The 288,358-nt window shown below is 38.5% G+C and overlaps 1 protein-coding gene across 1 annotated transcript; it reads right to left on the reverse strand.

Annotated features, from left to right (window-relative positions):
• Nucleotides 1-13,481: 13,481 nt before the first annotated feature.
• ANTXR2 (ANTXR cell adhesion molecule 2) lies at nucleotides 13,482-189,905 on the reverse strand. Its single transcript, XM_005903870.3, has 17 exons — nucleotides 189,047-189,905; nucleotides 188,318-188,389; nucleotides 186,132-186,203; nucleotides 167,016-167,097; nucleotides 166,193-166,300; nucleotides 166,004-166,072; nucleotides 164,549-164,629; nucleotides 146,320-146,380; nucleotides 144,121-144,219; nucleotides 142,059-142,128; nucleotides 125,521-125,599; nucleotides 113,305-113,400; nucleotides 96,518-96,562; nucleotides 94,981-95,073; nucleotides 89,660-89,827; nucleotides 89,286-89,366; nucleotides 13,482-15,413 (listed from the first exon to the last, which is right to left on the reverse strand). The coding sequence occupies exons 1-17, from the start codon at nucleotides 189,196-189,198 to the stop codon at nucleotides 15,375-15,377; spliced, it is 1,467 nt and encodes a 488-aa protein (XP_005903932.3). The 5' UTR covers nucleotides 189,199-189,905; the 3' UTR covers nucleotides 13,482-15,374.
• Between the last annotated feature and the right edge of the window lie 98,453 nt (nucleotides 189,906-288,358).

A 288,358-nucleotide genomic window follows, 5' to 3' on the forward strand; every position in this document is an offset into this window, starting at 1 on the left:
TTCTGAAGTGTTGAATGTGCCATGTGTGGTTGGGCATTATCATGGAAAAGAATTGACATCTTTCTGTTGACCAATGCCGTCTGCAGGTACTGAAGTTTTTGGTACATCTCATTGATTTGCTGAGCATACTTCTCAGATGTAATGGTTTCACTGGGATTCTGCAAGCTGCAGTGGATCAGACGGGCAGCAGACAACCAACCAATGACCATAACCTTTTTTTTTTTTTGGTGCAAGTTTGGCTTCAGGAAGTGCTTTGGAGCTTCTTCTAGTCCAGTCACTGAGCTGGTCATCACCACTTGTTGTATAAAATCCACTTTTCATTGCATGTCACAATCATGTTGAGAAATGGTTCATTGTGTAGAATAAGGGAAGACACTTCAAAATATTTTTTTTTAAAATTTTCAGTCAGCTCATGAGGCACTCACTTATCAAGCTTTTTCACCTTTCCAATTTGCTTCAAATGCTAAATGACCATAGAATGGTCAATGATGAGTTCTTCAGGAACTTCTCATGTAGTTGTAAGAGGATCAGCTTCAATGATTGCTCTCAATTGGACATTGTCAACTTCTGATGGTCAGTATGCTCCTTGTCTGCGAGTCTCCTGTCTCCTTTGCAAAACTTCTTGAACCACCACTGCACTGTACATTCATTAGCAGTTCCAGGGCCAAATGTGTTGTTGATGTTGCAAGTTGTCTCTGGTGCTTTATGACCCATTTTAACTGGAAAAAGAAAATTGCTGGAATTTGCTTTTGTCTAACATTAATTCTCTAGTCTAAAATAAATATAAAATACAAAGCAAGTAATACATCACTAGCAAAAAAAAACATAAACTGAGAAATGTGCATTAAAATCATGTACAACATAACCACTTTATTTAAAAATGTATTCCAATATCAAAGGCAAATTTCAACAGTGCAAAAACCGCAATTACTTTTGCACCAACCTAATACTATTACCTCAAATCCATTCATCAGTTTTGGAATGGCCACTCCTCAATATTTCTGCTAATTTTCAGAGGCTTATTTTTTATATTAAGTTGAGGGAACGCTTTGCTTTTCTTGAGTTTGGCCAACTTCCTCAAGTGACAGAAAATGTGAGTTAGTAGACACTTGAAATGGAAGGGTTTACATTGCAGGAATGCCTGCCATTTAAAGTGGAATAGGAAGGATTCTCAAAATAGCATTCTTAAAAACATAAAAACTTCCTCTGTCATTTTCTCAATTGATCCTCTCACCTCCTGTAAAATTGCTCAGCCTCTTCTCTCTCTTCTTTTTTCTCTATTTTATTTCCCTTCAATTTGGGGTGGGAGGGGTAAGTGGAGATTCCCACCAAGATTTGATTTAGGCAGAGAAATTCAGTGTTGTCCAGCCTCTATGGCAAAACTGAGATCTGAGATTCACTTCACATGGAGGAACTGAGCTGAAGCTATGAATGCGTAACTTGCAAGAGCCCCTTCTGGTTGAATTACATTCTTAGACTAAGGCTGTCATGCTCTTTAGTTCTCTACAAAGAGGGGTGGAAAGGCAGTTTAATTTTCCAGCTACCCAGGTACCTAAGCAAATGAGTATAAGATATTTTTAATTTCCTGGTGTTTCTTTTAAGAATCTTATGATTGACTTGGAATATATCGATTCAATGGACATAAGTTTGAGCAACCTCCCAGAGATAGTGGAGCACATGGAAGCCTGATGTGCTACAGTACACAGGGTTGCAAAGAGTCAGACACGACTCAGCAACTGAACGACAATATTATTTATCAGTGTTCCTTGAAAAATATGTGAACAATCTTACACAGATTAAAGAACAGAGGCTCTTTCTGTACTCTGCACAGGTCTACCTCCTTCCATTTTTGCCTTCTGAAGCTTACTCTCCATCAAGAAGCTAGAGTCTTTTTTTTTTTCAAGTATAAAGCAGAACATATCACTATTTTGCTCAAATCCTCCAAGAGCTGGCTTCCCATCACAGAGTATAATCATACATCCATACATGTCCTTGCAAGTCCTGCATGCTGATTTTCCACTCCCCCATCTTCTTCTCTCACACACTCTCTCTTCAGCCCCTCTATCTTTCTTCATTCAACTTCTTGTTCTTTGTTATTGCTCAGTAGCCAAGTCATGTCCAGCTCTTTGTGACCCCATGGACAGCAGCAAATTGGGCTTCCCTGCCTTTCACTATCTCCCAGAGTTTGCTCAAACTCATGTCCATTGAGTTGGTGATGCCATCCAACCATCTCGTCCTTGTTCTTACCAAGCTCATTTCTGTCTCAGGACCTGGGAATGTGCTCTTTCTTGTGCCTGGAATCCTTACCCCCTCAGAGAGACTTTCAATGACCACCTCAACTATAAATCTTTTTAACTGTTTTTGTGTCATTCTGTTTTATTTTCTTCCCAGCACATGATATATATACACATGTATATACATAGATATATATCATATCTATCTATATATCATATCTATATATGATATATATCATGTATATATATTTGATACTTCACTGAGAGCATCTCTCTAGATGTCCCCTTGTTTATTTTCTATTTTCTCATTTGAATATAAAGTAGGGAACTTTCTCTTCTATTTCTCCAACACCCAGAATGGGCTTTTAATAAATTATAACATAATATTATACAGGGCTCTTTTGGTTTCAGTTGCAGCAGAAGCCTCAGGACTTCAGAATAACACTAGGCACAGCATCCTAGTGTGCATCATAGCAGCTCTTCTGGACATGATACACTGCTATTGTGAAACTGGTTGCACAATAGTCCTTTGGTATGTGCCATGCTAAGTCGCTCAGTCGCTCAGACTCTTTGCAACCCTATGGACTGTAGCCCACCAGGCTTCTCTGTCCATGGGATTCTCCAGGCAAGAATATTGAAGTGGGTTGCCATGCTCTCCTCCAGGGGATCTCCTGATCCCGGGATCAAACTTGCATCTCTTACGTCTCCTGCATTGCCAGACAGGTTCTTTACCACTAGCACCACCTGGGAATGCTTTGGTATGCATGGGGAATTGATACTAGGACGCTCCACCTCCCATGGATACCAAACTCTTCTTATACAATGACACAGTATTGTCATTTACCCTCTACATCTGCACTTCTGCATCTGCAGATTCAACCAATGAGAACCTGTGAGTATGAAGGGCCGATTATACTGACATTAGCTAATCATACCTAGACAGCATATTAAAAAGCAGAGACATTAGTTTGCCAACAAAGGTCCATCTAGTCAAAGCTATGTTTTTTCCAGTAGTCATGTAAGGATGTGAGAGTTGGACTATAAAGAAAGCTGAGTGCCGAAGAATTGATGCTTTTGAACTGTGGTGTTGGAGAAGACTCTTGAGAGTCCCTTGGACAGCAAGATCAAACCAGTCCATCCTAAAGGAAATCAGTCCTGAATATTCATTGGAAAGGACTGATGCTGAAGCTGAAACTCTAATACATTGGATACCTCCAATACCTGATGCTGGGAAAGACTGAAGGTAGGAGGAGAAGGGGACGACAGAGGATGAGATGGTTGGTTGGCATCACTGGCTCAACGGACATGAGTTTGAGTAAACTGCAGGAGTTGGTGATGGACGAGGAGGTGGCATGCTGCAGTCCATGGGGTCGCAAAGAGATGGACATGACTGAGCAACTGAAATGAACTGAACTGAATGTGAGGGTAAGGCTGAAGCATTCAGATTGGCAATGAGAGACTTGGGTAGAGGCCAGACCCCAGAGCTCTAGGCATAGGAGTGAGACACCCTGGAAAGACAGGGGGTACACGGGCAGGGCAAAGTACTGTAACAAAATTATTCAAAATAGTACTCATTTGAATCTTTAAAAGTAACAGAAAAAAATAGAAATGTGTATGGCTAGTTCTAGCCTTAAACACATGGCATCTGCTTAAAACTAAGGGGGAATATGTCTTAACTGAAGTAGTAGAAGGTAAATGTTCCCATAATTGAAAGGAGTTTTGAATTATGATAAATTCAGAAATGTAATATCTGGACAGTGCACAATGATGTGATATTTGAGATGAGATATTGAATTATCTACAATACATCCTTTCCTTTATGGTCTCCTCTGTAATCTGTGATTGCTTCAAAATGTCATTCTGATCATACAAACTGCTTTCCTGCTTTAGACCTTCAAACCTTGGTTGAATGGCTTCTTTTCATCCTGAAGATAACAGTGAAAAATAGTGAACATGGTTCTATGCTTTCTGATTTCTTTCTGTTTGGTTTTAAATTAATTTTTATTGGCATATAGTTGCTTTACAGTGTTGTGTTAGTTTCTACTCTGAACGAATGAATAATCATTAGAAAGAATCAGCTATGCATATACATATGTCCCCTCCCTTTTGGACTTTCTTCCCATTCAGGTCACCAGAGTGCATTAATTAGAGTTCCCTATATAATATGGCATTTTAAACGAAGCAACTGACAAAGGATTAATCTCCAAAATACACAAGCAGCTCATGCAGCTCAATATTAAAAAAACAAACATCCTAATCAAAAATTGGGAGGAAGACCTAAATAGACATCGCTCCAAAGAAGACATGCAGATGGTCAACAAATACATGAAAAGATGCTCAACATTGCTCATCATTAGAAAAATGAAAATCTGATTTCTTTCTAAATCATCCTGCCTCATCTTTTCCCACTCTTCCTGGCTCTCTATTCGTAATTCCCAACTCTCCATCCTCAAAGATAGCCTTAGTTTTTGTTACTTCTGGGGCACACTTGTCCACTGTCTACAAGATTCTTCTTTCCTCCTCTCTTTGTGTCTTTATCCTTCAAAGTTTCTGCTTCTTTCAATTTTCCCCTGAAACCCTAGACCAAAGCTCACACACATTCAAAATGCCTGTCCCACTTGTTACCCATTTACTTAAAGTGGTTATTTTTTTTCTCCACCAGAATGTGGGCTTAACTTATTCCTTACTAATTATTCCTAACTTACTTATTCCTTAACTTATTCCCTACTAATCTGAATATTGCTTATCCCTCATTTGTTGCTCATGTTGGCATTAGAATGTCAACATATTTTTGTTCTTTGCCTCTAGTGATCTTTCAATACTTTCAGTATGACAGCAGAAAGTATTACAGGAACTAAATCTAGGTTAACTTTGGGGCTTATGCCAGATAGATCCGGTAAATACTCCGGAGGCAACAAAAACCTGCTCATATACTTCTCAGCCTCGTGTGAAGTTTATCATCTGGCAAGAATCTTCCAAGAATTTATCCCCTGGCATTTTTCCTTTTATGAGCAAAATCTCAAGTAAAATACAAAGCTACAAAATGAGGACAAATGGAATTCCTCCAAAAACAAAACCACTCATGTGATGACAAGATCTAAATAATTTGGGCAGGCAAAGACCTAATGTAGAAAGTTGTAGGTTTGGCATATATATACCACCATGTATAAAGTAGATAGCTAGTGAGAAGCTGCTGCATAGCACAAGGAGAGAAGCTGCTATACCGAGAAGCACCTGTATAGCACAAGGAGCTCAGCTCAGGGCTCTGTGATGACCTAGAGGGGTGTGATGCATGGGTGGGAGGCAAGTTCAAGAGGGAGAGGGTATATGTATACATATAGCTGATTCACCTCATGGTGCAGCAGAAACTAACACAATATTGTGAAGTAATTACACTCCAATAAAAACATAAACTCTGATAGACAGAGTGCCTGAAGAAGTATGGATGGAGGTTCGTGACATTGTACTGGAGACAGGGATCAAGACCATCCCCAAGAAAAAGAAATGCAAAAAAGCAAAATGGCTGTCTGAGGCAGCCTTACAAATAGCTGGGAAAAGAAGAGAAGTGAAAAGCCAAGGAGAAAAGGAAAGATATACCCATTTGAATGCTGAGTTCCAAAGAATAGCAAAGACACACAAGAAAGACTTCCTCAGTGATCAGGGCAAAGAAATAGAGGAAAACAATAGAATGGGAAACACTAGAGATCTCTTCAAGAAAATTAGAGATAGCAAGGGAATATTTCATGCAAAGATGGGCACAATAAAGGATGGAAATTATATGGATCTAACAGAAGCAGAAGATATTAAGAAGAGGTGGCAAGAATACACAGAAAAACTATACAAAAAAGATCTTCACGACCCAGATAATCACGATGGTGTAATCACTTACCTAGAACCAGACATCTTGGAATGTGAAGTCAAGTGGGCCTTAGAAAGCATCACTACGAACAAAGCTAGTGGAGGTGATGGAATTCCAGTTGAGCTATTTCAAATCCTGAAAGATGATGCTGTGAAAGTGCTGCACTCAATATTCCAGCAAATTTGGAAAGCTCAGCAGTGGCCACAGGACTGGAAAAGGTCCGTTTTCACTCAATTCCAAAGAAAGGCAATGCCAAAGAATGCTCAAACTACCACACAATTGCACTCATCTCACACACTTGTAAAGTAATGCTCAAAACTCTCCAAGACAGGCTTCAACAGTATGTGAATGGTGAACTTCCAGACATTTAAGCTGGTTTTAGAAAAGGCTGAGGAACCAGAGATCAAATTGCCAACATCTGTTGGATCATCAAAAAAGCAAGAGAGTTCCAGAAAAATATTGACTACTGCTTTATTGATTATGCCAAAGCCTTTGACTGTGTGGATCACAACAAACTGTGGAAAATTCTTCAAGAGATGGGAATACCAGACCACCTGACAGATTTCTTGAGAAATCTATATTGCAGATCAGGAAGCAACAGTTAGAACTGGACAAGGAACAACCGACTGGGTCCAAATCGGGAAAGGAATACATCAAGGCTGTATATTGTCATCCTGCTTATTTAATTTATATGCAGAGTACAATCATGAGAAATGCTGGACTGGATAAAGCATAAACTGGAATGAATCAAGATTGTCGAGAGAAATATCAAACCTCAGATATGCAGAAGACACCACCATTATAGCAGAAAGCAAAGAAGAACTAAAGACCCTCTTGATGAAAGTGAAAGAGGAGAGTGAAAGAGTTGGCTTAAAACTCAACATTCAGGAAACCAAGATCATGACATCTGGTCCCATCACTTCATGGGAAATAGATGGGGAAAAGAGTGGAAACAGTGACAGACTTTATTTTTTGGGGCTCCAAAATCACTGCACATGGTGATTGAAGCCATGAAATTAAAAGACACTTACTCCTTGGAAGAAAAGTTATGACCAACCTAGACAGCATATTAAAAAGCAGAGACATTACTTTGCCAACAAAGGTCCGTCTAGTCAAAGCTATGGTTTTTCCAACAGTCATGTATGGATATGAGAGATGGACTCCAAAGAAAGCTGAGCGCCGAAGAATTGATGCTTTTGAACTCTGGTGTTGGAGAAGACTCTTGAGAGTCCCTTGGACTGCAAGGAGATCCAACCAGTCCATCCTTAAGCAAATCAGTCCTGAATATTCATTGGAAGGACTGATACTGAAACTGAAACTCCAATACTTTGGCCACCTGATTCTAAGAACTGACTCATTGGAAAAGACCCTGATGCTGGGAAAGGTTGAAGACGGGAGGAGAAGGGGATGACAGAGGATGAGATGGTTGGATGGCATCACCAACTCAATGGACCTGAGTTTGAGTAAACTCCGGGAGTTGGTGATGGACAGGGAGGCCTGGAGTGCTGTATTCCACGGGGTGCAAAGAGTTGAACGTGACTGAGCAAATGAACTGAACTAAACTGGACTGAAAAAACAAAATGTAAAAAAAAAAACAAAATTAAAGTTAACATATATTTTCTTATGGTGTCAGAAGGAAAATATTTACAAAAGGAAAAATATAAACTTCATGGTATGTTGAATAACAGCCTCCCAAGGTGTCCATGGGAATGGCTATCCACTCCAGTATTCTTGCCTGGAGAATCCCACAGACAGAGGAGCCTGGTGGGCTACAGTCCAAGGGGTCGTAAGAAGTAGAACAGGACTGAGCACCGAAGCACACAGCACAAGGTGTCCATGGCCAATCCCAGAACCCGTGATTGTTACCTTATATGGCAAAAGGAACTCTGAAGATGTGACTATGTTAAGGATTTTGAGATGACAAAGTTATCTGGATATCCAGGTGAGTCCGATGTAATCACAGTAGTCCTTTTAAAAAAGAAGAAGGAGACTAGAGACAAGAGGTGATGACTGAAGCAGAGGCTGAAGTGATACACTTTGAAAATGAAAGAAGGGTCCACCATCCAAGGAATACAGGTAGCCACTCGAAGCTGAAAAGGGCAAGGAAACAGCCTCCAAAAGGAACTAACCCCAATCAAACCTTAATTTTTTAGTTCAATGAATCTGATTTTGGACTTTTGACCTCCAGACCAGTCAGAGAATAAGTCTGTGTTAAGACACTAAGTTTGTGGTAATTTGGGACAGCAGCATTAGAAAACTAATATAAGCCTTCTCTTCTCAATTGAATTGATACTAAAAGTGTCTTTTTCAAAGTTAGAAGTTATAAACATATGCAGACCTTGGGTTGAGAATTATTGGACTGATTTTTAAAGAGGTTGAGGGAAATATTTTTAAAAGCAGAGTCAGGGGCTTCCCTGGTACCTCAGTGGTGAAGAACCTGCCTGCTAATGCAGGAGACCCAGGTTCTGTCCCTGGTCCAGGAAGTTCCTGTATGCCGAGAAGCAAATAAGCCCACACACCACAACTGAGACTGTGTTCTACAGCCTGGGCACCGCAACTAATGAGCCCATGTACCCCGACTACTGAAGTCCGCGTGCTCTAGAGCCCATGCTCCAGAACAGGAGAAGCCACAACTAAAGAAAAGCCTGTGCAGCAACCAAGACCCAGCACAGCCAAAAATAAATAAACAAAAATCAGAGTCATCCCTTCCATTTTATCCATGAAGAAATATTTCGAGGAGTATACTATTGTTCTTCCACCAGATCAATAGATTCAGTGGTTCTGAAATCACTCACGAATTGGCCTTTATCATTTTGAATGAGAATTTTAAAAACCATGGCTACCACTACAGCATTTTAGTGCTTTCTGAGAATGACAGGAATACAGAGACACTGAGTATTTTCAATGCCAACATAATTTTCTTTTGTTTTTACTGCTGTGTCCTACTATTTTTCGTATCAGAAAAAGTACATTGACTATTCCAAGTCATCACTTAATCTTGATATCCTTTATAAAGATTATTCTATAATATCCAGCACCCTCGGAAGAGACCCAAGACTTTAATTGCAGAAGCCCTGGAACTTTCTCCCATTTTTTTAAACATTAAGAATTTATTGAAGATTTTTTACACTTGAACATATTGTTTAAAATATAATCTTTCTTTCCATGTGACAGCCTCACACAAACAAAGTATTTAAAGAAGATGAAGGTCTGTCATTGCTCTGTTTAATTAACAAGAGACTTTTAGAATTAGAGAATGTTAAAAAAAGAATGCAGAAGAAAACTTAGTGTGATAATGATAATCATTTCATTTCACATCAGAATTTCAACTCGTAAAAATTCTATTTACAGGTGTCATCTGCTCGAACTAGTCAATCTTCTTTCATAATGTGAGCTTTTCTTTCCCTAGTTACTTATACAAATCAGATGGTGGAGTACAAAATCATGCGGAGAGGTTTAGATTTGCTTCTAATTTAGCACATGATGTAACAACTTCCTTTTTCTATCATCTATGACTTTGAAAGCTCCCAGATCCTTTGTTTTGCATCTAAATTATTTAAAATTGCCTTTCCTTTTAGTACATAAAGGCAATGCATATCTTTTTAATAGTCTACATTCTTGAAAATTAACTCAAGGTTTCTAACCAAACTACTTCGATGCACATTTCAGTAACTTTTCAATTTATTTTGGATTACCCAGTGACACTTATGATCTTGAAAATACAATTCACCTAAGATACAAATAATTTTACAGTAATTAGGAGACAATGTTTAGGGTTTGTACATGCTGTGCTAACTTGCTTCAGTCATGTCTGATGCTTTGCGACCCTATGGACCATAGCCTGCCAGGCTCCTCTGTCCATGGGGTTCTCCAGCCAAGAATACTGGAGTGGATTGTCATTTCTTTCTCCAGCAATCAAACCCTCATCCCATATTTCCTGCATTAGGCAGCCTGGTTCTTTACCAGTTTTCTTTTACTATAAGACAGTGGTGACGTTGTAAAAGGTTAGCAATTTTAACACAGCACATATACTCAGCTGTGTTCACATTATTCAATAAAATGTTTTCCAATGAATACTTGTTGTGGGACGCACAAGCATAGTTATCATCAATTAAGATGTTTTTTTCCAATTTTGACTAAGCAAAGAAGAATTTAACTTTCTGCAGGGTATGAAGTAGCTCAATCATTACAACTGTAGCATAAATATCTCCTAACGATTTCTGTTTATCTTTATATATGCCTTTGAGACACTTGTTAAGACTGTAAAGTCTAAGTGAAACACATGAATATATTTTCCAATATTTTACACAACTTTTGAGAGATTTCAGGAGATATAAAGTTTATTATCAGTTGTGTCTTTGACAAAGCATAGTTAAAAGAAATTTACTGAGAAATTACTCTATCATAGCTAATTACCAGATTTTGTACTATATAGTTCAAAGCCTTTTTTATAATGAAATGGCAGTTTACAGAGCTAATATTATCACATTCTACAAATGAAGCCAGTTATTAAAATATGATATACATAAATACTAAAACATTAAATAAGATGTATATTCATAAAAATGTCAGAGTTGGAAGGAAATTTAGGTATTTCCAGTTCATCCATTTTCACTCCGTGGTTGAGAAGCTAATCTGTTCAATTTCATCAAGCTACTTGTGGCTAGATCTAGGTCCAGAACCTCCATCATCTGATTCTTAAGCCAAGACAATTTGTAGCACATTTGGGCTCCCCCGATGGATCAGTGGTAAAGGATCCACCTGCAAAGAATGAGGATAGGAAATGTGGGTTCGATCTCTGGATCGGAAAGATTTCCTGGATGAGGAAATGGTAAACCTCCCTGGTATTCTTCCCTTGAAAAATCCAATGGACAGAGAAACCTGGAGGGCTAGAGTCAGACACGACTGAGCAACTGAGCATGCATGCACTCTGAGTCAATCTCCACCTCTCTCCATGTCTCTCTTCCTCCCCTGCTTCATGCACACACACACACTTTACCTTAATATAGTTCTTGCAAAGCAATCTGAACAAGCACATTTTAATATAAATTTGCATATTATACTCTGTACTTTCTTATCAGCATTTTCTTTTGGCAGAAGAGCCCCAAAATAAAATGCATTAAAAAAACCCAGCACAGAGCTTGCTACACTATGAGAAAGAAGTTTTTTTATCTTTTGTCAAATTGACTGAATTAGATCCTGGTAAGAGTAGAAATATCCCCAAATTGAAGTGTTCTCTGAAATAAGCCATAGAAATTCACTTGGTAAAATATTAATCTAACTCTGAGCCTAGAGTACGTGGCCGCACTCACTTAATCACCTGCAAATAGACAACATGCTCCAGTCTCACCTGCTTGTTTCTTTACTTAAACATCCAAGAGATGAATCAGAGTTATTCGATGATTCTAGGATAGGTATTTCCTTTCATATTAAAATTATGTATTTTCTCCTGTGGAATACTAACATTTTTCCAGTAGCAACAGAGAAGTGATAAACTTCCTAAAGTAATGTGATGCTGAACAAAATCTAGTAAAAGTTAACCATAAGGCTTTGTGATAGAGGAAGTTATAATATTTACAATATTTGTAAATGTTACTCATTTATATTTTACCCTCTTAAAATTGAAAAATAATATATGTAAGCAGTTCAATTAAAAAAAACACTTTAATAACCTTCTTGGCCACAATACAGGCTGTTTTAATTTTTAAAATAATCTAATTAAATGCCTCTGAGCAGTAAACAATGGTCAGTGATATCTAGATAATAAAGTTAAGTTCACAGAGACACCCACATCTCGTATCCAGTAAGGATTTATTAGAAAAACAAATATTGAATAATTTATTATTTTAAATGGTTAAAATATAATTCAGGAAAAATATAAGCAAGTCATTTCCTTTCTAACAATTTAAAATGTAGAACGTTCAAACCTTATATATTTTTGCCAAAATAGTAATTATCCATAGATGACAGATGCTGCTCCCCACTTAATGGAGGGTCTCAAATTTTACTCTGCATCTCATTGGGAAGGAAATTTAAAAATTTAAAATAGAATTAACTTGGGGAAAGACATCAGTGCTGTAACTCTTAGCACCAAATGTTTCTTCTTGGAGCACCAAATGCTTTAAGGAAAACATTCCAAGTATCAAAGTTTTCAGATAGATAAATATTTATGGATCAAATCCATAAAGAACAGACATTGTTATGAAATATATATAGATGCCTTCAAAACTTTCTTTCCAGGCAGAGTAGACACATAAGTTAGGAGTCATTTCCCACTTAATTGTTTTTGCAACCTTATGCAACACAAATGGATTGTGGATAAAGACTTAAACTGGCTTACTCACAGAAAATAGATCTTGACTGACATTATGTCCAGAAAATTAAACAGGAACTGTTTCTCAATATAAAACACTATTAAACTTAAAGAAATGGCTTTATTTTAACCTTTTATATTCTTAATTGAAAGGCATAGAGGTTTTCAATTTTGTCCTTTTGTGAGAAAACAACACTCCTTAAGCAAATTATTCTCAATTTGCTAGTTAGCAAAATCAGAGAAAATCATTAACCTCAATCTAGTTTGTATCTTCAAGTGCAATAAAATTCCATCTGTCTTTGAACTTTATGAACAATACGTTTTTAGTCTGTATATAGACCACTGCCTCTTCCTCTTCACTGAAAGTTCTTCATAGTGATATTAGAACTGGAAATCCATTTTCCTTACACTCTACAGAAACCTACTTTGCCACGTAAGGGCAAAGGTGTACTTACGTTGCTCAGGTAAAAAATAAAAGTGTCATAGAAATGCCATATGATACTAGACGAATTCAAAGAACTACCAAAGAAGCAGACTTAGCTTCTGCATGTACCCTTGATGCTCTTCAATACCATTTAGGGGTGTGCACTGATCAGAAGGGCTTCCCTGATAGTTCAGTGGTAAAGAATCCACCTGCCAATGCAGGAAGAGTGGGTTCAATCCCTGGGTCTGAAGATCCCCTGGAGAAGAAAATGACAACCCACTCAAGTATCCTGGCCTGGGAAATCCCGTAGACAGGGGACCCTGATGGACTACAGTCCATGGGGTCCCAAGAGTTGGACATGACTTAGTGACTAAACAACAACTGATCAGAAATGAAATGCCAAATTAAGAAAACAGCATCTGCCCCAGATGCAAATGTAGAACAATGGTCTACAAGAACTCGGTGGGGATGTATGTGGTTTCCAAGTTACACTTGCACACATGGATAATTACTACCAACACTATCATTTGTGAACATAACAGACATTTTGGAACTGGATACAATTCTGTCCCTGCAACTAGCCAAGACAATTCAATATGCAACCAAACAAGGCTTGAGTGTATGTGGGCTTAAAGAAAATGGTAGCCAAAGCACAGGTAAAATTTTATTTATGAATATGGAGACACATGACTTTGGATCCAGCCAGCCAGTGACATAAATAAACTTGAGCAAAAGATTCAAGCTAGAGGATATATATGTATATCTATATATAAAAATTTGTGTGTCTGAGTAAGGCTTCTTGGAACAGTGCCACAAATCTGAACACCAACCATCAGAATCACTCCCGTCCTTTGAAATTTCCATTAAGAGCACAATGGGGGTAATTATACTGGGATGCTCCAAATCGCTGTTTCCATCTTGTGCACTCACATGCCCGCCAAACATGAAATGTTCGCCTTCTCCCTTCCAACATGATGGTTGTTGAACTTATTTTTAGTGTCATTTGATAAGCCTTTGTGCTCGCAGAGAGACATCCCACTGACCCGGCCACTGGTCATTGTCTATACCAGTTCACATCAAAGCAGGCGCGCTTTGTCAGGTTTCCAGTCGAATATCCATTTCGCATCTGAAGTACAGTATCGAAAGTGACTAGATCATTTGAGCTTTTTCTTCAGCTGCTGCCTCCTTCCTCCCCCACAGTCTTTCCGCTCACGCTAACATAATTTGGCATCGTCGACGTGACACGATGGTGGTTTTTCTAAAATAAAAAAAATTATAATACAGACATTTTCGATGTTTCGAGGTGGTCGGCCCTCCTGATATTTTCATTTATAATTTGATGAGAGGAGGTCTTTTTGTTTTTTCTCAACTGAATCACAACCAAGGTAGAGTGCCCCTCAAAAATCCAAGAAATATGCATACAGTAATAGGTCATTCAATGTCAAAAGGCATAAAAAAGATGAGCAAAATCTTCACAGGCTGCTGCTTGCTGTTGCCTTTAATTATATTAATTAAACTTTGAAATTTTCATGCAAAGAGAGTTGCTGGCTTGTGACGCTGAAGAGCCCTTGGAGACTTGGAGGAAGAAAAAAACCCTGAGCGGAAGCTTTGTGGTTACTGCTTCCTTTAAATTAAAAGCAAAACAAACTCCTAGGTATGTTTGCAGATATTAATGCTTTATGCACTACTAAGCCCTAAACATAGCAAGAGGGGTAAATCGACCCATCACAGGGACAAGTTCTCAAATCATAAGTCCATTAAACTCCACTCAAGATCTCTGGTGAGAGGCTGTCTTCCTGTGGAATAACGCACTATTAATTTTCTTCTTTTCCCAAGCGCATAATGAAAGGAAGGTGTCTTCAAAAACTAAAGGGCAAAATCTTGCTTGCTACCAATACCTTGAGGCATCCTGTCTACACTTTGTCATGCGTGTGCACTTTTCAGTGTTAGAATGACAAGATTTTCCAGTCAGAAGCTTCCCGGAAGGCACATTGTGGTAGGGGGACTTGGAAGGCTTCCGTGATCTGACATAGCTATAAGGCAATAGACTCCATTATTTGCTGAGCCTGGTGGGAGATTTCGCACTCTGCCTTTGGCTAACAATCTTGCCATGTAAACACACAAGTGCCATGTTTCCATGTAAAACACTCCTTTCTCCATTCAGGATCCACCATGGCCAATTGTTTTTTTTTTTTCTCTCTATTTTGACATCATCCTCACACTTTTGTTTTCACTTTTTCCTCTTCTACACATTCAAGCAGACTTTCTTGTATAAACCACAGCATGTCCATTAATGTTCCTCTTTATTTTCAATGTCCTGAATCATGAGTTACCATTGAGTTTCATCAACTCCCATGTAGATGGCGAACAAGTGTTTGAAAATGTTTGGTGCAAGCAAAGCAGAAGGCAGAGAAAACATTTCCTGACTGAGAGGAATAAAGCTGCTCTTCCAAAAACTTCTGAAATGCACTTTTTTCATTTGGTTGGAAATCGGCGTTCTGAACGTGTGCCATCTTCGTACCTCTTGGCCTTCTCGTTTTCCTTTTACTGAGATGGAACTCGAGAGAAGTTTATGCACCGGCCCTAGGAAAGAAACAAATACTTATTGAAATACTGAAATAATTATTTTAAAAACCTGAGAACACCTAGTTTTTGTACCATGATATAACAAACAATTACCCAAGGTAAGGTCAACATTAAGATGAAACACGGTCATAATTTTTTTCCCCTGGGTCAAAGCATGACGGTTTATTCAGATCTTTACCATAGCAAGTTCATCTACACAACGGCATGATAGAATTAGAGTGGGAAAAAAAAAAAAACAACTATGAGAGATAGAACTTTGGTATTGTTATTTAAAGAACAACATTACTATCCTAGCAATAAAAATATCAAAGCCACAAACTCATATTTTCTATAATGAAATAAAAGTATCCCTTTATGCAAGCTGGTGTTTTTAAAGCTGATATAAAATTGGTGCTTCGAAAATGTATACATGAGGACTGTATAGAAGAGATTGAGAATAAGAAGTCAGGGAGAAAGGGAGAGATGCCATTTCTTTGTGATTCCATTTTATAATGGGCTTTCACAAGAGACTTATTAGCATTCCTGTCCACTACTCTCAACCATTTCTCACAAGTGCACACCACTGTTACATGGCCTCTACACGTAGTCACTCTATTTGCACTCCACATTTCCAAAGAGAGTCTGCCATTCTAGTTCCTTGGCACTTCAATAAAGCTTATAGAGAAACATTGTTTCATACGTAACTATAAATAATCCAAGAATTAGTTGAAAATAAATTTCCAGTTAGTAATAAAAGATCCCCTTCTTCCCCTCCTTGGTGTGACAGTGCTGATGTCTTGTACTGTCTAAATCATATCCAGATTCCTTAGTCCAAAGCTACCACACTGCTTTCTACTTTAGGGTTCAGATCATCATCTTATGGAGATTGTCCTATTTCTCTTAATATCTGCTCTCTAACTTCATATTTTAGACTGTCTTTTCATTTCCCTCTAAATGTTAAAAATACATTTATTTCAAGTGTACATCCTTTGTACATGGTATATTAAAAAGGAAACAAGATTTTGGTCTGTTTTCCTCTCAAAAATCACTGTACAACAAGTTGGCAATTTCAGAAATCAATGAAGAAATATTAAAGCAAGGTAGTTTACATTTACTCTTGCCTATGGTTTTTCCAGTGGTCATGTATGGATGCGAGAGTTGGACTGTGAAGAAGACTGGGCACCGAAGAATTGATGCTTTTGAACTGTGGTGTTGGAGAAAACTCTTGAGAGTCCCTTGGACTGCAAGGAGATCCAACCAGTCCATTCTAAAGGAGATCAGTCCTGGGTGTTCTTTGGAAAGAATGATGCTAAAGCTGAAACTCCAGTACTTTGGCTACCTCATGCGAAGAGTTGACTCATTGGAAAAGACTCTGATGCTGGGGGGGTTTGGGGGCAGGAGAAAAAGGGGACAACAGAGGATGAGATGGCTGGATGGCATCACCAACTCGATGGATGTGCGTTTGAGTGAACTCCAGGAGATGGTGATAGACAGGGAGGCCTGGCGTGCTGCGATTCACGGGGTTGCAAAGAATCAGACATGACTGAGCGACTGAACTGAACTGAACTGAAGAGGCAAATATTCATCAAATTACCTGCCTTCTAAATAATTTTGGAAGTAACGTTATTACTACAATTGTCAATTTTATTCCTTACTTTGTGCCTAATGTCTACAGATAATATCTGTGCAAAAGGAAGTGGGAGAAAATCATGGAGAAGACTACTTTAGAATGAGATCAAAATTCCTTGATAATGAAATGATCACAGGTCATGTACTTAGACTATATTTTTGTTTTTTCTAGAACCTTCAAACAAGATTTTCAGAATGAATATTAAGGGAAAAGATGCTTTTCTCCAGATTAGCTACATTTGTCATCAAGTGCCAAGAAAAACATTTTTAAATGTTATTTTCATGATATATCCCTTTTGAAAAAGATTTTTCCAGGGGGGTAGGAAGAAAAATGACATAATTAATAAATATTTGGGCAAAGCAGTAAATCAGTCCTTCTGAGCCATGACAGTATAAATAGTATAAATACATACAATGAGAAATAGATTTTAACCGTGCATATTAAAACAATGATGTATATTAAAAATATTACTTTCTGGCAGTTTTCCAAAACCAAACAAAAGGAAATATATGAGGAATGGCATTCAGAGAGCAAAGATACAAGTTAATGACATCTTTTCTTGTGTATTTATTGGACACAAAATGTAAAAGTTTTCTCTCTTCTATATCATTTTGAAAAAGAAGTTATCATGAATTTCTACTTTTATTTGCATTTCATCACTGCTGCTAAGTCACTTCAGTTGTGTCCGACTCTGCGAGACCCCATAGACGGCAGCCCACCAGGCTCCCCCGTCCCTGGGATTCTCCAGGCAAGAACACTGGAGTGGGTTGCCATTTCCTTCTCCAATGCATGAAAGTGAAAAGTGAAAGTGAAGTCGCTCAGTCGTGTCTGACCCTCAGCGACCCCATGGACTGCAGCCTTCCAGGCTCCTCCGTCCATGGGATTTTCCAGGCAAGAGTATTGGAGTGGAGTGCCATTGCCTTCTCCAATTCCTAGATTTAAGTGTAAAGTTCTTTCTCTGACCATTTCTATTCTACAAATCAGATTAACCTTAGTGATGCTGACTCATTTATTTTAAGCAATTGAAGGGTTTAAACAGAGAAATTCACAGTACACTTGAATTTTCAAAATCATGTTATCATCTAAACTATTCCAGACTAAATTATTTTCTATTTCATTTGGTGTGGTTTAATTAAAGACCTAGAAACTAAAATGAAGAAAGCCATATTGATTTTCACCCTGAGGTCCTTACTCCAACTCTTCCCAACCTTGGGATTAAGTACTGATCATCAGTCTATTGATTTAAGTACCTCAAAACTCTGCTGAATACCATATATACCCTGGATTTTAGCACACACATTGATAAAAACAACCAAATACCTCCTCTACTTCTAATCATGGACTCAGTGTTTTTCACTTCTATCAAGATCTGATCACGTTTTAATTTATAGGAATTGAGAAGTTGGTAACTTAAAGGAGTTTTGTTCAGAAGTTACTTCCTCTGTTTAAGCCTTCCTCAGCTCACCCAGTCATGTGGCTCTTTCCCTGAAATTCCATCTCTATAATGGCCAAACCACATTGCACCATAATTGCTTGCTCCAAGACCAAAAGAAAAGATAGTGCTCAAATCCTAGTGCTCCAAAGCTTGAATATGTATCCCAGTTCTGTTATTTATTAACTGTGGGATCATGAACAACTTATGATTTCTTCATCAATAAAATGGGGATTAAAAATTGAATGTTTATATTATTAAGTCTGTTAATATATATCTATAAAGCACTTAGAATAGTACCTGGCATATAGTAAACTCTCATTTAAAAAACAGTCACTATCCATCTCCTGTCTATGATGTTATTGCACAATGTCTAACACAGAACAGACATGTAATAAATACTTGCTTAGAAACAACTGGACAAATGGATGGTGTATTAAAAAAAGAATACCTCTACTTGGGGATGAGAAGACCTTGAAAATGGGAAGACAGAAAAAGTACGAATTTGAGAGAGAAAAAAAATGGACTACAAAGGAGAAAAATACAACAGTGTAAAGGAGAGAAGATAATATGGAAAAACATAGAATACAGTAGTTCTAAAAAGAAAAGACAGATAAAGAATAATCAAGAAAAAAAGAAACTATTGGCCAAAGGAAATTTTTATTTAGTATTCCATCAGTTATCTTACTCCCAGGGGATTATTTCATGCTAGCTACTACCATTCACTTACCAGAATGTTCTAAAATCAAGGCAACATACCCTGGTTGCAAGTGGCTGTAATTAAGAGTCTGTGGGCCTTCAAATACTACTCAATACTAAGATTACAAAACCTGTCAATATCATGCTAATTACATTTAAGGTCAAGAATATTTGGGCTGCCATTGATATCATGGCAAAGCAAGCACTCTAGGCCAGAACACTGCAGAGCAATTTTTGTTCACAGGAAATGGGATATGACAGGGCTTATAGGTCTGCTATATCCTCATGCTTACAATGCCTATACAATAAAGGTTTGTTACCAAGGTAACAGGAAAGCAGTATAAAATAGCTTGAGCAAATGACTCATCACTGAATGGTTCGGAATGGAAAATACTAGTAGTAAACAGCGATTCTTTTCCTGAGACTATTTCACTTAGCGTGCATGTGCGTGTTCAGTCTCTCAGTCGTGCGCGACTGTTTGCGACTCTATAGACTGTAGCCTGGCAGGCTCCTCTGTTTGTGGAATTTTCCAGGCAAGAATACTGGAGTGGGTTGCCACTTCCACCTCCAGGGATCTTCCTGACCCAAGGATTGAACATGCATCTTCTGCATTGTGGGCAGATTCTTTACTGCTAAGCCACCAGGGAAGCCCCCCTATTTCACTGTAATTATAAACCATCAAGCTCTGAAAAATTTTTTAAAAGTTAGTTGAACTAATCTAAATATACAGAAATATACATAGATACATACTTTTAATACTTTATTCTCTAAATAGAGGTTAATACTAGTACCAGGGAAAGGACTATAGACTCTCTAAAATAAACCACTAAAATTGTAATATGCTAAAACAAATGAACACAAGGTTTCTGCTAGCAAGAGTTAAAACAGATGTGGCTTCCTGAGGCGGCTCAGTGATAAAGAATCTGCCTGCCAATGCAAGAGACCAAGAGATGCGAGTTTAATCCCTGGGTCAGGAAGATCCTCTGGAGTAGGAAATGGCAATCCACTCCAGTATTCTTGCCTGGAAAATTTCATGGACAGAGGAGCTACAATCCACGGGGCTGCAGAGTTGGACACAAATGAGCATGCTATATTATATTTATGCTATATTTTACAACATAATAAAAGAAGCTTGAATTCAGGTGATACAGTATTTAGAGAATAATATATAATAACATGTAATATTGTATTATGCATGCATGCTAAGTTGCTTCAGCTGTGCCTGACTTTGAGACTCTATGGACCCCACCAGGCTCCTCTCCAGACAAGAATATTGGAGTGGGTTGCCATGCCCTGTCCTTCTCCAGGGGATCGTCCTGACCCAGGGATTGAACCTGGGTCTCTTGCATTGTAGGCAGAAAAAAAAAATACATTAATTTTCTCTATATTTCCAAATTTTTATTGAATATTTAAAAAATAATTTTCCTGACTTAAAATCATGCTCTAATCATGCATCTAAATAATGGGTGAAATCAAAGTATACTGTTGTTGTGATGATTTAGGTAACACCATATTATTTATTCAATTAGTCAATCACTACAACCAATCTGAATGTTGTACCATGCTTTTTAAATCACTAGTTCATAAGTTTCAACAGTAACAACATATAGTCAATATGAAACTGAATTAAAATAGTATCCTTAGGACTACATTTGTTTAAAAATGAACTATGAATATATTCTATTCTTTTGCCTTGGGAGTACAGAATTCTTTGGATGCAATGAAATAATTGTTAAATTTATTCATTTTGCATAAATTAGGAGCAAAACTACTTAAACATTTAAAAAAATTAAGGTTAGGTAGAACAAACAGAATAACTACTGACTTTAGATTATAGCCAAATACATTTAAAGTACATTAATTTCAAAACTATGATAATTCAGATAATGACTGGCCAGGTTATAATTTACCTTCTTAATATGCTAAACAATCAATGAGGCAAATAAACTATAAACAATATTGTTATTTGCATATTTACCAACTTAAAATAAGTTGTAGTATATTAGAAAGGCATTTATATATTAATAATTGAAACCATGGTATTATGATCTGGGAATGACATTTTATTTACCTAATAAAAATTATGGCTTAAAAGGAATAAAACTGCCTCACTTTGAACGTAAAACTGTTTTATGCAACTTTATATTGAGCACATTACCTAATTAGTGAGCTTCTGTGGCAAGAGAACTCACGCATTGCTAGTGAAAGCATAAATTGGCAAAAATTATATAGTAAGCCACATGTGTAATAAGTCTTTAAAAGCTTATATTCCTTGACTCAGTAATTTCATGTTGGGAATTCAGCCCAGTAAAGTATCTAGGCAAAGATTTCAAAATGTTTACCATTGCATTTTTATAATATGAAAAATATAACAGTTAATTTATATTTCTATCAGAGGAAAATTAAATTATGATTCATCTATCATATATGTAGCCATTAAAATAGAAAAATTTTAAATATTTAAAGATGTAGGGAAATAATAAGTGAAAAATTCCAATTTGCATATATATATATTTATTATTGGGCTTCCCTTGTAGCTTAGTCGGTAAAAATCTGCCTGCAGTGCAGGAGACCTGGGTTTGATCCCTGGGTTGGGAAGATCCCCTGGAGAAGGAAATGGCAACCCACTCCAGTATCCTTGTCTGGAAAATCTCATGGACAGAGGAGCTCGGTGGGCTGCAGTCCATGGGGTTGCAAAGAGTCGGGCATGACTGAGTGACTAACACTTACTATATTTATTATTATGCAATGAGTATGTCTGGCGGGCTTCCCTAGTGGTTCAGATGGTAAAGAATCTGCCTGCAGTGCAGGAGACCCAGGTCAGGAAGATCCCCTGGAGAAGGGAACAGCTAACCAACTCCAGTATTCTTGCCTGGAGAATTCCATGGACAGAAGAGTCTGGAGGGCTCATATAGTCCATAGGGCCACAAAGAGTCAGACACAACTGAGCAACTAACAGTGTATGTCTAAAGAGCAAAAGACAAGACTAACAGACTATACCAAACATACTATGAGGAGTGGAACTGTATGATTTCTTACATTCTATTTTATATCTTTTCTGTATATTTATACATTTGATAGTTAAAAAAAACAGTTTTCAAAGAGTAAATTCAATCAGCAAAAATGTGATCCTTTCTAACGATCTATATTTATGTTTCTAAAAATCAGCCCAGGAACCCACTGACTGCTCTCAGGAATCACCATCATCTACTATCTATGCCAAAGTTCTTTAGCATTCATGTTCCCATAGGTCACCTCATTTACTTGCCTGAAGGTTGTCTTTTACAGTCAATACCCTGATGAACTCATGTGAGTGCAGTTCTACTCAAGAGGGACTGAGTATGGCAGAAGATGATGATTAATAAATTTTATAGTCCACAGTCAGTATTTTCATTTTTATGGTATATAATACTAAGAGTTTCCATAAAAGGCCTGTTCAAGCATTTGTCCAGGTCACAATCAGCAATCTAACTTCTTGAAATGTCTGTATGTATGTGCGTGTTCACACTCATGAGTGTGTACATGTGCACACATAGCCTACGTCAAACCCTATGCATACGGGAGTTGATCACCTTTAAATGAAAATATAAGATAAAACTTTCATACAACATCAAACTTTCCAATAACATGCATAGTATCCAGGGTATATGTAGGCATGTGTGCTCTGTCACGCAGTTGTGTCCAACTCTTTTGTGACCCCGGGGACTGTAGCTTGCCAGGCTCCTCTGTCTATGGGATTATCCAGGCAAGAACACTGGAGTGGGTTGCCATCTCCTCCTCCAGGGGATCTTCCTGACCCAGGGATCAAATCTATGTCTCCTGTGGTTCCTGCACTGGCAGGCAGATTCTTTATCACTGAGGCACAAAGAAGCAGGGTGTGTGTGTGTGTGTGTGTGTGTGTGTGTGTGTGTATCCACTCAGTCAATAACACAGAATATGTATACTTCAGGGACTCATCAATAATAATTTTGGAATCATTCCTCCCCAGATCTGTGGGCAAAACTATCTTTCAAAGTGAGGTTCTAAGTGAAATGCTAGCCACTGATTTCTCTAGGTCAGTCTGGTTTCTCATACTGTAGTCTATGATGTCCCATGGGTTCTAAAAGAGTCACTACAGCTGGAATAGTGCACAAGAATGGAGGAAACAGACACATACAAGCTCTCCTAATTCAAATCAAGAAGCTGTACTCTTATCTATGCTTTAAAATTGCAATTCATATGAGATTTTGTTTTTGCTTAAACTAAAATTATAGTTTGATAACTATTATTCAAGCTATTCGTACCTATGTAAAACCAGATCACCAGTAAACTATCAATATATATGGACTTGGCGTCTTTACTTCTCATTAGAAATACAATGCCTTCCTAAATATATTTATGAAAACATTAAAGCATTATCCCTTCAACATTTGGTCATATCAAGACCCCATATAAACTTTGATCATATATAGAGAATTTCGCATTTTGGAAAATTGCTATTGAGGATGATGATATCAAGGGGTCAATTTTTGGAGTTCAGAGCTAGGTAGGAAAAAGCCTGTCATTTCTGGTAAGCTCATGCGTTTCCCTTGTATTATGTAATGCCAACTGTATAACTCAGCCTTTCTCTTTGCGCCTTGACTTCCAAAAGCTCAGACTTACATCATGTTCTAAGGCACTGCTATTCTTAGTGTACATTTTCTGGTATAGCTAACACTTTGGCCCATGATTATTTCTCTATTTTTATCCTTAAGTTTTTTTACACATTTTCCTCAATATTTCTTTACAAGTGGACTAGGTATAAGTAATTGTAAACTAATATATTTCTCTCTTAATTCTCAACTTTCTTAATTATGCAGACTCCACACTCCTCTAAACCTTTAAAACCCTCCAACAAATGTATTACACCCCAACCTCTATCTTACACAAAAGATCAAATCTTGTCTAATTCCCTTCTTTGTTGCCTTTTCTTATTCTGGTATGACTTATTGAAGTACCATGGAGATAGCTGATGTCAATTTAATCTTAACTAATATGAATTTGAAGCTTAAACATGCAAACATGTTGAAACTATACTATTCCATAAAATTCCAAAAATTCTTCTACAAAAATAAATCTCCTAGGTCTAAAGACTAAACACTTAACTTCCTTTTCTTTGATTGCTAGAAAAAATAAGCGCAATATGATGCTTTATAAACTTTAAACGTACTTATATGCCAATTCATCTCTTAGAGCTCAGGTCTGTGCAGAGGCTTTACTCTGTTACTCAATTTCCCTCAGTATAAGAAGGAACAGAATGTACCACGGATATATTACAAACCAGCATATCACTTAACTCCATTTAGGTGATTTTCAGGAAACACCAAGTATCTATTAGAGTAAGAAGTTCATTGACATTTCATCGTTGGCAATACCTTCTCTTAGGTCACATAATAAGTAGGAGTAGAAAGTTGAGACTCAAAATAAAAATGTCCAGTGCCGTTACTGTTCTTCAGCTAATGAAACCAGGAGATTAAAATTAGACAACAGTAGGAACCAATATATTTACTGTTGGTTACTCCAGTACTCTTGCCTGGAAAATCCCCTGGATGGAGGAGCCTGGAAGGCTGCAGTCCATGGGGTAGCTGAGGGTCAGACACGACTGAGCGACTTCACTTTCACTTTTCACTTTCATGCATTGAAGAAGGAAATGGCAACCCACTCCAGTGTTCTTGCCTGGAGAATCCCAGGGACGGGGGAGCCTGGTGGGCTGCCATCTATGGGGTCGCACAGAGTCGGACACGACTGAAGTGACTTAGCAGCAAGTACATAGACCCCAACTCTGCTGCAATATTTGAAAATTGATTTTGCCAATCGATTGTTACTGTGACCAGAGTAGCATTAAGCAGAGCAAGTGCCACATTTCCCATCTCTTGAGCATTAAAATTCTGCTGGCATTAACACCTGCAAGCTCCTTTACTAGCTATCTGCACAGGATATATTTCACTGTTATAACCGTTATAGTATTATGCTCACCTCATAAATATCCATTGACAAGCTGAAGCATACAACTGCACTTTAGTTTAGACTTTTCAAACACAGATAGCTGATTTATTTATATCTGCACTTCAAAAAAGACTTTACTAAACCTTCATGCTTTGTGCAACAGTGAACAGTGACTCAAATTTAAAATTGTGTACAAAGCAGAGATACACAAGGAAACAGACCCAAGACAACTGAAGAGGTCTAGGAAATCACAAATGTCAGGAAAGAATGTGGGCTTGAGAACACAATAGGCTCTTTGAGTGAAAATTTCCTGTAGCAACAGGAGGTACAGAGTAAGGAAAGGGCACCTAGTATTCTCTCTCTGTCTAAATGTCAGAACTTCCTGAGAGCTTTATTTCATTTTTTTAGTAAAAGGGCAAGTTAGTGAAGCTTACATATCTTTTTTATTTTATTTTATTTTATTTTTAAACTTTACATAATTGTATTAGTTTTGCCAAATATCAAAATGAATCCACCACAGGTATACATGTGTTCCCCATCCTGAACCCTCTTCCCTCCTCCCTCCCCATACCATCCCTCTGGGTCGTCCCAGTGCACCAGCCCCAAGCATCCAGTATCGTGCATCGAACCTGGACTGGCATCTCGTTTCATACATGATATTTTACATGTTTCAATGCCATTCTCCCAAATCTTCCCACCCTTTCCCTCTCCCATAGAGTCAATAAGACTGTTCTATACATCAGTGTCTCTTTTGCTGTCTCGTACACAGGGTTATTGTTACCATCTTTCTAAATTCTAATACTAATAGTATAATAAGACTACATTCAACTATCAGGTATATATACACACTATATATGTATATAAAAACATATACATATATATGCTATAGACACACATAATGAGAAAAATATATATACACATAGTTAAGTGTTAGTTGCTCAGTTGTGTCTGACTCTTTGCGACCCCATGAGTGTAGCCTGTCAGGCTCCTCTGTCCAAGGGATTCATTCTCCAGGCAAGAATACTGGTGGGGGATGCCATTTCCTTCTCAGTATATACATAAATGTATATGTATAAAATGTATACATAATTATACATGTAAATATAGTATTTATATATTATGATATATACTATATATGTAAGAATCTGTGTTATCCTCTTTAAAATCTGTGTTATCCTGCTTTAAAAAAAACTGAAATATACTGAGCCAAAATATAAGTTCCAAATACTTTTGTTCTAACAGAAGCCCAACCTATACCATATGTTCCATTTGTAGTGGAGACAACACACTATATAGAGATTCAGTTAATGTCATGAAGGGAAGTATTGAGTTTGCCTGATGAATTCACCTTTCAATTTTTTTCTCTTTATTCTGTTATGGCACCTGCAAACTTTTAGTGACTCTACATGTACTGGTAACATTTACTTTTGCAAATACCTATGTATCTTTATTTTTCTGAGATTCAGGCATATAGCTGGCAGTTAATGAAACAACTAATTCATACCTCATAATAGTAAGACACGAAGCTAACATAGCCTTCACTAAATGCAAGGCAGAACCCTACCAAAAGCTGGGGACATAGCAGGAAACCTGAGAGAGATCCCTACAGAGTACATAACATTTTCCTTGAAAGCAAAGCAATCAAGTGAAAGCTAGGGAGAAAAACAGGAGGGGAGTGAAATAATTACCTTTTCAAAGACACACAGGGCTTTCCCTAAGAAAAAGGAAGCAGCCCTTGAAGGTTTGGGGAATGGGAAAAGGAAGGAGAAAAACAGCCCTGAGGGACTCAGGACATTCTTGATCTACATGGCAATAACCTGTTGAAACCTGGAAGAGGAGAACTGAGAAAGATCCCTCCAGGATCCATGGGGCCTTCTGACAGTGCAGGGAATATGGCCAATCAAAGGATGTAGGGCAAGGAATCGATATGGAAATGGGTCTTTCAGTACAGAAAGTGATAATTGGTGGGGATAGGAGAGGTGTGGTCCTGGACGCTGGAGAGCAAAGAGAACTCCCCAAAACTAGGAAGCTCAGGGTAGGTGGTAAAGGAGAGAGACAGAGATAGATATGAGATGGAGCTGGGGTGGGGTGGAAGGAGAGATCTACTAAAGGAAAATCCTTGAACCTGCCCTCAAATGTCTGGAAGCCAGTAGTACACTAAATCTAAGATGGCAACAAACTGAGACCAGCTCAACCTTAAATCAGCAACATGACAGAGGAACTGTATACACATTTCCAGAGGTAAATATTATCTAGGTTATTTTTTATTTTTTAATGACAGTGTCCAGCATAAAATCACAAATTATGGTATTCACAAGGAAGTAGGAGAATATGACCTGAAAATACAGGTCATATTTCCTGCAACAGAAAATACAGTTAATACAGGCAAATCTATGCTTAAGAGACAAGGACTTTAAAATACGTATGATAAAATATTATTAATAAAATTTCTAGTGAGAAAGATGGATAGCATGCATAAAAATATGGTGAAATTCAGCATAAATATGCAAACTCTCAATGAGAGCAAAATGGAAAAACTAGAAATAACAATGTAGTAGCAGATATAAAGAATGTTTTTGATTCATGTAAAAGTAGGCTAAAATAACAAGAAAATGCATTGAACTTGAAGGTAAGAGAATATAAATTGTTCAAACTGAAAAAAAAGAGAAAAAAATAACTAAAGATAATCTGAGACCATTGGGACAGTATCTAATGGTCTGTCACATGAGTAATTGGTGTCTCAGAAGAGAGAAGAAGAAATGGGGCAGAACAATTTGAAGCAAAAATAATGGCTAAGAATTTCCTAGACTTGATGAAAGGCATGAACCTACATATCAAAGAAACTTAGTGATCTTCAAGCTGGATAAATACATGGGAAACTTTACCAGAGAATATATAATGAAACTTACAAAAATCAAAGAATATCTAAGAGTATACCTCTCTGCCCCTCATCATTCCAGCCAAATATAGTCTATGTAGAGAAAACATTTGTAAGCCCAACAACTAACATTTTATCAGAAACAATGGAAAATATAAGACAGCAGAATTCTCTCAAATGCTAAATGGGGAGGAAAAAAGTCAACCTCAGGAAGGTAAGCAAAATAAAGACATTTTAAGACAAGCAAAACCTGACATAATTTATCTACAATAGACTGCAAAAACCACAAGTGTTAAGTGAAATTTCTTGAAACTGAAAGAAAAGACACTAGATGGAGGCCTGGATGTGCAGGAAGAAACAAAGAAAAACAGGAGTACATATGTGCATAAGTGTAAAATATAAATATATAAAAAATAAAAATTTTATGACACTATTGATTACTTACAGCAAAAATAATAAGAACATATTGAATTCATAAGATCTGTAAACGTACAATATATGCTAATAAGAACACATAGAAATAGAAGTTAATAAATGAAAGTTAGGCCATCATAATGTTTATATATGACCTTAAATTTGTATACAATTATTAGATTATAGATTAAGAAAAGTTATCTCTAGAGCAACCACTGAAAAATAGCACAGAGGTATACCTTAATATTTTACATAAAATACTATATTAATCCAAAAGAGGTCAGAAAAAGAGAAACAGAGGAATAAAGAATGGAATGGACAAATACAAATAAAATGCAGTAGATGCAAGAACTGAAAATAAATGGAAACCAATGAACTGGATACATAATCACACTTACAAAACAACTATCTCAGGTGACTTAACACAGTATTTTCTTTGTGTATCTACTACAGAAAATAATTTAAGAATAAACAGACCAACAAAAAATGTTTTATTTCATTCATCAGTCTTAATTTTGCTAATGCTACTTTATTATTAATTTGTAGCTAATGTATATTATAGCACAGGGCAGATAAGTATTTAAATATGGGTAAGGCCAAGGTTTTTAATGTAAGAGAAAAGAGGTACAAGTATGAATTCAAAAATACTTAGTAAGAGCCTTTAATTCCATAAACTCATGATTTTCTCAAAACTATTGATTTTCTAGTTCTACGTGCTGAAAATGCTTAGAAGTAATGAATACACAAAACAACTAACACCCCCATATACAAACGTGCTTTATCTAAATAATATTATTTATTTAAAACATCTAAATCATCTTGGAATTGAATGATTTATTCCAGTTTTGAAACAAAAATATAAAAGATGAGTATGGGACATATTTTGACAAAACTAAAGAAAATTTATCAAAGACTAATGTAGGCCTTATTGCCAAATTCAGACTTAAATTGAAGAAAGTTGGGAAAACCACTAGACCATTCAGGTATGACCTAAATCAAATCCCTTATGATTATACAGTGGAAGTGAGAAATAGATTTAAGGGCTTGGATCTGATAGATAGAGTGCCTGATGAGCTATGGAATGAGGTTCGTGACATTGTACAGGAGACAGGGATCAAGACCATCCCCACGGAAAAGAAATGCAAAAAAGCAAAATGGCTGTCTGGGGAGGCCTTACAAATAGCTGTGAAAAGAAGAGAAGCGAAAAGCAAAGGAGAAAAGGAAAGATATAAACATCCCAAGAATAGCAAGAAGAGATACGAAAGCTTTCTTGAGCAATCAACGCAAAGAAACAGACGAAAACAACAGAATGGGAAAGACTAGAGATCTCTTCAAGAAAATCAGAGATACCAAAGGAACATTTCATGCAAAGCTGGGCTCGATAAAGAACAGAAATCGTATGGACTAACAGAAGCAGAAGATATTAAGAACAGATGGCAAGAATACACAGAACAACTGTACAAAAAAGATTTTCACGACCCAGATAATCACGATGGTGTGATCACTGACCTAGAGCCAGACATCCTGGAATGTGAAATCAAGTGGGCCTTAGAAAGCATCACTACGAACAAAGCTAGTGGAGGTGATGGAATTCCAGTTGAGCTATTCCAAATCCTGAAAGATGATGCTGTGAAAGTGCTGCACTCAATATGCCAGCAAGTTTGGAAAACTCAGCAGTGGCCACAGGACTGGAAAAGGTCAGTTTTCATTCCAATCCCAAAGAAAGGCAATGCCAAAGAATGCTCAAACTACTGCACAATTGCACTCATCTCACATGCTAGTAAAGTAACGCTCAAAATTCTCCAAGCCAGGCTTCAGCAATATGTGAATCGTGAACTTCCTGATGTTCAAGCTGGTTTTAGAAAAGGCAGAGGAACCAGAGGTCAAATTGCCAACATCTGCTGGATCATGGAAAAAGCAAGAGAGTTCCAGAAAAACATCTATTTCTGCTTTATTGACTATGCCAAAGCCTTTGACTGTGTGGATCACAATAAACTGTGGAAAATTCTGAAAGAGATGGGAATACCAGACCACCTGACCTGCCTCTTGAGAAACGTGTATGCAGGTCAGGAAGCAGCAGTTAGAACTGGACATGGAACAACAGACTGGTTACAAATAGGAAAAGGAGTACGTCAAGGCTGTATATTGTCACCCTGCTTATTTAACTTATATGCAGAGTACATCATGAGAAATGCTGGACTGGAAGAAACACAAGCTGGAATCAAGATGGCCGGGAGAAATATCAATAACCTCACATATGCAGATGACACCACTTTTATGGCAGAAAGTGAAGAGGAACTAAAAAGCCTCTTGATGAAGGTGAAAGTGGAGAGTGAAAAAGTTGGCTTAAAGCTCAACATTCGGAAAACTAAGATCATGGCATCTGGTCCCATCACTTCATGGCAAATAGATGGGGAAACAATGGAAACAGTGACAGACTTTATTTTCTTGGGCTCCAAAATCACTGAAGATGGTGATTGCAGCCATGAAATTAAAAGGTGCTTGCTCCTTGGAAGAAAAGTTATGACCAACCTAGACAGCTTATTAAAAAGCAGAGACATTTCTTTGCCAACAAAGGTCCATCTAGTCAAGGCTATGGTTTTTCCAGTAGTCATGTATGGATGTGAGAGTTAGACCATAAAGAAAGCTGAGTATCAAAGAATTGATGCTTTTGAACTGTGGTATTGGAGAAGACTCTTGAGAGTCCCTTGGACTGCAAGGAGAGCAAACCAGTCCATCCTAAAGGAGATCGGTCCTGAATATTCATTAGAAGGACTGATGCTGAAGCTGAAACTCCAATACTTTGGCTACCTGATGCGAAGAACTGACTCATTTGAAAAGACCCTAATGCTGGGAAAGATTGAAAGTGGGAAGAGAAGGGGATGACAGAGGATGAGATGGTTGGATGGCATCATCGACTCAGTGGACATGAGTTTGAGTATGCTCTAGGAGTTGGTGATGGACAGGGAAGCCTGGCGTGCTGCAGTCCATGGGGTCACAAAGAGTTGGACAGGACTGAGCAAATGAACTGAACTGAAATGACTGAACACCTGTATTCCTCCTCATCTTTTTTACAATAGACTGAGCCTAGATGTTAAGTGATTTCCTTTTCAAAGTTTTTAAGACCAATACACACACACACACACACACACACACACACATACTTTCTCTCTCTTCCACATACACTCAACAAACAACATCAGGATAAAAACCCCAAACTCCAACCACTATGTCAAATAATAGCTAATTTAAAACTCAACCCACATTTGAATTATGTATTTATATAAATGTTAAACAAATCCAAATGAAAAGTATGTTATATCACAACTCTTCAATCAAGTGGGGAATAAAATAAATTAATTCAGTCAGTGTGGAAGAATGATGCATGAAAATATTAATTTTCACCTGAGTATTTATAGACTTAAAATTTTAACCTCTAGTTGTTAATATCACAGAGCAAAAATTTTACATGCAATTTTTGTATTTTTTTCCTAGAAAATTAGGCATCAAGATAATTCATTTGTCTTATCAAACTGATTTTGGCACATTAAAAGAAAAACCCCAAATGCTTATACACCATTGTCACTGAAAAATATTTATTGGGAGATTTTGTTAATGTATACAATCCTAGTAATACAATGATTTCTTCCTAGCTAAGTTTAGATTCTAAGAATTACATCCTCACTTTTGGGACAGTGTATGTTGTCCCATTTAAAAAGATTAATAACTAAAAATGTGTTGATGAATTCAGCCTATCAGAATGATCCCCTGAAATAGGAAATGGTTTCATTAGCTGTCTCTGCTTTAAAGTATTCACAGCTCTTTGGGTCATTTGTCAGAGAGCTAAATTCCCAGCTAATCTGAGACAAACTCCAATGATTTAACAGGTTCTTTCAAAGAAAAACAAACATTAAAAACTGCACTTTAAGTTTTAAAATCAATACTTAATGTATAATACCAATTAAAAATACCTTAAAAGATTTACAGTTTTAAAGCTTCATTCTGAAGGGAAATTATAAATTACTTTCTAGATGATAAATGAAAAAAATTTTATGGAAAAATCTTCCTAAAGCTTTAGCTGGAAAATTAGTCACTCTTATGCTGTTTCCCTTCAGTGCTGCAAATATTTAATGAACTCATTCCAGACATTCAATTTGAACACAGGACATAAGTATATCTTCAATTTATGGACAAAAAAAATTATGCTTCAGATATTTTTATTACATTTGGGAAAAACAATTTTGAACAATTGCTAAAGTCATTTTTATATTTAATGCTGCTGCTGCGGCTGCTAAGTTGCTTCAGTCGTGTCTGACTCTGTGTGACCCCAGAGACGGCAGCCCACCAGGCTCCCCCGTCCCTGGGGTTCTCCAGGCAAGAACACTGGAGTGGGTTTTGCCATTTCCTTCTCCAGTGCAGGAAAATGAAAGTGACAATGCTCAGTCGTGTCCAACTCTAAGCAACCCCATGGACTGCAGCCTACCACGCTCCTCCATCCATGGGATTTTCCAGGCAAGAGTACTGGAGTGGGTTCCCATTGCCTTCTCCATTTAAAAATGGTATCCAAATCCCCAAAGTCAGGATTTCATTTTGAACATTTATTACTAATATTAAGACATGAAATGATATATACTTTTTTATAACACATAAGTAATGTGGATTAAAATTATTCACAATACACTTAAACATTCTAAACTGCCAGAGCAGCAGCCAAATGATTACATTTACTGCTAAATTTATACCAGGGAGAACAAAACTTCAAATGGCACCTTAAATCGTTGATATGAAAATTAGGCTGATAACAGTATGAAGACTATCCTCACTTTTATGTGCAGATGCAAGTCTGAACAGACCTTTCAGATACAGCTACCGGGATTCATATCACAAAGATAGATGCCACTGTGACCCAGATGTCACTTCACTTATCAATGAGTATACAATAGCACTTAATAGGAAACCCTTGGTTTTCACATTATGAAAAGAAACTAAACATGAATTTTGTCCCTTGATCAATAGAGGCATTCCTTGCTTAAATAACGTATCAACTAACAAGATAACTCTTAAAATAACTGAGGTAATATTAAACCATCCCAAGAGATATAATCTCCCTCAGAAGGAAAGGACAGACTTTCAAAGCTTAAACATTTATACAAAGATAAGCATATACATACACTCAAATAAGGAGACAAACATGATTGTGATACTGTTTCAGAATACTAATGACCTATTCATGTGTAATAATTTACCTCTATATACAAAGGACATTTATACTTCAGCCATAGAACTCAAAAATGCTGAAGACATGCACATTTGAGTCAAATAATTAAGTGATTGACTTTGATTATTTAATCTCCATTTGATTGTTACATGTAATTATTCAACATAAATCGCAAAACCAGAAACTGGAGTTTAGGTCTATCTACAACTCAAATGGGGAAACAGTGGAAACAGTGTCAGACTTTATTTTTGGGGGCTCCAAAATCACTGCAGATGGTGACTGCAGCCATGAAATTAAAGGACGCTTACTCCTTGGAAGGAAAGTTATGACCAACCTAGATAGCATATTCAAAAGCAGAGACATTACTTTGCCAACAAAGGTCCATCTAGTCCAGGCTATGGTTTTTCCTGTGGTCATGTATGGATGTGAGAGTTGGACTGTGAAGAAGGCTGAGTGCCGAAGAATTGATGCTTTTGAACTGTGGTATTGGAGAAGACTCTTGAGAGTCCCTTGGACTGCAAGGAGATCCAACCAGTCCATTCTGAAGGAGATCAGCCCTGGGATTTCTTTGGAAGGAATGATGCTGAAGCTGAAACTCCAGTACTTTGGCCACCTCATGTGAAGAGTTGACTCATTGGAAAAGTCTCTGATGCTGGGAGGGATTGGGGGCAGGAGGAGAAGGGGACGACAGAGGATGAGATGGCTGGATGGCATCACTGACTCGATGGACATGAGTATGAGTGAACTCTGGGAGTTGGTGATGGACAGCAAGGCCTGGCGTGCTGCGATTCATGGGTCGCAAAGAGTCGGACACAACTGAGCGACTGAACTGAACTGAACAACTGAAATACTGGGTCTAGTGTTAGTGTAAATAGATGATTTATGGATGGATGGATAGATGGATGGATGGATACACAGAAAGATAGATATTGATACACATATTGATAAATAAATAGGAAGATATATAGGTAGTCAGATGTGGATATAAAAACCAATTTTCAGTTAGTTCAGAAAAACAAATTCTGTTATTCTAAGCCAAAATGATTTTCTAAACCAAAAATAATATAATAGGCCTAATATTCTACTTGGAGAAGGAAATGGCAACCCACCCCAGTATTCTTGCCTGCAGAATCTCAAGGACAGAGGAGCCTGGTGGTCTACAGCCCATGGGGTTACAGAGAGTTGGACATGACTGAGTAACTAATACTCATATTCAACTACGAAAGATATAATTAGATTTCAGATGATAGCAAAGTTTGTTCAGCAGTATAAGAACTCTTCTAATTTTTTAACAACAAAAAAATTTGTTTACTCTATCTTCCTTCCCAAACTTTACGTTTCATGAGGGCTTCCCTGGTGTCTTGGATGGTAAAGCATCTACCTGTTATGCAGAAGACCTGGGTTTGATACCTAGGTCAGGAAGATCCCCTGAAGAAGAAAATGGCAACCCACTCCAGTATTCTTGCCTGGAGAATTCCATGGACAGAAGAGCCTGGCGGGCTACAGTCCATAGGATTGCAAAGAGTTGGACACAATTGAGCAACTAACACACAAGAGCTTCATGATCGTTTTTTTACTACCATTTTGTAAATGCTTAAAACAGTGTTCACCCTACAGTCTGTTTAAAATATATTTGCTGAATTACTGATAACTACTGAGTATGAAATATTAAATTTGATCTATGCAGCTACTGTCTCTCTAAAACATATAATTGATATTGATATAGATATTCATGTGAATATTGAGGTAGGTCAATCTAACCACACAATGATTAGGAAGCTATAAAATAAAAGACAGTGGCTCACTTGCATATAATGCACAAACACAAAACTATGAAACTACATTTCAATTTTTGCTGACTTATAATTAAACAATAGTGGCATTGTTCCATGGCCAAAGTCTTCCTGGCTTTTTTTGTGATGTGGATATTCAAAGCAATCCTTAGAGGTCTCCTTTCCTATGTGTCAGCCCAGTGCTAGGCATAATAGAGAAAGAGCTGAACTGGAGGACAGAAGTATTCTAAGCTGGAAAGCAAGTAGGCATCAGGGAGGAAGTGAACTTGCTGTCAATTTTAAATAGAGAACAGATGGTAGGAAGTGAGGTCTGCTTCAGGCTTGAAATCACCAACAGACAGAGAAGATAATCGTACATATTCCAAATCCATTATGATACTTAGATCTAAATACAACACATGTTTGACAAGCAGGAAGTGGTCATTACGAGCAACCGAACCACATGTAAACATGTCATGAAGTACTGAAATATTAAACCTGTGCCCAATTAATCAATTTTGTGGGTGTTTATTTTCCTTTATGACTTTGCTATTCCCTGTCAAAGAAATCAATATTTGAAGAAACATGGTACTTCTTAATATAAGGGGTATGTCTTGATGTATGTCAATAAAAATTCCAGAGACCAAGTCATGCATCAGGAAAAATTATTCTATATTTTCTATTGTTAACATCATGAGATTTGAAAACAATATAGCATAATTCATGCAGACTTCCCAAAACATATTTTTTCAAAACTCTCTTAAAATTAAAGACATTTGCTGACAAATGTGAAAGTTTAATATTTAATATATACTGTGCTGCGGTTAGTTGTCCAGTCATGTCCAACTGTCCACAACCCCATGGACTGTAGCCCACCAGGCTCCACTGTTCATGGGGATTCTCCAGGTAAGAATACTGGAGCGGGTTGCCAAGCCTTTGTCTAGGAGATCTTCCCAACTCAGGTGTCAAAACCAGATCTGCCATATTATAGGTGGATTCTTTACCATCTGAGCCACCAGGAAAGCCCAAGAATACTGGAGTGGGTAGCCTATCCCTTATCTAGGGGATCTTCTGGGTCATGAAGATCTTTTTTTGAATAGTTCTTCTGTGTATTCTTGCCATCTTTTCTTAGTATCTTCTGCTTCTGTTAGGTCCATATCATTTCTTTCCTTTATTGTCTCCATTTTTGCATGAAATGTTCCTTTGGTATCTCTAATTTTCTTGAGGAGATCTCTAGTCTTTCCCATTCTACTGTTTTCCTCTATTTCTTTGCATTGATCACTGAGGAAGGCTTTCATACCTCACCATGCAATTCATTGGAATTCTGCACTCAAATGGGTATATCTTTCCCTTTCCCCTTTGTCTTTAGCTTCTCTTCTTTTCTCAGCTATTTGTATGGCCTCCTCAGACAATCATTTTGCCTTTTAGGATTTCTTTTTCTTGGGGATGGTCTTGATCACTGCCTCCTGAACAATGTCATGAACCTCCATCCAGAGTTCATAGTTCCGTCCATAGGTGGTGTGATTACTCACCAGAGCCAGACATCCTGGAATGCAAAGTCAAGTGGGTTTTAGGAAACATCACTATGAAAAAAGCTAGCGGAGGTGATGGAATTCCAGTTGAACTATTTCAAATCCTAAAAGATGATGCTGTGAAAGTGCTGCACTCAATATGCCAGTAAATTTGGAGAACTCAGCAGTGGCAAAAGGACTGGAAAAGTTTTTTCAGTTTTCATTCCAATCTCAAAGAAAGGCAATGCCAAAGAATGTGCAAACTACCATACAATTGCACTCATCTCACATGCTAGCAAAGTAATACTCAAAATTCTCCAAGCCAGGCTCTGACAGTATGTGAAATGTGAACTTTCAGATGTTCAAGCTGGATTTAGAAAAGGCAGAGGAACCAGAGATCAAATTGCCAACATCCATGGGGTAGATCTTGCTCTCATCAAAAAAGCAAGAGAGTTCCAGAAAAACATCTACTTCTGCTTTATTGATTAAACCAAAGCCTTTAACTGTGTAGATCACAACAAACTGGAAAATTCTTAAAGAGACAGGAATACCAGACCACCTGACCTGCCTCCTGAGAAATCTGTATGCAAGTCAGGAAGCAACAATTAGCACTGGACATGGAACAACCAATTGGTTCCAAATCAGGAAAGGAGTACGTCAAGGCTGTACATTGTCACCCTGCTTATTTAATTTATATGCAGAATATATCATGTGGAATGCCGGCTGAATGAAGCACAAGCTGGAAACAAGACTGCAGGGAGAAATATCAATAACCTCAGATACACAGATGACACCACCCTTATGGCAGAAAGTGAAGAACTAAAGAGCTTCTTGATGAAAGTGAAAGAGGAGAGTGAAAAAGCTGGCTTAAAACTCAACATTCAGAAAACTTAAGATCATGGCATCTGGTCCCATCACTTTATAGCAGATAGACTGGGAAACAATGGAAACAGTGACAGACTTTATTTTCTTGGAATCCAAAATCACTGCAAATGGTGAGTGCAGAAATTAAAAGGTGCTTGCTCCTTGGAAGAAAAGCTATGACCAACCTAGACAGCATATTAAAAAGCAAAGACATTACTTTGCCGACAAAGGTCAAAGCTATGGTTTTTCCAGTAGCACGTATGGATGTGAGAGTTGGACTATAAAGAAAGCTGAGCACAGAAGAATTGATGCTTTTGAACTGTGGTGTTGGAGAAGACGCTTGAGTACCTTGACTGTAAGGAGATCCAACTAGTCCGTTCTAAAGGAAATCAGTCCTGAATATTCATTAGAAGGACTGATGCTGAAGCTAAAACTCCAGCCTGATGAAACTTTGGCCACCTGATGAGATGAACTGACTCATTTGAAAAGACCCTGATGCTGGGAAAGATTGAAGGCAGGAGGAGAAGGGGACAACAGAGGATGAGGTGGTTGGATGGCATCACCGACTCAATGGACATGAGTTTGAGCAAGCTCTGAGAGTTGGTGATGGACAGGGAAGCCTGGTGTGTTGCACTCCATGAGGTTGCAAAAGTCGGACATGACTGAGTGACTGAACTGTACTGACTGAGGGGTTCTTCCCAACCCAGGACTTGAACCAGGGTCTTCTGCATTGCAGGCAGATTCTTTACCAGTTGAGCTACACTAACTCTATCAAAAAAGTAAAGATTTGAGCTTAAAAAGAATGAAAACCTGCTTAAAAGGAATAAAATATAACTTGATAAATCAATTCCGGTGACTCCTTATTTAAAATGAAAGAGTGTTTAATCTACAATGCATTATTGGAGTTGTCCTCTCTTTGATAAAACATTATTTGAAAAGTATCAATTCTGTGGCAGGTCTGGTACTCAGAACATTTTTCCAAGTCAGGAACATGAAAGAAAAAGGCCAGAAACTGCCTTTTGCAATTGCAAAAATATATATATATATATATATAGTGTTTATAAAGCTTGCTTTCTTTGAATTCAGTCTTTCATCACACTTTTAAAATATGACAATGAAAATTCAATTCCAAAAACTTGCCACTGGAAAATGTCTCTTTGACTGAAATGAAGAGAGGTGTAGTCGTGCATCAGTACAACACCACAATGAAAGCTGTGCCGAGCTGTCATATTCTAACCTAGCATCCCATCACCACAGATAGAAAGGCTATGTGAGATGACAATGTAATGTGTGGTTTGAATGGCATCCCTGAGAAAAATCCAACTGCAGCAGCACATTTTTAGATTTAAATGTGGAAGATGGGTCATACTAAATATATATCATTGTATTTTTTCATCAAAGTCAACATCTATCTTTGGGATGCAGAGAAAACTGAATGAATAAAATATGCTTGTACTGGCAAAACCCAAACCTGGACAATTGTATCAGTATTTTTATTCAGTCTCTTCTGACAACACCAATGCACCTTGCAAAAAGAAAGCCAGATGTTCCTTCCACTCAGTGCTATTAAAAGTCTGTTTTAAGACTTAAATTATATTCACTGTTTCTCTTTTTTTTCCAAATGATGATGGCATTGAAGCCTTTGATAATGAACAAAACATATTTTTATGTGGGTTTTTTAGTACTTCTAGATTTAAATATACAGCTTAACATACGTTTAAGACAGAGCATATGGAAATAAGAAAAAGCAAATCTGAAATCCAGGCACAAATATTACTTTATAGTCATTTCAAATCATGCAGGTTACTGAGACTCAGAAACAACAAAAATATAATCTCTTTCGCTATAATCATACGAACCTACAGAAATTAAAATTTCCATGGTTAGTATCTCATTGTTCAGATTCTACAGAATTCATCCTAGATTTTAAAAGGATGAAACCAAGAGAGTTCTTCCCTTCGTGTGACTTGGGGTCATTTCTTACTGAGCGATATTAAAAATAACACCTTTACAAATCAGCCAGTGAATAAATTAATTAGCAGCAACCAGTGAGTACTTCTAGTGTAACAACTTCAATCTATTCACTTAACTGCATTATTACAGAGGTGATGCCCATGAAGAAGTCAGTAGAAAAATGTACAAAGCAGAAACATCACTTTGTCTACAAAGTACTCATGTTTGGATGTGAGAGCTGGACCATAAAGAAGACAGAGCCAAAGAATTAATGCCTTCAAATTGTGGTGCCAGAGAAGACTCTTCAGAGTCCCCTGGACAGCAAGGAGATCAAACCAGTCAGTCTCAAAGGAAATCAACCCTGAATATTCATTGGAAGGACTATTGCTGAAGCCTAAGCTCCAATACTTAGGACATGTGATTCAAAGAGCGACTCATTGGAAAAGACTCTGATGCTGGGAAAGATTGGAGGCAAAAGAAGGTGGTGGCAGCAGATGAGATGGTTAGATAGCATCAACTGACACAATGGACATGAATTTTGAGCAAACTCTGGTAGATAGTAGAGGGCAGAGGAGCCTGACATGCTGCAGTCCATGAGTTTCAAAGAGTTGGATACATCTTAGTGACTGAACAACAGCAACAACATTGTATAATTTCACTTTTATGTGGTACCTAGAATAGTCAAATTAATAAAGATAGAATAATAAATAATGGTTCTCAGGGACTAGAGGAGAGGAAACAGAGAGAGTTATTGTCTAATAGGTACACAGTTTCAGTTTGCTTTGCCAAAAAGTTCCAGAGATGAAGTGCTAATGGATGCACAACAATCTTGACGCACTTCACGCTACTGAATTGGACACTTAAAAATGGTTAAAACTGTGAATCTTATGTGATACGTATTTTACCACAATAAAGAATTATTATTTACAGAATTTAAAAGTCAACTGAGATTATTACCATAATTTACAGATCAGTTAAATTGTAGAATTTACTTCATGATAGATGAACTTGAGATCTAAAAAATCAAAAGTTCTCATATACCAGTAATGATTAAGTTAGGAATATTTTGGAAGATATGTTATATTTAAAGAAAAATATTTCATTTATTCTAAAAGATATAACAGACTTTTATACATTACTCATATTCCTCATAGCTCATTGGGTAAAGAATCTGCCTGCAATGCAGGAGACGCAGGTTCAATCCCTGGGTTAGGAAGATCCACTGGAGAAGGAAATGGCAACCCACTCCAGTAGTACTTTTGCCTGGAGAATCCCATGGATAGAGAAGCCTGGCAGGCTACACTCCATGGGATTGTAAGAGTCAGACATGACTTAGCAACTAAATCACCACCATATATTACTCATGTGTGGTTATCTATCTATATATATATATATATTAATTATAATTATTTTATGTCATGATAGTCAATTTACTTTAATGTAATAAAACCAATGACAGCATGAAAAAATAATTATTGCTTAATAAGTATTTTGTAAGACACATAGCCAAGAAAATATCTGATATGTCAAAAGTTAACTCAAAATTCTATTTTAAATATAATTTACTATCTTAATCTCAGTAACATAGTAACAGAATCAAATAAAGTCTTGACTATATGCAGTAGTTGGGAATAAGTAATTCAGAATGGAAAAACTATCATGATAATTGAAAACAAAAGGCAAAAAAGCTGCTGGCTTTCCCCCAGCCTCCATTCTCTTCCTTCAGTCATTGAAGTAGGCCCTAACAGGAGTCCTCTCCCCTATTTACTATCATCTGGTGGACATAGGTGACAACCATTGGGCTCATAGACTCAGCCACCAAAGACAAAAATGTAAAGATTCTAACTAATAATGGACGAATAAACTTTTTGTGAGTTTTCCTTCATGTTTCTGCCACCACTATTTTCTCCAAGTAAGACAGGACCCAGGGCCTAGGAGAAGAGCAAACATTATGGCATTTCTCTCTTCTAGTGCTAACTTGGCAATACTGCTGTGATTCTGAGGATCCTTCCAAACTGATACATGGTTAAACATATGCAAAATTATCAGAGAAACCAGTTACAATCACTTTTAATAAAATGATTTGAGCCATAACCAACTATATTCCTCAGGAATACAACCAATAGTTTTCTGACAACAACAGCAATAATAATTATGACCAACCATTATACAATTCAGTCCATATATATCAAGTGCTTTTCTAAGGGTTATGTAAGGACTTGACTGTGTGCATAACAATAAACTGTGGAAAATTCTGAAAGAGATGGGAATACCAGACCACCTGACCTGCCTCTTGAGAAACCTGTATACAGGTCAGGAAGCAACAGTTAGAACTGGACATGGAACAACAGAGTGGTTCCAAATAGGAAAAGGAGTACGTCAAGGCTGTATATTGTCACCCTGCTTATTTAACTTATATGCAGAGTACATCATGAGAAATGCTGGGCTGGAGGAAGCACAAGCTGGAATCAAGATTGCCGAGAGAAATATCGATAACCTCAGATAAGCAGATGACACCACCCTTATGGCAGAAAGTAAAGAAGAAACTAAAGAGTCTGTTGATGAAAGTGAAAGAAGAGAGTGAAAAAGTTGGCTTAAAGCTCAACATTCAGAAAACTAAGATCATGGCATCCGTTCCCATCACTTCATGGGAAATAGATGGGGAAACAGTGGAGACAGTGGCTGACTTTATTTTTGGGGGCTCCAAAATCACTGCAGATGGTGATTGCAGCCATGAAATTAAAAGACACTTGCTCCTTGGAAGCAAAGTTATGACCAACCTAGACAATATATTCAAAAGTAGAGACATTACTTTGCCAACAAAGATCTGTCTTGTCAAGGCTATGGTTTTTCCAGTAGTCATGTATGGAAGAGTTGACTCATTGGAAAAGACTCTGATGCTGGGAGGGATTGGGGGCAAGAGGAGAAGGGGACGACAGAGGATGAGATAGCTGGATGGCATCACTGACTCGATGGACGTGAGTCTGGGTGAACTCTGGGAGTTGGTGATGGACAGGGAGGCCTGGCGTGCTGCGATTCATGGGGTCGCAAAGAGTCGGACACGACTGAGCGACTGATCTGATCTGATGTATGGATGTGAGAGTTGGACTATAAAGAAAGCTGAGTGCCAAAGAATTGATGCTTTTGAACTGTGGTGTTGGAGAAGACTCTTGAGAGTCCCTCGGACTGCAAGGAGATCCAACCAATCCATCCTAGAGGAGACTAGTCCTGGGTGTTCATTGGAGGGACTGATGTTGAAGCTGAAACTCCAATACTTTGGCCACCTGATGCGGAGAGCTGACTCATTGGAAAAGACCCTGATGCTGGGAAAGATTGAGGACAGGAGGAGAAGGGGATGACAGAGGATGAGATGGTTGGATGGCATCACTGACACAATGGACATGGGTTTGGATGGACTCAGGAGTTGGTGATGGACAGGGAGGCCTGGTGTACTGTGGTTTGTGGGGTCTCAAAGAGTTGGACAAGACTGAGCGACTAAACTGAACTGAATTGGGGTTGTTTACCCATCACTTCTATGTGGTGCGTATTGATATCCTGAATTTACAGATGTGGAAACTGATGCTTGGAGAAAGCAAATCCTTTACTCAAAAAAGTTCATTACAAGTGAGCAACAGCTCCAGGATATGGACCCAGGAGAGTCAACCTCCAACACCCATAATCATCATGGGTGTTGATTATGAATGAATAAAATTCTTTATTTTGTATATATGTATGCTACTGCTGCTGCTAAGTCACTTCTGTCATGTCCGACTCTGATCCCATAGATGGCAGCCCACCAGGCTCCCCCGTCCCTGGGATTCTCCAGCCAAGAACACTGGAGTGGGTTGCCATTTCCTTCTCCAATGCATGAAAGTGAAAAGTGAAAATAAGTTGCTCAAGTTGTGTCAGACTCTTCAAGACCCCATGGACTGCAGCCTACCAGGCTCCTCTGTCCATGGGATTTTCCAGGCAAGAGTACTGGAGTGCGCTGCCATTGCCTTCTCTGGTATATATAAATAGATAGATAGATATTTTAAAATTACATTAAAGATGATAAAATATTACTGGATGGGAATATAGGAAAATGCCTATCAGGTGGCACTAGTGGTAAAGAACCCGCCTGCCAATGAAGGAGAGCTAAGAGACGCCAGTTCAACCCCTGCGTCAGGAATATACCCTGGAGGACGTCATGGAAACCACTCCACTATTCTTTCCTGGGAAATCCCATGGAGAAAAGGGCATGGTGGGCTACAGACCAAAGGGTCCCAAAGAGTCTGACTGAAGGACTTGGCACACATGAAACTTACATCTAGTGAGAATTCAGAAATTATTAAACACATTATAAATTAAATCTGCAGAATGTTATGAAAAGAATTATAAAATTTATAAAAGGAACGTACATGAGAGAGACCTTACCTATTTACAGCCAAATAAAATTAACTCAGTATTAGCACAACACCAACTAGTATGTAAGGATAAGTGTGAATCGACTACATTAAGTCCCCAGACTTTACATACTTTCCATTTAGAATGGAACTCTTTTCAGTAAATAACATACTCACACTCTATCTTCCTAGACTCAGTTGTCTGACATGTTCTCATATTCAAGACAAAGCTTTGCAATGATGGAAGTTGATAATTATACTAGGATATAGTCCAGCAAGATCCTTAGGGCATTCTGGGGAATATGAAGTTTCTTAATACATTAAACAACTCCAGATTGCAGCATCTGAGTCTTGTGTCCATTCCTTTTTTCATTCTCTTTCTTGCAAATCTTACCTCTCATTACTGTGATATATGTATCTTTTGCACTTCAATTTTATTATATTGCTTCTAACTTGCCACAGGTATGGAAACCAGATAGTGAAGCCCACTAAAAGCAGGTATAAGATAAAAGTAGATAATAGTGTAAAGAGCTGGGACTCTTCAAAATCTATTTTTACTGATTGGAGAATTATTTATCCATTTAGAGCTCTAGAGTATGCTCTAGGTATGAAAGTTGCTGATCTGTTTTGCAATACCATATATTTTAATATATATAATTTCACAAAGATTCTACAAAATAAATTCAGTTGATTATATGTTTAGTACAGAGCCATACTTTCCCTACATATGACAGTAATATTCTTAAGTCTCAATTTCAACACATTTACCAAAATAGAGTTGAAATCAAGAAGCCTACCAGATCTAATCAACAAAACCAAACTTACTTTATGTATATTCACCGTCATAGAAGAAGTGCACATATATTCGAATTGTACATAATTTCTCTCAACTTGAAAATTTTGCAAATGTGCTTTGTTATATTTCGTTATTTAAATGCTTGGTTTTAATCTCATTTGCATATTACAGGCTGAAAGTAAATAGCTATTTCATATATATATATGTATGTGTGTGTGTGTATATATATATATACTTTCTCTAAAAAAAAGATAAGTATGTATCTTTTTTTAAGAGAAAGCAAATTAATAGTTTATTTTATAAGGGTTGCAGTCAGGGACAACAGCTGCAAATATTTTATCCTTTTCTAAATTGCATTTGTGCCAATGGTGAGTAAATTAATGCCCTAAGATCTCTCTTTCTCTCTATTCTGCCTCTCTCCTCCTCTTCCTCTCCCTCTCTCTCCGTCTTTCCACTTTCAGATAAATGCCAGTCATTTGGCCAGGGCTCACTCACAGAAGGTGCAGCAGGCACAGATGGCACTAATGCATAAATGTAATCTAGCAAAAGAATGCCAACGCCAACCCAGAAAAGGTTCCAAAGAACTGCAGTGCACTTACAGGAAGTCTGTGATTGGCAAGGTTAAAGCTGCAACTGTGAGAGCTCACTATTTGCTCCCAGATCAACAATAGATACTCTTGAGCAAATGAGCATGTTTAATTTGTTTTATTTGCCACCAAAGTATTAATTTAGATGGTATTTAGATAAGTGATATAGCTTTACAAATAACACTAAATGAGGATCATCTAATTCCTGCAACTGAACATATTCATAGATTCATGTCCATCTGAGTATCTGTAGACTCTTTACAGCCACCCTCTATTTGCTTACCTCATTTTGTTTTCTTTATAGCTCTTGCTACCTGAAATTATATTTTGCCTATTAATATACCGACATATGCCTCCCCTAGTTACTTTCACTCAATCATTCTTCAAAGGATTTCACGTTTCATGATTAACTTTATTTCCTGTCTGTCCCCTGAACTCAACTCCACCAGAAGAGAGTCTTGATCTGCTTTGTTTACCTCTCTCAGTGCAAAGTAATAAACTGTTGACTGAATGTTAAAAAGGGGTGAATAAAGGCACTCACGTGTAACACATGCTTACATGTTAAGTAACAGTATTCTGATATCCATTCAAACTTACTGTAAACTGCTGATATAATGCTACTCTGAGGATAGTTTCTCTTTTTTTCCCTCAAAACCAAGTCATCTCACCATACTATAAATTTAGAATGCTCACAAAATATTCATTATTTTGTAAATTAACTAAGGCCATCAATATTCATACTTGGGTAAGTATTAAATATGAGCAAAACATTAATATAATATTAACTGTGTTTAGCAATCCCACTGCTGCCTACTTAAGAGTTCTGTTTATTTCATGAAAAATGCCACCTGATTGTCTAGCCTAGGAAAAGCAGGAAGATGAGTGAAGGAGACATTCTAGGAGAAGAGCGACATCAGGGCAGAAAGGATTTCCTTGTATCGTGATTAAAATGGTTTACAATAACTCTCAATAAAGGAATGATGTGCTTCCTTAGCAAAAGATACTTCTTCTGAGTTCTTCATTATAGACCTATTTATTTTCTTCTCAAAAATACCCAGCTTGCAATAAAATCAATCATTGCTGCATTAGTTATAATGCTACCATTCACATCATGAAAAACTATTAAGTATTCAAACGCATGAACAGTATGAAAAGGCAAAAAGGTAGGACACTGAAAGAGGAACTCCCCAGGTTGGTAGGTGCCCGATATGCTACTGGAGATCAGTGGAGAAATAACTCCAGAAAGAATGAAGAGATGGAGCCAAAGCAAAATCAACACCCAGTTGTGGATGTGACTGGCCATAAAAGTAAAGTCCGATGCTGTAAAAAGCATATTGCATAGGAACCTAGGAGTGTCAGGTCCATGAATCAAGGCAAACTGGAGTGGTCAAACAGGAGATGGCAAGAGTGAACAGTGACATCTTAGGAATCAGTAAACTAAAATGGACTGGAATGGGTGAATTTAACTCAGATGACCATTATATCTACTACTGTGGGCAAGAATCTCCTAGAAGAAATGGAGTAGCCATCACAGTCAACAAGAGTCTGAAATGCAGTACTTGAAGCAATCTCAAAAACAACAGAGTGATCTCTGTTCGTTTCCAAGGCTAACCACTCAATATCACAATAATCCAAGTCTATGCCCCGACCAGTAATGTTGAAGAAGCTGAACGGTTCTGTGAAGACCTACAAGACCTTCCAGAACTCACACCCAAAAAAGATGTCCTTTTCATTATAGGGGACTGGAATGTAAAAGTAGGAAGTTAAGAAACACCTGGAGTAACAGACAAATTTGGCCTTGGAGTACAGAATGAAGCAGGGCAAAGGCTAATAGAGTTTTGCCAAGAGAACGCACTGGTCATAGCAAACACCCTCTTCCAACAACACAAGAGAAGACTACACATGGACATCACCAGATGGTCAACACTGAAATCAGATTGATTATATTCTTTGCAGCCAAAGATGGAGAAACTCTATACAGTCAGCAAAAACAAGACCAGGAGCTGAGAGTGGCTTGGATTATGAACTCCTTATTGCCAAATAGTCAGGAAAATCACTAGACCATTCAGGTATGACCTAAATCAAATCCCTTACTATTATACAGTGGAAGTAAGAAATAGATTTAAGGGATTAGATCTGATAGACAGAGTGCCTGAAGAACTACAGACGGAGGTTCATGACATTGTACAGGAGACAGGGATCAAGACAATCCTCAAGAAAATAAATGCAAAAAGGCAAAATGGTTGCCTGAGGAGGTCTTACAAATAGCTGAGAAAAGAAGACAAGTGAAAGGCAAAGGAGAAAAGGAAAGATATACCCATTTGAATGCTGAGTTCCAAAGAACAGCAAGGAGAGATAAGAAAAAGCCTCCTCTGTGATCAGTGCAAAGAAATAGAGAAAAACAATAGAATGGGAAAAACTAGGGATCTCTTCAAGAAAATTAGAGATACAAAGGGAACATTTCATGCAAAGATGGGTACAATAAAGCACAGAAACAGTATGGACCTAACAGGAGCAGAAGATACTAAGAAGAGATGGCAAGGATACACAGAAGAACTGTACAAAAAAGATCTTCACAACCCAGATAATCAAGATGGTGCCAGACATCCTGGAATGTGAAGTCAAGTGGGCATTAGGAAACATCACTACAAACAAAGCTGGTGGAGGTGATGGAATTCCAATTGAGCTGTTTTAAATCCTAGAAGCTAATGCTGTGAAAGTGCTGCACTCAATATACCAGCAAATTTGGAAAACTCAGGAGTGGCCACAGGACTGGAAAACATCAGTTTTCATTCCAATCCCAAAGAAAGGCAATGCCAAAGAATGCTCAAACTACTGCACATCTGTACTCATCTCACAAAAGAGTAAAGTAATTCTCAAAATTCTCAAGCCAGGCTTCAACAGTACATGAACCCTGAACTTCCAGATGTTCAAGATGGATTTAGAAAAGGCAGAGGAACCAGACATCAAATTTCCAACATCCACTGCATCACTGAAGAAGCCAGAGAGTTCCCGAAAAACATCTACTTCTGCTTTATTGACTATGCTAAATCCTTTGACTGTGTGGATCACAACAAACTATGGAAACTTCTTAAAGAGATGGGAATACCAGAGCACCTGACCTGCCTCTTGAGAAATATGTATGCAGGTCAGGAAGCAACAGTTAGAACTGGACATGGAACAACAGACTGGTTCCAAATAGGAAAAGGAATACGTCAAAGCTATATATTATCACCCTGCTTATTAAACTTATATGCAGTGACAGACTTTATTTTCTTGGGCTCCAAAATCACTGCAGACAGTGACTGCAAGCCATGAATTAAAAGACACTTGCTCCTTGGAAGGAAAGTTATGACTAACCTAGACAGCATATTAAAAAGCAGAGACATTACTTTGCCAACAAAGGTCCATCTAATCAAAGCTATGGTTTTTCCAGTAGTCATGTATGGATGTGAGAGTTGGACTATAAAGAAAGCTGAGTATCAAAGAATTGATGCTTTTGAACTATGGTGATGGAGAAGACTCTTGAGAGTCCCTTGGACTGCAAAGAGATCCAAGCAGTCCATTCTAAAGGAAATCAGTCCTAAATAGTCATTGGAAGGACTGATGCTGAAGCTGAAACTCCAATACTTTGGCCGCCTGATGTGAAGAACTAACTCATTGGGAAAGACCCTGATGCTGGGAAAGACTGAAGGCAGGAGAAGGGGACGACAGAGGATGAGATAGTTGGATGGCATCACCGACCTCATGGACATGAGTATGAGCAAGCTCCGGGAGTTGGTGATGGACAGGGAGGCCTGGCGTGCTGTAGTCCACGGGTTTGCAAAGAGTTGGACATGACTAAGCAACTGAACTGAACTGATGCCAACTCAGGGTGTGCCTACATTTACCATGGGAAAATGCTTGGCAAAATGTTATGTGAATGTTATCATAAAATCTGTGTAACAATATAAAAAACAAAAATGATATAATTTTAAAGCAGAATGGAAATTAGTATTTATATAGTATGATTTCACCTATATTTAAAAAAGAAGTTCAGAAAAATTTTGAAGTAATATTTTCTTTAATAGTTTTGTTTTCTGTGATACTTAAAAAAAGATTTCTGGGCTTCTCTGGTGGCTCAGACAGTAAAGAATCTGCTTGCAATGACGGAGACCTGGGTTCGATCCCTGGGTTAAGAAGATTCTATGGAGAAGGGAACGGCTACTCACTATTATATTCCTGCCTGGACAATCCCCATGGACAGAGCAGCCTGGTGGGCTACAGTCCATGGGGTAGCAAAGAGTCGGACGACTGAGCAGATTTCACTTTCACTTTTTTCCACAAGAAGATACTGTTTTCTTCTCTTCCTAAAACTTTTGCAGTTTTTCTTTAGTAACTGCTTGCTTTATAATAACAAAGAGTTGAAAGATAACTTACCACTTTAGTTACTTACGTATTTTACCCCACCTTATTCCACACACACACACACACACACACACACACACACACGCACACACAAATTGAAGTTAACTGTAAACTCTAATCTCACCTTGAATCAAATTACTGGAAGAAACTAAGTAGCTGTTAATATTTTGAGTGTTCTCTCAGATACAAATTGTGGCGTATGAAAAATGTGTACAAAAAACAGTAGAACAGAATTTTTGGAACAAAGAATATCAATAAATGACCATCAATGCTTCTGAGGAAGATGAAAGGAGTAGGTGGGCTCTTTCTATCTTTGAAAACCAAGTCTACAATGAGAATCACTTGACTTGGAGTAATGTATCTGTTTTTTTGGAGTAATGTGTCTTTTCCACTATAATGTCCTCATTTATAAATTTTGGACAATAGCATGGCCTCATGGAGTAAGTGGGAGAACCGTAGGCATTCCCTGAAGTTCAATGCCTGACACAGGATGACTACTAATAAATGCCATGTGTTCCTACCACTGTTTCCATCTAACAGAGAGGAACTGGCAAATAGTATGGTGCATAAAATTGTTTTAAATAAAACTTCAAAGCAGATATTGGAGCAAAAAAAAAGTCTTCATTAGTCAAGTTCTAATCCAAAGAAATACTATCTATTCAGCGGTTCTTTCATGAAGAACGTCAAGAACACTGTCATCAGAGTGAGATCCTGTCTGCTTTCAGGGGATTGACTCTGGACATTCTATTAAGAAAACAACTATATACTGTCAGACATAGCTAAGGACAGACAGGTTTGTAATATGCTCCTAAGATTAAAATGCATGCCCTCTACCAATGTGGAGAGTTTAAAATTTTTATGTTCCTTTTTTAAAAAAAAAAAAAAAAAATGGCACTGCATCTGCCAGTCAAAACAAGCACCGTCTCCTCCATGCTAACCCAACTTCTCAGCACAAATGGGCTGGATTTCAGTGGCCACACCTCATTCTTCCCTCAGTTTTCACCTTTACACAAGATACAACTTGGTGTTGGTGGTTCAGTGGCTAAGTTGTGTCCAATTCTTTGTGACTCTATGAAGAGTAGCCCACCAGGTTCCTCTGCCCACGGAATTTCCCAGGCAAGAATACTGGAGTGGGTTGCCATTTTCTTCTCCAGGGATCTTCCCAATCCAGGGATCAAACCACATCTCCTGCACTGCAGGTGCATTCTTCACTGACTGCATCACCAGGGAATCCCCAGGACATAATTTACTCAACTAGAAACAGCACTGCTGAAATTATACATAGCTCATGGTAATACAACATGAACCACAAATATAAAAATGAAGTAGTGGCAAGGGGTGACAATGCAGGAGGCACACTGTTTCAGGAGAAACACTGAACACAAAAAGAAGAGCTCAAAAGTGAGCTGGACTGGATCTAAAACTGGAGGAAATGCCACAAGGATCAGTAACTTGGGTGAGGGTGAGGTCAAACACGAATATGAGGAAGCAAAGTAGAAACCAAAGAGCAAGACACCACATCAATTATTTAGGTTTACATGCCTATGATGTGTGGCGCAAAATGGGAAGGAAGTCTTCTTTCCCTTGGCTGCAGAAATTGTAACATGAATAAATTTCAAGATGTCTGCAATTCAATCAAAAGACCAGCTCTAAGGTGACTTAGAGTGAAGATGCTGTGTCCACCCTTGTGTATGCTGGCCACCTGTTTTTGGAAGGAACATTTACTATTTCACATTCACTGTGTTAGTAGGTAGTACGTTTCAACAGCTGTATAGCTGTTGTAGAACCACGCTGAAGAGTGACACCTGAGTTAAACTACTTGTAGGAGATGACTTGGCTTCTAGCAGAATCTACCTTCTTAAATGATAAATGAACGTTTTGAAAAAAAAATAAAAGCACCAAGAACTATGATCTCATTCTAAAGTTGTAAGAAATTGGGACTTATCAGTATTTGACATATGTACAACCTGATTACAGACTTCCCGGTGGTGCCAGTGGGAAAGAACGTGCCAATGCAGGAGAGGTAAGAGATGCGGGTTCAGTTTCTGGGTTGGGAAGATACCCTGCAAGACGGCATAGCAACCCACTCCAGTATTCTTGCCAGGAAAATTCCATGACAGAGGAGCCTGGCGGCTACAGTCCATGAGGTCTCAAACAGTGCAACACAACTGAAGTGACTTAGCACACACACACGCACAACCTAATTACAGGCCATATATTCTAAAACTAAAATATTATTCATAGTCCTAAAGGTAGGGAGTAATCATACCATTGTCAGAACCATTATGATTCTTCTCTTTAACTGTGTGGATCACAATAAACTGTGGAAAATTCTGAAAGAGATGGGAATACAGACCACCTGATCTGCCTCTTGAGAAATTTGTATGCAGGTTAGGAAGCAACAGTTAGAACTGGATATGGAACAACAGACTGGTTTCAAATAGGAAAAGGAGTACGTCAAGGCTGTATATTGTCACCCTGCTTATTTAACTTATATGCAGAGTACATCATGAGAAATGCTGGACTGGAAGAAGCACAAGCTGGAATCAAGATTGCGGGGAGAAATATCAATAACCTCAGATATGGAGATGACACCACCCTTATGGCAGAAAGTGAAGAGGAACTCAAAAGCCTCTTGATGAAAGTGAAAGTGGAGAGTGAAAAAGTTGGCTTAAAGCTCAACATTCAGAAAATGAAGATCATAGCATCCGGTCCCATCACTTCATGGGAAATAGATGGGGAAACAGTGGAACCAGTGTCAGACTTTATTTTTTTGGGCTCCAAAATCACTGCAGATGGTGACTGCAGCCATGAAATTAAAAGACGCTTACTCCTTGGAAGGGAAGTTATGACCAACCTAGATAGCATATTCAAAAGCAGAGACATTACTTTGCCAACAAAGGTTCTCCTAGTCAAGGCTATGGTTTTTCCAGTGGTGACGTATGGATGTGAGAGTTGGACTGTGAAGAAGGCTGAGGGCCGAAGAATTGATGCTTTTGAACTGTGGTGTTGGAGAAGACTCTTGAGAGTCCCTTGGACTGCAAGGAGATCTAACCAGTCCATTCTGAAGGAGATCAGCCCTGGGATTTCTTTGGAGGAAATGATGCTAAAGCTGAAACTCCAGTACTTTGGCCACCTCATGCGAAGAGTTGACTCATTGGAAAAGACTCTGATGCTGGGTGGGATTGAGGGCAGGAGGAGAAGGGGACGGCAGAGGATGAGATGGCTGGATGGCATCACTGACTCGATGGACGTGAGTCTGGGTGAACTCCAGGAGTTGGTGATGGACAGGGAGGCCTGGCGTGCTGCGATCCATGGGGTCGCAAAGAGTTGGACACGACTGAGCAACTGGACTGAACTGAAAGTTGTTTCAATCATTGCTCTTAAACAAGTATACAATAAATGACTTAATTATTTAGTCAGAGTCTCATTCTTTGCTGGATTTTTAATTGATCTCTATTCAGATACATTTCAGGTACAGAACTGGACACGGAGCAACAGACTAGTTCCAAATTGGGAAAGGAGTACGTCAAGGCTGTATGTTGTTACCCTGCTTATTTACTTACATGCAGAGTACATCATGAGAAATTCTGGGCTGGATGAAGCACAAGCTGGAATCAAGATTTCTAGGAGAAATATCAATAACCTCAGATATGCAGATGACATCACCCTTATGGCAGAAAGAAAACAGGAATTAAAAGCCTCTTGATGAAGGTGAAAGATGAGAATGAAAAAGCTGGCTTAAAACCCAACTTTCAAAAAACGAAGTTCATGGCATCCAGTCCCATCACTTCATGGCAAACAGATGGGGAAATAATGGAAACAGTAGCATTGGGCTCCAAAATCACTGCAGATGGTGAGTTGAGTCATGAAATTGAAAGATGCTTGCTCCTTGGAAGAAAAGCTATGACTAACATAGACAGCATATTAAAAAGGAGACACATTATTTTGCTAACAAAGGTCCACCTAGTCAAAGCTATGGCTTTTCCAGTAGTCATGTATGGATGTGAGAGTTGGATCATAAAGAAAGCTGATCATCGAAGATGAATACTGAAGCTTTTGAACTGTGGTGTTGGAGAAGACTCTTGAGAGTCTCTTGGACTGCATGGAGATCAAACAAGTTAATCCTAAAGGAAGTCAACTCTGAATAAATATTGGAGGGACTAATGCTGAGACTGAAGTTCCAATACTTTGGGCACCTGATGCGAAGAGCTGACTCATTGGAAAAGACCCTAATGCTGGGAAAGATTGAAGGCAGGAGAAGGGAATGACAGAGGGCGAGATGGTTGGATGGCATCACCAACTTGGTGAACATGAGTCTGAGCAAACTCATGAAGGACAGGAGACAGTGAAGGACAGGAACCTGGCATGTTGCAGTCCATGGGATCACAAAGAGTTGGACATGACTGAGCGACTGAAGGACAACATTCAGATACATTTTTAAATGACACAATGCTATTCAACTGCTATTTTCAGATCTTCTGTCATCAAAACTTGGCTATTCTCTTTCAAAACTACTACTATTCTCTTTCCTAAATTAGTACTATAATTGGTAGCATTGTAATCAACCTTCCCTACCTACAATTTCTCTATCTATGGGTTCTGCACTGGCAAATTCAACCAACCTCAGACTGAAAATATTTGGGAAAAAAATCCAGAAATTTCCAAAAAGTGAAACTTGAATTTTCCATGCACTGGCAGCTATTTAGATAGCACTTACACTGTATTAGGTATAATAAGGAACCTGGAGATGATTTAAGATATACAGGAGGATGTGTAGGCTATATGCAAACACTACTACCATTTTACATTAAAGACTTGAGCATCCACGGATTTTGTGTTCTGGAACCAATGCTCTGGATACTGGATACTGGGGGACAAATGTACTTAAAATCCTGCTTTGATGAGTCCCACTTATGTTTTCCCCTTAATCACACATCTAAAACTTAAACGAACAGCCAAAATGTTCTCACATTTTTCTAATTCAACAAATGCTTCTTTTCCTTTTAAGAAAATGTATTTTCTCATAAAAGTTCAAGCATAACTGCTGATGGAAAGAAGTAAGAAATATTTCAACAGTATTCAAATTGGTCTCAGGGATTGGAGAATGATGCAAAAGAAATAAAAATCTCATATTAAAACTAAAAGATAGTGAAGAAAAAAACTAACATGTGAAATAATCAGAGGGCAATTAATTTAAAAATTATTGCACAATATTTAAAATAATTCACTTTAAGCTCTGGTTATTTATTGCACTCTGACATATAATGGCTTTTGCACTTACACACATTCCTACCCACTACTATACAAGAATAAGAGCTACCTTTCTATTTTCTATTTTTCTGTCTCTTGCACAATTCTAGACACAAAGTCAGCAAGTAATGAATAACTTCACTATGCACTCATTCAATCATTTGGAGGCAGTTTTCACTTAAATCTTTGTTACAAAGAAGAAAAAGTGTGTTGGTGACTTTTTTCTTTATTTAAAAAAATTAATAAATGGAGAAGCCTTAATTTTATAAAACTTAAAAACATCAGAAATTTAATTAAGCTTTTAATTCAGTGATAAAGAATAGGAATCAATCACTATAGTCTCAACAGTAGTATTAAGAAAACAAGGTGCCCATTTCAGTTCCTTAATGAGGCAATTACCAGTAATAGGAAAAGCTCAAAAGATTCAGATTTGGCTCAATTAAATTCCTTGAAAACTAATCTCATATAACCATCTAAAATAGCACAAAGCAAAGCAGAATAAATTCTCTGGAAGATTATTTGCAATATCCATAAAAGTTTAGGCTAAGGCAGCCAGTTTCTGATTATATGTGTTCAGACATATCTTTATCGACAACCTCACTATAGTAAATTCATAGAAAACTGTCTATCTGCAAGTGATTTTTTGCCATTCACTTGGGCCACTTTTTTCCAATTCTAATTTGCAACTCATATTTACCCTGACAGAGATACTGCCTAGAATGTGACATTCTTAAACAACAGATATCTGTTTCACTATCTGAACCAGAAATCAAGAAATCCCAAAATCAATGACAAAGTACAACTTGAGGACTTAAGTATCTATTAAGCCAAATATTTGTACTGAACATCAACCATGCTGCCTAGCCTTGTGTTGGTGTTTCAAAAATGCCTAATATTTTTGAATAGTTCATTGCTTCTGAGTGAAAACAAGAAATGATATTTGACAGCTAGTTACTATTTTATTCTAGTCTTCACTAAACAGTGATGCCTTATCCATTCCTTATTTTTAGGAATTTGTTGCTTCAACATCTCACGAAAAAATTTCATGAGGTTGGTAACACACATTATTGCTGTCTACTTAGAGATGGTCAGAAGGAAAGTTCAGTTCAGTCACTCAGTCGTGTCTGACTCTTTGCGACCCCATGAACAGCAGCACGCCAGGCCTCCCTGTCCATCACCAACTCCCAGAGTTCACCCAAACCCATGTCCATTGAGTCGGTGATGCCATCCAACCATCTCATCCTCTGTCGTCCCCTTCTCTTCCTGCCCCTAATCTTTCCCAGCATCAGGGTCTTTTCAAATGAGTCAGCTCTTCACATCAGTTGGCCAAAGTATAGGGGTTTCAGCTTAAACATCAGTCCTTCCAATGAACACCCAGGACTGATCTCCTTTAGGATGGACTGGTTGGATCTCCTTGCAGTCCAAGGGACTCTCAAGAGCCTTCTCCAACACCACAGTTCAAAAGCATCAATTTTTCTTTGGCACTCAGCTTTCTTCACAGTCCAACTCTCACATCCATACATGACCACAGGAAAAACCATAGCCTTGACTAGACAGACCTTTGTTGGCAAAGTAATGTCTCTGCTTTTTAATATGCTATCTAGGTTGGTCATAACTTTCCTTCCAAGGAGTAAGTGTCTTTTAATTTCATGGCTGCAATCACCATCTGCAGTGATTTTGAAGCCCAGAAAAATAAAGTCAGCCACTGTCTCCACTGTTTCCCCATCTATTTCCCATGAAGTGATGGGACCGGATGCCATGATCTTAGTTTTTTAATGCTGAGTTTTAAGCCAACTTTTTCATTCTCCCCTTTCACTTTCATCAAGATGCTCTTTAGTTCTTCTTTACTTTCTGCCATAAGGATGGCCTTACAAATAGCTGTGAAAAGAAGGGAAGTGAAAAGCAAAGAAGCAAAGGAAAGATATACCTATTTGAATGCAGAGTTCCAAAGAATAGCAAGGAGAGATAAGAACATCTTCTTCAGCGATCAATCCAAAGAAATAGAGGAAAACAATAGAATGGGAAAGACTAGAGATCTCTTCAAGAAATTGAGAGATACCAAGGGAACATTTCATGAAAAGATGGGCTTGATAAAGGACAGAAAGGGTATGGACCTAATAGAAGCAGAAGATATTAAGAAGAGGTGGCAAGAATACACAGAAGAAATGTACAAAAAAGATCTTCATGACCCAGATAATCACAATGGTGTGATCACTCACCTAGAGCCAGACATCCTGGAATGTGAAGTGAAGTGGGCTTTAGGAAGCATCACTACAAACAAAGCTAATGGAAGTGATGGAATTCCAGTTGAGCTATTTCAGATCCTGAAAGATGATGCTGTGAAAGTGCTGCACTCAATATGCCAGCAAATTTGGAAAACTCACCAGTGGCCACAGGACTGGAAAAGGTCAGTTTTCATTCCAATCCCAAAGAAAGGCAATGCCAAAGAATGCTCAAACTACCAGAAGGAAAGAACACTGAACAAAATGGTAAGTTCTCTTGCTAAGTATGAAAGCAGAGTGTCATTCACTTCTGAGTTTCAATCAAGTCAATTAAAACCTGCCAGAGGCTTTGCAAAGCCTACCACCGCTAGTGCTACTCATACAAATTACAAAATATTTCACTCCAGAGGATATCTCTGTGAGCCACAGAACAGTAACAGAAAAGCAAGAAAGACAAGAGAGGTCTAGAATTCAAGCTCATTAAATGTATCCAAAATGTTTCTGCCTTTTCATGCCAAGCTCTCTATAAGCAATTCAGTCCCTATAGAAAAATGCGAATGATGCTGAAAAAGGAGGACATTATCTTAAGGCTTGCTACTTTGTTATTCATGGTGGTTAATATATTGTATTATATATAGGAATAATTACTACAGTTATACTCATTAAAAGCCACTAAATCACAAGACCATTTTAAACTGCTGCAGTAGGAGAAAAACATTCAGATTTTTACAGTATCCAATTCTGGCACCACACCAAAAAAAATGATGTACTGTACTACTTGGGAGATACAAAAAAAAAAAAAATGTGAACATGAGTTCTGGTACTTACGTGTATATTTCTAATTTGTGTGACAAATAAAAGGTATTTCTTCCAGCCTTCGGAATTAAAAAGTCCTACTCTATGGCTGTCACAACAGAAAAGCAAGCCACTGGCCTAATGCTGGTGACCATATGGTTGTCACACATACATTTGTGAGTTTGGAACAGCATGCTTTGTGTTGGCCATTTTAATTTCAATAGGCTATTAATCTTTTAAATACATTAAGCATGACCAACCCTGCTGCCAGGGTCTCCTGCCCCTCCGATTCTCCTTCCTTCTAGCTCAGGGTTTTTGCCCTGGATCTGGAGGTTTCAGCAGAGTGACTCCTGCCAACAGGAAGGCAGAGAAGTTCATTTAAAATTACAGAGTTGTTTTGAAATTGCCTAGTGACACTATAATTTTCTATTCTTAAACTTCATAAAATGAAGCCCAAGTGCTTTTCAAATAGATAATGCTGGTTTTTACAAACATGACTTGAATTGTTTGAACTCACATCTAGGCTTAGTTTCAAGCAGCTTCATTGGAGACAGATTCGTCCACGACAGAGCTACCTTAGTGAGGAGTGTGGGGTTCCCTCGGCCCCCTTCACATTTATACTACAGAGAACTGCCCACAGAAAGGAAAGATGAGAAAGCAAACAGGTGGTGATTTCTTGCCCAATGAGAAAACTCGGTATGTTAAAAAATATGTATAAAAGTCCAAAATGACAATCCCTTCTTTAGGAATATCCTCCCCAATTACTTTACATAGTAGTTGTTAACCTCAATATGGAATAACCATATTCCTCAAAATTCCCATTACAGTTTAGACTTCCAGATTTGTAAGTCAACCACCATCCATCTTATATCATTTTATTGGGAGAAGTGCACTGATTTCCTATGTACTGTTACTGTTACTAATGGCTCAAACACATGTTAACACTGATTGAACACTGACTTCATGCCAGGCAATGTTCTAAGTGTTTTACATGTAATAACTCGTACAGTCTTCACAAAATTAATCAGGGTATTTATATGACTGAATGCCAAGGAGGCAATTTTATGTTTTCCTTTTTATGAAGAAAGATACTGCTTATTTAAGAACCCTGGGGCATTTATGGAAATGCAGAAACCTTTTATTCAGCATTTGAGAAGTACTTAATTTGATGGGCTTCCCTGGTGGTTCAAACAGTAAAGAATCTGTCTGCAATGCAGGAGACCTTGGTTCAGTCCCTAGGTCAGGAAGATCCCTTGGAGAAGAAATGGCAACTCACTCCAGTATTCTTGCCTGGAGAATCACAGGGACAGAGGAGACTGGTGGGCTACAGTCCATGGGATTGCAAAAAGCAGGACATGACTGAACGACTAACACACTACTTCTGCTACTAGTTTGATGTAATACAGACAGATATTTTGGATTTGTCCAGAAAAGAATATGTTATTTCTAAGCTTATACTATACACTGAATTATAAATTTTTTAAAGGCCAAGAAAGAAGTGCTTAGGTCCTTCTGCTTATCCATTTAGCAAATCAAAATATGATTATTTGATAGCAATTAACATAAGAAAATTTACCATCTGAATTCTGTAACTATATAGAAAGATTTTAATACAGATATCTTTAATGTTTGGAAAATATTTTGTAGGGGAGATTTGTTTTTATTTTATTTTCCTTTCAAATTTTTATTTTATATTGGAGTCTTGATGTTTTTCATCTTAATAAACCTACTATCTATTGATCTGAGATTCTCAATACAAGTTGAAATCAAAATACTCAGTTTTCACTAGATCCCTTTGAATCACAGCCACTTCAGACTCGCTTTTGTGGAGCTCACCTGGCACTCTTCCAGGAGCCTCAGCCATCAAACTTCTGGTAGAAGGAGAATGAGTGAAGAAGCCCCATGCAGTCAGAAAAGTCTGAATTATACCGACTGGAGCCTAATTTATTTTGATCATCACAAATAGGCCCTATCTTAACATATTTGTTCTTACATATAAATATATACTCAGATTTATCAACTAAAATTTTTAAAAATAAAAATTCTAAAAGCCGAAAGCAGGGAAAGTAAGCTCTTCTAGAGCAGAATATATGAAGTGGTAAAAATGTAGAGTGAGAATGAAACTGAGAAGCAGAGGCTGCCAAATTTGGAAATATAATAAGTATATAACAGCAAATATTTATTAAGAACTTCCTGGATTTCAGTGACTGGGCTATGTGCTTCACTATCTCATCTAATCTTCAGTAACCAGGGGTGGTAAGTGCTATTATGAAATAATTTTTGTTTTAAATATTTTTTTAAAAGGAAAATGAGCTTTAGAGAGCCCAATAATGTGCTTAAGGGCACAGAGTAAACCATACAACCAAGAATGGAACCCAGGTATCATAAATCAGTTAAGTCACATGCCCCTGTGAACAGACTAAGATGAACATCTGTGTGCAAAACGTTTACTGGCCAGCACTGTCAGAAACAACCCTTGCTTCTGTTGAAGAACACAGGATTGGACAAGGAGAGAATTTGTTTTGTGTTTCAGTTTAAACAGAGGCCTCAACCAATTCCATGAAATTTCTGGAGCTTCAGGTTAAAAAGCCTTTGCCCACCCAGATCACTGAATGTGGGCTGTCCTATTACTATGGAAACTTCAGAGGAAATCCAGTCCTCATGAACTGTCCATCATTTAAAACAAAAAAAAGAGTGCCTTCCCTGGTGGTCCAGTTGTTAAGAATCTGTGTGCCAATGCAGCGGACGTGGGTTCAGTCCCTTGTCTGGGAAGATTTCACAGGCCAAGCAGCTAATAACTCGCGTGCCTAGAGCTATGCTTGGCGAGGAGAGAAGCTACTACCACGACAAGCCCACACACAGCAACTAGGGAAAGCCCTGAGTAGCAGCACAGATCCAACGCAGCCAAAAATTAATAAGTAAATAAAGATTGTGAAATGGTAATAAGCATAACCAACCTCCGTTTTTGTTTTTTAATTGAAGGCATTCCTTTTTTAGAATATTAATACTATCTGAAGATCTATATCAGACAGTTTATGTCCTGTCAGCAAAAGTCCTTATCCCTAAACCTTAGGATCTAGATATCCTATAAAATAAAAAAGGCACAATGCTTTCTCTCTTTTCTCAGTAAAGTAAGGATTTATATAGCCATATGAGACAATATTTGAAATTGCTATGAGCCTCTTCTATATGTGAGATGCCTACTTATTCCGCCAGAAGCAAATAGGAACCAACTATAATAACTGTCTTGTAATCTCTACTTCTCAGCTAGATGGGGCTATTTTAAGACTACTGAGAATGGCCACCCTAAAGTAAAGTGGTTCTTCCCATTAGAATTGTTCTCTCTCCAAATTTCAGGCCAAGTAGATTATTCACGTTTGTTTTATTCTATTTTTATTTAAAATTTCTCTATTGAAATATAGTCAATGTATAATATTATATACTGCAGGTGTGCAAAATATAGTGATTCACAATTTTTAAGGTTATTTAGTCGCTTTATTATAAAATGTTGTACAATATGTCTTTATACCTTATTTATTTTATACACAGTAGTTCACGCCTCTTAATTTCCTACCCCAATATTGCTCTTTCCATCTCCCCACTGTAACCACTAGTTTGTTCTCTATTTCTGTGAGTCAGCTAACTTTGTATTATATGCACTAGGCTATTGTCTTTTAGATTCCACATATAAGTGATATCATACAGTATTTGCCGTTCTCTGACTTATTTCACTTAGTACAACACCCCTCCAAGTCTCTTCATGTTGCTGCATATGCAAAATTCCATTCTTTTTTATGGCTGAGTAGTATTTCACTGGATATACACACCACATTTTTATCCATTCATCTGTCGATGCACATTTAGGTTGCTTCCACATCTTGGAAATTGTAAACAGTGCTTCTATGAACACTGGGGTATATATATCTTTTCAAATTAGTTTTTTTTTTCCAGATTTATACCTAGGAGTGGAATTGCTGGCTCATATAGTAGTTCTACTTTTAGTTTTTTTGAGAAATTTTCATACTGTTTTCCACAATGGCTGTACCAATTTACATTCCCACCAACAGTGTACAAGAGTTTCTTTATTCTACATCCTCACCAACGTTTGTTATTTGTGTTCTTTTTGACAACAGCTATTCTGACAGGTGTGAAATGACATTTCTTTGTGGTTCTGATTTGCATTTCCCTGTTGATTAGTGGCATTTGGTATCTTTTCATGTGCCTGTTGGCTATCTGCGTTTCCTCTTTGGAAAAATGTTTATTCAGTTTTTCAGTCCATTTTTTAATTGGGTTGTTTGGTTTTTTTGATATGGAGTTTGTTTATTGTATGTGTGTGTGTGATATTAACCCTTTATTGGTCATATAATTTGCAAGTATTTTCTCTCATTCAGTAGGTTGTCTTTTCATTTTATCGATGCTCTCCTTTGCTGTGCAAAAGTTTTTAAGTATAATTAGTCTCATTTGTTTATTTTTGCTTTTATTTACTTTGCTTTAGGAGACAGATCCAAAAAATATTGCTACGGTTTATGTCAAAGAGTATTCTATGTTTTCCTCTAGGAATTTTAGTCTTACATTTAGGTTTTTAATCCATTTTGAGTTTATTTTTTTGTATTAGAGAATGCTCTGATTTCCTTCTTTTACTTGCAGCTGTCCACATTTGTCTTATTTTAAACTAGCATATGTAAACAGGGAAGAACGTACTCATAAGCAAAATATGAAATTGGAAGAAAAAATAATAATCACACTGCTCTGCATTGCTACCTCCTCTCATAACCCAATCTGCTCCAGCATATTGATTCAATTAGGTAAATCTGATTATGTAGGTAGCAAGGTCCTATTTAAAACAAGGATTGGTTCAGCATGACCATCATTCATGTTTTCAGTGCCACAGAGACTAAATAGGAAGACAAACTCATAATAAAAACAATGACCTAAAAATATTTATTATTGTGCTCCAGCAGAACATTTTCTAACCTACAACTTCCAATCACCTTTTACTGTGGGCGATGTCAAAAACACTTATTGCACAAGCAGAGATCTGTGTTTCCTTTGCCACAGACAATAAATCTTTAGTGTCTGCTCCTGATACGCATCACTCCACTTGTTCTCAAGAGGCACTGGATGTCTCTCTTGCCTTCCCCCTCACCTAACAAGGTCACTTTTGAGTGATGATACACTTACTGCAAAAATGTATAGGCATGCACAATAATTATTTAAATATCTTCTCAGCAAATATTACAAAGCTCTCAACACTGTTGCTTTCCAAACTTAATATAATGTATACATAACCTTGGTATCACTAATATATCAAAATATAAGACCATCTAAAAACAGATATCTGTCCTGTCCTTTTTGTTTATTATTGCTACACAGTTATACTTTATTCAGAAAGTACATATTTGAGGAATTAATTTTAGCTTCAGAGAAATCTCCTTTTCATTGAGTGGTAATCTGGGAATTAAAGAAAATAAATTGCTACTTGACTGCATTCACCTCTAGCTTACAAATCCTAAGCTTTTTTCTCAATTAGTGAGAAAAGTAGTGGCGAAAATATGTAGAGTGCAATTTATTTTTTATCTTTGTTGGCCTTTCTCAACCAGGATTCTGTAAGTGCATTAACACCTTTGGAGGCATCTATTGTATACAATAAGCTAACTTTTCACCTGAGCCTGATGTGAGTTGTGTAGCATCCTTGGAAGAATGAGAAAATAATTCTTTAAATTATTTTCTCTGTTCTCTGATTCAGATAAAAACCTTCAGTTGAAAAGTTCTATTAATAAAAAGGTTCAGAGATTATACAACTTGCTGAGGGCCAATCAGTTGGTAAATTCAAAAGCTGATATTTGAACCTGGTCTTTTGACGATAAGCTGGGGCACATCATATAATGAATATAAGACATGTGTTATTCCAAATTTCAGGCATGACATTTTGCTTTCTTTAAGTCAAGTTAAGATACATAAAAATTCAGAAGTACATTTTAGATTAACTCTCCTAAGTAAAATAAGCCAAAACAGATGCCTATGCGTCTAAAGCAAAACAAAGATAATACAAGTCGAAAAAAGAAAGTAACAGTCTTCAATCTCTGAGAAAAAAGAATTTCTAAACATATTCAAATAAATACGTAATAATATTTTGATGACGTAAAATCATGATGGAAAACCTTTCCATTTCAGTAAGATAGTGAATCTCCCGTGTGTTCTCAAACTAAATTCAAAGACAAAAGGAAGGAAGAGAGGGAAGAAACTATCCTTGCAAGTAACTCAGATCTTTAAAGCAAAGTTTTTAATATAGGCACTATAATACCTTCTGTACATGATCTATACCCTTTAAATTTGGTCATCATCCTTTCTTGAGTCAGCACTACCATTCCTTTCTCTGACTTCTACTCTAGCTCTCCAGTATTTTTAGTAGGACAAATAGCCACTCTAAATCCTTTGGCCATGTTTTATGTTCAGGAAATATTATCCCTTCACAAATGTCTGGCTAGTATTTAAAAACGAAGGAGATGAATCCTTTCCATATGAGTGAAAGAATGAAAATACTTCAATTGAGGTATAAAATGTATTTAAATATCATGAGGAAAAAGGAAATACAGAGGACACAGGTATCCACAAACAAGATGAGAACACAGGAGCTAAGACGGGTTTGGCATATTATCACATGACACTTAGATGTCTGCGATGACTAAGAGCTGTCTGTTAAATAGAGGATGACAGGTAGTAATTATTCTAATGCAATACATTGTACACTAAACAAGGATGGCTGGGATAAAGTGTCAAATGCTGGTCATTAATGATGACAAGGGCTGGATTCAGCTGCAGCAGCTGTCACCATCCCAGGTGGGTGACCATACTGCCATAATCCCTGTCTCTACAGAGGTCCTTCCTGGGAAAGTACAAGCCAATACTGCAGGTTAAAAAATACAAGTAATAATATATACAGTAACATGCACATAAAATCTCAGTGTCCTTAGTACCCCCAAGAATTTACTTCTTGGTAGATTATACCTCTACAAGTCACTAACTCCAGTGTAATTTACATGAGAGCTTTGATATTATCAAACTCTGAGTTTAAACTTTACCACTTGCCAGCTGTTTAATCTTTTTTTAACATCCTGTGTGTGTGCATAATGGAGAATTTACTTTTTATGAGGACTATAGTGAAAAATGCATGTTACATAGTAGGCACTGCTGCTGCTGCTGCTAAGTCGCTTCAGTCGTGTCTGACTCTGTGCGACCCCATAGACGGCAGCCCACCAGGCACCCCCGTCCCTGGGATTCTCCAGGCAAGAACACTGGAGTGGGTTGCCATTTCCTTCTCCAATGCATGAAAGTGAAAAGTGAAAGTGAAGACACTCAGTCATGTCCGACTCTTTGCGACCCCATGGACTGCAGCCCACCAGGCTCCTCCGTCCATGGGATTTTCCAGGCAAGAGTACTGGAGTCGGGTGCCATCGCCTTCTCCATAGTAGGCACAAGACAGGAGAAATGAAGTTTTAGTCATCTCCTAAGCCATCAAACAAGTTGGTCAAGTCTAAATTGCTTTCTGTTAGTGAACATGTATCATTCCTATGAAGATTTGATGAAAAGACATCAATTTTACACACACTGTAATTTATGAATTATGGTCTGATATTTAAAAATGAGGCACAACACTGATGATTATATTCAAAATTCTAGGATAAGGAAATGACTAGAACAGCTATCATATCACTGCTGTTCTCTGAACATGCATGATTACAACTAAGTCTGTAAAACTACTAGAAAACTTCCATTCTTAAAAAATCCCCACTCAATATTCATTACTTTATTCAGTATCACTTCACATTCTTTTAAGCTAAATGATCATCCTAAAACTCTCTGTTGGATCATCAATCTTAGAAACAGTTGCAGAAAATAATAAAAAATCCCCTTATTATATCTTCATTCACACTCTTCCCCTACTCTAAGACTTCAGAAGTTACTACCTTACCACCTGCACTATTCCTGTCAAAACATCCAATATCATCATTCACATCATTCTTTAACACTACTTTCAGATACATTGGTTTACAAGAACCCACAGACTCTCATCTCTCAGTTATTTCCTCATTGATTTATGAAACTCCCACTGCTTCAGAGAAAAAGGGTTACATAGCCAGTAGCTACAAATCTATTGACATATGTCTTGATAACTAATGAGAACACACCCGGTAGCACAGGGAACTCTACTTAATGCACTGTGGCGACCTGAATGGGAAGTCCAAAAGGGTATATGTACGTCTGATTCATTCTGCCAGTACAGTAGAAAGTAACACAGCATTGTAAAGAAACTACACTCCAATAAAAATTAATAATAAAAAAGAACTAAGCTGCTGAAAATAGCTGGAGCAAGTTAATTGCTTCAGAATTTTTCAAACCAAATCTCATATTTCTTCTCCTTTTTCTCTCATTCCTTTTGCTGACCTACCCTCCACTATAAATTATTCCAACAGTACCTCAGTTTCTGTATATTTCATGTTATCAAAAATGCTGAAGATTTGGAAAATACAAACCTAAACCAAGGAGAGGTTGGGATGCTAATTCTAATTTTTAAAATTAAACCAGATGCCAGTTTTGATTCACAAGAAAGAAAATACCCAATATTAAAGGAGGAGAAAACCAATTCTCAGTCTCTTAAACATAGTTTCAACTATTTAAGGAACCTCTCCAATCTTCATGCCCAGGTCTGATTTTTTTTTCCCAAACCAGTATTTCTAACCTTCCACTGGCATTTCCAACTCTTTATTCAAGCTCAGTTCCATGGCACCATCCTCAGGGCCTTCCTCTTTTCTTTATTCTCCACACATCTAGCTCCCCTAGTAATCAAGTCCTGCCAGAAGCCCATTTTCCACTCTATTTCCATTCCTTTGGAATCCCACTGTCCCTTCCCCTGGTTGCTGCCCTCACTTGGTGGTTCCTGCATTAGTCAAGCCTCCTGATCTTTCCCTCAATCTATCCAAGAGTATACTATCTGTCATGAACCTAATACTCTTTATTAAAAAAAAATAAGTCGAATTTCTTTACAATGTTGTGTTAGTTTCTGCTACACAATGAAGTGAACCACATACGTGTGTGTGTGTGTGTGTTTATCTCCACTTTCTCCCCCCACCCCCTGATACCTCCCCTGTAGGTCATCACAGGGTATGGAGCTGAGCTCCTTGTGCTATTCAGCAGCTTCCCACTAGCTGTCTATTTTATCATGGTAGTGTATATATGTCAGTCCCACTTTCCCAATTAGTCCCACCTGCCCCTTCCCCTGTATCTGCACATCTGTTTTCTATCTCTATTTCTTCCCTGCAAATAAGTTCATCTGTACCATTTTTCTAGATTCCATATATATATGTATTAATATATAATATTTGTTTTTCTCTTTCTGACTTACTTCACTGGGTATGACAGACTCTAGGTCCATCCACATCCCTACAAATGACCCATTTGTGTTCCTTTTTATGACTGAGTAATATTCCATCACAGTCCCCATCTTCTTTATCCATTCATCTGTCAATGAATATTTCAGTTGTGAAGCTAATCCTCTTTAAAAAAAAATGTTTCCATGAGGTCCTAATACAGAACTGGAAAGCAAAATTCAATAAAAACATTTTTATCTGGAGGGGTAAAACTTTAAAAAGCTTAAGGGGATTTCCCTGGAAGTCCAGTGATTAAGACAAATTTGTGGGTTCAGACCCTGGTTGGGGAGCTAAGATCCCCTATGCCTTGTGGTCGAAAAACTAAAACATAAAAAAGAAGCAATATTGAGACAAATTCAGTAAAGACTTAAGATGTGTGTGCGTGTGTACGTGTGTGTGTGCACACACACGTGTGCTCAGTCCTGTCCAACTCTTTGAGACTCCATGGACTGTAGCCCACCAGGCTCCTCTCTCTATGGGATTTCATATGGTCCACATAAAAAAAAAATCTAAAAAAAATGTAAAAATGAAAAGCTTAAGAAACAGCATGATGAAATACTTGCTGGATATTGAGTGCTAAATGTTAATCTAATATACTGGAACCCTCAGAAATGGATATGACATATATTTAGTCCCCATTATTTCCCACCGTGTAACTTGGAAGTGACTAAAGCATATAGTTGAGCCACTGTCCTGGAACACATGTGAACTTTTTTGTCTTCTCTACCTGTACAAATCCTTCAAGGTTAATTCAAACCTCTCTTCCTCCATAAACTGTCATCTTAGCTCCTCATCTGAAGTGCTCTTCCCTGATAACTCAAATAGCAATTAACGTCTAGACCATTCATTTGGAAATTAATTAGGCAACACATTAGCTACATCTCTTGTTACTGCCTTGAACTGATATTTAAATACCTCAGTATTTTATTCTCTATATATGTATTCTTGATTCATTGAATGGATCAAAAACTTACTGAAGACTATGTACCAAATATTTTGGGAGCTCAAAGACTGCTTAAAAACACAAGGTGCTCAAGAAAAAAGTTACTATTTTTATGCCTCTTACATTCTAATTCTAGCTCATTTTGTCAAACTACCATTTGATGTGAAATTATAACTGTGTGGATATAAAGACGCTGATGCTGGGAAAGACTGAAGGCAGGAGGAGAAGGGGACGACAGAGGATGAGATGGTTGGATGGCATCACCAACTTGATGGACATGAGTGTGAGCAAGCTCTGGGAGATGGTGATGGACAGGGAAGCCTGGCGTGCTGCAGTCCATGTGGTTGCAAATAATCAGACACGTCTGAGTGGCAGAACTGAACTGATATATATTTTACTCTTTTATTTGCTGCATTAATATATAGTATAGATTATCTGTAATATCTTTGTGCATGTATTACTAAGAATTAAAGCAGCAATATTAATTCTCCAAATATAGTATTTATAAAAAGCATCACCATCATATATCTCAAGGCCATACAGAAACTGGAGTAGAAAGCTGGAGTAGAAATTAGAATCCATCCAGAATGCACAATGGGCTTTATTTTTTTATATTTGTTTTTAACTGAATTTTGCTTGCTTTGCTTTGAATTATAATTTTTGAGGCTTTACTTTATCCTCTACTCCAAATAGATCATAAATTTCTAGAAGGTTAGGGACAAGAAGTAATTTTTTAAGTCATCATTATTTTTTTTTAATGTTTCTCTTAATTAAGATAAAAGAGTCTATTGACAATATTATAGTTCATTTTCCTTTCAGCCTAATTTTACTGAAAAGCATTTCAACCAAAAATGAGAAACATGTTTAAATGTATGTTTTCCAACACATAAAAAAGAAAAATTCTAGCATTAATAATTTTTAAATTCAAAGATATCCACCAGCAATCTTATAGACCATATAGTTTCATTAATGCAATGCCATTAACTATTCCATTGTTTTCCATATTTCTTATTCCTAAAAAAAGATTTTAAAAACAAATCAGTAAATGTTTATAAAGCATTAGAAGAACTGTTTACTATAAATATAATAAACTAGGCTTTAAAACATAGTTTAGGGCTTCCCTGGTGGCTCGGTGGGAAAGAATTTGCCTGTTAAGGCAGAAGACAGGGGTTCGATCCCTCATCTGGGAAGATCCCACATGCCATAGAGCAACTACACTCAGGAGCCACAACTACTGAGCCTGTGCTTAGAGCCCAGGAGCCACAACTAAAGAGCCCACGTGCTACAACCACTGAAGTCCACGTGCCCTAGAGCCTGTGCTCCACAAGAGTCACCGCAGTGAGAAGCCCGTGCACCACAAGAGTAGCCCCTGCTCTCTGCAACTAGAGAAAGGCCTGAGCAGCAATGAAGACCCAGCACAGCCAAAAATAAATAAATACAATTATTTTTTTTAAAAAACATAGTTTATAAGGACATTGTTCTCATGCCTTCAGTTACATAAATTATCATTACTATTAATTTTAATATTCGTAGTTTATAAGAGAGGGAGCACATAGAATGGTATCTGGGAAATAAGGGAAACAGTATTTCTCGTAATTTGTTAAAAAGGTATTTTCTCAGCAAAATAACAACAACAACGGTTGTAATGATAATGTCAGCAAGCCATGTCATGAAAGTCTTTCTAGGTGCCTCATCAAAGACAGTTTTATGACAAGGAAACCCTGGCCTCACCGTGTGAAGTGGAAGGTACGTAAAAACCACTTACACCATTACACTGTAGCTCTCAACCTACAAACGTCAACCTTCAGTTCCTGCTACTTACACGCTAGGGATCTGCCTTAAAAGTAATGGTTGACAGCCTGTTTGCTTCAATTTTCACTAATGTACCTTAGAAGACACTTTAAAAACCATTTCAGTGGGCTCTTGTAGGATGATTTGGGGCATGCTATTTGCAGCTAGATCAAGGGATAAATTTGACAAGTGGAATCAGTTGCTCCATAGATCAAAATGAGAGCTCAAGCAAGAGAAAGCGATTGAGGAAATAAACAGTAGACTCAATAAATATTTAACTGAAGTCGAAAATGATGATGAAATATTCTGAAAACAAGATTTTAAGAGGGACTCTAAACAATAAATTATACGACTGTGCCAACAGCATCCTAAACTAAAAATTATGTCCTTTCTTTAGTGAATATGAGTTTTGATATGAAGCACATTTGGAAAACATAACTTGGAATTGTGTCATAATCTCTGGATGGAACTTTTCTTTTTAGTTTGATTTTATAGATTAGAAATAACCATTGATTTGTAAAAGTTTAAGATTAACCTGTCAATATATTTTCTACCATTAATTATATCTCACTTCTTTTTGAAAAGAAAATGTTTTATAATTATTCCTTATTCTTGGCCCCTCCATAATACCTGCTGCTGCTGCTAAGTCGCTTCAGTAGTGTCCGACTCTGTGCGATCCCATAGACGGCAGCCAACCAGGCTCCCCCGTCCCTGGGATTCTCCAGGCAAGACCACTGGAGTGGGTTGCCATTTCCTTCTTGCAAGTGCCCCCAAATAAATCCACACATAATTTTCTGAGCCAAATATTTAAAAAATGTGATTAAAATACTTTACATATACATGCTGGGTATACAGTATCTAAATAGTCACTAGTGATTTCTATGTTATTTAAACAGTTGACTAGAAATTCCCATTTCTATATTGGACTTTGCAATTTAATTTCAACGCATGGGTCTATAAATTGTAATCAAAACACTGAATGCATGTCTATATAACTGGCCAATTAACTTTAAAACATAAAGTAGAATTTAAATGGGACACTAATTTTTCCTATAACCTAAAGTTCAAACAAATTCAACACTCCGCACTCACTACTCCTCTGTGTGATGCTAACAACTCATCTGACATTTCTGATCCTCAGTTTCCCTATCCATAAGCATGGGGATAAGGAAAGTGAGTTGCTTTGAGAATTGTGGTGACACACACAAGGTCACTAGCACAGTGCCTGGCACATAGCTGCTTCTCTATAGATTATGCTGTTTTTTCATTACTGATGATGACATTAGAAATGATGGCCATGTACACTGACTTCCATAGACCTAGCTTAATTTTTTAGTTAAGTATATTCTTCAAGTTTTGACTTTCTATACCAGCCATCACAGTTTTGGATCCTGACACTGTCCCAACATCAATGTAGACAATCTAAGGCATATGTTACATTGGGGTCTTTCCTGATTTATCTTTTCTAGTTGCAAATATGAAATTAAAAATTACTGTTTCCAAGTCTTCTCAGTCAGTTCAGTTCAGTAGCTCAGTTGTGTCCAACTCTTTGTGACCCTATGGACTGCAGCATGGCACGCCTCCTTGTCCATCACCAACAACCAAAGCTTGCTCAAACTCATGTCTATCGAGTTGGTGATGCCATACAACCATCTTATCCTCTGTCGTCCCCTTCTCCTCCTACCTTCAATTATCCCAGCATCAGGGTCTTTTCCAGTGGGTCAGTTCTTCATATCAAGTGGCCAAAGTATTGGAGCTTAAGCTTCAGCATCAGTCCTTCCAATGAATATTCAGGACTGATATCCTTTAGGATGGACTGGTTTGATCTCCTTGCAGTCCAAGGGACTCTCAAGAGTCTTATTCAACACCACAGTTCAAAAGCATCAATTCTTCAGCACTCAGCCTTCTTTATGATCCAGCTCTCATATCCATACATGACTACTGGAAAAATCATGTCTTGCTACATCCTAGTATTTCCCATTAACATGTTACTATTTATATCCATGTTGTGTTCATAATGAGATATTTCTGATATAGATTTGAAATATTAAAAGTCTAAGAAATTGGTGGTTAAGTAATATTAATTAAGAATTTTCTATTTATAAATATCTAAAACTTTTATCTAACTAATCAAGAATAAGATAATTTTAATATTAGAATAAAATTGCAATCAAACCATTGTCCTCAGAGCTTTATGTTAAAAGTGTTCAAAGGCTAAAGATCAAAACAAATGTTATTTGTCTTCTAGTTAGCTGTAGGGGAAAAGACCACTTAATAAAAGGAGTGTATTTAGCTGATTTAAAACAAAGTGATTGATTTTCATTTAACATTTGTCCACTGTTGTTAGCCTAAGGTAGAAAATCAATTTCAGAATGACCCAATGGGAGAACAGTCCCATGTAGCTATATATATTTAATGACAAAAACACATTAGTACTTCAATGCTTATAATAGTATTAAATAAAAGAAACTTTTGTGTTTATTCTGTAGTTGTGACACAAGACAGAAAACTGCCACATATCAAAATGACAATGGAGATAAATCCAAGATCACACATTAATATCTTCTCTGTTTTGAAATAAGCAGCAAAAAATAGATGTCTTATAGAAAGACAGAAAACTGGCATAAAATTTAAATATACTGCTCTCTTAAATCTGTATTCTCTTTACTTTCTTCCATGTGCACTTATTACCAATTTATTTAAAGCATAATAGTAGTAAAATATCCGTTATGGATCTAGAATCATAGCATTGTCATAGTTATTCAAGTGTATTTCAGAATATTGAGATACATATGCCACTTTTAATTCTTGTAGTAACCTGTAATATGGCTATATGTATTAATTATTGATGATATCATGAAAGGTCTAATTACTAAAAATGTATGAATTTAACAGCTTTGTAAACAACAAACAAAACATTCTACCGACATAAATTTTTTCCTTCCTCAAAGATTAGCAAAGCCTGCTGTCCGAGAGCCAGTGCATAAGCTCCTGGGGTTGTACTAGTGAGCAGGACAGGACAAGTGACATGTTCATGCGGAGTTGGCTTGGTTGGAATTAAACAAAAATCAAGATTTTGAGAATTCAAAGTTACCTTTGTGATCATTTATTTCTCTTTAATACAAATGAGAAAACTGAGGACCAGACAGATGAGGAAATTTGTGGCAGTTTTCAAGACAATGTCTTCTGACTCCTAACGCAGTGATCTTTCCAATATGCCACCAAGGGCTTTAGGAATTGCTATAACTCTGCCCTCCTCTCGGAACTTATCTCTCCGTCTCCCAGTTTGTTGCTCCAGCCAAGGAAACTACCTGCAATTCCTGGAATATAAAAGTTATTTCATCCCTTGTGCCTTTGAACATCCTCTTCCTTTGGAGCCCAGAATTGAGATAGCAGTAGAAGTTGCAGTGTAAGAAGGTATTGAATTACGTAACTTCTGAGGTCCTTTATGATGCAAACGTTCTGTATTCCACGCAGCTCATAAAATTTCTGTACAGTTTACTGCCACTTCTAATATCAGCTTTTATTTATAGATGTATGCAAAGTTAACTTATTTTTATATATATATATATATATATATATGTAATAGGTAATATGCATGCAAAGAATGCTCAAACTACCACACAATTTCACTCATCTCACATGCTAGTAAAGTAATGCTCAAAATTCTCCAAGCCAGGCTTCAACAGTATGTGAACTGTGAACTTTCAGATGGTCAAGCTGGATTCAGAAAAGGCAGAGGAACCAGAGATCAAATTGCCAACATCCAATGGACTATTGAAAAAGCAAGAGAGTTCCAGAAAAACATCTACTTCTGCTTTATTGACTATGCCAAAGCCTTTGACTGTGTGGATCACAACAAACTGTGGAAAATTCTGAAAGATGGGAATACCAGACCACCTGACCTACCTCCTGAGAAATCTGTGTGCAGATCAAGAACCAACAGTTAGAACTGGACATGGAACAACAGACTGGTTCCAAATCAGGAAAGGAGTACATCAAGGCTGTATACTGTCACCCTGTTTATTTAACTTCTATGCAGAATACATCATGAGAAATCCAGGGCTGGATGAAGCACAAGCCGGAATCAAGACTGCCAGCAGAAATGTCAATAACCTCAGATATGCAGATGACACCACCCTTATGGCAGAAAGTGAAGAAGAACTAAAGAGGCTCTTGATGAAAGTGAAAAAAGAGAGTGAAAAAGTTGGCTTAAAACTCAACATTCAGAAAACTAAGATCATGGCATCTGGTCCCATCACTTCGTGGCAAATAGTTGGGGAAACAATGGAAACAAGTGAGAGACTTTATTTTTATTTATTTTTTGGGGCTCCAAAATCACTGAAGATGGTGACTACAGCCATGAAATTAAAAGACGCTTGCTCCTTGGAAGAAAAGTTATGACCAACACAGACAGCATATTAAGAAGCAGAGACATTACTTTGCCAACAAAGGTCCGTCTAGTCAAAGCAATGTTTTTTCCAGTAGTCATGTAAGGATGTGAGAGTTGGACTATAAATAAAAGCTGAGTGCCGAAGAATTGATGCTTTTGAACTATGGTGTTAGAGAAGACTCTTGAGAGTCCCTTGGATTGCAAGGAGGTCCAACCAGTCCATCCTAAAGGAGATCAGTCCTGAACATTCATTGGAAGGACTGATGCTGAAGCTGAAAGTCCAATACTTTGGCCACCTGATGTGAAGAACTGACTCACTGGAAAAGACCCTGATGCTGGGAAAGACTGAAGGCGAAAGGAGAAGGGGATGACAGAGGATGAGATGGTTGGATAGCATCACCGACTAAATGGACGTAAGTCTGAGTAAACTCCAAGAGTTGGTGATGAACAGGGAGGCCTGGCATGCTGCAGTCCATGGGGTCACTATGAGTTGGACACAACTGAGCAACTGAACTGAACTGAACTGATGCATTCTGAATACACAGTCTCTCTGTCCTCAGTATCCACAGTGGATTGACTCCAAGACCTCTCATGATACTACAATCCACTGACGCTCAAGTCCTTCATCTGAAATAGTTCTACCCACTGTTTCCACATCCACAGATTCAACCAATAGTGGACTCAATTTCAACTCTACATGCTAAAAAAATTTATGAATACAGACACAGATACAAACTTGATCATTTTGGCCCAAGAGAATCAGACTCAAAATTGGAAATTTTAAAAAGCACTTCTCTACGTGTATAAAAGCCCTAGTTCACTGAGTTATTGACTGAACAGGAAGAAGAATAAAGAGCAGCACTGGACAATGATAGTATGGCATAATGGGGCACTCACTAAACTGGAAATAAATAAAACCTGGGTTTGAATCTAGGCTCTGTTATTTTTCAGCAATGTAACCTTGGCAAATGCAATAAATTTCTCTGAGTCCCATGTTCTTCATGTATAAAATGGAAATGAAATGACACCTAATTCTAAGCACTAATAGCTGAACACACCTAACTGAACATACCTAAGACATTTGCAGTAGTTTAGTCGCTAAATCATGTCTGACTCTTTTGTAACCATCTGGACCATAACCCTCTAGGCTCCTCTGTCCATGGGATTTCCCAGGCAAGAATAGTGGATTGACTGGCCATTTCCTTCTCCAGGGGATCTTCCTGACTCAGGGATCAAACCCTTGTCTCCTGAATTGGCAGATTCTTTACCACTGAACCACTGAGCCACCAGGGAAACACCTAAGACATAGTAAGTGCTCAGCGATTAGCTGAAATTGAGTCCTAAATCCTTCCCATCAAGAGAAAGTGTGCCCTCTTTCCTGAAATTATGAGTGCCCTCAACAACCATGATGCCCTGTTGTCACCCCCATCAGATGCATAAACACACTCCACATGCATGCCTGCATGCACATATGAAAAAATATATGTATTCATGTACATCTGATCTGCTAGTCTGAGCTTTAATTATCTATCTAAATATTACTAAGAAGCAAGAAAGACCTCTAGACCTCTGACAAATCAGGAAAAATATATGAAAGCCATGAAATATCAGATTTTTAGCTAATTAACCTAAGTTGGTATTTTTAAAAAATGCGATGTCTATTAGAAAAAAAGTGTTATTTTATCCAAAAGCCACTTAGTCATTTGACAATCCATCAGGTCTCCTATATTATAATGTTCATGTGATTCTTTCTACAACTCATGATGAAAGACTACACATAAATATAAAAGCATTGATACTAGATTATCACACACAAAAAAATTACCTCCACTCCTGTCCCAAATTTCATTTGGTCACATTATTAGGCAGCTCCAAAACTTTACTGGCTCTCCACTACCTATAAATTAAATTAAAATCTAAACTCTTGATATCTTCAGATTTTTGCATTGTCTCTCCAATAATTAGTGTGCAAAATAGGTAGACAGATAAATACTATGTTTTATCTTATTTATATTTAAAGCTAATAATAAAAGGAAGAAAACACTTCTGTAAAGAATAAACATTATATATATCAAAACCTAATTTGGGATTTTAAATTCATGGACAACAGTATTCAAGTCACTGGCTATAACCTGCTACTGCAATTCAGTTCAGAGTCATCAGAAGAAAGATACACGTGTAAAAATTAACTTAGTGGGTTATATACTTTCGTTATAGACCTTTTCATTTGTCCAAATACATGGAGAATTTGAAATGTAATTATGAATTCATAATTCAGAAGCTTTAAGCCATACCTGCTTTTTAGTGATTTTCCCTGGAAGTACTGCAAGCCTTATTCCATAGCCTCCTTGGCCAAAATATTAACAATTAATACAGTTAGTTGCAATTTCACACTGAAAAGTATCATGGAATAATAATGGAGGTTTAATAGCAAAGTAGGGTAAACCTGGCAAACATGAGTAGAACAGCCAAGTGGGGAGAAAAAAAGAATTTTAAAGGAAAGGCTGCTTAGTCATTTCAAGGTTCAATTTGTTTAATTCTAATTGATTAGGGCTGCAATAGAGGAATATGGAACTATACAAATGTATAATTTGTAGTTTAATATTTAAGTAAACACTAATTCTGTTGCCTGCAAGTTTTTCAGAAGAATAATCTCTTTCTCATTCATTTCTTTTTCATTTGCTTCTTTTCCCACTTCTGCTCACGATCTTTCCTCCTTCTACTTCAGCCTATAATCTGACATTTCCTCTTCAGTGAAGTATTTTGTATGCTGGTAAACATGAAAGTAATATTATTCAGATTTACTGCTGTTGCTATACCTAGAAATTTTATTTGGATTTACTGTTACTTGTCTATAATTCCTAACTGCCCTACAGTAACTGTCAAAAGGTGAAGGCCTGAATATTAACCCAGGGAAATCTTTGAAAGATGTAAATGAAAATATTTATGTAAGATACACACACACACACACACACACACACACTTCTCTCCCTCCTAAACCTTTTATCTTATAAAAGAGCATCTGATGCCAAAGCATGAACAGTATATTAAGGGCTTAATTTCAGTATTAATAACTCAGATTTAAAACTTGGCAATTAATTAAGATTAATGACAGAAGTCATCCCTTTCTTCCTAATGTAACACTTCCTCCCATCTCTTCAATTCTCCACTCCACTGACCCTTCCATGCTCATTTCAGGCTGTGAAAACCTCAGGTCCTGAAACTCTGATCCTGTTATGTGCTGCCTTTTTACCTGAGATTAACGAAGTAGACATTAGCAAATTTACAACCAACAGCTCAGACAGCTGCCCTACTTTAAGCAGTTAATGGAAAAGGAACTAATCTAGTTAAGAGCATAGGACTAGTTCATAAATCTGGATTCAGAGAATAGATAAAGCCATCATGCTTCTTCTGGAGAGTAGGGACTGAGTTCAGTTGTCAGCTTTCTGGTCATTTTGTTGAGAAGAGCCAGTGTTTCTATAAACTGGACTAATGAGACTCAGAGCTAGCATAAGCTGCATGTATGCTTGCAGAGAAGATGATAATAATGCAAGAGACTGACATCGTAATGTATGATTTCACTGGGATAAACATACATCCTACAAGAATTCCAGTCATTGAAAATTTTTCTTGGATCAAATATGAAACAAAGACTAAATCTGTTTAAAAAAAAAAAAAAACAAGAACAATGCAACTGCAAACAAGAAAAAAATAAACATATCCCAATAAAGAGAATTAATAAAAATTATAAGCCTTCATCTATTCAGAATTCAACCTGAGGAGAAATAATTGTATCATGCTCTTATAACTCAGAAAATGTTCAACAGATTTAATTATGAATTAAAAATTAATCATCATCCCCAAATGATAAACCTTAGCTCCAGAGAAATAGCATGTTTATGTATCAGCATCCTCAGTCATACTATTATAAGAGACAATTCATATTTGTCAAATTTAAGAATTGCTCTGATGTCATAATTTTCTCAGTAGCTTAGTTTCAGGGTGGAAACATGAAGGTAAAATTATAAGTCCTGCTTACAAAAACCTTTTTAAGTTCCACAAAATCAAAATATGTATCTCTCCAGAATCAGTAGAGTTTACTACATAAATTCATCAAGAATTCATCTTAATCAATTACAATAAAGCTAAAGGGGACATTAAATCACATAATTCTGTTCATTCAATCAGTACCTTGTATACATTATAGGGTAATATAGTGATTTTTTGGCATGAGACATCACACTCAGAATAAGTTAAGGTCTTGTCTCTGCTCACTGAATTGTGGGAACCATGAGGTCTGTTCAGCTTCAGCTTAGGTACAGCAGGGGAAGGGTAGCTAGAATAATGGAAATAAAGTTAATATATGAAAAACATACATAGGAATATGCTAATCCAGTTAAACACAGAGAATGTGGTAATAAGACATTATACATGTTTTCAGAGACAAGGAAGAGGAATTGAGGAAGGAGGCCAGAACTGTCTAAAATGGTGTGTATCATGATGAGAGCAAAGCAGTGAAAATCTACATGGTCTCTAGAGAAAGGCCACATAGAAAAAAGAAAGTTTTCTCTCTAGGAAGAGAGAAAACTTAAGATCAAAGGTTAAACTGTAAGAATCAACCAATGTTAGGCGATAGGAGAAGGGAGAGAAATGAAAGTGTCAGGCAAAGGTAATTGGAGAGTAATCATTCTTTACTATTGACCTCTAATCTGTTTACTATGTATATAGATGTGTTATTTGAATTTTTTATTGAAGTATGTTACAGATTTACTGTCAATCAAGATAGGATATAATATGATATGATATGATGTATGTGTGTGTGATTGCAAACCAAACTGTGCTTAATGCTGGTCAGGATTATGAAAAATATATATAACATATATTATTTTCAATACAGTAACCTGCTTTGAAGAAGCATTATGGGAATCTAAAGTTTAGAAAATTAGAACCACCTTTTCCCCACATATTTTCTAAGTGAAAAGAGTTCTCTAGGGTGAGAAATATGAAGTATATCAGTGAACAAAATTATTTTGAAATGGGAAAGAGTTTGTAAACTATTCCAATTTCATTAACTGAAAAAAGAAAAGCATTAGGAGAAAAAAATTCCTTTTAAGTCTTTGAAATAAAAGGAGTTAATTTTTAATCCAAAGTCAGATAAATAAAAATGGTAAACAAGTAAATGGCCATTGGCATTCTTAAACATAATTTTTGCAAAGTCTGAATAGTAAATCACTTTTATTTTTTACCACAAAGTTTACAACAGTTTCAAATTCCTTATATACTAGAGGCTGTGATTTGATTCAGAGTGGAATTAGGGAAGAATGTAAGATTATATGAAGCAATTTTAAAGATGATTTACTTAGATTATAAACGTATATTATAAAATTATAGTTTTATTTAGGAGTAGAAAAAGAAATGAAAGCCATTTAGCCAAAAATGTCACTTATTTCTCCTTAAAAGTATACATTTATACAATGTATTAGTATAAATTCATTTTTAAAAGAAGGGGACAATGAAAGCTTCCTACTCAAGCCAATTTCCTTAACTGAGTTACAAAGGTTTCCTTAAACTGAACTTATAAATAGGGGCCTGGTAGACATAAAGGCACCATCATTAGGCTCTCTGTTAAAGTAATAAACTGTCTACCAAACAATGTACTTTTCCCCCTCATTAGACTATATCCTTCGGGCTCTAAATTGAAAGCAAAATTTAAGATATACAGAATAATATAAATTTCTGTAAATTATCAGAAATTGTAAGGTGACATTTAAATAAATATAAATTTAATCTATCGTAATTAAGATTACATAAGGGCTACAGAAAAAGTAAACACAGAAAAAGAAAGGTTAAAAATCTACCTTTGCTGACATTTCTACTCCCAATTGGATGATTTAATTAATGTTCTCCAGGTGCTTAACAACAAAATTGTATATGAGCCTAAGAAAATAATGTACTTGGCCAGAGGGGGAGCAGAAGAAGATGGTGGAAGAGTAAGACGGGGAGATCGCCAGCCTCCCCACAAGTACAATAATGCATTTGGCCATGGAACCAATGTTAACAAAGTTGATATTTTTAAAGTATTCTTTTAGTGTGCCAAAAGCTCACTGGTGACAAAAAAAAAAAAAACAAAACACACAGAGACAGAGACTTATTTTTAAACTCAGTGCATTAATTCAAGAAGAGGATATTTATATTAATTTAATAATTTTTGTCTCGTGATTTTCTAAAGGTTGCTGATCAATTCTAACAAAAAAATATCTCTACCTAAACTTACAAATTAATATATAACATATATATGAGGCCACTAAATACATTCTGGATCAGAGGGGTAAGAAGCCAATTAAATATCTAAGTTCTACTTATACTTTGGTTGAAAAAACAAACCTTTTTGGGTAATTTAAATGATTAAAATTTGCATATTCTGTTTTTCACTTTGGGGAACCAAATTGAGTCAACACTTTTGCCAGCTTATATGCATAATTAAGCAACAATTTTATTTAAGCTATGAAATAGTATCAAAAAAGCACTCTATTTTCTGAACTTGCTATTTTCCACTGAAACAGACATTAGTCAAAGACATATACACTGAAAAATATGTTCTGTAGGACTATATATACACATACATTTATATTAAACATTATACACACACATATATATACACACACGCACACAGGCATAAATCAGACAGTGGAAACTGTAACAATGGCATGTTCACGACATGAGTTATTCTACTAAAAATTTGTCTTTCAAATATGTGTAAACCAAAGTTAATTCTTTCTGCTAATTTAAGTGGGATATTTAATGTATTTTAAGGATGCCCTGAAATGTAATGACAAGAAGTAATAAGAACTGGGGCTTTCCTGATGCTCCAGTGGTTAAGACTCCATGCTGCCAGTACATGGGGTAAGAGTTCAATCCCTGCTGCTGCTGCTGCTAAGTCACTTCAGTTGTGTCCAACTCTATGTGACCCCATAGACAGCAGCCCACCAGGCTCTGAGGTCCCTGGGATTCTCCAGGCAAAAACACTGGAGTGGGTTGCCATTTCCTTCCCCAATGCATGAAAGTGAAAAGTGAAAGAAAGTGAAGTCGCTCAGTCATATCCGACTCTTTGCGACCCCATGGACTGCAGCCTTCTAGGCTCCTCCATTCATGGGATTTTCCAGGAAAGAGCACTGGAGTGGGCTGCCATTGCCTTCTCCAAGTTCAATCCCTAGTCAGGGAATTAAGATCCTCATGTATGCCATGCGGTACAGCCAAAAGATTAAATAAATAAATCTGCCTACTAAGGCTGTTTTCTGGGGTGGGGGTGGAGAATGGGAGAGAAAGATAGTAAGAATGGAAAGATACTGGTGGTAATAAAAAGGATAGAAACATCTACGGGTACTCTTTCCAAGTGTTGTCCAATCATACTTGGCCTAAAGGACCATACAAAATTTCAGATCTTATAGAAACAAAATGCAAGCAATCACTTAAGAGTTTTTACAAATGATATTTTTCTCTACTCTTTCATTTAAGTATAAAAAGGAAAAAGTGAAAGCATTGCAAGGCATTTTGTGTTCAGTAGGACTGACTCAATAAAGCTAAAGTAGAGTCCCTAAAATCTACGTTTGGCTATATGACACAAAGTATTTACATGGAATCTAAAAACGAAGTTTAAGAACGCAGTTATTAGCCGCATAGTTCCAAGCACTGAAGACATCTTACACATCAAATCGTCTGAGTGAAAGCTTCAATCTGCTCAGAAACATCCACAAGTGGTTTACGTCTTGCAAATGTGATGCAGAATTTAAAGGCATCCTGGTACGAAATCGCTGCCTTCCAGATGCTTCTTCAATCTGAAGATGAAGTGGTTTGATAGTACAGAGTGCTGCTTTGAAAGCATGAGTGTTCAGAGTGATCCTTGGGAGGGTTAAGAATCCTTGAAAAAACCACCACTGAAGAGGTGAGGCCATTAGTTTGGAGCTCGAGAATTCAGAAGCAGGACTGACAAAGGACTGAACCTAAATCTAGATCTGGAGATGGAAGCCAGAGGTCCAGCCCGAATCATCTACCACTGAGGTTCTCAGGCTTCTCTGCTGCTGCTGCTGCTAAATCACTTTAGTCGTGTCCGACTCTGTGCGACCCCATAGATGGCAGCCCACCAGGCTCCCCCATCCCTGGGATTCTCCAGGCAAGAACACTGGAGTGGGCTGCCATTTCCTTCTCCAATGCATGAAAGTGAAAAGTGAAAGTGAAGTCTCTCAGTCATGTCTGACTCGCAGCAATCCCATGGACTGCAGCCTACCAGGCTCCTCCGTCCAGGCAAGAGTACTGGAGTGGGGTGCCATTGCCTTCTCCACAGGCTTCTCTGGTGCCTTCTAAATAAACCTATGTTTTCAGACTGGGTTTTGGTGGGAGAGTTTGTCTGTAGATTTTTTTTTTAAATCAGAGGACTAGCACTGAGTTCTGTTATAATGAACTTTTTTCTTTTAAGCAGCTACCATCAATCATTTTTAAAAATGAAAATATCTGCACAATTAATGGAAGTCCTCTCCATGTAATAAACTTGGCTTAACTGGAAACTCGCTATGCACCTATATTGTTTATTTCACCACCGACTGATGAAAACTTTGCCAAGTGCTAGCATTTCTCCTCAGGTCATTGCACCCTGGCTGCCCTCACTCCAAAGGCCACTTTGGATCAGCTCCTTTCCTTTATCTTCATGGCTGCCCAACTAGTTCCTCAGGTGAGGCTGCCTAAATATTATTAACCATAACAGTTTATATTACCATAGAATCCTTATTACCTTACCATACCCCGAAGCTTTACTTGTCAGACTAATATTTTAACAAATCTGTTGTGCCAATACTGTGTGTGCACAATTATAAGTTGTTGCAATAATCTCAGCGAATTATACAAATCCTTAGGATTTTTTTCTGGCTGAATCTAGGTAGTAGAGGAGAAAACTTCTTTAAAAGGAAAAAAAAAAACGCTTCCATTAACATGTTATTCTTACTTTTGATTTTTAATACCCAACTATCGCTACGCAGCCTTTATAAATGAGAAGAAAATTAAAGTCAGTGCAATTTTCTCAATTTCGTCTTACTAAAATTTAAACACATCTGGCAAGAAAACCTAATTCTCTTTCATCTCCGTGTAATAAAAAGCTCTAAGTTTAAAAAACAAAGACATAGTGTGCATACTTCACCACGGGTGTTACTACCACCAGCATTCTTTTCTGGCCGTGTTTCAATTTCTGTCTGCTTATTGGTGAAGGAGGGACTGCGGTCTGAAGGTTAACATAACCTCGATGACAGACAAGAAGCTCCTTGGAGATTGGGTTTGTGGAACAGCTCCCTAACCAGGGCTGCGCTTTCTTCTTTGCTTTGCTGCTTCTCTAACTCTCTTTTCAAATAGAAAAAGAAAAGAGAGAGAGAGAGAGAACGCCTGCTAATGCATCATTTATAAATTACCTTGTTATGGCAAAAACAAAACACCGCTTTGAAAACCAAACAATCGCCTGCTGCAGACCCCAGCCCGTTTGATGGAGACCCTTCAAAAGAGTCCCCGGCTTCACGGAGGCTGTTTATGTGGAGACTTCGATGGGTACCTGCTGTCCCCCGTCACTCCCTGGAAACTTGGCGGCAGATGTTGCCGCGTTAAGTTGTCTCTGAAGTGGCTTTCCGTCCTCGTCTCCCCACCGCCACGGAGTCAAACTGCATTAGATCTCTTTATTCGCGCCTAAGGCAAGTTCGGGAGCGCAGCTGTGTCCACCCCCTGCTCCTACCTTTGGTGTTTCAGGCCTCCAGGCAGCGAGAGGGAGACCAAAACGGTCCTGCCGCTCTCAACTACCTCCGCTGACAATCCGGCCGCTCGCTGCGGGCCGGGGGAGGCCGCCGCCGCCGCGGCGAACAGATGTCGGCGACAACCTGCGAGCTCACACCTGGACGCGCCGCCCGCACCTCGCGCCCGCGCGCTGAAACATTCATGACTCCGAGGACCGGCGGCCGCCATCAAAGCCCGGCCCCCCGGCCGCCCGCAGCCCCGCAGCCCCGCCGTCCCGCCGCCTGGCGGGGGCTGGCGGCGCCCACAGGTAGCCGGAGGGCGGAGGCCGAGCAAGAGGTGTCTGGCGTCGCTTTGATACTTGATGCCTGAACTTCAGTTACTTGATCAAGGACTTCAGTTCGGCCGCGGATGCTGCCATTGAGCCCGCTGCGGCCTCGGAGCCATGAAAGGAGAGCCATTTGGCTGGAAATTCGGCGTGACGGGCCTTGCAGGGGAAATGTGCGTGACTCCGGGTTTGGTTCTATGGACGCTGATGTGTTTATGAAACTAGACTCTCAAGAGGCAGAATCTGCAGTAAACAATTTATAAAGCCATGACAGGATGGGTTTTCGAGGTGGAAAACGGCACTGTTGACTAAGGGGAGGTGGTGTTATTTTGGAACCATAAGCCACAATCTGAAAACATGATGTTTTATTGTCTCTCAAGCAGTTTTGTTGTGTCTCCCCCACCCCCAAAGAAAAAGCATGACTATTACTTTCTTTAAAATTGACAAATGAGAAAGCGTTCTCATTTGTTTCTTGACAATATACAGCAAAACTGCATCCATGCCCAACGAAATGAAAATGTTTGCAAAAGTCCTCCTAATCTCTGCAATGTACAAATTGCTTTAAACACACACACACACACACCTCATACCATTATGCACACATTTCACAAGAAGCATAGTCAAAAGTAAATACACTCAAGCCTTTACAAGCACAGAAAAATAACAAAATTATTTGCAAAATTTATTCACCAGTTTGTTGATAAGATTAAGTTTTTCTTAAAAAGAACTGGCCTTGAACAGCTAGTAACATATATTCCAATGAACTATTTGATATGCAGAGACAAATCTTTTTAGTGGGAATCAATATTGATACATATATATACCTATATACACCGTATATGTTCAGTTCAGTTCAGTCAGTTCAGTACACACATGTTTAAGAAATCTTTCATCAGTTGTCTGAGTAGTCAGAGATCTATATTTTAACTTAGTTTTATCAATTACTGATTGGTTTCAGGGGAGTCAAGTTGAAGTTAGAATTTTATCCTTCCTTACGCTGGCAGAGCCTAGTCATAGGTAAATCTGGCTATCTAAATGTGTCCAAAAAAACCCTCCAAGACTAATTTTCTCATTAGGTGATTATGCCCCAGCTTGCCTAGGAAATCCAAAACAAGAATAGGCAGAGAACTAGAGGACACTGCTACTTGGACATCTTTGTCTTCTAAATTTAAATTTTCCTCTACTCCATGTAATCCTATGAGATAAACCATATCTATATAAACTAAGTTGATAAAAACCTTGGGGTTCAGACAGTTTAATTTCTGAGAGCTTACCTAACTAGCCACAATAAATAGAAGGTAACAGTGAGCCATGGTCTTCTTCTCCTGCTTAGATAATTATGAAAGCAAAGCATCCCATCTTACTAACGTACATAAAAATTAGCTGTGCCAAATATGTTCTGTATCACTTATTATCCTATCTCTGGGTCCTCAATTTCTTACTAGGTAAATTAAGTTTCTCAAATGAAAGCTATTCTAAAGCAAAAGAAAAGTACTGGAAATTTTAAAATATTATATGGTCTTTTTTAAAAAACAAAATTTGTGGGACGCTGGCATATCAGCACAGATTACGCCATGTACCATGCAAACAATTTTATTTAGAGAAATAATTAAATATTACTTTTTGGATAATAATATTTGATGTATTCCAGTCATTGTAAAGTTTTTAAAAATAAAACCCACCAAACATTTACTAAGATTAAGTGTCCTATGTTTGATGCAGATTCTTTGGGGCATAAGTACCAAAGTCCCATGAGTGGGCTATTATCAATAACAGTATTTACTGTTATCAATAACTGTTATCAATAACAGTATTTACTATGCTCATGAGGAAAAGAATAGAGCAATTAAAAGACTTCAGAAGAAGAAGAAGCCAGAAAGAAAATTAGCATAGTGTATAAGAAATGCATAAACTAGTATAAGAAATTAGCATATGGAGGATGGGAAGTTAATATGGGAATTAACTCTATCAAATTAACTCTATTAACTCTATCAAAGAGGTCCTGGTAGATGATACAAAGGTGACAGAAACTCGGATATTCTTAATAATCTTTGTGAAACATGAAAAATGGGGAAATGAGGAATAAAAAGAGGGGAAGGCAAAGATTTCCCAGGCTGTCTAAAGGGAAAAAGTTATATGCTGTAAACTATAGGTCCGACATCAAACCCTAGTCTAAAAAAAATAAATATTATAAAAGATCATAGCAAGAACTAGAAGCAAGAAAAAAATAGGTCACAATTACTTGATTTCCAGAACCAAATAATTCTGCATCACTGATTCGGTTGAATGGGTGAATACATAAATATACGTTATACCTTAAATACAGAAAACTAATAAACTTTATTAAATATCCTTGTGAGTAAGATGGTAAACTGAGTTAATACTATTGGTGGGCTTCTACCTCTACCATATTCATTTCAATTAACAGTGTGGAGTGTCAATCTGTGCGGAAGGTGCTCATGGAGTACCCCACTGAGGTCTGAATTTGAAATAAGTGACAAAAATTTGCAGTTGACAAAATTTTGGAAGCAGCAAAGCCATCAAGAATAGGTATTATGAATAAAGATTAAATCAGACTGTGTCAGACACACATAGAATCATAATATATATCTGATGAAAAGCAAATCAATTAACTGAACCAACAATTGATATTTACTAAGTTAAAAGTCCTGCATTTAAAAAAAAACCAAATTTAAAAATCATAAGTCACATATATAGGTGAAGAGTGAAAAAAGTGGTAAACAAAAAAACTGAGAAACAGAGAGTTTACTACCTTTTGTCTATATTTTTTAAATACAAAATCTTTTAAAACTGGAAGTTTTGTGTTAACTGTGTCACTAAAATACATTTGGAAGAAAAAACTGACCTGAACTAACTGAAGAGTATTTATGATCTATTATTATCCACCTGTCCTAATCAATATTCTGTAACAGAACGTCTCAACACTGAGCTCAAGAGATGATGCTTTCCACAGTATATAAACAGATATATGGACTGTATCAGAGTCCTAAAATCTGAAAAATTCTGAGTTTTGAAACAATTTAACCTCAAGAGTTAGGATAAAGATTCTAGGACTATATCAGACAGAAGAATGAGCAAATTCTCAAAAAAACAAAGGAAATTTTGGTCAAAATAATGAAAGCATTATTCTGCAATCATGGAAAAATAAATGATGCTTTAACCTGCTGGGGCAATGTGTAAACTATTCTAGCACTATAATCTAAGAAGAACGTTAGGTTTACTTGGTATCTAACAAAGTGTTTGGTACATTTTAGACATTAGATAGATATTTGTTTGAATTAATGGAAGAATGATTATAATGCATCATTCAGAAGCACAAATATATCAATTTATCCAAACTCAAAGATTTCTTCTATTCCCAATTCATCATTCTGGCTTGAATCCCCAACCCCCAGACTATCTTTTAATCCACACATCACTGTTCTCGGCTACCTCAGAGATTTTGCTCATGACGCTTCATCTGTGGAAATACTCATTCCACCTAGCTCCACCTGATGAAATCTTATGCATTTTCAAAACTAGAAGGCCTCTATTTTTGATGAAACATTCCCAGATTCCTCCAGGAAGAGCTAATATCTCTTCCTCCATGTACTCAAGAGTACTTGATGCTTATCTATATATGGCTTAGATCATGTTCTGGAATAAATTTTATTTTTGTGTGTATCCCAAAGTTTAGATTTCTTAAGGGCAAGGCTATCATCTGTACCCCTCAATATTACCAGATGCTATTACTTGTGCATATTTATAATCTACAAATTATTGAATTAACTCAAAATTAGTACAAATGAGAAAAGGCCATAAAACTAAATTTTAATCATGAGAGTTAAAGGAATATAGAAGGTTACTGACAAAAGTATTGGAACCACTGTCTTGTTTTTGCTAATACATCTTCAGTGCTACCACTATACCCAACACTTAAAATGTTGAAAATTAATGTCTAAGTTGGGGGACAGAAAACTAAGATGATGCATGAAAACAATTTTAAAACCTAAAAAGTGAAAGTCTAGCATATTGAAGAAGAGAGTTGTTACATGTCGTTTGAGAAGCAGAACTTTATATTATGCATTAATTTGAACAGAGGCACAAACTTCTTAAATACAAGAAGTTTGTATTAACCACAGTGGTTTGGTAATGAAAAAGCCTGCTTCACAAACCACCTAATTCTCTCTACCTGTGGTCACAGCAAAGGGTAAATTATCTGTTAGGGATATTCCAGGAATATTTTCTCAAATTGGTTTTCTAAATGGTTGAACTCAGATGTTTTTAAAATTATCTTCATCTCATAGAAGTAAAATCTTAAGATTTAGATGTTTTGATAGTTTAAACACCATGCTAGAATCATATAGCATTAAATATAGCTTGGAACTTAAAATACTAATCTCATCAATTATTTCATCCTTAAAAGAATAATCTAGTTTTTTCCCAACACATCCCAGGTACAAACCTCATCTCCTTCCTGAGGTCGCATCAAGGAAACTCGGTCGTACTGCCTCCGCAACAAAGCCCAGAGCGCGTCCAGCCGACCCTAAAGGGAAACATGATCTGTAAATCTCTGGGAAATGTACTCAACCTCTGCTTGCTAGATAAATGAGCTAAAATGAAGAAGATAAAGTCTTTTCCTCTACTCTCATTTCTTTCATAAATTAAATGAATAAATAACAAAAACAGAGTTTCTTGTTGCTGAGAAATGACTCGGTCAGTCATTAGAAGGTAAATTGAATGTCTGCTGTTTGATATACCTTGGTCCTCCTTCAGGGAGACTAAAAGGATTACACTTTAGGAAGCTGCAGTTAAATCCCACAAAGTTTGAACAGTCACCTTAATTGGCGTGTACCACTTTGTCTGAGGAGGCTGGTGTGTGGGTTTAGATGGCGGTGGTCTCGGTCTGACGGGTTCCTCTGGTTCTTCAGGAAGGGTTACCACAGCATTTTTGGCTTTCTCCAGCCTCGCACCTTCTTCTGTAGATCCTTTATCACCCCAACGAACCTTTAAAACAAAGGGAAATATTGCTATCAGACATACAGTGGCCTAGGAGAACAGACTCGTGTTCAGCTGGTTCTTGGCTCATCACCTCAGAGTCAAAAGATGAGTAAGTAACCTAACTCCAAATTTCTCTTCTGAGATTTAACAGATTTTTCACCACTCCTTATGTATTTAATATCAAGATACTAGAAATAAAAACCCTTTATAAAAATTTGGCATCGATTAAATTTGATACAACCAACCATTTCTCCATTGTTTCAAATAAGGAGTTAATTTGTATTTTACAAGGGAAATGTGTAATTCTATTCTCTAGGTATGTTCTCCTTCTAGCTAAACACACCCCTATATACTGATGACAATGGTTGAAATAGATGGTAATGATGATGATAATTAGCATTTACTGAATAATTATCATGTGCCAAGCTGCATTTAATCCATACAAAAAATGCTATGAGGTAGATACTGTGTTTTTTGCTTCCCATGGAGGAAACAAAGATACAGAGAGGTTAAGTGATGAGCCCAAAGCCGCACAGTAAGTAGCAAGACAGGGATTTGAACATGTTAGTCTGAAGTGGACAAGATGTTTCAACTAGGTTCGAATTTTACAAATATATTTTATAAAAGAAGTTAATTTTTCCTTCCAAAATTCCCATCAAGTTTGACTAAGGACAAAAGTGTGATTAAACTTTCACCTTTGGAAGTAAAAATAATTATGTATGTTTTATCTTCATTTTGTAAAGCAGTTCTCAGTCTTCAGTTCCTCTGCTCATATGGATATGGTTATTTGACATACACATTTTTCATTAAGGAAGACAAATCTGAAAAGACTCTGAAGAGAAGAATTCAGAGACATGAGAGATTTCCACAAATTTGGGGGAATTCCTTCCTCTGAAAACCCTGGATACTGAAAACAACTGCAAGGTCAAGTGATGTTTTCTTTATTTTTCAATGAAAATTGGCTAAATCTGAGCCAAATTTTTTTCCAGTGTGGGGATGTGAAGAGGATGCGGCCCCTGGAGGAAGGTTTTGTTCATCCAAGAGCAGCATAGAAGTCTAAAAAGCAAGGATGTTCCCAAAGAAGACAAAGATAAGTGAAGCTCTAAAAAGAAACAGGAAGGCCTGTCCTGGGCACACAGCGACTCACCAGTGTTAGGTAATTTCTACAAAGAAAAAATGATTAATAAGCTTTTTAAAAGCATTTTAATGACCTGAATTAGTGGACAGGAATACAGATGATTACCGTTCATAGAAAGATCTATTCATAGCTTTTTGATAAGGCTTACTTAGATATTTTTACCTTTTTTTAACTACAATTTTAGAATAGGTTTTCAATTTCAAGTGGACCCTGTTGAGTCATTAAAATGTATCTGTATCTTTCAGTGTGATCAGTGGTACTAGAATGTTCTTTATGAGGTTGTTAAAATTGTTTTAAACACCATTAAACCTTTAGAGCTAGATAGTTGGCTTTCTTTCCAGAGAAATTACCTTCTCTTTCAAATCAGTGTCTTCGCCTAGATTAATTAAAACTTTAAAAATCTTTAGATACATCTAAATTGAACTCAAAAATTCTAAAACCAGGACCCATCTCCTGCAGTTATAAAGTCTCAATTCTAAGAGAAAAACAAACAAACAAACAAAAAATAAGATACATAGTCAAATACTATCATAATATAGAGAAGTAATTCAGAGTAGAAGTATAAGTAGGTAAAATTTAGGACCATCCAGAAGTTATAGATTTTTAAGTCAGATTTTAACTAGTGCAGCATTCACAGTTGATATCACAGAGGTGATGGTAATTGTATCCTTCCTCTAAATAACATTGGCACCATTCTCAGATAAAGAACACGAAGATAGTTGAACTTGAGTTCTCACCCAACATGGCATTTCTAAGGACTCAACTATTAAACAACTAAATGTATGATACTAGATTAGTGGAAAAGTCCATTTTACAACATCTTATGGAAAAAACTGAATGAACTTTTTGGCCAACACAATATATAATTGTTGTTGCTGTTGTTTAATCACTAAATTGCATCCAATTCTTTTGTGACCCACGGATTGTAGCCTGCCAACCTCCCTGTCCATGGGATTTTCTAGGCAAGAACACTGGAGTGGGTTGCTGTTTCCTTCTCCAGGGAATCTTCCCGAGCCAGGGAATGAACCCATGTCTCCACTGGCAGGCAGATTCTTTACCTCTGAGCCACCAGGGAAGCCCCAATTATAGTTGCTGAGTTCTAAAATAAATGCATTACATAAATCCATTATTCTTAGTTCATCATAGCTGTTTCATCATTATCATCATCACTACAAACAATAGCACAATCCTTTCTCACTCAACTTCAAATTCTAAAGCTAAGAAACACTATATAGAGTTTTCCTTAAACTCTTAAAAACAATTAAATATATATACATACTTATATGTATAAATTTTAATATTTTAGTTTGACCACATTGAGATAGCCAAAAAGGATAAAAGAATAACAAGAATAGATTGCTAAAGGCATTCTTAACAAAATTGACTTTTGAATATTTTTTTTAAAAGTGCAAATTTTATAGCTAAATGTTTCCAATTCTATTTGGTTTTCATGATAAACAATGAAATTCCATAATTTCTGAGCATATTCAGAGGTTGTATCATAAAGGAGCAATTTTAGAACTGAGAAAAGAAACAAAAACAGTTTCCTGCTGAACTGCCAGAAACACACATGTGAAGTCATCAGGTACTGTGGCTCAGTTGTGCTAACAGCTATTATTAACATCAGTTCAGCTCCAGCTTTCTGCAAATAACCATTACTATAGTGTTTAAGTATTTAATGTAAAGGAGAAGGAAGAAAGACTTTCTACTAAAATTCCTATCCTGGCTTAAAACAACATTTAGTTACAAAGACTTATTTTTTAATTCAGATGTACCATGATTTCTATAATTCCACTTACTTTCCCTTTAAGGTATTTTTTTTTTTTAAGGAAAATACTTTCCAGATTTGAATAGGCATGATTTTAAAACAAAGTATGTTTTCTATTTTTCCTCTCCAAGTTTAAATAAATTCATGCTTGAAAAAGTCCAATGGTGCTTAATTCTCAGTATATTTTTATTGTGTATTTTTACGTATTGTGTTTCCCCTTTGTGATGCCCATATTTACTTGCTCATTTTTTTTATCATTCCCATCCTTATTTCCTCCTCACTGATGGAGTAGTCCATAAAATGTAGCCCAAATTATCCATGGTTAGGGAACTTCCCCAGTGGTCCATTGGTTAAGACTTTGCCTTCCAATGCAGGGGGAGTGGATGTGATCCCTTGTCTGGGAAGTTAAGATCCCACATGCCTCGTAGCCAAAAAAACCAAAATGTAAAATAGAAACAAACAATATTGTTTTGAAAAACCAAAATGTAAAACAAATTGAACAAATTTAATAAAGACTTTAAAAATGGTCCACATTAAAGAAAAAACTTTTAAAAAAATTGTCTATGACCAAAATGGACTCTGATTTATTAACAGTGAGTGAGTCCTTCTCATAAATTTTCTTCAGCTAAAAAGAAAGGGCAATGTAATTTCATATTAGGGCTTCCCTAGTGGCTCAGACGGTTTAAGTCAAAACTAAAACACAAATTAATAAATTTCAATTTGACTAAATTTTAAATAAAAGAGTCAGTAACTCTTAAAACTTGAAATGTGAGTTACTCAGGGATGTTCATGGCCCCATGGCTTTCCTGACCATATTCCAGTAATATGCCTTTTAACTTGGAACCCATTCAGGAGCTCATGCATATGCTTTTATTTTCTGTAGAAAGAGACTCCTAATCTCTGGAATACTAGAATATTGGAATAACAAAAATCTGCCACAATTCCTTGTGTTTTCAATAAGAACAAATATACCAGGTGGCTCAGATGGTAAAGGACCACCTGCAATGCAGGAGACCTGGATTTCATCACTGGGTTGAGAAGATCCTCTGGAGAAGGGAGTGGCTACCTACTTCAGTACTCTTGCCTGGAGATTCCCATAGACAGAGCTGCCCGGCGGGCTACAGTCCATAGGGTCACAGAGTTGGACACAACTGAGCGACTGAGCACGCGTGCAGTGTATTTGAACCCCACTGTCATGTGGCATTCTAGATGTGTGGATTTCAAAGTGGAATCAGACTTATTATTCTGATATAAATTAGTACATGCTCACTGACAAATAGGTCATGAACAAGCAGGGAAATACATAACACAAATTGAAAATCACTCCATTCAAAGACAACTACTAACACGTTGTGCTAATTCCTGTCTAACCGCTTTCCCCCTGCATACATCTTCTTATATACATGCTTTGCCAGGATCTGTGATTAATAATAAAGTCATGATATCAATGAGAAAATCCCTCCAATTGCTCCCTTGGGTGGGAGGCTGGCTTATCTCTGCCACTGTTAAGGGGTCAGTGCTGACAGGGCTTGCTTATTATTAATTATTCCACCACATTGAAAAATATGTCTGTGGTGATAAGAAGACCTCATTTGATATTTAAGATATAATATTTAAGTTCTATTTTAATCCACACTTTTTGCCAGTCTAAAAATTTAATACATTCTATAAATGATATTTAATATTAATTATGATTATTCATAAGTGGCAACTAAAACCTATTTTTATTTTTTATGTTTTTAATATGTTTATTTTAATTGGAGGCTAATTACTTTATAATATAAAACCTATTTTTAAAAAGCCTTAAAGGTACTTCCTCTACATTTGTGATAGGGTCATATCCCCTCTACTGAATAGTTTAACATTTTTTTCTCCCCAAACAGTACTTAACTACTGAATCTTTTCAAAGACATTCATTGTTACAACTTTAAGTAGTTGGCTTCTTCAAAGTTGATGTTCTCTGTAGTCATTTTTTCCAAAACAGTGAGGAAAATCCCTAATTTTGTTTTGCCTTTTAGAATTCAGGCATCTTATCAATGCAATCCATTGGCTAATGAAGTCAGTTCTTGCACAGTTTTGAAATGGCTAGAATTATTCCATGGAAAAAAAAAACTGCCCCCAAAAATACCACATGTTAAGAAAAATTGGATGGTATTAGGAAATTGAGCTGTGAAAAGTAGTTTCCATGGCTTAATAGTTCTATAAATATATATTCCAGATTAGCAGCTTCTATTTTTTTTAAGAGATACCAACCTCCATTCTTTTAATTCCTCCAACACCTCGACCACCATAATAGGAAGCATCCACAGTTGGCCATTTCTTGGTAGGCAGAGGTTCTTCTTCCTCCTACGCAGATACAAGTTTTAAAAAGGTGTTTAATAATTTCTTAAAATGTTACTTAGTCAGAACTGGCTCACATTTAGATATTTTTCTGAATAATACCACTGATATGGAAGAAATATAGTAAAAATTGCACATAGCACAAGTGTATGTACTTCTGCTTATGTGTATAAATTTCTAGTGAAGCTCTACAGAATATAAGGGCTCCTTTCATTCCACAATTCATGGAATCTACCTTATTTTCCCATCATTTCATGGGAAATAGATGGGTAAACAGTGGAAACAGTGTCAGACTTTATTTTTCTGGACTCCAAAATCACTGCAGATGGTGACTGCAGCCGTGAAATTAAGACGCTTACTCCTTGGAAGGAAAGTTATGACCAACCTAGATAGCATATTCAAAAGCAGAGACATTACTTTGCCAACAAAGGTTCACCTAGTCAAGACTATGGTTTTTCCTGTGGTCAGGTATGGATGTGAGAGTTGAACTGTGAAGAAGGCTGAGCACCGAAGAATTGATGCTTTTGAACTGTGGTGTTGGAGAAGACTCTTGAGAGTCCCTTGGACTACAAGGAGATCCAACCAGTCCATTCTGAAGGAGATCAGCCCTGGGATTTCCTTGGAGGGAATTATGCTGAAGCTGAAACTCCAGTACTTTGGCCACCTCATGCGAAGAGTTGACTCATTGGAAAAGACTCTGATGCTGGGAGGGATTGGGGGCAGGAGGAGAAGAGGACGACAGAGGATAAGATGGATGGATGGCATCACTGACTCGATGGACGTGAGTCTGGGTGAACTCCAGGAGTTGGTGATGGACAGGGAGGCCTGGCGTGCTGCGATTCATGGGGTCGCAAAGAGTCGGATACGACTGAGCGACTGAACTGAACTGAACTGAAAGTCTCAACATGTGTGTAAATTTGAACCCTGCAAAATTGGTACTAAAAAGGTAGTTGAGAAGCTTTGAAAATGCACAATGCCATGTTTCTTCTTGCTAACACAATATTACTAGTATATGGTATATACTAGTAATATGATATTTAATATATACTATATTAATAGTATGATAATACAGCATATAGCAATAATATAAAAGTAATAATAATTTTGAAGAAAGTAATAATATCTTTAAACTTCAAGCTTAGATCTTCCAACTTTTTGTAAATAAGGTAAGTAACAGCAAATTATTCACATATTGGTATAAAAAGTAAATTAAATCTCTAGGTACTATTGCTCCTGATAGCAAGTCTATGTTTATCAATGTATGAAGGTCCTATCGTCTAACATGTAAAAGAAACCACAAGGTTTGAAAAATAACAAGTGACTTAGTCATAAACTCAAAAGTCAATATATCAGAGTTACCTAACAACAGCATAATTGATCAGATCTGGCATAATATCTAAATACAAAAAAAAAAAAAAATACCCACATCACTTATTAAGCACTCATTTACCTCTTTTGGTGCAGAAGGTGGTGGTGGAGGAGGATCCTTGATAACCTGTACCAAAAACAAAAAAAAATTTAAATGTAGGAACTTCAGTGACATCGAGAAGAGACAATAAGAATGTATAAAATAATTAAATTAGTAAAATACTGTGGTGGTGCCAAAGATGTCCCTGATCAACTTAGCTTCTCAATACTTATCCCCCTATCGCCCTTTATTTTTTTTTTTTTTTTTTTTTTTTTTGTTTTTATTTATTTTATTTTATTTTATTTTTAAACTTTAAAATATTGTATTGGTTTTGCCAAATATCGAAATGAATCCGCCACAGGTATACACGTGTTCCCCATCCTGAACCCTCCTCCCTCCTCCCTCCCCATACCATCCCTCTGGGTCGTCCGAGTGCACCAGCCCCAAGCATCCAGTATCATGCATCGAACCTGGACTAGCGACTTGTTTCATACATGATAGTATACATGTTTCAATGCCATTCTCCCAAATCTTCGCACCCTCTCCCTCCTATCGCCCTTTAAAACTGGGTTGGTTTTTTAACTAGCTTTTGACTAACCAGTAACTACTAGTCATTTTTTTTTTAACTAACTAGCTAACCAACCAGCACATTCACTCATTTTATCTTTAGGATATAGATACATTATAGCTTCATTTTTCAGGTGAATAACAAGAAAACTGTCAAATACCTTTCACTAGGTGTTTCTTCTAATGTTAAAATGCAAACATTTTTCACTAGATTACAGCTTGTTCCCTCAAATGGAGAGGGTATTTACTAGCAAAGTCTTCCTGCTGTGATTCACTGATTCTTTTCAAATTGATGATATAAAAATCAGTTTGCATTGGATGAGATAAGGGAGATGAACATACTCTCTTTCCTCACCTTTTTTTTTTTCTAGAAACAAATCAACCTCTTAGCTAAGATTCCTTTCCTCAGTGGATTATTTCATGAAGTCTGATATGGTTAATTCTTTATGTGAGAGGAATATAGACTGAAATCTGATTTAAATGATCTTCACTGGTATTGGGGTGTCTGGACTTTCATACTATCCTGATAGAAAATGATGGACCAAGTGCCAATGGCTTCTGATAATTTGGGTACACATCCAAGTCTGTATACTAAGAAGGAAAACTTTGAAAATATAACTGCTCCACTTCATTTAAGGTCAAATGTTTCAATTCTGTTATTAGATACTTAAAATTTTAAAAGAGTAGCTTTGAAAATAAATATCATCAAAGAATTCTTTTACTGTACCGGTATCTATTATCATGAATATGCTTTTATTTTTTTTTAAACTTTTTATTTTGTATTGGGGTATAGCCAATTAACAAACAATGTTATAATAGTTTTAGGTGAACAGTGAAGGGACTCAATCATGCATATACATGTATCCATTTCCCCCCAAACTCTCCTCCCATCCAAGCTGCCACATAACACTGAGGAGAGTTCCATGTGCTATGCAGTAAGTCCTTGTTGGTTATCCAATTTAAATATAGCAGTGCGTACATGGTCCATCCCAAACTCCCTAACTATCCCTGAATATGTTTTTTACAGAATGCTTATATTTTAAAGAGATTTACCAAATCACTTCCAGGTTAATGATATAATTCTGATATTTTCACCAAAATAATTTGAGGTGGGAAGTGAATAGGGTTACAGATGAAATAAGATTAGCCATAATTGAGAATCACTGAAGCTGTGTGAAGAAGACATGGAGGATTCATTATTTTACTCTTTCTCTTTGCATATGTTTGAAATTTTCCATAATGAAAGGCTTTTAAAAAATATTTAGAGACTGACTCATAATCTTTTTTATAATTATTTTCATCATTCTAATTTTGGTTTAGATCTAAATCTCAGGAAGAAAAAAAACATAGTAACCACAATCACATGGATATAAATGGACAGTAATTTAATTTGATTGAATCTCAAAACTAATTCATCGTAGCATTTGAATGCTACAAGAAATGCTGTTATTTTTACTTAACCCTTTTATTATCCAAGTTCATTTTATCAATGAACATAAAATTCCAGTTCATTTTGGTAATATTGAAGGATAGAAATCTGTGAATTTTGAGATTTAGCCCAGAAATAAATGCCAAGAGAGGATAAAGATTTAAAATAATACTGTAGTAAAATAAGGCAAAGGTTATCATGCTACAGATGCATTTCCTTTATAAAAAGGAAGCACTCAGCTTATTTGCAGGGCAGGAATAGAGATGCAAATGTAGAGAATGGATATGTGGACAAGGTGAGGGGAAAGGAGAGAGTGGGGCGAACTGAGAGAGTGGCATTGACGTATGTAACTGGCATGTGTAAAATAGATAGCTAGTGGGAGACGCACCGGGAGCTAAGCTCACTGCTCTGTGATGACCTAGAGGGGTGGGATGGGAGTGGAGGGTGGAAGGGAAGCTCAAGAGAAGGGGGATATATGTATACATGGAGCTGACTCACTTTGCTGTACAGCAGAAACTAGCACAACACTGTAAAGCACTTATACTTCAATAATAAAACAAAATTTAAAAATAAAATAACAGTAATCTAGAAAATAAATAAAAATATGGCAAATCAAAAAAAAAAAAAAAAAAGCACGCATGTCATTATCAACATGCATGTCCAAAATAAATGAAAACCAGATCAGTCAATATTTCACACTCAACAGAGTCAAAACCAACCTAATTACCTTCATTTAAAAGCTAATTCTTCTTCCTGTTTTCCCTGTTTCTTTCAAGTAAATCATTTTCTTTCAAATTGCAGCCTTAAAATTTTCTCATAATCTATAATTTATTCCCACCTCTGAATGATGTCACCAAATCATTTACCATGTCCAACAGACTTTTTGAAATATTCTAGTCTCTGCAGTGTGCATGTGTGTGTCTGTCTCTCTTTCTCCCCACATTCCTATCTTTTCCTCTCCTTTCCCCACCATGAATTCCCCAGTCTTCTCAAAGTAGTTCAGATTTCCTTAATATGCATGGATGCCTGTTTGTTCTCCCCTAGCATTGATCACAATTGATAATTTTATCCAACTCCAAAGCACTGTAACTTCTATGAGAATGAATTTTATGTCTGCTTTGTTCCTAATTATATTCCCAGAACTTAGCAAAGTGTCTAGCAGAAAAGCAGGGAAGAAAGGAAGTTAGAAAGAGAGAAAAGGGAGTAAGGCAGGAAAGAGAAAAGAAAATGGAAGAAGATAGAATGAGGGAGGAAGAAGGGAAGAAAGAAAGGAAGGAAGGAAGGAGGAAAGGGAAGGAAGGAAGGAGAGAGGAGAAGAGGAAGGAAGGAGGGAGGTTAAGGAAGGAAGCGAGGGGAAAGGAAGGAGGGAGAGCAGGAGGAGAGAAAGATGACAGGAAGAAGGAAGGATTCTTTACATTCCATTGCCATTCATTTCAGTTCAGTTACTCAGTCATGTCCAACTCTCTGCAACACCATGGACTGCAGTATGCCAGGCCTTCCTGTCCATCACCAACTCTTAGAGCCTGCTCAAACTCATGTCCATTGAGTCGGTGATGCCATCCAACCATCTCATCCTCTGTCGTCCCCTTCTCCTCCTGCCTTCAATCTTTCCCAGCATCAGGGTCTTTTCCAATGACTCAGTTCTTCGCATCTGGTGGCCAAAGTATTGGAGCTTCAGCTTCAGCATCAGTCCTTCCAATGAATATTCAGGACTGATTTCCTTTAGGATGGATTGGTTGGATCTCCTTGCTGTCCAAGGGACTCTCAAGAGTCTTCTCCAACACCACAGTTCAAAAGTATTAATTATTTGGCACTCAGCTTTCTTTATAATCCAACTCTCACATCCATTCCCATTATCACTACCTAAAATCATGAACTCGAGAGTCTTTAGACCTTAAAAATATCTAGTACAATATTTTTCAACTTCCCCAATGCATCCAACCAGAACTTCATTATTCTGAAAAATCCCCACCTAGTTGTCATCCAACTATGTCTGAATTCCTGCAATAAAGAGAAATTCACTACTTCACTAAGCAATTCATTCCCCTGGCAAGGAACCCACATCATTTGAAAAATTTTCCCCTAAATGAAGCCAAAACCTCCCTCTTCGTAGTTTCCACTTTTTAGCCCTGATCCTACAGTGTGAAATGTATACATACACACAGAGACAACTATTTTTAATTCCAGAAGAGAGGGTTTCCTGTTTTTGAATACGAACCATATATCATCTAACAGCTAAACCTCACAATCATTTTTCATGTAATGGTCTGAGATATTGGGTGATCTTGGTCAGTTTCTTTAGTATGTATTCATTTGTACAATATCTCAAAGTGTGGATTCTAGAACTGATAAATAGTATTTTAAGTGTGACCAAGCCATTAATTAAAGGCATGGTACTCAGGAAAAACAGATGCACCCCTGGCAGTCCTCACCTTCATTCCATGCATTTTAATTAATAACATATTGAAAACTAGGATTGATCTATAATTACCATCACTTTATTTTGGGATTAATGTCTACATGCTTTGCATGTGTGTGTGTGTAAAGTCGCTTTAGTAGTGTCCGACTCTTTGCAACCCTATGAACGGCAGCCTGCTAGGCTCCTCTGTCCATGGGATTCTCCAAGAAAGAATACTGCAGTGGATTGCCATGCTCTGCTCCAGAGGATCTTCCTGACACAGGGATGGAACCCGTGTCTCATTATGTCTCCTGCATTGGCAGGCAGGTTCTTTACCACTGGAGCCACTTGGGAAGCCCCTACATGTTTTACTTGTAGCTAAATTATACATGCAGCTTGCTTCTCTATCTCTAACTCATCCATCATTCTAATCTATGCATCCAGGTCAATATTTTTCTAAGCTTGTTGTTGTTTGCTGTTCAGTCTCTTAAGTTGTGTCCAACTCTTTGCAACCCCGTGGACTGCTCCTCTTTCCTTCCCCATCTCCCAGAGTTTGCTTAGATTCGTGTCCATTGAGTCGGTGCTGCTATTCAATCATCTCATCCTCCGCTGCCCTCTTCTCCTCTAGCCTTCAATCTTTCCCAGCGTCAGGGTCTTTTCCAGTGAGTCAGTTCTTCACATCAGGTGGCCAAAGTATTTGAGCTTCAGCTTCAGCATCATTCCTTATAATGAATATTCAGGGTTGATTTCCTTTAGAATTGATTGGTGTGATCTTCTTGCAGTTCAAGGGACTCTCAAGAAGTTTAATTGATTGCAATAGGAGCTTAATTGATCATTTCTCTAGTCAAAATGGATCAAATGTTCCAGTGACCACAACTGAAATCAAGGAATTACTGAATTTGGGGAAGAACCTTACACATCACGCTTCTACTCAGTTTTGCAAATTATCCTAAAGTGCTCTAGAGTTCTTTCACTGGGAAGAAGCTAAGGTACCTCCATTCCACCAAGTCTAATTTAATATATGGTACTCATTTTCATTTCCTTGTGAGGATTTTAAATTTACTCTGGTTACTACATGTACACCTTGTAGGGTGTATGAATCTCTGAGAACTGAAACAGCATCCCCAGTCCTATATTAGACTATGTGCATGTGCACACTCAGTTGCTTCAGCTGTGTCTCTTCGCGACCCCATGGACTGTAGCCCACCAGGCTCCTCTGTCCATGGGATTCTCCAGGCCAGAATACTGGACTGGGTTGTCATGCCCTCCTCCAGGGGATCTTCCCAACCCAGGGATGCAACCCGCATCTCTCATGTCTCCTGCATTGGCAGGCAGGTTCTTCACACCAGTGCCGCCTATATCCCCTTGAGAATTACTGAACATCCACCTCCATAACACCTCTTTTTTTATGTCATATTTATCATGCTCATCATCCTGCATAGCATCGAGTTTTAGCATGGATATGGGCAAATCAAATTTCAGTTTAAAATCCTCATCTGACGCTGCTGACAACCTCACCACAGGATAATGAGAGGCATTTTTACCTTCTGTATCAGAGACGCTATCTGTTATCATAAGCCACAACCCAGAAAACAAAAAGTCCTTTTTCAGTGCATGAGTCCTCTTGCACTCTCATTGTTCAAATGCCTTAGCATGGCCCTCAATTCAACACTCTATCTACAAAATCTCTGTTTGTGTACCTCTAACTCCAGATTGACTGAAGACCCCTTTGCTACCCTGGATAAAATGACCATTTCCATATTAAGTCCCTTCCATCCTTCATAGAGTAGTCTACCAACTTTCCATTCCATTATCTAGAAACTTTAAAACTTTAAACAATATAAACATTACCACCCAGTTGAACCATTCATGCTTCATCAATTTGGGTTTATATGTTTATTTTGGAATTTTTCAACTACCCCTCAGAAGTGTTGATTTCTTAGGGGCAATATCATTTCTCCCTCTTTAAAAATATCATAGTGCCTAATACAGTGCTGTGAAAACAACAAATACTAAAGACATGATTGAAAGTGAGTTGAAGGAACTAGTTGAGAATGTTTGCAAAGGCTCATAGCCAACCTCTAAATTTATTTTTTTAATGGAGAAAAAAGATGTAAATGATGACTGATAAAGATTTCCATGAAAATAAAATATTGCTAGTTCCAAAGAAAATGAAGTATCAAATGTCTCTTTTGACCAATAAAGTCCAAGAGCTAGTGAACTCAAAGACAGATGGAAAAATATAAGCCCATGCTAAGTTTCTTCATCTGGGAAATAAACTTGATTCACTATAGGTCCTTTCCAAAATGAAAATTCTAATAGAATGATAAAGACAAAATATGTATCACAATATTTCCAACAGGTCTTTTGCTTCTATGCCTTTATGTAATTAAGTAGGCCATATGTCTACATGTATTTGTGTTCACCTTATTTCAGAAAAGAACATTAGGGTTTGTTTTTCCAATAATGTGTAATTAATTGTATGTATGACTAAATGCATGACTTATTATAAATTTAAATTGATTCTGAAATCCTGGGAAGTATACTTTCTACATTATTAACAATGGAAAAAAAACCCTTAAAATTCTGCATAAATAAAAATTTGATCTTGTAGATTAAGAGACACAACCACCACCACAACAAATAACAGCACTTTCAGAAACTGAAACAGACCCAAGGCTCATCTGTGTGCTGTTAATACTATTAACAATAACCACATTTTATTGGTGCTGGCATATGCCACACACTCCATATTTCTTCCATTTTCATAATAATGCTATGCAGTTACTATGTTTATTTTAAATATAAGGAAAGGGAGGCTCTGAATTCAGTAACTTGTCCAAGGATATACAGAGAAAATATTAGAATTAGTATTTAAACTCAGAACGCTGGTCCACCTACCTCCAAACTCTGGGTTCAACTTTCTCTGGCACATGACATTCTCTTAAAATAAAGTTTGGATTGCCAAGGCAAAGGGTACAGGAGAAAAAGTTTAAGATGTGTTGAGAAGTACATTACTTGGTGGGATGGATGGATGGTTAGATAGATGAATAGGTAGATGAGATAGATAGAGATAGAAAAACAGATACAAAGCAATATTTATGGTAACTGTATGAGACAGATGCTATCATCCTCATTTTATAGGGATATAACATATTAATTCATATGCCCAACATCATTGCCCTAGAAATGTTGGAACAGGAAATAAACGTTGTGTGTATTTGATGTTTGTAAATGCTCCGTCTGGCCATTGTACCACACAGGCTCATAAGTAACAAAGGAGAGTGAAAATAATCTGAAGTCATTCAGTCCAAAAGCCAAAAATGGCGAAAGTCTGTGTCCACTGATGTCCCTACATTTCAGTAAAATTAGTGCAGGAGAAAAGGAAACCTGATTGTTGTCCAAATACATTAAAAATAACAGTCATGAGAATCCCATTCTTGTATTAAATAGTGCAAGAGCACTCATCTCAGAAAAGGATGTATTCGTATGCACCATATTTTATGAGAATTTGCAGATTTTAAAAGGCATAATATTGCCTAGTTGCCAGGATTTTTTCTACTTAGCATCCTTCAACTCGATATTGAAGATTCTGGAAAACACTTTCACCACTTTATGAACCATATGCAGAGTTTGATTCTTCTCCAATTTTTTTTTTCATTTGTTATTATCATCATCAGAGAGGATTATATCTCATCTACTTAGCTGCTAGAATGAAGATTTCAGTTTGGAGGAGAGCCGATTTTAAAAAAAAGAAAAAGTTAGCTGCTTCAGGCAACAGTCCTTTTGATCTGCTCATTAACACTTTTCAAATGTTCGAGTGATGTGGGCATTCTTTGCGCTAGAAAATGTCAGCACTGGAGCCTGCAGCCAGCTTGATGCGATCATATGTTCCGATATTCAGAAAAGAGTGAAAAGAACTGTCAACAGTGAACTGCCTTAGATTGAAAAAAAAGATACTGTGTAATGACTGTAGATCAAGTAGAATTTCAGAAGTGACTCTTGCCAGTGACAGAAACAAACGCCCAATATTTCAGCAATGTCATCTCAGTACCTAAGGGTCCACAGACTTCAAGAACTCATTCTTAGTGTGTACAAAAATTTGTTTAAAATACATGTGGGATTTCCTTTCACTCTTCCCTTTCTTTCTGGATAAGATCATAGAACAAGTGCAATGCCTTTCCTCTCATGAATACAAAGTTCTCTGACATTAGTGTTTGGGAAGTCCTTTTCCAAATCCCACAAAGTGAGTTGCTTAAAACAATGAGACCAAGATATGGTCAGGTTATCTGCCTCCCTTTCCTTTCCTCCCTGACAGACTCACCAATGTTCAAAGAGACTGCTTTGAATAAACAAATAATAGTGGGAAGTCTGGACAATAAATATAATTTTAAATGCCTAATGAGGACTGGGAAGAACGATGTGAGAGTGTGCTTTGAAGGGTTGGGGAGCACGCATGCTCAGTCGTGTCTGACTCTTTTGCAACCCCATGGACTGTAGCCAGCCAGACTCCTCTGTCCATGGAATTCTCCAGGCAAGAATTTGCCATTTCCTCCTCCAGGACATCTTCCTGACCCAGGGATCGAACCTGCGTCTTCTCTATCAGCAAGCATATTCTGTACTACTGGGTCACCTGGGAAGCCCCGTGAGAGTGTCTTCTCCTGGAGTTAAGTAAAGGTACTGCCGTCAAGATAAATAAACTAAGACTGGGAAGAGTGTGATAACCTGTTTTGTAATGATGCTCTGTTGGAAAACATCACCATAGAACCAATAAGTACTAACATCACACTCTATTTCAAAGGGGCAACCAAACATAAATCATTTTAATTAATGGTGCAAGGAAGGCATATTAAAATTTAAATTCCTTCTGTTTTATTGTGCATTCTTTAAAAAAAAAATCAGGCTGCTTTCAAAGTAACTCAATAAAGGCACCAAGAGCCCTCCTCAACAATAAAAAACAAGTGCAATGTAGAAGCATTATTACTATTTAGAAAGAACAGCACAGCTGTTGCTGGCTAAGAAAACGATTCTATACAGCTCTAGTCAGATATATCCTCATCATGAAAGCCCAGCTTACTTGTTAGTAAATTGGGCTTTAAAAAGATAAGTTTTTAAAACGGTTTTTTAAACAGATTTATGAGATCTTTATGCAATGTCTTAAATGGACTGAGGAAAAATGAGCTTGCAGCTTTCCCTTGTGGATGGAGAACTTTGGCCAAGGACACTAGAGCAAAGTGAACATTTATCATTTCCGGCATATTCAGATATTTATTTGCAGCTGGATAACACACTCTAACTGACAACACTCCAGAAAGTCTTTGTTTGCCACCTCATTAGCCTTACATCTGTAATTTTGCAGAATGCCCAGTTCTTCCAAATGATGCAACTGAAGGACGGTCAGTTCTGCTATCCTGGTAGTGAAACAAACCTGCCGTAAACTCCACACATCTTATGAGTTAAACAGTGATGCAAAGAGCCGTATCTTCTCATATTTCCCTCATGATTCAATACCTGATTGTTTTTAACTTCTCCCCTTTTTTAATCTAAGGAAAAGGAAGGATGCTGCTGACATCTTTGTTATAGAAAAGCAGTTGTAAAGGATGGGTGTGAGGTTATTCAATGAGTAGGAAACAGAATCATAAACAGGTTGTGAGAAATTACTTTAGACAAAAATGAGAACTTCCCCCTTGATGGAATAGTTTGCAAATTCAACATACTCTACAGTTCACCAATGATAGTGCCTAAAAGTTCCAGCTTTGCATAAGGGTTCCACTATTATTACTACTATTACTATTACTATAAGATAAAGTTCTCCAAAGATCATTGATTTAGATCCTATTTGCCATGGAAAACCTAGGCACACAGAGGACACAAATCTGCAACATTTTAATCTGTCTTTAATGATATCACCTGTCTCTTTTTTCCTTGAATATACTCATTAAATGAATCGAAAGATTTAACATTTCAAAATAAGCTCATATTAAAAGCATCATTGGTAGCCAGAGATTCTATTTGGGGAGTTTTTTTCTAACCTTTTTTATTCTATGTTCCTCTTTGGCAATCTGATTATAGGGGACCAATAAACCCCTTCCTAGACTAAACAAGCTAAATTAAAATACACAGGATTAAAAGGAACCCAATTGTACTGAAATGTAACTGTCAAATCTACTTTTAAAAACAAGAAACCAGATCTGTGAAACAGAAATACTATGTGCTTCTTTATTAATTCATCAAATAATGAAATATAATAGTAGGTCTAGGAACTATCATGATTTCTTAAAGTTTAATTGACTTACAATAGTTTTGCATGTATAGCATAGTGGTTCAATATTTTTATATCATAGACAGTTATAACAATACAACTATTGTGTCTGTTCCATACATTATATCCTCATGACTAATTTATCTTATAACTTGTATTCTGGACGTCTTAATCCCCTTCACCCATCCCTCACCCCTTCCCCTCTGGCAACCACTTGTGTGTTCTCTGTATCCATGTCTTCTGCTTGGTTATATTTGTTCCTTTGTTTTGTTTTCTAGGTTGCACAAATAAGTGGAAACATATAGTATTTGTCTTTCTCTCTCATAATTTTGAAATATTGGTATCTGAATATGAACGGGACTGTACTGGTTTCTACCATCAAATAACAAGCACCCTGAGAAAGCTGACCACGGGTCTTTGCTGTCAATGGGTTCTAATATCATATATGTCTTGGATACTTCTTAAAATAGGAAACCTCTTTCTTCGACAAATCCCTGTCACTCTGAAACAGTGAGTAAATTCTACTCCGTATATAAAGCATTACACGTATTTACTTGACAGTTGACCCAAAACAAAACAGAATGGTAACTCTAATTTTAAAGAACGCACATGGGTTTTAGCTACCACAGAATCACTGCAAACATTTTAAGAATACTTCCTTGTCTCCCATCTTACAACTTCCTGTACTCCATAGGCAGGTTTTGTAATGAGTTGATCCAAAAACATATTCCATAAGAATTCCCCCAAATCAATAGCCCTGAGCAGTGATCCCCAGCTCTGGAGAATATCAGAATCATGTAGGGAATCTGTTAGATCTTTAATGCTGCAATAACAAGTTAGCACACACTTAGTGGCTTAACACAACAGAAATTTATATTCCTACAGTTCTAGATGCCAGGAGTCCAAACTGAGTCTTATAACTAAAGTCTGGTGTCATCAGAGCCGGTTCCTTCTGCAGACTCCAGGGGTTTATCACTCCTTGCCTCTCCAGCTCCTGGTGACCAGCATTCCTTGCCTAGAAGCTGCATCACTTTGGTCTCTGCCTCCATGGTCACATTGCCTTCTCCCCATCTATGGTCTTATCTCCTCTGTCACCCTCTTATATGGGCACAGTGATGGTATTTAGAGCCAGCTAGGTCATTCTGGGGAGAAGGCAATGGCATCCCACTCCAGTACTCTTGCCTGGAGAATCCCATGGACGGAGGAGCCTAGTAGGCTGCAGTCCATGGGGTCGCTAAGAGTCGGACACGACTGAGCGACTTCACTTTCACTTTTCACTTTCATGCATTGGAGAACGAAATGGCAACCCACTCCAGTGTTCTTGCCTGGAGAATCCCAGGGACGGGAGAGCCTGGTGGGCTGACGTCTATGCGGTCACACAGAGTCGGACAGGACTGAAGTGACTTAGCAGCAGCAGGTCATTCTGGATGATCTCCCTATTTCAAGATCCTGAATTTAATCACATCTGTAAAGTCTCTTTTGCCATAGAAGACAACGATCACGGACACCTTACCATAGGGGCTATCCTAAACCACACTGATCCTTGGAGAAGTTTCACCCAACTACCCTTTCCCCTGGTGTGAGAGAGACACCACAGATGGAAATCTGAGAGCAGCTACTCTGAAAGCCTTCCAGTTACTAGGAGCAGAAAAAAAAATCCAGGCTAAGACATAGGTAACACTGTCATTGCTGAGTCATTAATTAGATATCTGTGAAATTTTAATCTCTGAAACATGAATGGTTACATTATTTCACAAGATATTTTTTAAAAATATGAAATGATTCAATGAAGAACCCTCTGTTCAGGGTTTTTTTTTCCATTCCAGGATTTCTATCTCGATAAGAGCTTCTAAGCATATGATTCCCAAGGAGGTGATGGCTGACATAGTCTAAATGTGCCTGAAAACAGACATTTTAAGCTGTTTAATCATATTTCAGTTGAAAGACTAAATGTTTGTCCCAGTACTTAAAAGACACTCAAACAAAAGAAATTTACACAACACCAAGCTGAAATAAGGACTTCTCTGGTGACTCAGACAGTAAAGAATCAACCGGCAATAAGGGAAACCCAAGTTCGATCCCTAGTTTGGGAAGATCCTCTGGAGGAGGGAATTGCAACTCACTCTAGTATTCTTGCTTGGAGAATTCCATGGACAGAGGCTACAGTCCATGGGGTTGCAAAGAGTTAAACACAACTGAGTGACTAACACTAAGCTGAAATAAATGCATTTCATTTCCTATTAAAAAGAATTATTACCGGTAATAGCTGATAGTCAAAGTTCAAAATAATCCCTAATAACGAACGCTGTTAACAATTAACTAATCATATTCTAATACCAGCATTGTGGAAATATGTTCTCTAAACATAATCAAATAAATAAATATCCTGCAATTGTACCATCATGGTACACCTTCTGTTATACTCAAGATCTTGTTTTTCATAAGGTTATGGTTTCCTTTGACCCTTCCTTTTCACATCACCTTCTCATCTTTCTCTAACTGATTTAGCTTACTTGTTATATTCCAACTCTCTATACTTCGTTAGAGATACTTTGCTCAGGCTATATCTTTTTTTTAAATACAAATGTTAAAGGTTACACTCCACTAACAGTTATTACAAAATAATGGCCATATTTCTTGAGTTGTGTAATACATCCTTGTAGCCTAACTTATACCCAATAGTTTGTACTCCCCACTCCCCCAATCCCTACGTTGCCCCTCCCCTGCCCACTGCCATGTCTAAGGCTCACTGTCTATTACTGGCTTGTATTTCAATAGCTGATGGGTCTCAGTTGGATAAGACTTAATCCCCACCGGGACCAGATCTCAGCACCATGTACAGCAAGTAAAGCTTCTTTCAGGGGATCAGTGATCAAATCTTTCCAGTGTATTCTCCTCACCCCTGGGGTGAGTTCAAACGTCCTCAAAGACATAGGAGGTTCATGCCTAGATCCTAAACCATCTTTCACCGCTCCCCTCCCTGGCATGTTAGACCTCAGCCTAGGGCATCTCAAAGCCCATCTGAATAACTTGTAATTCCACACACACCTCATAGGAAATGTCCCTCATCAACTGCTAAAGTCTTGTTCAATATTCCAAATCAGTTTGGAATCGGCAGCTCCACCCAGTTTCCCTGAAATAATCCCTCAATTCTGGCAAATCCCTCTTTCCTTTGTGTTCCTGACATGTGTTGCTCCTGGCGTACTCATGAACCTCCATTCTCAGTTTCTCTACCATTCTGTGCTTCATGCTAAAATATGAGTTTCCATATCATATGGTAGTCATTTCTGAACCCCTAATTCCAAGCCCAGCACTGGCTCAGATTACTAAGGGCTGAATGCAGAATGTTGCCTCTACTTTCTCTCTGCTTTTAAATCTGTGTTTTTAGGAAACATTTGTTCTGATTCATTTATGTGCTCAGTCGCTCAGTAATGTCTGATTCTTTGTGGCCCTGTGGACTGCAGCCCACCAGACTCCTCTGTCCATAGGATTTTCCAGGCAAGCATACTGGAATGGGTTGCCATTTCTTACATTTTCTTACTGACCCAGGGATTGAAGCAGCATCTCTTATATCTCCTGCATTGGCATGTGGGTTATTTACTACTAGCACCACCTGGAAAGCCCAATTCATTTATTTTTAGATCTAAATGCAAGTTCATACTCAAGGCTATGTAGTCTATATTTCTAAATGTAAAATATGGATGATTCTCTCTATTAAATAAGTTGCAGAAATTAATAAGCATTCATGATGTTTCTGTAAATAGGAAGCCCTCCTGACAGCCTAAAAACACACCTTAATGGTGTCCCTCTGCACCCTGCATAAAGAAATATAATTCCTGATTTCCAATCTGCAGAGTTTCAGGGACGGAATGGATCTATTCTCACTACCTGATGATCGAATCCCCTGGATACACCCCATGTGACGGTGAAGACTTCATTTGATTACATCAACTGTTGTGGTAAAGAAACTGCCTGCCAAGCAGGAGACTTGGGTTTGATCCCTGGGTTAGGAAAATCCTCTGGAGAAGGAAATGGCAACCCACTCCAGTGTTCTTGCCTGGGAAATTCCACTGACAGAGGAGCCTGGCAGGCTACATACAGTCCAGGGGGTTACAAAAGAGTCAGACACAACTTAGCAACTGAGCAGGCACTCAGCAACCTCACAAAGAAGTCCAGTTCATTCTTCGCAAGTGTCCTTTTAAAAAACCATATACTTTAACACTTTTGAGCCCTCTGGTCAATAGTAGATGAAAATGCAAAGTAACAAAAGAATGAAAACCACCCCTGTGAATTTTAAATTAAAAAAGTAAGGAGTACAAATCACATTAAGGCACCTTTTTGCTTTTTAATTTGAGACTCAAGAAAGTTAGCTCATCTAAAAATCACCATATCTAAGATAATCAAGGTTACAACAGGAAACTGAGCAGAAATTGCTATGCAGGAAACTGATTAGTTCAGCAAAGAGACAGGATGCTTCATGTCTCTGCTGTTGTCTAAATTAATTCCATGCCTCCTCCGTGGCCAACTGCTCTGAGATAAAGGACTGCAAAGTTGCCTCATGAAAGTGGACTGAAGTACAATGAATAATAAATGCAGAAGTAATACAAAGCACTGCCTGAAGTTGCAAGGAGTGGAAATCAGTCAGCAAGGGTGAGAGGGGAAAAGAGTCAGTCTAGTAATATTATGTAAAACACTACTGTGATCCACAAAACATAAAATTCAATATAAGGTGCTGATAAGAGGATATCAAAATAGGTGGTAGGCATGCTTTGAAGGAGCGCTTCTTCAGAATAACCTTTTCTATGAAGCCTGAACAATCCAAGTTATATTGCTTGAACTGTGCTGGTGTTTGTTACTCAGAGTTCCACCTGTGACAGGCAGAATAATGGCCCCATAAAGATGTCCACCTGCCAAAGCAGGAGATGCAAGAGATACAGGTTCAATCCCTGGGACAGGATGGTCCACTGGTGAAGGATATGGCAACCCACTCCAGTATATTTGCCTGGAGAACCCCATAGACAGAGGTGCCTGGAAGGCTACAGTCCATGGTGTCACAGAGAGTCACACGCAACTGAGCACACACACACATACAAGGATATCCACACTCTAATTCCCTGGAACTGTGAATAACCTGTCTTCAAGGACCAAAGAGACCTTGCAGATGTGATTAGCACGAAGGATCTTGAGATGAGAGATTATGCATGCATGCATGCATCAAGGTGGGTCCAACCTAATCACATGGTTCCTTGATACTGGAGGTCCTTTCCCAGCTGGGTTTGGAGTCAGAAAGACAAGTGACTACAGAAGAATGGTGACAGAGATGCAACACGCCTGGCTCTGAAGCTGGAGGAAGGGCTTACTAGGCAAGAATGGAAGGAGCCCCTGCAAGCTGCAAAAAGCAAGGGAGCAGATTCTCCTCTAGAGCATTAAGAGAGGAATGTATCACTGTCGATACTTTTCAGCTTAGTTTAGCCCAGCAAGACCCATGTTGGATCTGTGATTACATAACTGTTAGGTAATAAATTTGTGTTGCTTTAAGCCAGCAAATGTGTGGCAATTTGCTACAGTAGCACCAGAGAGCTTGTGTCTATCCATGTTCTTTCAGAGCTTTTACTCAAGCATGAAAAAGGACACAACCTCAAACCAACTGTCATAACTTCAAAGTGACTGTTTCACAGATACCTAACATTTGCATGTGACTTATTTCTAAAATGATTTCCCCAAGAGGCAAACAGAAAAAGTCCTGAAATAGTGTATCTTTCAAAGAGATAATGAAACATTCAATAAGCAATGAAAACAAAACAAACCCCAAACCTGACAGATTATCAATCCCTGTCAATGAATCCAGTAGAACATATCATTCAATTTACTTGAAATTCTTTTGTACTTGAGTGGGAAACCCTTTATCCCTATCATTATTCCTACCTTCTTCTCTTCTTCCCCTAAACCTGATTTTGAAGTACTTTCTAGATTAAGTTTTATAGTAAACATTTATTAGCAGGCATGAACAGAATTTCTTACAATGATTAAAATATATAACTATTAAAATTCAATTTTCTAATCGAAACTTTGTTGTTGTTGAGCAATGTGGCACTGATTCATATTTCAGCCTTAATTTACACCTTGATGTTTAAAAAAAAAAAAAAGGAGGACTGCAAATCCTTCTTACTTACCACTTTGCAGCAAAGGGGCCAAAACCACCACATCAGTCCAATACCCAAGAGCAGCAGTAACACCAAAATAGCAATGAGGGCTGCAATCCCAGTAGACTGGAGGAAGCCGAAAACAAAAACAAGGCAGTCAGCAAAGTTGACAGTCAAATCCCAAATATGTACTTTTTAAGGAAACACCAGAAAAAATGATAGGAAGCATAATAATGTTAAACCAGATTGCTAATATATTCCTTTACATTCTTAAATTGTATAAATTATCTTACTACTTATATACTACCTATATTATATTCCATTTTATTATATTTATATAATATACTAAATATAATCTATTTGTATTAAATTCCCTCATATTATACCTCATATATATTATGTTAAGACAGGCAAGGATAAGTATAAAACCCTCCCAAAGTGTCTGAAATTACACCTTAAAGAAAAATAGGAAAAAAAATTACAATTTGGAGTTGTGCGAATGGTCCTGTGCTGTGTGTGCTAAGTCACTTCAGTTGTGTCCAACTCTTTGTGACCCACCAGGCTCCTCTGTCCATGGGATTCTCCAGGCAAGAACATTGGAGTGGGTTGCCTTTTCCTACTCCAGGGATCAAACCACGTACTTTCCTCTCTTGCCTTGGCAGGCAGGTTCTTCGCCACTAGTATCACCTGGGAAGCCCCATGAACAGTCCCTATGGTCCCCATCTTTCGTCTCTGGGAAAAGATTATTGTGGCTACAAGCATGATTACCTCTAGGCAGAATTTATGCAGAATTTCCCCAGACTTTTTGATGATGGGCATTATTTCTTCATATACTTAAATGGTAGGACAAGATGAATACCAAAACTCACCAAATAGGTGACAAACCAACAACAGTTCTTGTTGGCAAGTGGTACACAGGTATCAATGAAAGGATGCAATTTTATGCATTCGTATATCAGAGCATCACCCATGCCAGTTCAAGTGCTACCCACTCTCAACCACAAACCACACTGGTGTTCTTTCACTTCCTAATGACAAGCTCCTCCAGCCCTAACACCTCTGTCCTGGGCTTAGCCTCTACCTGCTTCATCTACCAACTACCTATTCATCCTACAGGGCGTAGCTAAAGCCACTTCCTCAGGAAGCCTTCCTCGTACCTTCTGGCTAGAAAATACCCCTTCTTACTTACATGGCATAGTTCTCTGAACCTTAAACTTTAGCACTTAGCACAATTTATTTATTTGGTTTGCTTATTTATTTACGATGAACTACAATGATTTAATTTGTATTTTCTGTATTCACTATGAGTTCTAGAAGGCAGGGCCTATTCCCAATCTACTTATCCAGGTATATTCCAGGCCAGGTATGTAAAACTATTTACTAAGAGAATGAACTCCAAAGAAATGAGATGGCAAGAGCCACAAACACAAAGTGAAAGTCGCTCAGTGTTTCCGACTCTTTGCAACCCCATGGGACCCCATGGAATACAGTCCTTGGAATTCTCAAGGCCAGAATACTGGAGCGGGTAGCCTTTCCCTTCTCCAGGGGATCTTCCCATCCCAGGAATCGAACCCTGGTCTCCCACATTGCAGGCAGATTCTTTACCAGCTGAGCCACAGGGAAGCCCAAGAATACTGGAGTGGGTAGCCTATCCCTTCTCCAGCAGATCTTCCCAACTCAGGAATCAAACCAGGGTCTCCTGCATTGCGGGCAAATTCTTTACCAACTGAGCTATGACACAAAGAAGAATACTTAATTTTTAGCATAGAGATCAATTTTCCAAGAGAACAAGGTGTCTCTTTCAAAGGCTTACTCTCTGATATCCCCAGTAATCATGTTTTGTTTGTGTTTTTATTTTTTTTAAGAAAAGACTTCAAGGAAGGAAAAAAAAAATCAAAAAAATAAATCAATACATTATCTCTGGGTGGGAATTTGGGTCTTCAAAGGTAGGTTTTCAGAGATACACACTCTATCATTCAAAACAAATAAGAAGTACAAGCCCCGAAATCAAGACAAGAGTCACATTTATCCCAAGAGCTGATAGAGAGAGAGCCTGGAGCTGAAAGAACCTACCAATACTCATCTTAAAATGGCCTTGCCTTACAAGTGTTAGTCTGGATGTCTAATTTTAAGCAAGCTGTTTAATTCTTAGGAGACTCTGTTTTCTAATCTATACAATAATAAAGTCAGTTGTTCCCAAAGCATGAAATTATTTGTGGCAAAGTGATAACCAGGATATCTCCCTTAGAAAAGCACTGTGCACATTAACATATTTGTAAAGCTCTGAATGGTTTTGTAGTAGGAAAAAAAAAGTCCAACTTACATCAGCACAAATCAATTTTTTTCTCATAACATTATCAATATCCTAAAGAACTAGGATCCCCCAGTATCCATTTGGGGAAATGTTAGGATTGATCAAAAAGCTAAAAGACTTTTGGATGTTGAAGTAACAATTTTTCTTAGTAATTAGAACATTTTATGATGGAATTTGAATTGTAATGCATAATAACTTATGCACAAAGAGATAATGATTTTTATGTAGACATGCTTGACTGCTCACTCCCTCAGTCGTGTCTGATTCTTTGCAACCCCATAGAGTGTAGTCTTCCAGGCTCCTCTCTCCATGGAAGTTTCCAGGCAAAAGAATACTGGAATGGGTTGCCATTTCCTACTCCAGGGGATATTCCTGACCTAGGGATTAAACTTAGGTCTCCTGCATTGCTAGGTGGGTTCTTTACCACTGAGCCACCAGAGAAGCCTCTTTATGTAGATAGTTATTTGTAAATAACTGAAGAAGAGAAGGTAGGTTTCAAAAGTATTAGTTTAAGGAGCGTTAGCAAACTATTCTTTGTACAGCTTATCAGAAAAATCTTGAAATGTGAGTCATAGTTTCCCTGTATCATCTGTTAGTATATCACAGTGTAAAAAAAAAAGAGAGATTACCATACAGTGACTTGGAAACTATCTCCAAACAAATCAGTTTTCAAAAACATTGATTATTAACTGTGTTTCAATTTTAATAAATCCACTAAAAATAACTTTTAAAATAATTCTCAGGGCAACATAGACCATAAAACATGCACTGACTTCAGAAATTTTAGAAGAAGATTAACAATCAAGTATATACATGAATAATGAAAGCCATCCTTTGCTTTCTAATTTTGCATCTGGATATAAGAGGGAATAACCATACAAGCTATTTATATAACTCATGTTGCTGCTGCTGCTGCTAAGTCGCTTCAGTTGTGTCCGACTCTGTGCGACCCCATAGACAGCAGCCCACCAGGCTCCCCTGTCCCTGGGATTCTCCAGGCAAGAACACTGGAGTGGGTTGCCATTTCCTTCTCCAATGCATGAAAGTGAAAAGTGAAAGTGAAGGTTGCAAGTTAACCAAAACAGACAGCACCAAAATATTACCTAGAATCTTTGCCCTGTCCTGTAATCTATTTTCAGAAGACAACAAAAATAAGTACAGAAACTTCACACACACATACAATCTTCCGAAAGCTCTATTATTTACTATTAGCCCACTCTTAAGGCACTTGAAAATGCTACTACATGGTATTTACCATAAAACATTAATTTTAAGAAATGAAAAGACATGCAGTCATCTAGCAACTTCTTCATTACAGTTTAATATAATTAAAGTGTAAACTCAAAATGTATTTATTGATGTAGCCTAAACATCTAAGTCAGTGTCTTGCAGATAGAAATTTGTGTGTGTATATGTGTGTGTATCAGTGAGAGAGAGAAGATAAATACATTATAGAAAATGTTCAGGTAATTATCTAAGTTCTGTGTCCTCAAAACCAAAGGAAGTAACTCAGAGCACACATCAGGATTCTTATGAAAGCACTCAAAGGGCATCTTTCTACATGGAATTCCAAACATTCATGAACAAATCATGCAATGATTACACTAAGCTCTGAAATCAAACAAGAATACAACAGGAAAAGAATGTCAACGGAATACATAGAAAACTATGATATTCTATGGGAGAAATGTTGTCAAATGTGTTAAATTCATGATCCCACCTTTAAGCTCTTACATAAGACACCCCTGATCTGTGACTGTTCATGTATGGAGTGAACACAACGTTCCCCCCAGACCTTTCCCACAGGAGGATCGAGCCACAGTGTCCATGGAAATGGCTCACCATTTGGCTCTGCTCACAAATTCCAAAAGGGTACTATGAACATTTGTTTTCCCCTTTTCTTAGAATTCAAATCCTATGTTCAGAAATAAAGACACGAAACTAGAGGGTGTGAATATGCTACAAGTTTAGTGGTTAGTGTTTTTTTTTTTTCTTCTTCCTACAAATGTGTCATGAGCAGGAAATTCAGAAAATCATACTGACAGAATATAAAGTAGATGGGCTAGCCATGACAGGCAGTCAAAATTCTTGCATTTTCTTTCAAAAATGTCCCTGTGAGGAATACTCACAAAACACTGTGCACATCCAGATGTAAATATCATTTTGTACAATAATATTATCATCTCAACTGATTCTGAAGATTAGTATACAAGAAAACTATGAAAATATACACTTTCCACAGACCTACAGACTTACTCTTGATCATATTTAAGTTAAGCATGGTGGAGAACAGGTCACAGTAAACAAAGAATTGAATGCAACTGGAACTTGCCATAAACACTTCCCTGGATGCCCCAGTCCCAGACATTAGCTCAGTTAACTGGATACAAATCCAGGCTTCCACAGTTCCTTTGTTTTGATTTGCCAGAGCCATTATCAGAACATGAAAGACCTCAGCAATGAAAGGGAAATAATTTCATAATTCAGATAACTTTATAAACAAATTAAGAAAAAAGGCCAAACACATAGACTTCAGTTCTATGAGCAGACACTGTGCTGCAAAGTGCAAACTTCAAAGTCAGATGAAACCAGATCTGATTACACAGAGATCTGTATCATAGGGAGAAACTAAAAGCCTCTCACTTCTGTTTAGGTGTGATACTCTTTAAACAGTAGAGAGTTAAAAAGCTGCCACAGCTATGTTGTGCAAGTCTTCATGAAGCCCACAGGTTAGTTAGAGGGACAACCCTTGAACACACAATCAAAAATGTGAGGAGGATGGAAAGATGGTACCATAGAAACGGGGCAAAGAAGGAACTAGCCTGCACTGGGGTTCTCAGAGGACCTCCTGGGGAAGTATAAGAAAGCCCGGGAAGAAGTGCGGGTCTAACGAGTGGCTTCTTGCAAGCACAAGAAAAGACAACTTTTGGCTGGAAAACAGAATCTGAGGGAACCTGAAGCAACTGAAGAAACTAATGAAACACAAATTTCTAGAAAGCAGGAATCCTCTTTATTACACAGAGAATTGGGTTGTTGGGTTGTTTGGGTTAATACCTAACAAATTTGTTGGACGACCTTCCAAGTAGCCATCTGTTGGATCAATTCTTCCTAACTATAGTTCTGAACAAGTAGCATTTTCAGATGTCTATAAAGACAAGTTAGCCGAGGAGACCAATTAGAGACAGTACCTTGGGGCTTCCCTGGTGGCTCAGATGGTTAAGAAATCAGTTTGCAGTGCAGGAGACCCAGGTTTGATCCCTGAGTTGGGAAGATCCCCTGCAGAAATGAATGGCAATCCACTCCAGTATCGTTGCCTGGAGAATTCCATGAAGAGAGGAGCCTGGCTGGCCACAGTCCATAGGGTCAAAAAGAGTTGAACACAACTGAGCAACTAACACTAACTAACTAACTCAGGTGTTGGTCAAGGCTGTGAAGCCAAAACTTTGTAAAGTTTCAGTTGGGGACAGAACCCTGAACTTGATTTGGGGGTAAAAGGAATATATTTTCTAGTTGTTCTGGACGCATTCAGTCTTCGAACTTTACCTGCATCTAACTTCCTTTTCTTTATTCAAAGCAAGCTATAGGGTAACAATGAAAAACTGTACTCTGCCAAACAGATGTGAACTTCTAGTGAACTTCTAGTCATTAAAGAAGTATAAAAACAAATCAGAGTTACTACTGTACTTGCAAAATAACTGCAAGAAAAGATGAATCACTCAAAAATTTCAAAACTTTGTGACTAGCATGTTGCAATTTATCTAGAAAATAATTAATCACAACAACCACATTAGAATAAAACAGAAACAGAAAAGGGGAACTAGATCTCCACAACTCCATTTCCATGAGTTGAGAGCTTGGGAAAGAAAAAAAACAGTCATAAGATAAGTGATGATTTCATTTACTGGATTCTTTTGAAATATTCCATATCAGGCCAAATCAGCTCATCAATTTCATAAGATACCTAGCAAGCTAAAACAAATATTTTACATTACTATACAGCTGGGAAAATTGAAAGAAAAATATATTACATGAAATTCAAAGGTTAGTGTACATAGTTGGTTGAACATAGCCATGCCCATTTGTTTCTATAGCTGCCTTTGCGCTAATGAAAGAGTTGGGGAGTGCAACTGTATTGCCACCAAAGCTGAAAATAATTACTATCTGACCTTTAAAAAAAAATGCCAACCTTTATCTTACATAAATCAGATCAGGACCTGGTAATGAATGGAAGATTGTGCAACAGGGGCAGACAGACAGGTTCAATTCGCAATTCTAGCATTTACTCGACTATGAAACTGAGCAAATAATTTAACCTCCAGACTCTCCAGGCTCCCAGCCTCCCCTTTCTTGGGGGCGGTGAAGGCTGAAATCATTTAATATTCTGCGCATTAAGCTGTGTGTACCCTACTGAGAGTTAGATCCACTTACGAGAGGAAGCACCTTCTACTGTGTTGGCATAGATGGGCACTAAAGATTGGAGGTGGCTCTCTGTGTTCCTAAGTTTTCTCATCTGTAAAATTAAGATCATAATAACAACCTTCTCTTCAGTGGTGAGAATTACATCATAAAGTGCTGAGCACATGTGCAAGGCTTAGCAGTGTCTGGAATGTATCTCTTGCTCAGAAAATACATTCTTAGTGTATTATTCTAAAAGAATCAGAAAAGCAGTGGTTCCAAAGGGGAGAACAAATATCTCTCACTGCATTTTTATAAACAGAGACACATTTAAGAGACCTTCTGAAGAGACAAATGAAGAGAATGGACTCCCTGAGGGCTTCCCTGGCTGTCCAGTAGTTAAGACTCTGTGCTTCCAAAGCAGGGGATATGGGTTTGATCCCTAGTCAGGGAACTAAAATCCCACATGCTGCCTGTTCATGGCCAAAATTTAAAAAAAAAAAGAGAAATAGAGAGAGAGAACAGACAGCCTAAGTCCAAGCCCTCCTCAGACCCTAAACTTAAATCTCTTAAATCTAAACCTTAGTATCCCCACTTCAAATATATAGGTACTGTCATTCATTCCTTTAACAAATAATTTGGAGCACCTGCCTTGTGTAAGCACCAGGCACCAAAAGGGAGGCAGTGAGCAAGCCCCAGACTGCAGAGAGGCAGAGAAGTAAACAGGAAATTACAGACCAGTGACATAAGTGCCTTAGTAGGACTGAGCCCAGATGCTCCTGGAGAACAGAGGGGATTCTTTATTTGTGGGATTTCCACAAGGATTAATCAACTGCTAAGGCAATGGTATTTTATTTGGTGTGACTTTCAAATGCCTATGAAGAGCCAAAAACATCATCCTAGAATGAATAAGATTACTAACCTAATTACCAATATCTGAATATTTCAAAACATTCCCTAATTATCATATCCAAATATGCCTGAAAGGCTAGGTATCACATAAATACAATGCCCACTATTTATTATATCATAGTATTACCCACTGTCCTCTTCTATTCTGAATAGAGATGTAATGCACACATCCACTGGTCCTTTCTCATCAGCTTCAGTCTCACTTTCCATATCGATAAAATGGTAATATTACTACCATCCACAAGAAGAAGAGGGCAGCAGAGGATGAGATGGTTAGATAGCATTACTGACTCAATGGACATGAATATGAGCAAACTCCAGGAGAGAGTGAAGGACAGGGGAGGCTGGCGTGCTGCAGTCCGTGGGGTTGCAAAGAGTCGGACATGACTTAGTAACAACAAAACCAGACATATTTGAGCTTGAATAAAAATAATGACTAAATCTAATGAGGAAAAAAAGAATCATCCCATGGTTATGTAAGTAAATAGTTATGTTGTACATCTTGAACTTATACAGTGCTATATGTCAATTATATAAATAAAACTGGAAAGAAAAAACTCTCTAAACTTTGTCTCCACAGAGTTAAGCTCAACCTCTCATGAACACAGATTTTCTTTCCTTCATTCATTTTTAATATGACAGCTCTGTGTACTAAAGCTGAGGAATCACAGACTTGTAGGATGAACTCTAAGCTCTTTTTTTTCCAGGTTGTTGATAATCTGATCTAAATGTTCTATTTTCAAGCTTTCCTTCCACTGTTTTTACTCCAACCAGAATGATCCTGAGACAGACATGGATCCCAAGACCCTCTGCTGCACAGTGCTGCAATGCTCATACCTAAGCCTCTCCTCCAGAGAAGGCAGTGGCGCCCCACTCCAGTACTCTTGCCTGGAAAATCCCATGGATGGAGGAGCCTGGTGGGCTGCAGTCCATGAGCTCGCTAAGAGTCAGGCATGACTGAGCGACTTAACTTTCATTTTTCACTTTCGTGCATTGGAGAAGGAAATGGCAACCCACTCCAGTGTTCTTGCCTGGAGAATCCCAGGGATGGGGGAGCCTGACGGGCTGCCGTCTATGGGGTCGCACAGAGTCGGACACGACTGAAGCGACTTAGCAGCAGCAGCAAGCCTCTCCTCCAACAACAAAATACAAAGAAACTGTAAGGGACTAAAAATACATGTATGCATGCACAGTTAGGGCAAATTTTGGACAAAAGATACAAAGATACCAAAAAACCGAACTGCCACTTCTGAAGAGTTGGAACAAAAGCAGGGTATTGCCCAAGCCTGCTGCACACAACACCACCTAAGGGGTGGGCAACCACCTAAGCCACCCCACTGGCCCAAGCCCTGGACACACCACTACCCTCACCCCATAAAAGGGACAAACTCCCTGCCCAGCAAGCAGGAAAGCAGAGGAACTTCTTGTGTGTTCTCATTCTCCCTTGCTACAACAAGGGCCCCAGTAAAATCTTGCCTGAATTTCTTGTCTAGCCTCTGATCAATTTCTATTGATGAAGGAGGCCAAGAACCCTAGTAGGTAATAATCCTTTTAAAACACTGTCATACAATGTCATCACTGCGGATGGTGACTGTAGCCATGAAATTAGAAGACGATTACTTCTTGGAAGGCAAGCTATGCAAACTGAATGTATTAAAAAGCAAAGACATCACTTTGACAACAAAGGTCCATATAATCAAAGCTATGGTCTTTCCAGTAGGCATGTACAGATGTGAGAGTTGGATCATAAAGAAGGCAGAGTTCCAAAGAATTGATGCTTTTGAACTGTGATGCTGGAGAATACTCTTGAGAGCCCCTTGGACAGCAAGATCAAATCAGTCAATCCTAAAGGAAATCAATCCTGAACATTCTTTGGAAGGACTGACATTGAAGCTGAAGTTCCAATACTCTGGCCACCTGATGCAAACACCCGATTCACTGGAGAAGAACCTGATGCTGGGAAAGATGGAAGGCAGAAGGAGAAGATGGAGACAGAGGATGAGATGGTTGGATGGTATCACTGATTCAATGGACATAAACTTGGGCAGATGGTGAGGGATGGGGTAGCCTGCCATGCTGTAGTCCATGGGGTCACAAAGACTCAGAAAGACTTGGCATTGAACAACAACAACCATGTCACCTTCCAATGGCTCCCTGTTTCATTTAGAAGAGAAACTCAAGTCCTTACAATGACTTATAAAACCCACTATGATCTCTCCCCTCCCTCTACTCTCCTCTACTCATCTCAATCCTCCTCCTCCCCTAGCTGCCTTTACCCTACACATTGGCTGCCTGTTCCTCTTTAAGCCAGCCAGGTACAGTCCCACCTTAGGCTCTGTTTTAGCTGCTCCCTCCACATAAACACTGTTCCCTTACATGGTCTTCAGGGCTTACTCCCTCACCTTCCTCAAGTTTTCCCTCAAATCTCTTCTCATTGGAAATGACTAAGATCCCTTGTTTAATATTACAACATGTCCCCACACTCTCTCTCCATCTTTGATACAACTAATGTCCCTTTTTTCTGAAATCACCTTACTGTTAAACCACCTCTAGTCACATTCAGTTCAGTCGCTCAGTCATGTCCAGCTCTTTGCGACCCCATGGACTGCAGCACACCAGGCCTCCCTGTCCATCACCAATTCCTGGAGTTTACTCAAATTCATCTCCATTGAGTAGGTGATGCCATCCAACCATCTCATCCTCTGTTGTCCCCTTCTCCTCCCACCTTCAATCTTTCCCAGAATCAGGGTCTTTTCCAATGAGTCAGTTCTTCACATCAGGTGGCCAAAGTATTGGAGTTTCAGCTTCAGCATCAGTCCTTCCAGTGAATGTTCAGGACCGATTTCCTTTAGGATGGACTGGTTGGATCTCCAGGGATTCTCAAGAGTCTTCTCCAACACCACAGTTCAAAAGCATCAGTTCTTCAGCGCTCATCTTTCTTTATAGTCCAACTTTCACATCCATACATGACTACTTGAAAAACCATAGCCTTGACTAGACAGACATTGGTTGGCAAAGTAATGTCTCTGCTTTTGAATATGCTGTCTAGGTTAGTCATAACTTTTCTTCCAAGGAGCAAGTGTCTTTTAATTTCATGACTGCAGTCACCATCTGCAGTGATTGTGGAACCTAAAAAAATAGAGTCTATCACTGTTTCCACTCTTTCCCCATCTATTTACCATGAAGTGATGGGACCAGATGCCATGATCTTGACTCTCCTGAAAACAAGAAGACCTAGAAAGACTTCCTCTTTCTAGGAAATATACAACCTATAAATTACAAACGGGTAATATAACTTCAGCATCCCTGTACATGGAAACTGTGTATGGTTATAAGATCCAGATAAAGATCCTATAACCACACTTGAGTGGAAGAGAGGTAAAAAACAAAACAAAACAAAACAAAAACAGCTAGAGGTACAGAATAGGAGGGATGGAGAAAGAATGCCATTTCAGTGAGGGAACACTGAGAAACCATAAACCACAAATGTTTGTAATCTCAACCACATCCTGAGGGACCAGAAAATATACAAACTGCAACATCCACAAAATCTACAAATTGCAACATGAATTGAATATGAAAAGGCCGGGGTTGGGGTGGGGAGGGCCTAGCTATTTTTAAAATAAAAAAATGAAAACAAGTGTTGAAAAAGAGGTATCCAGGGAATTCAATAATGACCCAAGAGTCCATATGGATGCTGTTTTCCCTGCAATGTTTTCTTACAAGAAGAAATAAACTATCTCTATACAGATAATATTGAGTTGCCTTTTTTTTTTTTCTGGAGGAAGGATGTCTCTCAAAGTAAAAGATCAAAATGTAAAACCATCTCATGAAATCATGAGATGTGGGACAATGTTTAGGTTTGGGATTTTGGTCTTTTGAAGGGCAGGAATTTTTTTTTTTTTTTGCTCTGATTTATTTATTTTTTACAAAGAAAATGCAATCATAAGACTAATAGCCATGTTATCAGTTCCTTTTAATGCTTTGTGTTTTCATGTTCAATAATCTAATATCAAGACTTAAACCCCCAAAATTAAGGAAAACATTGTCTTATCAATGGAGTTTACATCTAAAAATACTGCATTTTAGGTCTACTATGATCTATGATACAAACCTATCACCTCAATTAAATTATAACTTCAATATAGTTTTAAGCCAAGATATTATCAAGCTTTCAAAATCAAATTCCTTACTCATGCAAAAATACCAACATTAAAATGGACAAAATAATAAGCTCACTCATTAAGATGCACTAATAATTTCAAAACCATGATAAATGTCTTAGATACTACAATGCAACCTTCATTAAGAGAAGACATTACTTTCTTTATAGTTATTGTTTTAATAAAAAAAATAGCTTCATTTGGAAATCATTCTCCTACCTTATTCTGATATGACTTTCCAATTTTATAAATGTCAAAACACAACCTATACTCGCTTAAAATCCCTTTTAAAATGAAACTAAAGGAAAATGCAGAACAGTCTACAAGTGCAAGTGTTTCCTCGAGACGGTCTTCAGTGTCATCCTTGTACTTCACTGTAGTGTGCAGCGACACCGAAAGACCATAAATTATTTCTGCGTAAAGTTATTTTGAAAAGGTAACTTTATGCAAACTGTGACTTACACATTCCGTGGCTGTGACTATTAGTGAACTCGAGATGACAGACTTTCCTTCATTAAAACTCACTGAAACATGAAGAGTTCTGAAAGAAAATGAAGAAACAATAATTAACAATGAATTAAAAAGTAGAGCTTTGTGGGAGATTTTTCTTTCTTTAAATAATTCAAAAGTAACCAGAAAGTCTACTTTAAAAGTCAAGTGTCTGGTCAGTTAGCTTTTTTCTTTCTTAGTTCCAGCCCTTACTCAGTAGCTAGAGGCAAATTCCTTAAGTGATTCAATTGTTTCCAAAAGAGGCACTAATGTAAATAGAAACATGAAAAATTCCTATAGTCGTCCTTTTAGTTTAAAAATGCTATCTTTCGGACAAAAATTTAATTTAGAAGAATTCCTTAATGCAGAAAAATGCTGAGATTTTTCAGGTTCACAAAAATCTTTTTAAAAAGGAGAAAAATCGTTCCATCCCATTTCGCTTTTCCCTGTCTGTAGATATTACAATTATTATAAGATCTTTGTTTAAGAATTTAAAAATAACCAACCATTCAAAGATAAAATATAGAGAAAGTGATAATGAAAGACAGAGATAAGCTGAATGGAAAAAAATAATACATGTAAATATCTGTAGGCATTTGTTGTAAATACCCAAGATTTTAACATATCCTGAAAAAGGCAGAGAAAAGAGAGAATAATTTTTGTCCATTACTGAGAACTACTATAATTAAAATACAGCTCTCATTTTGAAAATATGATTTCAAATTATAATTAAAAATAATTAAAATTTCATTAATTCAGGTTTTATTATAGTAATTCATTAATTGGGATCAGTTGGTAATTTTTTTTTTCATAGCTTTAAGAAAATGGCAACCCACTCCTGTATTCTTGTCTGAGAAATCCCATGGACAAAGAAACCTGGTGGGTTAAAGTCCATGGGTTCACAAGAGCCAGACAGGACTTAGCGACTAAACCACCACAGAAGATAGCAAAGAGGGAATAGTGACAAGGAGATTTTTAAAGGAAACAGCTCTTTTCCAAAAGAGTTTACAAAGTATATTACCTATAATAATCAATATACCAAGAAAACAAAGCTATCCATTCACTAAAGTGAAACAGGCAACATTTTGTTAATCTAGCTTCTTTTTTTTTTTTTTTAATTTTTTTTTTTTTTTTTTATTTGTTTTTTTTTATTTGTTTTTTTTTAATCTAGCTTCTATACCACACCATGCCCCAGTGTTCACAAAATATTATAAAGTCCAAGAATTAAGAGCCAGAAACTTTGCCTTAATTACTCTGGATTAGTAGAATCTTATTAAATTTATTAGAGTTCTACTCTAGGCCTTGAATTGTGTGTCAAACACTTAGTTATAGACAGAATAAAACAGAAGCAATCTCAAGCCACTGGTAAGATTTCCAATAATGATGGCAGAGATGACAAATATTATTCAGTTCCTGCCAGATGCTGTCCTGGGCATTTTATGATATTATCTCATTTAATTCTTATAACTCTTAAAGTAAGGAGTTTCACAGTTTTATAGCTGAGGAACATAAGGCCCCAAAATGCTAATTACCTTGTCCAAAGTGGTAAAGACAGGATTCTTACAAATTTCGAGTTCTTTCCATAATACCACTGAGGCTTGAAGAAATGAAAGTTCTTATTGTGTTTTTCTTTTTTATTATTCTCTCAATGTGATATGTAGCTTGGGTTTTTACAGTGCTAGAGTCTCCAGGAAAGATAAAACTAGTAAACCTCTAGCTAAACTCTTCTTCAAAATTCAGGATAACTCCTATTAAAAATATTCCCTGTAAATTATTCCCTTCAAAACATTTTGTTTTTATTTATTTATTTTTTTCCTGCTGCCTTATGATTGCTTTTGAGGAAACCAGAAGGGAAAGAGACAACCCCAATGTTCATCGTAGCAGCACTGTTTTATAATAGCCAGGACATGGAAGCAACCTAGATGTCCATCAGCAGATGAATGGATAAGAAAGCTGTGGTACATATACACAATGGAGTATTACTCAGCCATTAAAAAGAATACATTTGAATCAGTTCTAATGAGGTGGATGAAACTGAGACTATTATACAGAGTGAAGTAAGCCAGAAAGAAAAAAACATAAATACAGTATAGATGTATATGGAATTTAGAAAGATGGTAACGATAACCCTGTGTACGAGACAGCAAAAGAGACACTGATGTATAGAACAGTCTTATGGACTCTGTGGGAGAGGGTGGGAAGATTTGGGAGAATGTCATTGAAACATGTGAAATGTCATGTATGAAACGAGATGCCAGTCCAGGTTCGGTGCACGATGCTGGATGCTTGGGGCTGGTGTGCTGGGAAGGCCCAGGGGGATGGTATGGGGAGGTTGGGAGGGAGGAGGGTTCAGGATGGGGAGCATGTGATTTTTTTTTAAATAAAATTTTTGAGAAAAAAACATTTTGTTTTTAAAAATATGTTTAACTAAATCCAGAAACAAGCAAGAACTTAGGGTGTATATGTCAATTTTACTGAACTTCTATGAACTTCCAACACAGAATGAGAAGTGGCTTATTTAAGAAGGTAAATTTAAAATTACTTGCTTATTCTGCAGAATTGAGTGCCTTGTTTTGTTTTGCTTTTTTGAAGACTAAGCATAGTTGAATCCAAAAATAATGTTTCCTAGATCTTAATTCCTCCACTCTAAAGCACGCACCAGAAAGCATATGACACAGAAGGCATGGTTTTGGTTTTGGGCAAGATTTATTTGAGTCATAACACTGCATGATTGTTGCAGATAATCTTATTGATTCAACTTTGAAGGGCTCAGTAGACATTGACATAAATTGTTCATAATCTGGCAGGTAGAACTCACCAGACATAAACCAGTTCTCTAATTAACAAAGGAACATTCAAAACATTTAATGATTATCCAAATGGAATAAAAACAGAAGATATTTTTACAACAAAGTTCACTCTTTTCTATAGTTCCCCATAGCATGCTGATGAGCTCTTGTAGGCAACCAAAACAATTGCATATTATTCCTAAAATCTGTCTAGTATCATGTGGTTGGTGAAATAAAACTGAGTTAAGTCTCCACAGACATGGAAATCCACCTGATGATTCTTTGGACACATGGATTCATATGAAACAATATAACCTTCCCCTTCCTGAGAGCAGTGGTAGCATTATCAAACTATTACCATTAACAACAATATTAATAATGATGGCATTTGTCAATTCCTTACTATGAACCTGAGAGAGTTAATTCTTAGGTAGGTTGATAAGGAGTCTGGGGCCCTCAAGGAGGAGAAAGGGGTCCAAAGCCATTGGGGAGGAGAAAGGGGTCTGGAGTTCTCCAGGAGGAGAAGAGGACAAATCGGTTTTTTCTACATTCCTTCATCTTAGTCACATAAAATGTTTTTTTCTTTAAGCCCAGAGTTAATGGCTCAAGGGTATGTTTTCCCTTAAGCTCTGTACTAAGGATTATATAACAATAATTACTAAGGATGTATCTTGCTCAACGACATGCTTCTCCCTTTTAACAAGGACCTTCTGACTAATCTTGTTATCTTTAGATGTATGCTGCGGAACTGGGTCAAGATCTATGTTGTGGGAGTGGGTCTGGTAAAAGTATGTAAGACCTCCATTAGACTAGCAAGGGGGGCACTCTCCATCCCCCTTCCGATGTATATGTCAGAAGCTTTCTAAGTACCTTTTTATACTTTAATAAACCTCTGCTATACAAAAGCTCTTGAGTGATCAAGCCTCGTCCCTGGCCCCGAAGCTAAATCTTCAGAGATTGTGAATCTGACATTGTTCACCATAAGCTGTCAAACCCAATGCATTAACTCATCTTCTCATTTAATTCTCACAACAATCCACTGAGGGAGGCTGTACCATTATCTGCATTTTCCAAATAAGGAACGTAAAGCTTAAAAAGGTAACCTGCCCAAAACTGGACTTCTCTTAACTCTGTAGTCAAAGGGTCTCACTTCTATTGCACATTACCTTAATCCTCGATAAATGCTTTAGGGTCTGATATCTAATTTTTGCTCACTGGCAAAATTGTCACTCCTCCAACTTTTTACAACATTCATGTTATTGCTCGTGGTTAATTACATTGGCATTTAGTATACAATGAAGAGGGAAATGGCAACCCACTCCAGTATTCTTCCCTAGAGAATCCCATAGACAGAGGAGCCTGGGAGGGCTATAGTACATGTGGTCACAAAGAGTCAGACATGACTGAGCAACTAACTGTTACTATATAAAATACTTATTTGTGAATATATCTGTATATTTTTATATGGATATATATTTGCTGGTAGTTTTTTCAGAAACGTTGCAAGCATTAAAAACATACTCTAAAGGTTATTTCTGCTTTTACATTTTGTTGTTTCTTTAGAAAAATACTTTGAGATTATTCGTATGATAATGGCACTGTGTGGATCACAATAAACTGTGGAAAATTCTGAAAGAGATGGGAATACCAGACCACCTGATCTGCCTCTTGAGAAATTTGTATGCAGGTCAGGAAGCAACAGTTAGAACTGGACATGGAACAACAGACTGGTTCCAAATAGGAAAAGGAGTTCATCAAGGCTGTATATTGTCACCCTGTTTATATAACTTATATGCAGAGTACATCATGAGAAACGCTGGACTGGAAGAAACACAAGCTGGAATCAAGATTGCTGGGAGAAATATCAATAACCTCAGATATGCAGATGACACCACCCTTATGGCAGAAAGTGAAGAGGAACTCAAAAGCCTCTTGATGAAAGTGAAAGTGGAGAGTGAAAAAGTTGGCTTAAAGCTCAACATTGAGAAAACGAAGATCATGGCATCCGGTCCCATCACTTCATGGGAAATAGATGGGGAAACAGTGGAAACAGTGTCAGACTTTATTTTTCTGGGCTCCAAAATCACTACAGATGGTGACTGCAGCCATGAAATTAAAAGACACTTACTCCTTGGAAGGAAGGTTATGACTAACCTAGATAGCATATTCAAAAGCAGAGACATTACTTTGCCAACAAAGGTCCGTCTAGTCAAGGCTATGGTTTTTCCTGTGGTCATGTATGGATGTGAGAGTTGGACTGTGAAGAAGGCCGAGGGCCGAAGAATTGATGCTTTTGAACTGTGGTGTTGGAGAAGACTCTTGAGAGTCCCTTGGACTGCAAGGAGATCCAACCAGTCCATTCTGAAGGAGATCAGCCCTGGGATTTCTTTGGAAGGAATGATGCTAAAGCTGAAACTCAGTACTTTGGCCACCTCATGTGAAGAGTTGACTCATTGGAAAAGACTGTGATGCTGGGAGGGATTGGGGGCAGGAGGAGAAGGGGACGACAGAGGATGAGATGGCTGGATGGCATCACTGACTCGATGGACATGAGTCTGAGTGAACTCTGGGAGTTGGTGATGGACAGGGAGGTGTGGCCTGCTGCGATTCATGGGGTCGCAAAGAGTCGGACACGACTGAGCAACTGATCTGATCTGATTGGATCTGAATGGCACTGTTTGATCAAACCAGTCAAATCTAAAGGAAATCAGTCCTGAATATTCATTGGAAGGACTGATGCTGAAGCTGAAACTCCAATATTTTGGCCACCTGATATGAAGAACTGACTTATTGGAAAAGACCATGATGCTGGGAAAAATTGAAGGCAGAAGGAGAAGGGGACGACAGAGGATGAGATGGTCAGATGGCATCATCAACTCGATGGACATGAGTTTGAGCAAGCTTCAGGAGCTGGTGATGGACAGGGAAGCCTGGAGTGCTGCAGTCCATGGGGTCGCAAAGAGTCGGACGTGACTGAGCGGCTGAACTGAATGGCACTGTTATGAGTTGGTACCTTTGTCCAAAGCTCTGCCCCTCCATTGATGGCACACAGATTGATAAAGCCACCTCATCCTTTAACTTGCCCTTTCTTTGCCCTGAGACTCCAATATATGCATATCATGTTTTGTCATATTTTATGTAATTCTGCTAGAATTTATGGATTTCTCATTCTGATTGCTATATAACCTCTGTTGCTGGTTAGTAATGTTTAGAACAGTAGAACTCATACTCTCAGTTACAGAAACTTAATTATGGACAAAAATGTATTAAAGTCATTGTTTTTATGTAATTCCACACATCAGTGAGAGGTGAGTCAAGAATTCATCTTTATTTGTCCCAAGAATAAAATAAAATTGTAAAAGAGGATAGATTCTGCCCACATGTTGGGGAATCAGGAGTTCTAGGTTTGAACCCTAGTCACTATACTCTCAATCTTGCGTTCCTTAATCTGTAAAATGGGGATACTTGTACCTACTTCAGAGTTTGGGGGAAAAAAGCTTGATAAAATAATGTCCTCAAAATGTCCAACACAGTGCTTAGAACACAGCAGATACTCTATACATTACTGTAACATCAGACTACTTGTCAAAAAAATTATTCAGAATATCAAGATACTTTTATACCAAGCTAAAAAGCAACATAGATAATACTGAAGAATGTATTGCAGCAATGAGATAATTGCCCAATACTTTTTTGTTTAAAGAATTTCTCTTCCCCTTACTTCCATATAGAGAAAGCTAAATTGTTCGAAAAATGCCTAGAATATAATATCATGCAAGTTTATTTAAAGAAAATTTTCAGAGCTATTTCCTTCCTATTACAAAATGTTATCTTGACAAAACCCAACATTACAACTGTGTTGACTGTGTGCTTGAACTTAACACTTAAAACTACACTGCAAATTGGTTTCTGAATGTCTGCCAATAAGTTCAACCAATCGCTCAACCAGTCTATTGTTCTAATATTTATAAATTACCTACAATAGGCCAAGCAAGGCTGTGCTTGGTAATAGGGCTGCAAAAACAAGTAAAACACAGAATTACAATGTAACTGAAAAGAAGTCACATAAAACAATTACAATAGAATGTAATATTAACTAAAATAGGTACCAGCAGAAAGGTACTAGAGCACAATGTATGAAATACAAGTAACTCAGCCTTGCATGAGGGCATCAACAAAGGTTTCCTGCAGGAAGTCATCTCTATGATGAATCCTGAAGAATGATCAAGAATTAGTTGGAAACGAGATTAGAAAGGAATCTAAGAAGACGGAGCACTATTTGACAAGCTAGAAGATAAGAAAGGCACAGAATAGTCAAGGAACTAAAAAGTCATTCAATATGGCAGCAACACAGAATATGACAGTGAGAATATATGGTTTGAAGCTGAAAAGGAGAATAGGATAAGGATCATGAAGAACCCAGGATGCTATATTTAGATGTTTGGGATTAGTCTTATGAACTTCTAAAACAGGTAGAAATCTGGTCATAATTGTGTTTTACAAATATCACATGTGTTGCATCGTAACGGTTGGAAGAGTAATAATTTCTACAGTAGAAGACCAGTTAAGAAAGTCATGGTGTATTCCACTCTTGGAAGGAATGTAAATTGGTGCAGCTACTTTGAAAAACAGTATGGAGGTTTTTTAAAAAGTTAAGAATGGAACTACCATAAAATCCAGTTATTCCACTTCTGGGTATTTATCTAAAGAATGCAAAAACACTAACTCAAAAGATTTATGCACCTTGATGTTAACTGCAGCATTATTTAGAATTGCCAATATATGGGAGCAACCTAAGCGTCCACTGGTCGATGAATGGCTAAAGATGTACAGTGTACATGTACAATGGAATAGTATTTAGCCTAAAGGAGACAGAATCTTGCTATCATGATAACATGGATGGATCTTGAGAGTACTAAGTGAAATACATCAGATGGAGAAAAACAAGTATGTATGATTTCACTCATATGTGGAATATAAAAGCAAGCAAACAAAACAAAAGCAGCACATAGATACAGAGAACAGACTGATGACTCCCAGAGAAGAGGGGGTGAAATGGATAAATGGAGTTACTTCGGATGGAAACTAGGCTTCTGGTGGTAAACACACTGTAGTGTATACAGAAGTCAAAAGTTAACATTGCACACATGAAGCATATATAATATTATAAACCAATGTTATCTTAATTAAAAAAAAATTTTTTTAAGAATTTCTTAGTACATTTCAAATAAAAACCAAAGTAGAATTGAGTCAAATAGTGTCAATGGGGGTAGGGCAAAAATGAAAACTGAGAGATATTAAGGAGTTAAACATAGAAAGGACTTGGACATTTATAGGATGCAGGAAGTGAGGAAGAAGGGAGTAGTTAAAGATGACTTCAGAGTTTCTGTCTTGCACAGGAAGGTGGGTAATCCTGAATAGGAATCATGAAAGGAATAGGTTTGAATGGAAGTACATGAGTTTAATTTGGGAACTTCAGGTTTAAGGTGCCTAGGGGAAATACAAGTGAGTGAGTTGACATCTGGATAGTAGACACCTGAATAATTGGCTTAAAGCTAAGGGAAAGATCTTGTTTGGAGATTGGGAGCTCATCAGCACGAAAAGGAAGCCTTCGAGAAGGCGAGTTTATGGGTTAGGAATCCAGTCATGGTGAAAACTGACAAGGAACCACAAGAAGAGGAAGCACAGGTGACATCAGAGAAGAAACAGCCAGGGAGGTCGGACTACGAAGTTGGGAAAGATAAGGGAGAACTTTCTGAGACAGGACTGGCCCACCATGCAGATAATTCTGGGTGTTAAGGGAAGGTGGGGCTCAGAACCCACGACTCTTTCAACTTTGTTTTCTACAAATTGGTGCTACATTGTTTAGAATTGTATACAAATGTTCGTTTTCTCTTTGCTGCATCCTCAGAATATTTTTTTTTCCTCAGAATATTTTTAAGTAGAAGGATAGAAGAAACCTAAACATCTTAACAAAAAGACTGTTGGAAGTGCATTTTAATGTCAATTGCTTCTCAAATTAATAGCAATAAAACTAAATTCAAATGTACTAAATTTTTTCCACATGACAAATTATTCAATAGTATTGGGATATTTAATGAAGTAAATAAAATTCAAGGTCCTAACAGTCACAGTGCTTTTATTTAATGTTAAAGATGTATGAAAATTCCAAAACAGGAGAACAGCTCAGTGCCATATGTTATGGTTACTCTGATCTGACAAATTTCATACTCCATGAAATATGGTTGACAATCCACAGTAACCTATTTGCAAAGTATTCATTTGCTGTTTACTTTATGCATAACCAATAAAAGACTGCCATTTTATGATCCATTAAAAAAGATGAAAAAATTAAATAAAATTGTGAAAGACATTTGCTGAAATAAATAATTTACCTCCAATTTGCATATACTGAAAATTAAACTGGTAACTACTCAAAAAGTTATTAAAATTATGTCAACTGAAGATATTTTGAAACCAAGTGCTACTATTTAATACTCTGAAGAGTTTCTTAAAAGTTAGCTTTATGCATAATAAATTATGAGTTGAAAGTCAAATTTCATATTTGTGAATAAAGATTCAATTTCTAGTTATGAATATAGATGTAAATTAATGTTTCATCTAAGAATATTTTCTTCAAAGGGTAAAAGGATAAAATCATTAAATAAAATAATTTCTTTTTGAGATACTCAATATAGTTATATAAAACTGAAACAAATACACTGCAGTCAGGAAGACTGCTAGATTTTAGAAGAAAAAAATGCTTTATCAGAGAAGTACTGGATCACATCTAAAGTTGTATTGGAAATGTTTTCAGTATTACACTGAAAATAACCCCTTTTTAACTGCATTGTGTATTTTTCAAGTGTTCAAATGATGCTTGGAAAAGATCACTCGATTTTTAGTGTCTTTCATCCAAAAATGTCATATGTCTTAGTAAAATCTTTAATAATATAACATTTAGAAATAGATCTATAAGAGGATTTAAATACATATTTACTTGCCCAGAGGCTTAGTTGGTAAAGAATCTGCCTGCAATGCAGGAGACCTGGGTTCGATCCCTGGGTCAGGAAGATCCCTTGGAGAAGGAAATGGCAACCTACTCCAACATTTTTGCCTAGAGAATCCCATGGACAGAGGAGTCTGGCAGGCTACAGTCCATGGGGTTGAAAGAGTTGGACACGACTTGGCGACCGAACTACCACATCTTCCGTATCATCTCATGGCTGTCCCTCCTGGAACACTTTTAGTTACCAAAACACTCACTAAATGATTCTAATTTTTACAGAACTCTTCCTTATACTGAGCTGAAATGTGCCTCCCTTTACCTTTCATTCTTCTCTTGTTCTTGGAGCAATACAGAATAAATCAAATCTATCTTTCACACAACAGACCTGAAGTTTGAAGGAAGCTGAGGTGTCACATCTAGATTATGTCTTTTTCAGTATTTTAACTGCATCCTATTTAACATTTTAACACTTGACCACATTCTATTAGCCACCCCTGAATGTACGTGAATTAATTATTGTTTCTCTTAAAAGGTAATTTCCAGAACTGAAAATCATATTTAGGATCAAGATTCAATGCAGATTAGGTGAATTTATTACATTTACAGGGCTTCCCTATGGCTCTGGCTGCCAATGCAGGAGACACGGGTCGATCCCTGGGTTGGGAAGATCCCCTAAGGAAATGGGAACTCACTCCAGTATTCTTGCCTTGGAAATCCCCTGGGCAGAGGACATGGGCTGGTTACAGTTCATGGGGTCACAAAAGAGTCAAACATGACTTAGTGACTAAAAACAACAACATATATACAAAAATGTACAACATTTGGCCACCCTGTGGCCTAGTGGTCTTGGAATGAGTGGCTGAGTTCCCCTCCAGACATTCACCCCAGCACAAGAGGCTGTCAAGGCTGTAGCTTGGTGTCTCTGGCAGGCCAATGTCCTGGCAACTGAAAGGAAACCCATTAATGGACACATTCACATCTAGAATGTCTGCTATGGGGCCTGAGTGCTGTGGATGCTTCTGGGCATGCTCCATCCGCTGGTCCCCTACTATAAGGAGTTCATCTCAGGCCATGGCTTTGCTCAGAACCAGCTTGTTATTTGGAAGCACTCAACCACGGGCTTCCCTGGTGGCTCAGCCGGTAAAGATTCCTCCTGCAATGCAGGAGACATGGGTTCAATCCCTGGGTTGGGAAGATGCCCTGGAGAAGGGAATGGCAACCCCCTGCAGTATTCTTGCCTGGAGAATCCCATGGACAGAGGCACCTGGAGGGCTACAGTCCACGCGGTCGCAAAGAGTTGAACACGACTGAAGTGATTCAGTACACTACTGAGAACAACCATGGCCAAGGTGGCTAGGCTCACAGGTCACACAATTCAGGTCTTCGGTCCAACCGTGAGCTCAGCAGGGGCCCTGCAGCTATGGCACGGCTCTGATTGGACCCTGAACAAGGGGGGAAGTGGGAAACCAGTGCAGCAAAGCAGCCTCATCCAGCATGTCACCTGCTGAGGATCAATTCATCACCTCAGTTTTTGAGTGCTTTTTAAAGAGTTTTTCTGATTAAAAAATTGTGTCAAGTCTCCTTCTCAAAAAAAAAAAAAAAAAAACCTGACAAGATGGAATTCACCTAACCATACAAATATATTAAAACTGTTCATGTGAGAAGCTAGGCTAAAGGCAGAATTTGTCAAACCAGGAAAGGGAAATGGAATCAATTTTATTCCAGGCAAAATTAATTACACTGAAAAAAATAACAACACTGAAGAAAATAAGATTCTATCACCAAGTCAGGCTCTAACCCCAAGTCTGCCACACATGCATCTCCATGATCCTTCAGTATCAGCTGCTTCAAATTTTCCACATACACTTGATGTCCCACCTCCTCTTACTCAAAACACTCTGTCAACTGTCTTTCCACACAGCCTTTTAAGAGGACTAATACTATCAGTTTCATCTGATTGAGATATTTATTTCATATTTGCCAGAAGATTCTGGCCAATGTTTTTGAAAGCACATTTAACTATACCATATGCCTCCTTAAATCATCTCTATCAAACAAGCTGTAGGATAAGGCTCTGGTTCATTCTGTTCTGTTTTTCTTTCTTCACAATGTGTTTATGTATATTTACCCAACTTGCTCTGTTCTTCTTGCCAAATTACAGGTTTGAGATCTCAACTAGTGCAGAGCAGCTGTGCTATTGTTGGTGTCTCACCAAACAAGGGTCAGCAAATGAGCCCGTTTCGCGAGAATGGTGACACCTGCACATTCCACTCAAAAGGCAACTGCCCTCGAAAGGGTGGGATCCGCAGGGCTTCACAGAGTCCTTCCTACTTAAGACGTTTTGGTACAAATAAACCACTGGCAGAAACTACCTTCCAATCTGTACATCTTTCTAGGTAAGACAATATGTTTAACCATAGGACATTTTTTAAAATTAAATTGTGTCCAATGGGGAAAAAAAAATAGAAAAGAACTACCTCCTTTACATTCTTTCTGTTTAATGACTAAGAATCTGTGCATTTTGGTGTAAAATTCTCTACCAAACAAAGAAATGTAATACACAGATATCCCCTCAAAGAAAGGACTCCAAAGATCCATTCCAGCAATACTAAGCAATGATATACCCGGAAAAGATTTGCCCAGATAGCTTTAACTTTTGGTTTCTCCCTGACATGCTGCTGTACATGCATACAAAGTCACATCAGTTGCAACCCCATGGACTGTAAGCCCACCAGGCTACTCTATGCACGGGATTCTCTATGACATCAATTTCCAAATGCAAACTTATGTCCTAGCTACCCTGCTGCATTCTTAATTCCCATCTCCAAGAAAACATCTTCATATGAAGCCTCTTTCAAACCAAAATTCATGAGCCCTGGATTTTTAAAGGGATCATCCTCAAAGAAAATGTATTTCAGGAAGTAACATAAAGATAAGAAAGGGACTGAGCGAGCACTCTAATGAGATGAGGCACATGTCCGTGGCTCCAGCTCTGAGACTGTGCATCTGGCTTTGAGGCTGTCTGTCTAGGGTTACTTCACCAGCATGTTGTTAATTATTTAAATGAGAGAACGGGGGGAACCATCACCACATCTGTCACCCTCACACAGGAAAAACCTTCATTCATTGTTGGGCCAGATGTGTTTATTTGAAACACAGACTAACTAGCGACTTAATGGGTTTGAATCCTTAGCCAAAAGCTAATTAGACAAACACAGTAAAGCATCAGTCACCTTACAAGGCTAAACTGTTTCAGTGGTGTTGATTTTAATCCAGTCTCATAAGAGGCCTCATCACCTACAAAAATATCTGAAGGAAATGCAAGGCAGAGGAAAGGTCCAAATGACTTGCAAAGTACTCAGTGGAACACATAATGATGTCGCCAAATGTCCAACACAGTAACAAACAAAATCTTCTCCAATTTTGCCTCAGTGGTATCATGTACTTGATACAAAAAAGAGGAAAGCAAAATTATTTTAGACAGATCTCCTTCCAAAACACTCTCAGCTAGCTTATAGGTGAAATAGTAACATCCAAAAGCCAAACAAAGGATGATTTCTTGTGCCTGATATTGTTTAAAAATCATATAAGACATAATAAATATCAGGCACGAGAAACCATCATTTGTCTGGTTTTTGACGTTAATATTTCACCCACCAGTAAGCTGAGAAGAGGATTTGTCTACAAATCACTAAAAAATTCAAGCGGTATGTGTGGCAGCCTATTCAAAAGGGGACTGTGCCCCAAGGCAAGTTCTACAGAAAACGAATTCAGTGTTGGACAGAACAGGCATATTGCATTTTATAAGTACTTTGGAGAAGAAAGTAAGCTGTCTTACCTTACTAGTCATTACTATGAAAAATCCAACTTAGTTTTCTGCTCTCTTAAATGGTATGACCCCCAAAACAGAATTCTGACCATCTTTCTCCTACTTAAAATACCCAGTAACCAAATGCACCATTTTAGTCTATATATAAATAATGAATCAAAACGTTTGAGAAACATGTAACAAATATTTCACAAATTTATTATGTGTCCAGCATCATGTCCACCAAGAAACAAAACAAATTCATTCCAGCAGGAAGGAGACACAATAACAAACAAACAAATGCTTTGGAGAAAAAGTAAACCAAGAAAAGGAAATAGAGAGTGTTAGACTCAAAGGAGGGAGTAGACTGTATGATTAAATAGGGTAACTGGGAAGGGCTTACTGAGAAGATTATATATAAACAAAACTTGAAGAAGTTGAGCAAGTGAGACGAGGGGAGGAGTCTCTTAAGCAGAGAGAAGAGCAAATGTAAAAGATGCTGGAGTGGGAGTAAGCTCACATGGTTAATGAAGAGCAAACAGGCCAGGGTGCCCATAACAAAGGGGCAAAAGAGGATAAGTCAGAGATGCAGCAAGGGCCAGATCCTGTAGAACCTTGTAGAACACTGACTGCAGTGATTAGACTTTCAGTATAATGGAGAACTCATTATCAAGGATAAATGAAGGGGTGATATAAATTGATCTGTTTTAATAGAATCACTGTTGCCAAAGACAGAAGCAGAAAGAGTATCTGAGAGGCTAATAACCTAACCAAGAACTGACAGTGGCTTGGTTTAGGATGTATCAGTGGAGGTGGTGGGGAAGGACTGGATTCTGAATATATTTTGAAATCAGAGCTGAGATTTGCTGATGGCCTACATCAGTTCAGTTCAGTTCAGTCGCTCAGTCGTGTCCGACTCTTTGCGACCCCATGAATTGCAGCACGCCAGGCCTCCCTGTCCATCACCAACTCCCGGAGTTCACTCAGACTCACATCCATCGAGTCAGTGATGCCATCCAGCCATCTCATCATCTGTCGTCCCCTTCTCCTCCTGCCCCCAATCCCTCCCAGCATCAGAGTCTTTTCCAATGAGTCAACTCTTCACATGAGGTGGCCAAAGTACTGGAGTTTCATCTTTAGCATCATTCCTTCCAAACAAATCCCAGGGCTGATCTCCTTCAGAATGGACTGGTTGGATCTTCTTGCAGTCCAAGGGACTCTCAAGAGTCTTTTCCAAAGAAATCAATAATGACTCAAAGTTTTTTTTTTACCTGAACAACAAAAAGGATGGAGCTGCAAATGACTAAGATAGAGAAGACAGCTCTGAAAGCAGACTGGGGGAACAATCAGGGGAATCAATATGGAGTCAGAGATTCAATAAAATAAGACCAAACTTTAAGTCAATAGATTTACTATTGTTAATTCAGGACAGTATTGTTCAGAAAGACATTGAGCCCCACTGTGCCCTTGGGGTAAAGATGGCTCAATGTAAAATGGACAGGCCTTAAATCCCAAAGCAGTCTAATTTGATATAAGCACGTTACCAATAATGCTAAATTATTTTATGACAAAGAAAACAAATACTTTTTTATAGAAAGAAAAAAGATTCTGATAGTCTTGCTTTTATAAGTTATACAGCCCTTTATAACCAATTTAAAATAGAAAGTTGATACCACTCCAGTTCACTCAGTTGACCAGAACCAATGTCCAATAGATATCCTGCATATTTAAGCATCCACATAATTCAAGTGCTCAAGTCAACTTCAAACTGCTAAAATAATTTTCTTAGGTTCCACAGAGGAAAATATAATCCTCCCTCTCTGAACTGTATCCTATTCATTATTCTAAATGTTGAAGAAGACTCTTGAGAGTCCCTTGGACTGCAAGAAGATCCAACCAGTCCATTCTAAAGGAGATCAGCCCTGGGATTTCTTTGGAAGGAATGATGCTAAAGCTGAAACTCCAGTACTTTGGCCACCTCATGCGAAGCGTTGACTCATTGGAAAAGACTCTGATGCTGGGAGGGATTGGGGGCAGGAGGAGAAGAGGACGACAGAGGATGAGATGGCTGGATGGCATCGCTGACTCGATGGACGTGAGTCTGAGTGAACTCCGGGAGTTGGTGATGGACAGGGAGGCCTGGCGTGTTGCGATTCATGGGGTCGCAAACAGTCAGACTCGACTGAGCTACTGAACTGAACTGAACTGAACTGAACTGTTGAACAAGAGAACATGTGAACTATTCACGGTCATTTTCTGCACAATAAAGAGAGCAGGGGGAAAAGTCACAGATGAAAATATTAAGATACTGATAAAATTATCTGTGTATTTTAGGTGACTAAAATAATAGCCCTTCCTCTAAACTAAATAGCTTTTAGTTTATCTAGGTATCATGGTTTATTGCCATACCAAAGAACATAAGAATATAGACCTTAACAGGACTGGGACACAACTTAAAGAACAAATATTTCCTAGTCTAAGTTGTGCCTTACTGAGCCACATTCCTTTTGCTTTTCAATCTTAATATTTAAATACTATAGTAATTAGTCAAAATCCCATTTTTGAAATTTGTGTGTGTGTGTGTGTAAATTCAATACACTAAAATTCAAAACACTGGCCATGGCTTTACTGTTTAAAGACTCTAACAACAGATCTCCAACCTACCCAGATAAATATTTATAGAGTCTTTTAATCAATATTTAAGAAACAAAATAAAAAAGATTTTACCAATTTCAAATCTACTAAGAAACATATAAAGTACTAACCAGAGTGATCTGCCTAGGTTTTACTATTCCATGTTCAATCTGTATATCAACAATAGACAAAACAACTACTGCGTATTGGGTCACAATTTCCTTATAATTTGTAGCTAAAAAGTTTTTAAATGTTTTAATGAAGCACTTACTCTCCAACTTCATGCAGGGTAGGAGCAGGACAAAGCATAGAATTCTGTTCCACACTTACTGGCTTTTCATCTAGAAAATAAGATGCCATTGAATTAATAAGGGGCTTTATGTATCTCATGCAGTTTTATTAATGATATAAAGAGATACAGCAATCAGTGTTCAAGTGTGGGGCATTAGATACATCAGCATGAAAAAACAAAAAGATACTCATCTAAAGAAATAAGAGGAGGAACACAGAATGAAAAATAGAGATTATATGCCTTATTGATATACAGTACTGGTAAATCATAAATTATGATTTTTTATATAACATTCACATATAGTTTGTAGATACTATAAAATTATCACCTTTTCTCCCTCAACTTTGTCAATATATTAGACATTCAAGAAACAATGATATATATTTTAAAAGCAGAATTTTAAAATGATAAAGATAAATATCCAAAGGATAATAAATTTATTTCAAGAGCTTAATAAAATAATTGGGTCTATAACATATAAACAGGCTTCCTAGGTGGCTCAGTGGTAAAGAATACACCTGCCAATGCAGGAGATGAGGGTTTGATCCCTGGATCCTCTGAAGATCCTCTGGATAAGGGAATGGCAACCCACTTCGGTACTCTTGCCTGGAAAATTCCACAGACAGAGGAGCCTGGTGGGCTAAAGTCCATGGGGTTGCAAAACAGTCAGACACGACTTAGCAACTAAACAACAACAAATAATATATAAATACATTTTATAGAATACTTAAGTTGCCTTGCAATTTTCATAGATATGAAAAAAATAATCTAGACTATAAATATTCAGAAAAGCTACATGATCAGATAGATAATCTTAGAATGCAAATTATGAAAATACAATCTGACTCAATTTACTTGAGATTTATTTTAGTAAATTTAATCTCATATAGCTAAACATAAAATATATTTCTATTATAATAAACTCCAACCCATAATCAAAAGAAGTTAGGTAAAGTTAATGCTTAGATATAGATGACTACTAAATAAAAATACTAAAATAATTTTTCCTCTTCAGTTGTAGAACCTACTAACAAGAGAGTTCGTTACAAATATTATTGCCTTTCCTTACTAAAATGATGATTTTAATAGAAAAGATAGGAATTAATGATATCATTTACCATGCTGAGACCCTTAACACTGTAATTCAACAAACATATTGAGCAGTTACTTTGCATGCAGACAAAATTGTGCTAAACGGAGAGTTTATAACAATCAGATAAACAAAATTGTAGATGATCCTTTCAAAAAATATTTCTACCAGAGTTCACAGAGTTGCAGCATCTGCCTTACAGTATAAAATTTTAGAAGACAATATAATCACCAACGAGGAGAAAAGTCTTAAAAGAGACCCAAAAAGCCCAGAATATTAAGATCTATTTATTTAAAGAGAAGTTTTTCTCAGAATAAAGATTAAAAATGTTGCACTCATCTGCTTTTTTGAAAGTCAAGCTAGGCAAAGTGAAATTTAATTCCTTAAATATGATAATCACCAACAAATACTGTACCAGGGAGACATTACAGACATATCTTTAAGGCAAGAAGTCTGTCCTCAGGAAACTGGCTGACAACTTAGTTGCAAATTAGACAAAGACAGAAAGTGACAATAAAATGAGGTAATAAGTAGTAAAGTAGTCCAAGACTGGTAGACTTTCAAGCAAGAGTGACAAGAAACAAATGTGGAGAAAGAGACGATTAAATCAGGGGGTGGGGATAGTCCACACAGAGAAAACTGGGTTCAACTCTCAGCTCTGCCCAGTATTAGTTGCGTAATCACAGACAAGTTATACGACTCTTTCAGCCACAAGGCCATAAATTGTATAATGAGGATACTTCAGATACAGTCCAGCATTTAATAAGTTATGAACAACTGTTGCCATTATTAAATAACTATTAAGTAACTATTACTACTACTTGCATTATTATTGCACTTCCTTTCTTTACTGATTAAAAAATATAGCACTGCTGGTTTCAGCTGACAAAAATACTTCATGCTGAAATACTGCACAGATATTAAAGCAATACGGAAATTATGGAGACATACTTATCGTGTATGTTTCATTTACAGTGTAAGTACAGAGAACACTGCCTTTCCGACTCCCCAGGTTGAATCCTCTTCCATTCAAAACAACTTGAAATTCCTCTAGAAGTAAAAGGAAGAATACAAAATGTAAATGCTACTTTTCAAGAACAACAACAAAAAGCATCACTTGAATCAAAAGCATCAAGGTGCAACGAATTTTTTAATACTATTCGGTCAACTAATAACAAAAGACATGGTCTTACTAGTTTTCTTAGACCTTCCAAGGAAATACAGTGGAGATGCCCTTCGCTGCCAGGTAGAGATGCATTATTTTACATTTTGAACGAAGTGTTTTCCAATAATAACCAAAAAGAACTGAAGTGTAATTGACCAATAGAATTGAAGCACAACAGTCATCCCAGACAGATACTGTACAAACTTGCCCAAATTCCATCCTGAGGAAAATATCTGTAGGAAAGAAAACCCTTTGTTTTCCTCTTGTCTTAGGTACTGAGGTATGAGAATGGGAAGAAGTTAATGCCTCATTTTACCTGGTTCTTAGAACAGTCGCGTGTTGTAATTTCTTTAACCTATGACACCCCAGACAGAGGTTCTTCTTTAACGGCTTCTTCACATATCTAATCCTACTTTTAATTTGTTGCATACAGACTTGTAACTCTTCAAAAGTCAGGCATTTTGGACTAATAATAATCTGTGGCCAATTAGTAAAAGAAGTTGATTTGACTCATACTCTGTGTAAGAGGAGCAGTCACTAAATGTTAGAGAGTGAAATAATATGCTAGAAGAAAAGTTTAAATGTTTATATCTTTGCTGCTTAGCTGTAAGAAGATATGTCAATTCTTTTAATAGTAATTAACTTTCAATCCTCTTCAGAGACCCCCTACCCAAGATAATCTAACACATATCTAATAATTAACTGTGGAAGAAAATGCTGCCATGCCACTCTTCATTCAGTGTGTTATTGAATATAAAGAATGTTCTTATAAGTTACAATAAAGTGCAAGTGAAATGTAAAATGTGACTCAGAAAAAGAACATGAGCTTTTGGAGTCAGACAGACAAGAATCTAACAGGACATTTACTAATAGCAACTACTGAATATATTTCTGTCTCAGTTTCCCCATCTGTGAATCCAGGATTATAAAACTGCTGAATAGTGTTGTAAGGATTAGGCCAAATTATAAATGCAAAGACCACCATCCCACTCTAGAATGTTCAAATGCACTATTCCTCTTAAACATCTCAGTAATCATTAAGGAAGGGTGGGTCTAAAAGATGCCTGCAATGCAGGAGTCCCTGGTTTGATTCATATGTCAGGAAGATCCCCTGGAGAAGGGATAGGCTACCCACTCCAGTATTCTTGGGCTTCCCTAGCAGCTCAGCCGGTAAAGAATCAGCCTGAAATGCGGGAGACCTGGGTTCAATCCCTGGGTTGGGAAAATCCCCTAGAAGAGGGCATGGCTACCCACTCAAGTATTCTTGCCTGGAGAATGGCCATGGACAGAGGAGCTTGGCAGGCTACAGTCCATGGGATCGCAAAGAGTCGGACACGACTGAGCGACTAAGAGCACAGAACACTAAAAGATGTAGAACCTCATCCCATGTCCAGCAGGTGGGAGGCCACCAGAGCCAATATTTAACTTTTGAAAGAAAAGTTGGGTTAAAATGAACTCCAGGTTAAAACTTGAAGAAATTATATAGGCCACAGAGAATCCCACTCTCTTTGGGTTGGATGGCTTGAAAGTGCTAAAACCTGAGTCTGTTTTTTAGCACCAGCTGATCAAGCCACCTGCTTCTTTCCTGCCATCCACCGTGAGCTGGCAGGGACGTACTTTGGCCAGGTCATAAGAGCATGGAGCTCAGTCTACAGATACATGCCTGTTTGTATAATCAGATAAAAGAGAAAATTTCCTATTTTATTTTACTTGTCATAAGAAAGGTCTCAAACATGAACTAAATATACAGAAGATTTTAAAAGCCTGTCACACAATATGTTCATTATTTAAAATAACACTCCAATCTTAAAAATTTGAATTTAAAATAGAAATATTTCAAGGAATTATTTAAAAATTCTTGCAGAAAAAGATGCCAAAAAATTAATTTTGCTATTCTCTTTCCAACATGAGTTTCAAATCATATATTTTAACTAGGAAAAAAAGTACAATTTCTTACAAGGTATTTTTAAATTCAAACTACTTACGCCCCACACAGACACTCGAGGGCCGCAATTCCAGGATTTCAGTGCATGACTGAGCTAGTATCTAAAAAGGAAATAAAAAAGAAGACCAAGATATGTAACTTAATCATAATATGCAAAATGAATCATAAGATTACTAATAATCTGCAGTCCTCCCTTTACAATAAATGGCAGAGAAAAATTATTAGCCACATATACAGCTACCAAGCTCTTATGAAATTTCTGTGTCATCTTCTAGTATATATTTCAAGACTGCATTCTGTAGGAATGCTTATTTGATTAGAATAAATACAGATAAGCACAGATAAAAGGAGTTGTTGCTCTAAAGTCTGGGAGCCTTGGATATGAAAAGATAACTAAAATTTCTCAATAGCCATAAAATCAACGCTAACTTTCCCATCAAGCAAAAACAAGATAGCAAAATCAGACCTCCTATTTAATTATGCTAATTTAACATTTTCTATTAAAAGATTCAACATAATATCAATAAATAAACACTTCTTTATTTGACTCTGGCATTTCTATTCAATTTCTCTGCCTCAATTCCCATGGATGCTAATCCTCCTTATATGCATCAAACATTACACTTGCAGAACACAGGCCCCTTGTATGAGCCAAATATTATTCTCAAAAGCACAGACTCTCTACTCTAGCATTCCCAGAGCACAGGAACAGAACAGCTCTTCTTAGCGTGATCTGAGAGACAGAAACCACCATACAAGGCACAAGGCTACAAGTGAAAAACAACAGTGATGAAATAAGCTGCTCCTCATGGACTCAACAATCCTGTCTTTATTTTTAGAGCTGCTCTGCACTACATTAGCAAAGGCAGACAAGTTCCAGATGATCTTTGAAAGACATTCCTTTCTTGCTGGAAGTTAAGGACAGACGATGTACAGTAGTTTCTAGCGTCTCCTGTTCATAACTAAAACAGGAAGGAAGGACTGTGGCAGGATACAGAAATGCTTTCCCTGCTTTCTTTAGTAACAGTAGAAATATAAACTGTCAGACTCTAAAAATCAGCGGGTCAAATCATGGGATTTTTGTTGCTGAATATGCCCCTCGGAAAGAGGGTACATTTGTACTTTTTAGGGTCATTTCCCAGAGAATCCACTTTTCACATACTGATTGAGGAGTAAAATACTATAACTGAGAAATTCTGAGTGAGATCTATTTAAACTCCGAAATGATCAAAGAGATTCCACCGTCACCCAAAGACTGTCAGGGCCTCAACAACTCTTGGTCTGCTATTCTATCTCTGATAATCAGCACTCACTCCTTTGAAGAGCAAGTACCTTTGTTCATTTAAGAATTGAGGATCACTCTCAAAAGTTAATGTGCCCTCTTGGAAAGAAAGAATCTCAAATCACTAACATCTTTAAACTGTTTGACATAATTCAGATAACAAGACTCTGAAGGGAATAGAATACAAAAGTTTTGCCAAAAGAGTAAGAAGCTAAAAAGCTTCCAGTTAACAAAATAGGTGCATTATTGCTCCAGGTTTGACCAGTCTGAGATAAAAGTGAGAACTGAGCCATGAAAATGGAAGGTCAAAAGAAAGCATCAGTTCAGTTCAGTTCAGTTCAGTCACTCAGTCGTGTCCGACTCTTTGCAACCCCATGAATTGCAGCACGCCAGGCCTCCCTGTCCATTACCAACTCCCGGAGTTCACTCAGACTCACGTCCATCAAGTCAGTGATGCCATCCAGCCATCTCATCCTCTGTCGTCCCCTTCTCCTCCTGCCCGCAATCCCTCCCAGCATCAGAGTCTTTTCCAATGAGTCAACTCTTCACATGAGGTAGCCAAAGTACTGGAGTTTCAGCTTTAGCATCATTCCTTCCAAAGACAGCATAAACCCCCCAAATCTATTTTGGCTGGCAACAATTCTTCAAAGAATTTACTTGAAACTAAATCCTATTGAGAAGACTGACTGATCTTAGAGCTGATAATCCTTTTACTATTCTAGTTATTTTAGGCACACCTTTATAAGCATTACAGAAAAATGTTCTGAGTGTTGAATCACCCCCTCTATTAGAACACAAACTCTTAGAGCATAGACATGGGATCTCATACTGTGCAAGCCTTCCAGGAGGACCACATTGTTTTGTACTCGCAGTACAACCAAAAAAAAAAAAAAAAAACTGCTTAGAGAATAAAGACCAAACGTACTGATTAATGAGAATACTAAAAATGTCTAGTAAGCAAATCAACAATCATAAAAGGACTAAGATAAAGCACAATAAAGTGAATTTATGTTTTTACATAAATGAGATGCCAATGTTGGAAAATAATGTCTCTGCCTACATGTCTTCCTGAGGGAGGTCTGTCCCTCTGTGACTGTTTTTCTTAGTTTCTTTCCCTCCTGTATTTGTGAACCACAGGGTTGTTAAAGGTTTTTAACCAACAGTTGAGCCCACAGGGTACAGATTGGGTTGGAGGTAAAAGTGTGACCTTCCAGTGGGGAGAGGTCTGGGCAGAGAGGTTGATGGTATATCCAAGACTGTCTGCAAGACCTGTGTTTATAAATCATTAAAAAAAAATCTATAATTAAAAAAGAGGCCGAAAGATATAGAATTCTAAATTCTGTTACTTTGTGTAAAAGATCTATGTTTCAGCTCATTATCCCAAATTGTGAAATGCCTAAAGATGGTTTGATATATTTAATCTCTATAATAACAGTCATTGTCCTTTCTCATTATCAAAACTTTCTGTCCTATTTAAAATGTATTTGTTTTGAATGCTGCCTTTGAAAGGTATGATAGGACTTCCCAATGCAGGGGACAGGGGTTTGAACCCTGGTCCGGGAAGAGTCCACATCCCGTGCAGCAACTAAGCCGGTGCGTTACAACTACTGAGCCTGTGCTCTAGAGTCGGCAGGCTGCAACCACTCAGACCAAGTTCCGCAACTCCTGAAGCCCATGCACCTAGAGACCATGCTCCCCAACAGGAGAAGCCACTACGATGAGAAGCCCACACACCACAACAGATTGCCTCTGTTCACTGCAACTAGAGAAAGCACTCGTGTGGCAAAAAAGACCCAGCACAACTATAAATAAATAAAATTACTGTAAAAATGTAAGGTAAAAAGCCTGAAACACATTATCACAAGAAAATAAAAATCCAAGTAATCCCTCTCTTCTGAGTTGTTTGGAATAAAACTACAGGGAGAACAAGAGCATTCAGCCTTACAGATTATAATTACTTATTTTCTGTTGTTTCTAACTGGTTGCATACAATTTTGATATGTTATTTGCACTATTTGGACCATCAGAATACTCTCAATAGTTCAGTGAACTCTGTAAACATGGATACATGGAATTTCTCTATTTGGCAAGGGAGTAGGGTAGGATAAGATAAGGTTATTTACGCCCTCCTCTGAGTTGGTTTCGGTGAGCCGAAAGACAGGATGTAGCCTTAGGGGTCAACTCCGACCACACTGCCAGCTGGCCTCTTACAGATGTTTGGCAGGAGATGAAAGTAGATTCCATTGTGCTGTCCCTTGCCTGAAGTTGAACTTGAATGAAGTACCAGAATAGTGTTTCACCCTGGGTATTCCAGGCATAGTCCAAATTAATTTCAATTGACTCTGCATCTAGCATCATGTACTTAGGTTGCAGGATTTCACTAGAGGCCAGATTTGCATACAGAGCAACAAGGGGGCAGACATGTACATTGGAGCTAGAATTGGCAAGACTTACGGCCATGTAAGAACCACTGCTAAGTCAGAGACACAACTCTTCCAAGAATCCCAGTGGCCACAAGGCAATTTCTTATCTTGCTTATCCATAGTGTTAGGATCAGATCTTTAAAAGTATTGAATAATAACTACGTAAATTAACAGTATTAATCTAGGAAACATTTACAGCAGAAATAACCAGAAAGCATCAGACTTGATTTCTTCTTTCTTAGCTATTTTAAGATACATATGAAACCACATTTTGATTGAGATCTGTAAGTTCCTGAATATGTTTACATATGAATACATGCTATAATAACAAATATCGAATATGTAGGAAGTAGTGTAAATCATATTATAGCCCCCAAAACTGCATACAATGAATATAGCTTTGGCCTTTTTCTCCTGGCATTGAAGATAAAATGAGATTAATTAGTGGAGAATTGTAGTTGGGCTGCATCCAAGATAAAATTTAGAATGAAATTAGTTAAGATGAGGTAACAAAGTCAAAATATTACTCAGCACCTACAGTGTCTTGGAAGTTTATACTAAATTTGGGAGCAATATCTAGGTCTAATGATTTGAAGACCAAACATCCAGTTTAAATAAACAAACAAAAGCCCATTTCCTACAACTAATATACATCAAGACAGATTTTTTAAATCTATATTTTTTCCAATTTCTAAATGGTAATGGTAAGGATACTATATTTGGAAAATAGAATAGAGCCCATTCCACATGAAACTAGGCAAACACTTTTTTTAATGAATGATAACACCTCATATTTAAAACCAATCTAATATAAAAAGTATACAGCACAATGTTATAAACAGCAGCTGCTTAGTTAATATTTATTGAATTAACTGAGTAAATGCAAAACTTTCTAGTAAAAAACAAGCATCTTGACTATAAGACAAATAAACAGGGTGTGTAACAATGGACAGTTAAACATATTTAAAATTAAAGAGCTTTTCAAATCACATCTTTGGTCACATACAAGGAAAGGAAAACTTATTTGTATAGTTTAAATTGTGGTAACCAATGGCACTAATAAGGCATTGAGCCAAACACAAAAAAGAAAGAAATTTAAGATACGCACCTTCTTTTAAAAAGAGGGTTAATTTTTAGATAGGATATGTGGATGAGAAAAATGAGATTAAATCCCATTGAATGGTTTCCTCTGTGACTTCCTTTTTAAAGGTCAGTTCTAAATAAAAAAAATTTCCCCCCAAACTGGATTATTTCTTCACCCTTAAATTCAATATGCTACCCAAACATCTCGAACATTTTCAACGTTATTCAAAATTCAAAATATTTATTCTAGCAATAATTTTCTAATACTGACTTTGAGTAAATAACATCACATACAACAGAACATTATAGATAATTTACAAGTACCCTCAGTGTATCCTTAACAAATAGAAACTGTTAATTTGCATGACATACAGCATGCCAGAAAATATCAGTAAGGATAATAAAAAGGTCTGAAAAATATAATCTGTTTTTTTCTGACTCACTGAGAGTCTTTAAGCACAGCAGGAGTTCATCCCAAATATGAAGGAGTCCAAGTTTAAATCTCATAAGGAAAAAATCAGTGAAGAATATTAGTTCCCAAAAAGAGTTCCCCAAAAAATAAAGCTTTAGTAATTAGCTACACATGTACACAAAATAAGCAACTAAAACAAATGGAAAGATGTTTCTCACAATCTTTTCTTGTTTGCTTTTTACCTTTTAATATTTAGATACAATTTTTATTTTCTCTCTAGCTGTAAAACATCCTACCAAATATATTTTTCTTTAAGAGGTAATGATTCAATGAAAACAATTATAACTTGTAGTCACATGTTTGGTTGTGTTTGTTTTTTTTTAATGCTTGGAGATTCAAAATGCCAGTTGCTCAATACAGCATGACCCATTTCTAAATATGGATTCTTTCTCCCTTTGGGTAATATAAGCACAAGTGATAAATTCTAAACAAACTTCTACTCTAATAAATCTAGGGAAGAATGTAAGTTACAATCATTGCCTTCTACTCTTCTCTGCTCCAAACATAACAGATGAGCGGTTCTGAGTATAATGTTAGTAAAATTATGCCCATATCACAAATTGTGAAACAAAACACTGAAATGACATTTAAAGTTCTTCCTCCTGTTATAATTGTAATTTTCATAACAAATCATATTAGCAGGTCTTCCTTTCTCACTATAACATAAAAATATGCCCCAAACTGGATTGTGATACAAAACAAAAATTTATATGCCTCTCCTTCTTTTTCTTTTGTTCAGCACAAACTCAGAATAATCATTTAATGCTTTCTTAATGGATGAACAACAGACTTTACATTAAAAGTGCATTAAAATTATGGGATTTACACTGATGGTACATTTAATCATAAATCTTACCATTTTATCCCCCTTTTCAATGTCCTGCTTAACCGAATTTACTTTCACAAACAAGTGAGCCTCTAAAAGTTTATCTTGTTTTGCAGCCCAAAAGATTGTTAAGAAATAAACATTTGACACTTAACTTTGGCAATGCAACCTAATACTACCACTGAAGTTTTCTCACAAAATATCACAGTTGTAATCATTTATCAAAAATGGATTTTATTTCCTTATACTACAATCCCCACCAAATAATGAAAATGGAAAGAATAATATTAAGTAAAATTATCATGCAAATACAAATAGACCATTGGACAAAAGATGTCAAGATTATAAAATTTCAGTAAATTAAATGAGTATTTTAAAGTGAACTTTCTATTGGTATTTTTTAGTTAATTGGAATTAGGAAGAAATGAAGTACCTTATTAGAATATGTGAAAAATATTTTAAATATATTTTAATATAGTGGACTGTCATAGCTATTGATTTTTCTTCCCTATCCTTAACATTTTTTCATCCTTACATATCTATAAACAGTGTTGCCTTTCTACTGGGAAAATTGTTCTTTATTCCATGTGGTTCCGGTGAGGCTGTCAATCATGATACCTTCTCTTTCCGCACCTTGTTCCCAACCTTCCACCATGGGAGTGAGCATGTTATTCAGGCTGGTCCAAATATGTCTGTTGACTATGTTATCTGTTATAAGAATGAGCACTTGACCCAGCTGAGTCAATCAGAGTCCTTAACTGGGATAGAATAAACTGATGCTGAGACAATGGGCCCATGGAAGCTGAATTGAGGCCCATGGAATTGAGGAATTGGGCCCATGGAAGCTGAATTGAGGCCCATGGAATTGAGGCCCATGGAATTGAGGCCCATGGAAGCTGAAACCTTTGGCAATTAACTTTCCTCTGATGATCAACAAAGCAAGGAGTGAATGAGGCAAACAGATGCTGCTGCTGCTAAGTCGCTTCACTCATGTCTGACTCTGTGCGACCTCATAGATGGCAGCCCACTAGGCTCTCCCATCCCTGGGATTCTCCAGGCAAGAACACTGGAGCGGGCTGCCATTCCTTTCTCCAATGCATGAAAATGAAAAGTGAAAGTGAAGTCACTCAATCCGACCCTTAGCGACCCCACGGACTGCAGCCTACCAGGCTCCTCTGTCCATGGGATTTTCTAGGCAAGAGTACTGGAGTGGGTTGCCACTGCCTTCTCCAGAGACAAACAGAATCATAGGCAAAACTTAGAAAGGGAGAAGACCTTAGGAGTGGATTGGTACCCTGGATCCAACAGCACCTGGGGTAATTTCCTCCTCTGGACCACCAGTTATTTAGATAAGCCAATAACTTTCTTTTCCTTTCCCTTAAGCTACTATACACTTGGTTTTCGTCACTTGTAACCAAAAGTCTTAATACAGCAGAATATAAACAAAAGGATGAAATAATGCAGAATCAAAAGACAATTCAAAATATTCTCTGGTTAAAAAAAAAGATGAGTTGATTTTTCTGATGCTTAAATACACCATAACTATATTATAAAAATATTTTCAAGGAGCATAGATTTTATTTATTCATTCACTGATAAATGGGAATTGGGCAGTGTCTACTTACCCAATACTGTATTAGGTACTAGACAAAAAAAAGGAGGCAGAGGGAAATACAGTCCCAACATTTCTATCATTAATGTGAAGGATGTTATGAAAAGAGACACCTCATCTACATTTAATACTAACAATTCTTGGATAAACTGAAGCCCAGGAGAATCTGGCATACAGTGGGCCTCACATTACAGCCTGTCCCTTTTTAAAGGGAGTCCTAGAAACTGACTTCCAATTTTGCATAAGTTGTACCAGTTCAGGTTGTTTTCCTATGAATATATCTTCATAGTTAGCTCAGACTTTAGGTTTTTCATCCGGCCATGATTTTATAAATAGAGATTCCACAATTAAGCAGTCAACATCTGTAGCGGAACCTGCCAAAAGTATTTAAGCTAAAGTCTTATCGGGTAGTCTATTAGGCATCCGCTTCGATTTTCCTGTAGAGAAAATGATTTTGCAATGTCTTCTCACTCCATTCAAACATAGTTCAGACAGCTTTCTTAGATACTTTTTAAAAATAACAATAACAACAACAGATATGGCTGAGAAAAACAACTTGGCTCCAAAGGTCAAATGAAGCTTATATTCCCAGCACTAGGAATGAAGTTACCTTTTGAAATGTATATTGCACTTTTTTCCCTTTATAAACAATCTATTACAGTTTCATTTAAATTTTCTACACGTCTGAGTGACCATGTTCTTCCTGTTTAGGCTCTCTTATTTTCCCATTATGTACTTAGGAACTTTAGCATTTGCTGCCATCACCTAGGATGTAGTGTTCTTAATTCTTCTGGATCAGGCATTATTTATAAAGCCAGCTCCACAACTGATTCATCTCTTCTGCTTAATACTTTCTGAGGTACTGTATCAAAAAAATTTGTGGAACCAACTGCAAATAAAAAGACATCTCATGGCCTTGTTTTTAGAGGAAAAAAAAGGGGGGGAGGGAGGTTTTGCACAGATTATTTTGCTTTTTATTCTTCCCCTATTATTCACTAATCATGGTTTTGTTCTATTTTCAATGTTCTCTTCCCCAGCACTGCATAATGAAACACTGCATTGGAAAGTACGTGGTATTCACAGGCTAGTCTGACCTATCCTAGTTTGAATAAACTTTCATCTTCAAATAAAAGTTCTATAATTGCCTTTCCAATAAGCCAAAAATAAATATGTAACATTCTAAGATTTTAAAGTTAACCTAAAGTGAAAAACAGAATAAAATCCTTGTGTCTGTGGGCAGTAGGAGAGTAGATACATCAAGAGGCTGGAGAACGACTCAAGTCTACAGTTTTCTGGCTTGAACATTTCTCTGGATTTCCACTTCCCTCAGTGACATTCCCCACTGGGATTTCTTCCCAGGCCCAATTTCACTCTGTCCTCTAACACTCTGGCCCTTCTGTGAAAACAATTTTCACTTTTAATGCTTCTAGACGCTCGGCCACATTATCAGGAGTGGAAGTTGTATTTGACTCCCCCCTCTGTCCTTTTCATCCTATATCCAGTGAGCTCCCAGGTTCTATTAATTTTTTAAAGCTTCCCACGTTTACCATTTTATTTCTAGTTTCACTGCCATCACAGTTTTAACAGCAGCAACTAATTGCCAGGTAACATTCATTGGAGTCTTCAGAGCCTGGCTCAGAAAGAGCCAACAGTTTTATACCTAGTGGTTCAGCCCCACCTTGTTCCTGACATAGTTCTGACCAGGCCGTGAATCTATCAGGCACTTCCCTTGACATCCTTGACCTAGTTTTATTGGGAAAGACCTACAATCCCAGTGCCTGAAATAAGCGCTAAGGACCTGTGCTCCCCTGGGGTGTGGTTCCCCCTTAACCAAGTAAGGTTTCTACTCTGAATCACTAAATAGCACCATGAGTTCCCCAACAAGAATGGAGAATCTTGAAGTTCTACATAGCTTTTGTCATGGGAATTCTGAATCTACTTTTTCAGCTGTTCCCTGGGTCCTAGACCTGTGCTCACTGAGTCATGTCTGATTCTTTGTTTAGCTTGCTAGGCTCCTCTGTCCACGGGATTTCCCAGGCAAGAATACTGGCTGTGCTGAGTTGCTTCAGTCATGTCTGACCCTCTGCAACCCTATGCACTATAGCCTGCCAGGCTCCTCAGTCCAAGGGATTCTCCAGGCATGAATACTGGAGTGGGTTTCCATGCCCTCCTCCAGCAGATTTTCCCTACCCAGGGATCAAATCCAAGTCTCTTGTCTCTCCTGCACTGACAGGTGAGTTCTTTACCACTGGGAAGCGCCACCTGGGAAGCCAAGAATACTGGAATGGGGTGCCATTTCCTACGCCAGGGGATCTTCCCGACCCAGGGATCAAACCCACATTTCTTGCAATTCCTGCACTGGCAGGCAGGTTCTTTGCCACTAGTGCCACCTGGGAAACCCTAGACCTGAATCCTGAGAATTCAGAACTACGGCACAGTCAGATCTTGACTTTGGGAAGCTATACCATCTTGAAGTCCTTGTTGTTTTGACCCTTTGCTAGATGTGATCCTTGCACATCTAATACCACTCCTCTTTAGATCTAAAGTCATTGATCACTTAGAACACTGACAATCTCTCTAAGTGGACTGCCCTACAGAAGGATCAATAACTCCATCCCACATGGTCCTAGCTTCTTGCCATTCCTAGCTTCCTATCACATGCTTTAAAATCCAGCCCTTCTGAGTTAGATCATTCTTAATCATTATCTCATGTAATTCACAAAACAACTGAATGACATAGATGTCATTATCCTCATTTGAGTAATGAGAAAGATTACATTATAGAACATTATAAAGATTACATTATAGGACACACAGAAGGTCACATGGCTAGACACAGGCAGAGCTGGAACTCGCACTCAGGTCTTCCTGTTTCCAGTCTCATTTTGTCTTCTCTATACTGGGTTTCCTGACACCGTGTCTCACAAGCATTACTGCAAGAGACTTATAATACAGCTTTTCATCTTCCAAATCATCCCATATATTACCACAGGAATATCCTACCTGAATTTCCACTGCTTTCTTATAAATTTCAGGCTCTAAATGAATTTTCCATGGTTCCTCAATTATTTATGCAAAAAGTGCCAATTCACCAGCCAAACATTGGATGATCTCCATAATCTGGATCTAGCCTACCTATCAATGTTTATCCCTGACATCACTCCATAATCCAGGCCAAACCCTCCTGTGCTTCAGCCACTCAGCCTAAGTTGTTTCTGAGGTTCTAATTAATTCTATTAATTAATTAATCTATTCCAATTGTCAGTGCAGTTCAGATCCCACCATAAAGAGCCTCCCATGACTTTACATAACCCAACTTATTTCACCCTTCTGTCAATTTTAATCATATTGGCATTTTACCACAAATTGCATTATAGAATTACTTTTATCATACAGGGTGACTCACTGAAATTTCCCTTTTCCAAATTCTCATATTTTATAATTCTTGGAGGGCACCACCATAATCCAAAAACCTGAACTGTCACTCTCCAGCCCCGTTAGGACAGAGAATTTGTCTTATTTAAGTTTGTGTCCCCTCTTCCAAGCTTAACACGATGCCCTAACATAAAGAATACATTAGATTTAGGAGAAGAAGGGTGAACAAGACAAAAAATTTTTCACTAGTATCGCCTTGAGATAATGAATTCTAAACCTTCATATATGCTAATTGAGAGTGGAGGTTAAACCAATGGTATAAAAAATGTTATGCAAAAAAAAAAAAGTTATGTATCATTTCCCTGGATAGAAATCCAAAAATTTTGATGATGCATTTCCCTCCAAATTAAAATAGAACATTAAAATGATTTTCTGAATCAAATTTTAGAAAATTTGTTATTTGTTAATATGTTCATAACAAAGGCCTTTTACAGTTCCTTGTTTTCGAGGTTATAAAAGTTATAACTACTACTGTGTTTCTTCTTTTTATAAAAACTATAATGAAAACTGTTAGAACTTTTTCCAGAGTGATTAAATTGTTGGAGTCGCTCCAATAATACATGAAACTTCCTGTTGTTCTACATCCTCACCAACATTTGCGTTGTCAGTCTTTTAAACTTTATCCATTTTGGTGGGGATGTAGTGGTATCTTCTTGTGATTTTAAACTACGCCTCCTTGATGACTAATGATGCTTAAAAAAATTCTTTTTATGTGCACATTACACAACTAAACATATGGCTATCCTATAGGCAGGCCAGAAACTTCACTCCTAGGTATTTGCCTGAGAAAAATGAAAATATGTGCCCACAAAAAGAATTCTACATGAATGTTATCAGCAGCTTGATTCACAATACCCCCAAACAGAAACAGTTTAGGTGTCTATATATAGGAGAACAATTTAGCAAGCTGTGCTACAGTCATACAATGGAATAAAAAGTAATAAACTCCAAGTGTACATAATGGGCAGATGAATCTCAGAAATACTCTGCTAAGTGAAAGGAGCCTTATATAGATGAGTATATACTATATGATTTCATTTATATGAAGTTCTACAACAGGCTTAACTAAACTCTGCTGGAAAAAAATAGAACAGCAGCTGCCTCGGGGGTGGAGAGGGCAAAGACTGACTAAGAGGAACCATGAAGGAACTTTCTAGGATGAAAGTAATGTTCTATATCTTGATCGGGCTTTTGAACACAAGTACATGCCTTTGTCAGAACTCACTGAATGCGTAAGATTTGTGTAGTTTATTTCATGCAATTGTTTCTTTACACTGTATATAACTTAACATTAAAAATTGTAGACAAATGAAAAAAAAACTATAATGAAGGCTCCAAAATTAAACTCCTATCCTTGCTGATTAAGAAGTCAATTATAAACAAACTATACATTAACAAAAGGTGATATCTTATATAATAAGGGAACCAGGCCAATTAAGTCATTGGATTTTGGTGGGCAGGGAAAGGAGGAAAAGTAAACAAGAAATTCATGTTATCAATTTTTCTCACATAAAGATTAACTTCATGGAAATTAATATACTGACAATTAATAAGTCCAGATGGATTTAAATAAATTCTACAGGAAAAACAAATTATCAATCCATTTAGCGAATATTCTGCCTTCAGTGCACCAAACATTTAAACAATTTAAATTTTCTGATTTCTTCCATTTAATTAGTGTTGGTGGCTCAGTTATGTCTGACTCCTTGAGACCCCATGGACTGTAGCCCACCAGGCTCCTCTGTCCATGGAATTCTCTAGGCAAGAATACTGGAGTGGGTTGCCATTTCCTCCCCTAAGGGATCTTCCCTACCCAGGGATCAAACCCACATCTTTCATGTCTCCTGCTCCGCTTTGTGTAAAACATTCCACAGTAGAGTGTAATCTGTTAGTTTGGTAAACCATAAAGAACAGACAGAAATTCTCTTCTCTCTGTTCTGTACCCTGAAATAGATACATTATATTTATTTTAAATACCATATACAATTTTTAAAGATAAGATGGTATTCTAAATATAAAGGATAATTCAAATTTGAGGCCAATATACAGCTTTTGTATATTATCAGAGGTGGTGCAGTCTCCGCCTTGAAGAGACAGAAAGTACTTTAATTGCTTTAAGTTTCTACAAAACAGGCATAAATCCCAAGTTACCATCATGATGATAAAAATTTCAACCATTAGTGTCAGCAACTTTGATTGCAATGCTCTGTCTACGTGCCTCCTCTGCCAAGTCACCACCAAGGTTTCCCCAGATGCTGACTTCCCTGAGGATCACTTACTCCTCCTTTGGTGACAAAAGAGCTGAAGTTTAACTACAATGAGATGATAACTATATCCATCAGCTCCCTCCAGATGAAACACAAGAGGCTTCGTTCATGATTGGTGGCTAAAATAACCCAAATTTTTCTAACTTCAAGCTAAGTCTTTCGACATAACTTTGCTGTTGTTCAGTCACTAAGTCACGTCTGACTCTGCAACCCGATGGACTGTAACACACCAGGCTCCTCTGTCTTCCATTGTTTTCCAGATTTTGCTCAAATTCATGTCCACGGAGTTGGTGATGCTATCTAACCATCTCATCTTCTGCCATCCTGTTCTTTTGCCTTCGATCTTTCTCAGTATTTTTGGTATTTTCCAATGAGCTGGCTCTTCCCATCAGGTGGCCAAAGTACTGGAGCTTCAGCTTCAGCATCAGTATTTCCAGTGAATATTCAGGGTTGATTTCCTTTAGAACTGAGTGGTTTGATCTTCTTGCAGTCCAACAGACTCTCAAGAGTCTTGTCTAGCACCACAATTTGAAAGCATCAATTCTTCAGTGCTCAGCCTTCTTCATGGTCCAACTCTCACATCCATACATGATTACTGGAAAAACCAGAGCTTTAACTATATGCACCTTTGTCAGCAAATTGAAGTCTGCTTTTTAATATTCTGTCTAGGTCTGTCAAATCTTTCCTTGCAAGGAGAAAGCATCTTTTAATTTCATGGCAGCAGTCATTGTCTATTGTGATTTTGGAATCCAAGAAAAGAAAACCTGTCATCGCTTCCACTTTTTCCCCTTCTATTTGCCATGAAGTAATGGGACCAGGGGGCTTCCCAGGTGGTCCTAGTGGTAAAAGAACCCGACTGTCAATGCAGAAGACCTAAGAAACACAGGTTCGATCCCTGGGTCGGGAAGATCTCCTGGAGAAGGAAATGGCAGCCCACTCCAGTGTTCTTGCCTGGAGAATCCCATGGACAGAGGAGCCTGGCAGGCTACACTCCATAGGGTCACAAAGAGTTGGACATGACTGAAGCAACTTAGCAAGCATGCACATGCATATACAATGGGACCAGATGTCACAATCTCAGTATTCTGAAACTCTTGGCTGAGTTTCAAGCCAACTTTTTCGCTCTTCTCTTTCAACCTCATCAAGAGGCTCTTTAATTGCTTTTTACTTTCTGCCACTAGAGTGGTATCATCTGCATATCTGAGGTTGTTAATATTTCTCTCAGCAATCTGGATTCCAGCTTGTGATTCATCCAGCCCAGCATTAAGCAAAATGTACTCTGCATATAAGTTAAATAAGCAGGGTGACAATATACAGCCTTGACATACTCCTTTCCCAATTTGGAACCAGTCAATTGTTCCATTTCCGTTCCTAACTGTTGCTTCTTGAGTCACATACAGGTTTCTCAGAAGACAGGTAAGGTTGCCTGGTACTCCCATCTCTTTTAAGAATTTTCCACAGTTTGTTGCAATCCACACAGTCAAAGGCTTCAGTGTACTCAATGAAGCAGAAGTAGACGTTTTTCTGGAATTCTCTTGCTTTCTTCATGATCCAACAAACGTTGGCAATTTGATCTCTGGTTCCTCTGCCTTTTCTAAACTCAGCTTTTATATCCGGAAGTTCTCGGTTCACAAACTGTCGAAGCCTAGCTTGAAGGATTTTGAGCATTGCCTTGATGACATGTGAAATGAGCACAATTGTATGGTAATTTGAACATTCTTTTGCATTGTCCTTCTTTGGGATTGGAAGAAAAACTGATCTTTTCCAGTTTTGTGGCCACTGCTGAGTTTTCCAAATTTGCTGACCTATTGAGTGCCACACTTTAACAGCATCATCTTTTAGAACATGAAATAGCTCAGTCGGAATTCCATCACTTCCACTAGCTTTGTTCATAGTAATGTTTCCTAAAGCCCACCTGACTTCACACTCCAGGATGTCTGGCTCTAGGTGAGTGAGACCTTCTGGGTCCTGAAGACCTTTCTTGTATAGTTCTGTATATCCTTGCCACCTCTTCTTAATCTCTTCTGCTTCTATCCTTATATGAAATGTTCCCTTGATATCTCCAATTTTCTTGAAGACATCTCTAGTCTTTCCCATTCTATTGTTTTCCTCCATTTCTTTGCATTGTTCGTTTAAGAAGGGCTTCTTGTCTCTCCTTTCTATTCTCTGGAACTCTGTATTCAATTAAGTATATCTTTCCCTTTCTCCTTTGCCTTTCACTTCTCTTCTTTCCTCAGCAATTTGTAAAGTCTCCCCAGACAACCACAATGCCTTCTTGCATTTCTTTGTGTTTTTTTTTTTTTTTTCTTGGATTTGGCTCAGTCTCCTGTACAATGTTATGAACCTCCATCCAAAGCTCTTCAGGCATTCTGTCTACCAGATGTAATCCCTTGAATCCATCTGTCACTTCCACTATATAATCATAAGGGATTTGATTTAGGTCATATCTGAATGGCCTAAGGGTTTTCCCTACTTTCTTTGATTTAAGCCTGAATTTTTCAATAAGGAGCTCAGGATCTGAGCCACAGTCAGATCCAGGTTTGTTTTTGCTGACTATATAGAACTTCTCATCTTTAACTGCAAAGAACATAATCATGGCAACTGACTCCAGTATTCCTGCCTGGAGAACCCCATTCAAAAGTTTCCTTAATACAAATTTTAAAAATGAAACTGAATAAATAAATATAACAACAACTTTATCTCCTCCTATAATCAACTACTCAATTTCTTGAAGGAGAAATCTGTAGTCATAACCCACAAAAAGAGAGTTTTCAGATGCCAATTAATCACCAGGAGAATTTTGAATTAATACTTTGATAGAAAGAAAATAATTCCAAAGGGGCTAAACCCACAGAGGTCTTCTCTCCTTCAGTATAATTATAAAAATAACTGAAAATTCCCAAGTACAATAAAATTCTATTTAAAATACAATACACTTTTTTTCACGGGCTTCACTAGTAGCTTAGCTGGTAAAGAATCCGCCTGCAATGCAGGGAACACCAGTTCGATCCTGGGTCAGAAACTTCCCCTGGAGAAAGGAGTGGAGGTACACACTCCAATATTCTTGGGCTCCCCTGGTGACTCAGACGGTGAAGAATCTTCCTGTAATGCAGTAGATGTGGGTTCCATCCCTGAGTTGGGAAGATCCCCTGGAGGAGGTTATGGCAACCCACTCCAGTATTCTTGCCTGGAGAATTCCCATGGCAGAGGAGACTGGCGGGCTACAGTCCATGGGGTCACAAAGAATCAGACATGACTGAGCAACTAACCACAGCACAGCACACTTTTTTTATAGGGTCAAATTGTCCTCCCTTTTGCATTGTCAATACATTTTCCTATATTTTAAAACAAATTACAGTTGTGCAATATGTACCTTGAATCCACCTCTAAAAATATTTACTAATTTTACATTGAAATTTTTTCCTGAAAATAAATACATATGTAAAACTCCTAAAATGCTTATATCTCTGTTCCATTCTGCACTTAGTTTTGGCCTTTCCACTGGCTATTCTTATATGTGATAGAACTAAATTGCATGTTTTCCCTGAAAAGCCCTGTGTATCATGAGGAAAAAAAGCATACATGCTATCAAAAATAAGTTTTTTTTAAAATTTCACCCTATGTTTCTGAAAAAAACATGATCTTTAAGAAGAAATTTTAAATACCAAAACCAATGTCAGAAAAAAACTGAGATTTTTTTTCCCTTCAATAAACATCCAAAGATTAAAGGAAAAACTTTGGCTTAGAGAATATATATATATATATATATATTATTCACTTCCATTTTAGGATGTTGTTTACCAAAATATCATAAATACTTAATAGCAACTGTTCCTACTGCTTCTAGCAAAAGGCAGTAAAATGAAACATAAACCTCAGCTGTGAAAGCCCAGGAGTTTTGCTTTGCATTTCATCACTCCACTTCCCCTTCCCCTGCTTAGGATGGCCCGGATTCTAACAATCACCAGAGACAGCTCAACTGAATTCCAAACAGAAATATTATGAGTTCCAGTGAAACTATTAATCATTAAAATGGAAAGAACAACAACCGCAGTCAAATACTCTGCTGCTGGTTCGAGTTGCCTGACTGATAGCTAAGAAATACCCATATTTGGAGCAGGAAGCAATCACACATTCCAATCCAAATTTTTATTTTATACTTCTACAAAGCCTATAAAACTTTCAAGATAGCGAGTCAGTGAGGAACTCCATGCTCAAAGGGCGCTCTGAGACTGGTGATGACAATCTTAAACTTGAAATCACAAACCCAGGCTCACAGCACTCAATTTGTTAAGAGTTAATTCCAAATCTCACAAACAAAATCCATATCTCTAGAATTTCCCTGCATGTGCAATACTCAACAAATTTCCTTCTTAAATTCTCTCTTCAAGATAACAAGATTACTCCCTATAGTTTAAAATATATCTAAGGGATGCCCCTTATATGTAGAATCTAAAAAGAAATCACACAAATGAACTTATAAAACAGAAAGAGACTCACAGATTCAGAGACTGTGATTTAGAGAAACTTATGGGGACAACGTTTTGCCAGAGGAAAGAACGGGGAGAAGGGATGGTTAAGGAGGTTGGGATTGATATCTATTCACTGCTATACTTAAAATGGATAACCAATGAGGACCTACTTTATGTATAACACAGCAACTCTGCTCAGTGTTATGTGGCAGCCTGGGTGGGAGGGCAGTTTGAGAGAGAATGGATACATGTATACATATGGCTGAGTCCCTTCTCTGTTCACCTGAAACTATCATAACATTGTGAATCAGCTATATTCCCAAACAAAATAAAAAAATTTTTTAATTCTTTTAATTTAAAATTGATGAGCCTTTCCTACCCACAAATAAATACTCACAGAATTAATGATTCCTCTAAGAGCTTGAAATCCACCTTTGACGGGAAACACTTGTTCCTTGGAATCAGCGATTCTTTCAAGCTTTAGGAAAAGGAGGAAAAGTTCACTGGGGGGTGGTTGAGACATACAACCTTTTATACCCTTCCTTACTTGTTAGTTACATTCATCTGAAAAATTACACCAGAGGATTAATTCCTTGTCAGGAACTGAATGGAGTAACTGGTGTACTCTAAATGCAGCACAACAACAGGAACTGAGATCAGGCACAGCCCCTTTACAACCGGCCTCAAGTCACAATTTCAAAAGAGTGCAGAGCTCTACGAGCTGCAAATGTCATGAGACACAGAAGCTTCGCTCACACTCAACCAGACATTTAAATGTAAAAACATTTTGTGAGTGGGAAATAAAAATTTAATACATAAACCCTGTAAACTTCATGAAAAAAAAAAACACTTTTTTTTTAAGGAAAATCATTAAAGATTTTTCCAACAGACTTCTCAAATTCTAAGCTCCTAAGAGTCAAATTTTCAAACTAAAACATCTAAACAAGACTTGTCATGATAACCTCATCAGCTGATTAAAGAGGAGCATGCATATTATTTTATTAATGTTCAAGAAAAGTAGAGTTTTGTCTTCAGTTTAATTAGGTAATGAAACCCATCAAAATCAAACATTACTAACACAGAGTTCAAGACAGGAGGCCATTTTTATAGAAGATCTTTAACAATTAAGTGGGTTTCTGTGGTTGCTCAGATGACAAAGAATTCTGCTGCAATGCAGGAGACCCAGGTTTGACCCCTGGGTTGGGAAGATTCCCCCTAGAGAATGGAATGGCAACCCAATTCAATATTCTTGCCTGGAGAATTCCATGGATAGAGGAATCTGACAGGGTATATTCCATGGGGTTGCAAAGAGTCAGACCCCAGGAGTGACGAACACTGTGCTTCTCAGGTGGGACTAGTGGTAAAGAACCCACCTGCCAACGCAGAAGACATAATAAGAGACGTGGGTTTCGGTCAGGAAGATCCCCTGGAGTAAGGCATGGAAACTCACTCCAGTATTCTTGCCTGGAGAATCTCATGGACAGAGAAGCCTGGCAGACTTTAGTCCACAGGGCTGCAAAGAATCAGACCCAACTGAAACGACTTAGCATACATAGAAGTGTTAGTTGCTCAGTCATGTCTGACTCTTTGTGACCCCATGGGCTGGAGCTTGCCAGGCTCTTCTGTCCGTGGGATTTTCCAGGCAAGAATACTGGGGTGGGTAGCCATTTTCTTCTTCAGGGGATCTTCCCAACCCAGGAATTGAACCTGGGTCTCCCACATTCCTAGCAGATTCTTTACTCTCTGAGCCACCAAGGAAGCATGCATGCAAGTCATTATTGAAAAATCTGATCAACTCTCCTTAAGACTATTATGTGATTTAGATTCAAGGCTACAGATCTGCTGTACTTACTTGAGCTTGTTCAAAGTCAAGGACACCAACACAATAAACTCTAGCCCCAAGTGACCTGGATATCTTTGCCTATTGAGAGAGAGAGACAGAGAGAGGGAGACAGGTAAATTATTCAAACATCAGGCTACACATGCAGAGCATACAGCAAAATACACTGGGGTGTAAAGACAGTTTCAGTTCAATACTCACCTCTTTCTCTGCATATGATGGCACCAGACCGTCCAACTTACCATCTGTCAGAGCAATTATGATACTGGAGGTTTTTAAGTCTCTCGCTTTCTCAATTTGCTCATTTGCCTGAAAATGAAGAAAAATTGTCCAACTCACAAGTTAATCTTAACTTTTAACCAGCATGTTCCATCAAGCTGCATTTTAAGTCTGGTAAAATCAAACTATTTTGGACTAGCTTTTAAAATAGCGTAGGGCTTCCCTGATGGCTCAGGTGGTAAAGTGTTTGCCTGCGATGTGGGAGACCTAGGTTCGATCCCTGGGTTGGGAAGATCCCCTGGAGAAGGAAATAGCAACCCACTCCTGGAAAATCCCATGGACAGAGGAGCCTGGTAGGCTACAGACCATGGGTCACAAAGAGTCAGACACGACTGAGCGATTTCACTTTCTTTCTTCTTTCTTTAAAACAGGGTATTTTATATTAACTATTTTAATTTGAAATATACATATATTCACATTATAGAGTAATTACTATTGGGTGTAAATCACAAAGGTTTTTAGCCTTGGCTGACTATAACCACGGAGAAAATGTGGTTCTCTGAATATAGTTGCAGAGAAAATGGAAAATTCCTTAAAAGGCAAACTGTCATCCAAACTTCTTTTATCACCATGGTAAATTCTTTCTATCAGTCCTATCCCTAGAACAACTAAAAGAATTTTTTTTTTTTTAATTTTAAGGTAAGCATGTAATGGCATCTTAGAGTTTTACTAGGGAGTTATAATTTATTTCATTACACAGTAAGGAAACATTCTTTTCCATACTTACAAGTATAAAAGAACTTACTAGCTTTAGTCCTTCATGGATGTATGTCTCTCCTGCGGGACTAACACGTTTCAAATTGTCCAAGCCTTCACTGATTTTGCCTCTGAAAATAACACAGTACAAAATTAAACAAAAGAAAAATGAGGAAAGATCACAATAAGCACTTTTCAAAAAATGTGGCAGTTTTGCAATTAAGGCAGTTTTGTCCCAGGTTTTGAGGGCAAACAACTCCTCATACTGTCATTTTAATGAATATTTAATAATGTCTGTATTTTAAGCATAAAATCATTCACCAGAGCCTCACCCACATTTAAAAATAACTTATTTTATTTTAATTTTAAGGATTCTACTTTAATATTGTAGTGAAAATTATTATCAGACAAGTTCATCTCAGGAAGTTTCCAGAAAACACAACTTTCAAAGTATAATCCTAATCTTCCTTCTTTGTAACTCAGTCACCTCCACCAACCCATGTTGACTGTCTCTTTTAATACTTATTTTAAAATCTACCTATTCTGAACCTAACTAACTTCAGTACACTCTTTTTTCTAAGATGCCCCAAATATATTCATGTTCAACTTTTACTGCAATGAACAATTCTGTATCTTAAAAATATTATACTTTAAAATAATTTCACGGATTTAACGTTTTCACTTAACTAGACTAGAAGCCTGGAGAAGGCGATGGCACCCCACTCCAGTACTCTTGCCTGGTAAATCCCATGGATGGAGGAGCCTGTTAGGCTGCAGTCCATGGGGTCGCTGAGGGTCGGACACGACTGAGCGACTTCTCTTTCACTTTTCACTTTCATGCATTGGAGAAGGAAATGGCAACCCACTCCAGTGTTCTTGCCTGGAGAATCCCAGGGACGGGGGAGCCTGGTGGGTGGCCATCTATGGGATCGCACAGAGTCGGACATGACTGAAGTGACTTAGCAGCAGACTAGAAGCCTACAGTGGGCTATCACCATGTCTATTATTTATAATGCATCCCCCAACTTTGCCCTAGTTACTTATTATAATGCCTTTTACAAAGTAAGTGTTCAATAAATTTTTCAATCTACCCTAGGAAAAAAATTCATAGTTCCACAGATGATGGAGTAAATTACATAATTTATAAACTTGTTTTATCTAAATATTTATGTTTTAATATCTACAGAAACAACTTGAAACTGACTCAGTCTGAATGCAGATAAAAACCAAATATTTGGTGCTTCCCAGAAATGAGTGGCAGCGTGTCCTCAAGCATTAATGTTTGCTGCCAAAAGAGAAATGAAAAAAGACAACTGAAATTCAAGTTTACACAAACAGCTTTTGCCTGGTAAAAATCGCCTTCTCCATTTAGTTCAGATTCTAATCATTATTACTTCTGAGGACTAGACAACACTAGTAGAAGACTCTAAGCAGAAAGAACTTGCCAAATGTGGGATTCAGAGTGGGAAGGTAGGTCTCTGCCTGCTTATTCCGCTGGAAGAAGCAGAGCACTCTTGCCTGTATCCCACACCAGCCTCTGTGACATTCTAAGTTACTCTGAACTGCTTCATTACTTTTGCAGCTACAGAGTCATAAGAGGAAAAGTGTTCCTTGGCCATATCCAACAACATCAACATTCATGAGCCCTGGTCTGTCACTTTCCAGAGTAACTACATACTCTGTCAGCCTCTCCTCTATCAACAAGTATCACTGGGACTTCCCAGGTGGTCCAGTGATAAAGAGTTCGCCTTCCAATGCAGCGGGTGCTGGTTTGATCCCTGGTTGGGGAACTAAGATCCACATGCCATGGGGCAACTAGGCTCGTGCACCACGACTAAGACCTGATACAACAAATAAATAAAAAAGTTTTTCAACTGAAAAAAAAAAAAGTGTCACCAAAAGGGAAATGGAAGTCAAAACAAGACAGGGCCTTTGAGGGATTCCAAGTAACTAAAAATAAGTTTAAATTTTTTTTATTAGTAAATGGTAAACTGAGGGAGAAAAAAACCATGTAGTAGGTAAAAAACACAACTCATCCATTTATACCATGACTTAAAGTTCTAAAGGAAAGCAAGGGAGAAAATGTTTAAAAGTAAGAGAAGAAAAAATGTGTATGTTATGAAGATCAGCTCAAGTCAATATCAGATTCACTGAGCTTGGCTTTAATGTTGTCTTCAACCGCAACAAACAGCAATACCGAAACTACTTTGGAGTTTGTTGTGGTTCTGTAGCCAAGGATGCAAGACACACAAAGTCCCCTATGAGCTCACAGGGCAGAAGCTTCTTTGCCATCCCTGAGTAATCGCTACACACTTCCTCTTTTCTGCTAACTACAGTTATTTCTTGCCCCGACTATCAGGAACTGCATGGTAAATGTCTTCCTCATTCAGAAAATTCTGTTAAGCTCAATGGTTATCATATTGCTATATCCTCTTTTCTAAGATCTTAGCTTTTCTTTTCAGATGTTACTAATTTTCTGCAATGTTACTGTATTCTGTGTGACTTCAAATACTTCTTGGAAAGAGGCAGAATTTAAACAAAGTGGGATATGAAACCTCTGTTTGATTGCTGTTGCTACTTTTGTTTTTGTTGTTGTTGTTGGGCATCAGGGTACCAAAATCTATAATCAACTCTTTCTTCTTGACTTTATAACTATGTTGATTGAAAAGAGGGGATGAGGCAGAGAGGCAGGGGGTGGCAGAGGCAAAAACATATTGACTCATTTTTTAATCTAAAAAATTAACACTCTCAGCTCTGTTAGTATCCTTCAAATTTCTCTGCTGAGTAAAGGAAAGAAGAGATAAGAAGGGAAGAGGAAAGATAAGCAGACAAGAGAAGGGAAGGGAAGGAAACACAGCAACCACTACTGCTAGGCACTGTGCCACCTCAGTGGCCTTTCTCCAGCCATTAAGACACCGCAACTATGGAAGGTGTGCATGAGGTCACAACTAAGGTGAAGATATATTTGATAAATAGTGGCATAATAAAATAGTTGGCAGAAAATTCTGACATGCTCAACTAGCACAATTCAGCCATAATTTTAAGTCCTTTCTACTTGTGACTAAAGATATACATTTATAAATGTATCTCTATACTTAACCTGAACTTTTCAATGTGCATGCCTTAACTCTCCAGACTTCAAAGCTCTTTCTAGGTTTCAATCAGTCTACACACATTGGCTGAGCACCCACACATGTGAACACTGTGATCTTACACTGTGATATGACAACAATTTACGCCTAGTCGATTTACAGGTGCAATGTCGTTCTCCACCCTGGCTGGACACTGGGATGGCCTAAAAGGCTTTAAAAAAAAAAAATCTTCTGGACACTAATGGAAAAAATTATAATTTACTTGATGTGTGCTGGGGTCAGGGTATTTCTTGGAAATTCTCCAGAGCATTCTATAGTGCGGCCAAGAATTATGAAACTCTGATTTAATCTAATTTTAAAACCTTTCCCTGTTGTTGGAAAGGGCTTCCCTAGTGGCTCAGTTGGTAAAGAATCTGCCTGCAATGCGGGAGACTCGGGTTCAATCCCTGGGTTGGGAAAATACCCCGGAGAAGGAAATGGCAACCCACTCTAGTAATCTTGCCTGGAGAATTCCATGGAATGTTGTTGGAATGCTCTTTTCCTTACCTATTTTGCAGTCAGTTCTTCTACTAAAGGGGTTTTGGAGGTAACTAGGATAATCTTTTAAAATGTAAAATGCAGTTTCTGGGATGGATGACTTATAGCCAGAGAGAACATGGATTAATTCCAAGCCCAATCTCATTTTCTCAACTATAAAACAAAGAGGAAAATACCTGTACTACAGGGCCATTGTGAGGATTAATATAATATAATATAACATATAATAAGTACTGCGCTAGGCCACTTCACTAGCTGTCCAGGGGTTAAGACTCCACACTTTCAATGCAGGGGGTGCGGGTTCAATCCCTGGTCAGGAAACTAAGATCGCACAGGCCATGCAACATGGCCAAGAAAAGCTACTATGGTTGTTATTGACACTGGTCATTCCTCTGTTCGTAGGATTTTGTTCACCCAGTTTACTTGCTTCTTGATTCTAAGGAGAGCTCACTCAGCAAACTGAAGGTTGAAAAAAATTGATAAAGACCCAAAAAGGAGGAGGGAAAGGAATAGAGGAAAGAAAGTTTATGCTGAAGCTTTAGTGAGAACAAATGATATGGAAAGCTATAGAATGAGGTGGGAAGACTCAGGTTTGGAGTAAATCAGAAACGAACTAAAACTTGGGTTCTGCAACTAGTGTAAGCACTGGCAGTTGTTTAATTTCCTGCAGCTCAGTTTCCATATCCATAAAGTGTAAATAAGAATGGCTGCCCCAATGACGTCTTCATTCACTCATTCCACAGACATTTATTAGGTGACTACTATCACATTTATGAAAATGTTAGTTGCTCAGCGACCCCATGGACTGAAGCCCACCAGGTTCCTCTGTCCATGGAATTCTCCAGGAAAGAACACTGCAGTGGGTAGCCACTCCCTTCTCCAGGGGATCTTCCCGACCCAGGGATCGAACCCCGGTCTCCCGCAGTGCAGGCAGATCCTTTACCATGTGAGGCACCAGGAAGCCCATCATCTTTTTAATATAACGTTATTATATTTGGCAGCTTTGAACAATTCAGAAAGCTGTCAGATCTGGACAGAAGAGCTATTAGAGGAGATAGATGAGAGAAAGGAAATGGCTAGTGCCCTAAATGAACCCTCTTTACTACAGCTTCTCCTTTGCATTGCCATGTTGCTCTTCTACAAAACCTACAAATGGTGGCAAGCTGAATTTGAGGTGACAGATGGCACAACGGATAGCAGTCCAGACTGCTCCAGCTAATTATCTACCACCGCATCCTTCAGTTGTTTCATGTTAAGCAAAAGTAACACCAACATAACTCCACAGGGTTGCTGTGAAAAATCAAAGAGTTGATGCATATAAAGAATTCGGTACAAAGTCAGTGTCACACAGACATTAGTCATTATTCTTTTATCACATGATGTGTCAGGAACTGAGCAGGGTCATCTGCAGCCAGACCTCATTCTTTCATGATGCCACCCTGCATCATACCATGAACGCAACCCACAGGTCAAACATGGTGCACTGGCCACCTTAATTCCCAGCTCTAAAACTCACTAGTCTTAGTAATTTTGTGACTTTGCTAAGTTGTGTCCTCTCTGAGCTTGCATTTCTCCCCTCTGAAAATGGGAACATTGATAGTACTTATATAGCAGAGTTGTTATAAAAAATAAAGGGACTATTACTATCAGGGCTTCCTTGATGGCTCAGTTGGTAAAGAATCCACCTGCAATGCAGGAGACCCTGGTTCAATTCCTGGTTTGGGAAGATCCACTGGAGTAGGAATAGGCTACCCATTCCAGTATTCTTGGGCTTCTCTTGTGGCTGAGCTGGTAAAGAATCCACCTGCAATGCAGGAGACCTGGGTTTGATCCCTGGGTTGGGAAGATCCCCTAGGGAAGGGAAAGGCTACCCACTCCAGTATTCTGGCCTGGAGAATTCCATGGACTATACAGTCCATTGATGCTTTTGAACTGTGGTGTTGGAGAAGACTCTTGAGAGTCCCTTGGACTGCAAGGAGATCCAACCAGTCCATTCTGAAGGAGATCAGCCCTAGGATTTCTTTGGAAGGAATGATGCTAAAGCTGAAACTCCAATACTTTGGCCACCTCATGCAAAGAGTTGACTCATTGGAAAAGACTCTGATGCTGGGAGGGATTGGGGGCAAGAGGAGAAGGAGACGACAGAGGATGAGATGGCTGGATGGCATCACTGACTCGATGGACGTGAGTCTCAGTAAACTCCGGGAGTTGGTGATGGACAGGGAGGCCTGGCGTGCTGCGATTCATGGGGTCGCAAAGAGTCGGACACGACTGAGTGACTGATCTGATCTGATCTGATACAGTCCATGGGGTCGCAAAGAGTCAGACACGACTGAGCAACTTTCACTTATTGTAAACAGTTAGTACAATGCATGGCACCTAAGTTTTCAATAATCAATACCAACTGTTTATATCAATTTTCTGTGCATGTGTGCTAAGTTACTTCACTCATGTCCAACTCTTTGCGATCCCATGGACTGTAACCCCCCCAGGCTCCTCTATCCACGGGATTCTCCAGGGAAGCATACTGGAGTGGGTCGCCATGCCCTCCTCTAGGGGATCTTCTAGGGATCGAACCTGCGTCTCCTGTGGCTCCTGCATTGGATTCTTTACTGCTGAGCCACCAGGGAAGCACAGTGTTAGTTGCTAAGGAAGATCACATTGCAGGCAGATGCCTTACATCTGAGCCGCCAGAGAAGCCCATCAATTCACTGTACTGTGCCAACCATTGACGGTAATGTAAATAGGAATTATCACCTTTGTTTTTCACAGTTTGGGAGCCTTATTTGAGAACTTCTCTTCACTAGTGCAAAAACACATAGAATTTTTAAACTTTATATTAAGTTATACAAACTCCAACTCATATGCATGTGTTCAGTATTGCTCTTGAATAGGTGAATATCAAAATCCCAAAATGTACTTCTATCACAGCACAATATTAAACTGTTTTAGGAAAATTATCATTTCTAATAAATAAAACTTCAATTCTCACATTTATACCTTACCTATTAATTCTTAAGACTGAGAGTTTGAATTGAAAAAACTATTCAAAGTCATGAAAGTAAAAGGAAATGTGCCCATCTATTCCAACCCAAGAAGGAAATAATGATAATATTAAAATAATACAAAAATAAAGTATTAATGTTGTTAATAAACAGCTTTAATTCATACAAAGGAATGAGAGTGAGAGGCTAATAATAAAAAATAAAAGTAAATAACACATCATTCAAAATTTGCTGACATGGGTTATGGGTTACAGCAGAATCTAAAGACTAGTGCCAAAATTACCAGTCTAATTTGCTATTTTGGTTACACACAAGGTTTTTTTTTTTCCATTTAGCTGGCATGTTTATTTCTGAAAGCGATTCATCTTTGGAGTTTCATTATTACTTTCAGTATAAACTATGTACAGAATCTCTAAATATGACCTCTATCAATTTCTTCCCACTCTATATGCACCCATTTTCCCATCAAAAGTTGGAATTTATCCCCCATCCTCTTGATTCTGGCCCAGCCCTGTTACTACCTAGCACTAGAACAAGGTAGAAGCGATATTCTTAGACGTCCAACCCTTAAAAGAAATGGAGACACTGCTTCCTTCATCTCATAGTACTCGCTCTTGGACCCAGTCATCATGCCTTGAGAAGCCCAGGCCACAAGCCGAGGTCCCATGGAGGAAAACGTTATTCCAGTAAACAGCCCTAGCTATGCTCCATAACAGTAACCACCTTCTATGATTATAGCACCAGATAATATCATGTGGGACAGAGAAGCTTCCATTTGAGCCATCCATCACAGAATAGTGAGAGATAACAAAATCATTGCTTAAGCCACTAAATGTTGGGGTGGTTTTTCATGATCACTATGCCTGTTCCAGGACTAATTCTAAATGAGGCACAGGACTTTTCCCTTTATATACCCTTGGTAGCTAGCTGCCATACAAAAACTTTGATTACCCTGAAATCACCATGGTAGGAGGAGACTTAACCTAGCCATGAGTTGAAGTCATGTGTAGCAGAATGAAGACTCAGATCAACAGTCCTATCTGAGCTCCTAGACAACAGCCAGCACCAGCACGAACTTTCGAACCATGTGGGTGCGGTCATTTCAACCCTTCTAGCCATTCCAGCTTTCTAGCTGACAACAGGCAAAGCATAAGAACTGCCCATTCAATGCACAATATCATGAGAAATGACTAGTTGTATTTATATCACTAATTTTAGAGTAGTTTATTATGCAGCAATAGATATTCAAAAATTAAAGTTGTGACTAAAGTAAAAGGTAAATGACCTTGAAGAGATGGATAGTAAAGACTGGAAAGGCAGTGAGCAAATTGTTACTGGAGGCTCAGTTTCATGCTCATTCATATCTGTTGCATTCCATTGGTTAAAGTGAGCCATAGCCCCAGCCCACATTTTTTAAATTATATATTTAAATTAAAATACTTATATAAACATATGTAAATACATGTGTATATATAAATATATATAATATATAAATATGTGTGTACTTAAATACATATATAAATATATAAAAATACTTATACACACATATATTATACCTATTACATATATAATCATATTTGTCTCAGTGGTAAATCTGCCTGTCAATGCAGGAGATGCCAGAGAATAGGGTTCAACCCCTAGGTCGGGAAGATCCCCTGGAGGAGGACATGGAAACCCACTCCAGTATCCTCACTTGGAAAATTCCTTGGACAGAGGAGCCTGACACGCTACAGTCCATGGGGTCACAAAGTGTCAGACACAACTGAGTGTGTGCACGTGCACACACGTATGCATATATGTTGTATGTATTCTGTGTTTCATTGGAGGTCACAAAGGAGCAACCTATCACAAAAACTAAAAGCCTCATACATCTATGCTACCAAATGCCAGTTTAGATAACCCTATAAGCATAAGTGTTAGAGGTATGGAGGTAGAGGAACCAGAGATCAAACTGCCAACATCCACTGGATCATGGAAAAAGGAAGAGAGTTCCAAAAAACATCTACTTCTGCTTTATTAACTACACCAAAGGCTCTGACTGTGTGAACCACAACAAACTGTGGAAAATTCTTCAAGAGATGGGAATACCAGACCATCTGACCTCCCTCCTGAGAAATCTGTATGCAGATCAAGAAGCAACAGTTAGAACTGGAAATGGAACAACAGACTGGCTCCAGATTGGGAAAGGAGTACATCAAGCTGTATATTGTCACCCTGCTTATTTAACTTATATGCAGAGTACATCATGAAAAATGCCAGGCTGGATGAAGTACAAGCTGGAATCAAGATTGCCAGGAGAAATATCAATAACCTCAGATACACAGATGACACCACCCTTATGGAAGAAAGTGAAGAAGAACTAAAGAGTCTCTTGATTAAAGTGAAAGAGGAGAGTGAAAAAGCTGGCTTAAAATTCAACATTCAGAAAACTAAGATTACGCATCTGGTCCCATCACTTCATGGCAAATAGATGGGGAAACAATGGAAACAAGTGAGAGACTTTATTTTATTGGGCTCCAAAATCACTGCAGATAGTGACTGCAGCCATGAAATTAAAAGACGCTTGCTCCTTGGAAGGAAAGTTATGACCAACCTAGACAGCACATTAAAAAGCAGAGATATTACTTTGCTGACAAAGGTCTATCTAGTCAAAGCTATGGTTTTTCCAGTAGTCATGTATGGATGTGAGAGTTGGACTATAAAGAAAGCTGACCACAGAAGAATTGATGCTTTTGAACTGTGGTGTTGGAGAAGACTCTTCAGAGTCCCTTGGACTGCAAGGAGATCCAACCAGTCCATCCTAAAGGAAATCAGTCCTGAATATTCATTGGAAGGACGGATGCTGAAGCTGAAACTCCAATACTTTGGCCACCTGATGGGAAGAACTGACTCACTGGAAAAGACTGTGATGCTGGGAAAGATTGAAGGCAGGAGGAGAAGGGGATGACAAAGGATGATATGGTTGGATGGCATCACACACTCAATGGACATGAGTTTGAGCAAGCTCTTGGAGTTGATGATGAACAGGGAAGCCTGGCGTGCTGCAGCCCATGGGGTCATGAAGAGTCAGACTCGACTGAGTGACTGAACTGAACTGAACTGTACTTTATCCTTAAGAGATTATCAGCCAGGGATATGAAATGAACAAAACTGCAAACAAAATGTAGTAATACACAGAAACTTTATAAAGATTTCAATTCAGTTCAGTTGCTCAGTTGTGTCTGACTCTTTGCAACCCCATGGACCGCAGCATGCCAGGCCTCCCTGTCCATCACCAACTCCCAGAGTTTACCCAAACTCATGTCCATTGAGTCAATGATGCCATCCAAGCATCTCATCCTCTGTTGTCCCCTTCTCCTCCTGCCCTCAATCTTTCCCAGCATCAGGGTCTTTTCCAATGAGTCAGCTCTTTGCATCAGGTGGCTGAAGTATAGTTACATAACATAATTAAATATTGCTCTTGGAAAATAAAACTTAGTAGACTGAGTAGAATATGAGACAAGACAATCTTCTCAAGATGTTATTCATGTCCATACAAAATTACTAATGATTTATAATCCACTTAGCACTGTACTTTACCTGAGCAATTACAAATAAAGCATTTAGCAAAATGTCTGATACATAGTAAGTGCTCAATAAACTTTACTACTTCTATCTCCTTCCATTAATAAACCACAATATTATATAATCAGTCTGACAAAATTAGAAAAATTACAGGAGGGAAAATCTGCTCACTCATTCAAATGTGGGACCATCCTAGCTATCTATTTAATTATGCCATTATATACTGTTACATGGCATACAGTGTGAAGAATAAACTGCAAAAAAAAAAAATTGTTCCCTATTAGCTCAACTTAAAAGATTTTAAAGGGTTTCAAAAGAATGAAAGATGATTTTTCAGGCACAAACATTGCTAATACATTATCTTAGGAACTCATACTTTATATAAAAACTTGTTTACTTTTTATTTAACATGTCATGGTAAGGCCAATATATGTCAAGGTCTCTGTGGTACAGATTCCAGACCAATGAATCCAAAGTCAGAGTCCTAGATTCAAAAATATCTGCTTACAAAATGCCCCATACAATATGGGTTTGTGAAAATTCGTCTCTAATTTAGTCTACACTTACCTAAGTGAGGTACCCAGATGACACCTAAAGTCTGTATCTGCTGTATCTTGTGTGTTTATACCCCATTTCCTCATTCAACACCTCCCTGGGCCATGAAAAAATGACCTCTGCATTTTACCACCTGAGTGTGCCAGGTGTGTCTTCCAGACATGAGTAACAATGCATTTCATTTTCTAGAACATATCCACAAAGCAAATATGGGACTTCACTGAAAACGGCTATTCCCACATCCACGACTGGAGTCTGAGTTGCTGCCATGCTCAGACTTCTCAGAATTAGCACAATGTGTGACCAGCACTGACTTTTCTCAACAGGAAAAATAACTTCCCTGTTAGAATCTAAACAAAAACAACTAGTCACTTCCTCTCACCACGTCACTGGTTTGTAAGAGCACAGAAGAAATTTAGAGGATGAATATATCTTTGAATTATGACAACTCTGACCAATTCTGGAAACCAGCTGGAGAAAGGGGAACAAAGATTCTGAGGCAGTGGAATGGTTAGGTGCTCATGCTCAAGAGCTATACACAGGGGTGAATTCTGGCTCTGACATAGCCGTGTCACTTTGTGCAAAGTCACTTGACTTCAAGCTTCTGCTTGAATCTGGGCACATAACGGTGACGAGGCGGTACAGTGATAAGACCCAGATCTCATCTCAGCCTCAGCCTCCTTCCCACCTAGTCATTAATTAGGCCTCCTCATGCATTATGTGCACTTAATCATCCCAATATTACCCCAACACTTCTACACAGTAGGAATGATTAGCTCCTTATAACAGACAAGACAATTGGGTAGCAAGAGGTGAAATAACTTGTCCAAAGTTACACAGCTCGTATACAGCGCCTATGTTTTTCTGACCCAGAGTCCAGTCCTGATGTTTACATTTAACAAGCAACCTTCAGGATCTGCGCCCCTCCGCCAGGCTTCCCTTCTGGCTCAGCTGGTAAAGAATCCACCTGCAATGTGGGAGACCTGGGTTCGATCCCTGGATTGGAAAGATACCCTGGAGAAGGGAAAGGCTATTCATTCCAGTATTCTGGCCTGGAGAATTCCATGGATTATATAGTCCATGGGATCCCAAAGAGTTGGACATAACTAAGCAACTTTCATTTCATTTCACTTCAGCACTCCCCAGGTTAACAGCTGAATATGTTCTATTCCTATTCAGGAAATTAACACTGAATAGTCATTGGAAGGACTGTTGCTGAAACTGAAGCTCCAATGCTTTGGCCACCTGACGCAAAGAGCCAACTCATTGGAAAAGACTATGACACTAGGAAAAATCGAAGGCAAAAGGAGAAGCGGCAGCAGAGGACAAGATGGTTAGATAGCATCACTGATTCAATGGGTTTCCCTAGTAGTTCAGCTGGTAAAGAATCCACCTGCAATGCAGGAAACCCCAGTTCGATTCCTGGGTCAGGAAGTTCCCCTGGAGAAAGCATAGGCTACCCACTCCAGTATTCTTGAGCTTCCCTGGTGGCTCAGACCATAAAGAATCTGCCTGCAAGGCAGGAGACCTGTGTTCAATCCCTTGGTTGGGAAGATCCCCTGGAGGAGGGCATGGCAACCCACTCCAGTATTCTTTCCAGGAAAATCTCCATGGACAAAGAAGCCTGGCAGGCTACAGTTCATGGGGTCAAAAAGAGTCGGACATGACTGAGCGACCAAGCACAGCATACCACTAACTCAATGGACATGAATTTGAGCAAACTCCAAGAGATGGTGGAGGACAGGAGAGCCTGGCGTGCTGCAGTCTATGGGTTCGCAAAGAGTCAGACAGGACTGAGTGATTGAACAACAACAATGCTCTACTCCTAATGTTTATACTTTCTAACTCCTGAGTTCCATTCTGATACCAAGAGAGTTGTCTCTGGCTACATAAGTCAGTCATATTTCCTTTAAACCTAAGCATTTGTTTTTTATAAATAGTATATTATTCAAATAAAATTGAATAACCTAAATGTATAGAAACTAAAACATGAAGGAGCCCCCACCTTGAATCTCACTCAAGGAACCCCCACCCTGAATCTCATTGCTAAGACAATATTGTTGTTAGCAATTTGTTGCTCATTTTCCAGACTTTTTTCCATGCATTCATTATCATACACACATACCATAAAAACCATTAAAATTTTTGTTTTTGTCATCTTTAACAGAGTATTCTGCAACTTGCTTTTCTCAACTAGTATATCTTAGACATATTTTCATAGCAATATATATAGATTTTCCAGTTCTTTGAATGACTGCATAGTATCCAATTCTATGTATATACTCTAATTTAATTACAGTATCATCAACTGATGAGCATTTAGATTTACTACCATTTTCACATTATGAACAATGCTTCAGGGTTTAATCTCACATATACCTATCTTTGCACACTGGTGCTACTATTTCAGTAGGGCATAGTCCTAAAAAGTAAAATTGCTGATAGAAGACTTCTAAACGTTTACAAATACTGGCAAATTTCCCTGCCTGCAAAATGAATGAACCAATTTATAAATTACCAACTATCTTATCACAAGTAAACTTTTAACTTGGATTCAAAGGAATTAAAAGAAATCCTTTCAAATAACAGAAATGTATATATTACTTACACTTTTTATATAAATTTAATCAAATAACTTATTTTTAATTTCCTAGACTAAGTTTGTCTACAGAATATTTTTTCCTAAGTAATTGATTATTATTCTCAGGTCAAACAATTATATGACTTTTTCAAGTTGGGGACAAGTATATCAAAAAGAGAGTTGGAAATGTTCGTAACTGATCTATAACAATAGGAATGAAAAGATTAGCAAATATAAATCATGTTTTATTATTTCTTAAGGAGAGAAAACATTTGATAGCAGTTAATAACTCAGGTTCTAGAGTCAGACCAACCCAATCGTTCATTCAACATATACTTCCTGAGCATCTACTATGTTTCAAGCTCTGTTATAGGTGTTAAGATTTGGAGGTGAAGGTAAACGAGACAAAGAAGACCCCTCTGCTCTCATGCAGTTTACATTAGGGTTATGGAGATAAAATAAATCGATTAATTATCAGAACAATTTCAAAAAGTGATAATCAAATAGAGAATTGTGAGACACTACTGGGAAGGTGGGGTAGGATTGCTTCACACCTGATACCAAGGCAAGGCCTCTCCGGGGAGGTGACGCATGGGATGAGGCCAGGCAAGACATGGGGAAGACAAAGGGCAAAACTGCTAGTATAGAAACACACTCGGCCCGTTCAGGGAAGGGAAAGGTGGCGAGTGGGCGAGACTGGGGCATGCAGTGTTAGGACAGGATTGGGTGAGCAGTCAGGTAGGGCTTTTAGGCCACTGGGAAATGCTTTCTACTCTAAGCCATCAGATTGTCTTAAGAGCAAGAGTGGCATGATCTATTCTACATTTCAAGAGACCATTCTGGCTAATATACTCCTCATCACTGATTAACTGTGTGTCCTTGGACAAGCTACATTTCCTTTCTCAGCTTCAGTTTCCTCATTTATAAACTTGAGATAATAGTATCTATGACATGGAGTTGATATAAGGGTTAAATAATGAATGGAAAGCATTTTGCACAGTATCTAGCACATAAAAATGTTCACTAAATGTTTCCAACTAAATCGCTTTTACCTCATTAAGATTACACTGAACAGAACTAAGCATAATTCACTATCACCAATTATTCAACACAATAACTAAAAATATCCTTTTAAATGAGTCTTGATTCAAATTCTCTAACACCGAGAGGCTGGATATTTCCATATTGAGTCAACACTCAGCACTTTCCTCTTACTGGATCCTATAATACAGCCCTGAGTTATATGTGTTTGTATACACTCCTCACTATCACACACAAGATTATCCATCCTTGTGTTACCTCCAGAGCACATAATGCTCAAAACATGGTATACAGGGTAGCCAGAGCAGGATGGTGGGTAGGTGAGTGGAGGGATTACCAGATAGGGAGGATAAAAGAGAAGACTCTTGAGAGTCCCTTGGACTCCAAGAAGATCAAACCAGTCAATTCTACAGGAAATCAAGCCTGAATATTCATTGGAAGGACTGATGCTAAAGCTGAAGCTCCAATACTTTGGCCACACGATGCAAAGAGCCAATTCATTGGAAAAGATTCTGATGGAAAAGACTGAAGGCAAAAGGAGAAGCAGGCAGCAGAATATGAGATGGTTAGATAACACCTCCAACTCAATGGACACGAATCTGAGCCGGAGACAGTGGAAGACAGAAGAAGCTGGCATGCTACAGTTCATGGGGTCGCAGAGTCAGACAGGACGCAGCAACTTAACAACAACAATGAAAATAAAATAAAATAAAAATCATGAGGGCAAAAGAAGAGAATGTTTCAAATTGAAATATTCAAAATAATAACGTTTTAGGACTTTCCTGGTGGTCCAGGAAAGTCTGCCTGGACCTGCCAATGCAAGGGACAGAGGTTTGATCCCTCATCCAGGCAGATTCCACACGCCACAGGGCAACTAAGCCCATGTGTCACAACTACTGAAGCCTGTGGGCTCTAGGGCCCATGCTCCACAATGAGAGAAGCCACTACAATGAGAAGCCCTCACACAGCGACTAGAGAGTAGCCCCACTCACCTTAACTAGAGAAAGCCCACGTGCAGCGACGAAAACCCAATGCAGCCAATAAATACATTTTTAAAAAAATAATGGTTTTAAATCATGAGCATATAAAATGGATAACTGATCATTTCTTGCCATGTTTATTATTCTGTTTATGCATTTACATAGTACCAGACTTCATGATGAAACCCTAACAGAAGACACAGTCCAACTGTAAGGACTTACTGCCTTCTAATCTTGCTTCCTCTCTACTGAAGATATTTAGCAACACTTTGAAACACGAAAGAGGTACTTCTCATATTTACCAAGCTACAGAAGAATTATGAGAAATAGAAACAAAATTGTGAAACCTGATGTGTTTGACCTTTGCTTTTCCTATGCGCTCAGACCTCTAAGTGTGACATCAAGAAAATTCATGCGTAGAATTCCCCTTTCTAGACTTTGAAACAAGGATCCCCAATAGCTGTGGCAACATTCGTTCAGTGATCTTGCATCTAAATATGTGAATGATTTCTACACACTTAAAAGGCAGGAATAGAGATGCAGATGTAGAAAACGGACATGTGGACATGGAGAGAGTGGGTTGAATTGAGAGATTAGGCTTGACATAAACATATCACCCATGTGTAAAATAGATAGCTGGTGGGAAGCTGCTGTATAGTATATGGAGCTCAGCTCGATACTCTGTGGTGACCTAGAGGGGTGAGATGCTGGGGCAGGAGGTGGGTGGAAGGAGGGGAGGAGGGGGAAGGGGTTGCAAGGAAAGGGAGGTCCAAGAGGGAGGGGTTATATGCATACATATAGCTCACTCACTTTGTTGTACAGCAGAAACATACAACACTGTAAAGCAAGAATACCCCAATTTTTTTTAAAAAAGGGGGGGTATAATGAATGAAAAGTGACCTTATATCCAAATATAGAGGACCATAGAAATTTGAAAAGTTACTAATTAAATAAAATTGGTAAAAGAACAACTAGGTTCAGAATTTAATCCTTTAATGGAAACTGTTCTGTAATATACAAAATACTTTTGTATGCATTGTCTTATTTTTGATCCCCACAAATCTCTTAAGGAAACACAGTTAAAAAAAAAAGAAAGAAAGAAAGAAGGAAAACACAGTAGATTATGCCTGCAGTTTATAGACATAAATACTGACAGAATGAGAAGATGATTTATCCCATCTCTAACCAATAAGTAGCAAAACTGGAACTCTAACCCAGGCCTTGTTAGTGTACATTCTGCTACCCCAAACTAATGCAATTTGGCAAACAGGGAAATTTGTTAAAACTAAATTTATTTCTATTTAAAAAGAGAAAGAAGAGCCAACTATGTTTTAAGTTGCAAATAGCATTATACTAAAATTCCTCCTGAACTATTATAAATCCTTTCAAGCAGTACAATAATCCCTTTATATAAGGATAATGCCTCCCCATGATTAAAATACTGCACACTCCCTAACTGCAGATACTAACAACAACAAAGCTCTCTTCTCTTGATACATATATGCCAGACTCTGTCCTACATTGTCCACACACACTGACTTCAATTTTTACAGCAGTCTTATGAGGTAGGTATTATTATTATGACCATCATCGTCATCATTATTCAGATGGAAAAAAGTGAAGCATAAAGAGGTTGTCACTTGTCTGTGACCATTTGGCTAGGAAATTGGTTCAGCAACTTTCAGCTGCAATATTATGCTGCCTCTGGAAACAGAAGCCTCTTTATCCCAACCTCTGCCTTATCAGATTCAACCAATGATAACGGAAAATCTTTAGTGAGATTCAGTTCAGTTCATTCTCTCAGTCCTGTCCAACTCTTTGTGACCCCATGAACAGCAGCACGCCAGGCTTTAACCCGTCCATCACCAACTCCTGGGTTAAAATTGTGTTAGTGAGGTTGTGTACAATAATATAAATTTACTATTATTATAGTGTATAGTAATAGTAAAAATTGTGTTAGTGAGATTAACACAATTTAAACCCTTTCCATGCCTGCTGATGCAATACCAATCTTGCTGACCTGTGATTACAGTTTATCAAAGTGCTGGAGAACTCACATATAAAGTACCTAACAGAGAACCTAGCACAAAGTAGGCAGTTAACAATTACTGAGAGTCTATAGTGTGTCTGGCAATATTCTAAATGCTTTTCTCTACATATGCACTTCACAAATGTTAGCATGGTTCTCTTTTTGTGCTACATGCTATGTATATGCTCAGTTGCTCAGTCGTGTCCAGTTCTTTGCGACCCCATGAACTGTAGCCCGCCAGGCTCCTCTGTCCATGGGACTTCCCAGGCAAGAATAGAGGAGTGGGTTGCCATTTCCTCTCCCAGGGGATCTTCCCAATCCAGGATCAAACCTGCAGCTCCTGCATTGGCAGGTGGATTCTTTACCACTGAGTGACCTGGGGTGAATCAAAAGCTGTTTCTTTGGAAATTAAGCTAGGCAATGGAAAAAATTCTTTTCATGAAGGCAAGGACTGTTATATCAATGGGAATAAACAGCTGTTGTATTTGGGTTGTTAGGGACTACTGTTGCCCCGGCCTTTGATGAGACCCAGATGCACATGAGAAAGTATGAAACGAAGTATCAGAGAGGAGACTGAGGTCATAAGCTGGACTCCCCACCTACAGAGATTTCCTCTCCAGGAAAAGTAAAACTTAAAGCACAAATATGTTAGAAGTTTGATGGATTTTCCAAATCAATTCTGGGAATTTTAAATAAGTTACCTCTGTAAGCTCTTTTAAAAATTATGTGTTCTCGACATTTTTAAAGTAAAAAAAAAAAAAAAACAACTTTATTTAAAGGAACTATAAACACAAAACTTCTCAGAAATCCACATATTACACAGAACAAGGTACAACAGCCTTCTTTGCTGAAACTACAGTTTGGAGAAATTGGGTTTCACAATAAAACTAACCCACTCATTTATTCAAGAATTGATTAAGAACTACCTTGTGTACTTCATGTTAAATGAAGTAGAAAATCTCCCTTCCCACTATGGAAAGTACCACTCTTTAAAATGTCAATGACTACTTATTTTTTTAACTTTTTATTCTATGATGGAGTATAGCTGATTAACCATGTTGTGATAGCTTCAGATGGAAAACAAAGGGACTCAGCCATACATATACATGTATCCATTCTTCCCCAATCTCCCCTCCCATGCAGGCTGCCACCTAACATCAATGACTACTTCTAACTTGCCACAGTGATTAGTTCAAACGACACCAAAATGGTCATATAAAGCATTATGACATTGATTTGGGGGAAATTTATATACATATATATGAAATTAAATTCAAATTCATAAATATATATATTTATGAAATTAAAAGCGAGTTCTTTCATAAAGGTAAACCTATTCTGCATCAGTGGACCTCAGAGTAAGTCTGAAGATGCAGGATGTCTGCTCCATCTAGTAAATTATCCAAATAGATCCATATCTTTCTCCTCCTTAATGTTCTTCAAATTCCTAGTTGATTAATATATTACATCGAAACAAGAAAGATGTAGAACTACTTACAGTAACAGAGAGGGGGAAAGGTGGGAGGCAGTAAACACACAACTAAGGCGGAGATCTGGGTCTCATTGTACATTCCACAGCAATGTGAATGATATTGATTTTCAGATTAGCTGCTCTTTTTTATTATTCATACCTCCTTTTCCCTCTATTAGTGAAGAGAACTTAACTGTCTGCGTACTTGCTTGATTCCACTGAGAGGCCTGAATCACCACTTGGAAATATCCATCATTCCTTTAAGATAAGTCTCTACTAAAAGCCTGCAGCAAAGTGATAATGCACTAACCTGTCTCCGGTTAATGGCAAAATAATGGTGGCTTGAGAAGAAAACACAATGAAAGATAATCTCATTTGAGGGCTGCAAAACAAGAAAAGAGGCAGTTAAAACATTTTTAAAAGAAATATTGATATAATACAGACGTATAGCTAGGGAATCTCATTTAAAATCAGTCTCACTGAACAGTCCAGTCTTCTTTTAAATGGAACCCCTAAGTAGATACATGAACTCTGCTCAACATTACCATTATCACATAAGTCATTCTAGATTTAGTCAGTGCTGCTCAGCACTCAGGCACTCCTCTCTGACCCACAGGGCCACTTTAGGAAGAAATTACCTAGAAAGATAAATCCCAGGCCAGTGGAAAGTTTTCTTTCTTTCTTTCTTTTTTTTTTTTTTTGTAGAAAGCTCTTTCTTTGGCCTTCTACCTCATCTCCTTCAAGGAGGCCAATCCCTTCAGAATGATTATCATAGCAAGTTTAGGGCTGGAGACAAGCAGGTTTGATTTAATTACCACAACTATGAGAGGAGTTCATACAAGTTATCCTGAGGTAGGATTACTTAAGGAGTGTCAAGGACAATGTGAAAGAGAAGAACAAATCACATTTTGATTAGACATGTTCAGTTCTCTAAGTCTTTAGCATCATACTTCCGATTGGCAACAACTGCCCTAGTTAGCTACACCTTTTAAGCTCTAAGCCTTGATCTCACAGAATGATTCCTGTTTCAAAGACACCCTATGCAATGTTTCTTAAGATCTGAACCTGAAGCTGTAACACTCAGCTCTATAAACTGAAGAGCAGAATGATGCCCAAGGGTTACACATATTTGAAAAGTCATTCACTTCAGTAGTCACCCTTTACTCATTTCCTACAATATATTATGGGTTAGCAACTGAACAACTAAACTTGTGCCAGAGAACTGTTTACTATAGAATTCCAATTTGTAAACCAGACCAAATAAGAGCCCTACTTCTTGGAAATGTACTGAAATGACCCACTGCGTTTGATCAAAATCTATGAGACACTCTGCACACTCTTGGATTAAATCAGAAAATTTATCAACAACTCTCTCTCCTGCCTTTGACACTTAACGATATAGAGCCTCATTTACTTTTCTTTCCTAGACAAGCTTACCTTAGACCCTGTCCAGAAATGAGTGTTATACTTGGCTTCTTAAACAGGAGACTGATGACTGAACATGGACAAGCATACATTTTTATAGGGATAAGCTTACTGCTGCCAATAACTGAAAGCAAGGATTTCCTAGGCCTCTACAGATTGTTTGAAGTTACTTGCAACATGACTTTCAAAATGTTTTGATCATCCAAGCCTGTTTTAAAGAAAACATTTGGGCTAACACGACTGAAAGAAGCAATATTTAATGATACAGCTCCTTTTCATGTCCTTTCCATTATCTTGATAAACTTGCATTTCCTCGTTGCATTTTTTCTTCTTTAAAAAGAAAAAAAAAAAAAAAGAGGAGGAGGAAAAAAGCCTCAAAAGCCTAGTGTCCTAGGGTCACTTTTAAATAAGAAAGCCACTAATTTCTGGTTACCTCTAAATAAGAGAGTAAGCTGGCTATCATAGCAGTTATGCTTTTTATAGGAGACAAACCAATCTTTCCTAGTAAGGCTTATTGCATATATAGAACAGTTAAATTTTAAACCAGCCACACACCCACACATTGTGTAAACACAAGTCATTTCTTTAAAGGCACACACACACAAGTGCCTTTTCTGGTAGTGGGTTATTAACACATGCTCATTTGAAGTTTACCAACACTTTTTTTTCTTAATGAGGACCTCAATAATGCTAAGAATTGTGTGGAATGGCAAATATATTATGGGTATTATTAGCATAAACTTTTAAAGTGATAAATTATGAGAAAGCATAAATGAAATTCAAAACAGATGAAAACTCAGAAAGGAAAAGACATTTGGAATCATGTCTGAAGATAGTTCCCCAGAGCCTGAGCCAAGTTTCTGGGATCCAGATGAAATAAGGCCTCAACAACTGAAGGGCTGTCCTAATAACAGCATGTGTGTGATAAGACCTTGAGGCACTTAAAAATCAACACTTCAGTAAAGGCTTTCCTTGCAAATGGTTTCCAAAAAAGGATACCCCATCTAGCCTTTGGTCTACTTGCCTCCAACTCAAAGTCCCCTGCTTAGGAAAGAAAAGTAGGAGAAATACCTTACAAATCTCTCTGTAAGTTGCTGGACAAAATTGTAAATTTCAATCCAGTTATTTGCCACACTCCCAGACCTGAAAAAGAAAATTGAACGAATCAGAAAAACAACACATTTACAGGGGTGTAAGCTGACCTCTTCTTCAAGCCAAGTTAACAGTATTAGCAACTGAAAGGTAGGTGCTACAAGAACCTAGGAAATCTACCCATCTTCAAGGATCACCTGCCTGCTAATTGTCTGGAGTAAGATCCCAGCTCTTCAAATAAACACAGCCTTCCTTAGAAGGAAATGCAATCCACAGTTGAGTACGTTAACTTTAGACTGCCAAGCTACAATGAAAGTGCTGTGCTCAGGGTAAAACCCGGCAAACTTTAGCCAGCGTGAGGCGTTGAGGACTGGGGGACTCAGAAGGAGTCTTATGTGGGTCCCAGGGTCGCAGAAGGTTACCCCAAGTGACCGCACTCCCATTTCCTAAGAAACCCCGCCACTGGCCAGCAGTGACTGCCCATCTCCCTAGAGAGCCTAGCAGCTCGGGGCTCCTCCTATTACCCCGCAGCCCGCACAGATCCGAAAGCGCTCGCCTTTCGGACAGAGATAGCAACAGGGCGCCCATCACCGGAGTTACCCCTCACCCCTCCCCAGGTCACACAGACATCTCAGCCTCCCCCCACCACAGCTCACCACCCAGGGCCACTCTCCCCAGGAGACCCTGGATCCCTTTTCCCGCACTCACTTGTCTAAGACGAAGTAGAGATCAAAGGCTCCGTGGCAGGAGGGCTGCTCCTGGGCGCTCAGCAGCCCCCCGGGACCGCTGAGAGCGAGCAGCCACAGCCCAGGGACCAGCCAGCGCCCGGGACAGCGGGCCGGGGAGAGCCCCGCCACCATCCTGCGGCCGGGGGTCTGCGGCTCCCTCCTGCTCGCAGCCCCCCTCGGCTCGGCTAGACTCCACTCGGGGGCGACGCTAGGGTGGTGGGAGTGACCAGGGACGCACCCTGAGGTGGGGGATAGCGAGTCCCTTAGGGCGCCGGCGCCTGGGTCAGCGGGACCCACTGACTGACAGAGGGAGGGAGACAGGGAAGGAGGGAGGTCCTAGGAGGACAAAGGGAGACTCCGCCGCCGCCGCAGCTGCCGCCGGAACTCTTGACGAATCCCCGTGGAAGAGCGATCCGGCCCTCCCCCTCCCGATTCCGGAGAGTTCCTGCAGATGACCGGGGCCCGCGGCGACTGCTCGCAGAAGTTCCTCCGCCGCGTTGGGTCGAGCCTCCAGCCTCCGCTACGGAGCTCGGGTCCTCCAGGAGGGCCGCCCGGGACGCGGCCGCCGCCGCGTACACTTAAAAACGGAGGACCGCTCGGTTCGGGTTCCCCGCCTCCGCCGGGCACTGCAAACTTTTCTTCCTCGTACTCGGCTCTGGCACCGCGCGGCGGCCGGGCGGTCCTCTTTAGGGGAGGAGGCCGGGCGGCTCCGGAGAAGCCACTCGCAGCCAAGGCCAGAACCGCAATCCGGCCGGGTCTCCGCGGTGGCAGTGTGCGCCCGAGGGCGGGGCCTGAGCCGAGCCACACACGCACACTTGTGGGTTCGTGCCGAGCCGAGATGACTAAGGCTTGCCAGCTTTTGGAAAGGAGAGAAGTAGTTTAGAAAAACAGATGTCCTCTAGAAACTAAACAACCCCCCTTCCTGTACCCTGCAGACTCGGCCTGTTGCAGCAGCTGTGCAGAGCAGCCCGTGGCGAGGTTGGGAGACTGAGGTCTAGCGGTCTCGAGAAAGGGCATGACCCCCTCTCTCTGCCTCACCCCCATTATCACAAGCGCACTTGCTGCTCTGGTATCTAAAGAAGGCAACTTCCTCTTTTTTTTTTTTAAATAAACCTACTTCATTGTTTCATCTCACAGACTAGAAACTTCTCTGTGTGGGGTGTTGGGGGGAGTAAGGGTGGGAAACTCTTCAGGAGTGAACAGTTGTACCTCAAAACATTGCATCCCACTGACATTGATCTCAAGCTCCAGATATTAAGAATTTCATCTCGGAGCAAACTTGCACAGGAGCGAGAGTTTGCATGCATTTTGGATTCTCTGCTTACCCATTCTGCACTCAACCTCTCCTCTCTGCCCCCACCGCAACCTGCCTTCCCCCGGTGGAAACTGGCTTTTAGAGACTAACCATCTGACCGGTATGTTAGTCGCTCAGCCGTGTCCACCTCTTTGTGACCCCATGAACTGTACCACCTCAGGCTCCTTTGTCCATGGGATTTCCCAGGCAAGAATACTGGAGTGGGTTGCCATTTCCTCCTCCAGGGGATCTTCCCCACCCTGGATTGAACCCTCCTCTCCTGAGTTTTCAGTATTGGCAGGCGGATTCTTTACCACTGAGCCAACAGGGAATCCCACTGGTATACACACCAGTGATTGAGAGTAACATTCAGTGTCACCTCCTCTTCATTTGAATCAAGTCAAGGCTTTATGATAAAAAGTTCATATAGTACTACATTACATGTTGTCTCAGCAGTTTGAATAGTTGTGGTGCACATTTAACTTTTCGTTTACATCGTCTTTGACTACAACCAGATTTGCAAGCTGTTTGAAGACTGAAATCTATCACCTTAGTATCTACTTTAGGTAAAAAATCTGCCTGCCCATGCAAGAAACTCAGTTCAGTCTCTCGGTCGGGAAGACCCCTGGAGAAGGAAATAGCAACCCACTTCAGTATTCTTGCCTGGGAAATTCCATGGACAGAGAAGCCTGGCAGGCTATAAATCCATGTTGCAAAAGAGTGGGACACAACTTAGCGCCTAAAACAACGACAATATGCCTGGCACTGTTCTAGGACCTAGAGTTAAAGCTCAGAATAAGATGACAAGCCCCAGTTTCCATGAAGCTTGCAGTCTGGATGAGGAGGAAAAGCAGGCAGAAATACATAAGTAAATGTCTATATAGAAGGTAGCTCACAGAGATTTAAAATACGGTCATATGATAGAGAAAGACCAACTAAATGACTAACAAGAAGGTAGCCATTCCAAGAGCTAGAGGAGGAAACATTTCCCGTGACTGCAACTTTCCAGAAGTATTAGCTTAGCACATTCAAGAAACAGAAAGAAAAACAGTGTAACTGGAGTTTTATGAGAAAGAGGAAGAGAGCCAGACAGGGGCTAGCTAGTATATGTTTCATAAACTGTGGTAAAGAATTCAAGTATTTTATATTGTGCGACTGAAGCCCATTCAAGGAGTTCTAGGGGTGGGGAAGGGGATCAATTGTTATGATCTATGTTTTTTATAGATCGTTATAGCTGATGTGATACAATGAATTTGAAGACAGCAAGAATGAAAGCAAGAAAACCAGTTAGCAGACTAGTGCAGTACCAGGGCACAATAAAATGGTACCCTGGACCAGCATCTCTGTAGTGTCTGAACATAAAGACAGAAACAGGTAAGAACTTCGGTAAATACAGGTGGATCCCCAGTTCGGAAATGTCTGCCACTTAGAGATGGAAATTCCACTATCATCCACTGGACCTACCACTTCTTACCTGATAGGGTAAGGCAGGTACTGATGGGCCAAGTGGCTGATTGAGTAGAAGATAACACTTTTGTTAGAAAGAAATACAAATCCTCCATTGTTTTCAAGTAAGTGAGCTCCAGGGGGGAAAAAAAGTCCAATGAGAGGGATGGCTATATTATCAGAATCCTAATTCTGTGCTCCTTGGTCTCATCTTCTCTTAAGTTTCCGAAATTCTGATTTTTCTGCAGCCATAAGGCCTCCAGGAATATGCTGCCACCTCTCATTTCAGATTTAGGCCCTGTTGTGGATACACTGGAAATCCCGTAGCTCAGACTCTAAAGAATCCGCCTGCAATGCAGGAGACCTGGGTTCAATCCCTGGGTCAGGAAGATCCCCTGGAGAAGGGAATAGCAACCCATGCCAGTATCCTTGCCTGGAGAATTCAATGGGTAGTAGAGCCTGGTGGGCTACAGTCCATGGGGTTGTAATGGATACATTCATCTCTTTGACTTCCCATAGCAGAATTGACACAGGTTGACTTTCAGGAAACTTATATTAACAGCTTGTTAAAGGTTTTTATCATTTACTGTTGGTCAAAACTGATCTCCATTTTCAACTTTCATTTTAATTAAGATAGAATCTGAGATACCATATATCTTTAGCAATGAATATCATATTAGTACATGACTGAATAAAATCAGGGTTGTGGGGGATTGCCAAAAAGCAATAACCATTGCTTTCAAGTTAGAAGATGACAGAAGTTAAGGAAATATGTGTCTCATGCACTCTATCCTCATGATGAAGTATTTTAAATTCACATACACTGGCTTCTTTTCCCCAGGTTCCTTCATCCATTTCTGTTCAATTTCTGGGACTCCACAAACTAGTTTAAGGATCCATCTTGTGCTAGGAACAAACTAAAGCAAAATACTTTGCAATTAAAACTCGTTCTTCCTCCAAATTCCTAGGCCCTCCTAGACTTCTCTCATTCAGTTCTTCTTTCCTGATAAAGAAGGAAAGATTAATCCTTGTTGATTTACTTGGGTAATTAATCCAGCCCAGTTCTGAAATTTTTATCATTGCAGCAAGGATGTGGCTTCATCTAGCACAGGCCAATAATTAATGGAATCATTTTCATCTAATATAAATGAGTGGGAAGGTCATTAATTTGCTGGGGCAACCAACTGTCCCAATTTGTCCCAGACTGAAGAGTGTCCAGGGACATGCAACTTTCAGTGCTGAAACTGGGGCAGACGCTGGGGTGGTCCCTAAAGAGGGCTGTTAGTCACACTATTTCCAAGAAATAATGAGGGAAGGTGACAGCGAGGGCAGACAGGAATCGCAACAAGCCATGAAATAGGAGAGGTCACAACAGTAAAACTTTCTCTTCCCCCACTCTTGGGAGAGAGGACTCAGGCCTTATGTCAGCTGGATACTAGCCAGGTAGAGCTTCAAATTGACTTCTGTACCATTACAAACGGACTTCCCTGGTGGCTCAGACAGTAAAGCATCTGTCTACAATGTGGGAGACCCAGGTTCGATCCCTGGGTTGGGAAGATCCCCTGGAGAAGGAAATGGCAATCCACTCCAAGACTACTGCCTGGAAAATCCCATGGACAGAGGATATAGCCCATAGGGTCGCAAAGAGTCGGACACAACTGAGTGACTTCACTTCACTTCACTTCACCATTACAAACATTCTGGCACACTGTTTAACTCTTTTATTTATTGTAATTTATTATTTTTATTTTGCTTCTTCAGGTGTTAGAGCATGTGGGATCTAGTTCACCAATAGGGGGTTGAACCCAGGCCCTTTGCATTGGGAGCACAGAATCTTAGCCACTGGACCACCAGGGAAGACCCTAACTTTCTATTTTAAATCAAAAATGAGATAAGAAATGCAGATTTTTAGCAGAGGGGGGACACTTAAACTGAATGATTTAGATAAATAAATCTAAAATATTTCTTTTTGATCAAATTATCTGCATTTCTGCTGAAGTAGTTTGCTTCATAATCCATATAAGCCCCTACTCTTTGAAAGTTATTCTTTGTATCAAACTGAAGTTCTAGTTCAACATTAGAATTTATTACCTTATTGTAAAACATACTAATAAATCCAAGAACATTTTAAACTCAGTTTAAGGCACTTAGAGTAGCTTGACATTGACACCTGGTTAAAAGTATCCACTAGGCCTTTGGTCACGTCCCATCTCTTACACCCACAGAGCTCCTATGGATTTTATGTTAAATTTTATTTATTTATTTACTAATTTTTATTTAACAAGTATTTATCAATACCCACTAGGTATCTGGTAATATTCTAAGCATATAACTTATGCTTTCAGGAGTTCATCTTTCCAATATCCTATCATTAATTTATTTCTGTCTCCTCTGACGCCAGCAAAGAATAAACAGAAGAGACAAATAAGCTACAATAATAAACACAGGAAAATAGAAATGAATGTATCCTTTATGTGTAAAAAGTCATATAATCTATATTATTTACAAGTTGATAACTTTTTATGACATGTAAATAAAGTACCACAACGGAAGTGATTCATATTCACAGTACCTGTAGAGTGATTCATTATATAACTACCATGATTCACAGGAAGACAATAAGTACCTATAGATGACAGAGTTTATTCAAACTTTTATCAGTATAGTCACTAAAGAGCTAGATTTCCCCAACGTCTGAACTAGTTCCTGACAGTGAACAAAATGCTTTTTGAAGGTGCCGATTACTTCTAAGTTAATATCTCTGTGTGTGACAACAGGGGATGTCAACCAATGGCAGAAAATGGTTACTAACATCTGCGTTTGGGATTGAAAGAAAGTGAAAGTTGCTCAGTCGTGTCCAACTCTTTGCAACCCCATGGACTATACAGTCCATGGAATTCTCCAGGCCAGAATACTGGAGTGGGTAGCCTTTCCCTTCTCCAGGGGATCTTCCCAACCCAGGGATTGAACCCAGGTCTCCTACACTGTGGGAGGATTCTTTACCAGCTGAGCCACAAAGGAAGCCAGAGTGGGTAGCTTATCCATTCTCCGGCAGATCTTCCCAACCCAGGAATCTAACCAGGGTTTCCTACATTGCAGACGGATTCTTTACCAACTGAGCTATTAGGGAAGCTGCTTGGGACTGGGTGTGTCTTAAATCCAGTTTCCCAGAAACAGAGCTGAGACTCTGAGATCTTCCTGCAGGAGGTATATTGGGTCATGCTCTCAGAAGCAAAACCTCTGAAGAGTGAAGAAGCAGAACTAGTCAGAGGAAAGATTGAAACATAACACAATTGCAGAGGCAGTCTCAGCCCACCCCAGTGGTAGTCTGGAGCTGGAATGGCCTTTCACAGCTGTCCTGAATTGAATGAAGTCAGAGTTTTGTGTCCCTGTGGACACCCCTTTAAAAATAAGTGTAACCTTGGGCAAGACAGCTTCCTCTGACTTAGGACATCTATAAGAAGGAGATGTGAGCTGCCAGCAGTCAAAACTCCCGGCTGTGGAAATGAGTACCTCAATCCTGAAGGAGGACCACAGCATCCAGAACATCCATAAAAAGATAAACACCTGGCAGCTTGTTTGATGAAAGTCATATCTCGTGTGAAATGTCAGATGTTCACAAACCAACGCAGGCTCTGAATGGCATCCTGGAGTGATAATGCCCTGTGATGACACCCTTTCTTCTCACGCACTCTAGAGCAGACCTGGTCCAGGCCAGTTTCTCAATGCTTAGTGAAATTATTCTAACTATGTCCTGTCTTCCCATACCTCCTACACACTTCAGGGTGAATTATTTTTCTGAAGTGCAAACCAATCATGCTAATCACCTAAGTAATAATTGCCAGTGAGATACCATCTCCTAGTTACTTAAGGCCCTCCACAATAGCATCACAGATTAGCTCCATATCTTTACCTCGAATAAGTTAAGCCCCCTCATGTACTCTATGCTCCAGAGAAACCATGGTAATCACCATGCCCCCATATACACAAATATGCCTTTGGGACTTGCCTCATTTTGTATTTCCATTTCCCTGACACCATATTTCAGGTTTCAGATTCTATTTCCTCTTTCACTTCCCTTCCATTCTGTTACTGAACAATTCAGGTCAAAAGCCATTAGACGAGGCCAAGCAAACAGTGTTCTGGTGGAGAGGATCTATAGTACTCGAAGGCAGGATATCAGAGGCCAAGCAGAGTAAGGAATTTCCCCAGGTGCAGGGAGGGGCAGCCTGGCACGGAATATTGAACCAAAAAGGGTGAGGGATATTTCCACATGGGAGGGCAGTGGCCCAGCATGAGGCGTCAAAGAATCAGCCAGGTGAGGAGGTTACCCGTGTGTGTGTGTGTGTGTGTGTGTGTGTGTGTGTGTGTGTGTGTAGGGGGCACTACCCGATGTGTGGTTTCTGAGCCTAAGCGAGGACAAGAAGACTTCTGTTCAGGGAAGGAAGCCCACTGTGGAGCAGTTGGAGCCTACACACAGACTCCCATGCAGGGAAGTCCCCCAGTGCAGGATGTCAGAGCACAGATAGAACATGAAGAGAGACTAAACTGGAACACCAGCTGTCCAGAATGTTGAAGCATGAGGGAGACAAGCCGAGGGTGGGGCAGTGCAGAGCTGAGTGTAAGAGCTTGCTGCTGCTGCTGCTGCTAAGTCACTTCAGTCGTGTCCAACTCTGTGCAACCCCATAGACAGCAGCCCACCAGGCTCCTCTGTCTCTGGGATTCTCCAGGCAAGAATACTGGAGTGGGTTGCCGTTTCCTTCTCCAAGCCTGAGAAGTGTGTAAAGGAATTCTGCACAAGGGAGCCAGCCTGCTGTGGGACTGGACCAAAGCAGAGCAGGGAAAGTTTCAGATTGGGGAGCACCTGGCTGGATATATTGAAACCTAAGTATTAATAGCACATGGAGGCTTTTATTCAGGAGTCACCTCCATAGGATTTCAGAGCCCAGAAGGGTTATAGAAAGAGCCACCCCAGGGCAGGGTGGCAGCCACGTTCAGAGTGTGTCACTGCCTTAGTGGGGGCAACAGATGGTGACAGTGTCAGAACTCTCGCAGGACGAGGGCAGCAGTCCTGGGGGCCGGTCACAGTGGTGATGAGAAAGCAGCTACGTGCAGAGGGATAGATAGATTGAATACACAGATAACACACTTTTCACCATCTGAGAAGGAAGTTACAAATAAGGAAATGAGAAAGTAATTACTCTTCTCATAGGTCTGTGATGCATCTTGACACAACCTGATTCACACGCCAGTTTTCAAATTCTAGTCATTTTGCTGTTTTTCAACATCCCAGCTCAGGGAGTGGTGGAAATCAAGGAAAATAGAAAAGCTGCCTAAAATGGTGGACCCTAATTGAACTCACTCAACACTGATCCAACTCCCCTCCAGTGTGTCTTTTGCATGCTAGAAAAAGCTAAAAATGGACATTTCCTAAACTCCCTTACAGGTTTTCCTCATGGTTTAGAATCCACCCATATATGCTCAGGCTGGACTTCGGATCAGAACTAAGTTCTATGAGGAGACAAACAGAGCATGCAGTGTCATTTGTTTAATTAATTAGCTGTGCTGGGTCCTAGTTGCAATAGACAGAATCTTCAGTCTTCACTGGGGCATGAGGGATCTAGTTCCCCGACCAAGGATCGAACCCAGGACCCCTGCATTGGAAGCTCAGAGTCTTAGCTCTTGGACCACCAGGGAAGTCCCTGCAGTGTCCTTTTGTTGGTGCAGGTCATGACAGAGGCTGTGTGCAGGAGGCAGCATCTGGACCTCATTTAGTGGCTTCAGGATTAACTACCTTAATCTCAGTAGAGTGAGCAGCTCCCTTGCACCCCCATGCTGGGTGTATTTGAGGAGTTGTCCCTGAATGCTTGGCCTTCATCCTCCTTCTTCAGCAATTCAAATGACTCTGTGAGCTCTTTATACTTCTTAATAAATCCCTTTCTCTTAGCTGCAATTCTGTTTTCAAGCACACAGACAAGTCCTAACATTCTATAATCTCTGTGAATCTTACATTAGTCATTTTGCTGGCATTTATAATTACGATAAAAGATTGTAAATGGAAGAAAAGAGATAAGAAATTGTGAAATTTTAAATTATCCTTTGCACTCATTTGATATTATTCCTCTCCTTGGTGAATGCAAATATTCTGCAGGAAGTTCAGTTCAGTTCAGTTACACAGTCATGTCTGACTCTTTTCGACCTCATGAACTACAGCATGCCACGCTTGCCTGTCCAGCTCCCAGAGCTTGCTCAAATTCATGTCCATTGAGTCAGGGATGCCATCCAGCCATCTCATCCTCTGTTGTCCCCTTCTCCTCCTGCCTTCAATCTTTCTCAGCATCGAGGTCTTTTCCAATGAGTTAGTTCTTCAGATCAGGTGGCCAAAGGATTGGAATTTCAGCTTCAGCATCAGTCCTTCCAATGAATATTCAGGACTGATTTCTTTTAGGATTGACTGCTTTGATCTCCTTGCAGTCCTAGGGGCTCTCAGGAGTCTTATCCAACACCCCAGTTTGAAAGCATCAATTCTTCAAACCATAACTTTGACTAGACAGATCTTTGTTGGCAAAGTAATTCTGAAGGAAATGGGAAATTTTAAATGTTTTTTAAATAATTTTATTGATTTATTTTTGGCTGTGCTAGATCTTCGTTGCTGCACGGGCTTTTTTCTAGTTGTAAAGAGTGGGGGCCGCTCTCCAGTTGCGGTGGTCACACTTCTCATTGTGGTGGCTTCTCTTGTCTAGAGCACAGGCTCTAGAACATTCAGGCTTCAGTAGTTGCGGTGTGTGGGCTCAGCAATTGCAGTTCTCGGGCTCTAGAGTACAGGCTCAATAATTGTGGCACATGGGCTTGGTCGCTCCAAGGCATGTGGGATCTTCCCAGACCAGGGATTGAACATGTGCCTCCTGCATTAGCAGGCAGATTCTTTACCAACTAAGCCATCAGGGAAGCCCTAATTTTTTTTTTTTAAAGAGAAATGTTTTCAAAAGGGGGTTACACTCTTCAAAAGTTTCACACACATGATTTCATATAATCCCCTAATAACACTTTCTGAAAAATCTACTCCTATATTGCCCCTCCCATCCTTCTCCCCATTGGTCAGTCACTCTGTCAGTCTGCTTCTTTTTGATTTTATTCACTAGTTTGTTGTATTTTTTAGATTCTACATATAAATGATATCATGCAGTGTTTGTCTTTGTCTGACTTATTCCACTTGGCATAAAACTGAACATTGTAAAGCACTGTAGAATTTAAAGAATCTTTCATTCAAAAAAAACAAAAAAATAGCACTTCCCTGGTGGCTCAGTGGTAAAGAATCTACCTGCCAATGCAGGAGACACAGGTTCAATCGCTGGTCTGGGAAAATTCCACATGCCCTGGGACAACTAAGCCCAGGCATCACAGCTACTGAGTCTATGCTCCAAAGACCAGGATCTGCAACTACAGAAGCCTACACAGCACACGGCCTGTGTTCTGCAACAAGAGAAGCCATTGCAATGGGAAGCCCGCAGACTACAACTATAGAGCAGCCCCCACTCGCCACAACTAGAGAAAAGACCATGCAGGAATGAAGACCCAGCACAACCAAAAACATTAACTTACATTTTTTAAAAGTAACCTTCACAGTAAGCAAGATCAATAAATTTTTACATACTGGAAAATATTCTTTTAAAAAGTAGAAGAAGAAGACCCAATCTACTTCTTTGAGGATATCATAAGACAAGTACAAATTTCTTTAGCTTTCTTAAGAACACAGAAGCAGAAATTTTAAATAACAAAATTCAAAGAATGGAAGTGGCTATAGATAGAAACAGACAACTCAGAAGGGAGACAAAACAAGTTACAGTTAAGAACAACACCTTCCCCAAAAGAGACAGACAAATAAACCCCCAGGTTTATCCTGTGGATGATACCAAATGAAGGTCTTCTTAGCCCATCCATTCAGTTGAGGGAATTCAAGTTTGGTTGCCCATTTTCCCTTACCTTAAATCATTGTGGGAGAAGGGGTCCCCATACCTATGTCTCCACCATTTTCAAGAAGCAAAAAAAAAAAAAGTCCCTCTTTTAAGCTAAGCACTATATTTAAAGACTTTGTAGGCAACATGAAAAAGAAAAAGAAACTTTTTTTTTTGCTTCTTCCAAACTTGTTTATATAACATTTTAAACAGCCACATTGTTTCTGCTCCAAGATATTTAAGCTGTGGTATAAACTATTTTTTTTAAGATAAAAAAGTTTGAAATGTAATTTTTCTATTTGGAGTGCCTACCATAAGTACTACAATTAAAAAGATTTTTCATATTCTGGAGTCCTTGCGTTTCTCATGGAAACCACTTGATGGGTGCATATCCAACTTTATTTTAACAGCACATATGGCACATAGATTATCCATCCCAGTTTTCTTGGGAAGTTCTTTGAAAGGAGCAGTAGGAAAGTTGTCAATCCCCAAATGGCCAATGGGTTTCATATGTAGCAAATTTGGCTAGCAAAAATACCAGCTTAACATTGGTATTCACCAACACTGGACCACAAGCGCCTGAGGATATTTTTCAAAGTTTACTAAACCAGAGGTTTGCTTTTGACCCTTATATTTATACAGAGTTAACACTTGTTCATCAAATAAAGGAAGGGTCTTAATTTGAAGAAATTCATTTTTACAAATTTTTAAAATTTATTAATCAAGCAAATGTTTAATGCCCACTTTCTGCTAAGCACTGATCTCTGCTCTTTGGAAGATGGAGTCTAGTAAGAGATACTCTAGTGAGATATTCTAGTTACTGAACTAAAATAATTAAATACCCATAATACCAAGATTAAAATTATGTGATGGAGTGTAATAGGAATTCCAAAGACTGAGAAGTTACTCATAGCTGGAAAGATCAGGATCAATGGAGGACAGAGCATTTAATCTGCATTTTGAGAGAAGGATAGTCTTTTTAGTTTAGCCCAGATGAAGGGAAGAAATGTCTGCAGAAAAAAAAGCATAACCAGCTCATGTCTGACGATGGGGGTGGGTTGGTAAAAGATGGCATTATCAATTAAGATGTGTAGAAGGAAGATGGTGGAGGAGTAGGTGGATGTGGAGAAAAATCTCTCTCCACCGATGTACTTGGATTACACCTTTAGACACAGAAGACCGCACAGAACACCAGCTGAGTACAAGAAGGAATCCCTGACCACCGGAAAGAAATGTACAGACCCATGCAAAACTCAGTAGGACAAAGGAAGGAGAGGAAAAGAGCAGGACTGCACCTGCGCCCAGGGGTGGGGGAGCTGAAGCAGGGTCAGATCCCCACACTGGGGAGTTGTTTGGGACAGAGGAGAAGCATTTGAGGCTGCTGGAGAGTGCAGCAGCAGGTCTGTGACAGTCAGAATGGAATGAGACCCACACAGACAATCTTTGCCACAGCTCTACATATCCAGGACAGGGACACAAGTTCCCTGGAACACACAATGGATGGGAGCTGGAGCATAGGGGTTGGAGAGAAATCCCAGGGTGAGGTCTGTTGTCGATTGCAGGGAGATGACCTGAGGGGACACGAAGGAGGAGATTGCAGTGGGAAATGACTTTAAAGGAAAACTATGCAGCCATGGAGGCAAGGCAATACTGCTGAGTCACGCACAGTGGGTGGACTCATCACTGTAGCCTTTGTCTCCCCACACACCAGTGCCAATATAGAAAGACCCAAAGAAGATGGCCCTTTAAGTCCCTGAAACACTGAGAATAGAGAAGGACTCCAATCAGGGGGGTGCTTTAAGTACCTAAACACACCAAGCAACAGAGAAAGACCAGCCAAAGAGGACCTTTGAATGCCAGCTGCCAGAGGCCAGAAAAAGACTCTGATAGTACCATAGCTCATTGCTGCACACTTGATACCACCAGGGTCCCCACGATCCAAGCAGCTGTGCCACCTCCATGCTCAGTCTTCACTGGGGCAGAGCTGCCAGAGACTAGAAAAAAACCCTAAAAGCACCATATCTCCTGCATCTCTTGGTTGTGGGCTCCCCTGAATACCTGGCACTGTCAGGGTCCTTGCAATCCAAGCAACTGTGCCACCTCCACACCCAGACCTCACTGGGGCAGACCTAAGTCCTCCAGGGCAGCCTCAGGAGCAAATTCCTGTGGGTGATCCACACGCAGATGTGGAGATAAAACCACAGTTGAAATCCAGAGGCAGTGTGGCTAAGGAAGAGGATTGAAAACCTTCCTACCAGCTGTACAAGCTTCAGATTAAATCCACATAATCAAGTAGGCAAACTCTGTGTCTATGAAAGGACATTGAGAGGTCCCACAAAAGAAAACACACTAGCTCTGGCAGCTGTAGACATTGGAGGCAAGAACAAGCAAAAGTAAGACCAGATTAGAGTCTGAGCTGTCCCCACAGCAGGTCCAGAAACCAGCCGAGTATTGGAGGACATCCTAGGGATGTGGAGGTGGACTGTGACTCAGTGAGCTGAGATTTGAGAAAAACATTTATTATTATTCTTATATTTTGATTTGCTGTGTAGTTGGTTCTAGATTTTTTTTCTTCTTTTTATTTCCTCTGTAGCTGTGACTGTTGGTTTTATTATTACTATTAACTATATTTAAGCTTTTGAGAAGGCTTTTTTTTAAGAATCACACTTTTTTTTTTCATTGATATATGACTACCTCTACATTAGCCTTTTGTGGTTGGGTAGGGGTTTGGTTTTGGTTTCTTCGTTTTTTCATTTTTCTTTGATTTTCTTATCTTTTGTTTGTTTGTTTTTCTGTTCTTTTCTGCTGTAGTTACTCTTTAAAATATATAAATCCTTTTTTATATACTTTTATTTAACTTTGCTTTTCTATTTTTTTCTTTTCTTCCTTTTTTCACAACGTTTGTTTGTTTTGTTTTCTCTATTTTATTTGCCAGTTGGCACCCTACTTTGGTTTTGTTTTCCAGTTTGTGCTTTAGTCCGTTTTTAATTGGTTGATATCATTTTTGGTTTTCTTTGTTTGCTGGGTCACTCTCTTGTTTTCTTTTCTTTGAAGTATTTTGATTTTGTTTGTTTGTGTGTATGTGTATATTCCATAGTTTCTGTTCTTATTTGTCTGGTTTTGTATTTACCATTTGTCTGGGATTCATCTTTGTTTCTTATTGTGTTTTTGTGTGTTTGTTTTAATCCCCTGTAATGCCATAAAAACTACTTGTGGAATCTTGGTTCCCCAGCCAGAGAGCAGGCCTGAGCCTTTGGGGTGGGAGAGCTGAGTCCAGGACCCTAAACCACCAGAGAACTCCTAACCTCAGTGAGTATTAATTAGTGAGAATTCCCATGAAGGCTTCCAACTGTATACAAGACCCAGCATCACCCAACTGCCAGCAACACAGTACAGGATGCCTCACCCAAACAACAAGCAAGACAAAAACCAAGTCAAATCATCAGCAGACTGGATTCCCACAGACATTCCAAAACATACCACCTCACCCAGCCTTGCACAACAGAGGAGGAACAAAAACTAACTTACTTTCTCCCACCAGAATGTAGGCACAAGTCACTCCCAACACAAAGCCTACACAAATCACTGGACCAACCTTATCCACCAAAGGCTTAAACCAAAAGAAAGGAGGAAAACTACCCTAAAACCAGGGGAAAGGTGACCTCAAACACAGTAACTTAGAAAAAAATTAAAAGACGTAAATATTCTACAAATGAAGGAATAAGGTAGAAACTTACAAGGCCAAATTTATTTGGAAGAGGAAATAGGCAAACTACCTGAAAAACAATGCAGAATAATTATAGTAAAGATGATCCAAAGCCTCAAAAGCAGAATGGAGAAAGTGCAAGAATCAAGTAACACATTTAATAAGGACCTAGAATACATAAAGAAGAAACAAACAGAGACGAACAACACAATTACTGAAATTAAAAATACTCTACAAGGAATCAATAGCAGAATAATTGAGGCAGAAGAATGGATAAGTGAGCTGGAAGATAGTATGGTGGAAATAAGTGAAGAGCAGAATAAAGGAAAAAGAATGAAGAGTATTAAGGATAGTCTCAGAGACCTCTGGTAAAATAGTAAACACACCAACCTTCTAATTATAGTGGTCCTAGAAGAAGAGAAAAAGAAATGATCTGAGAAAATTTTTGAAGAGACTATAGAGGCTGTATATTGTCACCCTGTTTATTTAACTTATACGCAGAGTACATCATGAGAAACTCTGGACTGGAAGAAACACAAACTGGAATCAAGATTGCCGGGAGAAATATCAATAACCTCAGATATGCAGATGACCCCACCCTTATGGCAGAAAGTGAAGAGGAACTCAAAAGCCTCTTGATGAAAGTGAAAGTGGAGAGTGAAAAAGTTGGCTTAAAGCTCAACATTCAGAAAACAAAGATCATGGCATCGGGTCCCACCACTTCATGGGAAATAGATGGGGAAACAGTGGAAACAGTGTCAGACTTTATTTTTCTGGGCTCCAAAATCACTACAGATGGTAACTGCAGCCATGAAATTAAAAGACACTTCTTGGAAGGAAAGTTATGACCAACCTAGATAGCATATTCAAAAGCAGAGACATTACTTTGCCAACAAAGGTCCATCTAGTCAAGGCTATGGTTTTTCCTGTGGTCATGTATGGATGTGAGAGTTGGACTCTGAAGAAGGCTGAGTGCCGAAGAATTGATGCTTTTGAACTGTGGTGTTGGAGAAGACTCTTGAGAGTCCCTTGGACTGCAAGGAGATCCAACCAGTCCATTCTGAAGGAGATCAGCCCTGGGATTTCTTTGGAAGGAATGATGCTAAAGCTGAAACTGCAGTACTTTGGCCACCTCATGTGAAGAGTTGACTCATTGGAAAAGACTCTGATGCTGGGAGGGATTGGGGGCTGGAGGAGAAGGGGACGACAGATGATGAGATGGCTGGATGGCATCACTGACTCGATGAATGTGAGTCTGGGTGAACTCCAGGAGTTGGTGATGGACAGGGAGGCCTGGCATGCTGTGATTCATGGGGTCGCAAAGAGTCGGACACGACTGAGCGACTGATCTGATCTGATCTGATCTGATAGTCAAAAATATCCCCAACAAAGGAAATAGTCAATCAAGTCCAAGAAGCACAGAGAGTCCCATACAGGATAAACTTAAGGAGAAACATGCTAAGATACATATAATCAAACTAACAAAGATTAAATACAAAGAAAGTGTTTTGTGTTAAAGAAAGACTATTAAAAACAGCAAGGGAAAAGCAACAAGTAACATACAAGAAAAATCCCATATGATTAATAGATGATCTGTCAAGAAAAACTCTATAGGCCAGAAGAAAATGGCAGGATATATTTAAGGTACTGAACAGCAAGGAACTCATTCAAAATCTAGGAAGAAATCAAAAGCTTTACAGACAAGCAAAAGTTAAGAGAATTTAGCACCACTAAACCAGCTTTACAACAAATGTTAAAGGGACTTCTATAGACCGGAAACACAAGAGAAGGAAAAGACCTACAAAAACAAAGCCAAAACAATTAAGAAAATGCCAAAATGAACATACATATTAATAATTACTTTAAATGTAAATGTATTACATGCTCCAATCAAAAGACACAGACTGTCTGAATAGATACAAAAATAAGACACATATATATACTATCTACAGGAGACCCACTTCAGATCTAGAAGCACATACAGACCAAAAGTTAGAAGGTGGAAAAGATAGTCCATGCAAATGGAAATCAAAAGAAACTGGAGTAACAATTCTCATATCAATCAAAATAGACCTTAAAATAAAGACTATTACAAGAGATAAGGAAGGACATTACATAATGATCAAGGGGTCAATCCAAGAGGAAGACATAACAGTTGTAAATATCTATGCACCCAGCATAGGAGAACCTCAACACATAAGGCTCATAAAAGAAGAAATTGACAATAACACAATAATAATAAGGGACTTTAACACCCCACTTATACCAATGAACAGACCATTAAAACAGAAAATTAATAAGGAAACATAAGCGTTAAATGACACATCAGACCAGATAAACCTAATTGATATCTTCAGGACAGTCTGTCAAATGCAGAATAATACACTGTCTTCTCTAGTGTACATGGAACATTATCCAGGATAGACCACATCTTGGGTCACAAATCAAGCCTCAGTAAATTTAAGAAAATTGAAATTGTATCATACATCTTTTCTGACCACAATGCTATGAGACTATATCAACTACAGGGGAAAAAAACTGCAAAAAAACACAAAAGCATAGAGATTAAACAATATGTTTCTAAATAAAGAACAGGTTATAGAAGAAATTAAAGGGAAATAAAAAAGTTTCTAGAAAGATGACCCCCCCCAAAAAAAAACGACAACCTAAAACCTATGGGATGCAGCGAAAGCAGTTCTAAGAGGAAAGTTTAGAGCAACACAATCTTACTTCAAGAAAAAATAAAAACATCAAATTGACAACCTAAATTTATATCTAAAACTGGAAAAAGAAAAACAACTAAAAAATCCCCAGAATTAGTATAAGGAAAGAAGTCATAAAGATCAGAGCAGAAATAAATGGGGGAAAAAATGAAGGAAACAATAGTAAAGATCAGTAAAACTAAAAGTTGGTTCTTCTAGAGCATAAACCAAAATTGACAAAACATTAGCCAGACTTATCAAGAAAAAAGGGAAAATAATCAAATCAACAAAATTAGAAATGAAAAAGGAGAGGTTACAACAGACAATGCAGAAATACAAAGGATCATAAGAGACTATTATGAGCAACTATATGTCAATAAAATGGATAACCTGGAAGAAATGGATAGATTCTTAGAAAAGTTCAACCTTCTGCAACGGAACCAGGAAGAAAAAGAAACTATGAGCAAGCCAATTACAAGCACTGAAATAGAAACTATAATCAAAAGTCTCCCAAGAAACAAAAGCCCAGAGCCAGATGGCTTCACAGGTGAATTCTGTCAAACATTTAGAGATGAGTTAATGCCTATATTTCTGAAACTCTTTCAAAAACTTGCAGAGGAAGGAACACTATCAAACTCATTCTACAAGGCAACCATCACCCTGATACCAAAACCAGACAAAGGCATCACACAAAAAAAGAAAATTACAGGCCAATATCACTGATGAACATAGATGCAAAAATCCTTAACAAAATTCTAGCAAAAAGAATTCAACAACACATTAAAAAGATCATACACCATGATGAAGTCAGGTTTATCCCAGGGATGCAAAGATTCTTCAATATATGCAAATATATGTGATGCACCATATTAAGAAACTGAAAGATAAAAACCACATAATATTCCATAGACAAAAAAAAAAAAGCTTTTGACAAAATTCAGTACCCATTTATAAAAACTCTTCAAATAATGGGCACACAAGGGACCTACCTCAACATAATAAAGACCATACATGATAAACCCACAGCAAACATTATTCTAAATGGTGAAAAACTGAAAGCATTTCCTTTATGATCAGGAACAAGGCAAGCAAGCCCACTCTTGCCACTATTATTCAACATATTTTAGAAGTCCTTACTATGGCAATCAGAGAAGAAAAAGTAATTATAGAAATCCAATTTGGAAAAGAGGTAAAACTCTCACTGTTTGCAAATGGCAGTATACTATACGTAGAAAACTGTAATGATATTATCAGAAAATTACTAAAGCTGAATTTAGTAAAGTCACAGGATACAAAATCAGTACACAGAAATTGCTTGCATTCCTATACACTACTAAACGAAAAATCAGAAAGAAAAATTAAGGAATTAGTCCTATTTACCATTACCACAAAAAGAATTTTAAAAACCTAGAAATAAACATACCTAAGGAGTAGAAACAGTGTCAGACTTTATTTTTGGGGGCTCCAAAATCACTGCAGATGGTTACTGCAGCCATGAAATTAAAAGATGCTTACTCCTTGGAGGAAAAGTTATGACCAACCTAGATAGCATATTCAAAAGCAGAGACATTACTTTGCCAACAAAGGTCCGTCTAGTCAAGGCTATGGTTTTTCCAGTGGTTATGTATGGATGCGAGAGTTGGACTGTGAAGAAAGCTGAGCACCGAAGATTTGATGCTTTTGAACTGTGGTGTTGGAGAAGACTCTTGAGAGTCCCTTGGACTGCAAGGAGATCCAACCAGTCCATTCTGAAGGAGATCAGCCCTGGGATTTCTTTGGAAGGAATGATGCTAAAGCTGAAACTCCAGTACTTTGGCCACTTCATGTGAAGAGTTGACTCATTGGAAAAGACTCTGATGCTGGGAGGGATTGGGGGCAGGAGGAGAAGGGGACGACAGAGGATGAGATGGCTGGATGGCATCACTGACTCGATGGACTTTAGTCTCAGTGAACTCCGGGAGTTGGTGATGGACAGGGAGGCCTGGCGTGCTGTGATTCATGGGGCCGCAAAGAGTCGGACATGACTGAGCGACTGAACTGAACTGAAAGAGACAAAAGAGCTATATGCAGAAAACTATAAAACACTAATGAAAGAACTCAGAGACTATAAATAGACGGAGAGATAGTCCATGTTCCTGCATTGGAAGAATCGATACTGTGAAAATGACTATACTACCAAAGGCAATCTACAGATTCAGTGTGATCTCTATCAAATTACCAATGGCATTTTTCACAGAACTAGAAGAAAAAATTTCACAGTTTGTATGGAAACACAAAAGTCCCCGAATACCCAAAATGATCTTGAGAAAGAAGAATTGAGCTGGAGGAATCACCCTTTCTGACTTGAGATCATCTACAAAGCTACAGTCACCAGACAGCATGATACTGGCACAAAAACAGAAATATAGACCAATGGAACAATATAGAAAGCCTGGAGTTAAACTCACACACCTATGGGCACCTTATCTTTGACAAAGGATGTAAGAATATACAATGGTACAAAGATAATCTCTTCAATAAGGGATGCTGGGAAAACTAGACAGGTACAAGTAAAATAATTAAAACACTTCCTAACACCATATACAAAGATGAACTCAAAATGGATTGAAGACCCAAATGTAAGACCAGAAAAACCAAAGCAATATACACTATGACCCACTTCCTAGAGTAATGGAAATAAAAACAAAAATATACAAGTGGGACCTAATTAAACTTAAAAGATTTTGTACAGCAAAGGAAACTATAAATAAAGTGAAAAGACAGCCCTCATAATGGAAGAAAATAACAGAAAATGAAGCAACTGACAAAGAGTTACTTTCCAAAATGTATAAAATAAGCAGCTCATATAACTCAATACCAGAAAAGCAAGCAACCCAATCAAAAAGTGGGCAAGAGACCTGAACAGACATTTCTCAAAAAAAAGACATGCAAATAGCTAATAAACATATGAAAAGATGCTCAACATCACTCATTATTAGAGAAATGCAAATCAAAACTGCAGTGAGGTAGTTTTGACTGTCACCTGTCTGACTATCACCTAACACTAGTCAGAATAGCCATCATCCAAAAATCTCCAAGCAATAAATGCTGGAGAGGAAGTGGAGAAAAGGGAATCCTTTTGCACTGTTGGTGGGAATGGAAATTGATACAATCACTATGCAAGACAGTATGGAGACTCCTTAAAAAACTAGGAATAAAACTACCATATAACCCAACAATCTCACTACTGGGCATACACCCTGAGAAAACCATAACTGAAAAAGACACATGTACCCCAGTGTTCACTGCAGTGCTATTTACAATAGCCAGGACATGGAAGCAAACTAGATGTCTATAGATAGATGAATGGATAAAGAAGTTGTGGTACATATATACAACGGATTACTGTGCTTAGATGCTCAGTTGTGTCTGATTCTTTGCAACTCCATGGACTGTAGCCCACCAGGCTCCTCTGTCTGTGGGGATTCTCAAGGCAAGAATACTGAAGTGGGTTGCCATGCCCCCCTCCAGGGGATCTTCTCGACCCAGGGATCAAACCCAGGTCTCCTGAATTGCAGGGAGATTGTTTACCAGCTGAGCTACCAGGGAAGCCCACAATGGAATACTCTTCAGCCATAAAAAGGAAGGGATGTGAGTCCGTACTAATGAGGTGGATGAATCTAGAGCCTATTAGACAGAATCGGAAAGAGAAAAACAAATATCGTATATTAACACATATATATGGAATCTAGAAAGATAGTACTGATGAACCTATTTGCAGGGCAGCAATAGAGACGCAGACATGAGAACAGACTTATGGACATGGGGTGGTGGGAAGGAGAGTACGGGACAAATGGAGAGAATGGCGTGGAAACATATAGCTATCATGTGTAAAACAGATAGCCAGTAGGAATTTGCTGTATGACTCAGGGAACTCAAACTGGGGCTTTGTGACAACCTAGAGAAGTGGGATGGGGTGGGATGGGGTGGGAGGTGGGAGGAAGGTTCTAGAGGGAGGGGACATATACCTATGGCTGATTCATGTTGTTGTACGGCAGAAACCAATACAATATTGTAAAGCAATTATTCTTTATTTAAAAATAAGTAAATTAAAAAAAACCATGTGTAGAAGAACAAGCATGTGTTTTTTAAGGCACGATCCTTTGATTACTTTCTTTACCTGTTTCACAGGATTTGTATTGTGTTTTAATCGTGCAAAACCTAATAATGCTTTCTCCAGAGTATTGTCATCATACTCTTAACAAGTAGTATGACTACATGGTATCTTAAACTTAATGTTAAGACACCTCTAATGGAGAACATGCTTGGAGATACAATAGTCCTCCTGAGCCCTACTCCAGCCTCCATCCAAGGGAACAGAAGCATAGAGTAGTGCATGTACAGAGTATATAATAGGCATGGAAAAAACTTAATGTCAGTGTTCTGAGTCCTGAGAGTATGAAGGGAGAGGGTAGAAAGTAAAGCTGACTGAGCTAGGTAAGGTCCAATATGTAGAAGGCTTTAGGTTAATACTGTCCACCATCTGTTTTTGTAAATAAAGTTTTATTGGACACAGTCATGCCCAATTGTTTACATATTGTCTGTGGCTACTTTTGTGCTACAATAGTATATCTGAGTAGTTAAGACAGAAAACATATGGCCTACAAGCCTAAAATATTTACGGGATTTTTATGAAAAAAAGTCCAACCTTTGTTTTAAAAAACTTTTAATGTATGAACTTTTCAGTAGACAAAGTGTAGATAATAGTAACTTTTAAACACCAGAGGAGTTCAAACAAAGCTTTGCATTTAGAAGGATAACCAGGTTGCTTTTGGCAAGACAAATTAGAGAGGAAAGGTGCAAAAGAGCTGAGAACACTTAAAACTGTTTTCAAAAGAGATAAAATCTGGTATTCTTTTCTTGCTTTTTATCTTGTATTCGATGAAATACTAAAGCCTAGACTGATTCAAAGCTGCAAAGTTGGCAGTAAAATCAGAAGAATGACACTTTTAAGAATGACAAGGTATGGGACTTCCTTGGTGGTCCAGTGGTTAGCACTTAACCTTCCATTTCAGAGGGTGTGGGTTCGATCCCTGGTCAAGGAGCTGAGATCCCACATGCTTCGTGGCCAATATTGTAAAACATAAAACAAAAGCAATATTATAAAAAGTTTAATAAAAGCTTTAAAAATGGTCCACATTAAAAAAAATCTTAAACAAACAAAGAATGGAAAGGTATAGAAATTTCTATGCCTTAGAGAAATACATGTAGTCAGGATGTAAGCTTTGCCTGGAAAGAAGCTGGGGAGTGAGCAGCACTGTGTAGGACTGTGGCTAAGAAGGCTCTGAGGAAACAACACGTGGGAAATCGCACTGCTGGAATTCAGTCCTGGAAAGTCTCCATGGTAGGTAGTAAGCCTGCCATTTCTAAACCAAAGTCTTCAATTCCATCCATAGGGTTCACCCCAAGGAAGAAGTAAATTTGATTAGAGTAACAGATTCCAAAGTAAACTGCTGCTGCTGCTAAGTCGCTTCAGTCGTATCCGACTCTGTGTGACCCCATAGACGGCAGCCCACCAGGCTCCCCCGTCCCTGGGATTCTCCAGGCAAGAACACTGGAGTGGGTTGCCATTTCCTTCTCCAATGCAGGAAAGTGAAAAGTTAAAGTGAAGTCGCTCAATCGTGTTCGACTCTTCGCGACCCCATGGACTGCAGCCCACCAGGCTCCTCCATCCGTGGGATTTACCAGGCAAGAGTACTGGAGTGGGGCGCCATTGCCTTCTCTGCGAGGTAAACCAGGTAGAGACAAAAAGAAGTATCATTTAGCTACAGAGTGTCTCATAGAAACTCCAGAGCAGACTGTAATGGCACTTAGGGATGGGACTAGAGTCTGAACTTGAAGATCCAGGTTCCAATTTCACTTTTCCAGAAAGAAAGGCTTTGTTGCATTGACGTCATTTGGTGCAGATGTCCACCCTTGACTGAAACTCAAATGCAGAGGCAGGAGCATGTAACTGACACACAGCAGACAGGGCCCCACCCTGGTGGTGAGAGGACGTTTTCTAGAGACGACACACCAGGAAGATACCTTAAAAGGTGTCTTCTGCAAGAAGAGGAGCCCCTCTTTTATAAAGAGAGTCATCGAGGGAGTAAGATTCACTTTACAAAAATTCTGCTTAATGGCAAGTTCTTTGGGAGACTTCAGTTCCACACAGTACAGTGTCTGTATTGCTTATAGCGATCATCTCTTTTCTGTCCAAAAGATTTTTCTCTCACACAAAGCTCAATTAAACAAAGAAAAGTCTGAAAATGACTTTTATAAATTAATTTTCAAACAATTACAGTCAACATTTTGATTGATAACCTGACCGACTATTAAAAAGAAATAAAATGCAAGGCATGGTTCAGCCAACAAGCTTCTGTTTTTGAAACTCTGACCTTGACAAATTTGCATTTTAAAGACACTCATTAATGATTTCCCTTCTGTGGTACTAATACTGAATATAAACCAAGGGAGCCTGGGTAGGCACAAACATCAATATGTGAAGGATAGCGCAGATAAATTCATTGCACCTTGAGATGATTAGTTTAAAGCTCATTGAATTTCTAGTCTTTGAATTAATGCCTTTTTTGTTCATACATGATATAGTACAAGAAGAATCATGTGGCAGTCAAAAAAATAAGCTAACAAAGTTGATATCTTCACCATTCATCATATCCTTGACACTTCTAACAAAATGGTTTTCCACCCTGAATTGACAGTCAAAACAGAGGGACTTCACATAGAATTTTAAACTGCATTCATGTTAGATGGTATCAAAACACAATACCAAACTCATGAGATCAAATAATTTCTCTTTTCCCTGATGCAGACTTAAGAAGTGTATCATCCTTTTTAACTAGTAATTTTTCTTACAAGAGTATCTTGTAAGAGGTAAAGTGCATTGACATTCTTCATACATTACTTTACACTTGGATTTAAAGTGAAAGCTAGTTCCATAGGGAAAGGAGAAAAAGAGCATTTCTAAGTCTCCTTACTGTGGCTTACTAAGAAAGTTAACGGTGCAAACTCAAAGTGTGCACATGAGTATCAAATAAATTTCTAGAGAAATATGACAAAATGTTTGCGATCACCCTTTTGTTAAAATTTATGGGCTATTCCGTTTCCAATATATGGAGAAATGAACCTTTCAATTGTGTCTGCGTTATCGACTTTCTCTTTAGTCAGACCTCCACTAGAAAACACATAGTGATAAGTTTGCAGGAAGAAAGCCTGGCTTACTGCAGCTAATATTCTTGAGCCTGATGATTCAGGTAAAAGGTTTGACTGTTTTTTGGTATTTTCCCTTTCTCACTCTGTTCTCCTACCTCTAATTTATTTCTCACTGATTCGAACTTGCTGATTCAGTTGATTCCATATTTACACACAGATAGCCCTGAAACATTGTCCGTGAATGATATATGTATATTAATCACCTCCCATATATTAACCTTAAGATTTATCTCAGGTGAGGAAGGTCTTCCTTTCCTTTTACCTGTGCCTTTAATGTCTATACCCCCCAGAGTAAACATTCACTTCTTCCAACCTTCCTTCTCTGTAGGGCTCTATATTTGGAGTTTTTATGTAAATGATGTCATCTGACAATGAATTTCTGGAAAAGGTACGGTATCCTCTGGATGAGAAAATTGATGCATAGAGAGCTGAGAGGTAGCTAGTACACTGAAGGGCGGAGATTTAAGGGCGGATCTTTTGATGGATGTTCTGTGTACTTTTCTTTCTACAATGCCTTGGCCCTTCTTCTGCAGGGTCTCCCCATCAAAGGGCATAGGTTTTGTCAGGCAACTTTCTCTGCACAGCTCTAGGTATAACTGCTTCCTGATCTATTCCTGCCTTCCCCTTTGTAAATCACCTCTCCATTAGATTATCCAATTGGAATGTTTTTAGTCTATTTCCTGCTGGGAACCTGATTGATATGGCTCACCCCTAAAGAGAACTCTCCAACGACCAACCCCGCTCCCATTTCTACCAAGTCCATCTCAACTACTCTCTGACTTGCTTCCTTTAAAGTATCCCTTGCTGCAATTCTTGTTCAAAACAAACAAGTTCTTCAGGCTTTCTTCATAAAGACAATATAATCTGGTAAAAAAAAAATTCACACTAATATATGCAGCACTAATAAGTATTTAATGTATTACCTTTCCTTCTACCCTGTCTCTAAGCTGACCAACAATATTTGCATATTTGCATTAATCTCAAAGAATAAATATCTAATGGCAGAATGCCAGCCATCTGTTGCAGGTGGCTTAGGGTCAGATTTTTTTTTTAAACCATGTAGGCTCAAAGGACCATAGTTAAGTGGAGGGACTATTGGATAGAGCTGAGTTTCAAAGTTATTTTTGCAGCATCTAACTCATTCTCTCCCTGCATTGAATTTGGTTGGTGATAAAAGCATCTAATAGATAAAAATTGGTAAGTAATACATTAATATTAAACAGGAGCAAAAGAGTGTGCTTTAGATGGAAAGTTCCAGGGGGCTTTCTATATATAGGATGACTATGTATAATCGCCAACTCTTATCACATAGGCAGTTGGCTCAATCAAAAACAGTTTTTTTTTTTCAATGAGATAATATATTCAAATAATTTTCAATGAACATATTCTTTGTTATTCCATGTAATTATTCTTTTCTTATTGAATATGGATAAAAGAAGTCTTTCATGCATTTCAGCTAAATAAAATATAAATTAAAAATATGTAACTAAAAATTTCTTATGGGATTTTAAAAAAACAGACACATTAGAGAGGATTGAAGGTTGGATGGTCTGTACATTATCAAATAATAGCCCAAATAAAAATATGCTTCCAGACATGTACAGATGGCTGTTTTATAATCACTGAAACTTTAAAAATGATGAAATATGGCTGGCCTTTAGGTTTCCTGGATGAAGTCTATTATAGGATGATTTACCATCTGAGGACCCAGAGGATGTATAACAAGTGTTATCACTAAAATAATGTTGGATGAAGTCTTGAGCCGAGCAGAAGTAAGAAAGCAGCCTGGGGCCTTGGGAACCTTCTGTCTGGCCTGTGGCACCATTATCTGCCACAGTATCTAGTCTGTACAGAAACCTTATTTCAATTTCACTTGGGATCCATATGTTTCTGCTGACCTTTCCTTGCAAAGATGACTTTTTTCCCACATTTTGCTATTTTCTGCTTTCCAAGCATGTGGGTATTTTTAAAAATTCTTTTGGTTTTGTTGAAGTGACATTTCACTAGCTAAGACAAACAAAGCTTCTAACATAAGGGTAGTGATTAAAAGAGTTTGATAGCATCTTAAATGTACACAATATAAAGAAGAACACAGACTGTGCATTCTATATTCTGACACTAGCACCTGTTTCTAATGCCATATTTGTTTAATCCAATAATCAGCTTTAGCTTCATTCTTATCAAAATGAACTTGAGTTCATTTTCATTAACTGTTGGCTTTTCTTATAAGGCACTCATAAGGATATTTGAAAACCATATGGATACATTACTCATTCTTAATCTATGCACAAACTGGGCTTTCTAATTGTCATTTAATATGCGATACTCATCAAGAAGGCATGACTGGAATGTGGCTTGATATAAGAGAAGGCTTCAACTTAACCAACTGTACGGAAAGATCACTGAAGAATTAGTGTCACCAGATGGTCTGCATGAAGTCAAAGAACACAGTTCTGTAGTTTCAGCATCACCCAGAGATGAAGGTGACTTGGCCAGCTGACATGGACATTCTGGTTGCTTGGCAAATATTGCCTTACCGGGTGTTGGGGGACATCAAGTGGTATCATTTGATGATATCAGGTATGAAAACCATCCCATAGCGGTGCTGTGATTGCATTTCTACCAACTAATTTGAGTTTCCATGGAAATATTTTTTTACAAAGGAGAGAATGTGCATATTGGGTGATATCAGTATGTTGATTCACTTGGCAGCTGTACTTTCCACTGAAAATTAATAAATGGTCACATTGAGGCACCCATAACAAAATTATTATCTCTCTAACCTTGCTTCTATAGCTATGCTAGTGTTTAAGCAACTCCTATTGTTTCTTCCCTTTCTCGCCTCCTAACAAAATCAACTGTAACAGGTTATCCTACCTGTTCTATAGGGTAATTATGAAAATTGTAAGTGAAAGAGTATAAATTAAGGTACTTTTCAATCCCTGGGTTGGGAAGATCCCCTGGAGAAGGAAACGGCAGCCAACTCCAGTACTCTTGCCTGGGAAATCCCACGGACAGAGGAGTCTGGCAGGCTACAGTCCATGGGGCAGCAAAAGAGTGGGACATGACTTAGCAATTAAATAACAACAACAACTTTTATTAAATGTAGCAACTATGTGGTTTTATAATTGAAATGAGTACCTTGCACATTATAGGTACTTATCAAATCTTTATATTTATTTGTTTGCCACTTAGTTCCGCATAAAAAATTAAGGTAAGTCAATCAAAGATTAGTTAGGAAAGTTATCTCTCTTCTTCTTCCCTACAATTGGCACTCTTTGTTTTAATCTGTCCCTTTTAATTTAAACATAAAGGAAAAATATAATTGTCTTCACTGTGTCTACCCCTCACTCAACTCCCCTTTTTATATACTTCGTGCATGTGTGTGTGTGTACTGAAAGCCAAATATTTATTCCTCTCCTTACACTGGATTGATTTTTCTTCCCATCTTTCAAAGGCATTGTCATAATAGTGTTCATTAAGCTTCACTGAATACTATATGTGGTGAGTGTTCAGTCGCTTCAGTCATGTCCATCTCTTTTTGGCCCACTGGACTGTAGCTGCCAGGCTCCTCTGTCCATGGGATTCTCCAGGCAAGAATACTGGAGTAGGTTGCCATGCCCTCCTCCAGGGGATCTTCCCAAATCAGGGACTGAACCCATGTCTCCTGCATTGGAAGAAGATTTTTTACTGCTGAGCCACTGGGGAAGCCCACTGGATACTACACTAAGTATCTAAATATATTATCTCATTTAATATTCAAAAAAATCCTAAGATACAGATATTATTTATTTATTGCTCACTCTATGCTTGCTTGGTCCTAATTTTTGATTTATCAAAGAGAGAACTGAAGTTCAGAAAATTTAAGCAACACGGCCAAAGTCATGGAACTCATGGACAGAGAAGCTGAAATATGCTATGTTTAACTCCACTGATTTCTCTTTTTTTAATTCATTTTTTAATTGAAGTATAGCAATCTATAATGTTATACTAGTTTCAGGTGTACAGCACAGAGGTTTAATATTCTTATAGATAACGTTCCATTAAAAGTTATTAAGAAAATGCTTATAATTCCTTGAGCTATACGATATACCATTGTTGCTTATCTATTTTATGCATAGCAGTTTGTATCTCTTAATCCTTTACCTCTCATTTGCCCCTCCCCTTACTGTTTCCTTTGAAGAAGGAAATGGCAACCCACTCCAGTATTCTTGCCTGGAAAATCCCATGGATGGAGGAACCTGGTAGGCTACAGTCCATGGGGTCGCAAAGAGTCGGACACGACTAAGTGACTTCACTTTCACTTTATACTGTTTCCTTATTTGGTAATCACTAGTTTATTTTCCACATCTGTTAATCTGTTTTGCACATACATTCATTTGTAATATTTTTTTAGATTCCACATATAAATGATATCATACAGTATTTGTCTTTCTCTGACTTATTTCAGTAAGCATAATATTCTCTAGGTCCATACAGATTAGATATATTTTTTATCTTTTATTATTGTGAAGTAATACATTTCTCATTTTCTTAACCCACTTCTAATTCTTGCTAAGAAGAGAAAAATGGATAAATTCACTTTCAAATACTTTAGCAGCAGATTCTGGTACTGTCTGTATATTTCCAATACTCTGTAATAGCAAATAACATACTTATTTCGTTATGTTCTGATTTATCACAAATGACTACATGCTATAAAAGATGAGCCTTGACTCCCTTATACCACTGCCTTGCATGTAGCCATTTCCCTCCTTGCTCCCACCTTTACAAAAGAGCTGTAATATCTTTAGGTCTTTTTTCATAGGCTGTGTTTTTCCAAGGAACCCTACGATCTAATACCTGAGGAATATAAATTTAGCCTCCAATATTCTAGATGTTAAGAACCCCATGGAAAAGTGTTCTGAGGGTCTCATTTTTCGTACTGCAGGCTTTCACATTTTCCACATCTTTATTATGGTATCAGCTCTCCATATCCACTATTTGAAATATTTTTTCGATATGGGCTACTTTAAGGTCTTTATTGAATTTGTTACAATATTGCTTCTGTTTTATGTTTTAGTTTTTTGGCTGAGAGGCATGTGAGGTCTTAGCTCCTCAACCAAGAATTGACCCTGCACTCTCACGCATTGGAAGGCTAAGTCTTTTAACCACTGGATCACTCGGGAAATTCCTTCACTCTCAACTGTGTCTGGAATCTCTATGAGCAAAACATCCTTGGTTAACCAGCTAACCAATAACCCAAGGCTATTGCTTGGGGAGGAGATGGAAGAGGGGGAATGGGAGCCCCTCCTCATAACACAGCACTGTCGACCTAGTCTCCTGCTTTGAGCCCCACCCTGCATTCTCACCTTCAGAAGCACCTGGTGATTTCAATGCAGGAACATTTCCAGGGTTCAGCAGACTGAATTAGCTTATTGGTAGGCTTAGATTTCAGCTTTCCTAGATCTGCTAAGTCCCTTACCATTTATCCATCTGCTTGGCAGCCTCCAAAATTATCTGTTGTTCCAAAAATATACTGGAATGTTAAGTGAGTAATTGAGAGGTGAGGTCTTATACATGCCAGATCAACCAATGAGAACACACTTACCCATAGTGTTCTCAGTATCCTGGCCTTTTCTAAAGCAATTTAGGGAATGAGAATGTTGATTGAGAGAAGAAATTATAGATTATACAGTTTCCACTTAAGTCTATGATTAAATAACCTTATGTGAAAATTGCTTGTAAGAACATACTCTCATCACAATATCACATAAAGTCTTAGCTGATCTGCTTGCAAACATCCCTCTCCCTGCCATCTATGATCCTTGTCAGTAAATCTCCAGTGCCAAGCATGTGCCTAACCACAAATTAGTGCTTCAATAAATGTTTGTTGAGAGAATGAACACAAAGACCTGTGTTAGGATAGATAACAGAGAGAATTTTAGTTCAGCACAGCAAGAAAGTTTTAAGGCTTATCATCATTGTTATTTTCAAAGAGATTTATTTTGCATCAATATTGGTTTCATGATTATAGAGAACACAGTGAAATCCTCATAAGAAACATCCTCATATTTCCTTGTTCACAAGTATAGCACAAATAAGAATCCTTCTTAAGGCATTTATACCTAATGTCTATTTTGGATAGAAACTGGAAATTTAAGAGGAAAATATATAAATTGCACATATGTTTCACATTTGAATCTCATCCCAAAATCTAGATGTTGAAGAAATTTAATATTATTTCTGTTGTTCTAGCTACTAAATTCCTACTAGGGTAGAAAGTAATTAAACAATCTTGGTCAATCTTTGTGACTCCTCACTCCCTTTGCAGGGTACATCTACAATCAAAAGGACATCTTCAGTACCAAGGTATTTACACATGCAGAAATAGTGGAGGATGGACAGATAGAATCTCATCCTAAGTGTCATGTCCCCATGGCATGCATCGACAAGCTTCAATCTGCAAAGGGGAAGAGGGGGAAGATGAGCTTAAGAGGAAAGACAGTGGAAATGGAAAATGCCAAGAAAAATTTGATTAATATCTCAAAAATATTATTCCATCTTTCCCAGTTGGAATCCCACGGGGTTGATCTACTCCAGTTTTTATTTGATCACATCCTTACCCAAACCTCTTTCTGGTTCTTATCCTCCCACAAGTTGTCTGCATTCCCTCCCCATCCCCACATTCCCCAGGGGCTTACTTTGCCTGGCCCAGGCTTTTTGTTTGTGTCTCACAGCTGTCCTGCTGCCAGTAGGGTGGGATGACCACGCTAAGCCAGGCTATCCGGATAATGTCCTGCTGGCAGGAAGAGAGGTTTGCAGCAGTAACACACTGCGTCTTCCTCACATTCCGGACACTCCCAGGAACCATGTGGGGCCCACTTACAGAAAACTGGCTCTCTGCTTCATTCATCTGGCAGCCAAGACCCAGAAACTAAATCTGGTTTCCAGCAACAGCAGTGGGAACATCAGTATCAAAATTAGTTTGCTCCATTCCACAAATGTAAAATTTTGTTTTTTTATTTCCTTTGACAAGTACTCCTGCAAGCAGTATTTCTGGAGACCACCTCCAACCATGTTCTGTACCAAGAACTTGACTTTTATGAATCATAACAATAATAGCAACTGACATACAGTTCTAAACTTAGGTTAAATGTTTTACATGAACTATCTCACTAAATCCTCATCACAATCTCATCTACATTTTACAGTTAAAGAAATAGAATCATAGAGGGTAGTTACATTACTTGCCTTAAGTTGTATAAATACCAAGTCCAGAATTAAGAGTTTTATCAGAATCTGAACTTTACCGTCTTTGACCAACCAAAGTGATGTAAGAATGTATATGTAATTTCAAACTACAGATACAGATAGCAACAGAAAATTAGGTATCATGAGGAAAGGAGAAATTTAGACTTATGCTAACTCTTCTAGGTTAAAATATTTATTTCTCAATTAAAATTCTCACACAGATATATAATTAACACCAAAATGTATCCTGAAGAAAGCAGCAGTGAATAGGTCCATTTTTTAAACTTTGGAGACAATTTATAACATCACAACAGTGAAACCACTAACCAGAGAACAGAAACTGAACCAAAATAAATGAACCCAAAAAACTGTTAATTTATTTTCACCCCTCTTCTTTTATGATTTTCTTCTCCTGGTACTTGGGTATAAAATACTATGGAAATGTACATTTATTTATCCTTCTGTTATAACAGGAGCTAGTAGAACCATCACTAAACCAGGAATAAGACTACATTTAATGTGAACTCAACCACTAATCAGCTATGAAAATTTAAATGAGTTGCTTGATCTCTCTACCTTAGAGAAACAGTCTCCAGAATGATGCTGGTCTGAATAAACTTTCAGATTATTTCCAGCTTGAACATTCTATTATATCAGTTATTTAGTTCCTGCTATAAAAATTTCTTTTCTGAGCTAGCAGGCCCAGACGGAGGACTTGGAGAAGACAAATATAACATGAAATTAAAAATAATTAAGGATCTCTCATTACAAATCAAGCCCCAAATTCCATTTCTAAAAGGTTGGTGTTGTTCAGTTGCAAAGTTGTGTCCAATTCTTTGCAGCACCATAGACGGCAGCACGCCAGGCTTCTCAGTCCTTCACTGTCTCCCAGAGTTTGCTCAAACTCATGTCCATTGAGGTGGTAATGTCATCCAACCATCTCATACTCTGTCACTCCCTTCTCCAGAAAAAAATTTAACTGCTCCCTTCTCCTCTTTCCCTCAATCTTTCCCAGCATCAGGGTCTCATCCAATAGGTGAGATCTTTGCATCAGGTGGCCAAAGTACTGGAGCTTCAGCTTCAGCTTCAGCATCAGTCCTTCCAATGAATATTCAGGACTAATTTTCTTTAGGATTGACTGGTTTGATATCCTTGCAGTCCAAGGGACTCTCAGGAGTCTTCTCCAGCACCACAGCTCAAAAGCATCAGTTCTTTGGCACTCAGCCTTCTTTATGATCCAACTCTCACAGCCATACAAGACTGCTGGAAAAACCATAGCTTTGACTCTATGAACCTTTCTCAGCAAAGTGATGTCTCTGTTTTTTAATACCCAGTCCAGGTTTTGATCTTAGTGCGACTTATTTTCTGTTTTCAACTTAAACATAATTTACTCCCAGAAGTTCTCCCTAACTCCCTCTGGAGGAAGATGAATGCACCCTCTGTGTACCTTAATCCTCTATGCATCTCCTAATAGAGACTTTTTATAATTCTTTCTAATGACTTATTAATTGATTCTTCTCCAAATAATGTCATAAGCTTGAACTGGGAATCTCTTTTTCTCACAAGCACCTACCTACAAGAGTTGCTGGCACATGACAGTTGCTCAATAAATGCCAACTAAAATTTTCTCTCGTCCAACTTCCTTACTTTACAGATAAGAAACTGGAGCTCTTGAATACAAACATTAGACTTCCAGGAAAGACCCCTTTTCCCCCTCAACACTGTTACTCAAACTTAATATAATAAACTATATATTATCAGAATAACTATGAGTAGAGATAGAGATGATTATAACTATATTATGGAATACAAATAAGACATACATGGAATTTTTAAAATTCTTGCCATAGATAATACAAGCAGAAAAAGATTCAATTGCTAGCTGACAGTGAGATTAGATATGGTCAAAAAAACTGTTGTCAATTCCTTAGCTGTTAAATCAGATCATAATCACGATCAGTTAAAGACAATATAGGTGTTTAATCCAGGACTCGACAAGAAATGAGGAAAAATCCAGAGTTATCAGACTTAGGAGGAAAGAGAACATTTAAAACTTTAAGCATGTCATTGATAGAAGGATAAAAATGATTTGTAAACACACATACACTACCACACACACAGTGACCACCACCATACATATGTGAGGGGTTTTAAGGTTTCAAAAATATCCACAGGTGTTCATGTACATCATACAAAAACATTCTGTCCAGTTAAACTCTAATAAAAAAAATTGAATGAGTTATCAGTATAAGATAACTATGAATCAAACAGTGGACACATGATTTTATTCCTAAATCTGATTAAGTTGACTAAATCTGATTTTGGATCATTTTGAGTATTTATACTCCCAGAATCTTCTGCAGGCAAAATGAAAGCACCCCATGGTCCCATTTATTGACAGGGAGCTGTGATCAATGCATCTGGAAAACTAAAGGGAGGACAAGTATGGGATGTAGGGTGATGATAGTACGACAGATACTAGGAGAAAAGAGAGTAAAAGAGCAGAAATGGGTTCTCAGCAGGAGTGTGGGCATCAAACAGCCTACTTCTCACCCTTCATCTCCCTTGTGTTTTTTGGTGCTGCAGAAGTTATCTGGGATCTGTGAGGAAACACGCAATGGAACGAAAACTGTGCTTTAAGAAGGACAGAAGGGAAAGCGGAAAATGCCTGCTTAGTATTATTGAAAAGATTCTTATGGTTCAATATGATCTAAAATAAAAGAATGATTCATTGAAAAAAGTTATTTATACTCTGTATTTAAAGTACGCAAAACTCACTAAAAAGTTTATTAAATAAAATAAGCAACTAACACAACTAACTAACCCCATTCACAATCCAGCATTCATATACACACAACTAACCACACAACTGATGACTAGTGATACCTCATAATTTATATATTACTGTAAGTTGTAGCTGGGGATATGATTGAGGGAGATTTCTTACCTCTTCCTGCTTAGAATCTTTTTTCTTTTCCTATTTGCAAATAGTTGAAAAGTAGCCTCTTTATAATAATGTTGTAAGGAAAAGCGAACACATATTTCCCTGTGTAAACTCTCCAATTATTTTATTATAAAAACGTATCCTAAACCACCCTCCAATGTACAAATCCCATACTCACTGGAATGTGTCAGCAAGAGTCTGCATGAGAATCAAGGAGTTCATATTTAAATAGAACAAATATGCCTTACACACTGAAGGAATGTTTTTTGTAAATATTTAGAACATTATAAAATATTTTGTTGCAGTTTATATGCTATTACTAAAAATAGGACACATGCACACTGGTGGGCAAAACAATGCTTTGAAATAAAGGAGATGTTAGATTTTCAAATGGGATTTCTTAAAGCATGAAATATGTTTCATTTTAAAACATGCAGTAGTTTCAACAATGCAGAATAGAACGTCAAAACTGGAAGAGACAAGAGAGATCTTTTAGATCATTTTAAGGAAAAGGAAACTATGGGAATTATTAAGTAACTAGAAGTCAAAGAACTCAACCACTGCTTCTGTAAGAGACCTTTTTAACAACGGAGGAAATAGAGGGTGGGGTGGAGACAATGGCTTCTTTAAGGCCCTGCTAGTCCTCCTCACCTCATCTGACTTTCTGTTCTCCATCAATCTCAAACCCCGAGTGGCTTCCCTCTCCAGCTCTCCTCTCCCTGTTATTCTCTGCTTTGTGTTTCCCACATCTGGCTGGAGTGCAGTTTTTCTTCTTGTACTCCTAGGGAAATATACCAAATGAAAGGGACTCTTCCATCTCACTGTCTTTTTATTAAATTCTCAGGCTCCAAGTTGTTTCCCCAAAATTCCCCTGAAGAAAGAGAAACCCTTAGAATAACAAGTGATCACTCCTTCACCAGGAGTAGGGATGGGAAGAAATCATCAACCAAGGGAGAAAAAAGTGATAAAAAAAAACAACTGCTTATCGTGGTGTTTGGAGAAAATTATGTAAATATTTATGCAAAGACAGCTTTTCAGAACACAGTGAGCTACATCGGAACCGCTTGTGCCAGTGTGCACAGGCAGCCTCACAGTTGGATCAACAGCCTGAAAAGCAGATGTGCCAATTTCCTGTATTTGATTATGATGATTCCTAATTATGCCAAAGCTGTGGCAATGTCCTTCCCTCCAATGACTCTTAATTTTGTTTTGCTAAACCACACACACAACCTGCTTTGGATGTGTAATTCATTGTCGGTTAAGTCTGTGAAATACTCATTCGTGGGCAGAATAGTTCTGAGGACAATGGCTCACGAGAATGCTGTTTTCTTTTTTCATTGGGCATTATCAAACACGCAGGGGGAAAAAGAAAGAAAATAGGCCTTGTGATAGAGTCGTGCTGTTTAACATTAACAAGGTTTTTCCACCACAGTCTACAAATGAAAATAACCAGTATACAGTTGTTTCTTGAAAGGGCAGTTTTCTGATGCTGTATTTAAGTTCCAGTCAACAAAAAACAGCAACCTTTATGATTAGGCACGGATTATAAGCTATAGTAAGCAGATGTGAAGAGATACTTGGACAAGGGGGGAAGGGGTGGAATGAATTGGGAGATTGCGATTGACAAAATATACTACCATGTGTAAAATGGATCGCTAGTGGGAACTTGCTATAAAGCACAGGGAGCTCAGCTGCTCGGTGCTCTGTGACGATCTAGAGAGGTGGGTGGGAGTGCAATGGGAGGGAGGTCCAAGCAGAAGGGGATATATATATGCATATGCTTGATTCACTTCCTTGTGCAGCAGAAACTAACACAACATTGTAAAGTTATTGTATTCCAATAAAACAAAATTAACAAAGAGCTTGACCACTGAGGTGCTTAGATCAAATGGTATGATAGTTGGAAGGGATAAAGCAAAACATGACCAGCTCAATAGTCATAGAGCCTTCCATGTGAGGCCTTGAACTTTTCTGGCACAACTAAAGGGATATTTACTAACCTGGATTTTAATAAGTACACTTATTTACATTTCTCACCCCACAATTGATATTCATGTTTGCTTTTCAATTTAAAATGTGCTTTTTACTTATAATCCTTCATTTACACTGCACAATAATCCTATGAGGTCAGTGTTATTATCCTTATTTATAGATGTGGAAAGTACATAGATGCTAAATTACACGTTCAAAGTAAATAGCAGAGCACTTACCCTGGTGGTGGTGGTTTAGTCGCTAAGTTGTGTCTGACTTTTTCGACCCCATGGACTGTAGCCCACCAGGCTCTTCTGTCCATGGAATTCTCCAGGCAGGAATAGTGGAGTGGGTTGCCATTTCCTTCTCCAGGGATTCTTCCCAACCCAGGGATCCAATCCGAGGCTCCTGCATTAGCAGGTGGATTCTTTACTGCTGAGCCACCAGGGACTTAAATGACAATTTGTATGTAAATCAACAATTATTTTTTAAGTATCCATTTATTAATTAGGCTTTTTCGATGATCCAGCAGATGTTGGCAATTTGATCTCTGGTTCCTCTCTGCCTTTTCTAAAACCAGCTTGAACATCTGGAAGTTCACAGTTCATGTATTGCTGAAGCCTGGCTTGGAGATTTTGAGCATTACTTTACTAGCGTGTGAGATGAGTGCAATTGTGCAGTAGTTTGAGCATTCTTTGGCATTGCCTTTCTTTGGGATTGGAATGAAAACTGACCTTTTCCAGTCCTGTAGCCACTGCTGAATTTACCAAATTTGCTGGCATATTGAGTACAGCACTTTCACAGCATCATTTTTCAGGATTTGAAATAGCTGAACTGGAATTCCATCACCTCCACTAGCTTTGCTCCATAGTGTGACTAGTCAAGGCTATGGTTTTTCCAGTGGTCATGTATGAATGTGAGAGTTGGACTGTGAAGAAAGCTGAGCACCGAAGAGTTGCTGCTTCTGAACTGTGGTGTTGAAGAAGACTTGAGAGTCCCTTGGACTGCAAGGAGATCCAACCAGTCCATTCTGAAGGAGATCAGCCCTGGGATTTCTTTGGAAGGAATGATGCTAAAGCTGCAACTCCAGTACTTTGGCCACCTCATGCAAAGCGTTGACTCATTGGAAAAGACTCTGATGCTGGGAGGGATTGGGTAAGGAGAAGGGAATGACAGAGGATGAGATGGCTGGATGGCATCACTGACTTGATGGACGTGAGTCTCAGTGAACTCCGGGAGTTGGTGATGGACAGGGAGGCCTGGTGTGCTGTGATTCATGGGGTCGCAAAGAGTTGGACAGGACTGAGCAACTGAACTGAACTGAACTGATGCTTCCTAAGGCCCACTTGACTTCACATTCCAGGATTTCTGGCTCTAGGTGAGTGATCACACCATCGTGATTATCTGCATCATGAAAATCTTTTATTTTATTTTATTTTATTTTATTTTTAAACTTTACAATATTGTATTAGTTTTGCCCAACATCGAAATGAATCCACCACAGGTATACCCGTGCTCCCCATCCTGAACCCTCCTCCCTCCTCCCTCCCCATACCGTCCCTCTGGGCCATCCCAGTGCACCAGCCCCAAGCATCCAGCATCGTGCATCGAACTTGGACTGGCGACTCGTCTCATACATGGTGTTACACATGTTTCAATGCCATTCGCCCAAATCTTGCCACCCTCTCCCTCTCCCACAGAGTCCATAAGACTGATCTATACATCAGTGTCCCTTTTGCTGTCTCATACTACACAGGATTATTGTTACCATCTTTCTAAATTCCATATATATGCGTTAGTATACTGTATTGGTGTTTTTCTTTCTGGCTTACTTCACTCTGTATAATAGGTTCCAGTTTCATCCACCTCATTAGAACTGATTCAAATGTATTCTTTTTAATGGCTGAGTAATACTCCATTGTGTATATGTACCACTGCTTTCTTATCCATTCATCTGCTGATGGGCATCTAAGTTGCTTCCATGTCCTGGCTATTATAAACAGTGCTGCGATGAACATTGGGGTACACGTGTCTCTTTCCCTTCTGGTTCCCTCAGTGTGTATGCCCAGCAGTGGGATTGCTGGATCATAAGGCAGTTCTATTTCCAGTTTTTAAGGAATCTCACACTGTTCTCCATAGTGGCTGTACTAGTTTGCATTCCCACCAACAGTGTAAGAGAGTTCCCTTTTCTCCACACCCTCTCCAGCATTTATTGCTTGTAGACTTTTGGATCGCAGCCATTCTGACTGGCTTGAAATGGTACCTCATAGTGGTTTTGATTTGCATTTCTCTGATAATGAGTGATGTTGAGCATCTTTTCATGTGTTTGTTAGCCATCTGTATGTCTTCTTTGGAGAAATGTCTATTTAGTTCTTTGGCCCATTTTTTGATTGGGTCATTTATTTTTCTGGAGTTGAGCTGTAGGAGTTGCTTGTATATTTTTGAGATTAGTTGTTTGTCCGTTGCTTCATTTGCTATTATTTTCTCCCATTCTGAAGGCTGCCTTTTCACCTTGCTAATAGTTTCCTTTGTTGTGCAGAAGCTTTTAAGTTTAATTAGGTCCCATTTGTTTATTTTTGCTTTTATTTCCAATATTCTGGGAGGTGGGTCGTAGAGGATCCTGCTGTGATGTATGTCAGAGAGTGTTTTGCCTATGTTCTCCTCTAGGAGTTTTATAGTTTCTGGTCTTACGTTGAGATCTTTAATCCATTTTGAGTTTATTTTTGTGTATGGTGTTAGAAAGTGTTCTAGTTTCATTCTTTTACAAGTGGTTGACCAGTTTTCCCAGCACCACTTGTTAAAGAGATTGTCTTTAATCCATTGTATATTCTTGCCTCCTTTGTCAAAGATAAGGTGTCCATATGTGCGTGGATTTATCTCTGGGCTTTCTATTATGTTCCATTGATCAATATTTCTGTCTTTGTGCCAGTACCATACTGTCTTGATAACTGTGGCTTTGTAATAGAGCCTGAAGTCAGGCAGGTTGATTCCTCCAGTTCCATTCTTCTTTCTCAAGATCACTTTGGGTATTCGAGGTTTTTTGTATTTCCATACAAATTGTGAAATTATTTGTTCTAGCTCTGTGACGAATACCGTTGGTAGCTTGATAGGGATTGCATTGAATCTATAAATTGCTTTGGGTAGTATACTCATTTTCACTATATTGATTCTTCCAATCCATGAACATGGTATATTTCTCCATCTATTAGTGTCCTCTTTGATTTCTTTCACCAGTGTTTTATAGTTTTCTATATATAGGTCTTTAGTTTCTTTAGGTAGATATATTCCTAAGTATTTTATTCTTTCCGTTGCAATGGTGAATGGAATTGTTTCCTTAATTTCTCTTTCTGTTTTCTCACTACTAGTGTATAGGAATGCAAGGGATTTCTGTGTGTTGATTTTATATCCTGCAACTTTACTATAGTCATTGATTAGTTCTAGTAATTTTCTGGTGGAGTCTTTAGGGTTTTCTATGTAGAGGATCATGTCATCTGCAAATAGTGAGAGTTTTACTTCTTCTTTTCCAATTTGGATTCCTTTTATTTCTTTTTCTGCTCTGATCGCTGTGGCCAACACTTCCAAAACTATGTTGAATAGTAATGGTGAAAGTGGGCACCCTTGTCTTGTTCCTGACTTTAGAGGAAATGCTTTCAATTTTTCACCATTGAGGATAATGTTTGCTGTGGGTTTGTCATATATAGCTTTTATTATGTTGAGGTATGTTCCTTCTATTCCTGCTTTCTGGAGACTTTTTATCATAAATGGATGTTGAATTTTGTCAAAGGCTTTCTCTGCATCTATTGAGATAATCATATGGTTTTTATTTTTCAATTTGTTAATGTGGTGTATTACATTGATTGATTTGCGGATATTGAAGAATCCTTGCATCCCTGGGATAAAGCCCACTTGGTCATGATATATGATCTTTTTAATGTGTTGTTGGATTCTGATTGCTAGAATTTTGTTAAGGATTTTTGCATCTATGTTCATCAGTGATATTGGCCTGTAGTTTTCTTTTTTTGTGGGATCTTTGTCAGGTTTTGGTATTAGGGTGATGGTGGCCTCATAGAATGAGTTTGGAAGTTTACCTTCGTCTGCAATTTTCTGGAAGAGTTTGAGCAGGATAGGTGTTAGCTCTTCTCTAAATTTTTGGTTGAATTCAGCTGTGAAGCTGTCTGGACGTGGGCTTTTGTTTGCTGGAAGATTTCTGATTACAGTTTCAATTTCCGTGCTTGTGATGGGTCTGTTAAGATTTTCTATTTCTTCCTGGTTGAGTTTTGGAAAGTTGTACTTTTCTAAGAATTTGTCCATTTCTTTCACGTTGTCCATTTTATTGGCATATAATTGTTGATAGTAGTCTCTTATGATCCTTTGTATTTCTGTGTTGTCTGTTGTGATCTCTTCATTTTCATTTCTAATTTTATTGATTTGATTTTTCTCCCTTTGTTTCTTGATGAGTCTGGCTAATGGTTTGTCAATTTTATTTATCCTTTCAAAGAACCAGTTCTTATGTGTATTCTTGCCACCTACCATTTCTGCCCTTTATTGAGCTCATATTTGCATAAAATGTTCCTTTGGTATCTCTAATTTTCTTGAAGAGATCTCTAGTGTTTCCCATTCTATTGTTTTCCTCTATTTCTTTGCATTGATCATTGAGGAAGGCTTTCTTATCTCTCCTTGCTATTCTTTGGAACTCTGCATTCAAATGGGAATATCTTTCCTTTTCTCATTTGCTTTTCCCTTCCCTTCTTTTCACAGCTATTTATAAGGCCTCCTCAGGCAGCCATTTTGCTTTTTGCAGTTCTTTTTCTTGGGGATGGTCTTGATTCCTGCCTCCTATACAATGTCATGAATCTCCATCCATAGTTGATCAGGCACTCTATCTATCAGATCCAGTCCCTTAAATCTATTTCTCACTTCCACTGTAGAGTCATAAAGGTGTCATAAGAGTCATAGAGTCAGGTATGATTTAGGTCACACCTGAATGGTCTAGTGATATTCTCCACTTTCTTCAATTTCAGTCTGAATTTGGTAATAAGGAGTTCATGGTCCAAGCCACAGTCAGCTCCTGGTCTTGTTTTTGCTGACTGTATAGAGCTTCTCCATCTTTGGCTGTAAAGAATATAATCAATCTGATTTTGGTGTTGACCATCTGGTGATGTCCATGTGTAGAGTCTTCTCTTGTGTTGTTGGAAGAGGGTGTTTGCTATGACCAGTGCGTTCTCTTGGCAGATCTCTATTAGCCTTTGCCCTGCTTGATTCTGTACTCCAAGGTCAAATTTACCTGTTACTCCAGGTGTTTCTTGACTTCCTACTTTTGCATTCCAGTCCCCTATAATGAAAAGGACATCTTTTTTGGATGTTAGTTCTAGAAGGTCTTGTAGGTCTTCATAGAACTGTTCAACTTCAGCTTCTTCACATTACTGGTCAGGGCATAGACTTGGATTACCGTGATATTGAATGGTTTGCCTTGGAAATCAATAGAGATCATTCTGTCATTTTTGAGATTGCATACAAGTACTGCATTTTGGACTCTTGTTGACTATGATGGCTACTCCATTTCTTCTAATGGATTCCTGCCCACAGTAGTAGATATAATGGTCATCTGAGTTAAATTCACCCATTCCAGTCCATCTTAGTTTGCTGATTTCTAGAATGTCAATGTTCACTCTTGTCATCTCCTATTTGACCACTTCCAATTTGCTTTGATTCATGGACCTAATATTCCAGGTTCTTATGCAATATTGCTCTTTACAGCATCGAACCTTGCTTCCATCACCAGTCCCATTCACAACTGGGTGTTGTTTTTGTTTTGGCTCTATCCGTTCATTCTTTCTAGAGTTATTTCTCCACTATTCTCCAGTAGCATACTGGGCACCTACCGACCTAGGAGATTCATCTTTCAGTGTCCTATCTTTTTTCCTTTTCATATTGTTCATGGGGTTCTCAAGACAAGAATACTGAAGTGATTTGCCATTCCCTTCTCTAGTGGACCACATTCTGTCATCTATTCCTGATTTTATTGACTCTGCCAAAGACTTTGACTGTGGGGATCACAATAAACTGTGGAAAATTCTTAAAGAGATGGGAATACCAGACCACCTGACCTGCCTCTTGTGAAATCTGTATGCAGGTCAGGAACCAACAGTTAGAACTGGACATGGAACAACAGACTGGTTCCAAATAGGAAGAGGAATACATCAAGGCTGTATATTGTCATTCTGCTTATTTAACTTATATGCACAGTACATCATGAGAAATGCTGGGCAGGAGGAAGCACAAGCTGGAATCAAGATTGCCGGGAGAAATATCAATAACCTCAGATATTCAGATGACACCACCCTTATGGCAGAAAGTGAAGAGGAACTCAAAAGCCTCGTGATGAAAGTGAAAGAAGAGAGTGAAAAAGTTGGCTTAAAGCTCAACATTCAGAAAACGAAGATCATGGCATCTGGTCCCATCACTTCATGGCAAATAGGTGGGGAAACAGTGGAAACACTGTCAGACTTTATTCTTCTGGGCTCCCAAATCACTGCAGATGGTGATTGCAGCCATGAAATTAAAAGACACTTACTCCTTGGAAGCAAAGTTATGACCAACCTAGATAGCATATTCAAAAGCAGAGACATTGCCAACAAAGGTCCGTCTAGTCAAGGCTGTGGTTTTTCCAGTGGTCATGTATGGATGTGAGAGTTGGACTGTGAAGAAAGCTGAGCACCGAAGAACTGATGCTTTTGAACTGTGGTGTTGGAGAGGACCCTTCAGAGTCCCTTGGACTGCAAAGAAATCCAACCAGTCCATCCTAAAGGAGATCAGTCCTGGGTGTTCTTTGGAAGGACTGAGTTGAAGCTGAAACTCCAATACTTTGGCCACCTGATGTGAAGAGCTGACTCATTTGAAAAGACCCTGATGCTGGGAAAGACTGAGGGCAAAAGAAGAAGGGGACGACAGAGAATGAGATGGTTGGATGGCATCACCAATTCAATGGACATGAGTTTGTGTGGACTCCAGGAGTTGGTGATAGACAGGGAATCCAGGCATGCTGCAGTTCATGGGGTTGGAAAGAGTTGGACACAGCTGAGAGAGTGAACTGAACTGAACTGAATTAATTAGGCTTGATCCTTATGAAAGGTAATGACAGAGCAAAGCTTGAGTTTAGCCCCTCCCCATCTCAAACATCTAACAAATTGAGACTGTGTCTCACTCCAGGAAACTAGTGGCTTCCTATTTTTCTGTGTATGAAGAACAGACTTAGGCTCCTCTATCCCAAGTTCTAGATCTTTCTTTCCTGTCTTCTCTCAAGTCCTACCTTGTTGAGGATCTTTAATTGATTGGAACCTGGTGTTCCGGAGTCAACAATAAGAAAGTAAAGGAGAGAAAGAGGCTGATATTCCTTGGTTTATGTAGAAAGCCAATAAAGCCCCTGGCATGGGGTTTGCTCTGTTCATGGAAGCCCCAGGCACCCTCTCGATGGGGTGAAGGCACAGAGTGCCTTCTCAAGAGGGTCTTAGAAGCCCAGGCAGTAAAGTGAACTCAGGGGGCCTCTGTGCTCCAAAGAAATAGCCTGAGAGAGAGAGAGAAAGAAAGACATGGGGACCAGAGCTCTGATGGAGCAAAGGTGTTTTAATCAACATGGTGTGGGCATATATACTATAGTTATTTTCAGCAAAGATAAAGATTAAAACTCCAGACTTACAAAACATAGGCAATCCATATTAAAGAGAGAGAGAGAGTTGTACATATTCACTTTTACCATATGGTTCACAAGAAAGAAGAGGGTACTTATCACCATATAGAAAAACTAGGGAAGGCGCCAAGATGGCGGAGGAGTAGGACGGGGAAAACACTTTCTCCCCCACAACTTCATCAAAAGAGCATTTAAACGTCGAGTAAATTCCACAAAACAACTTCTGAATGCCTGCAGAGGACATCAGGCACCCAGAAAAGCAACCCAACTCCTCGAAAGGAGGTAGGAAAAAATATTAAAGACAATAAAAGAGACAAAAGAGGGAGGGACGGAGTTCCGTCCCGGGAAGGGAGTCTTAAAAAGAGAGAAGTTTCCAAACACCAGGAAACCTTCTCACTGCCAAATCCGTGCCGAGCTTTGGAAGCACAGAGGACAACATAACAGGGAGAAAAAATAAACAAACAATTAAAACTCGCAGATTGCGAGCCCTACGGTAACTCCTCCAGCGGAGAAGCAGCGCAGACGCCTGCATCCGCCATTAGCAAGCGGGCTGGGCAGGGGGGAGGGCGCCGGGCTGCATCGCTGAGAGTAAGAATCTGGCCTGAATACCCTGAGCACTATCTGAGCGAAATAATTTGGGCTAGCAAACCAGACTGTGGGATATCTACCATGCGAAAAGCCAGCCCTAACCTAAGACACCGCCAGCCCGCGCACGGATCAAAGGACTAAACAGAGGTAGCCGGCTGCAAACCTTCCCCCTCCGGTGACAGGCAGCCAGAGCCGGAAGGGGGCAATCGCAGCCCCAGAGAGACATTATCTATAAAACTGGCTTTGCTAACTAAAACTTATTGGGGTCTGACGGTCAACATCTGCCTGAGAAGGTGCGCCGGTTTTACACCCAGATAACCAAGTGGCGGGGAGGCAATAAGTCGCAGCATTGGCGCTCGCCAAACACCTCATCACCTGAGCTGCTTGGACCTGGGAAGAGCACAAAACGCAGCCCCAACTGAGTCTGCGCCTCTGAGAACTACCTGAGTGCCTGAACCTGAGCGGCTTGGACCTGGGAGGTGCATGCAACCCAGGGCCAGCCTCGGATTGTTCCCGGCGGAACAACCTAGAGCCTGAGCAGTGTGGGCAGGGAGGCTACACGCGCCCGTGAGCGGGCAGACCCAGTGTGGCTGAGGCACTGCGAAGACGCCAGTGTCATTTGTTTGCAGCATCCCTCCCTCCCTCCCCATATAGCGACTGAACAAAGAGAAGAAATACAGCTCCACCCACCAGAACACCGACACAAGCTTCCCTAACCAGGAAACCTTGACAAGCCACCTCTACATACCCACACACAGCGAGGAAACGCCACAATAAAGAGAACTCCACAAACTGCCAGAATACAGAAAGGACTCCCAAACTCAGCAATTTAAACAAGATGAAGAGACAGAGGAATACCCAGCAGATAAAGGAACAGGATAAATGCCCACCAAACCAAACAAAAAGAGGAAGAGATAGGGAATCTACCTGATAAAGAATTCCAAATAATGATAGTGAAATTGATCCAAAATTTTGAAATTAAAATGGAATCACAGATAAATAGCCTGGAGACAAGGATTGAGAAGATGCAAGAAAGGTTTAACAAGGACCTAGAAGAAATAAAAAGAGTCAATATATAATGAATAATGCAATAAATGAAATTAAAAACACTCTGGAGGCAACAAATAGTAGAATAACAGAGGCAGAAGATAGGATTAGTGAATTAGAAGATAGAATGGTAGAAATAAATGAATCAGAGAGGATAAAAGAAAAACGAATTAAAAAGAAATGAGGACAATCTCAGAGACCTCCAGGACAATATTAAACGCTACAACATTGAATCATAGGGGTTCCAGAAGAAGAAGACAAAAAGAAAGACCATGAGAAAATACTTGAGGAGATAATAGTTGAAAACTTCCCTAAAATGGGGAAGGAAATAATCACCCAAGTCCAAGAAACCCAGAGAGTCCCAAACAGGATAAACCCAAGGAGAAACACCCCAAGACACATATTAATCAAATTAACAAAGATCAAACACAAAGAACAACTATTAAAAGCAGCAAGGGAAAAACAACAAATAACACACAAGGGAATTCCCATAAGGATAACAGCTGATCTTTCAATAGAAACTCTTCAAGCCAGGAGGGAATGGCAAGACATACTTAAAATGATGAAAGAAAATAACCTACAGCCCAGATTATCGTATCCAGCAAGGATCTTATTCAAGTATGAAGGAGAAATCAAAAGCTTCTCAGACAAGCAAAAGCTGAGAGAATTCTGCACCACCAAACCAGCTCTCCAACAAATACTAAAGGATATTCTCTAGACAGGAAACACAAAAATGGTGTATAAACTCGAACCCAAAACAATAAAGTAAATGGCAACGGGATCATACTTATTAGTAATTACCTTAAACGTAAATGGGTTGAATGCCCCAACCAAAAGACAAAGACTGGCTGAATGGATACAAAAACAAGACCCCTACATATGTTGTCTACAAGAGACCCATCTCAAAACAGGGGACACATACAGACTGAAAGTGAAGGGCTGGAAAAAGATTTTCCATGCAAATTGGGACCAAAAGAAAGCAGGACTCACAATACTCGTATCAGATAAATTAGACTTTAAAACAAAGGCTGTGAAAAGAGACAAAGAAGGTCACTACATAATGATCAAAGGATCAATCCAAGAAGAAGATATAACAATTATAAATATATATCCACCCAACATGGGAGCACCATGAGTATGTAAGACAAATCCTAACAAGTATGAAAGGAGAAATTAACAATAACACAATAATAGTGGGAGACTTTAATACCCCACTCACACTTATGGATAGATCAACTAAACAGAAAATTAACAAGGAAAAAAAAAAAAACATGTATCTATAAAGTTCACTAAAGCAAAGCACAGTAAAATGAGGTATGGCAATAAAAGGCATTAAATTTATCAAATTAAAAAAAAAAAAAGAAAGTGCTGAAAAATTAAAAAAAAAAAAAAGAAAGAAAAAAAAAGACCTACAAGACCTTTTAGAAAAAAGAAAAACTAAAGAAGGAAATGCCTGGATCCCTCAGCCTGGGAGAGGCTTGCCTCTCCTCTTAATTCCTGAATATTCTTAATTCCTGAATATTCAGGAATTAATAAGGAACAGAGGATTCCTGACAGATCCAAAACAGCACACAGGAAGCTTCCTGACACTACCTAATCTACCGCTTTACAAACCTAATCCAGATTCATTCACTACGGAGAAACTTTGAGACTTAACTAATTTGCACTACAAAGGAGTCTTCCAAAGAAGAAGGATTCTTGGTCTAATTTTTTCATTCTGCATTTCCAGCACAATATTAAGTGGTGCCTGGAACACTGTAGGCATCACTGCTGCTGCTGCTAAGTCACTTCAGTCGTGTCCAACTCTGTGCCACCCCATAGATGGCAGCCCACCAGGCTCCCCCGTCCCTGGGATTCTCCAGGCAAGAACATTGGAGTGGGTTGCCATTTCCCTCTCCAATGCAGGAAAGTTAAAAGTGAAAGGGAAGTCACTCAGTCGTTAGTCGTGTCCAACCCTTAGCATGGACTGCAGCCTACCAGGCTCCTCCGTCCATGGGATTTTCCAGGCAAGAGTACTGGAGTGGGGTGCCATTGCCTTCTCCGGTAGGCATCACTAAATATTTGTTAAATGCATATGGTTGTACTACATCCTTAAACTCATAAAGGAACAATCTAACTGTCTTAATTTTGTTGTTGTTGTTCACTTGCTAAGTCGTGTCTGACTCTTTCCAGTCCCATGGACTGCAGCATGCCAGGCTTCCTTGTCCTTCACTATCCCTCAGAGTTTTCTCAAACTCATGTCCATTAAGTCAGTGATGCCATCCAACTATCTCATCCTCTGCTGTCCCCTTCTTCTCCTGCCCTCAATCTTTCCCAGCATCAGGGTCTTTTCCAATGAGTTGGCATTTCGCATCAGGTGGCCAAAGTATTGGAGTTTCAGCTTCAGCATCAGTCCTTCCTGAATATTCAGGGTTGGTTTCCTTTAGGATATACTTCCTGAATTTGGATTCCCCCAAAGCAGAACATCAGATAAGGCCATTTGTATGGAAGCCATTTGTATGGAAGATAATCCCTGGAAATAGGCATGAGGGAGAAAGAGAAATAAATTAAGGGAGGAGAAAAGCCAATGTAACATTTAAGAATCAAGTTTGCCCTCTAGGTAGTAGGAGCTCAACTTCCCTAGAACACTCACAGAAGGGTCCACCCCAGAAACAGGATACTGGAGCGTTTATCTGTGGGCTATGTTGATAGAGGGCCACCCTGGGAGTGTCAATATCCCTACACTTCCAAAAAGCACAAGTAGGTTCACACAGCTTTGGAGAAAGCCTTGAAGAAGAAACTAGAAAGATACAGGCTGGTAGATGCTAGCAAGATGAGGTGAGCCTGAGCTTACAGGAAACTAAACATGATAACAACAGCTAAAATTAGGTGTGAAAAGAGAGGATGTGAAACAAAGAACCAAAACATCTGCTCCACCAACACAAAAGAAAGAGAAGTTCATGGCATTTATTCTCCTAATTTCTAAAACTGGAAGAATTTCTGAAATTTTGGAAATCTGGGAAGAAGATCATGTTCTGATAGCTTTAAAAAGGTCTCAAGTGCAGCAAGTCCTCTTTCAGTTATACAACAACGTTGAAAGACACCTGAACATCAGTTCAAATACAGAGATGCCACAAGTTGAATGATAAGATTCTTAAACCATATGCTCAAGCAGAAAAGAGAAGCCCAGAGTATACTGTTAAATTAACTTCCACCTGAAGACTGAAATAAGAATTTAGGAATAATTAAGATTTTAAATCTAAAATCATAATTTGTAGGAATGCAATCCGGTATAGCTTTTTATAAAGGATTGAGAATGTGTGACATTTTGATACAAAAGGAAGAGGCAAGTGTTTCTCAAGTTGAATCTCTAGACTTAATCTTCTCAAAGTCTGATGACATGATTTGGGGGAATTCACAGGTTGAGGGATATATGTATATTATATATACTATATACACACATACACATATAATATACATGTATGTGCTATATCAGATCAGATCAGATCAGTTGCTCAGTCGTGTCCGACTCTTTGCGACCCCATGAATCACAGCACACCAGGCCTCCCTCCCTGTCCATCACCAACGCCCAGAGTTCACTCAGACTCACGTCCATCGAGTCAGTGATGCCATCCAGCCATCTCATCCTCTGCCGTCCCCTTCTCCTCCTGCCCCCAATCCCTCCCAGCATCAGAGTCTTTTCCAATAAGTCAACTCTTCACATGAGGTGGCCAAAGTATTGGAGTTTCAGCTTTAGTATCATTCCTTCCAAAGAAGATCCAGGACTGATCTCCTTCAGAATGGACTGGTTGGATCTCCTTGCAGTCCAAGGGACTCTCCAGAGTCTTCTCCAACACCACAGTTCAAAAGCAGCAATTCTTCAGCGCTCAGCCTTCTTCACAGTCCAACTCTCACATCCATACATGACCACAGGAAAAACCATAGCCTTGACTAGCCGGACCTTTGTTGGCAAAGTAATGTCTCTGTTTTTGAATATGCTATCTAGGTTGGTCATAACTTTCCTTCCAAGGAGTAAGCGTCTTTTAATTTCATGGCTGCAGTCACCATCTGTAGTGATTTTAGAGCCCAGAAAAATAAAATCTGACACTGTTTCCATAGTAAATATATTCTGAATCATCTTGATGACCACTTTCTTATAGAGATGCCCAAAGCATAAAATCATCTTTCATATTTAAAATTTTAAATTTAAAAATTCAAATCCTGTTTGAATGACAAGTATAAAGTTAACAAGTTAAAAAATCAAAAATATTAATATTTTTGACAAGTGAAAGTCATGTTATGTTACAGGATGCTCTAAAAAGTGTTTGTAAGTTTGAGTAAAAACAAAGTAATAGAAAATTGAGACATCTCAAATATAATGTAGTGTAAGCACTCTCAACTCCATAAAACCCTGCTCCATAGAAATCTGTACCAAAGAGTCCATCTTAGAAAAACAATGTCATCTGCTATATTAAATTAATGTTACTGACTTTATAACTTTTTTCCTGATTGGCAAATTTGCTTTTATTAATATAAGAACAATAAGCATAGAGAATTTATTCCCAGCATTTCTGTTTTAACTAGTTAAGAATTACTACAATAAAGTAATTTAATTCACCTCTCAGGATCTGCACGTGCATGCCTGGTTGCTAAGTTGTGTCTGACTTTTTGTGACCCCATGGACTGCAGCCAGCCAGGCTTCCCTGTGCATGGGATTTTCCGGGAAAGAATGTGGAGTGGGTTGCCATTTCCTCTTCCAGGAGGTCTTCACAACCCAGGGATCAAACTCATGTCTCCTGCATCTTCTGCATTGGCAGGCGGATCTTTACCACTAGGCTACCCAGGAAGACCCTTTCAGGGTCCATAAGGGTCCTTTCAGAAGGAATCCCCACATGACTTAAATCTTAGAAAGGTTGACTCAGGCTATAAAGTATACCCAAAATGAATGTCTCTACAAGATTTTACGGAGAAGGCAATGGCACCCCACTCCAGTACTCTTGCCTGGAAAATCCCATGGACAGAGGAACCTGGTAGGCTGCAGTCCATGGGGTCGCAAAGAGTCAGACTCGGCTGAGCGACTTCACTTTCACTTTTTACTTTCATGCACTGGAAAAGGAAATGGCAACCCACTCCAGTGTTCTTGCCTGGAGAATCCTAGGGACGGGGTAGCCTGGTGGGCTGCCATCTATGGGGTCGCACAGAGTCGGAAACAACTGAAGCAGCTTAGCAGCAGCACAAGATTTTATAAAAACCTCCAAGAGTTAAAATAGTTTGAGCACCTATTATATGCATAATATATACACATAACACTTCAGATGCTGCAGAAATAACGAAGTTGGAAAGTCAAAGCATTGCTATCACGAAACAAGCACTTAGCTGGAAAAATTAATCACTATTGTCCTAATAACACAATCAGGGCTTCCCTGGCGACTTAGATGGTAAAGAATCTGCCTGCAATGAAGGAAACCTGGGTTTGATCCCTGGGTTGGGAAGATCCCCTGGAGGAGGATATGCTAACCCACTCCACTATTCTTGCCTGGAGCATCCCATGGACAGAGGAGCCTGGTGGGCTACAGTCCATGGGGTCACAAAGAGTCAGACACTACTGAGCCACTAAGCAACTAAGCACAGCACAGTGCATTATATTTACTAAATAAAAGGTGTGGACAAAACCTATAGGAGGCAGACAATGACATGACCTTGGTTGTAAAAAGGGGCTTCATAAATAGGATGAAATTTGGAGAAGTCCTAGTGGGTGAAAAGGATGAGACTTTGGATAACAGAGAAAGCTTTTCAGGCAGAATGCTAGCTCAGAAATGAGAAAGTGGAAGGGTGCATGCCTTCAGCGCAAAACAAATTATTTCACAAAATGGAAGTACACTTTGAAGAACAGTGGAAGGTAAGATTGGAAGGTAAATAGGGCCATAATTAAAAGAACTATGAATACCACCACTGTAATTTGAAATTTTCAGCTCTGGACAATCGATAGCCAGAAGATTTGGAGCAGGTGATGGAGCAAGGATTGAAGATTGTTTTCAGAATACTAGAGCAATGTCACTGATGGCTGAAGAAAAAAATAGGTCTTTTTGTAGTTCAGCTTCAAATTATCTTAACCTCCAAATGAATTAAAACCATAGAAAAACGTTCTTAAATCCAAGAAGTCAATATAAAATCTCTTGGCGAAAGATACCATTTCTTAGGCCTCAAATTATCTTGACAATGTTTCATATACAATGTCAGACATACAATCCAAATTAAAGCAGTGTAAGAGAAGACAAAATAAGAACCTGATTAAAAACAAGAAAAACATGAGAAATTAAAAACAGAGCCATATAGATGTCAGCAATAATTTAAAAATAACTATGCCTTATATGCTCAAGGAAATAAAAGAATTTTGACAGAGAATTAAAATTTATTTTTAAATAAAATACATTTTAGAAAATAAAAATATAATAACCAAAATTAGGAACTTAATATAGGGGTTTACGAGCATATTAGATAAGGTAAATAGAAGATTAATGAACTTGAAGGTAAGTCAAAGTAAGATATTCTAGATGAATATTACCTATTTATTTCTTACAGTTTATTTCTGTATCTTGAAATAGGGAAGAGAACTACTAATAAAGAAACTTTAGGCATGAACAAGAGAGCTATTATTCAAGCCTCCAGGTATCCTGTCTATTAAATACCTTACTTTTACAACTTTCCTAAAGGACACCCATTTTTCAAGTACTTTTATTCTTTCTCTCATGGGACATTTTCCCTGGGTTGCTTCTCACTGAGTCATTTCCTACTCCCAGTCTATTTCATATTTTAAACCACAGTATGGTTAATGAATCACCTATATATCCTTCCTTATCACTTGCTTTTTACCCTCATAATTCCCTGGAGGGGGAAAAAAAAAAAAAACAGGGAAGAAAAAAGCCATTTGTGACTAAAAAATTGTTTGTGTTCTCAGTCGCTCAGTTGTGTCCAACTCTTTATAACCCTTTGGACTGCAGCCCACCAGGCTCCTCTGTCCATGGAATTTCTGTCCAGGCAAGAATACTGGAATGGGTTGCCATTTCCTTCTCCAGAGGATCTTCCCAACCCAGGGATTGAACCAGTGTCTTTTGTGTCTCCTGCATTGCAGGCAGATTCTTTACTTGCTGAGCCATCAGGGAAGACCAGAAAAGTGGATACCTATGGAAATTCAAGGCCTCAAATGAATGGAGTCTCAACCCAAATGGTAAAACACCTCCTCCTCTGCATCTCCCAATGTTAGAACTCACAATTTCAATCTATTTTCTAAAATGTCTAATTTAAACCTTTGGTACCAATATTTACATTTGTTTAGTGATACACTGTATACATGGAGAATACTTTGGAAAATGTAACCTTTAACAGAAGAAGTGGGGTGAAGAAAAAGAAGAAAGAAAGAAAAGGGGAAGATAAGAAGAAAGAGGAGCCAGTAAAAAAGAAGCAAGGGGATGATGAGGATGTAGAAAAAAGAGAAACAGAATATCAAAGAAAATTAGGGATGATTAGTGAAAAGTGGAAAACAAAAATAAAGACTAGACTTCTGGTGTCTAAGTCCATGTATAAGGAGCTTAGAAGATGTACCTCTGTTCTAACAAGTAAAACATTGAACAGACTGAAAAATCAACAACTCTTCTTGGGTCCATAAGAGAGAGGAAGGCACAGGGAAAACCATTGCCCCCAAAAGTGGAGAAACAGGTGGATATAGGGATTCATGGCTTAACAAGAGCAGACTCACAAGTAGAAACCACCTTGAGAACAAGTGCTGGAGTAGGAAAACCTGAGCTGAATTGATAAATTTGCTGGAGGCTCAGTGAGGGCAGCTAAAACTCCAGAGGGAGTGTTAGGGAGAGGTCCCCAAATATTGATGAGAGTTACCTGTGGAAGCTGACCAGGTTCCCATGAAAGTAAAAGTGAAAGTTGCTCAGCCATGTTCGTCTCTTTGTGACCCCATGGACTGTAGCCTGCCACGTTCCTCTGTCCACGGAATTCTCCAGTCCAGAATACTGGAGTGGGAGCTGTTCCCTTCTCCAGGGGATCTTCCCAACCCAGGAAGTGAATTGGGGTCTCCTGCATTGCAGAGGGATTCTTTACCAGCTGAGTTACCAAGGAAGCCAATAAATATCAGAGAAAATTTTTTTTGTGCTTCTAGAAAGGGGAGGGGAAAAGGAACCATTTTGAAATATGCCAGAGAACTCTGTTTTTTTTTTTTTAAAGACAGACCAACCACCCAAACCAGACATGACAGGCATATTGGAATTATCAGACTGAGAATTTAAAAAAACTATGATTTGCATGCTAAGAACTCTAATAGATAAAATAGTCAGCATACAAGAACAGACGATCCATGTAAACAGAGAGATGAAATCCTAAAGGGGGAAAAAAAGTTCTAGAGATAAAAACACTGCAGCAAAAATGAAAAGTGCCTTTGATGAGCTTATTAGCAGACTGGACATGGCTGAAAAAAGACTCTCTGTTCTAGAGAATATATCAATAGAATCATCAAAAATAAAAAGCAAAGGGGGGGAGTGGCCAAGATGGCTGAGTAAGAAGACTTTGAACTAGCCACGTCCTACAGGCACACCATAATTAAAAACTTGAGCTATCAGGGAAGCCCATTTATCAATAAGAGCAACCCAAAGACCAATACAGAAGATTTTTCAGAACTAAAGATATAAAGAAGGAATAAAGACAAGATGGGTGAAATGGGAGGTTGTGGGATATATTTAAGACCCACGGCCCTGGAGTGTGAACCATGTAAGAGGACAGTCACTTGCAGAGGTTCTCCTCAAGGAGTGGGGGGTCCAAGTCCCACATTAGACTCCCCAACTCAGGGGTCCTACACCAGCAAGATGAGGACCCAGAATGAATGTCACTGAAAGGCAGCAGGGCTTTGCTTATGGGAGAGGTGGAGAGCTACAGGAAAGGAGATGCTGGTTTTAAAAGGCACACACAAAATCTTACACAATCTGAGACCCAACACAGAGGAGGTAATTTGGAACCCTGGGTCAGATCCACTTGTTGATCTTGGAGAGCCTTCCAGCAAGGCAAGAAGCAATGGGAATTCCTTCTAGGGGCATAGAGGCTGGCAGCACACATTCGGGGGAGCTTGTTCTACCATGAGGATACTGGTGCCAACAAACACAATTCTGAAATCCTCTCTCTAGCCTATCAGCACCAGGGCCTTCCATACCCAACCGGTGGTTGGTACCACTAACAAAAGCCCAAAAACCAAGCAGCCAGGCATATGGGGGCTCAGTCCCACCCACCCACCAGTGGGCTGGCAGCCTCTGCACGAGGCAGAGCCTGACAAAAACCAGGTCAAGAGAAAGTCATACCTATGTACCTACCAATGTACCCAGTGTGGCCCACTGGGTACAAGGGCCCACACAGCCCACATAAAAGGTATCTCTAGAGCATATAGCTGTGGTGACTGGAGCAGGATGTGCTGCTAGGCCCCACTGAAAATCACATACATAAGGCCACTTCTTCAAGACTTGGAAATGTAATCCACCTAACTAATATATTGAAATAAAAACAGAGAATTAGGCAAAATGAGATGAAGAACTGTGTTCCAAATGGAGTAACAAGGTAAAACCCCAGAGGAAGAACTAAGCAAAGGGGTGAAAAGCAACCTACCTCATATAGACTTCAAGGTAAAGATAGTAAAGATGCTCAATAACCTTGTGAGAAGAATTTAGCAGAAAGTTAGAAAATATAAAGAAAAACCAAAGATATTTAAAGAATACAATAATTGAAATTATAAAAAATACAACAGTATGAATCAAAAGTGGATTAGATGATAAAAAGGAACAGATCAGTAAACTGGAAAACATAGTAGTAGAAATCATCTAAGCTAACAGAAAAAAGAATTTTAAAAATGAAGAAAACTTAGGAGGCCTCTGGAATAAAATCAAGCACACTAACAATTACATTATAGGAGACCCAGAAGGAAAAGAAAGAGAGAAAGGAGCAAAGAATTTATTTAAAGAAATAATACTGAAAACTTCCCTAACCTAAGAAAGTAAATATCCAGGTCCAGAAGAACAGAGTCCCAAACAAAATAAATCCAAAGAGAACCACACTAGGATACAGTATAATTGAAATGGCAAAAAATGCCATTTTTGTTCTCCAGGGGATCTTCCAGACCCAGGAATCATACCCACATCTCCTGCATTGCTCACATCTCCTGCATTATAGACAGATTCTTTACTGCTGAGGCACCAAGGAAGCCCAAAGATAAAAAGAAAATCTTAAAAACAAAAAGAGAAAAGCAACTAGTTACATACAAGGGAGTTATAATAACATGAACATAAGCGTTTTCAGCAGAAACTTTGCAGACCAGAGGGAATTGCATGATATATTTGAAATGATAACAGGAAAAAAACTAGGACTTCTCCAGTGCAGGGTACACAGGTTCAACCTCCGGTCAGGGAAGATTCCACATGTTACAGGGTTACTAAGCTAGTGTGCCACAACTACTGAGCCCAGGCTCCAGAGCCCGTGAGCGGCAGCCACTGCGCCTGCGTGCTCCAGAGTCCATGCTCCACAAGAGAAGCCACAGCAGTGAGAAGACTGCGCACCACAACTAGAGAGTAACCCCTGCTCACCACGAGTAGAGAAAACCCATGTGCACCAACAAAGACAGCACAGCCAGAAATTAATAAATAATTTTTGTTTAAAAAAAAAAAGGAGAAACCTACAATCAAAATTACTTCACCTGGTAAGGCTATCATTCAAGTCTGAAGGAGAGACAGTTTTATAAATAAGCAGACACTAAAAAGAACTCAGCACTACTAAGCCAGCTGCACAAGAAATATTAAAGGGACTTCTCTAAGTGGAAAAGAAAAGACCACAACAAAAATTTGAAATACACAAAAGGAAAAACCTTTATTGATAAAAATAAACAGTAAAGGTAGTAGATGAACCACTTATTTACAAAGCAAGAATGTGAAAATACAAAAGTAGTAAAATCATCATAAGCAGTTAAAGAATATACAAAATGTAAAGATGTAAAATATGATGCCAAAAACTATAAACAGGGAATTACCAGGTGGTCCAGTGGTTAGGACTCTGTGCTTTCACTTCCCAGGGCCCATATTCAATTCCTGGTCATAGAACTAAGATTCCCATAAGTTGTGTGGCATGATAAATAAATAAACACAATAAATGTTGCATGGAGAAATTAAAGTGCATGGTTGTTAAACTGAATTTGAATTTAAGAAACCAACTTAAAATTATCGTGCATATGTATTGATTGTTATTTATAAACTAGTAAGGTGATAAGAGTTTGGCGGAGGAGGGTGGAGGTGTGTTTTAGTTTTCCTTAAGGATTTCCTTGGTCGGATTTTCAGTTATTAGCAACTGAAGGAATCTTACCTGATAAAGGCCTTCATTTTAGACAACTAATATGACTAGGTATTAGATATACAATCACAAAAATATACTACTTCTAACTGAAGCACAAGCTGGAATCAAGATTGCCGGGAGAAATATCAATAACCTCAGATATGCAGATAACACCACCCTTATGGCAGAAAGTGAAGAGGAACTAAAGAGCCTCCTGATAAAAGTGAAAGAGAAGAGTGAAAAAGTTGGCTTAAAGCTCAACATTCAGAAAACGAAGATCATGGCATCTGGTCCCATCACTTCATGGCAAATAGACGGGGAAACGGTGGAAACAGTGTCAGACTTTATTTGTCTGGGCTCCAAAATCACTGCAGATGGTGATTGCAGCCATGAAATTAAAAGACGCTTACTCCTTGGAAGGAAAGTTATGACCAACCTAGATAGCGTATTCAAAAGCAGAGACATTACTTTGCCAACAAAGGTCCATCTAGTCAAGGCTATGGTTTTTCCAGTGGTCATGTGTGGATGTGAGACTTGGACTATGAAGAAAGCTGAGCACCAAAGAATTGATGCATTTGAACTGTGGTGTTGGAGAAGACTCTGGAGAGTCCCTTGGACTTCAAGGAGATCCAACCAGTCCATTCTAAAGGAGATCAGTCCTGGGTGTTCATTGGAAGGACTGATGCTGAAGCTGAAACTCCAATACTTTGGCCACCTCATGCGAAGAGTTGACTCATTGGAAAAGACTCTGATGCTGGGAGGGATTGAGGGCAGGAGGAGAAGGGGACGACAGAGGATGAGATGGCTGGATTGCATCACCAACTCTATGGACATGAGTTTGAGTGAACTCCGGGAGTTGGTGATGGACAGGGAGGCCTGGCATGCTGCAATTCATGGGGTTGCAAAAAGTCGGACACGACTGAGCAACTGAACTGAACTGAACTTCAGAGAGTTTAAATCTAGATAAAGAAATAAACAAGAAAACAGTATTTTAAGTGTTGAGAAGAAAAATTCAGAAAGCTCTTTTGAGCACATATAAGTTCTAGATAGCATCTGTTCTCAGCATCAGGTGAAGATGAGATTATCACCAAGATGTTCTTGAAAATTGGATGCAGTTTAACTCTATGTTTAATCCAGTTAAAACTTTGTGGAATTCTGAGAGCATCATTGGCCCAGCCATTGACTGAGACTCAGAATCTAAGTTCTCCACTGATGGAAAGATATTGGTGAAAAAACTACTTTGAGTAGCCTCAAAACAGTGAGTTTTATGTTGGTAAACCTCAGGACAGTTTTCTCATTAGATATCCAGTGTTCTAAAGTCCCTTCAAGAAGAAGACTTAGAAATATTGCAGGAAAGAAGGAGGAGTGTAATATTAGTTTCATATTCTAACCTTCCTCAAGTTCAAATTTCCTCCTTTCATAAAGCATTGAGGGAAAAAAGACTTAGTATAAAGCTACAGTAGTTAAGATGGTGGTATTTGTGAAAGACTAGACAAATAGATCAATGGAACAGAATAGCAAGCCCCAAAATAGATCCATATTAGTAGAGTGAACTGATCTTTGACAAAAGAGAAAAGACAATGTAATGGAGCAAAGATAGTCTGAAGTAATTGGCCATTCACATGAAAAAAAGTGAATCTAGGCACAACATACACTCAGTGGTGTAAGTCGCTCAGTGGTGTCCGACTTGTCGAGACCCCATGGACTGCAGCCCATCAGGCTCCTCCATCCATGGGATTTTCCAGGCAAGGATACTGGAGTGGGTTGCCATTGCATTCTCCAAATGTAAAGTACAAAACTATAAAAACTATAAAAATCCTAAAAGATAATATAGGAGAAAATCTAGACAACCCTAGATGAGATAATAACTTTTTAAATTCAATACCAAAGGCATGATCCATGAAAGAAATAATTGATAAGTTGGACTTCATTAAAATAAAAAACTTCTCTCTGCAAAAGGCAATGTCAAGGGAATGAGAAGATGAACTACAGAATAAGAGTGTTATCCAAAAATTTAGAAAGAACCCTTAAAATTCAATGATAAGAAAACAACCCAATTTTTAAAAATGGGCCAAAGATCTTAACAGACACTTCACCAAAGAAGATATACAGATGGCAAATAAACATACAAAAAGATGTTCCATATATATATATATATATTATATCAGAGGAATATAAATTAAAATGAGATACTCCCAATGTACTACACTTACTAGATTGGCCAAATTCTGGAGAACTGACAAAGCCAAATACTGATAACAATGTGGAGCAACAAGAACTCATCACTGATGGGAAAGCAAAATGGTACAGACACTTTAGAAGACAGTTTTGTGATTTCTCACAAAATTAATAGTGCTTCTTGATATTCACCCCAAGGACTTGAAACTATGTTCAGACTAAAACCTGCACATGGATGTTCACAGAAGCTCTCTTCATAACTGCTAAAACTTGGAAGCAACAAAGTTGTCTTTCAATAAATGAATGAGTAAATAGAGTGTAGTACATTCAGACAACGGACTGTTATTCAGTGCTAAAAAGGAAATGAGTTATCAAGCCCTAAAAAGACATGTAGGAACATTCAATGCATATCACTAAGTGAAAGAAGCCCACCTGAAAAGGCTACATCCTGTATAATTCCAATTATACAACATTCTGGAAAAGACAAAACTATGAAGACAGTCAAAGTAATCAGTGGCTAGGGGTTGACGGTAAAGGCATGAATACAATCTTTAGCACCGCGAAAGCAGTCTGAATAATATGATTATGATGGACACATGTAATTATATATTTGTCCAAACCCATATAATGTACAACAGCAAGAATGAACCCTAATGTAAGCTATGGACTTTGGGTGATTATGATGTGTCAATATAGCTTCATCAGTCGGTAACAGATGTACTATCTGGTGAGGTATATTGATAAAGGAGGTTATACACATGTTGGGGTAGAAAATCTCTGTACTTTCAGTTTTGCTGTGAACATAAAACTGCTCTAAAAATGTCTTAAAAATGAAATGAAGAATAAAGAAAGTGGGATATAATTAACAGGGTGGTTAAGAATACTGGTTATAGAGCCTGATTGCATTCACATTACAGTTTTGCCACTTACCAGGTATGAAACTTAGAGCGAAGTAGTTATCCCTCAGTGCCTCAGCTTCCTCATCTTTTAAATGGGGATAATAGTAGCAACTGTCTCATAGGGTTGTTGTGACTACTAAGGTAACATATGGAAAGCACTGTGAACAATTCCTAGAATATAAGAAATCCTAAAAAAAAGTGTAGCTGGGGTTTTCATATTAGTTGAAATATTAGGGTCATCACAATAATAGTTGGATTCTGTAAATTATCAGCATTTAGAATTTCTGCCAACACCTTGATCTCTACAAATCCAATAATTAGAAAAACTCTTACTAGAGATGCCCAGTATATTTGTCAGTGGATATTGAATGTTACTATCTCACTAAGAATGTGCTAATGAAAATTCAGCAAAACAAGTCTTTTCACAACTTGTACAAATGTGCTACAAACACCCAGAAAAAAAAAATCTAACCACATTTGTACTAGATTTCTTGTCTTTATTTTAGAATATCTAGGCACCATCCTAGAGGCAGGACCTCCCACTTAAAAATACCAGGAGGGGTGCAGGAGACTTGAAAGCCCGTGCATTAAATGTGTTTCCATTCATTTCACAGGAAGCTGACCTCAAATTCCAGCATGTGTGTGTAACTGTCTCAGATACCTGAACGTAAGCAAAGCAGATAACTAGCCCTGCCTATTGAACCAACATAAAAGTTCCGATCAAAAAGATCTCCTCATCAGATGTTCACATATTCAAGTTTACCACATTCCATAATGTGTTGACATGTTTACAATGATCTGCTAAGAGGCAGAGAAGACTTTCCCCCACTTAACAAGAGGCTTCAGTAATCAGGCTCCTGGAGGGTGATAGCAGTTCAAGCAGGTGAGTGACAAGCATGATTACAACCAATAGAAAATGCAGTTAGATCAGCTTCTCCTACTCAACCCTCCCCTATAAAATATCTCACATTAAATTGAAAAAATTATAAACTTCAGAAAATACTCACAGCCCAGTGACAGATTTTCAAGCTTTTATTAACAGACACCTAATATTGCCTTGCTTCATATGACTTGAAGATTGAAGAACCTGAATGCTTTCCTTTTCACCATCATCTGATGCTGTCCTCTTACAGTAAGCTGGGGCAGGAAAGAATTCAGGAAATGGAAGACAATGTGTATATTATAGAAAAGGAAATGAACTGCAGTTAAGAAACTTGGTTTTGAGATAAACCATTATTTTTTCAGTTTTTACAAAATGAAAACAATGGTTTTTCACATGTAAGTAGGACTTTCCATTGACTTTCACACATACACATATATATATATATATATATATATATATAATTTATTTATTTATTTGTCTCCCTTAGTTGCAGCATGTGGGATCTAGTTTCCTGACCAAAGACTGAACTCAGGCCCCCGGGTGGCTCAGATGGTAAAGAATCAGCCTGCAATTCAGGAGACCTGGTTTCAATCCTTGGATGGGTAAGATCCCCTGGAGAAAGGAATGGTTCCCCACTCCAGTATTCTTGCCTGGGAAATCCCAAAGACAGAGGAGCCTGGTGGCTACAGCCCATGGGGTCCCAAAGAGTTGGATACAACTGAGCAACTAACACACACACACACACACACACACACATGCACACACAGTGAGATAATCTAAATTCTATAAAGCTCATATTATGTTTCCAGTATAATTTCTAGGTCAGGAATGCCTAAGAAATTTGCTACCTACTGTCCTCACTAGCCAATGCTGAGTGTCTTGTTCATTCTACCTTTGATTACTGCTTTGGCCCTCGATGCCTGTCCTACCTGGAAGCCAAGTCTGTCCCATCATAGCCTCTAGTCATCAGTGAAATAAACCCTAATTCTCCTTTGGAATTACTCATCTACATGTAATGCTTGCCTCTCTCACTTGGGTGCATGGGACTCTGAGAGGCTGTCCTTGGACTCATCAGACATCTCAGTATGGTCAATCCACCACTCAGGCACAATGATGGATTGTCGGCTTCTCCATACTTTGCAGTTTGGTGGCTTCCATACTTTGCAGTTTGGTGGCTGCACCCTATGGAGTAATACCATGGGCCCATCTATTCTGAGATCCCCACACACTTGACTGAACTTTCTTTTGACCTCCCTCTGAGGTTTAGACTCAAAAGAATGGAAATAAGCAGGCCCTTTCTGACCACTAGTGCTCCCACAGGTCCCTCTCACACATCTTCCCATCAGCTGGTTAGAGTCTCATAGCCTTTGTTGTTGTTGAGTCACTAAATTGTATTGAGCTCTTTGCGATCCCATGAACTGCAGCATGCCAGGCTTCCCTGCCCTTCACTATCTCCCTGAGTTTGCTCAAATTCATGTCCAATAGCCTTTAAGTGACAAAAAAAAAAAGAACTACATCTTCCTACACTTTTGCCAATGCAATACTGCAGTATTTGGCAAATGGTAACCACCAATAACTAGTAGATAACGTAGAAAATGTACGCAAAAAAAAAAAAAAAAAATGCACGCACCTTAAAGTTTTGGGTGAATGAGTAATTTGAGTTGAAATTACTTGATAAGAAGGTTAGAGGATATTGTAGGGTGAATAATGGCCCACCAAGGGGTGTAGGTCCTAATTTCCAGAATCTGTGATTATTACTTTACATGTCAGAAGGAACTTTGTATGCTTGATTAAATCAAGGATCTTGAGAGAATCATGGACTATTGAGGTAAATCTGGTGTAACCATAGGGGTCCTTATAAGAAGGAGGCAGGAGATCAAAGCCTTTCCTGGTGGTTCAGTAGTCAAGAATTTCTCTGTCAATGCAGGACACCCGGGTTCGATCCCTGCATCGGGAAGATCCCTTGGAGAAGGAAATGGCCATCCACTCCAACATTCTTGCCTGGAAATCCCATGCACAGAGGAGCCTGGCGAGCTACAGTCTATGGGGTTGCAAAGAATTGGACATGGCTTAGCACCTGATCAACAAGAGGAGATCAAAGAGACATTAGGATATAGAAAGGCAGAAGCAAGACAGTTATCATGAGTCAAGGCAACCACGCAAAGCCAAGAAGGGCAAGGAAATGGATTCTCCCCTCAGAGACTCTGTAAGAAATCAGCCCCTCCAACACCTTGACTTTACCACAAAGACCCATTTTGTACTTCTGGCATCCAGGACTGTAAAATCATAAATATGTGTCATTTTAAATCACTAAATGTATGGTAATTTGTTACAGCAGTAACAAGAAATTTAATACCAAGAATATGAAACAAAAATCAAGGTATTACCATTTTGAAAAACAATTTGGCAATTTATTATACAGTTAAATGTATATTTATTATATGACCCAGAAATTCCATTCTAGGTGTTTGCCCAAGAGATGTGAAAACACAGTCTTATACACCAGTATTCATTTTTATTCATAACAGACAAAAACTGATAATAGCCCATATGTCCATCAACAGGTGAATGGATAGACAAGATTGTGATGTATTCATGTAATAAAATGAGATAACACAGCAATAAACAGAAATGAACTACTGATAGTCACACCAACATGCATGAATCTCCAAAACATTATGCAGGCTGAAGCCAGGAACCAAATGTACATACTATATATTTCTTCTTTTAAAAGTTCTATGAAAGGAAAATTAATCTATAGTGACAGAGATCAGGTCATTGGCTGTTTAGGGTTGTGGGAAGTATTGCCTGTAAGGGGGCATAAGGTGGGATGAAGACAGTATCTTACATTTTGATTGCTGTGGTGGATACACAGGTGTGAAAATGTACCAAAACTCATCAAACTGGTGCTGACAGGACTTCCCCTGGTGGTCCAATGGTTAAGAATCTGCCTGACAATGCAAGGGACACAGGATTGAATCCCTAGTCTGGGACGATTCCTCATGCCACCAGCAGCTAAGCCCATGTGCCACAACTACTGAAATCTGTACTCCAGAGCACGTGCTCAGCAACGAGAGAAGCCACCACCTGATAAATTTGTAATTTATCAGGTAAATATTTGTTTGTGTAGTTTCCCAGTGTTATTTTCTGGAAACCAGATGGGAACATTTAGAATCCACGTGAATGTAGAGCACTAGTGTAGACCAATGTCCCTTACATTTTTAAAGTCTTGAACAATAGTCATTGTTTTGTCAGCACCAATTCTTTTTTTTAGAGTTAACTTTTTAAAATATTTATTTATGTATGTATTGGCTGCACTGGGTCTTTGTTGCTGTGAACAGGCTTTCTCTAGTTGTGGCAAGCAGAAGCTACTCTCTAGCTGAAGTGCATGGGTTTCTCATTGTGATGGCTTCTCTTGTTGCTGAGCATGGGCTCTGGGGTACAGGCTTCAGAAGTTGTGGCACATGGATTTAGCTGCCTTTAGATGCATGTGTCATCTTCCCAGAAGAGGGGTTGAACCTGTGTCCCCTGCATTGGCAGGTGGATTCTTAACCACTGGACCACTAGGGAAGTCCTGTCAGCACCAATTTGATGAGGTTTGGCACATTTTCACATTTCATTTTCACAGGCTGGCTTCCCTGGTGACTCAAATGGTAAAGATTCTGCCTGCAATGCAGGAGACCCAGGTTCGATTCCTCAGTCGGGAAGATCCCCTGGAGAAGGGAATGGCTACCCACTTCAGTATTCTTGCCTGGAAAATCCCATGGACAGTCCACGGGGTCGCAAAGAGTCACAAAGAGTCTGACATGACTGAGAGACTAACACACACACACATACATACACACATAATTATGAAACTTAAGACTTCCTTTTCACTTTTCACTTTCATGCATTGGAGAAGGAAATGGCAACCTACTCCAGTGTTCTTGCCTGGAGAATCCCAGGGACAGGGGAGCCTGGTGGGCTGCCGTCTATGGGGTCACACAGAGTCGGACACGACTGAAGTGACTTAGCAAAAAAAAAGATGTCACTACTCAAAATATAACAAAGAGTTACTGTTTTTAAAATCATCCCTTTTTTAGAGGAGATACTGTTCCTTTGAGGAAGCCCTGTATTTTAGGTTGAACATGTGAAATTACCCTTTGTGTCAGTTAAAAATTTTTTTTAATATCCTTGAGTGAATATCCTCTTCCAATGCACATTTTAAAAATTGTAATATAATGACTGTCTTTGTTTTAGTCTCTGTCAATTGAGTTTCAAATATAGTATATATTTTTAAAGTATTTTTATATACAAAATGCTGTCGGTTTAAAACACCCTGCATATATTTACATTCCAAATCAGTGTCACTTTTATCATATGTTACCACCGTGGAGTGTTTCTTCTGTAATGCATTTAAAAAAGAGCAAAAACAGGGTATTCTTAAGCAAACAGACTTTGACAAGCTGCTCTGCAAAGCTGATTTAAGTGCATGCTTCTTATTACTTCAGGTATCTATAATTACCTAAAAGCATAGTGAAGGACAGGGAAGCCTGGCGTGCTGCAGTCCATGGGGTCACGAAGAGTCAGACATGACTTGGTGACTGAACAACAGCAACAAAATCTAGAGATGAGATTTGACCCAATTCAGGTTCTTCCTTCTAGTATTCATGTCTTTAGTCATTGACTAAAATAATGGACTTTTTATGTTTGGAAACTACTCTTCTAGGATTGAGTTGAGGTGATAGAGGTAAGATGAGAACCTATTGTAAAAACGAATTTAAAATTCAGAGTATATACATGTGCTATCCACTTTTGTTTGGTGGCATCAGCCTAATGGACCTGTAGAGAGGAGAGTTCTAAGGAAAATCTATAATATTCATGTCTCTGGCTTTCTCTATCAACTAGGATAGAAATAAAATAATTTAGATGGACTATTTCAATCCTTTTGGGAGAACATATACTGAAAACATAGTCCAAGGAATCGTTTTCCTTAGACTGAAAGGGGCTTAAGTCTAAGCTTACAACCAAGAAAATAAAGAAGGTCTGTAAAAGAAGAGTATAAAAATGATTTATCTTATTAAGATGGGGGTTAGAGGCCTGCAAGAAAGCCCTATTAAGTTCTATTTTTCAGTATAGAATAATAACTACATTGCTGAAAAGGAAACAAAGGGAGACGGAACTACCACCAGAACGTGTATTTTCCCCCTGGATATTTAGGAAGTATCCAAAATACATTCTTCTTCATTCTTAAACTCAGCAGAAAAGTGAAAATGTCATTAATATTTTGACCTTACATTTTTTTCTGAGAATATTTTCATCTGTGGGAACCCTTAGATAGTGTTTCCTAGAATTTTCAAAGTATTTCTCATCAAAGCAATGAATTTCCTTTCTCTCACATATCATACCACTCCCATTCTTCTTCATTGTTCTTCCTTTGCCATTAAGCCCAAACTTCCAAATCCTCTACAACTCCAAGATAACAAAAGATACAATTCTTCAGCCTGCTTTCATATTTTTTTCTGGTACAGCCAAGACTACATATAATCCAATGACTGAAATATCTATTTGGGAATGAGGAGACATATTTCAAATACTTCTTTTCTGAGATGAAAATAAAACCCTCTTGAATTGTGTGTTCCCCCTTAAACAGTCTTACTTTTAACCTTCTGTTTGCCAGATGGTAGAACTGAATATCCACTTAATAGGAACATGGTACCTAGATAGGTTAGATTAAGCCGTAACAAGAAGTAAAACAGGAATGTCATTTCTCTATGCTTTAAAAAAAAAAAGTATGCTTTTTATTTTTTCCTCATTTGTCTGAGACAGTGAATACTGATTATAAAAGACACATTGGTGCACCCAACTTCAGTCCATTTTATCCATCTGGGTAGAGAAAGTATGACAGGCGTGCGTGGGTGTGGATGTGTGTTGTGAGAATGTATAAGCAGGAATCCAGGCTTGAGAGCGCAAGAAAGTGAGAGCGAGAAAATGGACTGTGAAAATTTAAGTCTATCCCAAATCCTGATTAACAAGCCTGTTGTTTAATCTTCATTTATCTTAACTCATTTTGTAGTCAGGGCACATGGGCGTCATTTTCCTCAAGGAAGCTTGCTCTGATTAGAAATGCAGAACCAATAGAATTGTGGGCTATTATTTGAAATGCTTCCCTGGTCGTTATTTTTGGATGCCTGTCAGTAAACACAGGTACTAATGGGAAAGTCTCCAGTGTAATAACTAAAACAAACATAGAAGGCAAAAATCACCATCACAATCACACTGGTAATGGGGACAGATAAACCCAGAGCTGCAAATCCCCTCTTCAGTGTTTGACTGCAGACTCTGGCACTTACCTTAAGCTAGACTACTTTTATTAACTTTACCTTTTTAATACTTTTCCCCTCTAAACTACTACTGTTGGCCTTATTTTGGTTTGCCCCTTGATTTATCTTTCATTCCTGCTTACTTTGTTTTTCTAATATCTTGCCTTCTAATGTCTTCTGAAATTTGCATTATCATTTATATCAACTACTACACCTTTTCTTAATTTTTCTTTTTACAAAAACTAAGGCTTCCTTTTTCCTTAAAAGCACACTTCTTAAAATCTTATGATCAGTGGACACTTTAATTCTTTTAGTGAAGTAAAAGATACTCCTTGGATTAACCTACTTCTCATCTAAGGGAAGTATGGGTTGACCAAAAAGTCTATTCAGGTTGTCCAGTAACATCTGAAAGAAAAACCCAATCGAACTTCTTGGCCAATCCAATACATGAAGCTAATTGGCCTGTAAAAATACAGAGAGGAAAATGACACTCGTTAACCAACAACCTAGAATCAAGGACATTTATAAGTTTGAGTAGGGGACTTTTTACAAAATTCTTTTCATTGGTATTATCTAATTCTTGCATCTAATGAGATTATTATAATCTTATTTCATAAGGGTGGAACCACAACTTAGAGAAGTTAAGCCCTTTGTTCAAGGTCACACAAGTAGCAAATGGCAGAGCAGGGCCTGAGCCCAGTTTCACCATCTGCAAATCCCATACCCTTTTCAACAGAAAACCTTAGGAAGAGCAGCCCAGGTCTTCAAAGGAAAGGCCAGCTATATACATAAATTAAGCTAAAGAGGATTTTTGTAAAACATATGTTTTAATTTAATGCCTTTACTTGCATAAATTATGTTTCGCTAACATCAGCTCCTCCTTATTTTAGATGTCAGCTGACCTTCAAGTCAAATTAGGCATGGTTCCTGTTTTTTGTAATAATATTTTATTGAAGGAAATAGGCTTACCTATTTGTTCATGTATATCTAGGGCTGTCTTTATACTACAAAGGCAAAGCTAAATGACTGAAACAGGGACCATGTGGTCCAGAAAGCCTGAAAAGTTTATTATCTGGACTTTCTCAAAAAATGTTTGTTGACCTCTGTCTTAGATTTTTTACTCCTGTTTATCCTTAACAATCTTTAGATAAATGAGAATAGACTGTAGCCAGCAAAGTATAATTTCGTTAGAAGTAAACTGTGTCTATGTATGCTGCTAAATCGCTTCAGTTGTGTCCGACTCTTTGCAACCCCATAGACGGCAGCCCACCAGGCTCCCCCATCCCTGGGATTCTCCAGACAAGAATACTGGAGTGGGTTGCCATTTCTTTCTCCAATGCATGAAAGTGAAAAGTGAAAGTGAAGTCGCTCAGTCGTGTCCGACTCTTAGCGACCCCATGAACTGCAGCCTATCGGGCTCCTCCGTCCTTGGGATTTTCCAGGCAAGAGTACTGGAGTGGGGTGTCATTGCCTTGTCTGGTGTCTATGTATAGCTGCCAAATTAACCTTTCTAAAGTTGTTTTTGAGTAACATCAAGGGCCAGTCACGCTGTAGTCGATTGATTCTACCCCAGGCTACTCTTAATTAGCTATTGAATATCAACACTACTGGAACAATTAAGATTGTGGTCCAGTTATTTCAGATATATAACTTCCAATCATAAAAAAATTTTTTGTGTGTGTTTCCAGGTTGTTTCAACAGGGATTTTTCTGATATTGGATAGTCTTCCCCAGATGAGAATACATTAACTTACTTAAGAAAGAAAAATGTTGAGAAATGTTTCTGTTTTACAAAGATGAAATCTGTTAGATGCTCACTGCCTTGTCTCAATAGTAACTAAACAATATGATGTGACAGATGTTTGAGAAATACATGTACTAATTATATATCTCCATTTTTAACTTCTCAGCTCTAGAAACTACTAGTCCTGAGAAGCTGCTGGGTTTTTTTTTTTTTCTTTCTTTGTCTTTTCTTTCTTTGTCTCTGATGGACATCAAGGGATAAATAACAAGAATATTCAGTTTAAATACTAAAAATAAATTCACAATCATTATTTCCCCCTTAAATAACTCAAGTGCATATCACAAGAGTATATTAAATTCTTTTTGGAAATTCTACTTTCATCAAGAACTCTCTACAAAAAGAGTTTCATAAATTCACTCTCTGCTGAATCTATCAATTAAAAATTCCTTTGGTTGTCTTTGTTTTGCCTCTTCTAAGAGAGTTGCCTAGTTTTCATAAACAAAAGAGAACCCTTAAGGATTTTGAAGGTTTTGGCTCTCTTTTCAAACTTTGCCATTCTATATTGGAGTTTATATCTTTCTGCTGCTGCTGCTGCTAAGCTGCTTCAGTCGTGTCCGACTCTGTGCAACCCCATAGATGGCAGCCCACCAGGCTCCCCTGTCCCTGGGATTCTCCAGGCAAGAACACTGGAGTGGGTTGCCATTTCCTTCTCCAATGCATGAATGTGAAAAGTGAAAGTGAAGTCGCTCAGTCGTGTCCAACCCTCAGCGACCCCATGGACTGCAGCCTTCCAGGCTTCTCCATCCATGGGATTTTCCAGGTAGGAGTACTAGTCTACATTTATGTGGCTTGTTCTTGTTTAGCCACTAAGTCTTACTCTTTTGTGACCCCATGGACTGTAGCCCACCTCACTCTTCTGTCCATGGGATTTCCCAGGCAAGAATAATAGAGTGGTTAGCCATTTCCTTCTCCAGGTGGTTCCTGCTGCATCTCCTCCATTGCAGGCTGGTTCTTTAACACTGAGCCACCAGGGAAGTCCCAGCATTGCCATTCTTCTTGGTTGTTTCTGGTGTCTTACTTTTAGTGCTTCATTTTTCATTATATTCTTGCATATTGTGATCCAACCTATAAATATTAAGAACAAGCACATTTGCACCATAATTTTCTGAAAAAGAGGATACTGTGTTATATTTTGTTTCCTTTCCATTCCTGGTGACTGTCAAAACTTCATCTGCCTTTAATAGATTCAACACAGTATTCAGAGAAGAGTCTACAATAACCCCTGGGTTGTAATGTTAGATACAAATCCATTACTCTGCAAGTGTAGGTTGGATTATTTGCTTCCTAAACACATGAGCCAGACATCCTGGAATGTGAAGTCAAGTGGGCCTTAGAAAGCATCACTATGAACAAAGCTAGTGGAGGTGATGGAATTACAGTTCAGCTATTTCAAATCCTGAAAGATGATGCTGTGAAAGTGCTGCACTCAATATGCCAGCAAGTTTGGAAAACTCAGCAGTGGCTACAGGACTGGAAAAGGTCAATTTTCATTCCAATCCCAAAGAAAGGCAATGCCAAAGAATGCTCACACTACCGCACAATTGCACTCATCTCACATGCTAGTAAAGTAATGCTCAAAATTCTCCAAGCCGGGCTTCAGCAATACGTGAACCGTGAACTTCCTGATGTTCAAGCTGGTTTTAGAAAAGGCAGAGGAACCGGAGACCAAATTGCCAACATCCACTGGATCATGGAAAAAGCAAGAGAGTTCCATAAAAATATCTATTTCTGCTTTATTGACTATGCCAAAGCCTTTGACTGTGTGGATCACAATAAACTGGGGAAAATTCTGAAAGAGATGGGAATACCAGACCACCTGACCTGCCTCTTGAGAAATCTGTATGCAGGTCAGGAACAGTTAAAACTGGACATGGAACAACAGACTGGTTTCAAATAGGAAAAGGAGTATGTCAAGGCTGTATATTGTCACCCTGCTTATTTAACTTCTGTGCAGAGTACATCATGAGAAATGCTGGACTGGAAGAAAGCTGGAATCAAGATTGCCGGGAGAAATATCAATAACCTCAGATATGCAGATGACACCACCCTTATGGCAGAAAGTGAAGAGGAACTAAAAAGCCTCTTGATGAAAGTGAAAGAGGAGAGTGAAAAAGTTGACTTAAAGCTCAACATTCAGAAAACTAAAATCATGGCATCTGGTCCCATCACTTCATGGGAAATAGATGGGGAAACAGTGGAAACAGTGTCAGACTTTATTTTTTTGGGCTCCAAAATCACTGCAGATGGTGACTGCAGCCATGATAAAAGACGCTTACTCCTTGGAAGGAAAGTTATGACCAACCTAGATAGCATATTGAAAAGCAGAGACATTACTTTACCAACAAAGGTCCATGTAGTCAAGGCTATGGTTTTTCCTGTGATCATGTATTGATGTGAAAGTTGGACTGTGAAGAAGGCTGAGTGCCGAAGAATTGATGTTTTTGAACTGTGGTGTTGGAGAAGACTCTTGAGAGTCCCTTGGACTGCAAGGAGATCCAACCAGTCCATTCTGAAGGAGATCAACCCTGGGATTTCTTTGGAAGGAGTAATGCTAAAGCTGAAACTCCAGTACTTTGGCCACCTCATGCAAAGAGTTGACTCATTGGAAAAGACTCTGATGCTGGGAGGGATTGGGGGCAGGAGGAGAAGGGGATGACAGAGGATGAGATGGCTGGATGGCATCACTGACTCGATGGACGTGCGTCTGAGTGAACTCCGGGAGCTGGTGATGGACAGGGAGGCCTGGCGTGCTGCGATTCATGGGGTCGCAAAGAGTCGGACACGACTGAGCAACTGAACTGAACTGAACTGAAACATATGGTTCAGCAGGTAAAGAACTGGTCTGCAACACAGTAGATGTGGGTTCGATCCCTGGGTCGGGGATATCCCCTGGAAGAGGGAATGACAACCCGCTCCAGTATTCTTGCTGGGATAATCCTAAGGACAGAAGAGCTTGGTGGGCTATGGTCTGTGGGGTCGCAAAGAGTCAGATACAACTGAAGCAACTGAGCACAAACATATTGATTCATTATCTTAACCTTATTCTCTGTGAGATTCATATGTCAATTTTCTGTCCACTAGCACAGCTTAATGAAGTCTTCCTGCAGTTTATCCCCATCAACTTGAAATTTATTAATGAGAAGAGCTTAATGTTACTGGCAAACTTGGGAATTTCATTGTGAACATTTCTTTTCCACATCACTTATAAAGCTGCTAGTAAGATCAGCCTCTGAACTGATTCTTGATATAAAGTGCTTGAATAAACTAAAACAATGTATGAAGAAGAATTAAAATCTATAATTGCTATTTGGTGAAGAGATGATTTTGAGTCAATGTTATTTAGAAAACAAATGAATTAAATCAACTGCTATAAAGGGTGAAACAATAATTAAAGACTATTAACTATTCATAGTCAGACCCAGTGGGAAACTACTACATTTTTATCAAAAAACAAAGAAGGCTAAGTCTCCCCTGTGTAGACTGGAGAGTCCCTTACTCCTAAACCAAGACATAAGATATGGATGCTATTATCCCTGAACACTGAGGGACAATTGTGAACATCAAATCTTTTACATCATATCCAAGAGCATGAGAGGAAATGGATGAAAACATTTCAACATGATTTTTTTTAATGCCAAAGGCAGCAACAACAAACAAATATATACAGAAAGAAATGGAATCTAGAAGATCTGGACTATGAGTTTTGAAAAAAATTACCAGAGCTTAAGTTCTCATCCTATCCAGATGCTGGCTGGCTTCCAAGAGAGGTGTTGTCTTCAGCACCCAGCACTCAATAACCTAAGTCTTCAAATTCAGTTCCCTTCCAAATTCAGTTTTCTTTCCCTGTCAATCGAACCATTCAAAACAGAATGTACTTTGTGATCTATGAAACCCTGATTTCACTCTTGTAAAGTAAATCACAACAGGGTAATCATCATCTTGAGATCACAAGACAATTCCAACTTTGGTACCAGAGATACACATATCAGGAGTAAAAAGAAGCAGCAATTTCCCTACAAGGACCAATTTGATGAACTGTGACTTGTGTTAAGACTTAATATCAATACACAGTTGCTACTTCAATAATACACATCATTGACTCAAAGTCAGTGCAACATAAAGGAAATCTTGACTGGATCAATGTAGAGCAATAGATAAAGATATATCTGACCCCTCTGGAATTTGGAAGAACTCAAAGCAACTTCATTTGAATTTGGTGAGATAAAAGCAAACACTTGCTTAGCCAAACTAGGTCAACAGTTAAGGTTGATGGGATGAATTTAGCAAATGGTTGCTCTATTTTGAATATTTTCTGGGTAATACGTAAAGCAGAGCCCTGTGCCACTTTCTTTCAGTTCACCCTGAGTATCAGCTGAAGCTGTGCTGGACAGATTCTGTGTCGGCTACAAGGATCCTCAGCCCCCTCAAGGCCCCGCTGTATCACTCCACCTTTCTTCATTCTGCCTGCACAAGGGGCAGCCCAGAAGCTGGTAGTGAGTTAATCCTCCCAAGGACAACCCTCAATTAATTGAGGAGGAGAATCACTAGGCAGATGACCTGGCCCCTTGGTCTCCCATCCTCTGGAGGGAAAACTCTGACTGCGTTCTATGTGGTTCCTCCAGAGGATCCTCAGCAGAAATGAGTTCCAACGACCCAGAGGGATGGTAAGGGAAGGGAGGAAGGAGGAGGGTTCAGGATGGGGAACACGTGTATACCTGTGGTGGATTCATGTTGATATATGGCAAAACCAATACAATATTGTAAAGTTTAAAAAAATTTTTTAAATAAATAAAAATAAATAAGAAATGAGTTCCAGTGGCACAGAGCAGAAACTAGCTTGGGAATACTGATGCCCTCTGTGGACTTTCCCTTCTGCCCTGCCTCATTTTCCTAGCTTCTAGCCAGGACCTCTCACCGTCCCTAGTCAAATAAACTAGCAGCATCCTTATCTCAGTCTCAGCTTTAAGGGAACCCAAATTAGCACAGGATCTGTATATCAGATTTATTAATACACTTGTCATCAAATAGTCAGGTGAAATAGATTTTAATTCCATCAAAAATTAAAAATTTTTAGTACCTGAATAAAAAGGCAATTTGTCATAGTAACAATTGGCAATGTTAACCATGGGTGGCATGAATGTTATTAACAAATAAAAGAAAAATACTTTTTATCTATTAAGAATGTCCAAAAAAATGGATTTTGTGAGGAAGTTAAATTATAGAAGAATGACTAAAAAGTACATCACAGGTCTAACAAAGTTGTGAAATAGATGCTTAATTTTGTTAAAAACGCAAATCCAACTGTAGACGTTAAGATTTGTGGAAGAGGAACTACATTCGCAACAGGAAGTTACATAACATGGCAGTTGTCATCATTTGTAAGTAACTATATACAAAAAGGAAGATCTGTTTTAGGAAATTTCAGACTGTTTCTATGATTTGAAGGTAGGACAATGTTGGGGTGAAGAAGTGAAGTCGCTCAGTCGTGTCTGACTCTTTGCGACCCCATGGACTGTAGCCTATCAGGCTCCTCTGTCCATGGGATTTTCCAGGCAATAGTCTTGGAGTGGATTGCCATTTCCTTCTCCAGGGGATCTTCCCAACCCAGGGATCGAACCTGGGTCTCCCGCATAGTAGACAGATGCTTTACTGTCTGAGCCACCAGGGAAGTCCCCCTTCTTTTCATAACCACTTTTTGGACTAATTAGAGAAAAATAAGGACTTCCTCTGTGGTGCAGTGCATAATAATCCGCCTACCAATGCAGGGGACACAGGTTTGATCCCAGATCTGGGAAGATTCCACATGCTGTGGAGCAGCTGAGCCCATGCACCACAACTACTGAGCCCGTGCTCTAGAGCCTGGAAACCACAACTAGTATTTTGGAAAGAAAAGTGCCGAGAGCCCATGTTCTGCAACAAAAGAGGCCACAGCAGTGAGAAACCCACCTCTCGCTACAACTAGAGAAAGCTCAGGCAAAGCAACCACGACCCAGCCTAGCCAAAAATAAGCATAAAATAAAATTTTTTTTCTTTTTTTTTTTTTCTAAATTTTTAAAAGAAAATCCATCCTGAACCCTCCTCCCTCCTCCCTCCCCATACCATCCCTCTGGGTCGTCCCAGTGCACCATTCCCAAGCATCCAGCATCGTGCATTGAACCTGGACTGGCATCTCGTTTCATACATGACATTTCACATGTTTCAATGCCATTCTCCCAAATCTTGCCACCCTCTCCCTCTCCCACAGAGTCCATAAGCCTGTTCTATACATCAGTGTCTCTTTTGCTGTCTCGTATACAGGGTTATCGTTACCATCTTTCTAAATTCCATATATATGCGTTAGTATACTGTATTGGTGTTTGTCCTTCTGGCTTACTTCACTCTGTATAATAGGCTCCAGTTTCATCCACCTCATTAGAACTGATTCAAATGTATTCTTTTTAATGGCTGAGTAATACTCCATTGTGTATATGTACCACAGCTTTCTTATCCATTCATCTGCTGATGGACATCTAGGTTGCTTCCATGTCCTGGCTATTATAAACAGTGCTGCGATGAACATTGGGGTACACGTGTCTCTTTCCCTTCTGGTTCCCTCAGTGTGTATGCCCAGCAGTGGGATTGCTGGATCATAAGGCAGTTCTATTTCCAGTTTTTTAAGGAATCTCCACACTGTTCTCCATAGTGGCTGTACTAGTTTGCATTCCACCAACAGTGTAACAGGGTTCCCTTTTCTCCACACCCTCTCCAGCATTTATTATTTGTAGACTTTTGGATCACAGCCATTCTGACTGGTGTGAAATGGTATCTCATAGTGGTTTCGATTTGCATTTCTCTGATAATGAGTGATGTTGAGCATCTTTTCATGTGTTTGTTAGCCATCTGTATGTCTTCTTTGGAGAAATGTCTATTTAGATCTTTGGCCCATTTTTTGATTGGGTCATTTATTTTTCTGGAGTTGAACTGGAGGAGTTGCTTGTATATTTTTGAGATTAGTTGTTTGTCGGTTGCTTCATTTGCTATTATTTTCTCCCATTCTGAAGGCTGTCTTTTCACCTTGCTAATAGTTTGCTTTGATGTGCAGAAGCTTTTAAGTTTAATTAGGTCCCATTTGTTTATTTTTGCTTTTATTTCCAATATTCTGGGAGGTGGGTCATAGAGGATCTAAAATAAATTTTTAAAGTTAAAAATTATAAATGGGAATCAAGCAGATAGAAATAAAAATATCACTTTAATCACTTAGACTGGCTTACAGGCCAGGGCCTTTCTTTATATTTACTCAATTAATTTCAGGGAATAATTTACCCCCACAGGCATCCCTGAGTGGAGAGACCTACCCCTGTAAAACTTACTCCTGCTGCTAAGGTGCTTCAGTCGTGTCCGACTCTGTGAGACCCCATAGACCGCAGCCCACCGGGCTCCGCCCTCCCTGGGATTCTCCAGGCAAGAACAGTGGAGTGGATTGCCATTTCCTTCTCCAATGCATGAAAGTGAAAAGTGAAAGTGAAGTCGCTCAGTCGTGTCTGACTCTCTGCGACCCCATAGACAGCAGCCTACCAGGCTCCTCTGTCCATGGGATTTTCCAGGCAAGAGTACTGGAGTGGGTTGCCATTGCCTTCTCCAAAAACTTACTCCAGGAAGAGTCAAACTGTATATGTGTTTTTTTTTTTTTCCTTTACAGCTAGATCCCAAGAGAAATGGGAGTTGAGAGGAATAAATTGTGTTTGCCTAGTTTCTCCTTCCAAACTCAACTATCAGATAAGTCACTCTTTCCTCTCTAAGGGAGGAGTAAGGGCGTAGGCAGAGGGCATGAATGTTGCACTAATTAAATGCTTTCCACATGGAATGAAAATTTAGGAATGGGGAAAAGGCAAAATATCCAACCCCAAATGATTTAGAAGAAGTTTTTCTGAATCTGTCACTTCTGAACCATCAGACGTGACAGGCCAATCTCCTATAACCCTTACCATTGTCTACTTCTAGTTTCTGAGAGAAAAACAAAGTATTTGATAGGGTGAGTATAACATGGGAGATTACAAAGTAATTACTGGCCACTAGTAACTCAAGAATGAGTTACTCTGACTTCTTTCATTTGAATTAGAATTCCTGGGTAGCCAGAAATACAAGGATTTCCAAGGATAACCCTCAACCAAATGGAGAGAGTCACTGGATAAAAGTTTAGGCTTCCTGTATCAATATTTTAGAAAGAAAAATTTATGTGTATTTTAAATGATTCTGCAGAGGATCTCCAGTAGGATTGGGCTTTAGTCACCTAGCAGTAACCAGTTCAATAATATATCAAACAGTCAAGAAACTCATCTTTGATTATTGATCAATAGTTAATGTTATATAGTTTTAATAATGACCATTAAAAGATAATTCAGAAATTCTATCATTAGAATCTTAATATTACTATATTACAATGTATTCTAGTAGAACCTCTTAATGCCCAAGTTATATTAGAATCTATTAATGCCTTGCACAAAGTAACAATGATTTGAATTGTGGCTCAGCTAGTAAAGAATCCACCTGCCATGCGGAAGACCTAGGTTTGAACCCTGGGTTAGGAAGATCCCTGGGAGAATGGAAAGGCTACCCACTCCAGTATTCTGGCCTGGAGAATTCCATGGACTGTATGGTCCATTGGGTAGCAAAGAGTCGGACACAACTGAGTGACTTTCACCACCATACACTAAAACCAGCTAATTATTTTCTGGTATTTTAAATTCTTACATATTTTTTCTTTATTATTCTATTCTTATCCCAATTCCTATTCTTCTTCTTCCTGAATACAGTTTATAGTGAGGTTAGCAAACATATATTCCTAGTAGAAATCTCAACAGAATGAAACACTGGTGTCGGTAGTCCATGTAGCAAACTCTGGATTATCTACCAAGATTCCTGATTGGGACATGGAACAAGAATGCAGAGAAGCTTCATTTCTCTGGCATTATCATTGTTGGTGTATTAATAATCTGTTACCACATAACAAATTATTCAAAAGCTTAGTGGCTTTCAATACTACCATTTATTATCACAGTTCCTGAGGGTCAGGAATCTGGGCATGGTTCAGTGGTCCTGTGGCTCAGGGTCTCTTAATGGCAATCATCAAGGATACAGTCAATACAAGGCTCAACTGAATGAGTTCCCATGCCCATTCATTTTTCTGTTGGTAGAATTCAGTTGCTTCTGGCTGTAAGACTGAGAGTCTCAGTTCTTCACTGGCTGTTAACAAGAAGTTACCTGCAGTTTCCTGGTACATGGGCTTCTCCATAGGGAAACTCGCAACTGAGGCAGCTAGCCTCATTAGAGAAAACAAACCAATAAAGCCAGAAAGGGACAATAATGATGTAAGTCAGTCTTTTCAAAACCTAATCTAAGAAGTGATATCACATCACTTTTGCATGTTCTCTTCATTGGATGTGAGTAACCTGGTAAGGCCCTCCCTCAAAGGAAGCCGGTCACACGAGGATATGAATGTCAGGAGACAAGGGTCATCCTAGAAGGCTACCTACGATGACTGGAAATTTACTAATATCTTAGCTGTTTCACCATAATTAACAGAGCCATCTAAAAATCTCATCACTCAGCTAAAGAGTTAATTATGTGAAAGTAAATCCCCTCGTAGAACCTTTGGATTATCTGTCATCTCCATATACGCAGATAAAGCTTCTTTCCGCTTTGTTAATGTGTTTGCCTACTGGTTGTATGTCAGTACGATGGGTAACCACCAGGACTGGTTATTTGTTTTAATTACTGTTCTCTGCATTCACTCTTCTCCATTTACTTAGAGAGAAACAAACAGCTATATTTTGTGAAAATTCATATATATAATAAAACAAACAAAGTTTTTCTCTACTTATTAAAAGATTTTAAAAAGTCTTATTCTACTATATTCTCATCATCTTTTTGTTTTCAAATTTTTCATAGTTATAACTTTTTGGCATGTCATTACGAATTCATGGGCTTTCACACATTCAATTTATGGTTAATTAATAGTAATTTATATTGTGTTTTGAAACTCAGGTTTTCATAAGTTGAACTTCATTAGTTTCTTTATCCTTTTAGTCATCATCCCATGATGTTCCTAAAAACATTTTATTCTCTAACAAAAGCTATATGTTTTAGACCTGCTGTTTCTAATCCTGACTTTTTACTGCTTGAAGACATTGAAACAGCCACTGTCAAAGAAGGTGTGATTTCTTTTAGTGGCGAAGGCTGTCAGAAATAAAATTCTAAGTGTTGGAGATACATACATTTATGTTGTTGTAGGAAAGAGTGCTAATACTGTGACTAAATTTTAGAGAAAGAAACGGAAAAAGTTTTCCTTTCTAGAGTCAAGTTTCAAATTGAGTTTTCTAACTTAACACCATTTTAAACATTATGTTGTGTTATCTCACTTTTTTAAAATAAAGGTTTGCAAAGCACTAAGATCTCCCATTACATGAAAGGCAACCAGACAGGTAAACCTCACCTGTCTCCTAAAAAAGGACATGAATATGTCCTTGATTTAGCCTAAGCAGCCAGGTCTACAGACTTTAAAAATTCAAACTCATTTCTGGTCAGTAATTACTGTTGAGCAATCTTTATATGCACCTCTCTTTTCTCATAGTTTTGTGCATTCCATTATTTATTTAGTTTGTGATTTAGCAGCTTCTCAGTGATCTATTGTGCAAAGACTTTGTATTCTAAACCCTTGCCTGTTCAAAAATTCTTGTGTGTGAAGAAAGAAGTCTATATGGAACTTCTCCAACCCCAAAAATCATTGCTGGTATTATAGAGCACATCCACTCTCTGCAGCCCTTCTTCTAAATATAGACGGATATACCACTTTCTGTAATTTCTACCACCTTTTAGACCATCAGTCTGCTCCTCACTGTACACTTTAAAAGATGTGATTGTTATATGAATGGATGTTAGAACAAAATACATATGCATTTTCAGACATGTGTGGGTGTATGTTTGTATGTAATGTTTTTTACATACCTTCTGGGGCAAACATTACTGTTTGGCTAATTCAGTATCTACTTCTATTACCCTCCTCTATAATTGTTTCCCATTATAGTAGAAAAAATAGTCATCATCAGTTCAGTTAGGCCATGTGCCACAATTCTGGGCAGAAATGGGAGTTGCTAAATCTGGATGAAGGATCCCAGGTGGCTCAGTGGTAAAGAATCCACCAGCCAATGAAAAAGACATGGGTTCAGTGCCTGGGTTGAGAAGATCCCCTGGAGAAGGAAATGGCAACTCACTGCAGTATTCTTGTCTGGGAAATCCCATGGACAGAAGAGCCTGACAGGCTACAGTCCATAGGGTCGCAAAAGAGTTGGACACGACTTCGCAACTGAACAACAAACAAACAAATCTGCATGAAATTGAATGTTTGTCTTAGAAGAGTCTTCTGTTGTTGTTGTTCAGTCACCAAGTCATGTCTGACTCTTTGTGACCCCATGGACTGCAGCATGCCAGGCCTCCCTGTCCCTTGCCATATCCTGGATTTTGCCCAAGTTCATGTTCAGAATACTTTTCTAGAGGAACTCAAGCTAAGACAGAAATGAGATGATGGTAACTTCAATAGTACTGTAACAACACAATTAGAGGCTTAGCTATGGTGACTTGGGATGGGATTCATGTAGAAGAGGAGCACTGGCTTATACAACATCTCTGAGTTTTGAGAGGCGAAAGGGACAGTGATAATGCTAATGCCCATGGAGACGTTGTTGTGTAATCAAAGTGACAAAGAAAGAAGATCACAAAGTCATATGAGGGAGCTATCAACTCAAAACACAGTGTGAAAGCCACCGGCCTGTTATGGCAGTATTCAAAGAGACTCCTCATCCACAGCTAGAAAACAGACTGAGCTGAAAATGAGGTTGTGTCTTACTAAGAAAGTAATCATTACAAATAATAGCTGAATTTACAATCCCCTGGCAAGTCTCTATACTAAATTCATGGCCCTGATGGGGAGGAAGAGAATCTAAAATCTGGAACAAGAATATCTGGGTTTATACACATAAGAATCTTCAACCACTACTTCCTCTAAAAATTGGTAGCCAAAGCAACTGTCTCCTTCTTGGTAGAGGATCACAGCTTCTCGTTGCCTGGAAACCATGAGAGGTCCTCACCTAAGGCAAATGACCCACAGATGATGTCTGCATTCCTCAAGATCTGCCCCACTGCTGGTCATGGCTTCTAGATGTGCTGTGCCTAATTGCTCAGTCATGTCCCACTCTTTGCGACCCCGTGGACTGTAGCCCTCCAGGCTCTTGTGTCCATGGGATTCTTCAGGAAAGAATACTGGAGTGGGTTGCCATGCCTTCCTCCTGGCGATCTTCCCAACCCAGGGATTGAACTCAGGTCTCCTGCATTGCAGACAGATTCTTTATCATCTGAGCCACCAGGGAAGCCCAGCTTCTAGATGAATGGTCCTCAAATTTCAACATTTATCAGCATCACCTGGAGTACTTGTTACATCACAGATTATTAAGCTACTACCCCCAAGAGGCTCTGATTCAGTAGGTCTAGGATGGGACTTGGGAGCTGGCACTGCTAACAAACTCCCAGGTGATGCTAATGCCGATGGTCTGGACACCACACTCCCAGAACCACTCTTTTAGAAGAATAATGAGGAACAACTCTCAGTCCAGCCTAAATTAGGGAAGTAGTCTCTGTTAGAAAGAAAGAGGTTATTTACCAAAAAAGCCACAGAACCTGAATAATTTGTTACCATAGGAACCAAGAAAATGAGCCCAAGAATGGATCTGAGAGTATAGTATATAAAGCAAATATAAAACAGTTTTGAGTCTTGAGTTTTGATCTACCAACACTTTCTCATGACTCTGGACACTGGGAACAAAGATGCTTTGAGCCCATTGTAGCATGTTGCTGAGATAGGTCTTCGAATGTGGAGATGACAGATGATAGTGGCCTACAGTAAATGAAATAGAATTGCCTTGGCAGAGTAGTTATGATGGAGTCAAAAGGCCCAGAGAAATGGACATGTTACAATAAATTATTTTATTTATGACCAGAGATCATTAGCTATGTTCCTTTGTCATTGTTGTTCAGTCACCAAGTCATGTCCAACTCTTCGAGACCCCATCCATGTACAGCAGCACACCAGGCTTCTCTATTGTTTCAGTTGAGTTCAGTTCAGTTCAGTCACTCAGTCGTGTCCAACTCTTTGCGACCCCATGAATTGCATCACGCCAGGCCTCCCTGTCCATCACCAACTCCCACAGTTCACTCAAACTCATGTCCATCGAGTCAGTGATGCTATCCAGCCATCTCATCCTCTCTCGTCCCCTTTTCCTCCTGCCCCCAATCCCTCCCAGCATCAGAGTCTTTTCCAATGAGTCAAGTCTTCGCATGAGGTGGCCAAAGTATTGGAGTTTCAGCTTCAGCATCAGTCCCTGCAATGAACACCCAGGACTGATCTCCTTTAGGATGGACTGGTTGGATCTCCTTGCAGTCCAAGGGACTCTCAAGAGTCTTCTCCAACACCACAGTTCAAAAGCATCAATTCTTCGGCACTCAGCTTTCTTCACAGTCCAACAACACTCACATCCATACATGACCACTGGAAAAACCATAGCCTTGACTAGAAGGACCTTTGTTGGCAAAGTAATATCTCTGCTTTTGAATATGCTATCTAGGTTGGTCATAACTCTCCTTCCAAGGAGTAAGTGTCTTTTAATTTCATGGATGCAATCACCATCTAAAATGATTTTGGAACCCAAAAAAATAAAGTCTGCCACTCTTTCCACTGTTTCCCCATCTGCCATGAAGTGATGGGACCAGATGCCATGATCTTAGTTTTCTGAATGTTGAGCTTTAAGCCAACTTTTTCACTCTCCTCTTTCACTTTCATCAAGAGGCTTTTTAGTTCCTCTTCACTTTCAGCCATAAGAGTGGTATAGGAGGGTCCAAAGGACATTCCCCTTGTTAATGCAATAAGGAAGGCACAGGCGTCATTGAGTAGAATGGCAATCCTCTTTAAGTTACTGGGTTCCTTACGTGCAATGGGGAAGATAGAATTCCAAGATAGGTGAGACCAGGTGACAGCACTTAACTTCCTGAAGCACGATGGACACAAGCAGCAAAGCTGGGGTGACAATGGGGGATTCTTGCCCACAGAGGCCATATGAAAATAGCTAGTAGACCTTAGAGTTCCAAGAGATTAACCTGACAGACAATGTGGGTATTGCTTCACCTGTATAACCAAAAAAGATCAAGAGTGAGTAAGCCAAAGTTTGGTGTCAGTTACTACAATTAAATGTCATGATTCTTCACCTAGTTTCAAGATCTTGGCCAGTTCTTAGACCCAGAGGCCAATAATCAAAAGGGAATTCAATCTCCTTGAGGAAGGATCTTTACACTACAAGTATATACAACTGTGATTCCCCTTGTACTTTCCCAGAGTGACTTATACAGAAATTTTACACTAATAAAAGTGAAACGTGCAAATGTTCACAGGGATGTTGGATACCAAGACAGATAATACTGATACAGTGGAAACATTATTTATAATGAAAGAAGTAAATACATGACCACCGGACCTCCTATTTTTTAAATACTCAGCTGGAATTCTGTGAGCTCTTAGCATCTGTAAGATGTAAGACTTTATCTTACATTTGAAATCTGACTTCAAATTATAGCACCTTCATCTCCTTATCTGATGGCTTTCTCTAACCATCAAAGCTCTTGCCTCCACACACAGCAGACAGGATTCTTAAAAATGAATGCCACCTAAGAACAACCCAACTCCTGTTACCTTTGAGGCTTATGTTCTACTGTGTTTCAAATGATATTTTAAGTGGCTTGGTAATGCACTTTATATTGGCTATCTTTTCTTCTTGGTCTTGATTTATTACTCTCCTAGCAATGTTTCCAGCATCTCTTGGATCATAGAAAAAGCAACAGAATTCCAGAAAAATGTCTACTTCAGCTTCATTGACTATGCTAAAGCCTTTGACTGTGGGGATCAAAAAAAACTGTGGAAAATTCTTAAAGAGATGGGAGTACCAGACCTTACCTGTCTCCTGAGAAACCTATACGCAGGTCAAGAAGCAACAGAACCAGACATGAAACAATTGACTGGTTCAAAATTGGGAAAGGAGTACATCAAGGCTGTATATTGTCATCTTACTTATTTAATGCATATGCAGAGTACATCATGTGAAATGCCAGACTGGATGAAGCACAGGCTGGAATCAAGATTTCAGGGAGAAATATCAATAACCTCAGATATACAGATAGCATCACCCTTGTAGCAGAAAGTGAAGAAGAACTAAGGAGCCTCTTGATGAAAGTGAAAGAGGAGAGTGAAAAAGCTGGCTTGAAGCTTAACATTCAAAAAACGAAGATCATGGCATCAGGTCCCATCACTTTGTGGCAATAGATGGGGAAACAATGGAAACAATGACAGACTTTATTTTCTTGGATTCCAAAATCACTATAGATGGTGATTGCAGCCATGAAATTAAAAGATGCTTGCTCCTTGGAAGAAAAGTTATGACCAACCTAGACAGCATATTAAAAAGCAGAGACATTACTTTACCAACAAAGGTCCATCTAATCAAAGCTATGGTTTTTCCAGTAGTCATGTAGTCATGTGAGAGTTGGACCATAAAGAAAGTTGAGTACCAAAGAATTAATGCTTTTGAACTGTGGTGTTGGAGAAGACTCTTGAGAGTCCCTTGGAATGGAAGGAAATCAAATCAGTCAATCCTAAAGGAAATCAGTCCTGAATATTCATTAGAAGGACTGATGTTGAAGCTGAAGCTTCAATACTTTGGCCACCTGATGCAAAGAACTGACTCATTGGAAAAGATCCTGATGCTGGCAAAGACTGAAGCCAGGAGAAGGGGATGAAAGAGGATAAGATGGTTGGATGGCATCACCAACTCAACACACGTTGAGTTTGAGCAAGTTCCGGGAGTTGGTGATGGACAGGGAAGCCTGGTGTGCAGCAGTACATGGGGTCACAGAGTTGGACATGACTGAGAGATAGAACTTAACTGAGCACTGTTTCCATAGATCCCTCCCAAATATGTATGCTCAAATATTTGTGTCTAGTGCTGCTTCTGGGGAGGAATGCATATTAAGATATATTAATACAAGTAAACAGAATAGAAAGTAAAAAGTTTCTTCCCTTTTTCTTTTGGGATTCTGGCACATCATTACCTAAGATATCCATCATCAATACAGGATATCTGATAGAAATGAGAAACTGTGATGTGACACTTAGGCACAAAAACAGGGGCAAGGAATAGCACCTTCTGAGTCTTCTTCTGTGAAGCTTGTCAGATATTTAGAAATTCTGCTGTGATGTAATTGAGTTGAAAGCCAGAAGATCTGCTAGGGTGAGATGAGAAATGAGGTGACATCATTGCTGATGCTGTGAGGGCCAGAAATACCACCAAGCATTCATATAGAGCCACTTCTACACATGTAAGATCATGGTGCCTTGACCACAGCAAGAGACCAGAAAGGTCTCCCTAGCTTCAGACAGACTTCTGCAGGTGATTCCATAAGAGTATCTATCTATGATGAGGAGGGATGAAAGGTATTGCCCAGAATCCAGGGAGAACACAATCTCTTATCCCATGACCATGCTGCTGCTGCTGCTGCTAAGTCACTTGAGTTGTGTCCAACTCTGTGCGGCCCCATAGATGGCAGCCCACCAGGCTCCCCTGTCCCTGGGATTCTCCAGGCAAGAACACTGGAGTGGGTTGCCATTTCCTTCTCCAATGCATGAAAGTGAAAAGTGAAGTTGCTCAGTCGTGTCTGACTCTTAGCGACCCCATGGACTGCAGCCTACCAGGCTGCTCCATCCATGGGGTTTTTCAGGCAAGAGTACTGGAGTGGGTTGCCATTGCCTTCTCCATAAGGACACATAAATCCTCTCGAATCCAGATATATTTCAAGTAGGATAGGAGAGGAGGAGTCACAGAAAGCTGAAATTTGGACTGTCTGAATGTGTGTGCTGTGCTAAGTTGTTTCAGTCATGTCCAACTCTGTGCAATCCCATGGACTGTAGTCTGCCAGGCTCCTCTGTCCATGGAATTCTCTAGGCAAGAATACTATAGTGGGTTGCCATTCCCTTCACCAGGGAATCTCCCCAATGCAGGGATTGAACCTGTGTCTCCAGCATTGCAGGCTGATTCTTTACCATCTGGGCCAACAAGGAAGCCCAAACAGTAATATAACATGCGGTTGTCTAAAACCAAGGGACTGAGATCATTTTTACTGCCAAGTTTTAATACTGCCACAGCACAATCTATGCTGTCCAGTTAAGTGGGGCTCCAGAGGAAGAGTTTCATGTTAACGGCACCCCCAGTTTATAGATTTAATGTCTTCAAAGAATAACTGAATTATCACTTTCCTTTATTTATTAAGGGGGAAATGCTTTTGATATATATATTTAAATATAATGCTATTATAATAATATGATACCCTGGAGTGCATCACTTACAGTTTCCAGGGATGTAAAGGCAGAAAAAGACAAGATCCTAAGCACAACAGGCTACACAGGCTGGAGAGCCCTTGGATGCAGACACTCAGATTCACCTGAGACCAGGAAAGAGGTGAGGCTGTACATTAGAGGATCCTGGGTTTCAGGGGAACTGAAAGAGCCATCAGGACAAAAGGCAATTAACAATTGACCCTGTACCTTCTCCTTTTCTCTGGAAATTTGTCCCCTCACTTCTCCTATACATGTCCTGTGTCTTCTCTTGACAATTCATAATTCACCTACTCTGAATCCAAATGTCATTAAGAAGGATAACACAAAGGGAAACTTTAGACACCTTAGAGCTGAAGCAGTTCATTCAGATGAAGAATTACTGTGTTTTATAAAACTCTGTGAAATGGATCCTAACACAGAAGTCAAAAGAAGAGGACTGTGGGGATCTCAGAGTTTAACAGTCCACATAAGTGTTAACGGGAGCTTCAAACCCACATCAGGTTTAATCAAGATGACTCAAATCACAATTTTACAGAGCACTTTATAAATTGTCATATAAACAAAGGCACTATTATTGGAAATCTAAAACAGAAAAGGCAATTGTTATTCAGTTGCTCAATAGTGTCTGACTCTTTGCGACCCCATGGGCTACAGCATGCAAGACTTCCCTGTTCTTCACTATCTCCTAAAGCTTGTTCAAACTTATCTCCATTGAGTTGATGATACCATCCAACCATTTCATCCTCTGTCACTCCTTTCTCCTCCTGCCCTTAATCTTTCCCAGCATCAGGGTTTTTTCCAAGGAGTCAACTCTTCGCATCAAGTGGCCAAGGTATTGGAGCTTCAGCTTAAGCAACAGTCCTTCCAATGAATATTCAAGACTGATTTCCTTTTGGATTGACTGGTTTGATCTCCTTGCTGCCCAAGGGACTCTCAAGAGTCTTCTCCAGCACCACAGTTTGAAATCATCAATTCTTCAGTGCTCAGCCTTCTTTATGGTCCAACTCTCACATCTGCACGCAACTACTGGAAAAACCAAAGCTTTGACTATACGGACCTTTGACACTAAAGTGATGGCTCTGCCTTTTTTTTTTTTTTTTAAATTTATTATTATTTTTTTACTTTACAATATTGTATTGGTTTTGCCATACATCAACATGCATTCGCCACGGATGTACACATGTTCCCCATCTGCTTTTTAATACTCTGTCTAGATTTGTCCTAGCTTTTCTTCCAAGGAGTGAGTATCTTAATTTCATGGCTTCAGTCACCATCCACAGTGATTCTGGAGCCCAAGAATATAAAATCTGTCACTGTTTCCACTTTCCCCCTTCTATCTGCTATGAAGTGATGGGACCAGATACCATGATCTTCGTTTTTTGAATACTGAGTTTTAAGCCAGCTTTTTCACTCTCCTCTTTCACTCTCATAGAGGCTCTTTAGTTCCTCTTCACTTTCTCCATTAGGGTAATATCATCTGCGTATCTGAGGTTATTGATATTTCTCCTGGCAATCTTGATTCCTGCTTGTGCTTCATACAGCTCAGCATTTTGCATGATGTAGTCTGCATATTAGTTAAATAAGCAGGGTGACAATATACAGCCTTGTAGTACACCTTTTCCAATTTGGAACCAATCAATTGTTTGATGTCTAGTTCTAACTGTTGCTTCTTGACCTGTGTATAGGTTTCTCAGGAGACAGGTAAGGTCTGGTACTCCCATCTCTTTAAGAATTTTCCACAGTTTGTTGTGATCCACACAGTTAAAGGCTTTAGTGTACTCAATGAAGCAAAAATAGATGTTTTCTCTTGAATTCCCTTACTTTCTTTATGATCCAATGAATTGCTTCTTCTAAACCTGCTTGTGCATCTGGAAGTTATTGGTTCATGTCCTGTTGAAGCCTAGTTTGAAGGATTTTGAGTGCAATCTTGCTAGTATGTGAAATGAGCACAATTGTATGGTAGTTTGAACATTTTCTGGCATTGCCTTTCTTTGGGATTGGAATGAAAACTGACTTTTTCCAGTCCTGTGGCCACTGCTAGTTTCCAAATTTGAGTGCAAGGATTTGAAATAGCTCAGCTGGAACTCCATCATTTCCACTAGCTTCATTTGTAGTAATGCTTCCTAAGGCCTACGTGACACTCTAGGATGTCTGGCTCTAGGTGAATGATCACACCATCGTGGTTATCCAAGTCATTAAGACCTTTTCTTGTACAGTTCTGTGTATTCTTGCCACCTCTTCTTAATCTCTTCTGCTTCTGTTGGATAGATCTTTACTGCTTCTGTCCTTTATTGTGCCCAACCTTGTATGGAATGTTCCCTTGATATCTCCAAATTTCATGAAGAGATCTCTAGACTTTTGCATTCTATTATTTTAGTCTATTTATTTACATTGTTCACTCAAGAAAGCTTTTTTATCTCTCCTTGCTATTCTCTGGAACTCTGCATTCAGTTGGCTATATCTTTCACATTCTCCCTTGCCTTTCAATTTTCTTCTTTCCTCAAATATTTGTAAAGCCTCCTCAGACAACCACTTTGCCTTCTTGCATTTCTTTTTCTTGGGGATGGCTTTGGTCACTGCCTCCAGTACAGTGTTATGAACCTCCGTCCATAATTCTTCAGGCACTCTGTCTACTGGATCCAATCCTTTGAATCTATCCATCATATAAAAGTTATTTTACAGATCAGTCTGATAATTAGTACAGGAAAAAGAAAACGTGAGGATTAGGCCTTCCATATGGCTGGGAAGTAGGAGAGATGTTGATGATGAGGGAATCAGGGGAGTCACTAACACCTCTGTCAAGGAGAACAGCAAAGTAAAGTAATTAAAGCCCAGTTTTGATACCAGATGGGCTCAGATTTTAATCCCAGATCTGCCACCTGCTACCTGTGCAATCTTGAGCAATTTATTTAACCTTTCTGAGAATTAACTGGATGTTATGCAGATTAACTGAGACCATATAACGTTTCAGGAACATCATCAATGTCCAATAACTATTCATTTTTCCACCCCATTCACACCCACTACCCACATTTAAGAGAAGGAAGAGGTGGCATCTTGGATAAATGAGACTGAATATACAGAGGAAGAAAGCAAAGCTCCAGGAAAAATGCAGAAATAAGAGTGAAAAACAAAATAACTTTATGCAAGGCGCCTTGCTTTTCTACCACATGCATTCTAACAAACCCAAATTTTATGTCTAGTCTGAGCAGCCAAGTTGTCATGGCAGGGGCACTACTAGGTCATCTCCAGTCTCCTCAAAATCCTCTGGAATCCATCTGAAATCAGTGTCCAAACTGGGGAACAAGCTACAATGTTAATTCCCGGGTGCCAGGGCCAGAGGTTTTGATTCAAAATATTCTTCTGTATTTTCACAAAAGAGACTAATGTTTTAAGATAAGAACTGAGGTTTCTCTCCCTGTTTTTCATCTGATTACGAAATTTTCTTTTTGCTCTTCTCTTGTTCAGTCAGAAGCTGCATGACCTCAGGCCAAAAAAAAATAAAAACAAATGTCTTATTATTAGAAATTACTTTTCAAAGCAAACTGTCAAAAGAAAATTTTAGAGTCAACTTTTAATTCCACAGAGCCTACAATTTTGAAAGGAGAAAAAAGGTTTATGGTGAATGTCGAAATATGTGACCCATACCATAGGCAATGGATTTGAGGAAGAATCAGATAACATCCCATTTTCCCACCCGACCTGAGTCCAAGAAAAGATGCAGCTTACCCAACTAGAGGTAAAGGAGCCCTAAGCCGGAGAGCAGAATTAGGTGTGAATGTGAAATTCCTGGTCAGCAAAGATCAAGGCGCTTGGAGGACAACTTAGTCCAAACCTCTGATGCCCTGAAATCATTAAATAACTTTGGAACTTAGGTACAGTTTCAGAAAAAGGAGGTGGAACAGAACCACGAGTAAACTAAAAGGTACAATGACAGGATAATCCATGAATTCCAAGGTCAGTAGATTAATTCTTCTGTCATCACCAGGAACAATGGCTCTCAGCAGAAATTAAATCCAGTTATATGAAAATCTTATAAAAGTTAAACTTTCCCACACATTTTGGAACTTGTATGCCTACTACAGTTTAAAAAGCTACATAAGTTCTGATTCAAGTGGCATGCAAACCACACTGAGAAATACTGTGAACTCTACTTAAAGTCTAGGTCCTCCTCCAAACAGATCTTCAGTTTACCCTATAAAATGGTACCTGCTGCTTAGGGTTAAAGATGAGGATTTAGTGAAACATGTTACTTGGTGTATAGTAAGTTACTGCTAAGCTGCTAAGTCACTTCAGTCGTGTCCGACTCTGTGCGACCCCATAGACGGCAGCCCACCAGGCTTCCCCGTCCCTGGGATTCTCCAGGCAAGAACACTGGAGTGGGTTGCCATTTCCTTCTCCAGTGCATGAAAGTGAAAAGTGAAAGTGAAGTCGCTCAGTCTTGTCCGACTCCTAGCGACCCCATGGATTGCAGCCTAACAGGCTCCTCCGCCCATGGGATTTTCCAGGCAAGAGTACTGGAATGGGCTGCCATTTCCTTCTCCAATGCATGAAAGTGAAAAGTGAAAAGTGAAAGTGAAAGTGAAGTCGTGTCTGACTTCGTGACCCCATGGACTGCAGCCTACCAGGCCCCTCCGTCCATGGGATTTTCCAGGCAAGAGTACTCAAGTGGGGTGCCATTGCCTTCTCCGGATAGTAAGTTACTGATAACTATTAACTCATTGTTAATTAGAAACATTTCTTACTCCTTAACTTTATTCTATATTAAGAAGCCTTAATTAGTGTAACTGCTGGTGTTTTTTACACAATTTTATCTGGCCCAGGAAATGGAATGATTTATTGGTCACTTTGGGAAGAATGAACTGGACTATTGTTGGCTCAGTTCCTTCCTGCTTCTTCATGGGAACCTGTAGCCAATGATAGTCCAGTGGGAACATGTCACCTACTACTCCCTCAGAGACAGACTCTGTCCCTTTAGTGAAGCTTCCCCCTGGTCCAGCATTATCTGTACCTGTGCATTCTACTAACCCTGGGCTCAGTTATAGGCTCATTTAGCTTTCACATGATTTGACTTACCTTCTTTGGGCAACAAGGTTCTATTTTGGCCTACTGCATTCCTTTGTTTTATATATAAGTTTATTTAAAATCTGAATATTGAAGAAGACTGCTACTTAGTTTCTAAGGAATCTCAGCACTTATTTTAAGTGAAATAAGTAAGAGTTATACAATTTACACGAAAGTCTTTGTTTTTATATCCTTTGACCCAGAAATTTCACCTAAAATAATTTAAACAAAGGCAGAAATATGTATGCATAATAATTTTCATAATATTTATGCATAATAATTTTTATGATTGAAAAAAGTAAATATCCAACAACAGGTAACTAGTTAACTTATGGTATTGATAAAATGGAATACTATGAATATAGTAAATATAATACTGTAGACTTCAAATTCTTACTAGATGAAATAACAGAGACCAGATTGACTCTGCCAATTTTAGCACATGGACAGATACACATGGACAGATATATGAACCAACAGTTTTCAGACATGGGACAACAAGCAGCATAGAACTGTGGGATCCCTGAGAGATCAGAAACAAACAAGGTGAGCCCTGCATTTTCATCAGCTTACTACTAGGAGACAGTTTTCAGTCCATGGAACAAGTAGGAAGAACTCAAATAAAGATCATCAGTATCGCCTAGTTGAGAAGACAGAGATAGCATTCAAGGCATCTATAAATTGTAGAGCAAAGTAATGAAAAAGAGGGAGCTCTATATAGAAAGAGCTTTGTAGCTCAGCAGTTGAATCCCACTGAGTCTTTAGCTGAGTACTGGTCAGTACATGTCTAAGAAAAAAATATGTGAGGTCAGGGGGGAAATACCAAAGAGGAACAGACAAAACAATTCTGGAGCTCACACAAGCCTGGAAATAGTTTGTCTTCACATCAGTCAGAGTGGAAAGATCTCATAATATATGGTCATCAGGTGGAATTCTGAGAAGGGCATCACCTTGGTAGTAGAGTTAAATTAGTCTCAGACTAAAGAGTTCTCTATGCCAAGAAGCAAAGATTAAACCTTGAAAAAGTATAATTGATTAACTGCAGTCTGAAAAAAATCTAACATTAAAAGATAATCAAACTCCATCAACCAACAACCTAAATTCACAATGCCAGGTATCTAATAAAAGATTACAAGACATGAACATAAACAATAAAATATCACTCATAACCAGAAGAAAAATGCAAACTATAGAAATGCACAGAATAACTCCATACATGAAATTAGCAGACAGGAATATTAAAACAGTTAATATAAATAAACTCTTTATATTTAAGAACATAAAATCATGACCATCGTGAGGAAATAAATGGAAGTTATATAAAAAGTTATATGTCCAGAGAGGTGAAACTGTATCTGCAAGGAGAAAAAAGACATGAAATGGGATCAACAGCAAATTAGACATTGGAGAAGAAAATATCAGTGAAATGAAGACATAACAATACTAACTTTCCAAATGAAAGACAAAAGGGAAGAAAATACTGAAAATGAGGTAGAGAGTGAACACAGCATTTGAAAAAATAATGGATGAAACTTTCCAAATTTAATTAAAATACTAAACTCACAATCTAACTCAATGAGTCCCAAACAGGAGAAACTTGAAAAAAAAACATGCCAAGACACATAATAATCAAATTGCTGAAATGATAAATTCAATAAATGAAGAAAACAAATGGCTAAGTTCCATATCTATTTCTGATGGAACTCTCCACAAACTATAGATAGAAATGAATTTCTTCAACCTAAAAGATTATCTGCAAAAAAAAAAAAAAAAAATCACCAGTAGAATACTCAGTGGTGAATAACTGGCTATTTTACCTGTAATTTTGGAATAAGGCAAATTATTTAGAATATGGCACTTTCAGCACATTTATTATTTCCCTGAAAATACTAGCCAGTGAAACAAGGCAAAATAATAATAAAAATTTTAAAGTCACTCATGTTGGGAAAAAATAATTTTTTTTATTTCTCTCTCTCTTTTTTTTTTTCCAAAAAAGATACCTGGTATATGTAGAAAATCCTAAGGAAGCTACAAAAAAAAAAAAAAAACCTAGCTCTATTATAATAAGTAAGCTAAGCAAAATTACAGGATACAGGTTAATCTACAAATACCCATTTTATTTCAATATTTTATTAGTACACATTTGGAAACTACGTATTTGTCAATTTTTAAGTTTTGCAATTAATTTTTTTAATAAATATTCACTGTTGCACTTAGCTTTCTACCCATCATTTTGTATCCTTGCTTTTAATGAAATTCTCCAAAATTCTACAAGCCCCAGGCCCCATAAAACCTGGGTCCTTCCCTAACACAAATATTAGGGTCTACTTAAATCATTTGTGTACCACTGTAATGTGAAGCAAGCTTAAGAAATAATTAAACTTACTAATGCAACATTCTGCATGCTTCCTTCCAAAAAAATAGTTCTGAATTATCACTGAGATCACTGATGGAAAGCACTCTGAAAAGTAGTAACTACTATATCCATGCAAATTATTATTTTTATTATCCTTTTATATGCAAGCATCTGGAGCGCTCAACATTACTTTGATAACTATTTTGTAATCTTCCAGTAAGTGTATGACACTCCTGGGGCTATGGAGGGTATAAAGATAAAATACATCCAATACTTCCCTTTGAGTTCACTGTCTCCAGTTTGAGAACACTGTAAACTGAAGATTTAAGGTATAAACTCTACGTTAGTGCTGTGGACTGAATTTTGTTTTTGTTGTCGTTCAGTTGCTAAGTCGTGTCTGACTCTGCTACCCCATGGACTGCAGCACACCAGGCTCCTCTGTCCTCTCCTATCTCCCAGAGTTTGATCAAAATCATGTCCATTGAGTCAGTGATGCTATCTAACCATTTCATCCTCTGTCACCTTCTCCTCCTGCCCTCAATCTTTTCCAACAATGGTGTCTTTTCCAATGAGTCAGCTCTTCACATTAGATGGCCAAAGAATTGGAGCTTCAGCAACAGTATTCAAATGAATATTCAGGGTTGATTTCCTTTAGAATTGGTTCTGTTGTAGGAAGGGGGACCCCTTCAGGGCCCCAAACTGGGCTCTTGTCTAACACTCGGAAATGAATTGTCCGAGGAGACACATGTGCTGACAAAGCAAGAGATTTTATTGGGAAAGGGCACCCAGGTGGAGAGCAGTAGGGTAAGGGAACCCAGGAGAACTGCTCTGCCACGTGGCTCACAGTCTCGGGTTTTATGGTGATGGGATTAGTTTCCGGGTGGTCTTTGGCCAATCATTCTAATTCAGAGTCTTTCCTGGTGGCGCACGCATCGCTCATCCAAGATGGATGCTTGCGAGAGGGATTCTGGGAAGTGGACGGACACGCGGTGTCTCCTTTTAACCTTTCCTGAACTCTTCCTGTTGGTGGTGGCTTATTACTTCCGTATTCCTTATCAGGATCTCCTGTCATAAAACAACTCATGCAAATGGTTACTACGGTGCCTGGCCAGGGTGGGCGGTTTCAATCAGTGTGCTTCCCCTAACAGTTTGATCTTCTTTCTGTCCAATGGACTGTGAAGAGTCTTCAGCACCACAATTCGAAAGCATTGTGTCCTTCCAAATTTTTTTGTGCTGAAGCCCTAATCCCAATATGATGGCTTTTGGAGAAGAGGCCTTGGGAGGTAATGAGGTTTATATAAGGTCATGAGAATAGAGCTCTCATGATAGAATTAGTGCTTTTATAAAAAGATACCAAAGAGCTTACTCTCTTTGCTCACCATGTGAAGAAAGCAGCTGTCTGCAAGCCAGAGAGAGTTCTCATCAGGATTCAACAATGCCAGCACTCTGATCTCTGACTTCCAGCCTCTAGCACTGTAGGAAAATTAACTCATGTTGTTTAAACCACCCAGTTGAGGGTATTTTGTTATGTCAGCCAAGGCCAACTAATATGTCAGAAAATTTTAACATTTAAAAAATGTTACTTTAAAAAAGTCCACATTGTAAGTGGAAATTATGGTCTAATATACACATACACATACTCAGACAAACGTTTCACAAAATACTACTCACACTTACCATACACTAAATATAGTTTCTCATAGTTTGCTGTTCTATTCCACTTCATTTTGTAAAATGCTGGTCACAACTCTCTTAATTTACTTCATAATCTCCTAATAAATTACATCCTATCATTTGAAAGTCACTCTTTCCTGTCCAACTCTTTTGCAACCCCATGACTATACAGTCCATAGAAGTTTCCAGACCAGAATACTGAAGTGGGTAACCTTTTCCTTCTCCAGGGGATCTTCCCAACTCAGAGATCAAACCCAGGTCTCCCACATTGCAGGCAGATTCTTTATCAGCTGAGCCACAAGGGAAGTATGCCTATTTCATCCTATGGAATGTACACTAAAAATGCATTAATATAACCTATACAGAAATAGGTTATATTACAGAAATCTTCCTTATATACAGAAATCTTCATTAGCTCTAATAAAAATTGTTTTGAACTCTATTAGAGTGAAAAAGAAGACACCAAAATCCTAACAGACCATTTCTCCCAATTAATCATATATGTTTTATTAGAATAAAGACCTTAACTGTCCCTCTATATACATATCGAGGGAGCACACACACACACAAGCACACACACACACATATATTCAAAAGCCTTCACCTCCTGTATCTATATATTAAAATTGATTGCTTTTTCACACTGACAACTGCAATGAAAGCTCCCTGCAGGGAATCACAAGAGTCTGAGTGAAGGGGTTATTTTAGTGGTTCTTTGCCATCCGAGAATTGTGTTCAGCCACAAGAGCTTTCTGACAGGACTTGGCAAGCTCTGCATTATATTCAAGATTGTTTATTCTGTTGGAAAATTTGTGATAAAGGGGTTTGGCTCTTTTCTAAAGTATGTTCTCTGTGTGTGTGTGTGTGTGCATGTGGGCATGTGTGCATGTGCACATATGTGCAAATACATGTATAAATATTCTTTAAAATATATAACATGGATGTTATATAAAGATATTTTCTCAATTCCTTAATGGCAACATTTGTACATGAGCTATTATGATAATAATTTTTATAATGATAGACAATTATTTACTTAGGAAATACATCATGTTTATGGAATAAAGCTGAGCTCTACCTCCTCACTACAGCATTTATCTCTATTTAGAATGCACTTTTCAGCATCAACTCTGTATGTCTTAGGTGATCCATGAGAATAGGCATAGTCATTGTGTAAACAGAGAATGTTTTAAAGTATAAGACTACTAATAAGTTCTATTGTTTCTGTAGATGACAAAAGGTTTACTCAATCCATTTCTCTCTCTGCATCTAAAGTAATATTACCAATACTCTTCTTTTTCCAATTTTTCCTTGACTAGAATTCACTAGCAGATTTACTCCTTTTGGTCACTTCAAGAACGGGCAAAATCAGGCTGAAGTAAGAGCATGACCAGTAGCTTTGGGGCATCCAAGAAATGTCTTTGGTGTAACTCCTGAAGTCATGTATGACAGTCTGTGATTAACACCAGTTCCTCTCTCAAAGCTCCGGCTGTTTAACCATGCCACAGTGCCATGTAGACCAGCTACAGAGATATCTAGCAAAGTGAGGGGTGGGGGAAAAAGGGAATGAAAGACAAGAAAATGTGAAAATCCAGAATTATAGACATACTGACTACCTGTCGTCATTTGGAAGTGTGCCCATCTTATGCCAATTTTAAGCCAATGTATGCATTGCCTGGTGGTGCAATGGTAAAGAATTCGCCTACCAATGCAGGAGACGCAGGAGACAGGGGTTCCATCCCTAGGCTGGGAGGATCTCCTGGAGGTGAAAATGGCTACCCACTCCAGTATTCGTGCCAGGAAAATCCCATGGACAGAGGAGCCTGGCTAGCTACAGTACATAGAGTCACAAAGAGTTGGACATGACTGAAGGGACTTCGCACACGCACTGTATTTTCAAGTTCCCGAATCTCCACTTTTTTCTTCATCACCCTAGTTTATCTTTTCTGTAACACATATTGTCTGCAAGTCCCAATCTTGTATTTCTTGTTTTTCCAGTATGATTCTCTTGGCCTTCTAAATTCCACTATGTGCGGTTCATTCTGCCTATGATGTCTTCTCTCCCTGTATGTTGTTGTTCAGATGCAAAGTCATGTCCGACTCTGCGTGACCCCACGGCTGCAGCACACCAGGCTTTCCTGGCCTTCACTGTCTCCCAGAATTTGCTCAGATTCATCTCCATTGAGTCTGTGATGCTATCTAACCATCTCATCCTCTGTCATACCCTTCTTCTCCTGCCCTCAATCTTTTACAGGATCAAGGTCTTTTCCAATGAGTCAGCTCTTCACATCATGTGGCCAAAGTATTGGAGCTTCAGCTTTAGCATAAGTCCTTCCAATGAATATTCAGGATTGATTTCCTTTAAAATTGGCTGGTTTGATCTCCCTGCTGTCCAAGGGACTCTCAAGAGTTTTCTCCCTCACCAAGATCAATCTCAGATAATCCTCCTCCTGATCAATCTTTGATAATCCTCCAGAGCAGTGAAGCCTGCTCTGACCAACCTGAAGACAATGGACCATTCTACTTCATACCATGGCTGTGAGGCTCTCATGGTTTTTTGGTTTTCCTCTTCTTTTTCTTCTACTAGAACATAACCTCCTTGATGGTTGAGACTGTATCATATTTATATTCCATCCCTAGTGTCTCTTATAAAATCTACTTCTAGGATACTGAGCTGTTAACTGATTGACTGATACATCTGCCCTGGGTTGGCATGTCTACTGTTCTTGGGAGCCCTGCTTTGTAACAAAGCACTTTTCTCTGTCCTTTCTGAATTTTTCAAAATGTATTCATTGGGAGTTCAGGAGGGTAGTCTGAACTTCTTCATCCAAAATGCTAAGCTAGCACTGTGACCTAGTCTCACCTGAGAATTTTGATTGATGGTTGTTGGTACTATTCTCTGGAGTATGTCTGTGTTACATTGGTTCCTTCTAATGATCAGAGGCAAGCTATTTTGAGCTTTCATCACCACTATTATTTTTTTCTTACTGAAGGGCTTCTGTAGTAGAGCAGATATATCTAACAAACGCTAGGTCAATAATAAAACTAGGGTAACAATATGTCACAGTTTCTGCTACATTTGAGGATGCTTTCCTAAGCTAGACATCTCTGTCTCAGGATAAAAAATTTTAACTGTTAATGGTCCCAGAATTGATATTATTTCTCCAGTAATTGGACCCTAATGATAAAGGGATTGCTTATTCCTAATTGCTGATTCTCTGCATGTTTGTCCAATATGCCTTTGCTGGAAGGAGAAATACTGTTCTTACATTTAGTATTTTTTCCAGGCAGAAATTTGGAATTCACCTCTAATGAAACTCACTGTAACATCCTTTTATCTTCCTTGGAATTCAGAGACAAGGTTTTCCCTATTTTATATGTGGATTTACACATACCAAAATATTAATGAAGTATAATTCCTAAGCAAAAGAGCTTTTTAAAAAGGGATTCATTTTTCTTTCAATTCAGTGTTGGACTTTTTCAAAAAGGAGCCCAACAA

Source organism: Bos mutus, chromosome 6 (genome assembly GCF_027580195.1).
Source record: "Bos mutus isolate GX-2022 chromosome 6, NWIPB_WYAK_1.1, whole genome shotgun sequence".
In the NCBI taxonomy this organism is placed as follows: domain Eukaryota; kingdom Metazoa; phylum Chordata; class Mammalia; order Artiodactyla; family Bovidae; genus Bos; species Bos mutus.

Excerpts from the sequence above, each read along its gene's own strand:
- ANTXR2 (XM_005903870.3), bottom strand. The coding sequence starts at position 189,198 with ATGGTGGCGGGGCTCTCCCCGGCCCGCTGTCCCGGGCGCTGGCTGGTC. Across the intron at positions 186,204-188,317 it reads CTTACAGAGAGATTTGTAAG|CCCTCAAATGAGATTATCTT; the intron begins GTATTTCTCCTA and ends CTTGTTTTGCAG. Across the intron at positions 166,301-167,015 it reads TCCATGAAGGACTAAAGCTA|GCAAATGAGCAAATTGAGAA; the intron begins GTAAGTTCTTTT and ends CTTCATTTTCAG.